This window comes from Hyperoodon ampullatus (genome assembly GCF_949752795.1).
Source record: "Hyperoodon ampullatus genome assembly, chromosome: 10".
Classification (NCBI taxonomy): domain Eukaryota; kingdom Metazoa; phylum Chordata; class Mammalia; order Artiodactyla; family Ziphiidae; genus Hyperoodon; species Hyperoodon ampullatus.
Window position 1 is genome coordinate 39,966,871 of NC_136923.1, and position 249,491 is coordinate 40,216,361.

Consider the following 249,491-nt stretch of genomic DNA (forward strand, 5'->3'; position numbering starts at 1 on the left):
CCACTATCCAAGACTAAATAAGTACTATTTGCTTACTTAATTAGAAATTTTATGTCCACTTCTTTATACTTTTGAATTTCTTGGAAAACCAGAGCTTTTAACTTTCAAAGAAATACTTCAAACACAAACAGGCAAATTTAAACTAAATGAAAATCAAAGTCCAAACAATGATTGTGGAAGATGATTTCCAAAATAGAAGACGAATAATTGATTTTTTTATTCTGTTTTCTTTTATCTGCATTTTTATGTACGATACTGCTTATTAGGCAAATCTGCATAAAGAGCATTATAAATATTGCTCCCATCTACAAAATATCACTACCAATAATAGCTTTCATTTAATGAGAGCCAAGTTCAGGTCAGACTCATTCTCATTAAATGTTTATAACCCTACAAAGTGGCTATCATCCCCTTCTTACAAATGAGGAAACTAGAGCTCAAAAAGATTAAGCAACTTGCCCAGGACCACACTGCTGCCAACCAGTAGAGTCCAGCGTAATACTTTCACCAGATCCAGGGCCTATGAGGGCTCATAACGCCCCACCACCCCCCCTAGAGAGCCTAATACTCTCTACAAAGCTACCTCCAGAATCACAACAAAAAAAGCACCGTTTTGGGCTTCCCTGGTGGCGCAGTGGTTGAGAGTCCGCCCGCCGATACAGGGGACGCGGGTTCGTGCCCCGGTCCGGGAGGATCCCACATGCCGCGGAGCGGCTGGGCCCGTGAGCCATGGCCGCTGAGCCTGCGCGTCCGGAGCCTGTGCTCCGCAATGGGAGAGGCCACAACAGTGAGAGGCCCGCGTACCGCAAAAAAAAAGCACCGTTTTCACTTTCTCTAGATTTTTCTCCAGGATTTGGGCTTACAGGTTGCCCATAGCCTTCTCACCAACCAAATATTCAAGAAACAGGGGAAAACTTCAGGCTGCCTTCCAAAAAGGAGAATGTCATTTCATACTTACTGGGTGTTCTAGGTCCAAATTTAAATAAAACCTTAATTTTAAATTTTTTCCAAGTTAAATATCCCTATTTGAAAGAGTGCTGACATTGCTTAAAGGGGCCAGTATGTTATTACTATATTAACAGAACTGATGATAACGCTTTGATTTCCTTTGGATATTAAATATTATCCTTACATCCCAAACAGAAAAGGAGTAACAGAAATTACTCCTCCCCCTTCCCCCAAAGTCACGTGTTCAGAAGACCTGCCACCCACCCTGGGCTAAAGAATTCAAACGGAAGACTTCTCAGTTTAAAGATGACAAGAACAGGGCCTCCCTGGTGGCGCAGTGGTTGAGAGTCCGCCTGCCGATGCAGGGGATACGGGTTCGTGTCCCGGTCTGGGAGGATCCCATATGCCGCGGAGCGGCTGGGCCCGTGAGCCATGGCCGCTGAGCCTGCGCATCCGGAGCCTGTGCTCCGCAACGGGAGAGGCCGCAACAGTGAGAGGCCCGCGTACCGCAAAAAAAAAAAAAAAAAAAAAAAGATGACAAGAACAAAACACAGACTTTTTTGTGGGTCTGACAACGTTTACTCCAGACGTAATATTTAGCACTGTAGGGTCAGTTACTAAGTCTACAAGTCCGGAGAAAATTACTTGATACAAAAATATGAACTCTGTCTAATACGGTAGCCACTAACCACATGTCGTTATTTAAATTTAACTTAACTTAAAAATTAAATAAAATTTAACATTTGCTTTTTCAGTTGCACGAACCGTAAGTCAAATGCTCAATGTCCACGTGTGGATAGTGGCTACTCTACTTAACAGCAAAGATACAGAATATGACCATTGTGGCAGAAAGTTCTATGGGACAGGGTCAGTACTGAGGTGAAGTCATCCCAGAACACGGTTGCCTCTGCCGCCGCTAGCACAGCAGCGTCGGGCGAGGCGTCGACGCAGCTCCTGGGCCGCCTGTCCCGTCCGAGGCGCCGGGATATCCGCGAGGACACGGAGCCCACGCGCTGCGGGACCCTTCACCAACGGGCGTTAACTAACCGCGCGGGCGGCACTGCTAAAGCTCCCAACGATGACTCGAGTGGGGAGCCCCGAAGGCAGCGCGTCTGCCGGCGCACCCGGCGGGGAGGGCCCAGATGCGCCGGCGCCAGTCGATCAGAGGCGCTGGCCTCCGACCTCACTGCGAGCTGAGCAGGCGGCGGGAGGAGGAATAACGGAGAGACGCCAGGCGCCGGTTCGCCCTGGCCTCAGCCTTCAGCCGCCCCTCGGCGGGTGGCGGAGTGCGCTGAAACAGTGTAAGAGCTGCCAAGGGCGCCGGGACCTCGCGGGCAGCGACGAAGGCGGAGCCCCGGCCGGGCTAAGGAGGCGCGCGGAGAGCCCACCCCCTCCCCCGGCCCGCCGGGGTAAACAAGGCCTAGACTCGCACCGCGCACTTACCGGGAGCCGTGGCCCCGCGGCCGCTGAGCCCGGGCGGGCCAGACCGGGTCGGGCCGGGCCAGGAGAACCGGGTCCAGGAGCGGCGGCGGCGGAGGCGGCGGGCCAACGCCGGTCAAGGCCCGCGCTGCTTCCTCCGGCGAAGCCGTCTCAGCAGCTCCGGAAGTGCTCAGAGCAGTTCCGTCACTTCCGGCCCGGGGTCGACCCGCGGTCGCCGGGGTCGCGGCAGGCGCTGGGCAGTAACGCCTCTCAGCGGACACTTCACTACAGCCCAGCGCTGCGACCCAGAGGGGGCCCAGAGCACAGCCGGTGCCGACGGCTGCGAGAGGCAGCAGAGGAGAGGATTCGACTTATTGGAGAGTGGTCACGGCATCTCTTCCGGCTTTTGCTTACCAGCGCCGCCCGCCGGGATACTTTAAACCAGGGTTCTTCTGTCGGACTCCTCACTTCTCTGTTTGGAATCGGTGTCCGGCACCGAAAAGACATCCAGACGTTCGTGGAGTGGATAAAGGACTGTTGTTTCCCGGCCGCTAACTAATCGAAGAAGAGCTAGGTCTTCGGGTCAGCGCGCAGGGCCGGGAATTTCTGCGTACGTTCTGAGGCCGTCGTCTGGTGGCCGCCGATTCACAGGACCACGCCAGGCTTCCGCTGCCCTCTCCGCGGCCTAGTTCGCTGCCTAATTCTTTGGCTTCCCATTCACCCAAGATTGAATCTTAACTGCCTGTTGCACAGTTTCTTCAAACAGTATAGGAAGTGCCATTATGACTTTCAGTACCTTCTAGGGCTTTTGTCAAGTATTATGGATAGATAGAGCCGTGAAGTCCCACTCAAGTTGCTGCTGCACAACGTGGAAAAGCCTGTGTGAAGCCAGTGACGTTAGGGAGCCTCCTCGCTGCGCAAGTCCGTAGATAACCCAAACCACTTCCACCCATACATGAGTCATGTATACACTGATATTCAAGATATTCAAGATACCGATGTGTAATGGGCTCTATTTTTTTTAGTTCTTGCTTCTTGCATGTATTTGTGTATTTCTTATACCTGATTTTCAGCTTCCTGTTTAATTCAGAGCCTGTACCCAAGTCAGGTGCATTCGAATACTAGAAAGCCCCACATTAATTTGGAGTGAAAATTAATAGTAATGAGTAACATATTGTAGGGTTGTGAATTTTATGCATTAACAATGTAAAAGCCTATCTATAATCCAATGTACTTACTTGTTATGACAAAACATATAATCCCTTTACATCATGACACTAGTGAAGGACCCAAAATATATCTTCTCTAATGAAATCTCTTTAATTGGAAGCCTTCACTTTGGGTCACTGGTAATAAATCCTCTCCAGTGAATAAAAGGGAACAATCTGTTTTTCTGTATAATTATTGCTTTGCAAAATAGAGAATGAGGTCATTCACATATCAAGTACACAGGTGTATGTACAATATATTGGAATCCAGTGTACAATCCTTATTTGTTCTCCTGTCTTGCCCCTCTTAAAGCTGAGTTTCTTAAGGGCACAGATCCAACCTTGTTTTCAATATTACTCTATTAAATAGACGTTTATTGGGCGGATGCTAATACCATTATTTTTAACTAGTGACAATTTCTCCCCAGGAAATAAAGATTTAAAAATTTGGCGAAAACATTTAAAAATACAGATAAAATTATGTGCACATATATGTGCTTTAGAATGGTGATTCTATAGGAAAAAGTTTGCAGCATCCCATATGTCCAAAAGTAAAGGTTTGTTAAATTATGGTAAAATATACAATAAAGAAAACCATTAACAATTAGGCTGTACTGAGGCATCTATTAACAAGGAAAGGTATCTGTAATATGAATAGGATATGAAATGATGTGTGTAGTATTCTGTTTTCAAAATAAATTTGCACATAAGATATATAAATATAAAATATAATGTCTCTCTTGGTTTCTGTGGCACGGGAATCTGGACAGGCTACAGTGGGAATGATTTGTTTTAGCCTCTTGATGTCTGGGGCCTCAGCTAGAAGACTAAAATTTCCTAGCCAATATCATACAATTTTTCTTTTGTATAAATCTTAGATTCAGAATGACGTGTTTTCACTTTTGAAAATTCACTGGAGAGTGTTGAATTTCTAAGAATAACTTAAGGGTAGTACTGATATCCTCAATATTGAGTCTTTGCATCCAAGGAATATAGTATTTCTTTACAGTTATTTTGTTTTTCTTTTATGTATTTGAATTGTTATAGTTTTATTCACATGGATCTTTGGTTTAGTCTTGCATACATTGTGGGTTTTGCTATTATTCTGAATAGGATTTTTTCTTCATGTTTTCTAATTGGTGATTGTTAACATATCAAAACGTTATTGCTTTCCAACATTGTTCTTGTGTCTGTCTCCTTACTTAGCTTGCTTATTAGTTTTAGTGGATTTTCAACTGATTGTCTTCAATTTTCAAAGTGAGCATTTGGATCATTTGAAAATAGGGATATTTTGGACTCTTAATTTTTAATTTTTAAATTTATTTTCTTCCTTTTCTTTTCTCCCTCTTTTTTCACCTCCCTCTTTAATCCCCTCCCTCTTTTCTCTTTTTTTTTTCTTCCTTGCTTTCCTACTTCCTTCCCTCCCTCCCTTCCTATTGGTATTTTTGCATTAGCTACCATGTCCAGTAAAACGTTAAGCAGTAATCATGATTAAAAAACATCTTTACCTTTGTTCCTGTCATGAATAGGAAAGTTTCTAATATTTCACCAATAAATAATTTTGCTAAGAAAAATATGGTAGTTACTAGTTTGCTTTAAAAAAAAAGGTAGTTACTTTTTGTCTATTACAAGGGTGTTTACTTCAAATCTTTTTTTTTTTTTTTTTTTTTTTGCGGTACGCGGGCCTCTCACTGTTGTGGCCTCTCCCGTTGTGGAACACAGGCTCCGGATGCGCAGGCTAAGCGGCCATGGCTCACGGGCCCAGCCGCACCGCGGCACGTGGAATCTTCCCGGACCGGGGCATGAACCCGTGTCCCCTGCATCGGCAGGCGGACTCTCAACCCCTGCGCCCCCAGGGAAGCCCCTTTTTTTTTTTTTTAGGTGAAGGAAAACGAAGAGAATTTACTGCCTTTAAAATAAATGCTAATTTTTTTTCAAGTAAAAGGAAAATGATAACAGTGAAATCTGGAACTTTACAAATTAAGGAAGAGAAATTGGAATGATAAATATCTGCATTAGTTTCCTAGGACGGCCATAACAAATTACTATAAACCTAGTAGCTTAAAACAACAGAACTTTATTCCCTCCTAGACTAAACTTCTGGTTGCTGTAAGCCTAAGAATTTGTCCATTTCTTCTAGGTTGTACATTTTATTGACATATAGTTACTTGTAGTAATCTCTCATGATCCTTTGTATTTCTGTAGTGTCACTTGTTACTTCTCCTTTTTCATTTCTAATTCTGTTGATCTGAGTCTTCTCCTTTTTTTTTCTTGATGAGTCTGGCTAATGGTTTATCAATTTTGTTTATCATCTCAAAGGACCAGCTTTTAGTTTTATTGATCTTTGCTATCGTTTCCTTCATTTCTTTTTCATTTATTTCTGATCTGATCTTTATGATTGCTTTCCTTCTGCTAACTTTGGGGTTTTTTTGTTGTTCTTCTTCTTTCTCTGATTGCTTTAGGTGTAAGTTTAGGTTGTTTATTTGAGATTTTTCTTGTTTCTTGAGGTAGGATTGTATTGCTATAAACTTCCCTGTCAAAACTGCTTTTGCTGCATCCCATAGGTTTTGGGCCACTGTGTTTTCATTGTCATTTGTTTCTAGGTATTTTTTGATTTCCTCTTTGATTTCTTCAGTGATCTCTTGGTTATTTAGTAGCATATTGTTTAGCGTCCATGTGTTTGTATTTTTTACAGTTTTGTTTCCTGTAATTGATATCTAGTCTCATAGGGTTATGGTTGGAAAAGATACTTGATACGATTTCAATTTTCTTAAATTTACCAAGGCTTGATTTGTGACCCAAGATATGATCTATCCTGGAGAATGTTCCATGAGCTTGAGAAGAAATACACTTGAGAAGAAAGTGTATTCTGTTGTTTTTGGATGGAATGTCCTATAAACATCAATTAAGTCCATCTTGTTTAATGTGTCATTTAAAGCTTGTGTTTCCTTATTTATTTTCATTTTAGTTGATCTGTCCATTGGTGAAAGTAGGGTGTTAAAGTCCCCTACTATTATTGTGTTACTGTCAATTTCCCCTTTTACGGCTGTTAGCAGTTGCCTTATGTTAGCAGTTGCCTTATGTATTATGGCTGTTAGCAGTTGCCTTATGCCTTATGCACCAACTCCTATGTTGGGTGCATATATATTTATGATTGTTATATCTTCTTCTTGGATTGATCCTTTCATCATTACGTAGTGTCCTTCCTTGTCTCTTGTAACATTCTTTATTTTAAAGTCTGTTTTATCTGATATGAGTATTGCTACTCCAGCTTTCTTTTGATTTCCATTTGCATGGAATATCTTTTTCCATCACCTCACTTTCAGTCTGTATGTGTCCCTAGGTCTGAAGTGGGTCTCTTGTAGACAGCATATATATGGATCTTGTTTTTGTATCCATTCAGCAAACCTGTGTCTTTGGTTGGAGCGTTTAATCCATTCACACTTAAGGTAGTTATCAATATGTATGTTCCTATAACCATCTTCTTAATTGTTTTGGGTTTGTTATTGTAGGTCTTTTCCTTCTCTTGTGTTTCCTGCCTAGAGAAGTTCCTTTAGCATTTGTTGTAAAGCTGGTTTGGTGCTGAACTCTCTTAGCATTTGCTTTTCTGTAAAGGTTTTAATTTCTCCATCAAATCTGAATGAGATCCTTGCTGGGTAGAGTAATCTTGGTTGTAGTTTCTTCCCTTTCATCACTTTAAATATGTCCTGCCACTATTGTAAGACTCAATATTGTGAAAGTGACTATACTACCCAAAGCAATCTACAGATTCAATGCAATTCCTATCAAATTACCAGTGACATTTTTTACAGAACTAGAACAAAAAATTTTTAAATCTGTATGGAGACACAAAAGACCCCGAATAGCCAAAGAAGTCTTGAGGGAAAAAAACGGAGCTGAAGGATCAGACTTCCTGACTTCAGACGATACTACAAAGCTACAGTAATCAAGACAATATGGTACTGGCACAAAAATGGAAATATAGATCAATGGAACAGCATAGAAAGCCCAGAGATAAACCCACGCAGCTATGGTCAACTAATCTATGACAAAGGAGGCAAGGATACACAATGGAGAAAAGACAGTCTCTTCAATAAGTGGTGCTGGGAAAACTGGACAGCTACATGTAAAAGAATGAAATTAGAATACTCCCTAACACCATACACAAAAATAAACTCAAAATGGATTAGAGACCTAAATGTAAGACTGGACACTATAAAACTCTTAGAGGAAAACATAGGAAGAACGCTCTTTGACATAAATCACAGCAAGATCTTTTTTGATCTACCTCCTAGAGTAATGGAAATAAACAAATGGGACCTAATGAAACTTGAAAGCTTTTGCAAAGCAAAGGAAAGTACAAACAAAATGAAAAGACAACCCTCAGAATGGAGAAAATATTTGCAAATGAATCAACAGACAAAGGATTAATCTCCAAAATATATAAACAGCTCATGCAGCTCAATATTAAAAAAACAAACAACCCAATCCAAAAATGGGCAGAAGGCCTAAATAGACATTTCTCCAAAGAAGACATACAGGGGCCCGGTGCGCAATGGCTGCAAACAGCAGCCTCCTCGGTAGTGTATGCAGCCTGTTGCCTGTATGGGTTGCCCTAAGGGACCTTGGAGACAGCCCTTCCAGTGGACATTAATGACTGGCATGCTGTCCCCATTCTAGGCTCCAGACAGGTATGCGTGGTGCCTTTGGAAAGCCCCAGGGAACAGTGGCCAGGGTCCACATTGGCCAGGTCATAATGTCCATCCACACCAAGCTGCAGAACAAAGAGCATGTGATTGAGGCCCTCCACAGGGCCAAGTTCAAGTTCCCTGGCCGCCAAAAGATCCACATCTCCAAGAAGTGGGGATTTACTAAGTTTAATGCAGATGAATTTGAAAACATGGTGGCAGAAAAGCGGCCCATTCCAGTTGGCTGTGGGGTCAAGTACATCCCTTATCGTGGCCCCCTGGACAAATGGCGGGCCCTGCACTCATGAGAGCCTTGGTGCTGCCCCCTCCCTACCCATGCCCACCAATAAACTCTACTTTCTTTTCCCTGAAAAAAAAAAAAGAAGAAGAAGACATGCAGATGGCCAAGAAGCACATGAAAAGCTGCTCAACGTCACTAATTATTAGAGAAATGCAAATCAAAACTACAATGAGGTATCACCTCACACCAGTTAGAATGGACATCATCAGAAAATCTACAAACAAGTGCTGGAGAGGGTGTGGAGAAAAGGGAACCCTCTTGCACTGTTGATGGGAATGTAAATTGATACAGCCACTATGGAGAGCAGTATGGAGGTTCCTTAAAAAACTAAAAATAGAATTACCATATGACTCAACAATCCCACTACTGGGCATCTACCCAGAGAAAACCATAATTCAAAAAGACACATGCACCCCAATGTTCATTGCAGCACTGTTTACAATAGCCAGGTCATGGAAGCAACCTAAATGCCCATTGACAGATGAATCGATAAAGATGTAGTACATATATACAATAGAATATTAGCCATAAAAAGGAACAAAAATGGGGATTCCCTGGTGGCACAGTGGTTGAGAGTTCGCCTGCCAATGCAGGGGATGCGGGTTTGTGCCCCGGTCCGGGAGGATCCTGTGTGCTGCGGAGCGGCTGGGCCCGTGAGCCATGGCCGCTGAGCTTGCACGTCTGGAGTCTGTGCTCCGCAGCGGGAGAGGCCACAACAGTGAGAGGCCCGCATACTGCAAAAAAAAAAGGAACAAAATTGGGTCATTTGTAGAGACGTGGATGGATCTAGAGACGGTCATACAGAGTGAAGTAAGTCAGAAGGAGAAAAACAAATATCGTATATTAATGCATGTATGTGGAACCTAGAAAAATGGTACAGATGAACTGGTTTGCAGGGCAGAAATAGAAACACAGATGTAGAGAACAAACATATGGACACCAAGGAGGGAAAGTGGTGGGGGGGTGGGGGTGAGGGGGTGATGAATTGGGAGATTGGGATTGACATGTATACACTAATATGTATAGCATGGATAACTAATAAGAACCTGCTGTATAAAAAAATAAATAAAATTCAAAAATTAAAAAAAAAAGGAATTGCTAATAAAAATAAATAATAAATAAATAATAAATAAATAAATATGTCCTGCCACTCCCTCTGGCTTGCACAGTTTCTGCTGAAAGATCAGCTGTTAACCTTATGGGTATTCCCTTGTATGTTATTTGTTGTTTTTCCCTTGCTGCTTTTAATATTTTTTCTTTGCATTTAATTTTTGATAGTTTGATTAATATGTGTCTTGGCGATTTTCTCCTTGATTTATCCTGTATGGGATTCTCTGTGCTCCCTGGACTTGATTGACTATTTCCTTTCCCATATTAGGGAAGTTTTCAACTATAATCTCTTCAAATATTTTCTCAATCCCTTTCTTTTTCTCTTCTTCTTCTTGGACCCCTATAATTTGAATATTGGTGGGCTTAATGTTGTCCCAGAGGTCTCTGAGACTGTTCTCAATTATTTTCATTCTTTTTTCTTTATTTTGCTCTGCAGTAGTTATTTCCACTATTTTATCTTCCAGGTCACTTACCCGTTCTTCTGCCTCAGTTATTCTGCTATTGATTCCTTCTAGAGAATTTTTAATTTCATTTATTGTGTTGTTCATCATTGTTTGTTTCCTCTTTAGTTCTTCTAGGTCTTTGTTAAACATTTCTTGTATTTTCTCCATTCTATTTCCAAGATTTTGGATCATCTTTACTATCATTACTCTGAATTCTTTTTCAGGTAGACTGCCTATTTCCTCTTCATTTGTTAGGTCTGGTGGGTTTTTACCTTGCTCCTTCATCTGCTGTGTAACTTATTGTGTTTGGGGTCTCCTTTTCACAGGCTGCTGGTTCATAGTTTCCATTGTTTTTGGTATCTGCCCCCAGTGGGTGAATTTGGTTCAGTGGCTTGTGTAGGCTTCCTGGTGGAGGAGACTGGTGCCTATGTTCTGGTGGATGAGGCTGGATCTTGTCTTTCTGGTGGCCAGGATCAAGTCTGGTGGTGAGTTTTGGGGTGTCTGTAAGCTTATTATGATTTTAGGCACCTCTCTGCTAATGTGTGGGCTTGTGTTCCTGTCTTGCTAGTTGTTTGGCATGGGGTATCCAGCACTGGAGCTTGCTGGTCGTTGAGTGGAGCTGGGTCTTAGCGTTGAGACGGAGATCTCTGGGAGAGCTCTCGCCAGTTGATATTACGTGGGGCCGGGAGGTGTCTGGTGGTCCAGTGTCCTGAACTCAGCTCTCCCACCTCTGAGGCTCAGGCCTGACACCCAGCCGGAGCACCAAGACCCTGTCAGCCACACGGCTCTAACATTATATCTAGTGGTAATGCAGACTAGAACAGCTCTTCTGGAAACATTTAGCAGTTAAACATACACCTATCACATCTGGTTCCTAGGTACTTACTCAGGCTTACTTGTGAGAGGAAAGTGACTACCTCCTGCGCAGTAAGAGGGAATTTGGCAGGAGTTTGGGGATTGTTCCATATCCTGTTTGTGTGGAGCTTACAAGAATCTGTGCATGTGTGGGGAATTCCCTGGCAGTCCAATGGTTAGGACTCCACGCTTTCACTGTGGAGGGCCCAGGTTTGATCCCTGGTTGGGGAACTCTGGAGAATCCAGCCTGGATGGGAATGGCCAGACACCAGGGGCCACACACAACTGGCTCTTCCTGGCAGAGGGCTCCAGAGGATAAGCGATGCTCACTGCAGCCCTCAGCGGATCGCAAAGGAGGACGGGGTTCAACTGGGAAAGCAGCGTTGTCACTCCCGGAGAAGACAAAGGAGCGCCCTCGGGAGTTTTCTCTTCAATTCTCTGCTGTAGGCAGCCGAGCGGACTACTTCAAATCTTAAGTTTACAGTTTTATGTTCTTTTGCTTTTGGTTTTATTTTGTTTTTGGTAAGGAATGATGTTGAATACTACTGTTGCAGGTTGGACTTTCTGGAAGCAAATATTGAGATGGAGTTTGGGGAGCAAGATATTTATTAGGGACCAACATACGTAAAGCGAAGCAGAATCATATATTTATTTTGTTTATTTATTTTTTGGGTGTGTTGGATCTTCGCTGCTGTGTGCGGGCTTTCTTTAGTTGTGATGAGTGGGGGCTACTCTTTGTTGCAGTGTGCGGGCTTCTCATTGCAGTGGCTTCTCTTGTTGCGGAGCACGGGCTCTAGGCACACAGGCTTCAGTAGTTGTGGCATATGGGCTTCAGTAGTTGTGGCTCACAGGCTCTAGAGTGCAGGCTCAGTAGTTGTGGCGCACGGGCTTAGTTGCTCCGCAGCGTGTGGGATCTTCCCAGACCAGGGCTTGAACCCGTGTCCCATGCGCTGGCAGGTGGATTCTTAACCACTGCGCCACCAGGGAAGCCTGGGAAGCAGAATTAGGCAAAGGCAGAAGTTAAACAGTGTTGCAGACCCAATGAGCTGCCACCAACCTAGCAGAGAACACTGGAGTGAATTTTTTTTTTTTTTTTTTTGCGGTACGCGGGCCTCTCACTGCTGTGGCCTCTCCCGTTGCGGAGCACAGGCTCCGGATACGCAGGCTCAGTGGCCATGGCCCACGGGCCTAGGCGCTCCGCGGCATGTGGGATCCTCCTGGACCGGGGCACGAACCCGTGTCCCCTGCATCGGCAGGCGGACTCTCAACCACTGCGCCACCAGGGAAGCCCTGGAGTGAATATTGCCTGTCAGAGTATCTGATACCAGACCAGACTGGTCAGGCATTAAATCCCTACCTTGCTCAGTCACTGGGTGTGGGCTGTCTTGGGAAGGGTGTGACCTAAGGGGAGGCCCCTCTCATTCATGTTTGATTCCCAGGGTCTAGGAACAAGGCTTCTCATATGAGGTCCAAGGATAGCTTCAGGTTCTCATGAAATTGATAGCAAACCTGGAGGTGCATATGCATGCGTACGTTTTTCTGGGGAGAGGGTGCCAGGAATTCTCCACCCCCAAAATTACTAAGAACCACAGGTTGGACAATGTCTAGCATATGGGCAACTTGGTATCCATCTCCTGCATCAGTGTGTTATGGAGTGGTGAGAGGAAGGATACTCTGTGCTGAAGGAGACAGGATATGTAAAAGCCTGGCTGTCGGCAGTGGGAGGTGAGGTCAGTTAAGTAACAGGTCTGTGTGGTAAACCAGTAGAAGCTCAGTTTGCTCAGAGAGGAAGATACAGTCTAGGGAAAAATAAGTTTGAAGAAGTAAGCTGGCATGAAATTGTGAAAAACCTTGACTGCCCCTGAACCACTTATATTTTATTCTGATGCAATGAGGAGCTGAAGAAGGTTTTTTGGCCAGGGAATGACACAGTCAGATTAAATTTCAGATGAATTTTCTTTTTTTTTCTTTTTTTTTTTTTTTTTGCAGTACGTGGGTCTCTCATTGTTGTGGCCTCTTTCGTTGCGGAGCACAGGCTCCAGACGCACAGGCTCAGTGGCCATGGTTCATGGGCCTAGCCGCTCTGCGGCATGTGGGATCTTCCCGGAGCGGGGCACGAACCCACATCCCCTACAGCAGCAAGCGGACTCTCAACCACTGAGCCACCAGGGAAGCCCGTTCCGATGAGTTTTCTAGCTGTGTGTAAGGCTTATCAGATGAAGAAGCAGGAAGACCATTTGTTTAGTGGATTATCAGTTACCCCATGAGGATTTAATAGAAGCTGGTGAGCTTCAGTGGAGTCCACATTCAGGTGTGTTGAGGTTTACCAGGAGGATTTACCAGGTTTCCCAGGAGGGTTTAACAGGAGGGCGGTTCTATAACAAACACCATCTCTTCCTGAAGCTGCAGATTGACTCTAAATTAGATCCTCTTCTGCAGCCGGAGTGCTACAAGTCACAAGTGAAATAAACATGGTCCCATTACCATCGCCAATCCAGCGATGAGCACCAGGCTCAGTTAATGCCTTTACTGCCTCTCGTTGCACCACTGTAATTTTCCCTTAACTGGTCTCCCTGCTTCCATTCTCTCCCAAGACAAATTCATCCATCCAAAATAGATTTTCTAAAACAAACCTGATCATGTCAACACTGTGCTTAAAATTCTTCCATGGTTCCCCATCCCCATCTAGAAAAAGCCTGTAACACAGAGTAAACAGGCTTTTGGGCCTTGCCCCAGCCTCCTTGCCTTCCACTCCCCTTCCACTTCCCTTCCACTCCCCTGGTGCCTTCTGCACCAGTCAGGCCCACTCACTTCCTGATCCCAATCCCGATCCTGTCACTAATATTTCCACCCCTAGCATACATGGTCCATTCTCCCTATTCTAGGCTTCCTGCTAGCCTGGGAGTGCCTACAGAGGAGGACTATTGTTAGGTTAGCTTGGCAGTGAGGTTCCTGCTGTAGATAGGGGTATGTTTATTGTTCACAGCTTTTTTAAAAAAATTAATTAATTAATTTATTTATTTATGTTTGGCTGCGTTGGGTCTTCATTGCTAGCCACGGGCTTTCTCTAGTTGCAGCGAGTGGAGGCTACTCTTCATTGTGGTGTGCGGGCTTCTCCTTGCAGTGGCTTCATGGGCTCTAGGCGCGCAGGCTTCAGCAGTTGTAGCACGTAGTTGGGCTCAGTAGTTGTGGCTTGCGGGCTCTAGAGCACAGGCTCAGTAGTTGTGGTGCACAGGTTTAGTTGCTCCACGGAATGTGGGATCTTCCTGGACCAGGGCTCGAACCCGTGTCCCCTGCATTGGCAGGCAGATTCCCAAACACTGCACCACCAGAGAAGCCCTGTTCACAGCTTTTAAATTTGATAAATTACAAACATACAGAAATGATGAAAGAGTAATATAGTGAATACCTGAATACCGTCCACCTAGAGTCAATAAGTCAAAAACATTAGCATCATCCTTAACTCCTCTCTTATGTACCTTATATTCTGTTCATTAACAATTCCTGGGCTTCCCTGGTGATGCAGTGGTTAAGAATCTGCCTGCCAATGCAGGAGACATGGGTTCGAGCCCTAATCCAGGAAGATCCCACATTACCACAGAGCAACTAAGCCCATGCGCCACATCTACTGAGCCTGTGCTCTACAGCCCGTGAGCCACAACTACTGAAGCCCATGCCCCTAGAGCCCATGCTCCACAACAAGAGAAGCAACCGCTATGAGAAGCCCATGCACCGCAACGAAGACCCAACCCATCCAAAAATAAATTAGTAAAAGTAAATTTTTAAAAACCACAAAAAACAATTCCTTTAAGTTTTTCCTTCAGAATATATCCAGAATCCAAACACATCTCACCATCTGCTGTGCTGTGCTCTGATGGAGTCCAGCATCTCTGACCATGACCTTTAGCCTCCTCAAGGCTCCCTGCTTCGTAGCCTATTCTCAACCCGCAGAAAGAGGGATTCTATTAACTCATAAGTCAGACTATGTCAATCCCCTGCTCAGAACCCCAGAATAGCTCCCATCTACTTCAGAGGAGAGACTGATGTCCTTACAGTGTCACACAAAGCCCCGCTTGATATGCCAACATTACCTCCATATCTTCCTCTCCCTAACTCTGCTCTAGCCACAAAGGCCTCCACGTGGTTTCTCAAACAGGCCAGGCACAGCCCATCTCAGGGCTTTTGCATTCTTTTCTTTTGTCTGGAAAATCTTTCCCCCTCCCCCCATATCTATGGATATATCACTTCCTCAGCTTCTCAGTTCTTCAATCCAGTCACCTTCTCAGTGAAACTGTCCTTTACTCACCTAATGAAAATTGCAAATTCCTTGCCCCCCAATACTCTCTAATCCTTTTTCCAAATTTATTTTTCTTCGTAGCAGTTATCACAACTTGATACACTATGCATTTTTCACTTATTTATCTTTGTTATGACCTGTAAGCTCCACAAGAACAGGGACCTATGTGCTGTGCTAACAGCTGTGACTCCAGCACCTGGAAGGGCGCCTGTCACATAGCAGAGCGCAATCGACTTCTGTGGAGTGAGTGGAGGAACGGGAGCTTAAGGGAGGAAACACTCAAGTCCGGGAAGTCTTCCCGGAGGAGTAAGTCCACCAGCCGCCGCCACTCCCAAACACCGCCCACGAGGCGTCCGGGCCCGCCCCGCTCCCTTAAGCCACGCCCATGGAGGCGGGCTGCAACCGGAAGCACCTCCCCTCGGCGGAAGCCGGGCCTGGCAAGTGGTCTAGGCCCTCCTCCCGACCTGCCCCGGGCTCATGCCCCGCCCACCCGAAAGTGGGTGAAGGGTCGGCGGCGCTGGCGCCGCGGCTGGGGCAGTGGAGCGGGGCCGCCAGGAACCGACAGGCACGGTGACTGACGGACGGACCATGGCAGACCAGGCGAAGCCCATTAGCCCGCTCAAGAACCTGCTGGCCGGCGGCTTTGGAGGCATGTGCCTGGTGTTCGTGGGGCACCCGCTGGACACGGTCAAGGTGCGAGGATGCTGGGGCGCGGGCTGGAGGGAGGAGGCCCGGGCAGGGCGCGGAAAGTAGGGTCTTCCGCGAGGCTCGGTCTGAGATAGAAGCGGGGCCCGTGGGAGCTTCCGTGAGAAGTCTAGGGAATCTCCCTTTCGGGGGTCGGGGAAACTTCCTGCACCCCAGAGAGCTGGACGTTGCAGAGTGAGCAGCCTCTAACCGCCCACCAAGGGCTCTTGATTTAAAAAAAAAGTTCTCTGTCCGGAAACCTCTTCTGATCTGGCTCCACTTCTTTGAGGATGGTAAAGAAAAAGCACCGCCCCAAAGCTCTGACTTCTGAAAACCCTAACATTATCAGCAAGGTTGAAAAAGGCATCTGTAAATTCCGCTTCAGGAAGAGAGCTAAAGACTGAGGCAAGGTTATTCCAGACATGTCTTTTGACACATTCCTCTGGGCCCAGAGTGCTCCACCACTATCTCCTTTGAACCTTTCTTTTTTTTTTTTTTTTTTTTTTTTTTTTGCGGTACGCAGGCCTCTCACTGCCGTGGCCTCTCCCGTTGCGGAGCACAGGCTCTGGACGCGCAGGCTCAGCGGCCATGGCTCACGGGCCCAGCCGCTCCGCGGCACACGGGACCCTCCCAGACCGGGGCACGAACCCGCATCCCCTGCATCAGCAGGCGGACTCTCAACCACTGCGCCACCAGGGAGGCCCTGAACCTTTCTTGACCATCTTCAGCCTGTCACCCCATGTTAGCCTGAGTGGCCTCCTGTGGGAAGCGATGATGTCCTCAGTGACTGAGCTCCTTTCAGGGAAAGCAAGTGATCAGCTTTCCCAGGGCAAGGCTGATCCCCACAACAACCTGGTGAGGAAGCCATGGTCAGATTGAGGCTCCAGGAAGGGGGAAACTCATCAGGGCTTGTTCCCTGCTTATCCTCACATTATGCATCAACTGTTTCCCCTGCAACACTTTCAGCAAGGCCTTGCTGGAGACCAAAGTCCATACCCTGTGACTTAGCATTCAAAGCTTCATCCTAGTTTTCTAACCTTATTTCTGCACACACTTGTAGGAAATTGACAGATCATGGCCAGGGTGAGCCTGTAGGGAGCAGGCATGAAGCCTGTGTAGGAGACTTATTGGAATGTTGGATTGGGTTTCCTCCACAGGGAAATTGCTTTGGGGACATTCTCCAGGCAAGTTTGGGCAGCAAGCTCTTTGCTGCCTTTCATCTAGGAGAGGATCTGGGGTCATTCTATCACAGGACCAGGATTAAAGCAACTGGGCTGGTTTGGGCACTGTGAAACACAAAATCACATGTTTATTCAGTAATTGGTAAATGCCATGTGTGTTAGGGCTTCCCAGACAGTGGTCGTTCTAAGCAGCACTGATGTAAGGGAGAAGAATTGTCTGGCCTCTCTTTCTACTCTTGATCTTGTTAGCTCTAGGCAGCTGGGGCCTCTCTTTAAAGAAAAACGAAACGCTGTTGCTCCCTAATACAAATGTTGCTCCTACCTCCATATCTTCTTGCCCTTCCTCCCCAATCAGATGTCATTACCAGGAAGGGCCCCGAGGACCTCTGTACTGAAATAGAAATGACTGAAAATGCTCACTGCATTTTTTTTTTTTTTTTTTTTGCGGTACGCAGGACTCTCACGTCGCGGAGCACAGGCTCCGGACGCACAGGCCCAGTGGCCATGGCTCACGGGCCCAGCCGCTCCGCGGCATGTGGGATCCTCCTGGACCAGGGCACGAACCCGCGTCCCCTGCATCGGCAGGCGGACTCTCAACCACTGTGCCACCAGGGAAGCCCTCACTGCATTTTTAATAGCCAGAAAGTCTCCTTTTAGCTTAAGCCAAAACCACAAATTGCCGACTACTGTCCTTTTGACCTCAAAGAGCCAGGTGGCCTCCAATCAAAGCTTGGCCTAGAGGCACTTTCAGAGGTCCGAGGCAACTAACTGTGGTCTGGGAAGGCAAGAGGTGCAGCACTTCAGTTTGGAAAGGCTTTATGGCACATGATGAAGGGCTGGCTGAGTTCTGACTGGAGAAGTAGGGAGACCCAGACATTCTGGGTAGGGGGAAGGCAGGAGTGAAAGTGGATATAGGCTTGACAGTGGGAGCAGGCTGTAAAATAAGACCAGCCGTGGAGGACTTTAATGTTCTTGCTGGGCCTGGGTGGCGGATGTCATGATGAGACATATGAGATTTATACAAAATCACAAAAAGGTATCAGTCAGAAGTTTTGGTCTATTTCTCTCTCTCTACTAACTTGGACAGGTTGTGCCTGACCATGGAGGATCTGAAGACCAAATAAGGGATTTTGGATGCAAAACAGCGGGAGCCTCTGGACATTTCTACTGTTGTGTCCCATAAATTCCTCAGATATGCATGTCACCTCCATTGCCTAGAGAGTGAGTTCCTTAGTGTGGGACATAAGGCCCTAACAAAATCAAGAATGAGAAATTTAAAGTAATAGAGGAACAGCATGATGAAAATGGTGTCTTGGAAAAGTTAGTATGATAGCAACCTGAGAAGAATTAGGAAGCAGAACTCAGAGCAGGAAAAATAGCGAGGAAAAAGACTGCAGAAGTATATAACTGGGTGTATCAGTTATATCTGGCGGTGTAACAACTTATCCCAAAACTTAGTGGCTTAAAACAACAGCAATAGGGACTTCCCTGGTGGTCCAGTGGTTGGGACTCTGTACTTCCACTGCGGGGGGCACGGTTCCATCCCTCGTCGGGGAGCTAGGATCCTGCATGCCGCACAGCACGGACATAAATTAATAATAACAAGTGTTATTATTAGGTGAGGATGTAGAGACCTCGGAACTCTTGTGCACTGTTGTTGAGAATGTAAAATTGTACAGTGACTGGAAAACAGTATGCCAGTTCCTCAAAAAATTAAAAATAGGATTACTATATGATCCAGCAATTCCATTTCTGGATACATACCCAAAAGAATTGAAAGCAGGGTCTTGAAGAGATATTTGTACACCCCTGTTCATAGGTTCATAGCAGCATTATTCACAATAGCTGAAACATGGGAGCAACCCAAGTGTCCACAAATGGAAGAATGAATAAGCAAAATGTGGCATATACATACAATGGGGTGTTATTCAGCCTTAAAAAGAAGTAAATTCTGACCTTGCAACCACATGGATGAATACTGAAAACATTAGGCTAAGTGAACTAATTTACTAACTAATAAACTAATTCAGTTTTATAAGGCAAAAAGAATTCTGGATGGTGGTGATGGTTGCACAACGTTATGAATGTATTTAATATCACTGAACTGTACACTTAAAAATGGTTGAGATGGTAAATTTTATGTGTATTTTATGACAGTAAAAAAAAAAGAAAAACAAACTGGGGGGATTCCCCTGGTGGTCCAGTGGTTAAGACTCCGTGCCTCCACTGCAGGGGGCGCGGGTTCGATCCCTGGTCAGGGAAGTTCCACATGCCACGCAGTGCGGCCAAAAAAATAAAGAAATAAAAAATAAAATAAAATAAAATAAAATTGTTAAGGAAAAAAATGGGCAAAGGATCTGAATAGACATTTCTCCAAAGAAGATATATAAATGGCCAATAAACACATGAAAAATATTCCACATCATTATCCATCATGAAAATGTAAATAAAAATCACAGTGAGATACCACCTAACACCCACTATGATGGCTATAATTAAAAATAAATAAATAACAGATGATGGAATGTGGAGAAACTGGAACATTCATACAATGCTCTTTGGAAAACAGTCTGGCAGTTCGTGAAAAGGTTAAACATAGAGTTAGCATATGACCCAGCAATTCTCCTGTGATGGTTAATTTTATGTGTCAGCTGGGCTGTGGGGTGTTCAGATATTGGTCAAACATTGTTCTGGGTGTATCTGTGAGGGTGTTTTTGGATGAGATTAGCATTTAAGGTAGACTAAGTAAAGTAGATTGCCCTCCCTAATGTGGGTGGCCCTCATCCAGTCAGTTGAAGGCCTCAATAGAACAAAAAGCTGAAACTCCTCCCTCCTGACTGATTGAGCTGGGACATTGGTCTTTTCCTGCCTTTGGACTCAAACTGAAGCATTGGCTCTTCTTGGGTCTTGAGCCTGCCAGCTTTTTTTTTTTTTTTTAACATCTTTATTGGAATATAATTGCTTTACAATGTTGTGTTAGTTTCTCTGCCAGCTTTTGAACTGGGATTTGAACCATCAGTTCTCCTGGTTCTCAGGTCTTCAGACTTGAACTAGAACTATCCTATTGACTTTCTTGGGTCTCCAGCTTACTGATTGCAGGTCTTAGGATTTGTCTGCCTCCATAATTGTGTGAGCCAATTCCTTATAACAAACAAACAAATAAATAAATCTACATATCCTGTTCTATTTCTCTGGAGAATCTTGACCAATACAATTATGCTTGGGTAATATAATATCCAAGAGAATTGAAAACATAATATCCACACAAAAACCTGCACACAAAAGTTTATAGCACCATTATTCATAATAGTAAAAGTGGAAAAAATGTAATTTGTCATTATCTGATGAGCAGATAAACAAAACATGGTATATTTGTACAGTGGAATATTATTTACCCATAAAAAGGAATGAAGGACTGATATATTCTACAACATAGATGAACTTTGAACACATTATGCTAATGTAAAAGAAGCCAAGTGTGAAAGACCACATATTGTATGATTTATTTATATGAAATATACAGAATAGGCAAATCCATAGAGATGGAAGCTATATTAGTAATTGCCAGGGGCTGAGAGAAGAGGGGAATGGGGAGTGACTACTAATGGGTGTGGTGTTTCTTTTTGGGGTCATGAAAATATTCTAAAACTGATTATAATGAAGGTTGCACAACTCTGCAAATACACTAAGAAGCACTTAACTGTATACTTTAAATGGGTGAATTTTATGGTATACGAATTATATCTTAATAAAGCTGTTTAAAAAAACCCAGTACTGAACCAAAGACCCTCTCCTTCAACCAAAAGCAACAAAAAGATGTTGGCCAGGACTGTACTAATCTGAAGGATTGGCTTCTGTGTGGTTCATTCACATGCTGGCAGTTAGTGCTGGCTGTTGTCAGGAGGCCTTCTTTCCTCCACACATGACCTCTTCAGACTGCTTGAGTATCCTCATAACATGGTGGCTGACTTTTCCCAAAGCAAATAACCTGAGATGAAGACAGGCAGAAGCTGACCTTTCTGTCACCTAGCCTTGGAGAAGTCACATAGCATCAAAACCACTACATTCTGTTCGATAGAAGTGCGTCACTGAGTCTGGCCCACATCCAAGGGGAGGGGAATTAGGATTAACTTTTGAAGGGGAAGAGAATCAAAGAGTTAGTGGGCATATTTGAAAACCATCACACTGGGTAAGAATAGGTGAGGACTTGGCCTAGGAGAAGACTTCAGTTGGAGAGAGGAAGAATTAGGATTCTGGAAGACTCTTGAAGGAACTCTCCAAAAGCCTTGGTGCCCATGTGAATAAGAGGAGGAGAAGTAACAGGAAGTGGTCAGATGCTAGGGTTTCAAATCCTGAGAAAGAGGGTAGCCTGATGGCTCTGGCACAAATGGGTGATTCATCAAAAGGATGAGATTCTGGAGGTGATTTGAGTAGGGAGAGCTTCTCCAGGCAGTTTGAAATGTAGCCCAAAAGGTGGGGAGAGAAGGTCTGAAGATGGCTGAGTAAAAGTCATCACTGAGCAGAAGCTGAAGCCCTGGAATCTGAGTTTTTTGAAGGGGATAGTGGAACAGATGAGTAGGGTACTTAGCCTTGGAGGACGCCTGGAGTAGAAAAGAAGACACAGGAAGGAGCACCAAGAAGGGATGTTTAAAGAGAGAGACAGTTTGAAGCATTGGATACACCAAAAGGTGGAGAAGGATGAGGACCAAGAAAAGTAGGATCAAATCCACCTCATTCCAAAATATCTTTGTTGAGCACCTTACCTAGCCACCAACAAGGCACTTCAAGTGGGTGTGGAGAGTGCCTAGAGCTGAACTGAGCTTTGCATTCACTGGCACATGATTTGAACTCACTAAACCCAGCCTCCTCATTTGTAAACTGGTAGTACCTATTCCACTGGATCATTGTGGGATCCATTAGATAAGAAATAAATAGCAAAAGTAAGTGGCTGAGGAAATCAGAGGAACTGTGACTCTCTCCAAAAGCATGCTACTAATGACTTGTGAGTACAGGGTTTGAATAAAATGGAGGAAAGAGAAGTCTGAATCCAGCAGATAAAGTGAATGCTGAAGACGTGCACAGAGGGGCAGCTTTTTCTGTTAAGAGTTTAGCAGACAGTTGGGCCATCGCTACCGACAGGCAGTTCTGATTCTGAGAAATGACTGTATTTTAACTTCTGGTTTCAGGTCCGACTGCAGACGCAGCCCCCAAGTTTGCCTGGACAGCCTCCCATGTATTCTGGGACCTTTGACTGTTTCCGGAAGACTCTTATGAGAGAGGTACAGAATCATGGTGCTGGGCATTTCTCTTATTCAGAGGAACAGTTTCACAGGGTTGATTTGTTACTTCTCTGGGGGATAGGGTGACTTTGCGTAGTTCTGTTGGAGGTCTAGCCCACAGCTGTGGCTCTCTCACTGTGCCATCCTATGCCCTCCTGTTGTCATCGCTCTGGAGTCTTTGATAGTTCCAGCTACTGTTTTATGTGAATGACTGAAGCTAATAAAATGGTTCTAAAATGGTTCTCTCTTTTGGAAGGCAGAATTTAGACCACAGGGAATTCATGAGGAATAGTTGGAGATGTGAAATAGAAGAAAATGCAAATCTGGATCAGTCAGTTTGACAGGGATCAGTGTCAGAAGTTCACATAAAATCTGGAGGAAGAGTCAGCCAGTCTGAGGAACAGTGAAAGAGGCCAGCAGAGTCTTCAAACCCCTAGACTAAACTAACTAAAGGAAACTAAATTGGTTTGAGGTTATTGAATTACATAGTAATTTTTCAGATATATCTTAAAGTGAAAACATGGGATTTTAAAAAAGGTTTAATTACTACTGATGTTTATTCCTGACTTCATTAGCACATATGTGACAAGACCTTGTTGAGAACTTTTCCTTTGTTTCCTAAAATATAACTCTAATATGAATAAATATATATATAGTGTTTATCAAATATACAGAAACTGAGGAGCAGGTGTCACCCAGATAAAGAGGGGATGCTGGTGAGTGATGGACTCGGTCTGGGAGGAAAAGTTGTTCCCAGGGTTCCTGCAGGACCCAGGCATGGGAGGAAGATTTTGAGGTGAAGTCTACCCAACCACCCATGTGTGAGACGGTGCTGCCTTTTCTTCTATAAGGCTCTCTTCCCTTCATCAGCCCAGAATGGAGTCTGATCAGTGTCCAGTGGAGGCTTTGGGCTTCAAGTCAGCTAAGAGTTCTCTGCCTTTACAGAGAGGCAGGATTACATGCCTCTTGGTCAGCAAATATTATTGAGGACCTATTCAGCACCTGGGCAGTGTGCTGGTTGCTGGAGGCCTGGTGAGAATGGCTCGTATAAACCCAACTCCCTGCAGAGTTGAATAGGCTTCCTTAGTTTATATTTGTGCTTGTCTCTGGGTTTTGCTGTGCCAGATTGAGCTCTCTGTTTCCTGGTGCTGCCAGACGGGTCTTGGTTGTGCTGCATGGAACTGGGTAGGCCAGACAGTGGAAGGAAGGCTAGTGGAGTTGTTGGGAAGCGTGGGTTTGTTTGTTTGTTTATGGCTGCATTGGGTCTTCATTGCTGCATGCGGGCTTTCTCTGGTTGTGGCGAGTGGCGGTTGCTCTTCGTTGTGGTGCGCGGGCTTCTCATTGCGGTGGCTTCCCTTGTTGCAGAGCATGGGCTCTAGGCACGCAGGCTCAGTAGCTGTGGCTCGTGGGCTCTAGAGCGCAGGCTCAGTAGTTGTGGCACACGGGCTTAGTTGCTCCACAGCATGTGGGATCTTCCGGGACCAGGGATTGGACCAGGAATCGAACCAGGGCTCGAACCTGTGTCCCCTGCATTGTTAGGCAGATTCTTAACCACTGCGCTACCAGGGAAGTCCCTGTAGCCTGCTTTTTTTTCACTTAGTAGTCTCTTCTCATGTTACAATGTGATTTTATGGCTATGTGATAGTCCATTTATGGAGTTTCCAATCTCCTATTTGGGAGTTTTTAGGTTCATTCCAGAATTTTGCTACTTAATAAATTCCTGATGTCTTTCTTTTCTATATCTGAGTATTTCCTTAGAATACATTTCTAGACAGAATTTTCTGATGAAAGTGTAAGCTACATATTTCCAGATTGCCTTCCAGAATAGGAGCTGTTTTCAGTTTCTCCAGCAGTGTATAAGAAGACAACTATTTCTGATAAATATGGAGTATTCTTCCTTTTAAAAGCTCTCCTTGCTTGGAGGGGAAGGGAGGGAAGGAGGCCACAGGTCAGAGGACACACTGCTTCCCTGTTTCAGTGATGTAAAAGTTAGCTGTGTCTGTAAACGGCTTCCACTTCTGTGATTCCTTGCAGGGCATCATGGGTCTATATCGGGGCATGGCCGCCCCCATCATTGGGGTCACCCCCATGTTTGCCGTGTGCTTCTTTGGGTTTGGTTTGGGGAAGAAACTGCAACAAAAACACCCAGAGGATGTGCTCAGGTGAGTACTTTACAAGCCTGGAGGACTCGATGCTGTTCTGCCTGGTGTTGTGACACAGGTTAAGGGAAAGAACCTTGGCTGACAGGCAGTGGCTGTCCTCCTGGGTCCCCAGGGCTAGCTCCTGGTTGCTCCACGTGAGGGAGGTACTTGAGTTTTCCTTTGCCCTGTGAACCAAAAGGGAAAAAGAAAAACTCAGATCCCTCCCCACCCCCTTATTAGGTTGTCATAATTTCTTCTGTGAGGTAGTATCGCTTAACTCTACAGCATTGGGAGGTCTGAATGCTAAAATGTGTGTAAAATGCCATGAAGGTACCTGGTGCTGCAGTAATGACAGCAGCAGCCTTGTTTCCCATCACCTGGTTGGGAGAAGGGAAGGTTCCAACTTCTGTTTTACTTCATTTTTAAAAAAAATTATTTATTTACTTACTTACTTATTTTTGGCTGCATTGGGTCTTTGCTGCTTCACGCAGGCTTTCTCTAGTTGCAGCGAGAGTGGGCCACTCTTCATTGTGGTGTGTGGGCTTCTCATTGCAGTGGCTTCTTTTGTTGAGGAGCATGGGCTCTAGGCGTGCAGGCTTCAGTAGTTGTGGCACACGGGCTCAGTAGTTGTGGCTCTTGGGCTCTAGAGTGCAGGCTCAGTAGTTGTGGCAAACGGGCCTAGCTGCTCCGCAGCATGTGGGATCCTCCCGGACCAGGGCTCGAACCCGTGTTCCCTGCATTGTCCTGCAGCGGATTCCTAACCACTGCATCACCAAGGAAGCCCTTCATTTTAATAACATAATTATTTCAGATATTGGTTTCTCTGGGGTTTTTTAATTTTTAATTAATTAATTAATTAATTAATTTGGCTGCATTGGGTCTTTGCTGTTGCTGTGCACGGGCTTTCTCTAGTTGTGGCAAGCGGGGGCTACTCTTCTTTGCAGTGCACGGGCTTCTCATTGCGGAGGCTTCTCTTGTTGCGGAGCACGGGCTCTAGGCACACGGGCTCAGTAGTTGTGGTGTGCAGGCTTCAGTAGTTGTGGCATGCAGGCTCAGTAGTTGTGGCTTACAAGCTCTAGAGCGCAGGCTCAGTAGTTGTGGAGCACGGGCTTAGTTGCTCCGTGGCATGTGGGATCTTCCCGGACCAGGCCTTGAACCCGTGTCCCGTGCATTGGCAGGCAGATTCTTAACCACTGCGGCACCAGGGAAGTCCCTGGTTTCTCTGTTAAAGTGAAATAAATTAGTATATTTCCTTTCAGTAAACTTTAAGTTAGATTTGGGTATGAAGAGGCAGATGAGGCAGAATTATGAGTTCAGAATTTACAAAGTAGTTAATGAAAGCAGGCTTCTTGGGATGCAGGGGAATTCTGAGTTGAAACATGGGATGACAAGGCACACTCAGCCTGAGCTGTGCAGGCTGACAGCTCTTGGGAGGGGCTGCAGGCAGCACAGGACCCTGGCTAGGCTTGGGATTAGGAGCTCAAGGGAGGCAGCCCAGGGTGCCATGTGGTTGTTTTCTGTCACTACTTCAGGCCACAGCAGGCTGAGTAAGGGTCTGGACATAGATAGAAATGCTCATACTGTGAAACTCTATTTTTGGAGTCCTTGTGACCCTCTGAATGTGACCAGCTTCTATAAAAAGCTGCAGATGGCCCCAAACGTGGGTGTGTGGGGCTTCCTTTTGAAACTGTGTTTGACTGTTGGTAGTCCAAATGTCCTATGGACACATGTCCTCTCTGAGCACCTGGTCTTTTAGCTCATGTACCAGCTCACAAGGGCCATGCACAAGAACCCCCGTGGGGTCACTGCTAGTACTTCAGCCTGTCGGTTATTCCCTATACTATCGCGTCAGTCCTCAGAGAAGCACCCTTCCTGCTTAAGCAAAGGTTGAGACACTCAGGTCCCTGCCCCCATAATCCTGCAGTGCTCTGAATCCTGAATGTCAACCCTGCCACCTTCCCCTCCCTGCAGTAGTGTTTGGGGACAGTATGGAAAGGAACATTACCAGGACCTTGGGTCCAGCACTCACAGATGCTTCCCTCGTGTGGGGGTGAAGGGTGGCAGAATGGGCCACCCATGTAGGGTGTCTGCAGGGTACCCTGTGCACACACAGACCCTGTTCAGAGGAAAGTCCTTAGTCCCGGGAGATGGAGGTATGTCCAGCCTAAGGTCTGGGCATACATGGAAGAACAGATGTTGGTCTCATGAGGGGAAGTTTCATTGCTGAGAGGGCTTTTCTTGGGGACAGCAGTGTGAACTGAGACTGTAAAGGAGGCCATGCATGAAAGCAAGTCTCCTGACTGTTGAACAGTCAGCTTGTGTGCTGGGCTTGCATGCCTGAGGTAGTTGTGTGAGTTCCTGGAAAAAACAGGACCATTGAGACTGGTGCTCTTCCTGGAAGGAAGGACCCGAAGTGGATGTCTCCCTTTCCCCATTTGACATCTGTTCTCCAGGTTTTGGGCTCCTTGTAGGGTGGGACAGGCCTGAAGGCTCAGCTATCAGAGGCTTGGGGTTAGGAGGGGCCTGCGGCCCAGGCAAGAAAGGGAAGTTTTTCAACAACATTTGCTAAATTGTGGGGACACTGTTGAAATGCTAATTGTAGCTCTGTGCTCCACTGCCTCCGGACCAGTCTGGTATAGCTAATCTTAGAAAGAAAAGGAGATGCCAGAGGTGGGACAGACCGTGACGCCAGGAGCCTCCATTTCCTCCAAATATTCAGTGTGGTTCATTCTGTGAGGGCCATGGTGAGGATCCATATCTCTGGCCACTGGGGGACTATTCCCTGCATGGAAGGCCACAGGACCCATCATGTCTCTGGGTACCATCCCTGGCTGGGCCCTTCCCAGCATCTTACAACACATTCCTCACAACTGGCCTGGCTGCCCCTTAGCCTGTGGAAGTGGCCACAGCCGTTCCTCCGGCCTTGACGCCGTCCTTTGTGAATCTTGGCTTAAAATGTTCTCAGGCCCTTGGTGATCCAGAGAGGTGAGATTGGAGGGGAACTGGGGTTGACTGAGGTCTACATTCTGGATTAGAGGCTTTTTTCCCCAACAACCCTGAACTTTACAGATCAAGGCTCAGAGAGGCCTCGAAACTCGTCCATAGTCACTGTGCATGGCAGGCTGGGGAGGAAACTTCTCCCATGGGTGAGGCCATCTGAGTGTGCATGTGGGCCTCGTGACCAAGATCATATTGCTCTTGGCACTGAGACCCCTGCCTTGGGAAATTTGATGTCAGAATATACCTAGACCTTGGGTTTTGTGTGAAATATGCTTTATTTGTGCTGGACTTCTGCCCAGTCCAAGTACTTATTTTTTCTTTCAAAGTCCTCTTTGCTGGGATTGCCTCTGTTCTGGGTGGTTAGTCACAGGTTCTTGCCTCTTGTTTTTGTTTTCAATATAGCTACCCCCAACTATTTGCAGCTGGGATGTTATCTGGTGTATTCACCACGGGAATTATGACCCCTGGAGAACGGATCAAGTGCTTGTTACAGGTGAGGGTGTGATCTGGGGTGGGGGGATATGATTTGGGGGGAGGTGGCTAGCTTTTTCCATTGGGTATACAATTTTGTGTGGATGTTTATGTCCTTTCACCCTTTATAAAGACTTCAGGTCAGGTGTGCAAAACAGTTTCAAGGTTTTCAGGAACATGGAGGCAATCATAGTAGAATCAAGAATCAGGACAGTGTAACAAATCAACCACATGTCACACCTGTGACGGGTCAGCTCAGACTTATCCACCCTAATTAGCAGCTACTTCAGGAACTCTGAAAGATGAGTCATGTCTCATCAGAGGTGGAAGGGAGGCTGCTCCTGCCTAACATGTTATGTCTCTGCCATTTGCCCAAAGGCTCAGTGCCCTTAAAGTGTGTGGCTTGTTCCCAGGCCAAGGGTGTGAACTGACTGCCTGCCTTACCACACAGGGCTCCTTTTTCAAAAAGTGTTACTGCTTTTTTCTTCTAATGGCTGAAGCAATTTAACACACAGTCTTTGCTAGAAAAATTTTGGTAATGCAGAGAAGCACACAGAAAACAATGTGTTTATCACCCATGATACCACTCCACTGTTATGCTTTCTGTGTGAATTCTTCTAGTCTTTTTGGTAAACTTGTATTAAAAAAAGTTATCTTTTGAAATAAAATTGGGGTCACATATTGCAATAGTTTTGTAACCAGTTTTTTTCATTTGATATGTCACAATATTTTTGTGATTTTTTTTCTCAAGCGTCATTTTCTGTATTTTATTTCAATACATGGCTGTCATTTACCCAATAATACCTTATCTGGGGACATGACAAATTATATGCCATAGTGAAGATCTTTGTAAATAAGTCTCTGCATGTGTCCCTGATTATTTTCTTAGGATAAATGTCTAGACTTGAAATTAGTATGATTAAAGGTATGTACTTTTTTTTTAAGGTATGTACTTTTTAAAAAGGTTTTTAATGTATTCTACTAAATGGCCCTCCTATAAAAGTCTGTCATTTTCTATTCCTTTCAATAGTATAAGAGCTCTTACTTCCCAGCAGATTCTGTGGCATCTAATTTACAATCTCTGCTAGTCTGATAGGTGAAAAATTTGCATTGTTTTAATTTTTCTTGGTTTTAATTGTCAGTGAGGTTAATTTTTTTGATGCGTATTAGCTGTTTGTATTTTTCCTTTGTGAAATGCCTATTTGTGTTCTTTGCTCATTTGTTTGTTTTTCTGTTGACTTATAAAAGCTTTGGACATGTTTGAATTTATTATTTTATTTATTTATTTTTGGCTGTGTTGGGTCTTCATTGGAGCGCGGGCTCTCTCTAGATGCCGTGAGCAGGGGCTACTCTGTTGCGGTGCGTGGGCTTCTCATTGTGGTGCTTCTCTTGTTGCAGAGCACGGGCTCTAGGCACGTGGGCTTCAGTAGTTGCAGCACACGGGCTCAGTAGTTGTGGCACGCGAGCTCTAGAGCACAGGCTCAGTAATTGTGGTGCATGGGCTTAGTTGCTCTGCAGCATGTGGGATCTTACCGGTTCAGGGATCGAACCCGTGTCCCCTGCATTGGCAGGCGGATTCTTAACCCCTGCATCACCAGGGAAGTCCCCAATTTATTATTTTAAAAAATTTTTATACAATTTTTAAAGGTTACACTCCATTTACAGTTATTACAAAATATTGGCTGTATTTCCCAAGTTGTACAATACATCCTTGTAGCCTGTCTTACACCCAATAGTTTGTGCCTGTCACTCCCCTACCCCTAAAACCTTTGGACATATTAAGGTTATTAATTTCTTATCATATTTGGCAAGTCTTTTTCATGCTTTGCATTTGTCATTTAATTTTGTGCATTTTTTAAATTAAATTTTTTATTTTGAGATACTTGTAGATTCACATACAGTTGTAAGAAATAATACAAAGGGAAATAAAGAAATAAATAATACAAAAGGATCCCATGTACCCTTTACTCAGTTCTTCCACAGAGGTAATATATTGTAAAATTATAGTACAATATCACAACCAGAATGTTAACATTTTTACAGTCAAGATACAGAACAATTCCATCATGCCAAGGATCCTTCATGTAGCCCTTTAATAGCCACATTCACTTCCCGTACCCCACTCCAGTCCTTAACCACCCCAGCAACCACTAATCTGAACTCTATAAGCCTGTAATTTCAAGACTTATATAAATGGAACTATACAGTATGTAAACTTTTCAGATTGGCTTTTTCAACTCAACCTAATTTTCTGGAGATTCATACAGATTGTTGCATATATGAATAGTTCATTCCTTTTTAGTAATCCATGGTGTGGATGTACTACAAATATGTTTAACTTTTCATCCATTGAAGGACATCTGGGTTGTTTTCAGTTTTTGGCTATTATAAATAAAGATGCTATAAACATTCATGTACAGAGGTTTTTCTGAGAAAATCAGTCTTCATTTCTCTGGGATAAATGCCCAGGAGTATAATTGCTGAGTCATGTGGTAGTTGCATGTTTAGTGGGGTTTTTTTGGGTTTTTTTGGCCACACCGCACCAGCATGTGGAATCTTAGTTCCCCCATCAGGGATCAAACCTGTGTACCCTGAAGTGGAAGCGTGGAGTCTTAACCACTGGATCTCCAGGGAAGTCCCATGCGTGTTAGTTTTTAAAGAAACTACCAAACAGTTTTTTCAGAGTACCTATATCATTTTACATTTCCACCAGCAATGTATGAGTGATCCAGTTTCTCTGCATCCTCACCAACATTTGGTGTTGTCACTGTTCTTAATTTTAGCCATTCTGATAGGTGTGTAGTGATATCTCATTTTAATTTGTATTTTCCTAATAGCTGAAGATGTTGAACATCTTTTCCTGTGCTCATTTGCTATATGTATATCCTGTTTGGTGAAATGTTTGTTCATGTGTTTTGCCCATTTTCTAATTGGATTATTTGTTTTTTTATTATTGAGTTTTGAGAGTCCTTTATTCTAGATACTAGTGCTTTGTCAGATATGTGGTTTGCAAATACTTTCTCCCAGTCTATAGTTTGTCTTTTCATCCTCTCAACAGAGTCTTTTGAGCAAACATTTTAAATTTTGATAAAGTCCACTTTTTTCTTTTATGGATTGGGTTTTGGGTGTTTGGGGCATCAGGTCTTAAGAACTCTTTACCTAGCCTGCAATCCCAAAGATTTTCTTACATGTTTTTTTCCAAAAGTTTTATCTATAGTTTACATTTAAGTCTGTGACTCCATTTTGAGTTAATATTTGTATTATGTATGAGAATTAGGTCAGAGTTCTTTTTATTTTTTCTTTTCCCTAGGGCTGTCCAATTGCACCATACCATTTGCTGAAGAGACTTATCTTTCTTCCACTGAATTGTATTTGCATCTTTGTTAAAAATCAGTTGGGCATATTTGTGTGGGTCTACTTCTGGGTACTCTAGTTTCTTCCATTGATTAATGCATCTATCCCTTCACGAATACTACACAATCTTGATTAGTATAGCCATATACTAAGTCTTGAAATTGACTAGACTGATGCCTCCCACTTTATTCTTTAAAAAAAAAAAACGGGGACTTCCCTGGTGGCGCAGTGGTTAAGAATCCGCCTGCCAATGCAGGGGACACGGGTTCAAGCCCTGGTCCGGGAAGATCTCACATGCCGCGGAGCAACTAAGCCCATGCACCATAACTGCTCAGCCTCTGCTCTAGAGCCTGAGAACCACAACTACTGAACTCATGTGCCACAACTACCGAAGGCTGCGCTGCTTGACAACAGGAGAAGCCACCTCAATGAGAAGCCCCGCGCACCGCAACGAAGAGTAGCCCCGCTTGCCGCAACTGGAGAAAGCCCGCGTGCAGCAACGAAGACCCAACACAGCCAAAAATTAATTAATTAATTAAAAAAATGGTTCTAGCTATTCTAATTCCTTTGTATTGGATTGGCCAAAAAGTTCGCTCGGGTTTTTCCGTAACATATTACAGAAAACTTTTTGGCCAACCCAATATTTCTATGTAAATTTTAGGATAATTTAGAAAATTGAGAAAAATCTTGCTGAGATTATGTTAAACCTATAGGTCAATTTGGGTAGAATTAACACATTATTTTGAGTCTTCCAATACATGGACATGTTATATCTCTCCATTTATTTAGAACTTTAATTTCTTTCATCAGCAGTGTGTAGTTTTCAGCATATAAGCTCTTAATGTGTTTTCTTATATACCTAAGTGCTTCTCTCTTAATTTGCCTTTGTAAAATGGCATTGTAAATGGTATTATAATTTTAATTTTGTTGTTTACATTTTCATTGCTAGTTTGTAGAAATACAATCAATTTTTGTATGTTAATGTTGTATCATGTGAACCTTCCTGAATGCCCTTATTAATTCTAGGATTTTTTTTTTTTTGGTAGATTCCTTGGGATTTCCTATGTAGATAATCACGTTATTTGCAAATAGGGACAGTTTTATTTCTTCATTTCTAATCTGTTTACCTTTTATTTCCTTATTTCACTGGCTAGAATTTCCAGTACTGTGTTGAATAAGAGTGATGAGAGTGGATATTTTTGCCTTGTTCCCAATCTCATGGGGGAAGTATTCACTATTTCACTGTTAAATATGATGTTAGATGTAGTTTTTTGTTTGTTTAGTTTTTTTGGCTGCACCACCCTGCATGCAAGATCTTAGTTCCCCGAACAAGGATGGAACACGGTGCCCCCTGCAGTGGAAGTGCAGAGTCTTAACCACTGGACTACCAGGGAGGTCCCAGATGTAGTTTTTTTGATAGATGCTTTTTATCAAGTTGAGAAAGTTACCTCCTATTCCTCTTTTTCTGAGAGTTTTCTCATGAATGGATATTGACTTTTGTCAAGTTCTTCTTCTTCATTTATTAATGTGATCATGTGATTTTTCTCCTTCAACCTCTTATACAGTGAATTACATCAATTGATGTTTGAATCCTGAACCAATTTTGAATTGCTGGAATAAACCCCCCAACTTGGTCATAGTGTATAATTCTTTTTATATACTGCTGAGTTCTATTTTCTTATATTTTGTTAAGTATTTATGCATCTATAGTCATGAGAGATATTAGTCTGTCATTTTTTTTTCTGTCTTATCTTTGTCTGGTTTTGGTATCAGAATAATGCTGTCTTCATAAAATGAATTGGGAATTGTTCCCTCTTCTATTTTCTGAGAGGGATTATGTAGAATTGGTGTTAATTTTTCTGTAAACATTTGGTAGAATTTTATAGTGAAATCATATAGGCTTGGAGATTTTGGGGGAGGAATTATTAAATTATGAATTCAATTTCTTAATAGTTACAGGGCTATTCAAATTACTTATTTCATATTGTGAAAATTGTGGTAGGTTTTTTAAAAAATATTTTATTTATTTATTTATTTGGTTGTGCCAGTTCTTAGTTGTGACAGGCGGGCTCCTTAGTTGTGGCTTGCCAGCTCCTTAGTTGTGGCATGTGAACTCTTAGTTGCGGTTGCATATAGGATCTGGTTCCCTGACCAGGGATCAAACCTGGGCCTCCTACACTGGGAGCACGGAGTCTTATCCACTGTGCCACCAGGGGAGTCCCTGTGGTAGTTTTTGTTTTTGTTTTTTTATCTAAGTTGTCAAATGTGTGCGTGTAAAGTTGTTTGTAGTATTCCCTTATTGTCCTTTATACATTGGCAGATTCTGTGGTGTTATCTTCTGTTTTATTCCTGGTATTAATAATTTGTGGGGCTTCCCTGGTGGCACAGTGGTTAAGAATCCACCTGCTCATGCAGGGGACATAGGTTTGAGCCCTGGTCCGGGAAGATCCCACATGCCGCGGAGCAACTAAGCCCATGTGCCCCAACTACTGAGCCTGCACTCTAGAGCCGCGAGCCACAACTACTGAAGCCCTCGTGCCTAGAGCCTGTGCTCCTCAACAAGAGAAGCCACTGCAGTGAGAAGCCTGCACACCACAACGAAGAGTAGCCCCCGCTCGCCACAGTTAGAGAAAGCCCACGTGCAGCAGCGAATACCCAACACAGCCAAAAATAAATAATTAATTAATAAAAAAATAATAATTTGTGACTTCTCTCTTTTTTTTCTTTGTCAGCCTCACTTGAGGTTTGTCAGTTTTATTGATCTTTTCAAAAAAGATTTTTCTTTCTTCTTTTTTTTTTTTTTTTTTTGGGCCGTGCCACGCGGCTTGTGGGATCTCAGTTCCCTGAACCCAGGCCACAGCAGTGAAAGCCCAGAATCCTAACCACTAGGCCACCAGGGAACTCACCTCATTGATTTTCTTTACTGTCTTTCTGTTTTCAATTTCGTTGGTTTTTGCTTGTTTTTTAATTATTTCCTTCCTTTTGCTTGTTTTGGTTTTTTTTTTTTTTAGGTGTTTGAGGTGCAAGCTTAGATTATTGTTTTGAGGCTTTTCCTCTTTTCTAACATATGCAGTCAGTGCTATAAAGTTTCCTCTCAGCCCTGCTTTAGCTGTGTCCCACAAACTTCAATATATTTTAATTTTCAGTCAGTCCAGTGTGTTTTCTTTCTTTCTTTCTTTTTGCTGTGTCGGGTCTTAGTTGCAGCATGCAGGATGTTTTAGTTGTGGCATAAAAACTCTTAGTTGTGGCATGTGGGATCTAGTTCCCTGACCAGGGGTTGAACCCAGGCCCCCTGTATTGAGAGCACAGAGTCTTAGCCACTGGACCACCAGGGAAGTCCTAGTTCAGTGTGTTTTCTAATTTCCTTTGAGACTTCCTTTTTTAATTACTTAGGAGAGTGTTGTTCAGTTTTCAAGAGTTGGAGATTATTGATTTCTAGTTTGAGTCCATTGTGATTGGAAAACATATTCTGTATTATTTACATTCTTTTAAATTTCCTGAGGTTTATGGCCTTGGATATGGTTTATCCCGGTACATGTTCCACGGGCATTTGAAAAGAACGTGTGTTCTGCTGTCATTTGGTGGAGTAATCTATAAATGTCAATTATATCCTGTTGGTTGATGGTGTTGTTGAGTTCTTCTCTATCCTTGATGATTTTCTGTCTAGTTGTTCTACCTATTTGTTGATGGAGGAATTTGAAATCTCCAACTGTAATTGTGAGTTTGTTTGTTTCTTCTTTCAGTTGTATCAGTTTTGCTTCACATAGTTTGCAGCTTTTTTGTTTAATGTATACACATTTAGGATTGCTATGTCTTCTTGGTGGATTGGCCCTTTTATCACTATGTAATGTCCCTCATTATTACCATTATATAATATCCCATATTTTTGCTTACTATGTTCTTCCTTCCTTCCTGATGTTCCAGGATTCCTTCTTTTAGAGTTTCTTTTCTATTTAAAGAACTTCCTTTAGCCATTCTTTTGGGGAAGGTCTGTGAATGACAAAGTCTCTCAGTTTTCCTTCATCTAAGAATGCCTGATTTCCCCTTTATTCCTGAAGAATATTTTCACTTGACATAGGGTTCTGGGATTACAGTTCTTTTCTCTTTCTTGCTTTTTTTTTTTTTTTTTTTTTTTTGCGGTACGCGGACGTCTCACTGTTGTGGCCTCTCCCGTTGCGGAGCACAGGCTCCGGACGCGCAGGCTCAGCGGCCATGGCTCACGGGCCCAGCCACTCCGCGGCATGTGGGATCTTCCCGGACCAGGCCACGAACCCGTGTCCCTTGCATCAGCAGGCGGACTCTCAACCACTGCGCCACCAGGGAAGCCCGTTTTCTTTCTTTCTTCTTTCTTTCTTCCTTCCTTCCTTTTTTTTTTTTTTTTTTTGCGGTACGTGGGCCTCTCACTGCTGTGGCCTCTCCCACTGTGGAGCACAGGCTCCGGACGCGCAGGCTCCGGACGCGCAGGCTCAGCGGCCATGGCTCACGGGCCCAGCCGCTCTGCAGCACATGGGATCTTCCTGGGCTGGGGCACGAACCCGCGTCCCCTGCATCGGCAGGCGGACTTTCAACCACTGCGCCACCAGGGAGGCCCTCTTTTCTTTCTTTAGTTGCGTTGGGTCTTCGTTGTTGCATGTGGGCTTTCTCTAGTTTCGTCAATCGGGGGCTACTCTTCGTTGCGGTGTGCGGGCTTCTCATTGCGGTGGTTTCTCTTGTTGCAGAGCTTGGGCTTTAGGCACGCGGGCTTCAGTAGTTGTGGCACGTGGGCTCAGTAGTTGTGGCTCACAGGCTCTAGAGCACAGGCTCAGTAGTTGTGGCACACGGGCTTAGTTGCTCCGCGGCACGTGGGATCTTCCTGGACCAGGGCTCAAACCTGTGTCCCCTGCATTGGCAGGCAGATTCTTAACCTACAGTTCTTTTCTTTCAGCTCCTGAAAGCTACTGTGCCCCTTCCTTCTACCCTCCCTGGTTTCTGCTGTCATTCTAATTGTTTTTTTCAATAGGCAATGTGTTATTTTTCTCTGGCTACTCTTACACTTTTTTCTTTGTCTTTAGTTTTCAACTAAGTTCACTTGTGATGTGTTGTGGCATGGATTTATTTGGGTGTATTCTGTTTAGGGTTCGCTCAGCTTCTTAAATCTATATGTTTATGTTTTGCCAAGTTTGGGAAGTTTTCAGCAGTTGTTTCTTTGAGTACTTTTTCAGTCCTACACTCTTTTCTCCTCTTCTTCTGGGACTGTAAGGACACAAATATTAGATTTTCTGTTACAGCCCCAGGGGTCCCTGAGGTTCTGTTCAATTTGTTTCAGTTTGTTTTCTTTCTGTTGTTCAGATTGGGTATTTTCCATTCATTGTTCTGTCTTCTAATCCTGATTTTTTTTTCCTCTCTCCCCTGTATTCTGCTGTTGAACGAGCCATCCACTGAGCTTTTTTATTTTCTTTTTAATAAATTTATTTATTTATTATTTATTTTTGTCTATGTCAGGTCTTCACTGCTGCACACCAGCTTTCTCTAGTTGTGGCGAGTGGGGGCTACTCTCATTGCAGTATGCAGGCTTCTCATTGTGGTGGCTTCTCTTGTTGCAGAGCATGGGATCTAGGTGCTTGGGCTTCAGTAGTTGTGGCACTCGGGCTCAGTAGTTGTGTTGCATGGGCTTAGTTGCTCTGCAGCATGTGGGATCTTCCCGGACCAGGGCTTGAACCTGTGTCCCCTGCATTGGCAGGCGATTCTTAACTACTGCACCACCAGGGAAGTCCCCACTGAGCTTTTTATTTCGGTTGTATTTTTCTTTTTTTTTTTTCTTTTTTTTTTCTGTACGCGGGCCTCTCACTGTTGTGGCCTCTCCTGTTACGGAGCACAGGCTCCGGATACGCAGGCTCAGCGGCCATGGCTCACGGGCCTAGCCACTCTGCGGCATGTGGGATCTTCCTGGACCGGGGCACGAACCCGTGTCCCCTGCATTGTCAGGTGGACTCTCAACCACTGCGCCACCAGGGAGGCCCTTGGTTGTATTTTTCAATTCTATAACTTCCACTTGGTTCTTCCTCATATCTTCTATTTCTGTGCTGATATTTTGTTTATTTGCTGTGGCTTTCTAATTTTTTTAATCTGTTTCAAGCATATTAATAATTACTCATTGAAGGATTTTTACAATGGCTGGTTTAAAATCTTTGTCAGATAATTCTAACATCTCTGTCATCTTGGTATTGGCATCTATTGCTTCTTTTTTCTTTCAGTTTGAGATCTTCCTGGGTTTGGACATGCTGTGTGATTTCCAGTTGGAACCCGGATATTTGCATACTTTATTGAGATTCTAGATCCTATTTAATCTTTCCATTTTAGTTGGCTTTCTTTTTCTTTTTTTTTTTTTTTTTTTTTGTGGTACGCGGGCCTCTCACTGTTGTGGCCTCTCCCGTTGCAGAGCACAGGCTCCAGACGCGCAGGCTCAGCAGCCACGGCTCACGGGCCCAGCCGCTCCGCGGCATGTGGGATCTTCCCAGACCGGGGCACGAACCCGTGTCCCCTGCATTGGCAGGCGGACTCTCAACCACTGCGCCACCAGGGAAGCCCTAGTTGGCTTTCTTTGACACCACTCCAGTAGGAAGGGAGGGATGCTGCCTCATTACTGCCAAGTGGAAGTGGAAGTCTAGGTGACCCACTCGACCTCTGTTGACACTTGAGGGTGGGGCACTTCTTTTTACTGCTGGGTGGATGTGGGAGTTCCAGTGTCTCTACTGACACCACAGGACAGGAGGGTGATGGTTACAGGCTCTCAGGGATGAAAGTCCTTATTCTGTACTTGGCCTTTTCTGACTCCACCCAGGTAGCATGTTGGGTACCTTGTTACAGCCCTGCGAAGGTGGAAGTCTGGGCTCCCCACAGGGTCTTTGCTGGTGTGGATGAGGGTGAGGCCACAGTTTTTTCTATGGTGTATGGCTGGAGTAGAGTGTTTTTTGTCTAAAGGTTTTCTGTCTTTCTAGGCTGTTCCTTTTCTGGTCCTTTGTCTAGAGAATGCAGGCTTTTGTTGAGGCTTCTTTTTGATCTGTGTTTGTTGGTATTCCTGGATTGCCAGTTTCTTCTGCTTTAAGTCTGAGATATATCAAAAAAGAAAATCCAGGGGACTCACTACTGTGTCATTGCTTAAGTCCCAAGGTCCCTAGCCAGTCTGCTGCTTCTCTCCAAACTTTCAGAGTCCTCTTATATTTGTTTAAAACAAATAATGTCTAGAGTTTTTTGTTGTACTTAGCAGGAGGATTGGGAAAATACTTCTTAGACGTCTGTATATTGCTTTTGAGTTAGGGAATGTTTGTTTTCAGTAGCCTTGTCCCTTAGTCTTTTCCATCATGGCTTCTTCCATCTCTTTTATGCCTGAAGCCCTTTTCTGCTCCTAGATGAGACAGTCCCCATCCATATTCTTCCCTTGCACTCCTCCACTCTGCTGGGTTACTACTTTGTGACTCTCTTCTCTTCTCAAACCCCTACCCTCTCAGGAGATGACCTGGCTTTTTAAATTATTATTATTAATTTATTTATTTATTTTTGGGTGCGTTGAGTCTTCGTTGCTGCACGTGGGCTTCCTCTAGTTGCGGCAAGTGGGGGCTACTTTTCGTTGCAGTGCGCGGGCTTCTCATTACGGTGGCTTCTCTGGTTGCAGAGCATGGGCTTTAGGCGTGCGGGCTTCAGTAGTTGTGGCATGTGGGCTCAGTAGTTGTGGCTCATGGGCTCTAGAGCGCAGGCTCAGTAGTTGTGGCGCACAGGCTTAGTTGCTCCACGGCACGTGGGATCTTCCCGGACCAGGGCTCGAACCCGTGTCCCCTGCACTGGCAGGTGGATTCTTAACCACTGCACCACCAGGGAAGTCCCCTGGCTTTCTACTTCACTGAGAAAACTGAAACCACCAGAAGAGGACTTTACCAGATGCCCTCCACTGCCTCCACTCCCCCACTGGCATCTAACTACATCTGTGGCTGCCTGGCTACTTCCACCACAAATGGCCCATGCTTCTGTTTGACCCCACATCCTATCCCCTCTTGCCCATCCAGAGACCTTGCTTCAACAATCAACAATTCTTTCTCTCTCCTTCAGCATCAGTTTTTGCTCTCCAATGGATTGTTCTCTTCAGCAATAAAAGCATAAACATGCTTGTTTTTTCACCTTAAAAATACAAACTTCTATTTTACCTTCCACATCTATTTCTGTGCTTCCTGTCTTTGCTCCCCTTTACATCAAAAACTCTTTGAAAAAGTTTTCTGTTTTTTTTCCTACTCTTTGTCTCTAGTCCCCCTTCTCTAATTGTCAAACCCACATCAGACTGGCTTTTGCCTCACAACTCCAACAAAAGTACTTTTGTCAAGGTCACCAGTGACCTTTTTTTAAAAAATATTTATTTATTTATTTTTGGCTGCATCGGGTCTTAGTTGCAGTGTGCGGGCTCTTTGTTGCGGCACACGGGCTTCTCTCTAGTTGCGGCAGGTGGGCTTAGTTGCCCCGTGGCATGTGGGATCTTAGTTCCCCAACCAGGGATTGAACCCGCGTCCCCTGCACTGGAAGGCAGATTCATAACCACTGGACCACCAGAGACGTCCCACCAGTGACTTTTACACTAAATCCAATGTTCAGTTCTTGGGCCTGGACATTGATCCATTTTGGTCCATCAACAGAATTGGACTCAGCTGGTCCCCCATCTTCCTTGAAGATCTATCTTCACTTGACTTCTCTCCTGACTTTCCTCCTACCTACTTGGCTGCTCCTTTTCTATGTCCATTGTTGGTTTATCCTCATCTTCTCAATCTTTTAATGTTCATATGCACAAGGCTCAGTCATATTACACTCATCTCATTGATGATTTCTTCTTGTCTCATGACTTTTAGCCACCATCTGTATAATAATGATTTTCCAGTTTATGTCTCCAACTCAGACTTTTCCTGAACTCTGGACTAGTTTATCCAATATTTCCGTTGGATGCTAGTAGGCACCTCAGAGTCACCATGTGCAAAACTGAACTCCTGGTCTTCCTCTATACCTGCTTTACCTACAACCTTCTGTAGCTCGGTTGGTGGCAATACCATCTGTCTAGTTGTTCAGCCCTAAAACCCAGGAGTTCTCCTAGATTGTACACTTTGTCTCACTGTACATATCCCATTTGTTGAACAGTTAAGCTGGCTTTCAACATATCACAAATCTATCCTGTCCCATCACCTCCATTGCAACTACATTGCTCCAGGTCACCTTCAGCACTGGCCTGGATGACTGTGAGGGCCTCCCCACTTGTTTCCCTGCTTACATTCTATACCACACATAACAGTGAGAAAATTCTGTTAATATGTCAATTCCATGCCCAGTCCTCTTTGGCCCCCCAGGTCACTGTGAGTCAGCTCCAGCATCCTCTGATAACATGGGCCTCTGTGCCATTCCTCAGATACACCAGGCTCACATGTGCTGGGATCATCTGGGGAAGTTTATATTTTTTAAAAAGCCATTGATGTTCAATTGACATTGTCTTAAATTTATTATTTTTAGAAAAATTGACATCTTCCTGATTGAAAACTTTTCCTAACCAGAACTATGACTCTCTTTTTATTTACCTCTTCTTTTATGTCCCTTGGAAAGGTTTTAGAGTTTTATTTGTGCAAATCCTATTGCTTGATGCACATATATTTTATTGCTTTTTTCTTCCTTAGAACATTCTTTATTCCTTAAACAAGTCACACCTCCTGTGATTTCATTGGAAAAACAGAAACTGGAAGAAGTATTTCTGTAACTTTATCAGAGGAACACACATCAGTGTATTTAAAGGAATGCTTAACTTGAGTTTAGACATGTAAATCAGTTTAGGAGACATTGTGTACTATCTAGCGTATTCAAGTTTTGCTACTTGAAAGTTGACTATGAATTGATTTTTCTACCTTAATTTAACTAATAAATTTCTAGTCATACCTATTATATTCCTGGCAAGGGGCTAGAGATATCATGATCAACAAGGCCACGTTTTTGCTCTTGGGAATCTCATAGACTGGATTTTCTTCTTCAGTACAAGCGAAGCTCTATAAAAAGAGCTAGTTTAAGACATTGCAGATTTCATGAAGGTAGGCACTCACCTTAAAGAATAGCCTTTAAAACTCTTGAGTCCACGCAGTTATTTTTCTTGTACTCATTGAAGTTATTAGGTACCTGATAAAAAATACCGAGAGGTTGCACGGTAAGGAATATTTCACCTAAATATGCAATATTAGACCAATGAACATGGACTCTCATATTTCTAGCATTATGGAGAGTTCTGGGTTAGGTGCAGGTGCCCCTTCAAGAAAACTTGATATTAATGTTTCAGTATCAGCAATAAAACAGCACTTCATGTGTTACTTATAAAGGAAGATTTATTACCTTCATATCCTCTTAATAATGTATTTCTTCCTTTTATCAGGTATAATCTCATACCACAGCCCTTTGGCCTTAAAGAGTAATTTAATTTTCTTAGTTAAGAAAGCCTTTTAAGCCTTTATTGCTATATATTTTTTATTTTAACATCTTTATTGGAGTATAATTTTTTTTTTTTTTTTTTTTTTGCGGTACGCGGGCCTCTCACTGTTGTGGCCTCTCCCGTAGCGGAGCACAGGCTCCGGACGCGCAGACTCAGCGGCCATGGCTCACGGGCCCAGCCGCTCCGTGGCATGTGGGATCTTCCCGGACCAGGGCACGAACCCGCATCCCCTGCATCGGCAGGTGGACTCTCAACCACTGCGCCACCAGGGAAGCCCTGGAGTATAGTTCTTTATTGCTATTAGAATGGGATTCTTTTCCATTATTTTTCAACTAGTTATTGTTGGTATGTACAAAAATTTATTGGACTTATATATTTATTTTGTAAGTGTTTCTCCTTGGAACTATTAAATCTGAACTCTCTTTCCAGCTTTAACTACTCTTTGGTTGATGCCCTTGTGTGTTCGGATTCCTCTTGACTCTGTACTTGCTGTGGATCCTACATGGGCCTGTCTTTCTCTCAGATCTTTTGTGGGATACCTCCTGCCTGCCCTCAAGCTCTTGGCTCTTAGGCCCTGGAGCCCAGAGACTAGGATAGGGGGCCTCTCCTTGGCCCTCTCCTGGCTCTACACAGGACCTCTATCCAGGCATTTAGAGCTCTGAATACAATTTCCAGTTCACCTTCTTTTAACCAAGCTTCATGATCTGTTAGAGCTTGGAGTGGATTTAGTAGTCAATGGATATTTGTTGAAGGAATAAGTGATTGACTGAAGTATTTGTCTCCTCCTTTCTAGACTGCCAACTAGCTTTTTTTATTTTTTATTTTTCCAACTAGCTTTATTGGGAATGCTCTTGTATTTGGGAACTTATTTTTCAACTTATTTTCCAACTCCTCTGTTGATTTGTTTTTCTAGTCAATGTGTGTATATTTTGTCATATATTCACCTAGCCTTATTTCATAGTAACTTCCACCAATATTGTACATTCTAAATAACTATCGATTTGACAATGATAGTTATATTATTTCATTGGTCTAATGCATAATGACCACTCCCACACTCACTATGTAATCTTCTGTAACCTGCTAGGTTTGTTGACTTTGATGTTGCTGTTGCTGACTTGATGACTCTTTCCTCCCTCTCAGATTCAAGCTTCTTCAGGGGAGACCAAGTACACTGGTCCCTTGGACTGTGCAAAGAAGCTATACAAGGAGGCTGGGATCCGAGGCATCTACAAGGGGACTGTGCTCACCCTCATGCGAGGTAACCTTTGAGGCCCTCCATCTGAGGTGATTTGCCACAGGGGGTCTTGCCTGGATCTCCCGATGAGCCTTGGCACCATACATGCCACAGCTCTGACAGGGCCGGCACTGTGTGTCCTGGGTTTTAGGCCATCTTACCTCTGGCCAGCAGGGGCACACATGAGGATGGAGGGACCCTCCATCCTTCTGATAGGCTGGCCCTCAAGGATAGAAATCATGAGCGTGGCAGTCGGAGGGGAGTAGCAAGCGGAAATCGTGGCTGGAGGGATGAGTGGGAAGAAAGAATGACTTAGGAGCAGTGGAGCTCTTTTTGGCTTGAGAGGCATGTCCTATTGGGGTGGCAATAGAAGAGGCAGAGACAGCTCTACCCTTGTCCTGAGATGACAGCTTGGAGGAAGGCCAGATGTTAGCTCTGGTTATAACTGCTTGGAGTGGGCATATTAGTGGGGACCACTCAGAGGGCCTTTGAAGATGAAATAATGCAGTGCATGTTAGCACTCACTCACACCATGCTCACCCCAGAGCAGCATCTGATCACTGCAAAGTGATTATTGCAAATAGGAAGTGCTGCTGAGGAGCTTCTCAGGAAACCTTCAAGGGTCCAAAGCCAAGCTTGGTTCTTCTAAGATCAGGAAATCTGTGAGAATTTTATATCATTTAATTTACCTCTTTCTTGCCACTAACAGATGTTCCAGCCAGTGGGATGTATTTCATGACATATGAATGGCTGAAAAATATCCTCACTCCAGAGGAAAAGAGGTGAGGAGAACAGAAGAACTTAGAAGCCACTTTGCCCAATCATGGGTAGGTTGCCCTTTCCTGTTAGTGGATCTGAAGGCAGAAGTGGGACTTACTTCTGTCTCCATGTCCACTTTCCTATTGTTGCTGCTGAGGCCCAGCTAATACTAATACCCTTTACCCTGTGCCTCACCCGGTGGAGGAAGTGTTTGAAACAAGTGCATGAGACCTCCTTCAACGAGTGGCAGCTGCCATGTCACAGGAGCTTTGGCCTTGGACCTCCTCCCTCCAGCCAGTTTCTCCCTTCTGTGGCTTCCCTGTCTGCACAGGAGGGATGGTCTGAACACCACTCTCACAGCCTTTGTCTGACTGGGGCTGTTTGGTATTCTGCAGTGTCAGTGATCTCAGCGTGCCTCGGATCCTGGTGGCTGGGGGCATCGCAGGGATCTTCAACTGGGCTGTGGCAATCCCTCCAGACGTACTCAAGTCCCGCTTCCAGACTGGTTAGTAGAGGAGAGTGGGGTAGATGGGGTTGGAGTGGGTCCCAGAACTGGCTGCCCCTGTGGTACAGAGTTCTTAAGGCCCTAGGGATACTGACTCTCCACAGTAGCACTCAGCATCTGTCTGGCCAACATTCTCCCTTGCAGTCATTTGTGTTCTAGGAATGCTAGACTCATTTTCTTTTTTTTTTTCTTTTTTTTTTTTTGTGGTACACGGGCCTCTCACTGCTGTGGCCTCTCCTGTTGTGGAGCACAGGCTCCGGATGCGCAGGCTCAGCGGCCATGGCTCACGGGCCCAGCCGCTCCGCGGCATGTGGGACCTTCCCGGACTGGGGCATGAACCTGTGTCCCCTGCATCGGCAGGCGGACTCTCAACCACTGCGCCACCAGGGAAGCCCCTAGATTCATTTTCTTGTCAGCGTAAACATAAAATAAGTGAGAGAAGGACTTCCCTGGCAGTCCAGTGGTTAAGACTCCCTGCTTCCACTGCAGGGGGCACAGGTTCAGTCCCTGGTCGGGGAACTAAGATCCCATGGTCCGTGCAGCGTGGCCCCCAAAAAAAAATAGTAGAGAAGAAGTCAAATCAACCTTCCTTCCCTCACATGAGCAGAAGGACTGTTTCATTCTTCATTCCCTTCTCCACTCCCTTGGCACCAGTAATCCAGACATTTGTATCTGTTTGTCCCAAGGTGAACTGTGTTGTCTGTGGACTAGTCCCAGATGACCTGCAAGGTGTCCTCTCGCTGGTGCTGTGGCCCTGCAGGAAGATTTGACTACAATATTGTCCCCATGTAGGTCACCATGGTCAGGTCAGGAAGCTTCCTGAAGGCTTAACAGTTGCTTTCTGCCCACAGCACCTCCTGGGAAATATCCTAATGGCTTCAGAGATGTGCTGAGGGAGCTGATCCGGAATGAAGGAATCACATCCTTGTATAAGGGGTTCAATGCAGTGATGATCCGAGCCTTCCCAGCCAACGCGGTGAGTGACTGGCAGGGGCTGTGCTTTCCCTTTGGGGCTCAGAGCAGGGTGCAGGTGGGCTGACTTTTGCTTGCTTCTGGGATTGAATTGGGGGCTCAGTTTTTCCAAATCCCACCCTCAGTCAGAGCCTCCTTATTTGTTCCCTTTCCTGAAGCTGTCAGGAAGATTTGCCTTTGTGATTCTCTGAGGTGAGGAGCTTTGATTTCCTGGCCTGGCCATCGGAAGTGGGCAGTTGTGGGACATGCATTTTCTTTCCCTTTTAGGAATGAGAAAGCATAGCTTGATTCCGTGACCTGGGGTGGGAGATTAGGAAGGGGTTTTGGTCCTGACAGGGCCAGTCAAGCACAGTGCTGGGGTCTCTGTGAATAGTCACAACTCCTGTTGGCTTTTCTCTTCCTTCCAACCCCTTCTCAGGCCTGTTTCCTTGGCTTTGAAGTTGCCATGAAGTTCCTTAATTGGGCCATGCCCAACTTGTGAGGCTGAAGGCTGCTCAAGGCTTCAGGATGCTGGAAGCTGTCATCGAGGAGGAACAGTGGGCAGGACTAGGCTGTCCTGAAGTGTGAGGGGAGGGGCATGGTGGGATGTGAGCTCTGTGCACGGACTCACAATGGTTGAGACCATTGTCTTAATGACATCCTCTTCCTGGTATAATTTGCTATTTTGCAACTTGAATCCACTCTTGTCAATTTAAGGGATCTCATGAGGATTTGGAGGTGGAGTAAGTAGCTTCTAGACCAGATGCTACCTGTGGCCAGAGTGCTGTCTACTAGTTGACCACTGGCCCTACTACACCCAAAATACTCCTCGAGAAAGAGGGAATCTCACCCTCACACTGGAGACACTATGCATGTTTTCAGCCATCTGACCAGGAACTGGGGCCTTCTTTGATCCCTAGCCAGGAACACTCACCAGATTTCCAGGGTATCATCTAATCCTGGCCTGCACGTGGGAATGTGGGCTTGAGGCCCACATCTGTCTGTCCAAGTGGACTGAGCAAATGTGCCTAGGGGCAGATAGCCTGTTAACAGTCAGGTTTTGTTTTTTTTTTAATGCATGCACGTAATCAAAATTAAAACTAGAGTAGCCTAATTTCCAGGAGTAGGTGGAGAGCTTTCCCTCCTACACAGTGAGGAGGAGAATTTTGAACCAACAGTCCCAGCTTGCTAGGGTAAGTGAGAAAGCCCAGGGTGTAGGAAGGCTCTTTTTGCACACTCTTTTCTCATGAGAGCGCCCTATTTTAACAGGAAATAAATATTGTTTCTAATTTTTGTATTGTGTGAAATTTTTTTCTTTTGATTCTGGGTAATTTCAGCAAGCAGCCTCTGTGGCCTTGGTGGAGGCTGTTAGGGATCCAGTATCCTTCCCTGGTTCTTCAGGCAGGGGTTCTAGCAAGAGAAAGAGGAGGAAGTTTTGGCCAGCCCAGCCTTCCCTGACTGCCCCAGCTCCAGCTGCTGGAGGGTGAGGTGGGGTGGGCTGGGATGGGGCAACTTGATTGGTAACTGTTCCCATAGCTCTCAGTGCAAGCCTGGCATGCAGGCCCCCACAGGGCCGAGCCTGCAGCCCATCCCTTCATTCCTTCACCTCTCTCCCCTCAGCCATGTGTGTCTTAGCTAACGGATGGAGAGTCAATTGTTCTAAAAGGCCAAAAGCAATCCTGAGTTTTCATATGCACTTTGGGGTCACTGTGTGATCTGATGTCTGGAATTACTAATCAGGCTGATGATGATGACCAGGTGCAGCTGGAGGAGGTGAGGGAGTCAGAATGGAGAATCACAAGCTAGTCTGTCCTTGGCTGGGGGAGGGAGAGGCTACCAGAGCTGGGCTTCTCTGGTGGTGTCCCATCTGGCAGTCACAGTTCTGGCGCTTCCCGCCTCACTGCAGCTGCACAGAGATCCTTGGACTTTGGCGTTAGAGCTATCACTCAGTGTAAATGGGTGAGAGGGGAAGGGACCCACCCCCATCTGGGAGTGGGTGTGGCCAACCCGGCTGGAAGCTGAAGATTTGGGGGTTTAAGGACGGAGGATTTATTTCTGGGAAGATATTTCTGGATGATGGTCAAGTAAAAAAATAACAGTTTTAGGGATGAAAATTGTGTGCACTCTGCCTGGGAAGATTAATTCAGTGTTATGCTTTTCCCCTCTCATGCTGCAGGATATCTTTGTTTAATCTCTCACTGATTTGGAGATGGCCACATATGTGTCTCCTGGAGCTCTTCTAGGTGCTGCCCAGTCCTTGAGACAGTCCTGAAACCTCGGCCTTTTCCCGGAAGCTCCTGTGAGTGCATTTGCATTCTAACCAAATGCCAGCCATTCCCATGGCTCAGGATCACTTTTACAGCCTCTGCTTCTGGATAATTTACCCTTTGAAACAGCTTCCATTTTAAAATGGAATATTTTGATTCCTTAATATTAGTGGTGGTAGATTCTTCTACTCCTTTGGGTATTCAATAGATGTTAAGTCAAATGAGGAAGTGCCTGGAGGCATATTTGTGAAGGGAGCAGAGCAGATGGTGAGTAACTCCCTCCTGGCTGGCACTTTGTTTATGATGCACTTTGAAATGCCACCTGTTCCTGACATATCTCTTCTCTCCCTGACGGGGGGTACGGGTAGGGGAGAGATTGGGGCCCTCCCAAGCAATTTCTCGGACTGTCACAGACAGCCTTAAGTAGAAGCCAGTGATTGTTACAACAACCAGCCAGTGATAACAGCCTCATCCAGGCACAAAGAAGAGTATAATTGGGTCAGAGGTAAAGGACAGAGGGCAGGTTGTTTTAACCTCAGCCTATTAGAAGCAATAGTAGCACCATTTCTGCTGTAAGGTCATAGCATCTCTACCCACAGTTCTTTCACCACAATTCTTTTGAGGCTAGAACCCCTTACTCGTTTTCCAGTCGCTTCATGGATTCATTCTCATCTCTTTACCCCATGTAACTCAGTGTTTAATGGGTAGGGATTTATACCCCCATTTTCAGATGTGGAAGCCAAAGCTCAGACAGGGTAAACTGATCTACCAAGATCATTGGCAAATTGATAACAGAGTGTGGACAATAGAGTGGTGTCTGGGTGTCCACAGGCCTGAAGAAAGGCTTGTGATGCTATCAGAGGCTGTCCTCAGACTGCTTGACCTAAACTCCAAGAGGCCTGTCTGTACTGTAGGGTCAAAGCCCAGGCAGCTGGCCTGTGAGTCAGGCTAGGGGTGGCACACAGAGTCCCAGCAGGCACTGGGAAGGCCCCAGGGCCAAGTGCTCGCTGAGTGCTCCTTTTTCTGCTTTCTTTGCTCTAGTCAGCATGCAGGCCTGTAGCTCTCCAGCTAGGCTCTCCCTTGCTTCCCAGGTTCTGTCCTTGCCCTGAGATGTCTAGAGGCAGACCCTAGGTCCACTGCAGAGACTGACACTTTCTCAGGACGGTGTCCCGGGGAGGGGCTGGCTCTTAGGTGCAGAAATAGGCAGCCCAGGAATTAACTGCTCCCTTGAGCATGGACGCTTGTTAAAATAACTGGACCAAAGGCAGTGGCCTCATGGGGGCGGCATTATGAAGGCTGAAATACGGCTTGGGTTAGGGCAGAGGAAATATAGCCCACTTCCCCACTCCCCCCTGTCCACTAGAGGCTAATGGACACTTCTAAGGCAAAATAGAAACTGATGGTGGTACATAATAAACATCCTGGTAGGACTGGACCAGGGAGCTGGCATGTAGAGGTGGTCAGGTGACCAACGAGTCCCAGGAGATGGGTGGGGGACTGGAGGGGCATAGAGAAGCAGCCCCTTTGGGCAGAGGTGTTCCTGCTGGGGCGGAGTCCCCCACATAGGTAGAGGGCATCAGAGGGCAGAAAGTGTGTAAACCAGGGGGCCTGGGCCAAGATCAGGCTGTCTTCCAGAGAAGTCTGGGGGAGTATGGGCATCTACCTTCTTCCTGGAAGGAGAGGAAAAAAACCTTTTAAATAATAAACCTGTCAAGAGTACATGAAACGGGGAGGGGGAGGAATAAATTGGGAGATTGGGACTGACATATACACACTACTATATATAAAATAGATAATAAGAACCTGCTGTATAGCACAGGGAACTCTACTCAATACTCTGTAATGGCCTATATGGGAAAAGAATCTTAAAAAAAAAAAAGTACATGAAACAACTGTTTCATTGGAAATAGCAGCTGGTACCCTACCCACATTCATTTTCACCAGACTTACTGCTGTTGGACTAGACATGTGCCCCACCTGTGTTACTCAGCACAGTTGTGAACACTTCTGAGAACTGGCGCCATCGTGTTCATGTCTGCCTGAGGTTGGTGGTGTGACAGTCTGTGCAAGATGATGACTACATGCTGGGTAGTGAGTAGGACTGGGGTAGGCTGAGCGCCTGTCAGGGCTCTAGGGCCTCCTTTTCTCTACCGTGGACGCTGTATTTCTCTTGCTTTCGAGGGTCTCTGCTCTTGACCTTTTCTGCCCACCATTACTTGCTGTTGGCAGCTGTTTCCCGGTTACTGGCTGCCTGTGGGTTTGGTTGCCATGGTAACCCCCAGTGGTGCAGCTGAACAGGCTTGAATGAAGGTGGTCCTAGAAGGGTAAGGGTAGAAGATGGGGGCTCAGGCCCCTCATATTCTCTCTTGTTCCAGGGCCCTATTCTTTTGCCAGCTCAACTGGGCATTCTTGAAGGCCCTTGGGACTCCCCTTGCTATTGAAGTGTTTCCCAGAAGGGGCAGAGATAGATCCCTGCTCTGGGGACCAGGTGCAAGGGGAGGGGAGTCAAGCTGGACCTGGAGGCTGGCTCTCCATATCCTTGCTCTGAGGCTGGTCTGTGGAGACAGGTAAGGAGCAGCTATGGGGTTCCTGATTTCAATGGCCCTCATTTCCTCCAGGTCTAAGGATGCCTTTGAATGCCATGTTTGCTAGATGGATGGATGGCCAAGCTATGGGGTATCTGAGAACAAGTCAGGAGGAGCAACCTTCTGGCAGAGGCTGTCAGGGGTTCCTTGGAGTGACGGGGAGAACTTGCCTGCAGCCAGCTCTGTTGTCAGTCCTGGAGTAGCCTCCTCCTACCCTATTTTGCAACTGAAGTTAGAGTCCTAGCTGTACAGGTGCCCGTCCCCCTGTCAAGCATGTAAAGCCTGACAAATGGGCAAACTAGAGAGTGGAGTTGTGAATTTGCCTTTCCAAAGGGTTAGTGGTAGGACTGCTTGAAGTGGGTCAGATCCCCAGGTGTGGCAGTGCAGTGGGAGTCCCATCCAGGTTTCCTGGGTATTGGCTGACTCCTGGAAAACTTGGAAGGGTCAGTCTACCCACGAGCAGAGAAGGGTTGAGGTACTCTGTCCCTCCAGCTCCTCATTGCTTGTACTTAGTGAAGTCTTTATATTCTGAGATCAGAAGCAGAGCTTTGAAGCAAAGGATCCTAGTTCTGAGCCTGAGGTCAGGAGAGCAGTTTCACTGGCTCTTCTTGCTGTGTGGAAAGTTACCATTCATTCATTCATTCATTCAGTAAATCTTCTCCAAGACTGTGCAGTAAGGACCCAGCAGGGAACAAGTTGGACACTACCCCTTCCCTAACAGAGTTGATGGTCCAGGACTTCTCCCAGGAGTCAAGAAACTTGTTCAGGGAGACACTGCTGTTTAGAATCACAGGCTTACCTGGCCTAGAGCTTGGGTGGCTTCTGCATCAGTGGGGATCAGGTATTCCTGCTTCTAGAAGCTCAGTTCCCAGAAGCACTGAACTCCTGGTTGTGTGCCAAGCCAATATGAGAGGTCCAAGTGGGGATTTTAATTAATACTGGGTAATTACCAGGTGGAGCTTAACCATCCCAAATGCCTTACAGGTTCCCAAGGTTACCTCTAGTCACTTTCTGGCTGGGCCCAGCAAAGAGATGGAGGACTTTGTCCTATGCCTACTGGGCCTTTGGTCAGTACCTAGGCTGTGGTATGGACATACCAGGAAGGTTTCCACCTTTTTCTATTCCCTTCCAATCTGGTGTGGGTGAAGGGGCAGCTTGGGAAATAGCATGGCCTCTCCAGTTTGCCTACGCCCTCTCCCCAGGGGCAAAGGATAACAGTGCCTTGTGGTCTGCTCAACACCATCAAGCATTGCTGGCCCAGGGCCCAGGGTGGAGTATGGGGAGAGTAGGGGTGTGCAGACCTAGTCCTGGGAATCCTGGTGGGAATGCTCAAGAGGAGAAACAGGCACAGTGGTTGTTTCTGCCCTGGGCGTTTATTCCCTTTTCTCAAGGAACATGTTTGGCCTACTGAGTTCTTCCAGGCTTATTTATCTGCCTTTGGCTCCCAAATTACTATATCACTGAAACTCCTACTACCTACAAGGGCTTCCTCCTTTGACATCTCACAGACCTCCTGCCGGACTTCTGAGGGTCCTATGGTCATGCCACTATGCCTCCCAGCGGTCAGGGTGGTTCTGACTTTACCATGCCTTTGCTCTTGCTGTCCTCTATGCCCATATGGCTCTCCTCCAGATCTTCCTGTGGTTAGATCCTGCCCAGGCCTCGGAGTCAGCTTGAATGTCCCCCCCTAAAGTGGGCCCTCTTGTTTTCCACCATAGCCGGAACCACACCGCGGTGGTGATGTGCATGCTTGCATCTGGCTCTTAGCTGTGTCCCTGGAGCCTAGTAAGGGCTGGCAGACGGTTGGATCTTAGAGTGTATTGAAATTAGAAATGAAAGGTAAGAGGCAGTAACGACGCCGCTTAGCGGGTAGACCACTCATTTCCTGCCCCTGGACCAGAGACTGCCGGGGCCGCCGGGCTGGCGGCCGGCCCACTGGCGCACGCGCAGTAAGGGCCGGCGCTCGGCGGGAGCGCGCACGCCCGCGGCCGCGTGCGTCACTACCCGGGCTCCTGACCCGCCCATCCAGCCAGCCCGCTTGTCTGTGCCTGGGGCGGCGGCGGCTGCCTAGTGACAGCGGCGGCGGCACCAGGCCAGCCGGAGCAGTGTAGGGTGGTGCGGCCCGGAAACGCACACCTGGACAACGGGCGGCGCGGCGCGAGGAAGACCCGACCTGGGTCGTGCGTGAGGGGACCTCGCGGACGTGGGGCGAGAGGCCGGCGTGAGGGAGCGTCCAGGCGGTGGCCGCCGGCGGCCGGGTCCCGCCTGCCGCCGCCGGCATGAGCCACATCCAGATCCCGCCCGGGCTCACAGAGCTGCTGCAGGGCTACACCGTGGAGGTGTTGCGGCAGCAGCCGCCCGACCTCGTCGACTTCGCGGTGGACTACTTCACCAGCCTGCGCGAGGCCCGCTCCAGAGCCTCCACCCCGCCCGCCGCCCCTCCTTCCGGCTCCCAGGGTCTAGAGCCCGGCCCTGGCCTTGTCGCCGATGCGATCGCGGACAGCGAGTCGGAGGACGAAGAGGACTTGGACGGTAGGCGGAGGGCTGGGCCGAGGTTCGCGGTGGGGGGGACGGAGGGAGCGGTGCCGAGGGTCTCTAGAGACCCAGGAGGGGCTGCTGGGGGCCACGCCCTTAACACTGGGCCGTGGGACCTTGGAGCCCTCGAGCGGAGTTTGTCCGGATTCCCCCAGCCGCCGGCGTGAGCGCGGCGTGGGCCACTTCCAAATTGAGTTCGGCGGTCCTGCGAGCTCTAGAGCGCACAGAGCGAGTTGTGAGGTTCAGCTCGAGGGAAACGTGCGCGCTTTCGGCCCGCGTGCTGGCGCGGGGCCCGAGGGGCGTGGAGCCCACGGCCGCCTCGCCTTGGCTGGAGACCCTTCACGCAGTTTCGTTCAGAAGAGAACATTCACATCCCCTGATTCGTATTTCCTAACCAGGACGGTAACTTTGGAAAGAATTCATTTTGTGAAAAGTTAATTGTGAAAAACTTTAAGCATAGACAAAAATAGGAAAGGTGAAATGAACCTTCTATATGCCAATACCCACATTACACAGTTGGAATATCTGTCACAAATGTTTCATTTGTACCTTTTTTTTTTTCTCCTTTGCTGAAGAATTTTAAAGCATATCCTAGTATTTCACCTTTGAATACTTGAGTACGCATTTCTTAATGTTGACCCTGGGTGTATATATATATATATTTTTTAATTTGGCTAAAATGATTGGATCAAATTTGGTGAGGGTAAACAATAACTTTTTTTCGCATATGGGGTGCAGGAAAGAAGACAAGTAACACTTGTACATCTGATTTAAGCAAGATTGTCAAAAAGCATTTCCATTTTCCGTGATTGCTTCAACATAGGCTTTGTCAGTTTAATAGAATTACCCTACTTTTGAACAGCCAAAATTTAACAAAACAATGAAAACATTTGAGAGGCAAAGTTAGAGTCTTAGTGTTACTGGATCATACAGAAAAAACCCCCAACAACCTAGTTCTGAGTTGAATCCACATTCAAGTTAGGCTGGCAGAGAGTTAATTATTGGTCATGGCTGTTGGACGTTGTAAGCTTCAGTGTTCTGGACAACTTCCCTAAGTTTATTCATGCTAAGAGTGGAGGTTTCTCTATCTTGTTTCCCTTGACTTAATGCACATTAAATTATGAGTTTTTCATCTTAAACCTGGAAATCAGAAATTATTTTCCAATTCTCTGTCTTTGTGGTCTAAGACAAGCTGTGGAACCTGTTTGATTTTAAATTTACTTATCTTTAAAATAGGGTTCGTGACAACAATCTCACAACAGTCTCAACAATTTCACTGTCATAACAATAAATCACAAAGCTGTAACTTGCTTTGCAACAATTTTTATTTACACAAAACATTAGTGTTTTAGCTATTAGTCCCAGATGAGTAAAACAGAGTTTACAAGTTTTATGTTATGTCTTCATTCTTTGTCATCTTTAATATCTTTTTCAAAGTTGAATTGACTTAAATCTTTGTAACCCTGTGCTTTATTTGATTGGTATTTAAATTTTTTGTTTGTTTCAATTTCTTCAGTGACTTTGCTAAGTATATTATAGAAATCAACACAAGGTGAACTTCTATTTACAGATAGTAACTTAAAAATACATGGGGGCTTCCTTGGTGGCGCAGTGGTTGCGAGTCCGCCTGCCGATGCAGGGGACGTGGGTTCGTGCCCCGGTCTGGGAAGATCCCACATGCCGCGGAGCGGCTGGGCCCGTGAGCCATGGCCGCTGAGCCTGCGCATCCGGAGCCTGTGCTCCACAACGGGAGAGGCCACAGCAGTGAGAAGCCCGCGTACCGCAAAAAAAAAAAAAAAAAAGAAAGAAAAAATACATGGCACACAGTGAGATACCACTTCACACCCATGAGGATGACTATTATGAAAAAAAGAAAGAACACTTGAGGGTTCTAATTCCTCCCCATCCTTGTCAACACTCATTATCTTTATTATTATAGCCAGCCTAGTGGGTAGGAAGTATTATAGTACCTCACTGTAGTTTTGCTTTGCAGTTCTGTAATGATGTTGAGCATCTTTCCATGTGTTTGTTGGTCATTTGTGTATCTTCTTTGAAGAAATGTCTATTCCGAGCCTTTGTCCTTTTTTTTTTTTTTTTTTTTTTTGCGGTACGCGGGCCTCTCACTGTTGTGGCCTCTCCCGTTGCGGAGCACAGGCTCTGGACGCGCGGGCTCAGCGGCCATGGCTCACGGACCTAGCCGCTCCGCGGCACGTGGGATCTTCCTGGACCGGGGCACGAACCCGTGTCCCCTGCATCGGCAGGTGGACTCTCAACCACTGCGCCACCAGGGAAGCCCTGTCCATTTTTTAATTGGTTTATTTGTGTTTTTAGTATTAAGTTGTAAGTGTTCTCTGTATATTCTAAATAAATCCTTTATCAGATATATGACTTTAAAATATCTTCTGTCATTTAGTGGGTTGTTTTACTTTTTTTAAAAATATAAATTTATTTATTTATTTATTTGGCTGTGTTGGGTCTTAGTTGTGGTACACGGGATCTTCGTTGCAGCATGCAGGATCTATCATTGCAGTGTGTGGGCTTCTCTCTAGTTGTGGTGCGCGGACTCTAGAGCACGCGGGCTCGGTACTTGCGGCGTGCGGGCTCTCTAGTTGTGGCGCGCGGGTTTTCTCTCTCCAGTTGTGGTGTGCGGGCTCCAAAGCGTGTGGGTTCTGTAGTTCGGTGGTGGCTCCAGAGTGCGTGGGCTCTGTAGTTTGCTGCACAGGGGCTCTCTAGTTGAGGCGCGTGAGCTCAGTAGTTGCCCTGTGGAATGTGGGATTTTAGTTCCCTGACCAGGGATCAAACCTGTGTCCCCTGCATTGGAAGGAGGGTTCTTTACCACTGGACCACCAGGGAAGTTCCACTTCATTCTTTTATATGTGGATATCCAGTTGTTCCAGCACCATTTATTAAAAAGACTATTCTGGGACTTACTTGGTGGTGCAGTGGTTAAGAATCTGCCTGCTAGTGCAGGGGAAACGGGTTTGATCCCTGGTCCTGGAAGATCCCACATGCCTTGGAGCAGCTAAGCCTGTGCGCCATAGCTAGTGAGCCTGCGCTCTAAGCCCGCGAGCCACAACTACGGAGCCTGTGTGCCACGACTGCTGAAGCCTGTGCACTCTAGAGCCCACGTGCCGCAACTACCAAAGTCCTTGTGCTCTAGGGCCCGCATGCTGCAACTACTGAAGCCTAGAGCACACCTAGAGCCTGTACTCTGCAACAAGAGAAGCCACCACGATGAGAAGCCCGTGCACTGCAACAAAGAGTAGCCCCTGCTCACTGCAACTAGAGAAAGCCCGCACACAGCAATGAAGACCCAACACAGCAAAAAAAACCCAAAAAAACAAAAAAATTAAAATAAAAAGACTCTTCTTTCCCCATTTAATTGTCTTGGTACTCTTGTTGAAAATCAGTTGACTGTAAATGTGAGAGTCTGTTTTGAACTCGCGGTTCTGTTCCATTGATCTATATATCTGTCTGTATGCCACTACTACACTGTTTGATTACCGTAGATTTGTGGTAGTTTTGGAATCAGGAAATGTGAATTCTCCAACTTTGTTCTTTTTCAAAGTTGTTTTGGCTATTTGCAGTTCCATATGAATTTTAGGATTAGTTTGTCAATTTCTGCAAAGAGGCCATCTGGGATTTTGACAGAAATTGCATCGAATTTGTAGGTTAATTTGGAGAGTATTGCCTTTTTACAACGTTAAGTCTTCTGATCTATGAGTATGGGATGTCTTCCCATTTATTTAGATCTTCTTTAATTTCTAAATTAAAGAACTACAAATGTTTGATTGGTTCAATATGGCGGAGTAGAAGGACATGCTCTCCCTCCCTCTTGCGAGAGCACCAGAATCACAACTAACTGCTGAACAGTCATCGACAGGAAGACACTGGAATTCACCAAAAAAGATACCCCACATCCAAAGACAAAGGAGAAGCCACAATGAGACCGTAGGAGGGGCGCAATCACAATAAAATCAAATCCATAACTGCTGGGTGGGTGACTCAGAAACGGGAGAACACTTATACCACAGAAGTCCACCCATGGAGTGAAGGTTCTGAGCCCCACGTCAGGCTTCCCAACCTGGGGGTCTGGCAAAGGGAGGAGGAATTCCTAGAGAATCAGACTTTGAAGGCTAGTGGGATTTGATTGCAGGACTTCGACAGGACTGGGGGAAACAGAGACTCCACTCTTGGAGGACACACACAAAGTAGTGTGCGCATTGAGACCCAGGGGAAGGAGCAGTGACCCCACAGGAGACTGAACCAGACCTACCTGCTAGTGTTGGAGGGTCTCCTGCAGAGGCGGGGGGTGGGGGTCTGTGTCTCACCATGAGGACAAGGACACTGCCAGCAGAAGTTCTGGGAAGTACTCCTTGGCATGAGCCCTCCCAGAGTCTGCCATTCGCCCCACCAAAGAGCCCCGGTAGGCTCTAGTGTTGGGTCGCCTCAGGCCAAACCACCAGCAAGGAGGGAACCCAGCCCCACCCATCAGCAGACAAGCGGATTAAAGTTTTACTGAGCTCTGCCCACCAGAGCAACAGCCAGCTCTACCCACCACCAGTCCCTCCCATCAGGAAACTTGCACAAGCCTCTTAGATAGCCTCATCCACTAGAGGGCAGACAGCAGAAGCAAGAAGAACAGTTCTGCAGCCTGTGGAACAAAAACCACATTCACAGAAAGATAGACAAGATGAAAAGGCAGAGGGCTATGTACCAGATGAAGGAACAAAATAAAACCCCAGAAAAACAACTAAATGAAGTGGAGATTGGCAACCTTCCAGAAAAAGAATTCAGAATAATGATAGTGAAGATGATCCAGGACCTCAGAAAAAGAATGGAGGCAAAGATCGAGAAGATGCAAGAAATGTTTAACAAAGACCTAGAAGAATTAAAGAACAAACACACAGAGAGGAACAATACAATAACTGAAATGAAAAATACACTAGAAGGAATCAACAGCAGAATAACTGAGGCAGAAGAACGGATAAGTGACCTGGAAGACAGAATGGTGGAATTCACTGCTGCAGAACAGAATAGAAAAAAGAATGAAAAGAAATGAAGACAGCCTAAGAGACCTCTGGGACAACATTAAATGCAACAACATTCACATTGTAGGGGTCCCAGAAGGAGGAGAGAGAGAAAGGACCTGAGAAAGTATTTGAAGAGATTATAGTCAAAAACTTCCCTAACATGGGAAAGGAAATAGCCGCCCAAGTCCAGGAAGCGCAGAGAGTCCCATACAGGATAAACCCAAGGAGAAACATGCCGAGACACATAGTAATCAAATTGGCAAAAATTAAAGACAAAGAAAAATTATTGAAAGCAGCAAGGGAAAAATGACAAATAACATACAAGGGAACTCCCATAAGGTTAACAGCTGATTTCTCAGCAGAAACTCTACAAGCCAGAAGGGAGTGGCATGACATATTTAAAGTGATGAAAGGGAAGAACCTACAACCAAGATTACTCTACCCAGCAAGGATCTTGTTCAGATTTGATGGAGAAATCAAAAGCTTTACAGACAAGCAAAAGCTAAGAGAATTCAGCACCATAAAACCAGCTCTACAGCAAATGCTAAAGGAACATCTCTAAGTGAGAAACACAAGAGAAGAAAAGGACCTACAAAACCAAACCCAAAACGATTAAGAAAATGGTAATAGGAACATACATACTAATAATTACCTTAAACTTGAATGGATTAAATGCTCCAACCAAAAGACACAGGCTTGCTGAATGGATACAAAAACAAGACCCATATATATGCTGTCTACAAGAGACCCACTTCAGACCTAGGGACACATACAGACTGGAAGCGAGGGGATGGAAAAAGATATTCCATGCAAATGGAAATCAAAAGGAAGCTGCAGTAGCAATACTCATATCAGATAAAATCGACTTTAAAATAAAGAACGTTACAAGAGACAAGGAAGGACACTACATAATGATCAAGGGATCAATCCAAGAAGAAGATATAACAATTATAAATATTTATGCACCCAACATAGGAGCACCTCAATACATAAGGCAACTGCTAACAGCTCTAAAAGAGGAAATCAACAGTAACACAATAATAGTGGGGGATTTTAACACCTCACTTACACCACTGGACAGATCATCAAAACAGAAAACTAATAAGGAAACACAAGCTTTAAATGACACAATAGACCAGATAGATTTAATTGATATTTATAGGACATTCCATCCAAAAACAGCAGATTACACTTTCTTCTCAAGTGCGCACAGAACATTCTCCAGGATAGATCTCACATCTTGGGTCACAAATCAAGCCTCAGTAAGTTTAAGAAAATTGAAATCATATCAAGCATCTTTTCTGACCACAACGCTATGAGATTAGAAATCCGTTGCAGGGAAGAAAGATGTAAAAAACACAAACAATTCATAACTAAATAACCAAGAGATCACTGAAGAAATCAAAGAGGAAATCAAATAATACCTAGAGACAAATGACAATGAAAACACGACGATCCAAAACCTGTGGGATGCAGCAAAAGCAGTTCTAAGAGGGAAGTTTATAGCAATACAAACCTACCTCAAGAAACAAGAAATCTCAAATAAACAATCTAACCTTACACCTAAAGGAACTAGAGAAAGAAGAACAAACAAAACCCAAAGTTAGTAGAAGGAAAGAAATCATACAAATCAGAGCAGAAATAAATGAAATAGAAACAAAGAAAACAATAGCAAAGATCAATAAAAGTAAAAGCTGGTTCTTTGAGAAGATAAACAAAATTGATAAACCATTAGCCAGACTCATCAAGAAAAAGAGGGAGAGGACTCAAAACAATAAAATTAGAAATGAAAAGGAGAAGTTAAACAGACACTGCAGAAATACAAAGCATCCTAAGAGACTACTACAAGCAACTCTATGCCAATAAAATGGACAACCTGGAAGAAATGGATAAATTTTTAGAAAGGTATAGCCTTCCAAGACTGAACCAGGAAGAAATAGAAAATATGAACAGACCAATCACAAGTAATGAAATTGAAACTGTGATTAAAAATCTTCCAATCTCCAGACAAAAGTCCAGGACCAGATGGCTTCACAGGTGAATTCTATCAAACATTTAGAGAAGAGCTAACACTCATCCTTCTCAAACTCTTCCAAAAAATTGCAGAGGAAGGAGCACTCCCAAATTCATTCTATGAGGCCACCATCACCCTGATACCAAAACCAGACAAAGATACTACAAAAAAAGAAAATTACAGACCAATATCATTGATGAATATAGATGCAAAAATCCTCAACAAAATACTAGCAAACAGAATCCAACAACACATTAAAAGGATCATACACTCTGATCAAGTAGGATTTATCCCAGGGATGCAAGGATTCTTCAATATACAGCAGTCAATCAATGTGATACACCATATTAACAAATTAAAGAATAAAAACCATATGATCATCTCAATAGATGCAGAAAAAGCTTTTGACAAAATCCAACACCCATTTATGACAAAAACTCTCCAGAAGTTGGGCATAGAGGGAACCTACCTCAACATAATAAAGGCCATATATGACAAACCCATAACAAACATTGTTCTCAATGGTGAAAAACTGAAAACATTTCCTCTAAGATCAGGAACAAGACAAGGATGTTCACTGTCACCACTGTTATTCAACATAGTTTTGGAAGTCCTAGCCATGGCAATGAGAGAAAACAAAAAAAATAAAAGGAATACAAATTGGAAAAGAAGAAGTAAAACTGTCACTGTTTGCAGATGTCATGATACTATACATAGAGAATCCTAAAGATGCCAACAGAAAACTACTAGAGGTAATCAATGAATTTGGTAAAGTAGCAGGATACAAAATTAATGCACAGAAATCTCTTGCATTCCTATACACTAATGATGAAAAGTCTGAAATAGAAATTAAGGAAACACTCCCATTTACCATTGCAACAAAAAGAATAAAATACCTAGGAATAAACCTACCTAGGGAGACAAAAGACCTGTATGCAGAAAACTGTAAGACCCTGATGAAAGAAATTAAAGATGATACAAACAGATGGAGAGATATACCATGTTCTTGGACTGGAAGAATCAATATTGTGAAAATGACTATACTGCCCAAAGCAATCTGCAGATTCAATGCAATCCCTATCCAATTACCAATGGCATTTTTTACAGAACTAGAACAAAAAATCTTAAAATTTGTATGGAGACACAAAAGACCCCGAATAGTCAAAGCAGTCTTGAGGGAAAAAAACGGAGCTGGAGGAATCAGACTCCCTGACTTCAGACTATACTACAAAGCTACAGTAATCAAGACAATATGGTACTGGCACAAAAACAGAAATATAGATCAATGGAACAGGATAGGAAGCCCAGAGATTAAACCCACACAGCTATGGTCAACTAATCTATGACAGAGGAGGCAAGGAGGGCTTCCCTGGTGGCGCAGTGGTTGAGAGTCCACCTGCCGATGCAGGGGACGCGGGTTCGTGCCCTGCTCCGGGAGGATCCCACATGCCGTGGAGCGGTTAGGCCTGTAAGCCATGGCCGCTGAGCCTGTGCATCCAGAGCCTGTGCTCCACAACGGGAGAGGCCACAGCAGTGAGAGGCCCGCGTACCGCAAAAAAAAAAAAGGAGGCAAGGATACACAATGGAGAAAAGACAGTCTCTTCAATAAGTGGTGCTGGGAAAACTGGACAGCTACATGTAAAAGAATGAAATTAGAACACTCCCTAACACCATACACAAAAATAAACTCAAAATGGATTAGAGACCTAAATGTAAGACCGGATACTATAAAACTCTAAGAGGAAAACATAGGAAGAACGCTCTTTGACATAAATCACAGCAAGATCTTTTTTGATCTACCTCCTAGAGTAATGGAAATAAAAACAAAAATAAACAGATGGGACCTAATGAAACTTAAAAGCTTTTGCAAAGCAAAGGAAACTACCGACAAGACGAAATGGGAGAAAATATTTACAAACAAATCAACAGACAAAGGATTAATCTCCAAAAACGCATGCAGCTCAATATTAAAAAAAAAAAAGAATACCCAATCCACAAATGGACAGAAGACCTAAATAGACATTTCTCCAAAGAAGACATACAGGTGGCCAAGAAGCACATGAAAAGCTGCTCCACATCACTAATTATTAGAGAAATGCAAATGAAAACTACAATGAGGTATCACCTCACACCAGTTAGAATGGGCATCATCAGAAAATCTACAAACAACAAATGCTGGGGAGGGTGTGGAGAAAAGGGAACCCTCTTGCACTGTTGGTGGGAAGGTAAATTGATACAGTCACTCTGGAGAACAGTATGGAGGTTCCTTAAAAAACTAAAAATAGTATTACCATATGACCCAACAATCCCACTACTGGGCATCTACCCAGAGAAAACCATAATTCAAAAAGACACATGCACCCCAATGTTCATTGCAGCACTGTTTACAATAGCCAGGTCATGGAAGCAACCTAAATGCCCGTCGACAGACGAATGGATAGAGAAGGTGTGGTACATATATATGATGGAATATTACTCAGCCATAAAAAGGAACGAAATTGGGTCATTTGTAGAGACATGGATGAATCTAGAGACTGTCGTACAGAGTGAAGTAAGTCAGAAAGAGAAAAACAAATATCGTATGTTAACGCGTATATGTGGAGCCTAGAAAAATAGTACAGATGAACCGGTTTGCAGGACAGAAATTGAGACACAGATGTAGAGAACAAACTTATGGACACCAAGGGGGGAAAGCGGCGGGGGTGGCAGTGGTGGTGGTGTGATGAATTGGGATATTATTGACATATATATGCTAATGTATATAAAATGGGTAACTAATAAGAACCTGCTGTATAAAAAAATAAATGAAATAAAATTCAAAAAAAAGAACTACAAATGTTTTGTGGTTCTCAGAATATAAGTTTTACACTTCTTTTATTAAATTTATTCCTAAGTTATTTATTCCTTTTGGTGTGATTGTAAATAGAATTGTTTTCTTAATTTCATTTTCAGATTGCTCATTGCAAGTATATAGAAATACAGTTAATTTTTCAAATATTGACCTCGTATCTTGCAGCCTTGCTGAACTTGTTTATTAGTTTTGTAGTTGTTTAGTGGATTCCTTGGGATATTTCCCCAGCACTTTTTTTTTTTTTTTTTTGCGGTACGTGGGCCTCTCACTGTTGTGGACTCTCCCATTGCGGAGAACAGGCTCCGGACGCACAGGCTCAACGGCCATGGCTCATGGGCCCAGCCGCTCTGCGGCATGTGGGATCCTCCCGGACCGGGGCACGAACCCGTGTCCCCTGCATCGGCAGGCGGACTCTCAACCACTGCGCCACCAGGGAATCCCTCCCCAGCATTTTTTATTTCACAGTATATATCACGTAACAGTAGGAGTTGGTCTAAATTGCATTAGTGGAACTTTTTTGGGACTTGCTTAACAATAATATTCCTGTAGTTCACATATCTGGATCTTTCCGCAGGATTTTGACACTGTTGAACCAGCCCCCTTTGAAACCGCCTCCCTCCTTGGCATCTGTGTCTTTATTCCCCTTGGTCTTCATCCACCACTTGGCCTCCTTTCTGCCCTTTAAATGTTTGTTGATGATCCCCAAAATTTAGTTTGTTAACCATTTCTCCCTCAGTGAGCAATTCTCTTCCTGAGCACTTTTTTACTGCCTTGAACCTGAACTTTCAAAATCAAAACTACAGCTCAAATCTTGGTCTACTAGACACACACCTATTTATGCTCATCTTGTTGGCTCGTCACCTCTCATTCATCTGTCAAACTCATGAAGCCTAAAACTGATGTCGTTAACCTGTCACAATGCTGCTTCTTCTAATTTCTTCAGCAAGAAACCCAGGAATCAGTCACTTTCTCCTTCTCTCTCTCTCTTTCTCTCATTTATTTTAATGTCTGTGCTCCCCCATCTTCTCCTTCCCTACTGTCCCTGCCTTGAGTTTGGTTTTTATTGATTCTTAACTGGATGCACCTGAGCATCCCGTAGGTCTCCCACTCATCTCTCCTCCGCCCCATCTATTCTCTACACCATCACCACAATCAGCTTTCTTTCCTTTTTCTTCCTTTTAAAAAATTGTGGTAAAATATACATAATGTAAAATTTGCCATTTTAACCGTTTTAAGTGTACAGTTCAGTGGCATTAAGTACATTCACAATGTTGCGCAGTCACCTTTCTCAGTTAAGTAAACTTTTTCTGAAGTAAGGCATATATGCAAAAGGGGATACAAATCATAAATATGCAGCTTGATTGTTTATAAAGTGTACACACTGTGTATCCCATCAACTAGATCAAGAAATATCAGCTGGAGGAGACCTTCACATCAAGAGCATACATTTTACATAATTGTAACCATAAATACATTTCTGCAATTAGGACAGCTAGCATTTATTAAGCCTTTATTCTGTATTAGTCTCAGTGTTCAGTGATTTATTTGCATTATTTCATTGAATCTTCCTGATCTTTTAAGGTAAGGATAATAGTTATCTCCATCTCACAGATGAGGAAATTGAGGCCTAGAGATTATCCAAGACCATATCATAAGCAGTGTTTGACTCTAGGCTGGAGCTAATGTCATTATACTGTTCATATTATTTCATGCCTGAAATGCTTCTCATTTTTTTCTTGCCTTATTTATTATTTACAGAAAAGGCTGTAAGCATTTAAAAATTTCTTCACATAGATGTCATAATGAATTTTTTATTGTGGTAGAATATATATAAAATTTACATTGTTACCATTTTAAAGTATACAGTTCAGGTGCATTAAGTACATTCATTATTTTGTGTAACCATCATCACTATTTTGTTCTTCTTTTTCAAGATTGTTTTGGGTTTTCAGGACTCCTTGCAATTCCATATGAATTTTAGGGTCAGCTTTTCCATTTCTGCCAGAAAAGGCCTGTTTTCTTAAATTTCATCTTCAGATTGTTGATTGTGAATATATATAGCTACAACTGATTTTTGTATGTTGATCTTGTACCCTGCAACTTGTAGATTCTTTAGGATTTTCTATATATAAGATCATGTAATTTGTGAATAGTTTTATTTGTTCCTTTTCAATTTGAATGCCTTTTAATTTATTTATCTTGCCTAATTGCTCTGTCTAGGACTTTCAATAGTGTGCTGAATAAAGGTGACTAAAGCAGGCATCCTTGTCTTGTTCTTGATTTAGGGGAAATTTTTTCAGTCTTCTACCATTAAGTAAGATGTTAGTTGTGGATTTTTCATAAATACTTTTACCATGTTGAGGAAACTGTCTTTAATTCCTAGTTTTTTGGGTACAAACGGGTGTTGGATTTTGTCCGATGCTTTTTCTGCATCAATTGAGATCATCATGTGGTTTTTTCCCTTTCATTCTTTTAATATGTGGTATATTACATTTTAATTTTTATATGTTGAACCAACCTTGCATTCTTGGGATAGATCCCCCTTGGTCATGGTGTAAGGTATAATCCTTTTAATATGCTGCTGGATTTAGTTTGCCAGTATTTTGTTGTCATAATGATTTTCCTGCTGTATTTTGCAAATTTAGTATATTATATTATTATAAATAATAATAATTATTCCCCATTTAGGTTGCTTCCAAATATTTGCTAGTATAAACTTTTTTTAATGCATACAGCTTCTTTTTTTAAAAAATAAGTTTATTTATTTATTTATTTATTTTTGGCTGTATTGGGTCTTCGTTGCTGTGTGCAGGCTTTCTCTAGTTGCGGCAAGCAGGAGTACTCTTCGTTCTGGCGTGTGGGCTTCTCATGTGGTGGCTTCTCTTGTTGTGGAGCACAGGCTCTAGGCGCGCGGGCTTGCTTCAGTAGTTGTGGCTCGCAGGCTCTAGAGTGCAGGCTCAGTAGTTGTGGTGCACAGGCTTAGTTGCTCTGCTGCATGTGGGATCTTCCCGGACCAGGGCTTGAACCCGTGTTCCCTGCATTGGCAGGTGGATTCTTAACCACTGAGCCACCAGGGAAACCCCAGCTTCTTTTTTAACAACTGACAATTTATTAAAATAGTTGATTTAAGTATCTGCAATGATGACTTCAACCTTGATTCTTGGCTCAGTACTGACAAAAATAATCTGTTTAATTATCTCGGAAGGACTGTGCAAGTCAATGAGTTGCTTGTGAATGCTCATTTGAAAAAGATCCCAAGTCAGTACCTTTACCACAAGGAGTTTTTCTAAGTAGTGATTCTCATAGTCTTGGTAGGCATCCAAACTGATCCTTTCACTTTGAGATTCTTTTTCTTTGCTCCTCTGATCAAGTCAGCACACGCCTTCAACAGAGATTTACGTTGTGGTTGGTTAGGGTAATTCTAGTTTGGTAAATCACCACCTCTGGTTCCATGGGTGATTTTCTGTTATATTTAAGAGCCATGGCTGCAGTGAGGCTTCCTCATAGACTTGTTCCTTGGGGAAAGCCAACAGTGGTGAGTTGGGAGCAGAAGCCGGAAGCAAGAGCCGGCAGACCTGAGTTCTGCTGCAGCTGTGACTGTATCTTCTCAAAGAGTGCATAAGGTGTTTTTTTTTTTTTTTTTCATTTTTGACTTATTTACCTAGAATAGATTTCTAGAAACAGAATTATTGTGTCAAAAGATACATTTTTTGGCATTTAATAAGTACTATGTGGTCATATTGCTTTTCAGAAGGATTGTGTCAATCAATATACACAGTTACCAGCAATATATATGAATACCAAATTTGTTGTACAGTTAAAAAAATTAAAATACAGTTGATGCACCCCAATGTTCATAGCAGCACTATTTACAATAGCCAGGACATGGAAGCAACCTAAGTGTCCACTGACAAATGAATGGACAAAGAAGATGTGAGATACACACACACACACACACACACACACACACACACACACACACAATGGACTACCACTTAGTCATAAAAAAGAATGAAATAAAACCATTTACAGCAACATGGATGGACCTAGAGATTATCATACTAAGTTAAGTAAGTCAGATAGAGAAAGACAAATATCATATTATGTCACTTATATGTGGAATCTAAAAAAATGATACAAATGAACTTACTTACAAAACAGAAATAGACTTACAGACAGAGAAAACAAACCTATGGTTACCAAAGGGGAAAGAGGGGACGGATAAATTAGGAGTTTGGGATTGAAATATACACACTGCTATATATACAAGAGATAATCAACAAGGATCTACTGTATAGCACAGGGAACTCTACTTAATATTATCTTGTAATAACCAATAATGGAAAAGAATCTGAAAAAGAATATGTATATATATATGTATAACTGAATCACTTTTCTGTACACCTGAAACTAACACAACATTGTAAATCAACTATATTTCAATAAAAATTTTAAAAAATACAATTGACATACTGTATTTTGTTAGTTTCAGATGTACTACATCGTGTTTTGACATTCTGCATACATTATGAAATGATCACCCAAATTTGTTGTACACTCGAAGCACAAGGTATTAAAATTTTTTGAAAAGAATTAACTTTTGGAAAAATTTTCTCAGTGTTTTACTTTCAATTTTATTCATTTTAAGAATGTTGAACCTTTATGTTCATCTGATGTCTGCTTATGTTCAATGTGGGACTGTATATTTGAGATACTTATTTTGATAGAGTTGATAAGAATTATTGAATCCCTACTTTTAGAAGGTGAGGAAGAGAAGAAAGTCAGGGTTCACCCTGACCTGGGGTGAACCTGGTATGATTCTTGGAGTACTAGGGGGATATACTGTTAACAAAGATACTAGGTAAAGGAAAAACTGTTGTTTCTCTACTCAAGACACTTCTGACACTAACTACCTGGAGTTAGTGCAGACTGCACAGATTAATGCTCAGTCCCAAAAGACTGCCCTCTACTTCAGACGCTAATCAAAAATCCAGGCCTCCTGTACTTCTAACTGACCAGCTATAAATTTGGGGTTCCCATGACCCCACTTTAAGTTTGATAATTTGCTCAAATGGCTCACGGAACTTAGGAAAGTGCTTTACTTACTGTTACTGGCTTATTATAAAGGATACAACTAGGTACGACGAAATGAAAGAGATGCATAGGTCAAGGTATGTAGGAAGGGGCACAGAACCTCTGTGCCCTCGCCGAGCACACCACCTTCCCACACCTCAACGTGTTCACCAACCTGGAAGCTCTCAGAACCCCTTCATTTAGGGTTTTTAATGAAGGGTGAATTACATAGGCATGATTGATTAAATCATCAAGGATGAACTCAATCCCTCAATCCCGATGGTCCCTCCCTGTAGGTCAAGGTGTAGGGCTGAAATTTCCAGCCCTCTAATCACAGGGTTGTTCTTCTCATAACCGGTCTTCATCTTTCAAGTGTCACCTCATTAGCATAAACTCAGTTTGGTTGAAAGCAGCTTATTTTGAATAACAAAAGACTCTCCTCTCACCTCTATCACTGAGGAAATTTCAGAGGTTTTAGGAGCTCTGCCAGGAATCTGGGCCAAATATATATTTCTTGTTATATCACAATATCAGACTGGGAAATTTAAAAAAAATTTTTTAATTTTTATTTTATATTGGAGTATAGTTGATTTAATTGACATATAACGTATTAGTTTACAGTATATGACATAATTTCATATATGTATATATTGTAAACTGATTAATTAACATTCATCACCTCACAGGTAAACTTTATTGTGATGAGAATTTTTTTTTTTTTTTTTGTGGTACGTGGGCCTCTCACTGTTGTGGCCTCTCCTGTTGCGGAGCACAGGCTCCGGACGCGCAGGCCCAGCGGCCATGGCTCACGGGCCTAACCTCTCCGCAGCATGTGGTATCTTCCCGGACCGGGGCACGAACCCACGTCCCCTGCATCGGCAGGCAGACTCTCAACCACTGCGCCACCAGGGAAGCCCCTGTGATGAGAACTTTTAAGATTTATTCTATTAGCAACTTTCAAATATACAATACAGTATTATTATTATTTTTAAATTTTATTTATTTTATTTTTGGCTGCGTTGGGTCTTCATTGCTGCACGCGGGCTTTCTCTACTTGTGGCAGAGTGGGGGCTACTCTGTTGTGGTGTGTGGGCTTCTCATTGCAGTGGCTTCTCTTGTTGAGGAGCACAGGCTCTAGGCGCGCGGGCTTCAGTAGTTGTGCCACGTGGGCTTAGTAGTTGTGGCTTGTGGGCTCTAGAGCGTAAGCTCAATAGTTGTGGCGCATGGGCTTAGTTGCTCTGCGGCATGTGGGATCTTCCCGGACCAGGGATTGAACCCTTGGCAGGCAGATTCTTAACCACTGCGCCACCAGGGAAGCCCCTTTGGTGTGGTTTTGATTTACATTTCTCTAATGACTAATAATGTTGAACATCTTTTCATGTGCTTGTGGTCTATTGGTATATCTTCTTTGGAGAAGTGTCTATTCAGGTCCTGAGTCTATGTTTTAACTGGGTTATTTGTCTTTTTGTTGTTGAATTGTAAGTGTTCTTTATATATTTTGGATATTAGTCTCTTACCCAATATGTGATTTGCAAATATTTTTCCCATTTTGTGAGTTGTCTTTTTACGCTCTTGTAGCACACGTTTTAAATTTTGATAAAGTTCAGTTTATCTGTTTTTTTCTTTTGTTGCTGTACTTTGAGTTTCATACCTAGTCTGCTTTTTCTGTGTTTCTACCCTAGCTCTCTTCTTTTCCTTGGACAACCACAGAAGTTTCTTATCTCAAATGCCTTGCTCTCTCTAATTCATTCTCCACCCAGTAGCCAGGGAGATTTTTTTTAAATGGAGACCAGATCATATCAATCTTCAGTTCAAATCCCCTCATTGCAAGTGGAATGGAATTCACATATCTTCCGTGGTTCACGCAGTCCTGCAAGATTTGATCCATATTTTTCTCTCTAACTTCTCTCTCTAGCCCTATCCATCCTTGCCTGCTACGCTTGTTGCCCGGCTCTCTCTAAGTAGTCTGTGATTGCTGTTGGTCCTTCCTGAATCTTTCATCTGTGGCTCTGACCAGCTGGCTCCTCTTCTTCATTTAAGCCTCAGCTTTAGAGAGGCTTTTCCAGATTGCCCTGCCTAGAGTGGGTCCCTCTGTTGTTGGGGTTCAGTAGCACCCCACGTGGTTACATTAGAGCTCAAGTAATGAGCTAGAATTATTTGTTTTTTGTTATTTTTCTCTCAATAGAACAGAAGCTCTGTGAGGATGGGGAATTTTCATTTTCTTTGTTTTGTCTTCAGCACTTAGCATACAGCCAGGCCTATAATGTATACTTAAAAAGATCTTGTTGAGTACATGAGTGAGTTTATGACTGAGGAGCTGATTTTGGAGACTGCTATCACAGAGTATATTGTGGGAGCACAGAGACGGGAGCTAAGGTAGGAACTAACTGGGCGTCAGTGGTGTTGCAAGCAGTGAAGAGGTCAAGTTGGGTAAGGCCAGTGTTGAAACGATTGGACCCAGCTGTAATTCCAGGGACAGGATTAGAGGCTTCAGTGGGGTTGTGGTAGAAGAGGTCAGGTGCCAGTGGGTCAGGGAGTTTGTGTGTGTTTGTGTGTGTGTGTGTGTGTATGTGAGAGAGAGAGACAGGGAGGGAGGGAGGGAGATGGGGGCTGCAGAAGACTCAGACAAAGAATGGGGAGTACATTTTGAAGAAGTGAAGAAAGGACCTGGTGGTAGCTTGAAGAAGCACAGGTATGAGGGAAGGTCTTTGGTTTTGTTTTATTAGGTTAGAGTCACCATTAGCATGTTCACATGCAGAGGGAAATGAGCCAGTGGAGAGGTAGCATCTGATGGAGCAAGGTCCTAGAATGGCAGGTGGAGAGGTGGCTTAGAATGGAGAGAAAAACTGGGGACATCTCATATTCAGAAACTGGAGAGGAGTGTTATTTGCTTTAGCTGTTATTTAATTTAAAGGGTAATTTAAGGTTTTACTTCTTTTATTTATTTATTTATATTTGGCTGCATTGGGTCTTCATTGCTGTGCCCAGGCTTTCTCTAGTTGCGGCGAGCTGGAGCTACTCTTCGTTGTGGTGGGCGGGCTTCTCTTTGTGGTGGCTTCTCTTGTTGTGGAGCACAGGCTCTAGATGCACGGGCTTCGGTAGTTGCGGTGCGTGGGCTCTAGAGCACAAGCTCAGTAGTTGTGGCGCACGGGCTTAGTTGCTCCACGGCATGTGGGATCTTTCTGGACCAGGGTCAAACCCATGTCCCCTGCATTGGCAGGTGGATTCTTAACCACTGCGCCACCAGGGAAGCCCTAAGGTTTTACTTATTTGTGCCCTTGATTCAAGGCCTTGTCTTTTACTTACTTGAATCTCATAGAGGTGAATATTTAAGCTAAGGGAAAACAGTATAGAGGTTTTTCAAAAATTTTAAAATAGAACTACCATATGACCCAGCAATTCCACTTCCAGGTATTTTTGCAAAGAAAAGAAAAACACTAATTCAGACAAATAAATGCACTGCTACACTCAAGGCAGCATTATTTACAAGATAAGGACGCAACCTAAGTGCCCACTGATAGGTGAATGAATAAAGAAGATGTGGTATACATTCACAGTGGTATATTACTCAGCTAAAAAAGAGAATGAAATCTTGCCATTTATGACAACATGGATGGACCTAGAGGGTATTATGCTAAGCAAAATAGACAGAGAAAGACAAATACTGTATGATTTCACTTATATGTGGAATTTAACAAATAAAACGAACAAATGTATTAAAACAGACTCATAGATACAGAGAACAAACTGGTGGTTACCATAGGGGAGTGAAGTTGGGGGATGAATGAAATAGGTGAGGGAGATTGAGAGGTACAGACTTCTAGTAATAAAGCAAGTAAGTCACAGGGATGTAATGTACAGCATAGGGAATATAGTTAATAACATTGTAATAATTTTTTATGGTGACAGATGGTAACGAGTTACCATGGTGATCATTTTGTAGTATATAAATATATTAAATTACTGTATTGTATGTCAAACTAATATAATATTGTAAGTCAATTATACTTCAAATTAAAAAAGATAAAAACATGTGGTCTGCTAGGGCTGTTCTTGCGTATTATATCACAATAAGTTTTTCTCATGTATTTTTTTCCTGTTTAGTGTAAAATTTAGTGTATGACTCTGGAATTTTAAAAAAGGTAGGCGTGTTTAGCTTGTAATTTTTCTTTTGCATTTGAGGTTCCATTTAAATGAATTTAAGATTCAAAAATAGATGGCTTGGGCTTCCCTGGTGGCGCAGTGGTTGAGAGTCCGCCTGCCGATGCAGGGGACATGGGTTCGTGCCCCGGTCTGGGAAGATCCCACATGCCGCGTAGCGCCTGGGCCCATGAGCCATGGCCGCTGGGCCTGCGCGTCCGGAGCCTGTGCTCCGCGACGGGGGAGGCCACAACAGTGAGAGGCCCGCGTACCGAAAAAAAAAAAAAAATAGATGGCTTGAGTTTTTCTTAGTCCAAGACCTGATATCTGCCAGGGAATTTGTTAACAACAGTTTTGAGATGTGATACCCACAAGATACTGTATGTGAAGACAGTGACTAGTGATGTCAAAATTTGGATGAAGATTTTTTGGATAAACCAGTGGCTGGAGAATTATTGTTCAGTTTGCAGTGTTATAATTAAACACTTTTTTTGAGGCATCCATTATTTTTAAACAAAAGTAAAATTATGATTAGAGGAGAATTTGCTTCATGCTGTAAATAGATATATTTATCACGTTTTATCATGTTCTTGATGGCTCTTTTCAGAAAGATTATTGAATCTTTTTTGTTTGGTGACTCCATGATCATTAACAGGGCAGCTGATTTGTCTTGCCATCACTAGACCAAGTGTCCAGTGCTCAACTAATGGGTTGGTTTCTCAACCAGAAAGAGAAGCCCCATCTGGTTGGTGATGCTCCAGGGTTTTTTTCTAGCAATCTGTAGATAATTCTCAGAGTATGGTTCAATTTAATGCATACCAAATTGTAAAAATGGTGTATAAGTCTAGTAGATGAGTGGTATCTGAAATGCTAATAAGTGAGAATGGGATTTAGCACCCTAAAATGAGTGGTCTTGCATATCTTTTTAAATGCTTGTCTTTATTTTTGTAAGTTGGCTAGGGAGTTTTCACAGTTTGTTTTTGTTGAATAATAAAGAATATGTCTGGCCTTTGTCCCAGATTCCTGGCACAGAACTTCTAACACTCTTAGAATTTCCCAAGTGATAGGAGTGTTTTTGTTTTTCATGAGCCTTCTTGGATCATACCTGAGTTTATGTTTATGAGATGATTCAAGATGGGGCCTGGTCACCAGAAAGACTAACTATATAATCAGAACACTGGGGCTTTGAGCCAATCTGACCTCTGGGGAAAGGTGAGGGGCTGGAGATGGAGGTTAATCTCGTGGCCCCTGATTCAGTCAATCATATCTATGGAATGAAACCCCAACAAGGCTCTGAACATCAGAGCTTGGTGGAGCTTCCTGGTTGGTGATATGCTAGGAGGGTAATGCACCCTGATTCCTTTTTTTTCTTTTGGCTGCATCGGGTCTTAGTTGCGGCACATGGGATCTTTCGTTGCGTCACGTGGGCTCTTTTTGGCGTGTGGGCTTCTCTCTAGTTGTGGCATGCTAGCTTCTCTCTAGTTGTGGCGTGCGGGTTTCTCTCTCTCTAGTTGTGGCACGCGAGCTCCAGGGCGCGTGGGCTCTGTGGTTTGTGGCCCACGGGCTCTCTTGTTGAGGCGCCTGGGCTCTGTAGTTGTGGTGCCACGGGCTTAGTTGCCCCGCAGCATGTGGGTTCTTAGTTCCCAGACCAGGGATCGAACCTGTGTCCCCTGCATCGGAAGGCGGATTCTTTACCACTGGACCACCAGGGAAGTCCCTGATGCACCCTGATTCTATGAGGAGAGGGCATGGAAACTCTGTGTTCAGGACCCTTCCAGACCTTGCCCTATGTGTATCTTCATTTGGCTAGTCCTGATTTGTATCCTTTCTAATAAAACTGTAATAATAAGTATAGTGCTTTCTAAAGTTCTGTGAGTTGTTCTAGCAAATCAAATCTGAGGAGTTGTGGGAACCTCTGAATTTGTAGCCAGTTGTTCAGAAATGTTGTTGGCCTGTGAACCACCAAAGTGCAACTGGAGTAAGGACAGTCTTGTTGGGAACCATGTCCTTGAACTATGAAATCTGATGCTACTCTGGGTCATTAGCATCAGAATTGTATTGAAGTTCACCAGTTGGTGACAGAATAGTTTTATATTCCTGTTATAATTCAACTTAAATTGGTGGCCAGATGTGAGTTGATGAGATGATGTACCCAAGAAAGGGGGCATGGCTTTTAGTCCTTTCCAGCCCGGGTAATAGGCAGTCATTCATTTAGCCCATTTACATTTAGTGTCTGTGTATGACAAGGTCTGTACTAGACAAAAAGTGGTAGGAAATTCCCCATCCCTACAACTTAGGAGCTTTTTATGTGATGTAGTAGACACATGGGATTTTTGTGTGCTGTGATAGAGAAGGAATGCTCAGCCCTTGGAATGGCGCTGTCTTCTTTAACAGGACATTGGGGCTGGGTTAGAGATGGGTCTTCTAGGCAGTGTGTACTTTAGGACCAGAGAGATGTCCAGTGTACTAGTGTGGATGGGGACAGGGGGTTGTGGGTGCCAATGGTTGTTTCAGAATAAGTGACTGTGTTTACTGGCTGGAAGTATGTGTTAGGGCAGTGCTTTTGCAGAGTGGTAAATGGACCACCTGTATAAGAATTACCCTATCCACCAAGGGGGGAAAGTGGCTGGGGGGTGGTGGTGGTGGGATGAATTGGGAGATTGGGATTGACACGTATACACTAATATGTATAAAATAGATAACTCAGGCTTCCCTGGTGGCGCAGTGGTTGAGAGTCCGCCTGCCGATGCAGGGGACACGGGTTCGTGCCCCGGTCCAGGAAGATCCCACATGCCGCGGAGCAGCTGGGCCCGTGAGCCATGGCCACTGAGCCTGCGCGTCTGGAGCCTGTGCTCCGCAATGGGAGAGGCCACAACAGTGAGAGACCTGCGTACCGCAAAAAAAAAAAAAAAAAAAAAAGATAACTAATAAGAACCTGCTGTATAAAAAAATAAATAAAATAAAATTCAAAACTTCAAAAAAAAGAAAAGAATTACCCTGTCCACTGGTTCCCCTGTCCCCTTACAGAAATGCTTGTTTTCTTTTCTACTTTTTTTCTTTTTTTTTTTTTTTGCAGTACGCGAGGCCACTGTTGTGGCCTCTCCCGTTGAGGAGCACAGGCTCCGGACGCGCAAGCTCAGCAGCCATGGCTCATGGGCCTAGCTGCTCCGCGGCATGTGGGATCTTCCCGGACCGGGGAACGAACCCGTGTCCCCTGCATCGGCAGGCGGACTCTCAACCACTGCGCCACCAGGGAAGCCCCCTTTTCTACTTTTTTTTTATGATGGAAAATGTCGATTAGTGACACTAGTAAGACGAATAGTGTAATACCGCCCCCCATCTACTTATCCCCAACTCCATTAACTCATGGCTGGTGATTCAATTTATAGTGTTTGCTAATTTCTCTTTGGGAGTATTTACCCATTTATTGAATTACTATTCCAGTTTCAAGCTACCACGCAATTTTACTGAACAAGGAGTTAGGGAAAGATTCTCAGAATCAGTTCTCCTGACCTGGGGCAAGGTGGCCCCAGCTCATGACTCTTTCCCACTCAAACCAGCTTCCTCTTTTTTTTCAATTTATTTATTTTATTTATTTATTTTTGGCCGCGTTGAGTCTTTGTTGCTGCACGCAGGCTTTCTCTAGTTGCGGTGAGCAGGGGCTACTGTTCGTTGCAGTGCACGGGCTTCTCATTGCGTTGGCTTCTCTTGTTGTGGAGCACGGGCTCTAGGTGTGCGGGCTTCAGTAGTTGTGGCACACGGGCTCAAGAGCACAGGCTCAGTAGTTGTGGCGCACGGGCTTAGTTGCTCCATGTCATGCGGGATCTTCCCGTACCAGGGATTGAACCCATGTCCCTTGCCTTGGCAGGCGGATTCTTAACCACTGCACCACCAGGGAAGTCCCACACCTTCCTCCTTTTAAAAAAAATTTTAGAAGTAGTTGTATCCATAAGTATTTAGGTTTATATCTCTAAGGACTAGTTTTAAAAATATACCCACAAAACTTTTATTACATCTAAAATAATTAACAGTAATTCCTTAGTATCAAATATTTGATTTGTGTTCAAACTTCTCCACACATCTCCAGATAGGTTCCAAGAATTACATTTGGCTGCTTTATCTCTTAAGTCTCTTTTAGTCTATAGGATCTTTCTTTTTTTTTTTTTTTTTTTTTTTGCGGTACGCAGGCCTCTCACTGTTGTGGCCTCTCCCGTTGTGGAGCACAGGCTCAGCGGCCATGGCTCACGGGCCCAGCCGCTCCGCAGCATGTGGGATCTTCCCAGACCGGGGCACAAACCCGTGTCCCCTGCATCAACAGGCAGACTCTCAACCACTGCGCCACCAGGGAAGCCCTATAGGATCTTTCTTGATCTCTCTCTTTTTTCCTTTGAAGCTTATTTGTAGAATAAAGTTTATTTTGTAGATTTTTTTCACAATGTACAGTTTGCTGATTGCATCCCCATGATGTTTGTATCAAAGTTCCCCATCCCCTGTTTTTCCTCTAATTTCATAATTGGCACTAGAGCAGTGGCTTTCGAATGAGGTTCCAGGATCAATAACATCAGCATCATCTGGGAAACTTATTAGAAATACAGATTCTTGGCTTCACTCCAGGCCTGTTGAATCAGAAACTCTGAGGAAGGGGCCCTGCAGTCTTCTAAATGATTCTGGTGCACCCTAAAATAAAGTTTGAGAACCACTGCTGTATAGGCTTGATCAGATTCAGGTTTGTCCCTCTCCCACCCCACTCCCTTACGCCCACCAGCTATTTCATGGCTGTTTGTGTGTTTTCCATTAGAAGGCACTTAAGGCTGACTGGTCTCTCATTTATGATGCTGATGTTCATGTTGATCATTGCCTAGGCTATATCCGTTAATTCACTGAGGTTGCAAATGGCATTGTTCTAATTGTATCATTCCTTCTTTTTTAAAAAAAAATATTTTATTTATTTATTTATTTATTTGGCTGTATTGGGCCTTAGTTGTGGCATGTAGGATCTTCATTGCAGCATGTGGGCTCTTTCATTGCAGCACGTGGGCTTCTCTCTAGTTGTGGCACACGGGCTCCAGAGTGTGTGGGCTCAGTAGTTGCAGTGCACAGGCTCTATTGTTGTGGGGTGCAGGCTCCGAGCGTGGGGCTCAGTAGTTGCAGCACGTGGGCTCTCTTGTTGTGGTGCACAAGCTCAGTAGTAGTGGTGTGTGGGCTTAGTTGCCCCACAGCATGTGGGATCTTAGTTCCCTGACCAGGGATCGAACCCATGTCCCCTGCATTGGAAGGCAGATTCTTAACCAGTGGACCAGGGAAGTCCCTCTATCATTCCTTCTTCATGCATAAGCTGGAAAAACTTCCCCTCATTAACTCTTAGGTTACCCTGTGGAATAGTTTGTTCAGAAAAGGCAGGAAAAACGATGAGTCCTTGCTTTTATCTACCTGTTTTCAGAATAAGTTGGTTCTCTAGCATCTGCCAAAGATGACAAATGAAGTCCTGTAACAAATCAGTGTAAATTTAAAGATTTAACTGTATTTGATGTTTTATCCATTGTCATTTTGTTCTTATTTGATGCTCATATTATCCTATCTTTGTGTCATGGGAACCTCTTCAGGTTTTCTCCTAATTCCTTTTGACATGATCCTAGCAGTCTTTTACAGTGTCCTTGATTTCTGGTAGAACATTTTCCAGTCTTGTTACATGTTTAGCTCCAGACCAGCAATTAGCAATGTCTTCAAGGAACCCTTTTTCTCTTTAGACAAAAATAGTAGAGATCACAAAATGCATGGTAGGGCTGCTCTTTACTCCAGAGGTTAGTCATATTTCCAATTTAAACTCAGGACTATAATGCTTTTACTCAACCTAATGTATATCCTTTAATGCCAGAAATCCCAGTATTCAGTAACACAATTACTCATTTTCTTTATCCCATAATGCCCACATAACAGTCTCAGAATCGTAGACTAGCAGTATTATTTCTGAAAACTATTTCTTCAGTGCTTGCTATCTTTAGAGTATACCCCGCTAGGATATCCAATTAAAGTCATTCGAAATAGTTCTTTGTGTGATTCTCCTCCCAATTAAATATACAGTTAGTTTGCTTTGTGTTTTGGACATTGCTTTTTCAAATTTAATTTTATAATTATGTAAAATATTTACATGGTTCCAAAGTCAACCAAATAAGGTATATTCAGAGAAGCCTAACTTCTACCCTTGTAGCTTCCACCTGATTCCCTCCACTGTAGCAGTGATTTTCATCCTTGGGAGCTTTTTAAAAATACTGATGCTCAGACTCCACATCCAAGCAATTAATTCATAATTTGGGAGAGGAATTGGAGGAGAGTGAGACCCAGCCATCAGTATTTTTTACAAGTTCCCAGGTGATTTTCAGGGATAGTGAAAGTTAAGTGAAGAACTACTGACATTTAACTTTTTAAATAAAATCTATATCATTCCATTTAAAAACACACACACACAGAGACACAAATGGGATGCATCTATTTAGATTCCTTTCTCTCTTTCTTAAACATAAGGAACTATACTGCTGCACTCTTTGGTGAACAGCATGACCTGGAAAGCAGCTGTAGCACACTGTGCATTTAACCAAGCTCCCAAGCTGCCCTGCAGCTGCTAAAGCTGGAGAATGCCAATGTGATAGATGTTAACGGGACTTAAAGAAAAGCAACAATTCAGTAATTTTTCTTCTAAAATATATTTTTAAAGTATAAAAGTAAGAAATTGTAAACACATATATGTATAATTCTAAAAATTAAGAATCCTGGGACATCATGAACACACATGTGACTTGGGATCTGCATCTTATTGCATGATTCAGATATACTAACTGGCATGGTCTGTGCTTTCCATTTAACTACATGCTAGTCTGTGACATGTCTTGTGTTCTCATTATAACATGAAATTTTGTTTGTAAGAAAGAGAAAATGGCTTAATTTTTCTAATCTGTTTTTTTCATTCAATTACAAAGGTGTTTTTTTTTTCATCCATTACTGATGCCGTTTTTTCCTCTCTGCTCTAATCCAAGCATTCAGTAGATATTGTGAGTGCCAACTGATGGTCTATCAGTTTAAAACAGTTCTGTGGCTACACAGTTTGGGAAATGTTGCTGTGGCTTGGGGACCTATTAAAAAGCTTTATAAAGGGGAGGGATGTTGTCATGTTTGGACCCTAGGAGGGTCCAACAGTGTGGAGGACTGGTCCAAAGCAGGGTGAGAGTGGATGCTGGGACACTGCATTGCAATCCACTGTAATAATACAAGTGAATGGTGATTAGGGCCTGAATTGAGCCAAGTGCAAGAGTTAGTGTTAGGGGCTAGCAGGAATGTTATAAAAAAGGAATATTTTCCTTGAGTTGAATCACCACTTCTAAGGTGTGTTTCTCTGTTTTTCAGGTCCAGAAAGTAGATTTAAATGCACCCATATATGCTCATTACCTTGATGACTGACTCATGTTAATTAAATTCATTGGAAACTGACTTATTCAGGAATTAGGTAGACCCAGCTTTCTATCCTTGCTCTGTCACAGCACAGACCTTCAGTATTTTCATTCTTAAGAAGGGAATTCTTGACTGCTTTTCAAGGGTGGTGAAAATTAAAGATGATATATGCTATATACCTACCACAGTGTCTGGTGTAATAATTGGTTAGGCAGTCTTTCCTCTTGATCCTAGAACTCATATTCCCCAAACCCGGGGAAGCTGCTTACATTAAAATCTTTAGGAAGTTGGATTGTCAATAAGAACTTTGATTAGAAAGCACAGAATTAGAATCAACAAAATAGCAATGGCTGGATTACTATGGTACGTTACCTTGATATACTTATGATGAACCACCCTTGCATGCCTGGGATAAATCCTACTTGGTCATGGTATATAATCTTTATAATGTTGTTGGATTTGGTTGAATTTGCAAGTGGGTTTTTTTGTTTGTTTTTGTTTTGTTTTGTAGGATTTTTTCATCTGTATTCATAAGAGATACTGATCTGTAGGTTTTTTTCTTGTGGTATCTTTGTCTGGCTTTAGTTTCAGGATAATGCTGGCTTCATAAAATGTATTATGAAATATACCCTTTCCTAATTTGGGGGGAAGAGTTTCAGGAGAAGTGGTATTATTAAATCTCCTCTAAATGTTTGGAAGAATGCACCAGAGAAGCCATCAGATCCTGGACTTTTCTTTGTTAGGAGGTTTTTATTTTATTTATTTATTTATTTTTGGCTGTGTTGGGTCTTCGTTTCTGTGTGAGGGCTTTCTCTAGTTGCAGCGAGCGGGGGCCACTCTTCATCGCGGTGCGTGGGACTCTCCCTGTCGCGGCCTCTCTTGTTGCGGAGCACAAGCTCCAGACGCGCAGGCTCAGTAGTTGTGGCCCACAGACCTAGTTGCTCCGCGGCATGTGGGATCTTCCTGGACCAGGGCTCGAACCCGTGTCCCCTGAATTGGCAGGTGGATTCTCTACCACTGCGCCACCAGGGAAGCCCAGGAGGTTTTTAAATTACTGATTCCATCTCCTTACTTGTTATAGCTCTGTTGAGATTTTCTATTTCTTCCTGAGTTAGTTCTGGTAATTTATGTGTTTCTAGGAATTTGTTAATTTCATCTGGGTTATCTGATTTGTTGGTCATCAGTCAGCCACCTTTTCTTTCTTTTCTTTTTAAATTTATTTTTATTTTAAAATATTATCATACAATAAAATTTACTTTTTTGGTCTATAGTTCTGTGAATTTTAACACATATATAGATATGTGTAACCACCACCACAATCAGGAAATAGAGCAATTCCATCACCCCCAAAACCCACTTTGTGGTATTATAGTCGCATTTTCTACTAACCCCTACCTCCTGGCAACCACTGTTGCCTGTCACTAGATCTGTTCTCTGTCACTAGTTTTGTCTTTTTAAGAATGTTATATAAATAGTCATACAATGTGTATATTTTGAGACTTTTTTCACTCAGCATAATGTCTTTGAGATTCATCCAAGTTATGTTATCAATAGTTTATTTTTTTTAAATTGCTGAGTAGTATTTCGTTGTATAGATGTACCACATTTTATTTATTCATCTGTTTCCAGTGTTTGGTGACAATGAATAGAGCTGCTAAGGACATTTCATAGTGTCTTTGGATTCCTGATTGTCCATTCACTGAAATCTTTACGCTTGTGATCATCAACTCTACAGGTTTTCTGGAGGATGAATTTGGTTTTTTTTTTGGCCGCATCCTGCAGCATGTGGGATCTTAGCTCCCCAACCAGGGTTCGAACCCATACCCCCTGCACTGCAAGTGCAGAGTCTTAACCACTGGACCACCAGGGAAGTCCCTGGAAGATGAATGTTTTTATGTACTTCTGGCACACAGTAGGTATTTAATAAAAACACATTCAGCAAATATATACTGAAAATCTGTCATGTGCTAAGCATTGGGAATACACTGGTAAGTAGAAACAGACTTAACTCCTTCCCTTGGGAAGAGTTCACAGTCCTGTAGGGGACACCAACATCAACCAAATAATCACTTAGATTGTTCTAGCATTGTACCTGTGGCTTCACTGCTTTGAAGGAAAGGCACTTTGTTTCCTCAGAGCCTGTAATAGGAATTTGAGCTCACCAGGTAGGTCAAATATGGCTTCCCTGAGAGAAGTGACTACTATCTCAATTCCAAAGTTTGAAATAGGAGTTAACTAAGCAACGTGGTGAGAAAAGCATTCTAAGAGAAGCCCTTGAAGTGAGAGGGAACTTGGTGAGAAGACCGGTGTGGCGGCCAGAATGCAGAGAGTAAGGAGAGCATGATCAGATTTTTGTCCTTATCTGAAGACCAGTGAGAAGGCCACTGAATAATTTTACGTCATGGGGTGTGAGTAATGAGGATTATGGTTAGAAAAGATCATTCTAGCAGCTAGGTAGAAAAGGGATTTGGAGAGGGCTAGAGCTGGTACAGGTAACTTATTAAGAGGCTATTACTATAATTGAGGCTTGAGATGATGTTTGCATGAGTTGAAGGGGGTGGGTATTGAAGGTGGATTCAGGGCTCATGTAGAAAGTAAGATGATGGCCAGGTCTTAGGGATGGATTGGATAGGGGGTATGTAGAGAGAGAACTATCAAAGAAGACACCTATATTTTTTGGCCTATGCATTTGAATGGACAGCAGTGCTCTTTATTAAGATAAAGAACATGAGAAAGCCTTCAGCTTTGGGAAGATGGGAAGATCATGAGCTTGATAGTGGATATATGAGTTTGAGGTCTCCTGAGTTAAGCAGGAGATGACAAATGGGTCATCTAATATCCTCATCTAGAGCTCGCTGAAGAGATCTAGGCCAGAGGTATGAGAGTGGGTCGTTACTTGAAGCTGTAGGTATGAATGAAATCTTCCAGGGTGAGAGAACAGAGTGAGAAGCAGAGGGCCTCTGACTGACAGACACTTTGAGGACCCTAGTTTTAAAGGACAGGCATAGGAGAATGAACCTACAAGGGAAGGGGGAAACCTGCAAGGGGAAAGGGAAGGTGCATGTTGTAAATGAATGAAAGCATGAAAATTAGACAATATGCAGAACACTTTTATTGTACTAATCTGAAACTCTATACCCATTAAACAACAACTTCCCTCTCCACCCCCCACCCCCACCTTCTGGTAACCACCATTCTACTTTCAGTTTCTATACATTAAATTTTTTTTACTGTCAAAAAAGAAGTTTGAGAAATATTGGTCCTAGGATATCAGCAACACATTCCCTACTTCAACTCAAACATCTGTGTGTCAGGCCACTGTACTGATTCCAAGGCCACTGTAGAGATTCCAAGATGAGGTAGACATGACCACTACTTTTGAGAAGCTCCCATTCTACCTGGGAACAAAGACCAACAAAGCGGGCTTCCCTGGTGGCGCAGTGGTTGAGAGTCCGCCTGCCGATGCAGGGGATACGGGTTCGTGCCCCGGTCTGGGAAGATCCCACATGCCGCGGAGCGGCTGGGCCCGTGAGCCATGGCCGCTGAGCCTGCGCGTCCGGAGCCTGTGCTCTGCAACGGGAGTGGCCACAACAGTGAGAGGCCCGCGTACCGCAAAAAAAAAAAAAAAAAAAAAAAAGACCAACAAAGCAAGTGCTGTTTGCCAGGCACAGAAAGACAGGAATATTTTGTAGACTGGTTTAAAGGAGAAGCAAGGGCACAGAAACCTCAGATTATAAAATCTGTAGCTTGGTGAGGCAGGAAGTGGCAGGCATTAAGATTAGGAAAGTGAAATAAAAGTTAGATTGTGAGAAGTCCTTGAAAGAAATATTTTGGACCTTATGCAGAGGCAATGGCAAGCTGTCAGAGATTTTATTTATCAGGGGAGTGATGTGGTTAGTAGTCTGTACTTGGAAGATTTCCAGATTTGCATGGAAGCTACACGGGGTGCTTGCTGGGGGTGTTCTTTTAAAGAGGCTAGAGGAGGCATAGAGAGTGGACACAGATTTCAGGAGCAGGCTCAGCAAGTCTTTGTGCCCAATTGAATGTGTGTGTGTGTGGTGGGGGGTGGGAAGGGTAACGTGGTGAAGCGGAGGGAGAAGGTAGAGACGGACTTTGGTGGTGATGGTGACAGGGAGACCTTGTACAGATTTGGCCTCAGTGATTCAAGTGCAAACCCCCAGAGGCAACCAGAAATAGAAGTCTGGAGCTCAGGAACAAGGTAGGACTATTTAAATAGATTTGAGTGTGTGTGTGTGTGTGTGTGTGTGTGTGTGTGTAGGAACAGAATGACATTGCTACAAACGTTGTGCAGAAAAGGCAGAAAAGATGGCCCAAGAAGGAAGCCTCGGCTTCCCTGGTGGCACAGTAGTTGAGAGTCCGCCTGCCAATGCAGGGGACGCAGGTTCGTGCCCCTGTCCGGGAGGATCCCACATGCCGCGCAGCGGCTGGGCCCGTGAGCCATGGCCGCTGAGCCTGCGCGTCTGAAGCCTGTGCTCCGCAGCGGGAGAGGCCACAACGGTGAGAGGCCCGTGTACTGCAAAAAAAAAAAAAAAAAAAAAAGAAGGAAGCCTGAGGCTTCCAGAAAGGAACCAGAAAGGTGTGAGGAGACATGTAAAATGTTTGGCCAAGACAGTGGAAAGGAGAATTTCAAAAGTAGGGCTATTCCACAGTGTTAGGTGTCAGGGAGATCCAATAGAATGGGGAAGGGACAGAGGGTGACAGTGAGCTACCAGCCGCCCAAAGAGTGAGGAGCATGGCCGCGCTGCATCTGGTGCCTGAGCTCTACTCAGGAGAAAGCTTTATTTATTATCCAGTGGATGCCACCACAGTGCTTTACCAAACTGCCTAGACCCTTAAGAAAATTTATTTCTGCATTTGCTGACCTCAAAAGCTTAGAAACGTGTTTATTTTGTATCTTTATTTTTTAAATAATAATTTGTACCTGTACTTTTTTTTATTTTGGCTGTTTCCGGTCTTCGTTTCTGTGCGAGGGCTTTATCTAGTTGCAGCAAGCGGGGGCCACTCTTCATCACGGTGCGCGGGCCTCTCACTGTCGCGGCCTCTCTTGTTGCGGAGCACAAGCTCCAGACGCGCAGGCTCAGTAGTTGTGGCTCACGGGCCTAGTTGCTCCATGGCATGGGGGATCTTCCCAGACCAGGGCTCGAACCCGTGTCCCCTGCATTGGCAGGCCGATTCTCAACCACTGTACCACCAGGGAAGCCCTATTTTGTATCTTTTATAAAGTTAAAGTCTTGCTATGCAAAGAGTTACCGTCTTTTTCATGTTACTTAGTTTCTACAGGTGGTCAGCACTGATACTTTTTAGACTTCTCTCCTTGCTTGAAGAAAATAAGAATGTCCCAACTTTTCCTGCTTTTTTTTGGAGTCAGCTTCCTTTAGTTTAGATCATTAAATGTGTTATAGTTTCACCCCACAAGAAGCAAGATATCAACCACAAAAGTGGCAAGAGTGGTAGAAACAGTTATAAAATAGTTAATACTTTAAAAAAGCTCATTCCGTGTAAATTTTTTTCTATTAAATGAAAAAGAAATGAAGCTGGTCATTGGTGATGAGATTCTTCAAGAAAAAAGGTTAAATAGAGCATGTCTATAAAAAGATAGACCACATCTAGTCTGACTCCATTTTTGGTCAGCGTCACTAGCCTCAGAACTTTCTTTATTCTCCATCTCAGTGGTATCCAAGCCAAAAGTTAGTTGTCCTTTACCCTTACTTTAGTTTTTCACTTATTCACCAAGAAGGTTTGGGAATCAACCCAATTAGATTTTAGTGTTTAGGGAGCATGTTTGTTGATCTTATATAGAAATTCTACATAATAGAACATTTGATTAGCCAGAACAAATTGAACCAGATAGATGAGAGTACTAAGGTGCCTTTCTGCTTTCACATAATCTTCAACTGCCCAATTTAATATAATAAAGAACCTTTTAACTAATTAAACCTTCTTTAGACTTCTTTTTCCAAAAGCTGTTTCCCTAAGCACTTGTCTTCATTAGAGATATTTGGGGATGATGGGAGAGAGGGAGATAGATTCAGAGAGGTAGATCACCATTATACTAAGAATGGTTTGTAGAATCAAATTTGACTCTGTTGGGCTTCAGGTTTATAAACTGGGTCTTAAAAATTGCCTGTATCTCAGATTTTGCTCTGTAGCTCTAAATAACATGCACAGTAACTCTAGCCATCAAGGAATGGAAAGAAATGGTAGCGAAGCACAAGCTAGTGAACCAGTTGAACAGCTAGTGATTTTTATTATGATGAGTTATGTTTTCTTGTTAGGTGGTGGTTTTTGTCACATGTGTTATAACAGATCCTTTGAAGAGCAAAGATCCAAGGCCAGCAAGTGAACAATGATCGTGAAGTCCAGACTGGCTTACTAATCATGGACTTGAGAATTGTTTTTCAACATCAGGTCACAGAGGGGCAGACTTGATTTTTTAAGATGATAATGAATAAAATCCTGTTAGCTCTTCAAAAATAAGGATTTTTAGCAGTAATAAACAAAACAGTTTACATCAGTCATTAGAAATGCAAATCAAAACCATGATGAGATATTACTTTATACCCACTTATTATTATAATAAAAAAGATATAATAACAAGTGTTGACTTGGATGTGGAAGAACTGGAACCCACATACACTGCTGGTAGGAATAGAAAACAGTCAGGCAGTTACTCAGAAAGCTAAGTGTGGAGTTACTGTATGACCTACCAATTTCGCTCCTAGGTGTATACCCAAGAGAAATGAAAACATATATCTACGTAAAATGTGTACACACGAATGTTCATAGTAGCGTTATTCTTAATAGCCAAAAAGTGGAAAAAACCCAAATGTCCACCAGGTGATGAATGGATAAACGAATGTGGTATAGCCATACAATGGAATAATATTTGACAACAAAAAGAAATGAAGTGCTGATAGGTGCTACAAAAGGCTAGTTGCATTCTACTTATATGAAATGTCCAGAATAGGCAAATCTATAGAGACAGTAAGTTATTGGTTGCCTAGGGCTAAGGGGGGTGGGGTGGGGAATGGGGAGTGAGTGCTGATGGGTATGTTTCTTTTTGGGGTGATGAAAAAAATCTAAAATTGATTGTAGTAATGGAGACACAATTCTTTGCATATACTAAAAACCATTGAATTGTACACTTTAAATGGTAAACTGTGGTATGTGAATTATATCTCTATAAATCTGTTATGTTAAGAAAAATAAAGCTATTTTATTTTTTTCTCCTCCTGTCTCTAGCTATTGCAGCCCCAGGCCCCCCTGAGAGGTTAAGCTATGGCCAAGTACAGTTATGGTTACTTCTATTTTCCTTTATATTGACTCAGTCTTTGCACTTAAAATTAATTTAAGTGAAAAAAAAATTTTTTTAAACTGTTAATGCTGACCTTAGAAAAGTACTCAGTTTTGGACCTGGTTTATCAGTAAATTTTGATTAGTTTGTAAGTACTAATATTTGATAAACTGAGTTAGTCTCAGAAATTTTTCAGTTAAGATTCCAGATGCAAATTCCTAATGGGGGCTTTTAACTTCATTTTAAAAGACATTTTAGGCATTTGAAGAAAGAAGGTGCTTTCACAAAGTTGCACGAATGTGAGTGTTACCCAGTTACCCTGCTAGCATCCCCAAGGGTGATTTTAGATGTTGTCCTTCCATAGCTACCTGTATGGCTAAGAGCATGGGCTGTAAAGCTAAGACTGCCTGCCGCCCTGTCTAGTTTCACCTTTGTTAGCAGAGTGAGTTATTTAACCTTTCTTGCCGTAAATTCTTTATCTAAGTAGTACCTCATAAAGTTTGTATGAGAATTAAGTGACTTAATAACCATAAAGTGTTTAGGGCAGATCCTGGCACATAAATGTTATATGTTGTTATTCCATCTCCACATTTCAGAGCATTCTTTGTCATCTGGATCGGCAGAATTTCCTTTCGGCTTCTGAATTTACTAAGATTAGGTTTGTCAGATATCTAGCCCAAGAAAATGAAAACACTAATTTGAAAAGATATATGCACCCCAACGTTCACAGCAGCATTCTTTACAATAGCCAAGATATGGAAGCAACCTAAGTGTCCATCAACAGAAGAATAGATAAAGAAGATGTAGTGTACACACACACACACACACACACACACACACACACACACACACATGGTGGAATATTGGCCATAAAAATGAATAAAATTTTGCTATTTGCAACAACATGGATGGACCTGGAAGGTATTATGCTTAATGAAATAAGTCAGACAGAGAAAGGCAAATACTGTATGTTTTCACTTATATGTGGAATCTAAAAAATAAAACAAATAAATAAAAATAACAAACAGAAACAGACTCACAGATATAGAGAACTAGTGAATACCAGTGGGGAGAGGGGCAAGATAGGGGAAGGGAATTAAGAGGTACAAAATACTAGGTATAAAGTAAATAAGACATGAGGATGTAATGTATAGCACAGGGAATAGAGCCAATGTTTTATAATAACTTCAAATGGAGTATAATCTATAAAAATATTGAATCATCATGTTATATGCCTGAAACTAATATATTATAAATCAACTATACTTCAATTTTAAAAATATTAAGTTTGTCTGTGAGTGGCAGAAAATCCAAAATAATAGCACTTAAAGGAAGCCTAAAGTTCAGGGCCAGTAGGACAGGGAGCTTCATGAAGTTATCAGGGGTCCAGGTCATCCTATCCTGCTACTTTGCAAGCCTATTTCTACTCTTTTCTAGAGTTGAAAGACAAAAGGTAATTAAAACACATAGAATTAGTAGTGTAACTGTGTTATTTGAAAATATAAAGTAAATCTCAGGATAAACAGCCCAAAAAGTTGATGCAGTTGCCTCTGGGGAGCAGGAATTGTGAGTAGGGAGAGATGGATTACAAGACTGCTGAGTTTTGTTGTTTTCTTAGTTATAGCCTCATAGTACTGATTGGCTTTTAAATTTGTGATATGTAAAAGTTTGATTAAAGACAAAATTCTAGAAAATTAGAGTTATTTCATTTAGTGCTTGTGCAAATTTTTTTTCACATAACAATATATTTTGAAGGTCTCCCTGGCAGTTCATATAGGTCTGTTGCACCCTAAATTTTAATGGCTGCATAGAGGTTCGTACTCTGACTATACCAGTTGTTTCCTTAACTTCTTTTTCTAGACAAATTTTATTCTCATTTTTTTTTCTATTACATACAATACTGTAGTGATTATGTGATATATATATAGTTATATAATTGAACAAGACAGATATATATTTTATACATATATATAAAACATATTCCTAGAAGTGTAATTATTACTAGGTCAAAGACAGTTCACAGTTAAAATTTTGACAGAAACTGCCAGATTTTCTTCCAAAATTTTAAGATCACTCTGATAACTGTGTTGAGAATAGATTGATGTGGAGCAAGATGGGCCTTGGGAAGACAAGTTTGGAGGCTGTTGCTATCATCCCAGCGAGAAATGATCCACTTCAGACTAGGGTAACAGTGGCTATGGAGATAGGTAGACTGATTCAAGAAATAAAGTGGGTGGGAGAACAGATAGAATTATTAATGAAGTAGATGTGAGTAATGAAAGAAAGGAAGGAGTCAGGATGATTCAGATGGACCAGTGACATCAATTAGAGTCTTCATGTGAGATGAAACCTGCTTGCCATGGCCAGATTAGATGAATTTATAGATACTTTGCAACTCTGACATTGTATGATTTTGGGATCCATGACAGCACCCTTATTTATAGATTGAATGATACACATATTGAATACTTTGTGTTTTATAATTGTAGGTATATAATTTTATTTGATTTTTTGTATTGTGCAAACATTGAGTTTATCCCTAAACTGCATAGATTTTAATCTTCTGTAAATCTCTGGAATCCTTTTGTTTACCTCCTGTGTGCAGCCACACATCTAACCAATGTGCTTCCTTCCTCCACCAGCTGTAGTCAGAGTGATCTTTATAAAATCCAGTCTGCCATGACTCCCTTCGCTCCGGTTTCTTCATATTGTAACAGAAGTGCTGTGTCCATAGCTGATCCACTCACAGGGAACATTTCCAAGTGGTTCTGTTCCATTCCACCTTGTTTGGGGGTGTCCAAGCCCCCATCCTCTCTCCAGTGGTCTTATAGGTCTTCCGGACTGTGGGAAAGTAGAAGGCCCCCAGTTGGGGAATCAGTGGAGCAAGAGATTAGGTATTCTATACTGGAGGACTTTCCTGACACTCCCTATTATTGGTGTAGGTAATCCTTTCTTTTCTCTTCTTCCAATTAATACCTCATCTCTCATTAAGTCTTGGTCATTATTCTACAGATTTTCCCTTCTGGTTTTGCAGTCACATATAAGGGATTCTTTATCAGGTACTTAAATCTTTGTTCCTGCTCTTCTCCCACAGCTGGAGGAAAAAAAATACGTAGAAATAACTAGTTTATTACTTCTGAATATTGCCCTGCCACAGCATGGCTTCCAAAATAGGCCTTGCTCACCTCACCCTCATCTCTGTGCTGTTTTCCCACATTGCTCATGCCATATCATACTTCTTTCATTTCCTGAAATCATAGGTTCCCTCAACCCCATCCCAACTGTGCTTAGACCTTACTTTGTAGATCCAGACCTTCCTTCACTTTCTCTACATACTCTTCTTATGTGCTCACAGAGCATTCTATACTTGCCTTTGTTGTAGTATATATCACATGTTATGATTATGATACGATTATTTGGGGTCACTGGTTAGCTAGCTCCCAAGATCTTTGTGCTCAGGGGCCATATCTGAATCACTTTTATTTCCCCACTGGTAGCACAGTGCCTGTCCTAGAAGGGCTCAGTAATTATTTGTTGAATAAATAAATATGTATTTGGCACCAGCCAATATTAAATGATTTTTATTTAGTTCAAGGATAGAGGAAATAATCAATATAGAAGAACAATATAGAGGAAAATTGTGATTTTAGAAGAGGCTACTTTATTTTTCTAACAAGTATGTTTTATTCAGAAGCATAAGCATGATCTATGGAAACGAATAATAGGAAAGCAGTTAGGGCTTCCCTCGTGGCGCAGTGGTTAAGAATCCACCTGCTAATGCAGGGGACATGGGTTCGAGCCCTGGTCTGGGAAGATCCCACACGCTGTGAAGCAACTAAGCCTGTGTGCCACAACTACTGAGCCTGCACTCTAGAGCCCGCGAGCCACAACTACTGAGCCCGTTTGCCACAGCTACTGAAGTCTGCGTGCCTAGAGCCTGTGCTCCACAACAAGAGAAGACACTGCAATGAGAAGTTCACGCTCTGCGACGAAGAGTAGCCCCCGCTCGCAGCAACCAGAGAAAGCCCACAAGCAGCGACGAAGACCCAGTGCAGCCAAAAATAAATGAATTAATTAATTTAAAAAAATAGGAAACCAGTTAATATAATTCATCATAATAGGTAAAGTAAAAAATCATGTTATCATTTCTATAGATAACTAAAAATACTATTTAATAAAATTCAAAAATTCCTGGCTAAATTTGGAAGATATCCTTTAACAACTGGTATGCAATTGATAACAGATTTACTAGAGTAAGAGGCTACTTTAATAATAGTTGGAAGCCAGGTTGCAAAAGCCTCAGAAAAAAAGAATGGTCCGTTCACAAAACAGCTCATTTGGGAAGCTTGGTGTTGGAAGGAAGTAGGTATGTGAATTATATAACTAGAGGCCTTAGCAGGGTCAGATAGGAGTTTTCTGTAGGTAGATAGTGGGAAGATGGATATCAAATGTTGGACAGACTAGAGAAAAGGCTCAGTGGGATGGGCCTCATTATCAGCACATGGTCACATGTACCAGCAGAAACTACCACACCAAGGCAAACACACCATTGGAGCTTTTGCTTTAAACTTTGATGACTGTGTACCTAGTTTAGCCAGCACAAGATTCTACAGGATGAAAAAGTGAAGAAAGAATAGCAGCAAATCAAAACTACAATGGGGGGCTTCCCTGGTGACGCAGTGGTTGAGAGTCCGCCTGCCGATGCAGGGGACGCGGGTTCATGCCCTGGTCCGGGAGAATCCCACATGCCATGGAGCGGCTGGGCCTGTGAGCCATGGCCACTGGGCCTGCGCGCCCGGAGCCTGTGTTCCGCAACGGGAGAGGCCACAACAGTGAGAGGCCCACGTAACGCAAAAAAAAAAAAAAAAAAATCTACAAACAACAAATGCTGGAGAGGGTGTGGAGAAAAGGTAACTCTCCTACACTTGGTGGGAGATGTAAATTGATACAGCCACTATGGAAAACAGTATGGAGGTTCCTTAAAGAACTAAAAATAGAACTACCATATGGCCCAACAATCCCACTACTGGGCATATACCCAGAGAAAACCATAATTCAAAAAAACACATGCACCCAGTGTTCATAGCAGCACTATTTACAATAGCCAGGACATGGAAGCAACCTACATGCCCATCGACAGAGGAATGGATAAAGAAGATGTGGTTCATATATACAATGGAATATTACTCAGCCATAAAAAGGAATGAAATTGGGTCATTTGTAGGATGTGGATGGACCTACAGACTGTCATACAGAGTGAAGTAAGTCAGAAAGAGAGAAGCAAATATCGTATAATAACGCATATATGTAGAATCTAGAAAAATGGTATAGATGATCTTATTTGCAAGGCAGAAACAGACACAGACATAGAGAACAAATGTATGGATACCAAGGGGGAAAGGGGTGGGGTGGGAGGAATTGGGAGACTAGGGTTGACACATATACCTTATTGATACTATGTGTAAAATAGACAACTGATGGGAACATACTGTAACATACTGTATAGCACAGGGAACTCTACCTAATGCACTCTGGTAACCTAAATGGGAGGGAAGTCCGAAAGAGAGGGGATATCTGTATGTGTATGGCTGATTCATTTTGTTGTGCAGTGGAGGCTAGCACAACATTGTAAAGCAACCATACTCCAAAAAAATTAATAATAAATAAATAAATTTAAAAAAAAATTTAAAAAGAAAGAATAGCAGCATTCTTTCCCTCTTTTGACCCATAGAGAAAGCAGAATGAATTTGTGTGTGAAATCATGGTGGATTTTTTTTGTCTTCTCTGTTTTCCTTCCCTTCCCTTCTCTGTCTTTTTTTTAAATTGTGAACCAACGAGTCCCATAGTTTATTGATTGGGTCTCAGAACCCTAAATGGGTTACTCGGTGCTTTTCTTGGACTTTTCTTGCATCATTGAGCATTCCTCCTTTGACACCCTGCTTCTCCCTCATCTGTGTTTCCAGGCACCCTGGGACATTTACACTCTCCAAAAACTTTCTTGCCTTTCGGGCTTTCGTCAAGTTATTTCATCTGCCCAGAGATGCATTTTCAACCCCGCCTATGGAGGCCCAGCACAATTGCTACCCATTGGTGACAGCTCTTCCTGGCAATCCCTTTGTTGTAATTAACCACTCTAATGGGCCTGCCCTAACTGCTGCTTTGTGGTCCACTTTTGAGATTTACTGTGCTGTGCTATGTTTTACTATGCTGAGGTCCTCCAAACACAAGGCCCTCATTAATGCCCTGCTTCTGTTATTTGCCTCTGTACACAGCTGGTGTTGTTAACATCCTACCAGCCCAGCTTTAATTTGAGTGTGCCTATTTGCCACAGCAGTTGTAGAATCTTGAGTCCTGAGCTTTGCCCTGCCCTAGCTGTGCTTGGATTATGTTCTCTGGGTTTGGTTTGGTTTGGGTTTAATATTTATTTATTTGGTTGCGCTAGGTCTTAGTTGTGGCAGGTGGGCTCCTTAGTTGTGGCTTGCCGGCTCCTTAGTTGCAGCTCGAGGACTCCTTAGTTGCGGCATGTGGGCTCATTAGTTGTGGCTTACCGGAGCCTTAGTTGTGGCTTATGAACTCTTAGTTGCGTCATGCCTGTGGGATCTAGTTCCCTGACCAGGGATTGAACCCGCGCCCCCTGCATTGGGAGGGTGGAGCCTTAACCACTGCCCAACTAGGGAAGTCCCTGTTCTCCAGGTTTTTATGCCGTATCCTACCATGTTCATAGTGAAGATTCTATTATCTTGTCCATCATGTTTCAGTTTAAAATAGGAGAGACTTTGGGAAATGTTTTCAAATTCTCCAGCATGTTCTTAATATTCACCACATAAAATATTCTACATGCTTAAAGAACCATGTTTTAATTTCGGGGTATGTCAGCATTTATGAGTTCTTTTAATCAGGAATAATGACTTTTAGTTTCCACTGAGATTGCATTTGTTAATATTTTTGAGGCACATGTTTTCAGATCAGGTAACCTAAATTTTAAGTCTTCCTATTCCCTATGTATTTGTTTATAATAGAAAAGGAGAGCATTTTAGGCATTGTTTTCTGCTGGAAGATTTTCTCATACTTATACTGGTTGAATACTTTGACCCACATAAACTCTGATGTGCTCTGTTTTGGGCTATTTAAGCAGTGGTGAAATTACAATAGATGGTCTCTGTCTGCTGTAGTCATTAATTACATTCTCTATGCCTTGGCATTGTATTTTGCTCCAACTGCAGCTGTTTCCTCTGGCCCTATGAAAGCTTATAAGATGTGTGCTAATTTAAAATGAAATAACACATAGATTTATCAGGCAGCATGTTTGTGTTTCTACATTACATTTTACACTGCAAGTCACTTTTTTTTTAAGTACCTTTGAACTCTTTCACAGAGGGAGTGCTTTAGGAATTTAAAAAATCATTTTGTCTTTTTTGCATGATATATGAAAGTATTGGTTTTAAGTTTGCATTTAAAATTTTTGATTCCTTCTTTTATGTCTTTGTTTTAAACATACTCTTCTTACTTTATGATAGTTCTATAATCTTGATATCTCACCCTTTGTTTGAAGTATCCCCTGATAGCACCCATACTAAATTGTTTCACTGTGTACTTTATAATTTTAGGTTGTATACTAATGTTTGATGGGGTTTTAATTATGGAAATTCCATGAGGCCTGGGTTGAGGGCTTATGCTGGTGTACATTTCATCCGTCTACCTGAGTGACAAGCACATGTGTTTCAGATGATCAAAGGAAACTCTCCCACATCTCTCAAGCTAGAAAGCAAGCTCCATGAAATCAGGGATCTTTGTTTTATTTACTAATGTCTCCCAAATGTCTACTGTAGTGCATGGCACGTACTAGATACTCTACCTATATTTGTTGAACTGAATCACTTCCTTTCCTGGTGGATGGATTAATTTTGACTAATCCACTTTTTATTGAGGAAGTAGTGACAGACTATTGTAGGTACTTTCAGGAATGCTGGGGTTTTCTTTTGACTATTTGCCTATTTGTTCCAGTAACATGACTTTGACCCTGTGCTGTGCAAAAAGATAATCCTAATCCTATTAAGATGAATGAGCATTTGCCTCCTTCCTGTTTGTTTCAGAGACCTCGCATTAGAGTTTGGCTTCAATTTGTTTTTCACTAATCCTCAAATTTCTGTTTTTTGGAGGGTTATAAGGCATATTTTATATATTTTAAAAATAAAATTAATCAGATTAACGTTTGAAGGTGATAAAAACCCACCTTGTTTATTTTTTTTTATAAATTTATTTTTGGCTGCATTGGGTCTTCACTGCTGCTTGTGGGCTTTCTAGTTGCGGTGAGTGGGGGCTGCCCTTCATTGCGGTGTGCGGGCTTCTCATTGTGGTGGCTTCTCTTGTTGCGGAGCACGGGCTCTAGGCGCGTGGGCTTCAGTAGTTGTGGAATGCGGGCTTAGTAGTTGTGGCTCACGGGCTGCATGGGCTTAGTTGCTCCGCAGCATGTGGGATCTTCCCTGATCAGGGCTCGAACCCGTGTCCCCTGCATTGGCAGGCAGATTCTTAACTGCTGCACCACCAGGGAAGTCCCTCCACCTTGTTTAAATGATATATAGTTCAGTGGTAAGAATTTAGATAACCATCAAACATAAGGAATGATAGGTGAAAAGTAGGAAAAATTAGCAAAAAAACTTTTTTTTGTTTGTTTTAACCTAAAAACGTGATCATTTTTTCTGATTAATATAGTGACCGTGGGTGGAGAAAACCCACCTGTATTGAGGGAGAGTATAACTTCATGGTTAATTTTTTATTTTAGTGTAATACTCATTAAATTATTTTATTTTTAAAAAAATATTTATTTTTTAATTTATTTGGTTGCATCAGGTCTTAGTTGCGGCAGGCAGGCTCCTTAGTTGCAGCTCACCAGCTCCTTAGTTGTGGCATGTGGGCTCCTTAGTTGCGGCACGCGGGCATGCGAACTCCTAGTTGCGGCATGCATGTACGATCTAGTTCCCTGACCAGGGATCAAACCTGGGCCCCCTGCATTGGGAGCGAGGAGTCTTATCCACTGCGCCACCAAGGAAGTCCGTCATTAAGTTATTTTAAAATGAAATGTAAATGCAGGTCTAGCAGGTCTTGGGATTATCCTTAAAAGAAGAAAATTTAACTATTTGATATCATAAAATTACCAGTAAATTTAGTAGACTTCTTATTCATTTGGTGTGATACAAATTAGGTGGAACTTGGATGTGAACAGAAATAAAATTGCCACCCACGTTGAAGTTATAAAGAGCTTGTTTTCAAAGACATATATTATTCTTTATATTGTCTTTATGTGATCATGTTGAACCACTGTCTCTGGCTGATTATGGAAGAATATGAATTGATCCACCACTTGGTATTGAGGTTCCTAGTTCTGTTGTCAAAGATCTTTGCAAAAAGGGAGGATAAAAATGGGGTCATGTGATATAATGATGACTAAACATTGCTTCTTTGTTTTGCAGTTCCAGTTCCTAACAGATTTGATCGACGAGTATCAGGTATGTATTCTTTTTCATAGCATACTACTGAAATGCTATTTTAAGATGGGATTATCATAAATAAAAATAAAGTGAACTTTTTAATAAAAAGGTAAGCATTATAGAACATTATAAAAATTACCTGTGGTTCCTTCATTCTGTTTCATTTTAAGTTCTGAGTATATATGTACTTATTTTTATATTATTATAATCAGTTTATCTCATGTCATTAATATTTTTCCATGTTCATAATTATGGCTTCTAAAAACAACTTTTCATATTACTACTTCTGGCATTCTATATTATGCTTGCCATTAGCTTCTTGCTTACATTGTTGAGGCACTTAAATTACTTCCTCAGTAATAGTGCTGGAAGTAGCATTCTCTGGTCAGAGACTGAACGTTGCCTTGGCTTTTTCTGTGTATTGCTTACTAGAGATAGTCTACAAAATAGGCTACAGGGAGAAAGACACCCTGCAAAGACCTCTTTTCCACCACCATCTCACTAACATAGGCAGTGCCTACTCCTTTCATTTATTTTTTTAATATATTTTTATATTGTTGACTTACAAACATACTCCTTTAATTTAGATGTAAGATATACCTCAAATTGTTTTATTTGGGATTCCTTTGATTATTAACCAAAAATGAACATTTTCCAAATATGGGAAATCTATTTTATTTTCTTCTATGGGACTAGTTTGATGATATTTTTCCCTTTTATCTGTTGTGGTTGAGATTATTTTTTGTAAGTGTGAATAAATTTCTATCATGATTTTTAATTGATTGATTGATTGATTTTTGGCTATGTTGGGTCTTCGTTGCTGTGTGCGGGCTTTCTCTAGTTGCAGAGAGCGGGGACTACTCTTCATTGTGGTGCGCAGGCTTCTCATTGCGGTGGCTTCTCTTGTTGCGGAGCACGGGCTCTAGGTGCGCAGGCATCAGTAGTTGTGGCACGAAGGCTCAGTAGTTGTGGCTTGCGGGCTCTAGAGCTCAGGCTCAGTAGTTGTGGCACGTGGGCTTAATTGCTCCACAGTGTGTGGGATCTTCCCGGACCAGGGCTCGAACCCATGTCCCCTGCGTTGGCAGGCAGATTCTTAACCACTGCGCCACCAGGGAAGCCCCATCATGATTTTTAACCTTTTGAAAATTTTAATACAAAATTTTCCAGGTTGGTGTGCTACTTATTTTAATTTTGCTGTTTTTTATTGACTCAAAAATTTTGATCTGTGACTGGTACCTTGAACACTACCTGGCACAGAGCAGGTACTCAGTAAATATTTATTGACTATGTACATCTCTTTTTTTTTTTCATGATTATTCCTAAGCTGAGAAGGTCCCCATTTTTTCATAGAGCTGATAAATATGTTTTCTGAAAGTTTTTCTTATAATAAGATGCTTGACTTTTGGATACATGTAGAGTTAATTTGATTGTACAGTTGGGATGTTTATGTGTTTCAAAATTGCTATGCGAGCTGTATGTGTCACATCATTCTTTCATATCCCCTTGTTCTGGGAAGGTTTCTTGACTTTAAATTGTCATATGACCTAACATCTGGTAAGGCTCAGAATCTCTTTCGTATCCCTCAATCATTTTCTTTGAGAAAATCTGCTCATTTATGTTTTCAGAAAGTTTTTGGTAAGGTTGTACACCAAAGTCTGTTGAAAGGAGTTTGAAGAATGTGTTGTTACTTACAGAAAGTCATTTACAGAGACAGGACTTCCCTGGTGGTCCAGTGTTTAGGACTCTGCACTTCCATTGCAGGGGGCATGGGTTCGATCCCTAGTTGGGGGAGGGGGTGTCCCAACATGCCGTGAGGTGCAGCCAAAAAAGTCTTACAGAGAGGAAATAGACTAGAAATTGAGACTAGTATGAGACCCATGAGCTACTATCTCCCATTTCTGTTCATCCCTGCACCCCTTTTTACCCAAAGATTAGTAATAGATCTTGACATTTGTGGGACAGGCCTGGGGAATAGAGAGTGCGGTGACATCTCCTCCAGAGGTCACAGACGGTCACAGATGAATTGCTGCGTAGCCTCTCCGTCAATGTGGTTCAGTCCTTGAACTCTACGGAGGACTCAGACAAGTACTTGGTATTATCCCTACCCTTAGCTTTTATAATCTTACTGAAGAGTTAAAACTTTTTAATATCATTCAAATGTTAAGTGAAAAAAAAGGATTCTTAATAGAGTCCAAAATGATTATTCAAGAGAGCAAATAGCTTGTTAGCAATAGCTAACATTTTTTGAGTGCAGGCTGTGTGCTAGGTGCACATTTTTAAGGTCTTTCTAAATGGCTGCCTTGTATTGTTGAATATAATCCTCAGACGAACACTATGAGATACATGCTATGATTATCCCATTGTATGGATAGGAAAACTTGGGGACAAAGCAGAGGTTAAGTAACTTGCAACAGTTGAGGTGATAAAGTTCCCACAGGTAGCATGGTTCCTAAGTACTACCCTTAGCATCCCTATGTACCCTTTCTTATACCCTCTGGAACTCTTGGTCAGTCTTCAGCTAAATCCGTAAACTCAGAGAACAGAGCCTATTCTCTGAGTGCAGTCTTCATCTTCCTGATCTAGCTGAAACTTGGCCTGCCCTGCAGGCTTTTCAAATGGCTCATTTCTCGTTCACCTTCCTTGTAACACTGACAGGAGGTGGGTGAATATCTCTACTGTTCCTCTTTGTTGCTTCCAGGCCATTCTCTCTCCCTCCTCCCTAAAACCCTCGACTTCAAACCTCACATTATATTCTACCAGCCACTGCCCCTCCTTGTTTTTGTCCTCTAATAACCCCCTGGTTGTTCCTAATTATTTCCACATAGATAATCCTTCCAGTCTGGTCCTTCCATTCCTTGACATCCTCTTCTCCAAGGTTCTTGTCTTCCACCCTACTTCAGCCACTCATTTCCATGGTTGTATTGTGGTAGGACCAGCATTACAACTCTTCATATTCTCAATCAGTGATCCCAGTCTCCCACCACTGCCTGCTGTCTTCTAACAGCTCCTTTGCTGTCCCACTCCAGCTCTCACAACTCATTGATCCTGTCTCCTTTTCACTTTCTCGCTTCCTCTTTACTAACCTTAAATTTCTTGATCAGTGATTATAACGACTCCCTGGCACCTTCCCTCAATTCACTTTTCCCTTTTTATTTTCTTGGCTAAACCACACTGTGGTTAAACCCAATTCTCCACTTAGTGTGTCTGCACCACAGCTGTACTTGGTTGAGGGAAAATACGCAGCCCTGTTGACTGATCTTATTTCAGCTCATGATCATTAACTTCTAGTAGGCTCTTGATGGCAGCAATCATACTGTGTTTCTATACTTCTTTCACGCCCCATTCTCCTAGGTAAGTCTTCCGTTTCTTCTCTCTCTCCAAACCTCCAACACCTCCTCCCCATCCTCATTCCTGTCAGATAATCTTCCTCTCAATTTAACTAAGGAAACAGAAGTAACAGAAGAGAATTTCCATAGGCTCCCACCCCATCTATCCTTCTTAATCTGCCTGTGAGTCCAGTTGTCCACCTGTACACTAGATCTCAACCCTTCATCCTTCCAGCAGTTACCTGTTCTTTATCCTGCATAATCTTTATTCTTCAACTGGATTATTTTTCTCAGCAAAGAAACATATCATTGGCTCTCCATTCTTAAAAATAAAACTTAAAAAAATCACTCTTCCCTCTCTAGCTACCACCCTTTCTCTCTCCATATCTTTATAGCAAAACCCCTTGAAAGAATTGTCCATATTTCTAGTTTCTCTTCTATTCTCTCTTGAGCCCATTCTAGTCAGACTTTTGCTCCCATATCTCACCAAAGCTACTTTGTGTATTGCTCACTCACATTCTTCAGAAGGAAGGAACAAAGGAAGGGTTGAGGAATCAGGAAGATAAATTACTGGAGGCAGAAAAAAAATCAAGAAACACTTCTTGGAGGGAGGCAGAAATTGCACTGGAAGTTGAAAAACATGGTTACTATTTGGCCAGTACCAAGAAGGATGCATTCTAGGTAGAAGAATGTCTTAAGAACTTGAAGGGGGATAAACTGGACCTGGCTGCTCTGGCTGTAGGAGAGGAGATAAAATAAAATTGGAAAGATAGTTGGGGAATGGGCTCCTGATGTGATCCAAGGATTTCAGCTAAAACTAGTTGTGTGAGGACATGTGCTGTGTCAAACACTGCAGAAGAGACTTCAACAACTCAGGGTGTCTGACTGAATAATAATCTGGAAAGTAAAGCAGCATAGGAGAGCTAACAGTTGTTGAGTGTCTCCTGTGAGCCCAGCCCTATGTTTAAATGTCACCTCCTATTATTAACCCTTTAACATGGTTCTAGTATTATTATCCCCTCTTAGCGTTGAAGAGACCAAGGACTGGGGACATAGAGAAATAGTGAGTGAGCAATAGATGGACCTAAGCTCAGACTCCAGTGAGTGTAGCTTCAAAGATGAGCTTTTCCCCTCCTTGATGCTGCCTCTCCCTTGCAAATCACTGGAATTGAAAAGCTGTACCTTCCAAATCCTTCTAGCAGAACAGTCCCTCTACATCGAGTGATAAATGCATCAAATGAAGAGAGTCCATAAATTCCTTAAAGGCAGTTTTCTTTAAATAGTTCTAAATTAGTGTTAACTGTCTTTCAGTTTGAAATGTTAGTTTGATTCTGTTAATTTAAAAACTTCATCCAGGGACTTCACTGGTGGTCCAGTGGTTAAGAATCCTCCTTCCAATGCAGGGGACGCGGGTTCGATCCCTGGTTGGGGAGCTAAGATCCCACATGCCATGGGGCAACTAAGCCCACGCACTGTAGAGCCCACGTGCCAAAACTACTGAGCCCGGCGCGCTGTGCAACCCGCGCCACAACTAGAGAGAAGCTCGCGTGGCACAATGAAAGATCCCACGTGCTGCAACTAAGATCCAATGCAGCCAAATAAATAAATAAATATTTTTTTAAAAACCTTCATCCAAAAAAGAAAAACCCTTTTGTTTCATAAATTTCTGTTGTTTAAGCCACCCAGTCTGTAGTATTTTGTTATGGCAGCCCTAGCTGACTAATATACCCAGGCTATATCAACTCTTCATGGACACTGGCAGGACAGCACAGGGCCTCATGCCTGTGACCAGGATCTGGGCTCATTTCTTTGTAGAAATGAGGGGATTTTCTCTCACAAACACATTTTAGTGATTCACGTTTCTGGATGGAAGAAGCACCAGTTAAAATTTAGAAGAGGAAATTCTGCTGGATAATCTATTGTTACTTTGTACTGTTTCCTATTACTAACTAGTGACATCTGCTGGAGAACTGTGGCAAAATTAATTCCCTCAAATGAGGGGCTGTGCTGCTCTTTTAGTCTTCATCTTCAATAGGTCTTGACCATCTCATGACATTCAGTGTAGGTCTTTTTTTTTTTTAATTTGTTTATTGATTGATTGAATGATTTTTGGCTGCGTTGGGTCTTTGCTGTGCGCGGGCTTTCTCTAGTTGCGGCGAGTGGGGGCTACTTTTTGTTGCCATGCGCAGGCTTATTGTGGTGACTTCTCTTGGTTGCAGAACACAGGCTCTAGGCGCGTGGGCTTCAGTAGTTGTGGCACACAGGCTCAGTAGTTGTGGCGCACGGGCTTAGTTGCTCCGTGGCATGTGAGATCTTCCTGGACCAGGGCTCAAACCCATGGCCGCTGCATTGTCAGGTGGACTCGTAACCACTGCGCCACCACGGAAGCCCCACATTCAGTGTAGGTCTTGAGGCTGCATAGGGGATGACACAGACTCTGGGACTCCCCGCACTGAGACAGGTTTCCTGATGTGTAGAACCATAAGGGGCAACAATCACATAGAAACTTAAAAATGGATTTTTTATATAGAAAATGAGAAAAGTAATTCAGAATCGGTACCAGAAAGAAGTAGAGGGGTTGAAGGTAAACAAAGGAAGAGGGAAAAGGGAGCCGAGTGTGATGCTTAAAAGAAAAGGGAAAAAATGAAAACCAGTTTAAAAAATAAAGATATAATGTTTTTTCACAAATAGAAACAATAATTTTAATGAAAATAACTACTTTTGTTTAAATTATAGTGCTGTACCTTAAGACTTAAAAACTATAACATTTGTTGCCTCAGTTACATTGTCTAAAAATATAAAAATGAGCTAAGTTGCTAAAATACTTTCCTCCAAACTCAGAGGAAAAGCAAGCCTGGAAATAGGCTAGCTCAAGACTAAGTGTCATTATCAGTAAGATCCTGTCAGTCTCATCATTAAAGGCTTATTATTTTCAACTTCTTAAATGAATATTTTCATACATATGCAAAAGTAGAGACAGTTAGTATAATAATACTCATATATCCATCTGTCTCCAAAATGAGGTTTTTTAAAATGCGTATTTCTAAGAAGACATTTTGAAATCCTGGACCAAGTAGTAGCAGAGTAGACTGAATAAAGGTCAAATATGAGAATATTGAGGTAGAATCTGATGTATTCATTGGGTAAGAGGTGAAACAAGGAAGCCATGGTGAGTTCCAAATTTCTGGTTTAGAAACCTGGGCTGATAATGACAACATTAATCAAGAGTGCAAAGAACCAAGAGGTTTGCAGTTTAAAATAGTGTCTGGTTAGCTGCCCTCAACAGCAGCTTCCTCAGCCCCCTACCCAAATACCCATGAAGATGTGAAAAGTGGCAGCAATAACATCTAGGAACTCAGGAAGGTGTCTGCCTTAATCTTTAGGACAGATCTGAGATAAACTTGTTTCCTTGTGGAAACAGGAATGGCTTGGAGAAAGACAGAAAGAAAGTCATTATCTACATCCCATTATCACTTCCCTGGCTCAGCTACAAAAGCCTGTGCCACCAGGGGCTGGGCAGCACTCTGCAGAACATTACCTGATGCTGTTTTAGGGACTAGAATGGTGCCTATCCTCTTACGCCCTTCTCCCTGATTTTTCTCCATCTATTTAAGGATACTGGGTCCCTGTTAGACAGGCAGAGTGTTGATGGCATTACAGTACAGAAGGCGTGGTCCACACAAGTAGGCTGGGCAGGGAAGGGAGTCCTGTGTACAGGTCATGCTGGGAGTCACCATTTCTCAGGTATTCCATTAGATCAGAATCAATGAGGAAGGGGAAGCTGGGATGCAAGCTAGACCAGGGCTGCAATGAGTAAATGTCTCTAAGAAATCAGGAGTTAAATTGAGAGTGGTATGTATCATCTTATCCCCTCATTATAGGTATGTAGAGATTTTTAGCCATCATACAAAAGAATTGAGCATAGGGTCAAGAAACTTATATTTCTTGCCTGCTAACAAATAAGAAATAAACCCTAACAAACAATACAAGGCTTATGAATGAATTTGGCAGATTCAGCATATAAGAGGAATGAAGATTAGAAAGGTCCACTACAAAATGCTCATAGAATGCAAAAAATCATTGCCTTTATTTTGTTGCATTCTGGGCAACACCAGTGATCACATCTAGATCATTCCTGGCAAAACAGTTTTGTTAGTGAGTACACTAACTTTTTTATTCACTAGATAATTCATTGTGTCTACCATTGTAACACCTAAGGGTAAGATTTTAAAATCACGACTTGTACTGACATCTCCAATTCTAACCCTTCTTCTGTTCCATAATTTTATTCCCCTTTTCTCCAGTGAAAAACATCTGGCTGTATATTTGTTTACTCACAACTGTAGTACACAGAGGAGTTTTGGAATTACTGTACCACTGCAAATAGCAGTTCTTTTTTGTCGTTGGAATATATCCCACTGAGGGTGGATGGTTACAGTACTATGTTCAGAAGCTACTTAAAATAATTCTCCTTTCCTTCTCTGTGGTTATGTTATCAACCTAATATGTGGTTAGGTTCATTTGTTTCTCTTTGTATTCAGTTTTAGGGTCCCTCCATCCTTATCAATTTAATTTTTTAAATATATAAAACATTTTAACATGGCTTAACGGTCAAAACTATATAAAAGAATTTTCTTAGAGAAGTTTCATTCCCTTCCCTATCCCTTCTTTTTTGTTTCTGCCTACCTTCTAGAAAACAATTTTATTACTGTCTAGTTTATCTTTCTCTTGTTTCCTTTTGAAAAAATAAATATATTAAATTTTTTGTATATATATTCATATTTATATATTTATTCCCTTCCCCCCACCCTTGTTTTTTGGCTGCATTGGGTCTTAGTTGTGGCACACAGGATCTTCCCTGCAGCATGCTGGATCTTTCGTTGCGGCACGTGGGCTTCTCTCTAGTTGTGGTGCTTGGGCTCTGGAGTGCACGGGCTTAGTGGTTGCAGCATGCAGGCTTAGTTGCCCCGCTGCATGTGAGATCTTGGTTCCCCAACCAGGGATTGAACCCGTGTCCCCTGCATTAGAAGGTGGATTCTTAACCACTGGACCACCAGGAAAGTCCCCCTCCCCCAATCCTTATCTCTCCTTTATCATGGAAGTCCTTCTTTATGGAAGGGACAGCATACTATGTAGTATATTCTTCACCTTGCTTTTTCTGCCTTTTTTTCCCCTAGAACTCACTATTTATTAGCCTATGGGGATCTTCCTCGTTCTTTCTTATAGCTTTCTGAGTCACATGGGTACTTACATCATTTATGATATTCTGCTATTATAAACAGTTGTTCAGTTAATATTTTTTAAGTCTTTGCTTTACGACAAAGACACGTCCTGTGGCCCGCTGGTGCAAACTCAGGTTACCTGCAAAGAAAATCAAGTTGGTTTTAGATTTATATAATACTGTACCTAGAACAGAACCTGACACATAGTATTTACTTTGTTTAAAATTCTTACTTTTAAGTTATTCATGTACATAATGATGTTGAGATATTTTATTTTAATTGATTCTTTTCATAATTACTCCAATTCCGTATCCATATGTTTATATTGCATATACTGTACTTTTTGGTTTTCCATCCCTGCTTCATAGCTCAGCAGAGACAGCACTTCCTTGCTTGTCCTTGCTACTACCATAGAATTTAGTAGATAATATTTTTTATCATCTCTCTCCTGTTTGGACTCCCAGTCCCTAGAGAGCTGGCTTTTCATCACTAACAGAATGCCTGGCATTACTAGGTACTTAATATATTTGTTAATTGAAGGAAGGGATTACAAAAATCATTATAGCTTTAGAAAACAGTGAATAAAAGAAAATTGTGTCCACTTCCTATTTTCCAGTAAAACACACATCTGTTTTATTTATTTTTCTCTTTATTTTTTTCTCTCCAAATTTAGTCTGTGCTGAGACCTATAACCCTGATGAGGAAGAGGAGGATACTGATCCAAGGGTAAGAACTGCAGCAAAGGTATTAGGTAGAATAATTTTAGTCCCCACTCACTCCCCTCCTCCTCTACATACCACATCTAATCATGCTGACATTTAAAATAAATACAAATTAAAATCTCAGCAAGATGCCATCTTTTATCTAACAGATTGACAATTATTAAGAAGAATGAAAGCAAGATTGGTTGAGGATATGGTAAGGAGGGATGCCTAGCTGTAGCTGTCAGAGCTTTATACTTAGTCAAGCCAACTGACTCAACAGTTACGTGAAGGAGAATTCATCCCTAACAAGCAGTTGGGTCCTTTCTAAGGAGATTATTGCAGTATTGTAAAATTGAAAAATGGAAGCAACATAAATGAACCAAAATAGGGGATGCCAAGGGCTAAATTATGGTACATTCAAGTCAAGAGAATCTGCAGCAATTGGAAATGATGATACAAGACTGGCTTTAATGACATGGAATGATGTATATTTGAGGTACATTTTATAGAGCATTTTATAAAATAAAAAATAATTTTAAAATATCTATCCGTCTGTCTACCTATTTACTTATTTACTTGTTTGTGCAAAGATTTATACCTGGAAGGATATATCCCAGATATTAACAGTAGTTGTTGTAGGACTATGGTTGATTTTGGGGTGCTTTTTTAAAAACTCAGGTTTTTAAATTGTTGTACAGTTAACAAATTACTTTTATAAAAGCAAATTTGAACCATCTTTTTTTAAAGATTGATGTTATAAAAGAAATTTTAATGATCTTTCAAGTGTGCCTTAAAATGAGTAGACTATGAAAGATCTCTGAAGTATTCTAATAATAAAATGCTACCATTGTGTGAATATAATAGACATGTAGGTTTTTGAATTTTTTATTTTAGATATTGTAAAATTTTGATGACTTTAAAAAGTTAAAACTTTTTTTACTAACTTTTTAATATCACAAATTTAAATTACTTAACACTTTTGACATCTGTTATTTCTGGTCAATTTAAGCAATGTATTTTTTTTAGGGTGAAGACAATACTTAGGAAGGAGCTTGATGGGTCTCTCAATTATAACAGTGATACTAGGCAATAATTATTTTTTTTAGTTCAATAAACATTTATTAAATATCTGTAGTATTAGTAATAGGAGTAATAGTTGTTGTTTTGGTTTTTGTGGGGTTTTTTTGCGGTATGCGGGCCTCTCACTGTTGTGGCCTCTCCCATTGCGGAGCGCAGGCTCTGGATGCGCAGGTTCAGCGGCCATGGCCCACGGGCCCAGCCGCTCTGCAGCATGTGGGATCTTCCCGGACCAGGGCACGAACCCGTGTCCCCTGCATCGGCAGGCAGACTCTCAACCACTGCGCCACCAGGGAAGCCCAGGAGTAATAGTTTTTGAGCACCTACTAAATGCCAGGTTCTGTTTTAAACACTGCCTGTATTAGCTCATTTAATCCATATGACAATTCTAATTTTGTAAATATCACTAATACTACTAGTAATACTAAGCTATTGAGGTTTGAACTCTAGCTTGTATAGCGGTTGTTTACTTGCCATCTCCACTTACATTTCAATAGACAACTCATACTGAGCTCCTGACTATTTCCATTTAGACATTCTTTTTCACCCACAGTCTTCCCCAGCTCACTTCTTGGCAGCTCCAAACTTTCTGTTGCTCAGGTCCAAAATTTTAGGGTCACCCTCAGCTCCTCTCATTTTTTCATACCCACATTCAATTTTTCAGCAAATCTGATAGGCTCAGTCTTCAAAACATATTTAAAATTCCAGTACTTCTCAACACCTTCATGGAGACCACCGTGGTCCTAATCACCACCATTTAGCACTAGGATAATCACAGTAGCTTTCTGGCTTTCTCTGTTGCCTCCCTCAAGGCTGTTCTTCACTCAGGAGCCAGCATGAGCCTTTAAAAACATTAGATCTCTTTCCTTCCTGTCAGAACCCTCAGATTGCCCCCATGTCACTAGAGAAAAGTTCCAGATCTGTGATCTACAATGCCCTCCACCTAACCCCCAAACCTGGTCTCTTCCTGATCTTTTCCCCTCGCTCTGCATCAGTCACACCTGTCTCCTGGTTTTTCTCAAACATGCTATTAACCAACCATAAGACCTTGTTTTCACTTGCTGTTCCTTCTGCTTGAGGTGCTCTTCTTAGAGATGTCCACATTACTCACTCCCTCAGGTTGTCCTCAGTTCCTTGGGATCTTTACAAATGTCACCTTCTCAGGCCTCATCTGGACGCACACACGCACATGCACACTCATACACGCACCCTTCCCTACCTTATTTTCTCCTTAGCCTTGTCACTCTAACATACTTTATGTATTTATTGAATGTGAAAGCAGGTGTTTTTGTCTTGTGTTCACTGCTATGTCCCCAGAGCTGAGACGGTGCCTGGCACCTAGTCGATGCTTAATATTTGTTGAATGAATGATATGTGACCTTCTGCTTTTCGGATGGGGACTCTGAGGCTCCCAGTGGATAGCTGACTTGCTGCCAGCCACACAGCCAGTGGGCGGTCCAGGGTGGGTACTCTTCACCCCTATCATATTTCCTGTCCACGATCAGGGTACTGCTTGGTATTTGTATAGAGTTAAAATTATAGTAAACATGCTCTTAATTTTTCCCATTTTTAGGAGAAAGAAATATACCAATTTGTAAGTTAAGTAATATTTTAAAATAGAATAAAAAATTTTCCCTGGTTTTATTTGGATTGGCAGGTGATTCATCCTAAAACTGATCAACAGAGGTGCAGACTTCAGGAAGCTTGCAAAGATATTCTTCTTTTCAAAAATCTTGATCAGGTAACATTGATTTTTAAAATATTTTTGGCTTTTAGCTTTTGTCCTATTCATCATTTAAACAGTTTTTAGCATGTTAGCCACAGTCATATGAGGCATTAAAACCTTAGCTTCTTCTTACTTACAAACGTTTGCATTGTGTTGAGCACTGTAATCCATAATGAGCCTTTCAGATGACTTTTAGTATTTCTCTGAACTGCTTTGGTACTTCCTCCAAGGCAATACCATTTGAGGACCATGCAGTTGGGTCATATTAAAAGGAAATGCTCAGGTTTGCATGACCCTGGCTTAGTTTGGAGGGGCTTTATTTATGCTGCAGAGTAATTTCTCCAAAGATGCCAGTGTGGCGTCCTCTCTACCGGTAGCGGTTAACCCACTGGAAGTGTGTGACTGCTCCTCACTCCTTTGGTGTAAGGCACCTTTTATGATTATTTCTCAGTGAAGACCTCAGGCATGGGGCACACACAGAGTGGTGTGTGTCTTTAGGGCCCCAGCACAGGATCTGTGCCTGTGACTGTCTTCCCTCTCTTGGTGGAGATGGAAAACAGGGCTACCTCCTGAGGACAGAGATGCTTCAAATTTCCTGTTCCTTCTGTACTTTGATGGCCACATGCTGAAGCCAAATGAATGGCTGAGGTGCTGGGCCTGCTGGGGAATCCCAGAATGTGCAGAGACAGGAAGGATGGGAAATAGAATTCTCCTACTACCCAGCTCCTGCAAATATGTCTTCTGAAGATACCCCACAGCCTTCTGGGAATCTGGCTGGTCAAACATGAATTCATGTTGTATCAATCAAGGGAATCAACTATCCCTGGTGTCTGTAAACCATACTGTTTGGTAGCTGTGTGGTTATAGGAATAGCGAGAACTTTAATCAGAATTTTATTAGTCTGAGACTGAATAAAACAAGGACCATGAGTTCAAGGAAAGGCTGGTTGTAAGAAATAATATTCTGTGTCAGCTCTTTTCCCTGGAAAACCCATCTGTATCAATGGAAAGGGGACTTGCTTCTTTATCTACTGTGAATAAAACCCCTTGTAAATTTTATACTATCAGATGTTCTAAAGAAGTTGCTGTGTCAGTCTAGTATTCAGATTTTTCTTAGTGCTGGAGAACATCATTTTACCATTTCAGTCTTGAAAAATGATAACTGAATTTTCAGATTTAATTATATTTTTCTAACATTTTATCATGAAAATATTCAGATACAACAAAGTGGAAAGGATTTTACAGAACATGTATTTATCCACTGCCTTGATTCTAACATTAACATTTTACTATGCTTGTCACATGATATACCGTCTACCCTCAACCAAGGGGTTGGCAAACTTTTGCTTAAAGAACCAGATATTAAATATTTCTGTCACAACTACTCAACTTCATTATTGTAGCAGGAAAGCAACCATAGACAATGCATAAATGAAAGGGTATGGCTGTGTTCCAATAAAACATTATTTACAAAAACAGTCAACTGTTTGCTGGCCCCTGCATTAACCCATCTTATTTTTTAGGATAATTTCAGAGTAAATTGGAGATTTCAGTATATTTCCCTTAAATACTTTGGCATGCATATCATGAACTATAGTTCAATATTTCTTTATAGCTTTTTAATGTAAAGTTTGCATATAATGAAATGCATGCATGAGTTTTAAGTGTATTTAGGTTTGACAAATGCATACACTTAGGTAATCCAAACCCCTATCAAGATGTAGAATATTGCCACCACCCCAAAAAGTTTCCTTATGCCCCTTCATGATCAATTCTTGCTCGCCTCCCCCCAGAGGCAACTTCTATTTTGATTTGTTCTACCATAAATTAATTTTGCCTTCTAGAATTTCATATAAGTGGAATCATACAGTATATACTCTTGTGAGAGATTCTTTTCACTCAGCACAATATTTTTGAGATTCTTTCTTATTGTTCAACATTCCATTTTCTTTTTTCACTTTTTATTTTGAACTAGTTTTAGACTCATAAAGAAGTTGTAAAAATAGTAGAGTTCCCATATACCCCTCATCCAGCTTCCGCCAATATTAGCATCTTACATAACCATAGTACAATTATCAAAACCAGGAAAATGACATTGTTACAATACCATTAGTTAAACTAAAAACCTTGTTCAAATTTCATCAGTTTTCTCACTAATTTTTTTTCCTAGTTAATAATCCAGTCCAGAAACCCACATTGCACTTAGCTGTTATTTCTCCTTAGTCTCCTCCGATTTGCGATAGTTTTCAGTCCTTTCTAGTATTTCATGATCTTGACACTTTGAAGAGTACTGGTTAATTACGTTATAGAATATACCTCAGTTTGAATTTGTCTGATGTTTCCTCATGATTGAAATGCAGTTATACATCTTTGGCCAGACTACACAGAAATTCTATTGTGTCCTTCTCAGAGCATCATATCAAGGGATCCATGATGTCAGTGTGTCATTGTTTTGGTGATGTTCGTTCATTCCCTTTTATTGCTGAGAAGTGTTCCACTATGTGAAAATACCAGTTTGTTTATCCATTTTTCTGACAATGGATACCTGGTCTATTTCTTGCTTTTAGCTCTTATGAATAATGCTCTGGACATTTTATACAAGTCTTTTTGTGAACTTTTTTTTTCATTTCTCTTCAGTAAAATACCTGAGGGCAAAATTGCTGAGTCATAGGGTAGGTATGTTTGATATTGTAAAAATCTACCAGCTGTTTTTCAGAGTGGTTATACCATTTTGCATTCCTTCCAACAATACATGACATTTCCAATTGTTCTGTATCCTTAACCAACATTTGATATTATCTGTCTTTTCAAATTTTAGCCATTCCAGTGAGTATATTTGTTTCCATTTTTTAAAAATTTACTTCCCAAACCTTTGTTTTTAAATTTTCAAATTTACAGAAAAGTCAAAGAATAGTACCATGAACATTCTTATATTCTTGACCTAGATTGACCAGTTGTTAACATTTTGCCACATTTACACTGTTTCTTGTGTGTATACGTAGGCACATGTATAAGTATGTATGAACTGCTTTTAAGATTTTCCCTGTAAAGTTTTCTATGGCTTTTTTGTTTTGTTTTCCAATCCTGAGTCACATGTTGCTTTTGGTTGTCATGGTATGATTTTAGTCCCCTGTAACCCAGATTGCTTCCCCCATGCCTTATTCTATATCTCATGACACTGATGTTTCTGAAGAGTCCAGTCCAGAAAATGAAGAGTTACTCAAAACATGAGGCTGCCAATGGACAGCCCACAGGCCAGATACAGCCAAGTATAGATGTGTGTGTTTGGTCTGTATTGTATGTGAAAACTTTAATTTGTTACTTGTATTTAAACATGAGATTTCTGGCAACACTGAGCTCACATTCCACATTAACGTGAATGACACATGAGTAGCAAGCCTTCCTTTTTAGTATTCATCAGCTTTTACAGTATTCAGCACACCTGGAATTATGGAACTAAAGAGGTGCTTTTTGGTGATATGTTATTTTAGATAGCACAGTCACACTGACAGAACACTAAATCACATGGAATTATGCAGCAATAAAATTATTTCCTTGTCAGATCTTCAATCCACATTCCTCCAAAGACAAAATCTTTCTCTGAGTTGAAACTGGTATTTAGTGCTCCATAACAGTCACTGATTTCCCTGACAGAGGGATGCTGGCCCTAGACTGAGACCACTGTTTTGTTAGAATTTAATAGCATTGTTTTGTTTTCATTATACTTACTGGTACAGTTACCTTCTGGTTATGGCAGGTAATATTGGTAAGTAAGTAATTGTATGTGTTGTATATAAATGATTGTAGCAGTATTACATGTCTGGTAATAGATCTCGTTTATTGAGTACCTGTTATGTGACATGTACTTGCCTTAGATTTTTCTCCTTTAGTCATAAAAGTTGATGAGCTAGAAACTATTTATTAAACCCTTTTTTGCATATGAAGAAACTGAGTCTCAGAGAGGTAAAGTGATGTGCTTGGCTAGTCAGAGTAGTAGTTGTGCTGTTCCATGAGATAACCTGTGAGGCCATCTCAGCCTTTTAGCCTTGATGATCCTGTTAATATCAACACCTGGAGGAAGGTGGCATCACATGGCTTTATACCTGACATAGTAGAGCCATCAAGGCAGGTGACAGTCTTGTGGGTGCGGCTGGGAGAATAGGCACCATGATTTAGATACCTGTTTTTGCGTAAATTATAGAATGTTTTTTCAAAACAACGCTGCCTCAGAAAATTTGGCAACTTTGCTGTATATGTGGAGATGCAAAGCTGAATGGCCACAGGAAAGCATTTGTTTCAGACAGCCCTTAGGTTTCTGCTTGAGTGTGGGGAATAGTCTGATGTGGGGACTTCTACCATCTACCATGTAGTCACCAACTAAGATAAGCATAGTTTCCCCCCCCCCACAAATGTAGAAGCCATCTTTTCTCGTTGTGTGTTCCCTGCAGGAACAGCTTTCTCAAGTCCTCGATGCCATGTTTGAAAGGACAGTCAAAGTTGATGAGCATGTCATTGACCAAGGAGATGATGGGGACAACTTTTATGTCATTGAACGGTAGGAGATGGAGTTTTGCAATTGCACGGCTATACTTAATAAGATTCATGATTCAGGGCAAGTGCTTTACCCTATGCTTTGTTCAGCCCAGACAGGACTTAGGGCCACATAAACAAGCTTCTCAAAGCTTGCCCCTCTCTGTCCACAGCCTGCCTTTATCTACTGCTGCTCTGAGTCCTCAGTACAACCCATACTTGGGTTGCCACTATCTACAATTAGGTGAAATGTGCAAGCTATGCTTTATAAACATGTTATTTGCAAGTGTTCAAGTGAATTGATTTTCTAAAGAATAACCGTAACACTTTATTGTCATCTGGATCATTCAGTCCTAGCCTAATTTTACACATGAGTGTACTACCTCAACCTCCATACCTCTGGCCCCTTCTGGCTCTGTTCCAGGCATAAATCATGTTGGGAGACATGAAATATGTGGGTTTGACCTGTTCGCCCTGGTGTGTCCTAACTTCTTGAGCTATTAGTATCACCTGGAGGACTCCTTCTGACCCCTCCTCAGTCCTGAAAGGAACACCCTCACCAGAATTTAAGATCAATAAGATGTTGCTTCACCCAATATCTTCCATTAATTATTTTTCATTTTTTCTTTTGAAGTAATTTCAGAGTTATAGAAATGTTACACAAATAGTACAAAAAATTCTTATAAACCTGGGTTCCCCAGATTTATGTTGTACCACATTAGCTTTATTGTTTGAAAGTAAGTTGCAGGTATAAGCCCTTTTACCTCTGAATACTTCAGTGTATATTTCCTAAAAATAGAATATTCTCTTACATAAGCAGAGATCAATTGTAAAAATCAGATATTAACATTTTATACAGTACTCTCATCTACTCTGCAGACCTTATTCATTTTTTTCCAATTGCTTTCCTGATTTTTAAGATTTTTAAGGGTCTTTTCATTTTGATCAAGTAGCTGTACTAGATTCAGCTGGTCCCGTCTCGTCGAGCCTTTTGCTCGTTCAGGAAAATGTTCAAGAATGTACTACTTGGACTTCCCTGGTGGCGCAGTGGTTAAGAATCCGCCCGCAAATGCAGGGGACACAGGTTCGAGCCCTGGTCCAGGAAGATCCCACATGCCGCGGAGCACCTAAGCCCGACTTAGCACCACAACTACTGAGCCTGCGCCCTAGAGCCCGCGAGCCACAACTACTGAGCCCACGCGCCACAACTGCTGAAGTCCGTGCGCCTAGAGCCTGCGCTCCGCAACAAGAGAAGCCACCGCAATGAGAAGCCTGCGCACCGCAACAAAGAGGAGCTCCCGCTCGCCGCAACTAGAGAAAGCCCGCACGCAGCAAAGAAGACCCAATGCAGCCAAAAATAAATAAGTAATTAATTAATTTAAAAAAAAATAAACGTTAAAAAAAAAACGTACTCCTTGGGTAACCTTTTGGCCCTTGATACTGTGACAGATGATTACAATTAGGGTTAGGAAAGAAATGTTTTATTTAAAGAGTAAAGATGATACAAATAATGTCTTCTTTAAGACTGTTTTATCTATTATGCTCATGCTTCCTTCATAGAATTCTGTAAGTAGTGACAGAATAATTTTTTTAAGTTATATCACCACTTCTAACAGCCACCTTTCCCCCTTGCTCTGCCATGTGCTCCCTCACCAAGACAGGAATCCCAGTAGGTACCTGCAGTCTGGAAAATAAGCATTTACCTTCACATATCCATAGCTTATGGTTGAAATGCCTGTCTACAAAGGGAATGATTTGTTATTACACATGTAAATGAGAGGGATTATCTTTTGCATGCACTGAAAGTGGTTGTTAATAAATTATTAAAAAGATATTGTTCCTGACCTCAAAAAACTCATTTTCTAGTTGGAGAGACTAGAAGTAGGCAATTATTACATAATTAAATAGATAATTATTACATAATTTGATGGTAACAACAGTGAGAAAAATATGTCCCATTATTTGGAAGAGGACCGAAGTGAGAGGTTAGGAAAGACTCTGTTTTGTGGCTTCCTGAAATTATTTGTGGTGTTCCCAAAATTAAGTTGCTAGTGTCTCCTGGAAGAGAGACTAAAAACACGTAAGTGAATTTACCCTGAGTTCCATGTATTCCACTCGTGTCCTTGTTACTTTTGCCTTGTCCACCAGGTCAAATACAGGTCAGCTTACCTATTCAGTGGTGAGCTCCCTTGAGAGCAGGGTTGGTACTGTGTACCTGATATTTGAGTGATTGGCTTTATTCTTTGCTTCTTGTGTAACATATGATACCTAATGATTTTTATCAGACAAGTGGAGGCTCTTTGTAGGAAACTTAGGGAAAAAAAAAAAAACAGGAAAGAAAGTAATTTAGCCCTAATTTCATCCCCAGAGTATATTCTTCCTTTCTTTTTTTTTTTTTTTTTTTCCTATGCTTTACTGTTAGGTCAGATCCATTACCCCAAATTTGGTTCAGATATTGAGACTGATCATACCACACACACAGCTAAGAGGATATGAAAAGATTTATCACTCACATAATGAGGCTTTTAAGGGAGAACAGGCCAGATTCCCAAGAGGCCCAAAAATGACTTAAGACAGCAGGGAGGGGTGACTGGCTTGGTGTTTCACGGTGGTTAAAGGGTGGGGCTGAGGTCAGAGTACTCTTATATATGGGCAGGCTCTAGTTTTGTTTGAATATCCCATCAGTGCCAAATAAGGGAGCACCCAGGTTTTCTTCTCAGCTTTTTCAGATGTGAGACAGAAGAGGAAGAAGGATTGGGAGTGGTAGGGCTTGAAAGCTGTTAACAAACATGTAAAATGTAGTCAACTCTTTATTACATATATATGTATACTTTTTATGTTGGGTCATATACATTGACTTGATTTTTAAAATCTATTTGAAGTAGTTTGCCATGGGATACAATATTATTCTATGTCATGATTTATATTGACTGCATAATATGAATATAGACATATATTTGACCTATCCCCTATTGTTAGCAGATTAAATTGTGGTTTTTGTTCTTATAAATATTACCTGGTGAGCATCCCTGCAGTTAAGTATTTTCCAATATCTTTGCTTATCTCCTTCAGAATGCCTAGAAATGGAATTGCTATGTCAAAAGGTCTCTTTAAGGAATTTGTTATGTTGTTAATTATCTTTCAGAAACTTTAAAACATTTACATTTGCTTCAGTGGTGTACTGAGAGTGCCTGTTTCTCCAAATGTTTGTCCATTCTGAATATTTTTCTTTAGCAGTCATTAACAATCAATAGATAGAGAATTATATCATTTTTTTCTTTATTTTAATCAGTTCTACATCCTAGTTTTCAACAGACTACAAAAGAAAACCCATACAATCATTTCAATACCTGCAGGAAAAGCATTTGACAAAATTCAACACCTTTCCATGATAAAAACTCTCAGCAAACTAGGAATAGAAGGGACTTTTCTCCAACCTGATTAAAGGCATTTATATATATAAAAAAAAACCTATAGCTAACCTCATACTTAATGGTGAAAGATTGAATGTTTTCCCTTTAAGATGGAGAACCAGACAAGCATGTCTCCTCTCACCACTTCAATGCAATATTATACTGTAGGTCCTAACCAATGCAATAAAGCAAAGAAAAAAGAAGGAAAAGAAAAAGATGGAGTGAGGAAAGAAGGACTGACAGGAGGGAAGAAGGGCATACAGATTGGAAAGGAAGAAATAAAGCTGCTTTGTCTTTGTTTGCAGATGACATGATCCTCTAGAAAATGCCAAGTTCACTCATTAAAACTAATAAATGAGTTTAGCAAGGTCACAGAATACAAAGTCAAAATGCAAAAATTTATTATATTTCTATATACTAGCAAAAATCTGTTGGAATTCCCCAATAACAACAACCTTCTATTCATGTACACCTGCCCGTTGTAAGTAAAATTGTTTCTTGTTATATTTCCAGGGGAACCTATGATATTTTAGTAACAAAAGATAATCAAACCCGCTCTGTTGGTCAGTATGACAACCATGGCAGTTTTGGAGAACTAGCTCTGATGTACAACACCCCGAGAGCTGCTACCATTGTCGCCACTTCAGAAGGCTCCCTTTGGGGACTGGTGAGTTAAGAGAAATGGTTCTCCTTGCATAGCATGGTATTAATTCCCCTTACTTCTGAGTCTCTGTCATTGGGCTGCTGGTTCACACTATATTTTATAGCCAGTTATCTGAAAGACATTGTGGAAGGTTTTGTACCAGTGTGTTTTTCCACTTCTCTGAAGTGATTTATCAACAAACCACTTATTCCAAATTACAGAGAAAAGACTGGGTCTTGTGACCTTGCAGTTGTGTCAGCTCTTACTACATTTTCCATTTATGTTTTTATCAGACAAGTAGAGAGAGGGCGGTTAACTCTGTACAAGAGACAGCCTAGAAAAATAAGTGTCATTGAAAGCTCTGCCAACCATGTTTTCCATCTCTATCCTAGGACTAACTTTTCTCTGTGTTTGGCCATCTATTTATTCGTTGGTCCATGCCAATATTCAATAGATTTAGATGACTAGAAAGGCTGATAGCCATATTCTGGGAAACAGAACTTTCCTAGAATGTCTTAGGCACAGTACTGCTATGATCCTATCCTCTATTATACATGACCCACCTTGCTTCCTTCATTATCAAGCCTTCAAAATATATAATTCTCTTCCTTCTTAAACAAAACAATCATCCTGGGCTTCCCTGGTGGCGCAGTGGTTGAGAGTCCACCTGCCAATGCAGGGGACACAGGTTCGTGCCCCAGTCCAGGAAGATCCTACATGCCACAGAGCGGCTGGGCCTGTGAGCCATGGCCGCTGAGCCTGTGTGTCCGGAGCCTGTGCTCCGCAACGGGAGAGGCCACGGCGGTGGGAGGTCCGAGTACCGCAAAAAACAAAACAAACAAACAAAAATCATCCTCTTGTACAGATTCCAAATTTCACTTTTAAAATGTTCACATCTATGATAATTTGTTTCCATTTACCCTACAAACAGAATTAGATATATACCTTGGAATTATCAACATATTTCTTCAAATAAAATCACATTTTAAAGACATACTAGAGCACTTTATTGTGCTATACTAATGTAGAATTAAGAATGCCCCTGAGGCAGGACAGGAATAAAGACGAAGACATAGAGAATGGACTTGAGGACACCGGGAGGGGGAGGGTAAGCTGGGACGAAGTGAGAGAATGGCATGGACTTATATATACTACCAAATGTAAAATAGATAGCTAGTGGGAAGCAGCTGCATAGCACAGGGAGATCAGCTCGGTGCTTTGTGACTACCTAGAGGGGTGGGATAGGGAGGGTGAGAGGGAGATGCAAGAGGGAGGAGATATGGGGATATATGTATATGTACAGCTGATTTACTTTGTTATAAAGCAGAAACTAACACACCATTTTAAAGCAATTATACTCCAATAAAGATGTTAAAAAAAAAAAAAAAAGAATGCCCATGAGAGAGACTTCCCTGGCGGTCCAGTGGTTAAGACTCCTCGCTTCCAGAACAGGGGACTTAGGTTCAGTCCCTGGTCGGGGAACTAGGATCCCACATGTGGTGCGGCCCACAAAAAAAAAAAAAAAAAAAAAAAGATTGCCCCTGAGAGATGAGAGATACGTTGGTTTAAGAATACATCACACACTTGGGAAGCCAGTGCTTAAAATACTCAAGGTAGAGCTTCCCTGGTGGCTCAGTGGTTGAGAGTCCGCCTGCCGATGCAGGGGACGTGAGTTCGTGCCCTGGTCCGGGAAGATCCCACATGCCGCGGAGCAGCTGGGCCTGTGAGCCATGGCCGTTGAGCCTGCATGTCCGGAGCCTGTGCTCCGCAACGGGAGAGGCCACAACAGTGAGAGGCCCGCGTACCGCAAAAAAAAAAAAAAAAAAAGATGTCAATACCAAGGTGACACAGATATTGGAATTAGCTGACAATGATTTTAAAGCAGCCATCATAAAAATCCTTCAACAAGCAATTATGAACACACTAGAAACAAAGGGAAAAAAATAGAAGGTCTCAGTGGAGAAATAGAAGACAGAAAGAAGATCCAAATGGAAACTTTAGAACTGGAAAATACAATAACCCAAATAAAAACTCACTGGATGGGCTCAATAGCAGAATGAATATAAGGGAGGAAAGAATCAGTGAACTTGAAGATAGAACAATAGAAATTACCCAGTCTGAACAACAGAAAGAAAATAGACTGAAATGAACAGAGCCTGTGGACGAATAACAAAAGATACAGTATTTGTGTCATCAGAGTCCCAGGAGAAGAGGAGAATATAGAGCTAAAAAATTATTCAAGGAAATAATAGTTGGAAAATTCCCAAATTTGGTGAAAGATAATAAACCTACAGATTCAAGAAGCTGAGTGAACTTCAAATTAGATAAACCCAAAGAAATCTATGCCAAAACATATCAGAATCAAACTTTAGAAAACTAAAGACAGGAATAAATTTGAAAGCAACTAGAGAGAAACAATGCTTTACCTACAGAGGAAAAACAATTTGAATGACACCAGATTCCCTATCCATGAAGGCCAGAAGGAAGTAGCGCAGCATTTTTCAATTGCTGAAAGAAAAGAACTGTCAACTCAGAATTCTATACCTAGTGAGAATATCCTTCAGGAATGAAGGTATTCTCAGATAAAACAAAACTGAGACTTTGTCACCTGCAGAAGTGATAAAAGAAAGAAATTTGGAACATCAAGAATGGAGAAAGAATAACAGTAAACATATGGATAAACATAAAAGTCTATCCTCCTCTTGAGTTTTCTAAAATAGGTTAGATGCTTGAAGCAAAATTATAACATTGTCTTACGTGGTTCTTAATGTATATAGAGGAAATATTTAAGACAATTACATTCTAAAGGGGAAGGAAAGGGGCCTAAATGGAAGTTAAACTTCTACACTTCACTCAAACTACTAAAATGTTGACACCAGTAGACCATGATAAGTTACATATATAAATATAATACATAAAGCAACCACTAAAGTAATCTGTACAAAGAGATACACTCAAAAGCTCTATAAGTCCATTCAGATAACCTGCAGGAAGGCAAGAAAAGTGAAACAAGAACAGGAAACAGGGAAGAACAGAAAACATTGAATAAAATGGTAGACGTAAGCCCTAGTATATGAATAATTACTATAAATATAGATGATCTAAATATACCAACTGAACTTATTTACAAAGCAGAAGTAAAGTCATGAATGTAGAAAACAAACTTATGGTTACCAGGGGATAAGCAGCGGGGAGGGATAAATAGGGAGATTGAGACTGACATATACACATTATGGGAAAAGAATCTCAAAAAAAGAGTGTTTATATGTATAACTGATTCACTTTGCTGTACACCTGAAACTAATACAGCATTGTAAATCAACTATACTCCAATAAAAAAAATTTTTTAAAGCTATTATGCCAAGTTAATTCAATCTAACTAATTAGAGGGCAGGAAGTTCTTTCAATTATTGTATGTGCTGTCTGAGAAACACACTCGAATATAGCTACAGATTTCATTAATTGCAGTTCATTATTTTCCAGATTAGTTACTAAACTTGCATCAGAAGGTCAAAGACAGCAATTTTGTCAGCTGCCACTTCTCTCAGTGCTGTATCTTTTGCATTTCTGGAACTCAGACAGAAATTGATTACAAACAAAAACAAATCTCCATAAAAATGAGAAACATAAGTCTTTATGAATATGTTCAAGCCAAATGATTTTGTAATGTATAAGAATCTTTGTTTTTAAAGACTTCCTTATAATCTTTATTTTTGGACTTCCCTGGTGGCACAGTGGTTAAGAATCTGCCTGCCAATACAGGGGACCCAGGTTCGATCCCTGGTCCGGGAAGATCCCACATGCCACAGAGCAACTAAGCCCGTGCGCCACAACTACTGAGCCTGTGCTCTAGAGCCTGCGAGCTGCAACTACTGAAGCCCGCGTGCCCTAGAGCCTGTGTACTGCAACTGCTGAGCCCATGTGCCGCAACTACTGAAGCCTGTGTGCTGTGGGGCCCGTGTGCTGCAACTACTGAAGCCCGCGTGCCTAGAGCCCATGCTCCACAACAAGAGAAGCCACTGCAATGAGAAGCCCATGCACTGCAATGAAGAGTAGTCCCCACTCACTGCAACTAGAGAAGGCCCACGCACAGCAACTAAGACCCAATGCAGCCAAAAATAAATAATAATTTTTAAAAAAAGAAAGTAAAAGTATAGTAATATATATACTATGCAAACATTAACCAGAAGAAAGCAGTAGAACTTATATTAATATCAGATAAGTAGACTTCACAGCAAAGAAAATTACCAGAGACAAAGAGGAACATTACATAATAATGAAAGAGTTAATCTACCAAGAAGACACAGAAACCCTAAATATGTATATACCAAACAACAGAGCTTCAAAATATGTAAAACAAAAACTGATAGAACTGAAAGAAGAAATAGACAAATCCACAGTTATATTTGCAGACTTCAACACCCCTTTCTCAGCAATTGATAGGACAACTAGACAAAAAATCAGGAAGGATACAGAACTTAACATCACCATCGACCAAAAGGATCAAATTGAAATTTATAGGACACTTCACACAACAACAGAGAATACACATTCTTTTCAAGCCCACAAATGTTCACTGAGATAGACTACATGTATCCTGGGATATAAAATAAAACTTAACAAATTTAAAAGAATTGAAAGCAGACGATGTGTTCTCTAATCACAATGGAATGAAACCAGAAATCAATAACAGAAAGATAATAGGAAAATCTCCAAACACTTGGAAATAAACCCATTCCTAAATCTAAAAGTCAAAGAGAAAGTCTCAATAGAAATTTATTAAAAATGAACTGTAAAACTGCTTGCCTTGGACTTCCCTGGTGGTGCAGTGGTTAAGAATCTGCCTGCCAATGCAGGGGACACGGGTTCAAGCCCTAGTCTGGGAAGATCCCACATGCCGTGGGGCAGCTAAGCCCATGAGTCACAACCACTGAGCCTGTGCTCTAGAGCCTGCAAGCCACAACTACTGAGCCCACGTGCCACAACTACTGAGCCCATGTGCCACAACTACTGAAGCCTGTGCATCTAGAGCCTGTGCTCCACAAGAGAAGCCACTGCAATGAGAAGCCCGTGCACCGTAACGAAGAGTAGCCCCTGCTCACCACAACTAGAGAAAGCCTGCACACAGCAACAAAGACCCAATGCAGCAAAAAATAAAAATAATTAATTAATTTTAAAAAAACAACTGCTTGCCTTGTTGTTTGGATATGAGAATTAAGTAGAAGCACATCCAAGAAGCAGTTTCCTCGGTGCCTGGCACAAAGTAGGGTACTACAGAGTGGTGGCACCTGCTTCCCTTGGTTGTGGTGCTGCTCACCACCCTTCCATTCCTGAAACTCCCTCTCCTGAGATCCCTGCCCTGCCTTCCTAGTTCCTAGCCGTATCCTTTGCAGTCTTTTCTTCCACTCCCTGCTATCTTAAGTGAGATTCATCTCCCTGCTGCCTTACGTGACCTATTTAGATGCCCTTTTCTCCTGCGTTATTCACCTGCTTTATAGCCCAAACCCTTCCAAAGCTTCAGTACCACCTTCAGGAAAGTGACTCCCAGAGGGTCCTCTATAGCCTGACTTCTTACTTGTGCCTTCCAAGGCCTTGGAAATGCCTTCTGAGGCTAAAGCAGGGAGGACCTGGTGTTGCCACTGAGTTTCTCAAATTGGATTCTATATTCCTTCTCTTACTGGGGGCAGCTGCCACCATGACCACTACACTTAGTCTTTGCTCCCACTCTGTCTTGCTTGCATGAAAGTGAGTAGAAACTTTCTTTTTTAAAAATATTTATTTATTTATTTGGCTGTACCAGGTCTTAGTTGCAGCACGTGGGATCTACGTTGTGGCATGTGGGATCTAGTTCCTTGACCAGGGATTGAACCCAGGCCCCCTGCGGAACACGGAGTCTTTTTTTTTTTTTTTAATTATAAATTTATTTTTGGCTACATTGGGTCTTCATTGCTGCACCCGGGCTTTCTCTAGTTGTGGCGAGCAGGTGCCACTCTGTTGTGGTGCGTGGGCTTCTCTTTGCAGTGGCTTCTCTTGTTGTGGAGCACAGGCTCTAGACACATGGGCTTCAGTAGTTGTGGCATGCGGGCTCAGTAGTTGTGGCTCGTGGTCTCCAGAACACAGGCTCAGTAGTTGTGGCGCACGGGCTTAGTTGCTCTGCAGCATGTGGGATCTTCCCAGACCAGGGCTCGAACCTGTGTCGCCTGCATTGGCAGGCGGATTCTTTTTTTTTTTTTTTTCGGTACATGGGCCTCTCACTGCCGTGGCCTCTCCCATTGTGGAGCACAGGCTCCGGACGCGCAGCCTCAGCGTCCATGGCTCACGGGCCCAGCCGCTCCGCAGCATGTGGGGTCTTCCCAGACCGGGTCATGAACCTGTATCCCCTGCATCGGCAGGTGGACTCTCAACCACTGCGCCACCAGGGAAACCCGGCAGGCGGATTCTTAACCACTGTGCCACCAGGGAAGTCCCAGTAGAAACTTTCTGCAGTCAAAGGAAAGGGTAGTATTCTTCTTCTCTTTTGAACTTCAGGGCTACTTGCTTGACTCTGAACACTTGCTGCCTGAGGAAGCTACCATTTCACAGTAGGAGTTTCCTCTTCATGGCTCCATTGGAAGCTCCCTGAAAGCTGGGTTGGTGTCTGGTGCTTTTTTATATCCTCCGCAGTCATAGGAACTGGACTTGCACAGCCTGAGAGCTCTGGGAAGTGCAAAAGCATGTGTAGAAAGGGTTGGAACACAAATAGAGATATCAGTTGTTTTCTCTTTAGCTAGAAATACAGTTTATTGCTGCAATTGTAGTAATCTTTGTAACATTATCGATGGATTTAGAAATACTGTTTTTTTGACAATGTCTGCTCAAACATAAGGAAAGGAATTTTATAATTCCCATTGTCTCAGTCTTGATTGTTCTCTTTCCACAGCACTCTTGGCCTAGATTGGTGCAGGAAACATGTAGAAACTGAAGTCTAAAGATAATGGAGTAATATTCCAAAGTATAACAATAACATTTTAAATGATACATCTCTAACCTTGGACTTCAAAAAAGTAGTGGCAAGTGATGCAGCTTATTAGAGCAATCAGAGATTGAATGGCTCTTTTCAAGCAGACAGATGGCAAAGGAAATGGGGGCAGAATCTGGCTTAGTACCAGAGAGCAGACATTATTTGTACTTCAGTTTAGGAAGGGAGGGTAGGAGTCTGCCACTTATTATACTAGGAGTATAGGTGCAGTAGGTGACTTCGCCTGTCAGGCAGATGAAGCATGGCATGGGATAGGACCAGGGAGTTCTGTGGCTGATGGAATATGAGCCAGTGAAATGTATTTAGACATCTCAACTCAGTTGTCTTCTATGTGTTTTCTCCACCCAACTCCCACCCCATCATCAAGAATACTGAAATAGCAAACCTACAGCTAAACATGCCCTTAGCCCCTTGCTGTTTTTCATTCTTTCAGCCTTTAGGATGTCATTACTGTACTTTAAAAAAAAAAATCTTTCTATTTGTGAGAGCCCGAGATAGAAGAAAGTTACAATTAACTTAGGTACAAAAAACTGCCTACTCATGTAGGAGCCTAAGCAATTAACATTCTCCTGGCTGCATGTCCCTCCCCACACACGCATACACATATCTGAGAAGTACCTGATCATAGCTCTGGTTAACTGTCTCGAGTATGAATCCGTGACTTGCTGGGGTCAAGATATCTTTCACATGCCTGCCTTCCATTTTGAGTTTCCTACTTTATCTCTCCATTAATTTAAAACCTACCTCTCCTTCAGGTCCCAGACAAATTTATATTTTTGCAACAAAATTATCCTTGATCACTCCAGGCTATCGTGATCTCTCTCCTCAGAATTCTTGTGGTACTTACTTTGTCTCTGTAGTTCATCTAGCACATTTCATATGCTGTCTTGAACTGTAGTTTTTTTATTCCTATAAATTTTGTATCGTCTCCCCATTGAGATTATAAAGTCCTTGAGGGCAAGAACCATCTGATTGTTTTATCTCCCTTTTTTGAAGGTGCATCTTTTCACATTAAACAGTGACTGTGAGCTCACAAATGTTTGATTGGGACGTTTTAAATTTTGTATTCTATTTATGCCCGACCCATAGGTGGCACCCATTGAGTACTTGATAACAGGTGACAACATGTGAGACATCTGTCTGGCTCAGGCTACAGGTCATTTTCTCATAGCAATGACTCAGATTGAAATATCATTAAACACTCAGTTGACCTAGTACCTTCCAGAGACCTCTAATGTTTACTGTGGCATAGTTAATTAAACCATAGATGCTCCCTTATACAGGCATTTACCAGAATTTTCATATCCTTTCTTATAGGACCGTGTGACATTTAGAAGAATCATAGTGAAAAATAATGCCAAAAAGAGGAAGATGTTTGAATCATTTATTGAATCTGTGCTGCTTCTTAAATCACTAGAGGTAAAACCTATTTTAATAAGAGTCTGTTTATGGGGATTTAAGCAAAGCTGTTAAAACAATTCTCGTTAGGTTTCTTAAATCATACTATTCTAGCCCATTTCAATGATGTATAGATACTATTTGTGACTTTCAATTGAGATGTTTCCTTATAATTTGTATGTTCATTGTTTCAGGTGTCAGAACGAATGAAGATTGTGGATGTAATAGGAGAAAAGGTCTATAAGGATGGAGAGCGCATAATCATTCAGGTGAGTGGGGGCCTTGTGCAGCTCCTTTCCCGGAAGCCACCTCCTGAAGGACTAGTGCATCATTTGTCCTGTCACTATGGGGAGCTCATGTTGCACGATACGCAGGCACACTTCCTGCAGAGTGTTCTGAAGCCCACTGATGTTCAGCTCACTGACTTATGCACATCTCTTGCCTCCATTCACCTTTCCTTGGCTCCTGGTGTTTGTTCTTTTGGATGTCATTTTCTTTTAACCCTGAGTAAGCTTCCTGCATCACTGTTAAAACCTGGAGAAGGTCTAAAGGTTGTGTACCTTCTCTCTATGTTTGGCACAAAGTCCCTTTTAGCTAATCTAACACAAACCAGGCTTCAGTGACTGACAGATTTGTAAGGTATCTTTCGTGTTTCCTTTGTACCTTTTTGTCATGTTATTTTGGGTACTGTAAGGATCCTCACACAGTGGACTGGAACATTATGATGAGTACTCTGTAATAATCTTCCTAGTCTACTATGTTTCCATTTTTAATTATATATAAAGAGTATTATAGACCTTTCTGAGTCTAAAACTTCTCTGCCAGTGGTTCTGGCAAGAGCACTGGGAAGTGGAATTCCCTGGCAGTCCAGTGGTTAGGACTCCACGCTTCCACTGCATGGGGCATGGGTTCGATCCCTGGTCGGGGAACTAAGATTCCACAAGCTGTACGGCACAGCCAAAAAAATTTTTTTTAATTAAAAAAAAAAAAAGCCACTGGGAAGATGTCTGGTTGGTCTGGGTTGGGGAATGTGTCCATACCTGAACCCAGAGCTGGGCTAGAAGGAAGACTCAGATTGGTCAAGCCTAAATCCCCAAACCACCCCTGGGCCCTGGAGGTGGAGTTGGCCCAACCAGTACCACAGAGATTAATCAGGCTTATCATAAAATGAGAGGGAGATGCTCCAGAGGAAAAGGACTAACAAAAAAATGATGCCTACTCTAAGTGGCATCTCTAAATGCCTTTGTTTTCTAGATAGCCCCACTGTTAATAATTCTTTTAATTAGAAATTGGTTTGATTCGGTAAATATTTACTAAGATAGACAAGTAGGACCAGATATAAGTGCTATAATGAGAAGGAAAAGAATGGCACTGAGGACTTCCCTGGTGGCGCAGTGGTTAAGAATCCACCTGCCAATTCAGGGGACACCGGTTCGACAAGCCCTGGTCCAGGATGGAGCAGCTAAGCCCATGTACCACAACTACTGAACCTGTGCTCTAGAGCCCACAAGCCACAACTACTGAGCCCACAAGCCACGACTACTGAAGCCTGTGTGCCTAGAGCCCATGCACTGCAACAAAGAGTAGCCCCAGCTTACTGCAACTAGAGAAAGCCCGTGTGCAGCAACGAAGACCCAATGCAGCCATAAATAAATAAATAAATAAAATTTTTTTTTTTAAAAAGAGTGGCAGTGAGAATATAGAACAGGATGTATTCTATACAGTTTCATGAAGGAAATGCCCTTTGAGCTAAGCTTAAAGAACAAGTGCAGTTCCAGCAGTTGAGGTCAGGGAAGGATCTTTCAGGGCAAGAGAACAATGTGAGCAAAAGCCTGTGGGTGTAAGCTGTGTTCCAGGGCAGGTGTCCTAGTACGGTAAGAATGTAGAGCTGAGTTGCAGGAATGGGACATATTGACTGGCCACATTTGCTTCTGAAGCTGTGGTGCTTTAATTTACTCCCAAAGGACCTCTACTTAATCCTGAAAAGCCCCAGACCTTCAGGAGGTATGTCAAGAGGTATGAAAAACCACAGTGTTTTCTGGGATGTCTGTGTTCTTGAAGATAGGAGTGCTAGGTGGTGGTGCAGAATGGACACAAATTAAGATGATAACCACCTTATTATAGACCCCTTTCGGCAGTGTCTCTAGACCAAGGCTCCTCTAAGTGAGGTCCCAGGACTAGCAGCATTAGCATCACATAGGAGTGTTAGAAATTCAAGTGCCTGGGCCGCACCCCAGACCTACTGCAGAAACTATGCTTTATGTTGTTTTGTTTGTTTGGTCAACTTTGTTACCCTGTATTTTATATACAGTACAATTACCAAGTTTAAGTATACAATTTGAGAGTTTTATAACCATCCCTATAATCATAGTGTACAGCATTTCTGTCATCCCAAAAAGCTCCCTTGTTTGTGTTTTAAGTAAATCCCCTCACCTGCTCCCTTGCTCCTGGAAACCACTGACCTGCTTTCTATTGCTCTAAAAATTCCTTTTCTAGAATTTCATGTAAATGAAACCATATAATGTGTAGTTTTTTGTGTTTGACTTCTTTCTCTTACCATAATGTTTTTGAGATTTATCCATGTTGTTGTATGTATCAGAGGATCATTCCTTTTTATTGCTGAGTTCCACTCACCAGTTGAGAGACATTTGGGGTCTTTCCAGTTTTTGGCAATTATGAATAAAGCTGCAATAAGCATTTGCATACAAGTCTTTGTATAGACATATGTTTTTATGGAATTGCTGAGTCATATGGTAAACATAGGTTTAACAAATTGCCAAAATGTTTTTTAAAATGTCTGTACCATTCTGCATTCCCCCAGCAATGTTCAAGAGTTCCAGTTGCTCTGTATCCTCATCAGCACTTAGTATCGAGTCTTTAATGTTAGTCATCCTAGTATGAAGTGGTATCTCATTTTGGTTTTATTTTGCATTTACCTAATGTCTAATGATGGTGAGCATTTTTTCCTGTGATTGCTTGCCATCCATATGTTTTCTTCGGTGAAGTACATCTTTTGCCCTATTTAAAATTAGGTCATTTGGCTTCTTAATATATTGAGTTGTAAGAATTCTTTATGTACTCTGAGAACAAATCCTTTATCAGGCAAATGATTTGCAAATATTTCTCCCAAAATGTGGCTGTGGCCATGGCTTGTCTCTTCATTTTATTAATAATACCTTTTAAAAAGGAAAAGTTTTTAATTTTGACGAGTCCAGTTTGTCATTTTTTTCTCTTGTAATTCACTCTTTTTGTGCCCTATTAAAAAAAAATGTTTGCACAGTTAGTAAGATTTTCTCCTATTTTACTTCTAGGCAAGCACTGTTCAATAGAAATATTATGTGAGCCACATACAATTTAAAATATTTTAGTAGCCAAATTTAAAAAAAATGAAACAGGTGAACTTAATTTTAATAATATATTTTTAGCCTAATATATCTAAAATATTACATTTCAACATCTAAGTGATATAAAAATTTAATAATGAGATATTTTACATTTGGGGGATATTCAGTCTTTAAAATTCAATGTGTATTTTACACTTACAGCACCTATAAATCTATACAGGCCATAGTTCAGGTGCCCAGTAGGCCCATGTGACTAGTGGCTACTGTATTGAGCTGTGCAGTTCTAGTTTCATAGTTTTAGATCTTACATTTAGATCTATGATCCATTTTGAATTAATTACATGGTATAAGGTTAGGGTTTTTCATATGGATGTCCAATTGTTTCAGCACCATTTGTTGAAGAGATTTTCCTATCCCATTGCCTGACACTTGCATTGAAAACCAATTGGCCATATATGTTTGGGTCTATTTCTGGTCTCTTTTTGTTCCATTGATCTACGTCTGTCTCTCTGTTAATAATACTGCACTGTCTTGATTACAGTAGCCTTACATAGTAAATCTTAAAATCAGGTAGTTTAAGCCCTCCAAATTTTTTTGTTCTTTTTCTTTTTTTTTTTTTTTTGAATAAATTTATTTTAGTTATTTAGTTTTGGCTGCATTGGGTCTTCGTTGCTGTGCACGAGCTTCTCTAGTTGCGGTGAGCGGGGGAGGTACTCTTCGTTGTGGTGCGTGGACTGATGCTCTGTGCAGTTACCAGCTGGGGCATATTCATGGAGACAGATGTGAATACTCCATGTTAGGAAGTGAGAGATGTTTGTCAGTCATAGTTGGACTAACATCCCTGGCAATCAGGATCCTCTCGTTTTGTTCTGAATTTATTAGCCATTGACTGGTTTGTAGGTTTGGAAAATAAATACCAATTCAAGCTCAGGCAATGTGAAAATGATCTATTTCTGTGTCCCTCTTTAATACGTATATATATATGGCTCTGACCTGACCTCCTCTCCCTTTTTAGGGTGAAAAGGCTGATAGTTTTTACATTATAGAGTCCGGTGAAGTGAGCATCTTGATTAAAAGCAAGGTGAGTTTATGTGTGATGCTGTGAGTTATGTCAGGGGAGATCCAGATGCCAGGTATATGCACAGAAAGTAACTGTTTGCTTTAATAATGTGAAGTGTGTTTAGTGTATCAAAACCATCATTATGTGAGATATGTGACTGACAATGACCAATGTTTAAGCCCATTCATTGATAAAGATTTAGTATATTTTTTCTTGTTCCTATTGCCTTTACCTCTGTTACATAATTAATGATATAAGCACCCTAACAGAGAATGGGGCAATTATATAATAAAAAATACATGTGAGTGTTGAATATGAAAAAGCTTCCTTTTTAGAGCACTAGGAAGGGAGGTCTCTAGGACAGATATTATTATGGCTATTTGATGGATAGGGAGACCTAGAAAACACAGTGACCTATAGATGGGAAGAGTGATTCTTACCATAAATCCATCATCATCAGATTTCCTGTTTCAATTTTTTTAAGAATAAAGAATTTGTTAAAATACTGCGTTACATATAATACTAAATCAACCTAGTGTAAAACCTTTTATGGAGTATTTTTTGTAAAAGTTAAGTATGGAGGAAGAAAGAAAAATATGATTACTGCCTATAAGATGGCTTGTTCCTAATTAAAAATATATTTTTTTACTTATAGTTTTTAGACTACTGATACATGTTTGTACATTTCTCATATTCATTGACATCTACTGATCACAGCATAGTGTTGGGTTTGTAGGTCTAGCAGCACTGTGGCACTGGGTTGGGAAAGGGGGAGTTTGTCAGAAATTCAGTCTTGGGCTCTGCCCCAGACCTACTGAATCAGAATCTTCATTGTATCAAAACCCACAGGGGGCTGGTGTTCACAGTACAGTGTGATAAGTGCTACTCTAGAGAAGGGACTAGGTAGACATGAACACGTCTGCAGTCCCAGAGAAGAAGACAGAAATTGGAAAGAGATCATTGGCTTGGAAGGGGCAGATCAACTTCAGAGCAGACAGGTCAGGGCAGAAGTGTGAAAGGAGGAAAAGTCAAACCATGTGAGCCAGTGTGGTACTTTTGTTTATTTTTCTAAATTAACCTTCAGGGACTTCCCTGGTGGTGCAGTGGTTAAGAATCCGCTTGCCAGTACAGGGGACATGGGTTCAATCCCTGGTCCGGGAAGATCCCGCACGCCACCGAGCAGCTAAGCCCGTGTGCCACAACTACTGAGCCTGCGTTCTAGAGCCTGCAAACCACAACTACTGGGCCCACACTCTGCAACTCCTGAAGCCCATGCGCCTAGAGACCATGGTCGGCAACAAGACAAGCCACCGCAATGAGAAGCCCACACACCACAGCAAAGAGTAGCCCCCGCTCGCTGCAACTAGAGAAAGCCCGCACACAGCAACGAAGACCCAACGCAGCCAAATAATAATAATAATAATAATAAATTAACCTTTAAAAAGTTATTTATCTGCCTGTAACATAAAGTCGTTCTTAAAGATTTAGACTAATTCTTATTAATGTTATTAGTATTTTTTTACTTAAATTATTGCTTAGCTTAGCAGATAGATTTGTTTAAAAAAATAAGAAACTCTAGATAGTAAATAAAATATAGTACCTTATTTTCAGTAATTTGAAAAGCACAAAGTATAACCTGCTTGATTTCTTAAACCACCAAATTTCAAGGTTGAACATTACTTTTAAAAGTATTTAGTTACTTAACTCTTCTAAACAAATATGGTAGGGGGACCACTAACTTAAGATGCAGGTAGTACCTAAAAATAAAATTTGTCACCGTAAAGTATTGTCCGAGAAAAGCATGGCCTCAAGTCAAAAAGAAGTAGCCCTGAATTGTGACTGTTTGCCTATGAGAAGCATTGACGTTATTTAGGAAGAATTAGCAAAAGACCTTGTCTTCTACCCTGTGTCTCAGAAGTCAGCATCTACCAAATGGATCGCATTCATATATGTATAATATATAAATATAAAATATATAAAAATATACATTGTTATATGTTATATAGTATATTAACATAATATTATATACTATATTAATATATCATATTAATATATACTATTATATAGTATATATTATATATAATATAATAATATTATACATATATATATACACCTTACCTCTTGGTAAAAGCCAACTCATTTGGTTAAACCAGGCCACTGAGATTAGCCCATGCAGTTTACATGGTACAGTTAGAGTCTCTGCAACATGAATATGTAAGTAATTGTGTTAAATAAGTGTACTGAAAAGGGAATGTAAGTGTGTGCAACTGGACGTGCCTAGTTGTGATTCTGGAATCAGCCCTGGTCATGTTCTCTACCTGCCCTAGACTAAAGCAAACAAGGATGGTGGGAACCAAGAGGTCGAGATTGCCCGCTGCCGTAAGGGGCAGTACTTTGGAGAGCTTGCACTGGTCACCAACAAACCCAGAGCTGCTTCGGCTTATGCAGTGGGAGATGTGAAATGCTTAGGTAAGAAAAATTCTATATGCATTAGTGTTGTGTTTTTTTTTTTTTCTAACATGCAGTATTTTTTTCCCATCAGCAAGCCTTGACTTACTCTGTCAGCTCTCACTCACATCTAGGCTTGAACAGTTTGTGTGACCAACCAGAAATGGGTTTGTGTGTTCCTTTAGCAAACATTTTTGAGCACTGACAATAGCCTATGAACAGCCATATAGACGCCCTGGCTGTGTGGATGGAGACAGGTGTCCAGGGCTGTGTGGGAACAGAGGGAGTGAGTGCTGCTGCGCTCTGCAAAGTCTCTAACTTAGATGACATAGTCCTGCTGTGTTCACATAGAAACATCCTTTCTTTTTCCAAGTGTCCAGTATCCAATAGTCCAGTTCCTACAACATGAATGGATATGTTTAAGAAAAGGTTTGCATGAGGGAAATGACTGAATTATTGGTGTAGAGAACTTATTCTCTCCCTCACTTCTTTTTAACAATGCAGTTATGGATGTACAAGCATTTGAGAGGCTTCTGGGGCCCTGCATGGACATCATGAAGAGGAACATCTCGCACTACGAGGAACAGCTAGTGAAGATGTTCGGCTCCAGCATGGATCTGATAGATCCTGGGCAGTAGGTGTGCCACACCCCAGAGCCTTCTCCATGTGACACCAAAACCTTCCGGTCAGCCACAGAACACAAGCAGAAAATGTGACAGAACTGTTCCTGCTGTTGCCGCCACCACTGCCATTGCTATGGCTGTGGGCGTTTAGAAAACTTGGAAGTCAGCACTAAAGGATGGGTAGAGGTTCAACCCACACCTCCACTTTGCTTCTGAAAGCCCATTATTAGACCACTTGTAATGATTACTCCAACCCAGTTTTCACATCTTTGGTTCAAAATGGCATGTCTCTCCAACAATTTAAGTGCCTGATACAAAGTCCAAAGTGTAAACATCTTCCTTTCCTCTTTTGCTGTTACTGTTGCTTTTGGAAGTTACCACAGGTTGGCACAAACCTGTTGTATAACTGTAGACACCCTCCCCAAACCTTTTTTAGCCTTCTGTTTCCTCATTTGTCCTTTGAGAAAGTCCACAACTGTAGCCTTTGGTTTTACCATCAAAAATCGTGGCAGATGTGATGGAGGTCTGTGGTCCTGTGGCATTGTACTGTCTGCTGACAGTGGCACACATGACAGCTGTCCCCAAACTCTCAGTGATGCTTAGGGAAAGACCCTGCCCAGGGCCCAGCAGGTCAGCACCCCAAAGCACACTGATCAGACATTGGAACCCACATTAGAGCAGAAAATTTGAGTTTAGCACATTTTACAGGTAGCAGAGAGCCAGGGAAGGTTTTCTGGGTTGGGGGCGGGGGTGTTTTATTTTGTTTTAGTAGATTTTGTTTTGTTTAATCTCTGTGCAGTTTGCATGAGTGAATTGCTGTCCATTTATAAGGAGCTGGGGTCTGGGAGTGCCATCACTGTATCTGACCTAAATACTTTCCTGGGCAACTCCTGCCCATCTCTTATTACCAGTTCCTCTTACTGATGGCAATGTGCTGGCAAAGAGAGACCTTTCCCTCTACTCCAGAGTTGTTATGTAGCTTTGCTGTTGAACCATCAATTTTTAAACTCTTTAAAGAAGAAGCAGCTATTTTTTTGAAAAAAACAACAACAACTATCTATTTAGAGAATTTCCCTGGACATATTCATATGTATCAGTTTGTCAGCTGACTCAGGCATTCATCTTAAAGATCAGCTCTTTTTGTTAGTTTTTAAAAATCAGCATCATTTACAATTTCCTAGAATTACTGCAAAGACCTTTCTAATTAAGATGTTGGGATATTTAGGGTTCCAGTTGTTAATCCCAGAGGAAAGTAATTTAGCTTGTATTTTAAAACTTTTTAAACCTTTTGATTATATCAGGTGGAATTCTAATGAATTATCATAATTAACTAGATATATTTCAGAATGAAATTTTTTTTCTTCAGAATAACCTAGAATCAGATGCTATAAGAGATCCTAAGAGCAGTTTGAAATTTACCTAAAGATAAATTTGGATGTCATAGCCAAGTTTATATTAAATCAAGAGGCCCTTTCCAATATGAATTTTTTTACCTTGTATATCTCAATAAACCCCTAAGCGATTACATGCTGGGGCTTGAGTCATTCCTGTTGTAGACGGTGATGGAGACCATATGGTCACCTTCCATTGTCCTCCTAATAAGCCAGGCTGTCTGCTTTTGCCACGAACAGTATGGTCAAGAGATTTTCAGAGTGGTGACCCATCGCAACCTTGGTCAGTTCTCCCTTTTTCTTGTGCTCCATGAAGTGAAAGCAGAAGGACTCTTTCATACTGCCCTAGGTAACCTGCCTTGCAGGTCTCAGAATTGTGAAACATTGTAACTAATACTCCAAAACAGGCAGCTAGCACTGGGAAAGCCTGTGTGGTTTTTCCCACGGTTTTCTGAGGTTCTTATTTTCTATGGTGTTGCTTTAGTATCAAATATAAATTAAGAAAGCAGATATTGCACTTCAGCAAACAAGAACCATACCTGTTTCTTACACAGGTAACAGGTACATTCAACTTCAGGAGTGACACAGAGGTGTAGCCCCCAGACTGTGTAAGGACTCTGTTTAAACACTGAGCAGGGGAACTTCCCTGGTGGTGCAGTGGATAAGACTCCACGCTCCCAGTGCAGGGGGCCCAGGTTCGATCCCTGGTCAGGGAACTAGATCCCACATGCATGCCACAACTAAGTGTTCGCATGCCACAACTAAGGAGCCTACATGCTGCAACTAAGGAGCTGGCAAGCCGCAACTAAGGAGCCTGCCTGCCTCAACTAAGACCCAGCGCAACCAAATAAAATAAATATTTTAAAAATAAAAATAAATAAATAAACAAACACTGAGTGGATGCTGCCTTACACCCCGCATGCCAGCATTAGTTAGGGCCAGCTGTGAACTCCGACCCAGTCACTCCCGCAGGCTGCTAGGGATGGGACTTCTCATCTTGCCCTCTTTCACATCCCAGTTCAATCTTCCCCTTCATAGAAGCCTCTTTGACACCCCCAACTTACTGATGCTTTCAGTTTTACAAAGTAGAATTCATCAGGTTTAAGTCTTCCTGCTCTAACTGCAGATTGACATGGATCATCAGTCCAGACCCTCACTGCATATAGGGCCCCTTGAGGGTCTGACTTGAGGAAGGGAGACTTTACAGGGACCAGTGTGAGTGAAAAGGACACAGCCATTACCAAGGTGCCAGGAGTCTGACAGTGTTCCAATTCTCTTTACAGCATGAGGAGTTGAAGGTGGCAGACCAAGTTCAGCTCAGGACTCTGGTGTCCACATTGTGCTGGGCAAGCCCTGCACTGAGAGTTGAGCCTCACAGGGAGGAGCATGTGTTGGGAAGAGGTCTTTTTTTTTTTTTTTTTTTTTTTTCCGGTACGCGGGCCTCTTACTGTTGTGGCCTTTCCCGTTGCGGAGCACAGGCTCCGGACGCGCAGGCTTAGTGGCCATGGCTCACGGGCCCAGCCGCTCCGTGGCATGTGGGATCCTCCCAGACCGGGGCATGAACCCACATCCCCCTGCATCGGCAGGCGGACTCTCAGCCACTGCGCCACCAGGGAAGCCCGGGAAGAGGTCTTTTTGATAATTGTTTTATACTGTTCTCTTCTGTGATGGTTTAGAGCTTCATGCTGTCTTTTCTGGCTTTGCTATTGATTTTGCATGGTGGAGAATGTACCTGAGAGCCTTGAGGTTCAACCTGCAGTATTATTCTTCCTGCTGGCCCCAGTTTAATACACCCACTTTCTTCTTTTGGTTGTATTCTCTGAAGGAAGGGTTCATCTGCTCTGTCCTCTTAGTCCATAGTCCTTATATGTAAATATGTTATGTATAATTGCAGTAGATTCTCAGAAATCAGGGTGGAGCTTTTCTTTGAACAGTTTAATGAGCGAATTCAGCAGCAAAGTGTCAAGAAATGATTCTCCAGCCAGGAGAGGTCATGTTCATCCTCTTATTGCCCAGATTCTCTAGTCACAACGGTACAGTAGTCAGTGAGAGGTGCCACTGGCACCCAACAGCCCCTGGGCACACAGCATTTCCATGTCCTGTCACAGTGTACAAACAATTCTCTCATTTAGGAAAATTGAATGAGCATTTTTGCACAGAGAAAAAGGAAAAAGACCCACGAATGTCATCTTTTATATTTTGTTTTCAGTTGGCTAATGTTGAATTTTTTGTTCTTGACATGCACTTGTAAACCAATCTTGCCAAGATACAAGTTGTTTTGGTTTTTCACTACAATTACCTCTTGTTCCTCCTGTCCTGACTGCTGACGTTCCTCAATGACTCTAATGTCTATTTTATGGGAAACAGCCTTCCCATGGGTTTCCTTTTACACACTGCAGGGCTATCTTTATACTTCTAAAAAAAAGGAGAAAACTGTCACTAAACTCATGGGGGATTTGCAGAAAACCATTTAGCCCACCTTGAGCAAAAGGTAGATTCCTCATTGTTTTCTTAAGCTCATTGTAATAAAAGAAATCTAATTCAGCATTATTGTGCTACCTCAAAGGTAAAAATGTTTTAAGGTCTTTTTGGTTCTGAGTTCTACACATAGTGTTTGAAATGTCTTTCAGTTGGAATTATTTTTAAATCATTGGGGAGAATCTTATTTTAACCTGTTTTACACTTGTATTTTAATCTCAGAAGAATAAGTGATTAGAAGGTGATCAATTCTTGCTCTGTAGTGTTGAACATATGATTAAATCATTGTTTGCCATAAACAAGGTTGGGTTTTTTAAAAGGAAACTCTAGGGCTCAGCTTTGCTCTTGGTTAATAAAGGCTGACAAATCATATCTGAATTTTTGGTGCAGCCTTGTGTTGTGTGTTTGTCCTCATTTCAGGGTTCTATCTGTCACAGCATTCATCTAGCATGTACGTTATTGAGATTGGAGTATGAGCTCTTAAAAATTAGAGAGGAGGCCTGGACATATATATTAGGGTTCTCCAGAGAAACAGAACCAATAGCGTGTATGTGTGAGGTGTGTGTGTGTATATATAAAGAGATTTATGGGAATTCCCTGGCAGTCCAGTGGTTAGGACTTGGTGCTTTCACTGCCATGTCCCCGGGTTCAATCCCTGGTCAGGGAACTAAGATCCCACAAGCTGCACAGCACAGCCCAAAAAAAAAAAAAGAGAGATTTACTACAAGGAATTGGCTCACACAGTTATGTAAGTCCCAAGATATGAAGGGCGAGTTGGCAAGCTGTAGACCTAGGAAAGCTGATGGTTTAATTCTAGTCTGAGTCTGAAGACCTGAGAACCAGGAGAGCCAATAGCATATTTCCCACCCAAAGGCTGTCAGGCTTAAGACCCAGGAAGAGATGATGTCCCAGTTTGAAGGCAGTCAGGCAGGATAATTCTCTCTTACTTGGGAGAGTCAGGCTTTTTGTTCTGTTCAGACCTTCAACTGATTGGATGAGGCCTGCCCACATTAGGGAGGACAATCTGCTTTACTCAGTCCACTGATTTAAATGTTACTTTCATCCAAAACCACCTTTTCAGAAACTCTCAGAACAATGTTTGACCAAATATCTGGGCACCCCATGGCCCATAAGTTGACACATAAAATTAACCATGACGACATGGTATTTGAATTGTTTGGGGATGGTGTACAAGGGCATCCAATATATCCCTTGCTGGGGAAGATATACTCACCAATGAAGCCCAGCAGAAAACATCTTTCTGACAATATTAATTATTTCCTTCTCTGTAACATAGCCATAACCAGAACTAGCAATGACTCTGCGATAGCCCGCTGTATTTATAGTTTGTTTCCTAATGACCAAAGGAAGCTCATTCTATAACAAAATCATGTTCCACTTTGATCTTGCCTTCACCTGGCAGTACAAAAGGGCCAAGTAATAAGTGAATATAAAAAATATCCATGTGGGGTCCAAGAAACTAGTAGTTGAACGCTCAAAGCCAAATTGACCTTGTTTCAAGGCTTTAAAAATTAAATATGGTTTGGCCTTTGGGGTTTTGGTGGTGGTATTGCTATGAACAATTAGGAAGTGCCAGGACTATGACAAGATCATATGGTCCACAATCTCAGCCCTGAAGAGTGAATATCTTAGGAGGACTTTGCTTTCTATGTATGTTCTAACAGGAAGCTAGAAATCTGTGCCATCAAAATTACCTGAGTATTGGGACTTCACTGGCTGTCCAGTGGTTAAGACTCTGCGCTTCCACTGCAGGGGGCATGGGTTCCATCCCTGGTTGGAGAACTAAGATCCTGCATGCCGCATGGTGCGGCCAAAAGTTAAAAAAAAAAAAAATTTACCTGAATATATCCTTAACAATCTTAGTGCATCAATTTTATAGCAACAGAATTAAAACAGTATTACTTATAATGTGATTAAGGAAAGTGGGGTTGTTTCACAAGACATTCATGTTAAATATGAATTTTGCTTCCTTTACCCATCCTCTCTACAGACAAATGCCTTATCACAGATGATGGCCAGTGATACATACTGTTTACCTGATTGGGGGAATGCAGAGTGTCAACCAGGAACATATTAAATAATCAGTTGTGAATTCAGATGAGATGAGTATTATCTAAGCTCTGAATTAGAATGTCAGAAATTAGGTCTGACTCAGCTCATTTGTTCATTGAACAAAATCTTGATTACCTGCTGTGGCCATTCCTGACACTGTTTAAATCCCAGGAATTATCAAGAGTAATGACGCTGGGGTCCGAAGGGCATTCCTGGACCTTTCCTCCAGTGCTTTGGAGCTTATCCTCATGTTTCTGGACTCACATGGACAGTAGCCCCAGTCTCCTATTTCAAGGATGATCATGCTTCCAGTGCCTGTTGTTGCCCTTGGTCATGCTGCTCTTCTCTATATGGCTCCCATTGCCTCTTCTTAAAGTGAGTAGTTTGGACACACAAGCATGCAGTGTTCCTCACTGCTTTAGCTTGCATCACATAATTATGGTTACAGAAGCATCTAGGAAGCTGTCAAAAGAGAAAGACTAGATTTAAGATTTTCAGGAAAGCTCCCTCCAGGTAAGGACATCTCAGAAATTGTCATCTTCATGCTAGTCATCCTAAATATCAAGATTAAGTTTGGCTGGATATGCCTTTCTGGCCTAGGTTGCCTTCTGTGATGAGGTGCTAAGAATCAAATTTTATGGGAAGTGTGTCTTTTGTGTGACATTTCCACCCCTTCCTCTTTGACTCCTTCCCAAATAGAATCCTTGATCCTGTGGGCACTTCTCTCTATTCTGTGTCTTTAAGTACACAGAGTCAAGCAATGCCCAGCCCATTTGAAGACTACAGGGCAGGAGTCTGACCAGACCGGAATATGAAACCACAGGGGGACTGGGAGCTACCCCAGACACTAGGAAAGCGAGCAGGACCTGACTTCACTAATCAGTCCATCCTGACAGGGAGAAGAATGGGTATTTGCCGGTCAGCTCTTGGGGAAGAGCTGTCGAAACAGATAGTACCAGCCAAACCTCCATGGCCCTTCCTCCCTCTGCAGAATTGCACTGAGGCAAGGGTCAAAAGCCACTGTATATGCTGCTGAAAGCTAGGATCCAGCAATCTCCTCTCTGGCTAGGCCCTCCAATCCCCAGAAAGAGGAGGCAGAGGTGTGCAGCTGTTTTTTTTTTTTTTTCCCTAGCAAACAAGTAAAAAGGAAGAGCTAAGTCCAGACCCACCAGATGAGCAGACCAGCACTTTCCAGCATAATATTCAAGCATAGTTAAACTGGACATTTTTATTCTGAAAATGAAAGGCCTGGGCGTGAAGGGACACCTGCAGTACACATTCCCATACCTGCCATGAGCCCATCCCAGGCAGCTGAAGAAGCAAGGGACCTGAAGCTAAGTCTTAGGCCTGTAGGACAGGCAGGGAAGAGGCCTTTGAGGCAGATGTGCATTAGTCCCAGGCAAGTGAGAATCCTGCATGAGCCACCTTTGACCACTGGCATCCTGTCTCAGAGCTGTGCAGCCAGCCCCATGCCTGGGGTGAGAAATAGGGCCATGCGTGGGCTCAGATGCCCCCAGGAATCGGCCTGGACCTCCAAATGAGGGGCTCTTCCCTCTGGCAGCTCTGGAAGCCATAGCACTTTCCCAACCAGGATGGAGCTGGGACACAGAGGGTATATGACCTGCAGACCTCCAACTCAGGCACTGCTTCTACCTCAGAACTCAAGATGGTTCCACCAGGCTGGCAGCTCCTGCCTGAGGCGAGTCAGACGAGGATGAGTTGGAGTTCTCATCTAGGGCCTTTGCTTGCTCCACTGTGAAGAAAGAGGTAGGCTTATGGGAAGGTATCCACCCCCACTGCCCTTGGCTTTGCCCACAGGCATTGGCCCAGGAGGATTCCAGCCTTGCCTCTCACATGCCTGGGCTGGGCCAAGGCCCAACTACAGTAGGTGGCTGGGGCCCAGTGGCTGGTGTGGTCTCTCTCATTGTGCTCACTTTAAGCTGGGCATCTCGGGCTCACAGAAAAAGCAGCCCCTACTCTCTGACAGAGCTGGCCTGATGACTGAAAACCAGGGTGGGTTATCCTAGTACCTGATAAATGGGTGAAACTATTTTATAACATAAGAGGGCGAGCCTCACATCTGGGACCTGGTCGAAGGGCCAGGTTTACAACATGCAGGTGAAGGTACATTAAAAGTGCAGGTGTAGGGCCCACTGAGACCAGGCTGGCCTCCAACACAATGGGAATTTTTCCGAGTGCCTCTCTAGAGTCTTCACTCCCCGCATGTGCTGGTAACAAGGGTGTATGTGTCGAGGATGCTGGGAATCACCTCCACTCTGGCCCTGTGGAATCATTTTCTTGGTAATTTTGCTGCCTTTTGTTCTGGAAAAAAAAAATCTTAGGAATGATTTGCAGCCAGCCCCTCCCCACATGGACCAGTCCCAGGCCTGGCTGGGGGTTGGGGGAACATCTGGGATTTGAGTCCCTCCCCTGCCCAGGTGAGAACATCATGTTCCCTACTCAGAGATGCATATCCAACCCTTGAGTGCTGGGGGCCCTGGGAGGACTCCAGGCTGGAGAGGGTGGGGTTGAGTGAGAATGACCCGCTCTGTTTGAGAAACAGGAAGGGAAAGGAATCCCAAGAGATGTCTGATCCCAGAACAACTGTATGCACTTCCATCCCCACCGCTCTCCAGGCCCAGGCCCTAGCAGATAGGAGCGCTACCTCAATTCCAGCCCCGGGCCAGGGCTGCATGGAAAGGACAAGGTGCCACAGGGGAGCCACAGCTGTTCACACACATAAATCAGGCTCCCCAACTGCAGTCTCCTCAACCTCCTGGTCCAACTCTCATCCCCTCCACCTTTGGACAACCTCTTTCACCCTGGCCCATTCCTGCCTGGGGCCTGGTTACATCCCTGAGATGAGGTCTCTGATCAGCACCTCCCTGCCATCCTTCACCTCCAGGCCCCTTGCACTGCTTGCTGCCCAGCCCTGTCCTCTAACCTCTTGCATCCCTGCTCACCCTCCCCCAGCAATGGCCTCACCTTGATTTTAGGGAAAAAACAGAAGCGATGGGTCAGAAGCTCAGGGCTCCTCCTCTGTCCCCCATGTCCTCCTCTAGCTCCTGCCCCACTGTTCTCCCTTCACAGCAAAAGCCTTGAGACTTGCCTGCAGTTGCATCCTCACCTCCCATTTGTTACAGCACAACCCTGCCCTCCCGAGTGGCTAACATGGGCAGACAGAGCTGATGCACAGATGAGGGCAGAGCCGGCTCTCTGGAGTCTCAGCCGAATTCACCATGGCGAACTTCTCCCTCCTACTTCAAGAACCACCTTCTCGGAATTCCGTGGCAGTCCAGTGGTTACGACTCCGCGCTTCCATAGCAGGGGGCACGGGTTCGATCCCTGGTCGGGGAACTAAGATCCCGCAAGCCAAGCAGCACTGCCCAAAACAAACAAACGAAAAAACACACCACCTTCTCAGGAGCATCCAGTTCTCCTGGTTTTCTTCCAACCTCCATTGCCAGGTTTTACCGAGGCTAGAGTTAAATATTGAAGGAACCCAGGGCTCAACTCTGGGTTTTCCTCTCTCCCTCCCTGGGAGGTTTTGTCAGGGACAGCCTGGCTTGGGGTGTTATCTCCATGCTGCTCACTCCAGATTTATACCTCCATCTGGGACACTCCACTGAGCCGAGTGGAGTCCCATGCCAGGATCCCTCTCCTGTCTCTTCACTCTACCCACTGGGAACTTTCTGCAACGTTTGCTTTTCTTTCCTTTAATTTTTAAATTAAAAAAAAAATTTAAGTGTGGAATATACCAAGGGTGCATAAAACAAGAACATTCCGCTCACTGGTTTCTCATAGGCCAAACACTCACAAAGTACAACCCAGATGAAGAACACTGTCAGGTCCCTGCAGCCCCTCTTGGGGCACACCAGTCATTCCTCCCTGCTCTATCCTGAGTTTTAGGTAAGGTGGTCATAACTTTCTTGATTGTTTTTATCACCTAAACATACCTCTCTAAAGAATCACTTTCCAGGACTTCCCTGGAGGTCTAGTGGTTAGGACTCAGTACTTTCACTGCTGTGGCCCTTGGTTCAATCCCTGGTCGGGGAACTAAGATCCGCAAGCCACTCAGCATGACCAAAAAAAAAAAAAAAAATCACTTTCCTCGTATGGTGAAATATATACCTATAATTAAATGCATAAGGGAGAACCCATCCTAACTTCTAGTTTTTAACGCAGTCTTTTATCTTTTTCTCTTGTGCTTACCTCTGCCTCTCCCTTCTATCACCATCACTCTCTGGAACCCTTGGTTGCAAGAATATGTTGCCTATATTTCTCCTTGTTTATATAATCATATATATATATATATATATATGCACACTATACATATATACACACATTTACACAGAGTGGTTTGTCTTTGGTTTACATATTTAGATCATTTTGTATACACTTTTCTGCATCTTACCTTTCTCATCCTAATTTTGTGGCAGGCCCTCCAATTCAAGTGGTATTATTTATTCCAATTCCTTCTTTTTGTTGGTAACTTAAAATGGGTCCACACACTTTCCAATACTTCTCTTACAAAACGTGGAGTCTAATTTCCCTCTCCTTGGATATAGCCTGGTCTTAATGACTTTGATTCTAATGAGAATAGAATCAGGCAGAAATGACTCTGTGACTTCTGAGTCTAGGTTAGAAAGATGATACAGCTTCCACCTGTTTTGCTCTCTCTTGGGACAATCACCCTTGGAAACTAATAACCACCATGTTGTGAGGAAGCCCAGGGCACATGGAGAGGCCACGTGTGGGTGTTCCTGGGCAGTCCAGTGCTTAGGACTCGGCGCTTTCACTGCTGAGGGCGGCGCGGCCAGAAAAAAAAAAAAAAGAAAAAAGAAAAGTCTTAGCTGACAGCCAAAATCAAACACCAGAATTCAAGTGAGGAGCCTTCCAATGATTCCAGCCCTAGCTTTTCAGCAGCCCAGACTGATGCAGCAGAGAAGAGCAGTCTCCACTGAATTCTTCACAAAGGGCAGATTTGTGAGCAAAATAAATGTTGCTATTTTAAGCCACTAAATTTGGGTAATGTGTTACACAGTATAGTAACCAGAACAATATGGAGGTACTAAAATGTCACCAACTGTGCTTTTGCGAATGGGCCATCACTTTGCAAATATTTTCCACTACACCTATTTCTATAAGTGAGAATCCCAAGATTGGGATTATAGGGCCCAAATGCATATGCTTTTTTTTTTTTTTTTTTTTTTTTTTTTGCGGTACGTGGGCCTGTCACTGTTGTGGCCTCTCCCGTTGCGGAGCACAGGCTCCGGACGACGCACAGGCTCAGCGGCCATGGCTCACGGGCCTGGCTGCTCCGCGGCATGTGGGATCTTCCCGCACCAGGGCACGAACCTGTGTCCCCTGCATCGGCAGGTGGACTCTCAACCACTGCGCCACCAGGGAAGCCCTGCTTTTTTTTTTTTTTGATGTGGAAAGTCTTTATTGAATTTGTTACAATATTGCTTCTGTTTTATATTTTGTTTTTTTGGCCCTGAGGCATGTGGGATATCAGCTCCCCAGCCAGGGATGGAACCCACACCCTCTGCATTGGAAGGCAAAGTCTTAACCACTGGACCACCAGGGAAGTCCCACATATGTATTTTTATTTTAGTGGAGTTTGTCACATTGCTTTCCAAAAAGGCTATAACTAATCTTACCTTTGTCAACAGTGTTTGGACAAATCCTTTTCTTCACATCCCTGAAAGCCAGAGTTGGTGTAGCTCATTTTAACTTTTGCTAGTCTACTAAATATAAAGTGACTTATTCTCATTGCTACTCTTTAAAAAAAAAGAAGACTTTCATGCCACAACTAAGGAGTAGGCGAGCCGCAACTAAGGAGCCCCCCTGCTGCAACTAAGACCTGGCGGGACCTAATTAATTAATTATTTTTTAAAGATAGACTTTTTTTTAGAGCAGTTATAGTTTCATAGCAAAATTGAGTTCCCATATAGCTCCTTCCCCCACAACTTCCCTCACAGCTTCCCTCACCATCAACATCCTGCACTAGTGTGGTATGTTTGTTCCAATCAATGAACCAATGTTAACACATCATCAACCAAAGTCCATAGTTTACACAGAGTTTACTCTTTGTGTTGTACATTCCATGGGTTTTGACAAATTCTAATAACATGTATCTACCATTATAATATTATACAGTATAGTTTCACTGCCCTAAAAAATCTCCTGTGCTCCACTTATTTATCTCTCCCTCTCCCTCAAATGCCTGGCAACCACTGTTCTTTTTACTGTCTCCATAGTTTTGCCATTGTTACATTTTTCACTTTGATTTGCCTTCCTTGCTTTTTGATGAGTTTGAACATCTTTTCAGGTTGTGAGATTTTGTTGGTTGCCTCCCAATAGCTTTTTCTCCATCTTTGCTAACAAATCTGGATTTTTTCCAGGGTGGCAAGTGTCCAGTCTCAAGTGATTCCCTGACTCCATTCCCTGAACTCTCAGCCTCCTTGCACCTACGGGTGGCCACAAATGACCCAGTTTTAGTCATTGAGAAATAAATATGTCTGCTAGGGATTTCCCTGGTGGCGCAGTGGTTAAGAATCTGCCTGCCAATGCAGGGGACACTGGTTCGAGCCCCGGTCCGCGAAGATCCCACATGCCGCAGAGCAACTAAGCCCGTGCGCCACAACTACTGAAGCCCATGCTCTGCAACAGGAGAAGCCACTGCAATGAGAAGCCCACGCACCGCAACAAAGAGTAGCCCCCACTTGCAGCAACTAGAGAAAGCCCACAGGCAGCAACAAAGACCCAACACAGCCAAAAATAAATAAATAAATAAATAAATAAATTTAAAAAATAAAAAATAACAAATATGTCCACTGGGAGTTCTGGGGAGGTGTTTGCTTACCTGATAAAGGGGAAAGATGTGCCTGGTGCCAACAGCAGGATTTCCTCCTGCTTTGAATACTAATGTGATGTCTGGAGAGACAGTAACTACCTAGCAAAGCTGGGCCCACAAGCATGAAGACAAAAGGCAGCATGCTAAGGATGATGGTGGAAGGGTCAAAAACACCCTGGGTTATATGCCGCAGAAATGAATGGTTTATGTCCACGAAAAGACACGTGAAGAAACATCTATGGAAACTATATTCATGCTAGCCAAAATCTGGAATCAATCTAGATGGCTATCAACAGTAGAACAGGTGGATAATTTGTGGTATAATCATGTAATGGAATACTATATAGACACGAAAGAGATAAGACTATAGCAATACACAGTAATATGGATGAAACTCATAGACACAACAATGAATAAAAAAGCCAGACACCAGGGCTTCCCTGGTGGCGCAGTGGTTGAGAGTCCGCCTGCCGATGCAGGGGACACGGGTTCGTGCCCCGGTCCGGGGAAATCCCACATGCCGCGGAGCGACTGGGCCCGTGAGCCATGGCCGCTGAGCCTGCGCGTCCGGAGCCTGTGCTCCGCAACGGGAGAGGCCACAGCAGTGAGAGGCCCGCATACCGCAAAAAAAAAAAAAAAAAAAAAAAGCCAGACACCAAAAAAGTACATATTGTATAATTCAATATATATGAAATTTTAAATGTGCAAAATTTATCCATGGTAATGGAAGTCAGAATAGTGGTTACCTCTGCAGGAAAAGTAGTAGCTAGGAGGGCAGAAGGTTACCTTCAGAGTGGGGTGGTTAACCTTGGGTGAGGTGGCTGCCTTCTGCCAAGGACCATTTTCAGAGGGAGACAGCTGAAGGCTGAGATCTGGACCACACACCACATCATGAATTTAGTATGTCTTTCCACTTGTTCATATCTTATCCTTTAGTAGTATTCTATAGGTTTCATGTTCTTTAATAAGATTTTTTTAAGACTTTTTTAAAATTTATTTTTGGCTGCATGGGATCTTAGTAGCAGCACGTGGGATCTTTGTTGAGGCATGCAGCATCTTTCCTTGCAGTGCACAGGCTTCTCTCTAGTTGTGGCGGGCAGTTTTCTCTTCTGTAGTTGTGGCGTGTGGGCTCCAGGGTGGGTGGGCTCTGTAGTTTGTGGCACGCGGGCTCTCTAGTTGAGGTTCAGGAGCTCAGTAGTTGTGGCGCAAGCCCCGGGGCATGTGGGATCTTAGTTCCCTGACCAGGGATTGAACCCGGGTCCCCTACATTGGAAGGCAGATTCTTTACCACTGGACCACCAGGGAAGTCCCCTTTAATAAGATTTTATAGGTTTCCCACCTATACAGTTCCTATACTTTCTTAATAATTTATTCCTAAATATTTTATAGTTATTGTAAATTGAATGTTTTTCTTGTTTTTATTTATTTCTAGAGGCTTATTTTTAGTAAATGCTATTATTTTAAATATATTTTTCTTGTATTTATCACCTTAAATTTTCTTTTATTAATTGTAGTAGTTTTCAAGAAAGTCCTTTGGATTTTCCAGATTTACAATCATGGCATTAACTAAAGAGATAGTGTGTAATCTTTTTCTTTCCAATATTTATAACATTTCATTTTCTTGCCTTATTACATTTGCTAGAACTCTAAGCCAATGTGTAATAATAATAGCGTTAATGCCAATGTTGTCTAGTTCCTCATTAAGAAGAAAAAAGTTTTAGTACCTGGTGTACGTTGACTTATGATTATTTTATATATATATATATATATATATATATTTTTTTTTTTTTTTTTTTTTTGGTGGTACACGGGCCTCTCACTGCTGTGGCCTCTCCCGTTGTGGAGCACAGGCTCCGGACGCACAGGCTCAGCGGCCATGGCTCACGGGCCCAGCCGCTCCACGGCATGTGGGATCTTCCCGGATCGGGGCACGAACCCGTGTCCCCTGCATTGGCAGGCGGACTCTCAACCACTGCGCCACCAGGGAAGCCCTGATTATTTTATATTTCATATCTTTTTCATAAATTGTGCCTTTGTTAGGTAGTGGTCCTCTTTATTTTGCTCAATGCCTGTCACCTTAAACCCTACCTTCTTTAATGTCACTGGCTACTCCTGCTCTCTTCTAGTTTGTGCTGGCCTGACCTCATTCTTTGCCAACTCCTTTATTTTCAGCCTTTTCTTTTCTGGTGGTTTCAAGTGTCTTTCTTATAAATAGTATGTGGCAGGGTTTTGTTTTTCTAACTCAGTCTCTAGGTCTTTAAAGGGGGTTCAGGGTGTCCCTATTTAGTATGATAAATATGTTTGACTTTGCTCATTCCATAATTACTTTCTTATTTTTTTTACTTTGTGGTTTCATCTTTTTATTCAGTTGAGCTATTCAAAACTACCATTTTTATAGGTCAAAACAGTTGAATACTAGCAATTTCATACAGCTAACTTATAACTTTCCTTTTCTCTCTCTCTCTCTTTTTTTTTTTTGGCCACACCTCGAAGCTTTCAGGATCTTAGTTCCCTGACCAGGGATTGAACCTGGGGCCCCGGTAGTGAGAGCTCCATGTCCTAACCAGTGGACCATCAGGGAATTCCCTCTCTCTTTTAAGAAGATGCCATTCATTTAATTTTTCTTTGGTAATTTGGAAATTCTAGTACTTTTCCATTCCATTAGTGGCTACCTTCCCTCTCCAGGTATGAGGACTGTCCCTTGGCTGTGCATAGGTAGCAGATAATGTGCCTGTGTTAAGGGGGAGAGTTCGAGAATAGCTGGCTCTTCTTCCTTGGTAGATAACTTGTCTTATCCATCTGGGAGCTTGTACAATGTCTTCCTTCTCCTTGAAGTTTAAGAATTTTACTATAGTCTTTCCCTCATACTGCCTGGGAATGTGATCAATACCTCCCATATGCAAACACAGCATTTTCTTCATGTCGGGAACTCCTATTGTTTGCACGTCAGGATTCCTGGATTTGTCCCCCAAATCTCTGGTCTGTTCCCTCGTGCCTTTGTGCTCTGTGCATCTTTTCATTGATCTCTGAGCTATTTCTTCCATTAGACCCAATCACAATCTTCATAATCTTCCACCATGCCAAAATTGTGCTTTCCTTGGGGTCTTTGCACTTGCTATGCTTTCTGCCAGGAATGATTTCTCTTAGATCTTTCCCTGATCAGTCATGCCTTTGGTTGATCTTAGCTCTGATGTCCACTTCTCAGATTCACCTTTGCTGCTGCCTTAGACATAAACACCATACTCTGTACATCAGCTTGGTTCCTTTCCTCCACTGTATTCACTCTGCCCATAATTAGTTATTTGCTGTATTCATCCTTCACACGCTCCCCCATCCACTCCCCGCTGGATGGTAAGGACTCTGTAAATCATGTGAATTCTTGCTGTGTCCATTCTTGCCATATACCCAGTATCTAGCCCCAGTAAGCCCTGGCTAAGCACTTATGGAAGGAATGGAAGAGTGAATTAAGACTGGGACTGCCCCCAGGGAGACCTTGCCCTGTCCAGTTTCCTCCCCACCCATGGGAGCACTGGAACGGGAGATTGGGTGGGCAGAGGAAGGGGCAGTGCCTGTTTGTGAAGGCCTGAATGACTGGTGCCTGTTGGCTTTTATTCTGTAGCTACAGCATCCACTGCAGGTCCTGAAGCCACAGACAGGGAACAGGAGCAGGAGCTGGGCTGGTGTAATTCCACTGGGTGTGGGGGGCTTTCTTGGCCTGACCCAGGGCTAGCCTTGGTCTGGGGCACTCTCATCCTGCCACAACATCCCACTGCCCCATTTTATTTTTTATCACTTAATACCACATGGCATTCTTTTTATTTAGTCAGTCAACAGGTATTTCTGGAGCTTACTTGGTGTTTGAGGTGGTCAGGATACATCCATGAGCAAAACAGATTTCCACTTGAGACATGAGAGTGCACAGAGTGTGACACGTGTGAAACTTTAGGAGATGAGCAGTGTTTCTAGAGGTGAACAAAGGAGATGCAGGCAGAGAGGTAATGGGGAATAATGGAGCCCTTGCCAGCTCTGGCTTTTCTTTGGGGGAGTTGCTACTGCAGGGTTCCAAGCTGGGTATGAGAGGTTCTGACTCATGTATTCATAGGCTGATGTGTGGAGAACCGACTGAAGGTGGCAAGGGCAGCAGCAAAAGACTGGGATGTGGGTGTGACATTGTCCTGGGGAGAGATGGTGGTGGTTTGGACTAGGTGGAAGCCATAGACCTGGCAAGAAGTGGTCTCATTCTGGGTAGATGATGCAACGGAAGCAATGGTACTTCCTGATGCATTGAATGTAAGTGGGAAAGAAAGTAGTCAAGACAAAGTCTGAGGTGTTTGGCCTGAAGAGTAGGAAGGACTGAGCTGCCATCACTTGAGCTGGGGGAGTTGGGGTGGAGTAGGTTTGGGGGATGAGCTGGAGCTAGGGTGGCACAAGTTGAGTTTGAGGTGCCAAGAGGAAGTCAGAGTGCAGGTGCCTAGTCCATAGCTGGACATTGAGTCTGGCACTCAGAAAAGGTCTGACTGGACATACACCTTTGGGAATGATAGACATGTAAGTGGAATTTGAAGCCATGACCCTGGGTAAGATCATGAGAGTGATAGTGTAGACAGAGAAAAGGTGAAGAGGAGGAACCAGTGAGGTCAGAGGAAACCAGGAGGGCATGGGGCCCTGGAAGCCACACAGGGATTGTGCTTCCAAGAGAGGAGAGATCAGCTGGTCACAGGAAATCTTTCCTGCCTATCCTCATAAGGGCAGGCTTTTTTTTTTTTTTTTCCTACTGTTTTTGTTCACTGCTGTATTTCCAGCACAGAGCGTAGGTGTTCCATAAATAGTTGTTGAATGAATGAGTATATGCATGAATCCACATCTCTGCAAACTGCCAGCACACAGGGATTTTTTAAAAGAGCAGAGAACAGGTAGGAAGCTCTACCCACTCTCACTAGCATCCCCATCCTCCCTTGCTTTTGCCAGCCACAATGATATTAACTCAGGTGGGAGACCTTCTGGCTAACACAGGGCCCAGGAAAAACGGACTTCAGACAAGCTCTGTAGTGTGGAGCTTGTTGGAACCTGGGTTGGACACTGGGGTCATCCACCAGTCCACAAAGGACTATACAGCCACTCCTCTGTTCACCCCTCTATATCTAGTCATTTGTCCATCCATCTACATCCAGTCATCTGTCCACCTGTGCATACAACCGCCCTTTATCCACCGTCTACAGCCACTCTTTTGTCCATCTTTCCGTCCAGCCACATCCGGTCCTCTGTCCATCCATCTGCTAGGGTGACCAACTTCCCAGATTGCTGCAGACTGTCTCAAAGTTAATATTAAAAGTCCTGCACCCCAGGAAATCGCTGGGACCCAGGAAAAATGGTACAGTTGGCTGACCCATCTGTACCCCTGGCATCCCGTATTGCACCCCTGGGCTCGAAGCCCACCTGTCCACCCAACCTTGGCCACTCTCTCCCATGGAGGCAGACAAGACTCCACCCCTCTCGCTAACCCCGCCCCATGCACCGCCCCTTCCGGAAGCCACTACAACGAATCCGGGCGCCCTAGCAACAGCGCTTTTTGGGCCGCCCAGTCCGCGAGCTGGGCTCCCGGTGTGAGCCAATAGTAAGGGGCTCCGGGAGTGAGGCGCGGGGGGCGGGGCTCGCCGCAGCGGCCGCCATCTTGGCGGGAGAGAAACAATAGGACGGAAGCTCCGCTGGACCGGCTGAGGTAGCAGGTAACGCCCGCTCTGCTTGGCCTACCGCTCTGCCCCCCCCAGGGGCTTTGGAGGAGGGTTTCTCCGGGTCGTCGGGGAGCGAGGTCTCTGGTCATTAGGGGTGTTCCCGGGTTTTTTGGGAGGGGCTCTCCCGCGATGATGGGAGTAGGAGAGATCTCTCAGGGTCCTGGTGGGGCCAGATTTCCCCGGGTCATTTGAGAGAGGCATTATTTCTTCAGGTTATTGGGGAGAGACGATTTCCCCTGGTTTTGACGGGCAGAATCTTCCCTGGTCATTGGAGGGGGCGGGGGTCTCCCGGATATTTTGGTGGTGCGGGATCTCCCCCTGTCATTGAAGTCTCCAGTCATTGGGGAGGGCAAGATCTCCTGGGTCATTGAGGGGGTCTCCCCAGTACATTGGCGTCCACGATCTTCCGGGTTATTGACGGGGGTCTCCTTGAGTCTTTGGCTGGAGAAGTCAACCCAACGCCTCAGGTACGGTTACCTGCGGCCGGCAGATGTGGAGCCATTTTGAGTGTTGAATGTCAGTTGGGCTTGTCAGCTGGTGTCTGGTGGGGGAGTCTGCACACCAAACCTTCTTATCCCAAAAAGTCCTAAAATGGATCCGGGGACGTCTTCTTAATAGTGATAAGCTTCACCATGGATGGAGCTTTCATTTCGTTCACGTTGGATTACAGACTGTTTTTTGTCTTTTGCGTCCTAATGATTTGTTTCATTTTTGGCTTTTATTCAGTTTCATATATTAAAGCCGAATTGCAGAAAAATGAGTCCAAATGTTGTGAAAAGAAAATGTAAAAACCAGTAAAATCTAGTGCTCTTAAATGCCAGGGAAATAAAACTAATCACTGATTGGAATGAAACATTTTGGTAACGAAATGTACATAGAACAAGAATAAGATAAAATCATCTGAAAAAATAGTTTTAAGTACTGAAACTTCTAAAAAGTGGTAACAGAAATGTTGCAGATCACAAGTTTTATGATACTTTGTATAAAGCGCCATGATTACAGTAGTTTTGATGAATTCTAGTATTTAATTATTTGCTGTATTTGCATTTTTAGCAGGGTAACATTTTAAGTGAACTAAAATGCTTATTTACGTAGATTGCTGCTGTGGAGTTTGTGTAATTGCATCCTGTAATCTGGTGTTAAGTATTTAACGAGAAGTTTCAAGGCAGTATTGTTATTGTTTTAACTTTAACCACTACCAGAATTAGAAACTGAGCAAAATGAATACTTTATCATATTGACGTAATAGGCCAGTGGATCACTTAGTAACTTTTTCTGGAGGCAAAAGTCAGTTGAATGGTTAACTGTTACTCCAGTTGGTTGACCTGCTTTGTGACTTTAGAATAGAATTCTCAGGAATTGTTAGAAATCAGGTGGATGAGAGCTAGGACTGGAGTTGATACAATTGTAAAAACCAGTTTAGCAAATGTAATAGACTTCTTTTTGTTTCAAGGCTTCGCAGGTGACAGACAAGTACATGGTATACCAGCCCCATATCTGTCTGAGCAGTGGAATGTGTGAGGAAGGCACAACTACTGACTGATGAACCTTAACCAGTCTTCTTTGCAGAGGGGTGCAAGGGGTGCCAGAGCCTTCCGTAAGCACCGGAGGGAGATATCACCCGTATCTAGGCAACAGGGATGAGCCTCCCTGAGGCCAGCTTGCTGAGGTGAAAAATTTCCATTGTTTGGTTCATAAAGAGGATGCACTGGGGAAGAATTTTTCCTTTAAGTGACGTTGTTTTACCTAATGGGGTGATCACCTTAGACAAATCGAACACATTTTTGTGTAGTAGATGATTGCTTTCATGTGATTACATCTTAAAGCATGTTTTTGTTTTTTAAATTATATTTTTGCCTATTTGCATACCAAGTAATAAAAGTAACAAGTAATACTAGTGTTTTGTAATATATTCTGGTAGCAAGGAAGGGGCCTTTTCCCCCAAAATTGAATTTAGCGTTTACCTCAGAATTTGAAGGAAAAGAGTTTCCTAAAATGATGGATACTTGGTTTGGGTTTGTCAACCATCCATCCATCACCAGCTTCTGCAGTTACCAACTCCTAGCCAATCTTGTTTCATTTACACTCTGCCTTCCTCCCCTCCCCTTTAAAAAAAAAAAAAAAAAGGAATTTTTTTAGGAAACCTATCCCCAAAGTGTATATTATCCAAAAGTATTTCATTGTGTATCTCTAGGACAAAGAGCTATCCATGGTTTTTACACCATTATTATGCCTAAAATACAATGATAATTCCTTAATTTTTTTTTTCAAATATTCAGTCATGGTCAAATATCCCTGGTTGTCTCATTATTTTTTTATAGTTGTTTGTTCAAACTGGGATCCAGATAAAGTCTGCATATGGCATTTGATTGAAGTGTCTCTTTTGTCTCTTAAATTCATATATGCTTACTCTGTTTTGTAATTTATCTGTTCGAACAACTGTCATTTATGCTGTAGGGGTTCCCATATGCTGGCTTTTGCTGATCACGCCCTGTGCTTGAGACCTTTTGACTCTGGTGGCTGGGTTTGAAGGAGTCACACCTGTATATCTTTTCAGTGAAGAAGTTGTGTTGGAACTGCCAAGGCTCATTCAAAAGTGAGCCCCAAACCGTGAACTCTGAGGGCTGTCAGGGACCTATATAGGGCCACACAGTGCAAGACCCTCCTCCTCCCTCTGTGTCATGTGGTCCAGATTTTCCATGTGGAACAGAGAGGAGATTCTTACCCTTGGCCTCCAGGAGGATGAAGATGTTTTGCTCCTTGTCTCCTTACAGACCTCCTTCTCTCACACTGACGTTGCACCCTCTGCTCACAGGCTGTTCACAATTATGGGGGCCTCGACCCAGTGCTCTTCTTTCTTTGCACATTACTCTTGGGGTGCCTTCTGCCTTCCCTTTGTAAGTAATTCCCAAATCTGTTTTCAAGTTAAGTTCACTCAAGCTTCACTCCTACTGCTTCCAGCTGTCTGCTGTACATTTCTTCTTGATTGCTTTATCATACCTTATATTTAAGTGTCTGCAGCTCAACTCACTATCTTCTCAGCTGTTTCTGACTTCATGAACAAAACATCCTTGTTCTGACTTGTGAAGACTCAGTATCTGACTCATCCCTCTAATTTGACTCCCTGAATCAGGGATTCTGAAGATAGGGTCCATAGTTGCCCACTCCACAAATTGTTTGCAGAGTTCAGTGAGGGTGTGAATTTTCAGGAGAGTCCCACAGTTGTTTCAGATTCTCTAGGGGGTCTGTTGCTCCCTCAAGGGTTAAGGACAGTGTGCTACACTTCGCCATCTACCAAGTCCTGCTTCTTTACCTTCTCCCCCTCCTTCCTTGGTTCTTCTGTGTAGGCTGGGCAGGGCAGCTGGCTCTGTGGGTGCAGTGGAGAAGACAGGAGACCCTGTGCCCTGCCATGTATGCCACTGAGTAGGGGAGGTTACATTAAAGAGGTCTGAGACAGGTGTCTGGAGATAGCAGTCCTGTTGTCTTGGTGGCCCTAGAACCTGAGGGCTGTCAGGACGTTTTTCCACCACCCCCTGCCCAGCAGTTGAAGTCAGAGCCTTTCTGAAGCCAGGTTTTTCCTTGTCTCTCTACCTGGTTAATTTTCCTAACATAAAATGTAACCACCATACTCCAGAATCCAGTGGCTCACATACTTCATAGGTTGGGTCAGAGTGAAACAATGGGTGCGATCTTTTAAAATCTATGCTCCCAGCAATTCTACTTCTAGGACTTTTTCATACAGAAATACTTAACAGGTGTGCAAAGACAGATACAAGGATGCTCACTGCATTATTATGGTAAGAAAAAAGTTGGAAATAGTGTCAGTATGGAAGTCGATAAATACATTATGATTTTGTGTGACTATTATACAGCCTTTAAAAGACTCATATATAGACAGATGTAGCAAGATGTCTAAGTCATATAGTTTAGTTGGGGGGGAAATGGCAAAACAGGACAACTATTGAATGATTCTACTTATATGGGAAACTGGAGTACTCAAATTTGTAGAGACAGCAAGTTGAATGGTGGTTACCAGGGGCTGGGGAGTAGGGAGAGTGGGGATTTATTATTTAATGTGTATAGTTGCAGTTTGAGATGATGAAAAAGTTCTGGAGATAGTGGTGATTATTGCACAACAGTGTGAATGTACTTCATGCCACAGAACTGTACACCCCAAAATAGTTAAAATGGTAACTTTTATATTGTGAATATTTTATCACTATTTTTTTAAAGTTAGGTGAGAAAACTAAAGCTGATTTTACTTGGGAAAAAAAAAAGGCAAAACAACACATATAGCCTGATCCTATTTGTGGAAAGAATAGAAAAATGCACTGAAGAAAATCTACAGGATAAAGAGACCCCAAACTAATAATGGTGGTCATTTTATCACACTTGTAACCAGTTTAAAAATGTCTTTTTTAAAGAGCTAAGCAGGATGTCCCTTGGTACTCCATTCCTCTACCTGTTGCGGAAGCCCCGTTTCTTCATCCGCCTCACAAAAGTGCAGGCTTAACATGCCCTCATCCACTTATACTGTCAAGTCCACCCTCTGGCCTCCATCTTCCATTGGACTTTTTGTAGGAACTGGAATGGTGGACGGAGGACAGCTGACGTTTGAGGAGTGCATTGCATGTAAGCCAGGCAGTAGGCTAGATTTTTAAATCTTGTTCCCACCTTATGGCATCTACATAAAACTACCACGACTAGTTTACAGATGAAGGCAGACACCAAGAATAGGTAAAATACCATTTATACCCAAGTATAAGGCAGGCCTCAACTTGTCAGGGAGATTTTATTTTATTTTATTTTATTTTATTTTTTAATTTATTATTTATTTTACTTATTTTTGGCTGTGTCGGGTCTTAGTTGCGGCACGTGGGATCTTTCCTTGCGGCACGGGCTTCTCTCTAGTTGTGGCACGCAAGCTCCAGGGTGCATGGGCTCTGTAGTTGTGGCGCACGGGTTCCAGAGCGCGTGGGCTCTGTAGTTTGCAGCACGCAGGCTCTAGCTGAGGCGTGCGAGCTCAATAGTTGTGGTGCGTGAACTTAGTAGTTGTGGTGCGTGGGCTTAGTTGCCCCACAGCATGTGGGATCTTAGTTTCCTGACCAGGGATCAAACCCGGGTCCTCTGCATTGCAAGGCGGATTCTTTACCACTGGACCACCAGGTAAGTCCCCTGTCAGAGAGATTTTAAAATAATTTTGTGGTACAACTCAAGTGTATAAACTTACAGAGAGGGCTTCCCTGGTGGCACAGTGGTTGAGAGTCTGCCTGCCAATGCAGGGGACACGGGTTCGTGCCCCGGTCCGGGAGGATCCCACATGCCACGGAGCGGCTGGACCCATGAGCCATGGCCACTGAGCCTGTGCGTCCGAAGCCTGTGCTCCGCAACGGGAGAGGCCACAACAGTGAGAGGCCCGTGTACCGCAAAAAAAACAACTTACAGAGAGGTACTTGAAAGTTGGATTTCTTGTAATATTTGTTGTTTTAATTTTCACATACATATTTAGTTATTATCTAGAATAATGTATTCCTTTAGAAGTTATGCTTTTTACCCACATATTTCATGAATTAGTTCTGCTCCAACTTGCTTGTTTGCATCTTTGCCATTCCCGTAGCCACTTTTGGAGGTGCTTTCCTCTTAAATACTCCTTCTCCCCTCTCGGTGTTGGAGATGTGACTTTGTCGCTGAAACCTTTACGCCAAGCTGGTTGTGACCTCTGCAGTGCGACCCTTTTACTGTGTTGATTTTTTTAAATGATAGCTTTATTGAGATATAGTTCACATACCATATAATTCCTCCCAAAAGAAATCCTGTATCCCTCATCCCCATTGTAGCCCCCCTCCCCACTGGCCCGTCGGTCTTTCTGAAAGTCCTCTCACCCTGACATGTTTGAAAGGACACTACTGCACTGTGTTACACTTCAGGACTGGAGAGAGAAAGCAAGTCGGTGCTGCCCAGCTGGTCCTATTGTCAGTTGTGGTGGTATGTTCTAAAGGTAGTTGCTTTGTGACCAGGGAGGCTGTAGCACTTTATCATTTTGCCATTTTCCACATGGGAGATTGGAGGTTTAGGACTTTGACTTACTCAGCTTACAAGAATTTGTTGGCCCTGACCATGCCTCACATACTGCTCAGGTGCACCTTGGGTTCATTTTTTTTTTGTTTGCAGATATTTTCTCCAATCTCTTTGGAGAAATTTTCATTAATAGTGTTCTCTTCCAATTGAAGTTATGCTAATTCACTCTTATAAGTAAGGATTAAGCTATGGAAAACAAGCAATAACGTCTCTCCCCAGCATTATTGGTATATGATGGCCAAAAGTTAATATTCTAGTGAAAAGAGAGTTTTTGGTCTGTTTTTTTTTTTTTCTGGCCGCGGCGTGTGGAAGTTCCACACCCAGGGATCGAACCCATGCCCCCTGCATTGGAAGCACACAATCTTAACACTGGACCACCAGGGAAATCCCAAGAGTTTTTGTTCTTTATGCCAACAAGATGCCCCTTGGTTAAGACTGAAATGGTTGGGAGGATAATAACTTCTAAATGTGGTATCCAGGTCAGAACAGGTAGCAAAATAAGCACCTGGTAACAACAGAAAAGTCATGCCTCGATTTGATTTTGTGCTAGTGAAATGTAGCTGTTGTAGAAGTGATGTGGTCAACACCTACAGCACCCACCCACAAAAAATAAAAATGATAGCAGCTACGGCTGCCTTGCCTAACACCCTCACTGTGCTACGTCTTTTACCTGTGTTCTTTTCATTCCTGGCCACTCTGCAAGGTGGTCAGAAGTCTCATCCCACCCTGGACTGAAGGATTTCAGGCTTTGGGTTTTCTTGAAACCTTTCTGACTTGGAGACAGGGCTCCAGTACCTGCTTTCACAAGCCCCTTTGGGCAACTGGAGTCAGCCTGGGCCTCTTCTGCTTGCTCTCTGTCGTGGCAAATTCACAAAGCTTTCTTTGCACTGCTGGATTTTTTTTAACTCATCTTGTGAATGTATTTAACTGAAACTCATAATTGATCAAATGGGAGATCATTTAGTATTACCTGTATTCTCTGTGTATCCATCTGTTTACCTTACTTGAGACATATACTTATAGAAATTGAGTGTCCAATCCCAAGCCTACGGAAGAGTAGAACTTTTCTTTTAATGGAATAAGATGTGTTAGAGACTAGGAAGCAGAACACTTGGCTCTAGTGTTGTTATTTCTGCACTTAGTTTTCAAGAATGTGCCCGCTCGGTACCTGAGCTGGATCCCAAAGGCAAACCCCCGAGCCACATCAGTCTGTCTTAACCCCACCACAGCCCCTTGCCTTGAGCCTTGTTCATCTTTAAGATGGGCTGCTCCAGGGCCACAGGGCTTTCCTATCCACGGCTGCACACTCAGAAATGAGGTGGCCCCATGGGCTGGGTGTGCTTGTCATACTCTCTCGGGGAATGCAGAAATCTTGCATCGCCCTGCAATGTTTGTTTTATAGGAGTAAAAGACTATTTTTGTTTTACAAGTATAAAACTAACATTGGATATGCATTTTTTACTATAACCTTCCCACCTTCTCATCTGTCCCAGTCTCTGATTGAGATCCCAGGTCATGTCTATACAAATTCAGTGTTTTTGCTGAGGCTGCAGCAACATTTGTCTTGGGATTAACCTAAGTCCAAGCCTGCCGGCTTTCACTTTGATACCCATTTGCTTAATGTGCTTTAAACTTGGTATATGTGGACTGTGCCTTACTCCTCCTTCCCCTCTCATGAGCGAGAGTTCACAGCTCAGCTTCTTTTACAGGGTGCCCGTGGAGGTGTGTGGACCCCATATCTGTTGGCTCTAGTGCTAAACGTAATCATACTGTTTCCTTGAGAGATTGCCCGAGTAAGCAACAAAGGAAGAAGAGAGATAGATGAAGTATACTTGGCCAAATAATGTATGTTTTTATGAGCTTGAGCAACCTGACAGGAAAAACATACACCAATAACTGTTAAAGCGCTTACTTGCACATTGCTGAGATTACTGTCTACCTAAGTCAGGTTTTTTTTTTAATTTATTTAATTTATTTTAATTTTTGGCTGTATTGGGTCTTTGTTGCTGCACGTAGGCTTTCTCTAGTTGCGGTGAGCGGGGGCTACTCTTCCTTGTGCGCAGGCTTCTCATTGCGGTGGCTTCTCTTGCTGCGGAGCATGGGCTCTAGGCACATGGGCTTCAGTAGCTGTGGCTCACGGGCTCAGTAGTTGTGGCTCATGGGCTCTAGAGCGCAGGCTCAGTAGTTGCGGCGCACGGGCTTAGTTGCTCCACGGCATGTGGGATCTTCCCAGACCAGGGCTCGAACCCATGTCCCTGCATTGGCAGGCGGATTCTTAACCACTGCACCACCAGGGAAGCCCAGTTAGTTGGTTCTTGTTGAACATTTTCAGTTTTTCTTCTGTTATGAATAGAGGTTTTACATATAAGGCAGTGGAAGATGTCCTTTCACGAACAGTGTCTGTTCTCCAAGGTGAGTTCCTCTAGAGAGACAGCTGAGGTGCTTGCCAACCCCCTGCTGAACGTGTGGGTTTTTCTTGCTCTGTGTCCTTATCGGAGCATGAGAACACACATATCTCTCCCTTAGGTTCTTTGAGTTGCCCCTGCCCTTTGTAGAACCTGTGCTGGGTTTTATGGGTGGCTTGGGATGCTGCACCTACATCAGGAGACCAGAGGAGGACGGTAAGCCCAGGATGCAGGCTCCTGGTGCATTTGGAACACTGGACCTTGCAGAGGTGCCAGCTGCCACCTGACAGACTCTGGGCCCTGAAAAAATGATGGATGTGGCCAACACATCTGGGGCAGATGAGGGCTGGGAAAGGAAGGAACAGGCTACCCCTCTCCCAGGAATGATTTATCTCGCTCTCAAAGAGTGTTTTTACTTTGAAAATACCTTAGGCTCTTTTTATAGAGCCAAAGAAAGGGAATAGTGGTAAAATATCAAAAGTGGAAGTGCCCCGTTGGCCTTCCCTCCCAATCCTCACGTCTGTTGACTGACTGAAGTCATTGCCCTTCTCGCAAGCTGGGTGATTCCAAAGGAGTCAGTGTGTAATTTGCTTCAGAACTATGGGTGCAGTTGAACTTGATTTCCCTAAAGAAGTTTTTAATATTTTGCTGTGCCTTATTTTGGAAAGAAGTCCCAGGACTCATAGAGGATGATTGACGAATGGTCATGTGTTAAGATATAGTGCTGTGGGGCTTCCCTGGTGGCGCAGTGGTTGAGAGTCCGCCTGCCGATGCAGGGGACGCGGGTTCGTGCCCCGGCCCGGGAAGATCCCACATGCCGCGGAGCGGCTAGGCCCGTGAGCCATGGCCACTGAGCCTGCGCGTCCGGAGCCTGTGCTCCTCAATGGGGGAGGCCACAGCGGTGAGAGGCCCGCGTATCGCAAAAAAAAAAAAAAAGATATAGTGGGCTTCCCTGGTGGCGCAGTGGTTGAGTCCGCTTGGCGATGCAGGGGACACGGGTTCGTGCCCCGGCCCGGGAAGATCCCACATGCCGCGGAGCGGCTAGGCCCGTGAGCCATGGCCACTGAGCCTGCGCGTCCGGAGCCTGTGCTCTGCAACGGGAGAGGCCACAGCAGTGAGAGGCCCACGTACTGCAAAAAAAAAAAAAAAAAAAAGATAATAGTGCTGTGACCTATGCGGTGTCAGGAATTTTCTCACTCCCATATCTCGTTCTTTTCCTGGCTGGTCATGGAGGAGCACTGACTGTACTTAGAGTAGTTGGGTGATCAAAGCTGCCATGTTGATGCTGTTAGCCTGGGATGCTTAGCAGACCCTTGAGGGGAGTATTTACCTGAGTGAGGTGTTGTGAGGACCCAGAGGAAGTTGTGCCTTCTGGGCACAGGATCTGGTGTAGCGCAGGGCACACGCATCCCTCCACCAGCAGGTACAGCCTTCATTGTGCTGGCCTGGGCGGGTCAGGGCTGCCTGGGTTCTGTGGCTGGCCATGAGGACTGAATCATTTTTGGCACCACTGGTTTCAGAGGATGAGTTCATGTGTCATCTGGTTTGGGAACTGGCTGAGAAATGAGCAGGGGTAAACATTGACCACAGGCAGGGAGCATATAATCTTACCTGAAGCTAATGGACTGTTAACTGGCACATGAGAGAACCATGACTAAGGTAGGAAAGTCCCCCATAGATCGAGACCTCAGAACAATTTTGGCCATAGCCTTCAGGGGTCACTTCTGCATGTTCCTGTTGTGTATGTTTCCCACATGGTGGTGGGAGTTGTAGTCTGCATCAGGAGGAGGAGACTGGAGATGGAAAATTGCCCTTGAAGAGGGGAAACAGGCTTTTTAAGGAGGACTGATAATTCTTGGTGTGTGTATGGAATACATTTAGGTATTTATAAGTAAATTTGATACTCTGATAAAGGGGACATGTGACACCTTAGAATCAATAATTTAGATTTTCTTGAAGGAGTAGTGCTCTACTTTTAGCTAGAAAAACTTTTTTTTTTTTAGAAAAACTTTTTAAATTGCTAAAACTCTGTAATTCAAGCATTGTAACTGAGGAACATATTTCTAGGTAGGCTGAAAGCTCCTTCTCCCTGTCCCCCTCCATATTGGGACCCTCTAGTCTTTCATTCCAGAAATCTGGTCTGATGAGGCAAAGAGATGTGGCAGTGTGATCATGCTGCTGGTTCAACAGAGAAGCCTCTGAGAGGCTGCTGTTTCCCTTATGGAAAAGCTTGTCCGGATTTTTGGAACAGAATCTGCTGTTTCATTTGTCCCTCAGAATTGGTGGAAGGATCTGCATTGTTGTGGCTTTTCTTGAAATACTTCCACTTACAACTTACAACTTGTAGTTTCTCCTTTATTAAAACTAGAATAAAGGGACTCCCCTGTGGTCCTGTGGCTAAGACTCCATGCTCCCAATGCAGGGGGCCCAGGTTCCATCCCTGGTCGGGGAGCTAGATCCCACACACCTCAACTAAGAGTTTGCATGCTGCAACTAAAAAAGATACCACGTGCCGCAAGGAAGAACCTGTGCACAGCCATGAAGAAGATCTTATCCTGCGTGCTGCAACTAAGATCTGGCGCAGCCAAATAAATTTTAAAAAAAAACAAGAATAAAATGCTGATGAGGGGGGAAATGAACGCCTGGTGTTGGACCCCAGGCATTTGTGTCAAGTTAATAGAAGGCTTCTGTGTCTTGTCTCTCTGGCCCTGCTGCATTCTTTGGTGGAGCCAGCACCTGCTATGACATGGGGGTGACCCTTCCAGCCTTCTTAGCAATGACTCTTTCATCTCAAAGTACCTGTTATTTTCCATGATGAGGCCTAGGTGATCTGGTGCCTCAGTGCACCCATCTGTAGTGGGAGTGATCTTAGTATCTACTCCAGAAGGCTGTGGTTGGAGGGAGGGAGTTACAGAACAGACTAACAGCTTGGTAAATGGTAGCTCTTTTCTCTGACATGGTTGTATCCCATTGTCACTGAAGATTGAGTTGGTCACTTCCTCCTCTGACCTTTCAGCACCTTGTACACATTTTAGGGACAGGATGTGTTGGGGTTATTATCCTCCCTTGTTTACATGGGGTCGGTCTCCTAGGGTCTCCATCATGGAGTGGAACGCTGAGCATGCACTGTGGGTTGCATCAGGGTTTTTTGGCGGATGAGTTTAAAACCTTCAAGAGCTGAGCAGCCATCTGGGTTTCTTATTTCAGTCGTAGTGAATTATTTTTCCCCCTAATATTTTCACTCCCAATTATAAAGGTAACAAACACATGCTCTGAGTTCGAGAAAATTTCAAGAAGTTTGGAACATTCAGAAAACTGAAGAGATGGGAATAACAATCTTACCACTTAGTACTGGGCAGATCCAGCTTTTGTGGTGGCTAAAGTTTATATAGTGTAACAAATATATATAATTGATTTATATAAATATATAATTATAAGTACCATCTTTAAACAAACGAATTTACAATTATGAAAACAATAAGGTAAGAAAGTGAACTTATCTACAAAACAGAAATAGAGTTACAGATGTAGAAAACAAACTTACGGTTACCAGGGGTAAGGGGAGGGGAGTGATAAACTGGGAGATTGGGATTGACATATATATACTTCTATATATAAAATAGATAACTAATAAAGACCTACTGTATAACACAGGGAGCTCTACTCAATACTCTGTAATGGTCTATATGGGAAAAGAATCTAAAAAAAGAGTGGATATATGTATATGTATAACTGATTCACTTTGCTGTACACCTGAAAGTAACATAACATTGTAAATCAACTATACTCCAATAAAAATTTTTTTAAAAACCCAATAATGTAAGAAAGTAAATGTTTGGATTGAAAAAAGAAAACACAAAAAGTTACACATTTCAAAAATCAATAGTACAATATTTTTTCCCTACATTTCTGAGCAGCATATTGACTGCCTCATTCTATGACAGCAGTGTCATAATTTTTCTATAAAAAGGTCACATAGGGACTTCCCTGGCGGTCCAGTGGTTAGGACTCTGCACTTCTATTGCAAGGGGCACAGGTTCAATCCTTGGTCAGGGAACTAATAACCCGCATGCCGCACATCGCAGCCAAAATATTTAAAAATAAAATAAATGATAAAATAAAAAGGTCACATAGTCACTACTTTAGGGTGGTTAATTGTCATCTGCTTTCCATAAATTTATTTCATTTGTTAGCTGTCATTTAAATTTATTGTAGGATAACACCTGTTACAATTTTTTAAATTTATTTTTTAAAAAATATTTATGTATTTATTTATTTATTTGTCTGTATCAGGTCTTAGTTGCGGCATGCGGGATCTTAGTTACCCAACCAGGGATTGAACCCCTATACCCTGCATTGGAAGGCAGATTCTTTCTTTTTTTTTTTTTTAATTAATTAATTTGGCTGCGTTGGGTCTTCATTGCTGCGTGGGCTTTCTCGTTTTGGCGAGCAGGGGCTACTCTTCATTGTGGTGCGTGGGCTTCTCCTTCTCTTGTTGTGGAGCACAGGCTCTAGGCACACGGGCTCAGTAGTTGTGGCTCCCGGGCTCTAGAGCGCAGGCTCAGTAGTTGTGGCGCACGGGTTTCGTTGCTGTGCGACATGTGGTATCTTCCCGGACCAGGGCTCAAACCGATGTCCCCTGCACTAGCAGGCGGATTCTTAACCACTGCGCCACCAGGGAAGTCCCATCTGCTTTCTATTATTGACAACTTAGAACAGTTTCTTTCAGCCTCACAATTCATCATATGTCATGTAAATTTTTAGGGTTGTCATCAAATTTGGGAAACGTGTGTCAAATTTTTTTCATATATCAGCTGTGAGACTTCAAGACATTCAACATTTTTTTATACAGTGACTCCAGGGCCTTGGGAGGGGGTGGGCAGCCATGACCCCTGTGAATAGCTGGTATTTTTGTTTTTACGGTTTTTCGGTGCATAGTAAAATGAACATAACATAAAATTTACCATTTTAACCACTTCTAAGTGTACAATTTAGTGGCAAAGCTGGAACTTTTTGCCAGTCTTTTCCTCTGTAAGTCTTATGACGTAGTTCAGCTAATATCATAGATTATACAATTTTGTATCTTCCTTTTTTTTTTTTTTGGCTGCCCCACATGGCTTGCGGGATCTTAGTTCCCTGACCAGGGATCCAGCCTGGGCCCCAGCAGTAAAAGCATGGAGTCCTAACCACTGGACCACTAGGGAATTCCCTGTATCTTGCTTCTTTTAATTGAAGAGCATATCAGATTGTTTTAAAAATATAAAAGTGATAAACAGTGTTTTATAGTATCCTAATAGTCCATCATACACTTTTGTATTGCTGGATGTGGAGGTGAGTGCATTCATGTTGGGGTATAAGAGATGTCCTGCCAGGACCTGATTTTTATGGAGCAGTGGTGGGAGTTTTCCTGGGGTTGGTGGTAGTTTGATGCCATATACCCATGACCCAAATGGGTCAGTCTGGTCAGCCACCTTCCTTGGTGCCTCCCACAAGGCAAACATTAACAGCTTTCTTCTTCCTTCCTGGCTTTATTTTGCTAAATCTCCTTTTGGTTTATTCATTTTGTCACCAGGGATTGTGCCTTATCTGCTGCCCAGCTTTTCTAGAAGTTCAGGTCATGGAGGGGATAATTTTTCTCCTGCACTGTCTTGCAGAGACACCCTGTTTGAAGCTGGATGGCAGACCCACCAGCATTGCTGAAAAGGCCTTCAGCAAATACTCAGCACCAACCCCATGGCCTTTCTTTGCTTTGCCTGCAAAAGATGGGGATAATTATCTTTCAGTGATAACTTAGCAACCTGAAAGCCTTAGGTCTTTGGGATGTCAACTCAATACTAACACAGAACTTCTGAATGCTAACTAGTATATTTGTTTTAAACTATGATAGGATTTTAATCTTCTCGTATCTACATTTTAAAAGTTTATTCTTCAGTGGCCATTCTTCTGCCTGATTTTCTACAAGGGAGAATTTTCCAAGAGGTTGGTTGTCATTAGATTAAGAGTTTAGGCTTTGTTTACATGAAATGTTTCCACACCAGTAGGACCCAGATGAGTATTCAGGTGCAGGGTCCTTCATTTATACTCCCCAGTTAGTGCAGACTTAATAAGGTGGGAGATTATAAATGCAAAATTAATATCCAGCCGATGCTCAGAATGCATTTTGTAAAGTGTGTGGTGTGCTGCTTTTTAACAGTTGTACTCCCTGTGCGGTTGGTGTGGGTTTGGATAATTGCAGTGGGTGCCTTTTGAGTTCTCTGTTGATCTGTGTGCAACAGGTATTCATGACGCAGTAGTGATTTGAGGCACATCCTGTGGAGTACTTACTCAGTGCTGGTGCTCTTCTGGGCTCTGGAGATTCAGCAGTAAACAGAGCAGTCAAAAATGTCTGACCTTATGGACTTTATTTTCTGGTGGGGCAGGGTGGAGGAGATAGAAAATAAACAGGACAAATAAAACATATAGTATGTTAGGTGGTGATAAGTGCTGAGGAGAAAATAAAGCACGGTTGTGTAAGGAATGTGGATGGGGAGATATGGCACTTTTAGATGGGGTGGCTAAGGAAGACTTCATTAAAGAGGTGATATTTGCATACAGAGCTGAAGGAGGTACGAGAGTGAGCAAGGGAGATATCTGGGGAAAAGTGCACCAAGCAGAGGGAATGGCAAGGACAGAGACCCTGAGGTAGGTATGTATCAAGCATGTTTGAGAAATAACAAGAAAGCCAGTATAATTGGAGCGGATTTGCTGTTGATTTTTCTTTTGTCATGGGTGTTTTACTGAAAGGCTTATTGGACCATTATGCTTCTGTTCTGCTCGTTTGTGTGAAAGTATGCTTTTGCTTTGGCTTTACAAGAATTAAAAAAGATAACTGGAACTTCCCTGGTGGAGCAGTGGTTAAGAATCTGCCTGCCAATGCAGGGGACATGGGTTCGAGCCCTGGTCTGGGCGGATCCCACATGCCGCGGAGCAAATAAACCCTCAAGCCACAACTGTTGAGCCCGCATGCCACAACTACTGAAGCCTGCGTGCCTAGAGCCCGTGCTCTGCAACAATAGAAGCCACCGCAATGAGAAGCCCGCACACCACAATGCAGAGTAGCCCCTGCTCGCCGTAACTAGAGAAAGCCCGCCTGCGGGAATGAAGACCCAACACAGCCAAAAATAAATAAATAAAATAAATTTATTTAAAAAAAAACTATTTAACAGCTAATATGATCTTTTAATTACAGTCTTTTCTGATTTAAATTAAAATAATTTGTACTTATGAAACTTTTGTAAATTAAAAAAGAAAAAATTCAAGGTGTTTATTGAAATATAATTTATATACAATAAGATGCATTGATTTTATTTATTTATTTTAATTTATTTATTTGTTTTTTATTTTTGGCTGTGTTGCGTCATCATTGCTGTGCGCGGGCTTTCTCTAGTTGTGAGCGGGGGTTACTCTTCTTTGCGGTGCACGGGCTTATTGTCGTGGCTTCTCTTGTTGCGGAGCATGGGCTCCAGGTGTGCGGGTTTCAGTAGTTGTGGCACGTGGGCCAGTAGTTGTGGCTTGCGGCCTCAGTAGTTGTGGCTTGCGGGCTCTAGAGCATAGGCTCACTAGTTGTGGCACATGGGCTTAGTTGCTCTGCGACATGTGGGATCTTCCCAGGCCAGGGCTCTAACCCGTGTCCCTTGCATTGGCAGGTGGCTTCCTAACCACTGTGCTACCAGGGAAGCCCCAAGATTCATTGATTTTAAGTCTATAATTTGATGAGTTTTGACAAATTTATGCAGCCATGTAATCACTGTTCCAGTCACAGCATAGAACATTTTCATTACCCCTAAAAGTTCTCTTGGACCTCTTTGCGGTCAGTCCTATTCCCCTACCTCTGCCCCCTGGCAACTGCTTATCTACTTTCTGCTATTACAGTTTTGCTATAAATGGAATCACACAGTACATAGTCTTTTGTGATTGGCTTTTTTCAGTTAACATAATGCTTTTGTGATTAATCTTTGTTGTTGCTATATCAATACATTCCTTTTATTGCTGAATAATATTCCATTATATGGATACACCACAGTTTGTTTATTCATTCACCCATTTGATGGACATTTGGGTTGTTCCCACCTTTTGGCTATGGTGAATAGTGCTGCTGTGAACATTCGTGTACAAGTCTTTATGTGGACATTTGTTTTCATTTCTTTTAGGTAAATACCTGTGAGTAGGATTACTGGGTCATATAATAAGTATATGTCTAACTTAATAAGAAACTGCCAAACTGTTTTCCAAGGTGGCTGTACTTCTTTTATTCCTACCAGCAACGTTTGAGAATTCCAGTGACTGACCCTGGTGGTATACTCATGGGTTGTGTATGGATGTGTGCAGATGTGGGCAGTGGCTCTGGGCTCATGGAGAGGAGGTGCAGATGGTGAAGGTTATTCTTCTACCATTGGGCTAGTGTGCTTCACACCATCTCCTGTGACTGCCCAACCCTGAGGCTTTTCTTGAGGCAGAGTAAGTGGCCCCAGCAGATCCCATTTGTCGCCTCATTAACCACATTCTAGATGTGTGAGCTAAGGGCCCAGGGGTTTTCATGAGTCATAGTTGTTTTATTTGCAATATTTTATAAGTTAAGGCTATTAAGGCATTGTTTCCAGCAGATCCTTAAACTAATTTGATAGATTTAGGGGGATGGGCTGTGGGGGAAATCTATGTCTTGTCCTAGGGTGAATCATGTTCTGTATTTCTTACCTATCGATAGTTTCATGGACAAATGTGAGGCAATGTGGAAAGCTAAAATAGATGCTTAATCTGAAGCCAGTGTTTTATGGTTATTCCCTATCTCACTAGATTCAGGGTCCACACATCACATGGACTTCTCAGTAACCATTAATATTCTAGGATTCCTGGGAAACTGGGCCTTAGACCTCAGATGTTTAAAAACCTTTAAGAGATCCAACTGCTCAAACCACATGTGGAACAGAAAAAGAGTAGCAGTGAAACAGAGCAGGTGCTTTGGGCATTTTTCTTTCTCTGACCAGGCTGAAGCCACTAGAGAAGAAGCTGATCTGGGGTGTAATCCTTGGGATGTTGATCCTTCATTTTACCACAGGGTTAGGGTCTGTAAGGGACCCTAGAACAAAAGCTGCATTTCTTTGTCTGAAGCCCCAAATGTAAGAAGTATGTTGTATAGAGAAGCCATAGTTATCTTCATATTGAGAGATTGAGCATAATTGAAATCAAAGAATCACAAAACAGGACTTAACCTTATTATGTGCAATGCAATGATTTTTACTGTTTTTTCCTATTTGATTAAAACAAACTGCTGGTTACCACTCACTAGTTTGATTATACCACCCACAGAGTAGAGATCTACCCCAGGCCTCTCCTCCCCATTTTACAGACCAGAAAACTGGAACCGAAAGGGAGCAGGGACTTGGAATCTTCCTCCAAGCAATTGAATGGCAGAACTGGGACTAGAATCTGGCTCCACCTCACTACAGGATCAATTTTCTCCCTAATTCTACCATTTAGGAGTTTACTCTGTCATCAGGCTTGGCACAGGAGAGAAAGGGCCTTATTTTCCTTGCTTCTCTACCTAAGATGATGATTCTTCTCCGGGGAGCAATGTCCTTTGGACTGCCAGAGTTGGGTGCTGGCGGGAGGGTTGGCAAGGTTCCGTGTCAAGGTTCCAGCAGCTAATGAACACACGGGAGACCTGGGAGAAGGAGGTATAGACCCTCACTGGGCTTTTCAGCCTCCAGCCACACCCACAAACCATACTCCAGAGAGCTGCCATGAAGGACCAGTTTTTGTTTTGGATTTTTCGCTGGAGGTGGGGAATGGGTAAGAGAGATGCCTGGGGAGAGATTTTTTTTCTACTTAATTGAATACATTTAAGGAATCTTGAACAGAGTTGGAAAGGGATTGCATTGGTGTTGGCATTGCTGTAGTAACAAAAGGAGTTTTACACGTTTATGAAAGGTTTGAATTGTGTTTCTAAAGCCTGGCCCCTGGGGAGCATCTTGTGCTTTCACAGTTTAATAATTATGGTACCTGGTTCTTGCTTGGGTACTGGCAGACCGATCATGAGTCAGTAGCTTTCCCTTGGTGTTGCTCTTACTCAAGAGGTCATTTTCACTACTGAAAAACTGGTGTGAACTGGTCTCTATAAACCTAAAGGGCTTGCGTGGCCAAGCATCTCAGAGCTCCACCTTCCGGAGAGAGTCTGGAGAGGCTGGAAGGTACTCATCTTTCAAGCTGATTGCCTGTGTTGTGTCTTGGGACTCCTCACAGCACATGCCCTCCTGAGGGCTTCTGTAATGAGAAGGTAGTGCCAGGTGAGAAATCAGAAGCTTTGGTATTCTGCTCTTTGCATATAGGAAAGCTTATTGATTCCTAATCCTTGAGTCCAATGGGTGCCCACTGTCGGTTCTCTCTGAAAGGAAAAGATTAACACCAGCTAAACTCTTTATTTATTTATTTTTAAAATTACTTAATTTATTTTTTGGCTGCATTGGGTCTTTGTTGCTACGCGTGGGCTTTCTCTAGTTGCTGCGAGCGGGGGCTACTCTTCATTGTAGTGCGTGGGCTTCTCATTGTGGTGGCTTCTCTTGTGGTGGAGCACAGGCTCTAGAGCGCATAGGCTTCAGTAGTTGCGGTGCGTGGGCTCAGTAGATGTGGCTCGCAGGCTCTAGAGTGCAGGCTCAGTAGTTGTGGAGCACGGGCTTAGTTGCTCCGCAGCACGTGGGATCTTCCCGGACCAGGGCTCGAACCCCTGTCCCCTGCATTGGCAGGTAGATTCTGTACCACTGCGCCACCAGTGAAGTCCCTAAACTCTTTAAAAGAGGCTGCTTTATAAACCGAAAATATAAATACATGGTGAAAGCACTGTCACAGGACAAGCTAAATGTCCCATATACTTTTTTTTTTTTTTTTTTTTTTTTTGCCGTATGCGGGCCTCTCACTGTTGTGGCCTCTCCCGTTGCGGAGCACAGGCTCTGGACGCACAGGCTCAGCGGCCATGGCTCATGGGCCCAGCCGCTCCGCGGCATATGGGATCCTCCTGGACCGGGGCACGAACCTGCGTCCCCTGAATCAGCAGGCAGACTCTCAACCACTGCGCCACCAGGGAAGCCCCCATATACTTTTAAGTGCTATACCAAGGCAGATGTGCCAGAGACCTTGGGCCCCAGAGGCAGCCGTGTGGGGGCATCCAACAGATTGAGGTTCATTTGGAAACTGTGGCTTCTTGTCCCTAGCCCTGGATGAGTTTCCTCAGCTCCTAGAATCAGCTTCATTGTTTCCAACAGGGAGAGAGGTGTCTACCTCATAGAAAGTATCCCGAGGACCATATGAAGTAAGTTCCTATAGTGAGCCTAGCATAGACTGGGGTGCTTTACCCACCTTAGAGGACAGTGGGCAAATCTCCAGCCAACCCATTCTCACCACCACCATCTCAGTTGGAGTCATGGGAGTTGGAGGAGTTCCCAGTAAGAAACCTGTACAGATACTGAAATGTAGCCCAAGCCCCGTTAGTAGTGCTAGTAGCAACTGTGTAGTCTGTAAATTACAGACAGAAAACAGAATGAGGTTGACATACCCTGAAACGGTCCACGGGCGCATAGAGGTGTGCTTTGCTAAGATCCAATGTGCTTGGGGATCTGAAGTCAGGTCTAAGTTCCTGGATCTCAGTGAATGAGACCCCTGAGTGCCCCAAGAATGCAGTTTTGGTTTAAAGGTGTGCCCCAGCTTTTGGAGATCGGGATAGAACGGATAAAAATAGTTGGTGACCTAGAGCACTGTGTATCTTTTTAAAAGGAGTTAGCCAGCCTCGATCAGTTGTTTTTCGATACAGACGTTAATCATTAAAGCTAGGCCCAAGCTCCACTGCTAATAAGGTTAATGGGGCTTGTCTTTGGCCTTGAGCAGGGCAGTGTGCGCACCCTGGGGGAGTAAATCTTACTAGATGGTGCGTAAGTAGGTTTTCCCTTTAAACGCATTTTTTTTTTTTTTTTTTTTTTTGCTGTATGCGGGCCTCTTACTGTTGTTGCTTCTCCCGTTGCGGAGCACAGGCTCCGGACGTGCAGGCTCAGCGGCCATGGCTCACGGGCCCAGCCGCTCCGTGGCATGTGGGGTCTTCCCGGACCGGGGCACGAACCCGTGTCCCCTGCATCGGCAGGCAGACTCTCAACCACTGCGCCACCAGGGAAGCCCTAAATGCATTTTATAAAAACATAATTAACGGGGCTTCCCTGGTGGCGCAGTGGTTGAGAGTCCGCCTGCCGATGCAGGGGACACGGGTTCGGGACACGGGTTCGTGCCCCGTTCCGGGAAGATCCCACATGCCGCGGAGCTGCTAGGCCCGTGAGCCATGGCCGGGGAGCCTGCGCGTCCAGAGCCTGTGCTCCGCAACGGGAGGGGCCCGCGTACCACAAAAACAAAAACAAAAAAACATAATTAACGACCAAGAGTGAACCCTAATGTAAACTATGGTGCTGTATCAGTATAGATTCATCATCATATGTAACAAGTGTACCACTCTGATGGGGGGATATTGATAATGGAGAAGGCTATCCATGCATATGCGGGGCAGATGGGAAATTTCTGTATTTTCTCAATTTTGCCGTGAACCTAAATCTGCTCTAAAAAAATAAAGTCTATTAAAATATATTTATATAACTAACGGAGGAACTTGGATGTCAATTACTGTAAATTTAACAATTTTATTAGAAAATGGTAAGATTTAATCAGAATATTAGGTTTGAAATTGTGATTTTTACCTAAGATCACAGTTTCGTCGCCGTGGCTTCGCGGTAGTGGCTTTCTAACTCCTGGTGGGGTGATTGGGGGCTGTTTAGGGGTCCCGCAACCAGTCCCTGCCAGTCGGCTTTGGCCCGCGGGGGGAGAGCTCTGGCTGCTTGTTTCTGTGGGAGGAGGCGGGGCCGAAGTGGGCAGCGTGGGCGGGACCCCGCGGGAGCTCAGGCTGTTTTGTCTTTCTGCTGGAAGAGGAGGGCTAGCGCCTCTAAGGCGGTTCCTGGCCTTTTCCAACTCCGTTGTCACTCTTTGCTTCCGGCAGAGCGTCCTGGCCCACACAACCGAGGAGCTGAGGCCAGACAGACGGACGCACGGACAGACGACAGAGGACGCGCTGGCCGCTGCACCCCGCTGCCTCCCCCTTCTCCCTGCTGCCTGCACCTGGAGGATGAGCCCAGCCTTCAGGGCTATGGACGTGGAGCCCCGCGCCAAGGGCATCCTGCTGGAGCCCTTTGTCCACCAGGTCGGGGGGCACTCGTGCGTGCTCCGCTTCAACGAGACGACCCTGTGCAAGCCTCTGGTCCCAAGGGAGCACCAGTTCTACGAGACCCTCCCTGCGGAGATGCGCAAATTCACTCCCCAGTACAAAGGTGAGCACCCAGCTGCTGTAGGGGTCGCCAGCGCCTGGCAAGGACATGCAAGGCGTCGCGGCCAAGGAAAGCCCAGGCAGCCATCCCCGGAGCCCTCACCCCTCCCACTCACTCTGTGTTTTCCCTCCTCCTTCTCCTCTTGGCCCTCCGCCCAGCACCTCACACCCTCAGTTTTCAAGTCCCGGTAAGATTGCTCAATTCTGTTTTGTTTTGTGGGTTTGTTTTGAGTTTATTTTTGGTGGAAGTGTAGTTGTGTTTTATGTTCAGGTGTCTTTTTATCTCGGTAACCCATAGTCCCCCATGAGGAGACATCCGGGGAAGACTTTGGGAGGATTTTACCCAGAATACTTGCCGCCTGCTTTTTGTCCTCCAGGAAACCAGAAGCCGTGTTGATTAGGTAGGCTGGGAGCAGAGTTGAGTCAGATGGAATGCAGGAGTGGGAGGCTTGTGCTGATTAGCTGAAGCCCTTTGCTATTACGGAATGTCCCCGAAATGGCTGTATTATGGCAACCCTTTGATTCACATGTGGTGACTCTTTCTTCCTTTTTATAATGCATTTTGGTGGGGGTGGGGGGGAATCAGCAGCCGACAGCATGGTGTGGTCTTTCCTGGGGAGGGCGGAGATCCTTTGTAAATCAGGAAGAATCCATTAAGGAAATTAATTTTAAAGTTGCATTGCCTGGTTATCCAAAAGACTCTTGAACAACTTGGGTTCTTCTGGAACTGTTGAAACATGCTCTTTGAAGACAGAATGTACTGGGCGTCTCTCTTTGTACTCTGAATATGCATGTGTGTTGCGGTCGGGGTGGGGGAGTTGGGGGCCCTCACTTGGTCCTTCTCTGTTGTTTTTTCCAGGACAAAGCCAAAGGCCCCTTGTTAGCTGGCTGCCCCTGCCCCCATTTTTTCCCTGGTTCTTTTCCCATGGCCACAGGAAAATGTGGTCCCCTGAATTCCCCACCCCGGCTCCTCTGCGCCCAGAGCCAGGTACCACCTCAGAAGTGTCGTCTCTCTGAGCACGCATTCCCCTGCAGCAAGGACTGAGCAAATTGAGTGATCCCAGGCCACAGAGGCCTGGGAGGAAAGGTGTTCAGCCAGTCGGCTGTAAGGCACTCGCTGTAAGGCACTCGTCGGCACCTGCTGAAACACTCCCACCTGACAGCCCCCTCCTCAAAGACTGTCTAATTACACATGACAGGTTCTAGAGACTCGGGGAGAGCTGCTTTCAAGGCCACTGCGCGTCTGTGCTCCCAGCCCAGCCCTATTTGCCTTGTGTTCATTTTGTTCTTTTGTGACATGAGACTGCAAAGACCAATAAAGCAATATATTCAAGAAGGGCAAAAGGCTTGGGGTGCCCAGTGGGGGGGCGCTGCAAGAAGCCTTTGCTAGGGTGTCTTTTGTGCTGTGTGGTTTGTTTCGTTTGCTCCTTTATTTTGTTTTGCTTGCCCAGTCTTCCCTTACCGTTGGATGCTTCTTACCCCTCAGGCAGATCTCTGTTCAGGCTCTGCTTTAAAGCAAGCCTCAAGGCTGTTGGAGTTTCTGTTTAGGGCCTTAAGAATTCCCACAAGATATAAAGAGCAAATGTTTTTACGTCTCTCTTAGGATTAGAAGAATTACACAAAAATTAATAAACATTTTCAATGATGGAAAAATGTGTCTTGTAATTCTTTGGCTCTTGCCTTGTTGAGTGCATCAGAGAGGAAGACTCTCGGCCATGTTTGCTCCTTAATTGCTTGTCTTGTATGGTGTCATCTTTTCTAGATGTTTTGATATTTGTTAGGTTTGCAGATGAGTTTGGGGCCTCTGGCAACATAGAGACTAAGGAACAGGGTAAGAAAACAATAAATGTTACAATCATGTTATTTGTAACACATCTTCCTGTGGAATTAAAAGTCCTCTCTGTTCCTCACCCTTCTTCCAGGTGTGGTATCTGTGCGCTTTGAAGAAGATGAAGACAGGAACTTGTGTTTAATAGCATATCCATTAAAAGGGGACCACGGAACTATGGACAGTGTAGATAACTCAGACTGTGAACCAAAAAGTAAGCTGCTAAGGTGGACGAACAAAAAACATCACGTCCTAGAAACGGAAAAGATCCCTAAGGACTGGGTGCGTCAGCACCGGAAGGAGGAGAAGATGAAGAGGTGGGTATAGACTGAGAGGAGACTGAACTTCGTGGGAGAGGAGGGATCTCAGTTACAGCCCAGTCCCCTAGGGCTAAGGACTCACACTATGGACTTATTAGTAGGTACCTCGTCACTCAGTGGTCAGTTCCCACATGGTGTGACCAGCTTTAATTGACTCTGAGTTATATCATGCCATTTCGGGTAAAACAACTGTAGTGGCAGCTGTAAAAAAAAGTTTCAGTCACTCACTCCTGCATCTGCCCTGTGCCAGGCCCTATGTGGCATCCTGGGGATGTAGCAGTGACCCAGACAGAAGCCATCCCATCACCTCAGGTTGTTCACTGATAGTGGGAGACAGAATGGTCAGTTGGGCATCCCCAAATCTTGGGGATCCCCATAGGCAGAACGCTCCAAGTGCCACACCTTGGCAGAGCTTGTGAAAAGATAAATTATATATATGTTAAAAACGTAGCTAAGTAGGTTGACTTATTCTCATGGAATTTCAGTCTCCAGCATTCTGAGTCAGGGAACCTGGATGTACCAGAAGCCAGGGGGTGTACTGCCTAGAAGAAGAGGGCAGTGAAGGCTGCCTTACAGGGTGCGGGCTGGAAGCAGAGGTTGTTCTGTCATCGAAGGTTTTCCTTACTGTAGAAAAACAACTGTAGAAACACAGCGAGCTGACACCCCCCCACACCTTTTTTTTTTAAATCAGCTGTCTTGGGACTTCTCTGGAGGTTCAATGGTTAAGACTCTGCACTCCCAATGCACAGGGCACGGGTTTGATCCCTGTTTGGGGAACTAAGATTCTGCATGCTGCGCAGCCTAAAACATAAAAAAAAAAGAAAATAAATAAATAAAGATTAAAATTTCTAAATCAATCAATCAATCAACTGTCGAGGTATAACATACTACGGTAAATGAAGTGTTTAATGTGTACACTAAAACAACCACCACATCAAGGTATGAAACTTCCTATCACTCCAGAAAGTTCCTTCATGCCTTTTTGCCCCTGAGTTTTGATAAGACATTATGATTTATTGGCTCCTTGTCTCTTTATAGCCATAAGTTAGAAGAAGAATTTGAGTGGCTGAAGAAATCTGAAGTATTGTACTACAGTGTAGAGAAAAAGGGGAATGTCAGTTCCCAGCTTAAACACTACAACCCTTGGAGCATGAAGTGTCACCAGCAACAGTTACAGAGAATGAAGGAGAATGCAAAACATCGGAACCAGTACAGTATCCTTTGTTCATAGGGCATCTCTGCCTTGGGGGGAAGGGAGGGCAAGTGAGAGGAGACCCTATGAGCTTGGAGAGAGAGATTGGATTTTTTTTTAGTCATGGTTGTCCTAGGACACTCTACGTGGTAACTGTGGGCAGATATTACTTCCCTTGGGGCCGAAGGCTGGTCTGGGAGTGCAGGTGCTGGGGAGGGAGTCTGATGGGTTCCTGGGGGTCAGGGGCACCTCATGGAGGGACCAACCTGCACCCGAGGGGCTTTAGCCTGGAGTGCAAGGACCTGGTTCGTGTTTTCAGACTTCTACAGAAGTCCCCAAATAGTGCTTAACTGCCAGAGTCTGCGGTGCAGTAGGACTGACCTTTCAGTCTGGTTCACCAGGTTAGCACATGAAGAAAACACAGGGTCCTTTCTTCTTTTTGGAGTCAGGGAACTTGGATGTACCAGATATAATAATGCATTGAACCTCGAAGTACCAGTCGCCGAGGTTCAGCAGTTGGTTAACCCAGTCATGTCAGTCTGCTGTCATGACTGTCTCTATACACCCAGCAGCCCCCAGCTGAACACACTCTGAAGCAAGTGTCAGATATTTCATTTCATCTGTATACACCTCAGCATGTATCTCTGAAAGATAAAGGTATTTTAAAACATTAATACCATTATTACTCCTTGAAAAGTGGACACTAATTCCTTACTATCAAGTATCTAATTTGTGACCCCATTTTCCTAATTGTCTCATAAATATTTTTGTTGATGATTTGCTTGAATGGGGATCCAAATGAGGTTCACACATAGCATTTGGTTGAAATGTTTAAGTCTTTTAAAGTACCCTTTCTGGTTTTTTCTTCTTGGAAATTTCTTGTCAAAGAAACTGGGTCTTCTAGAGTTTCCCACCATCTGTATTTTACTGATTACATCCTGTGGTGTCTTTTACACGTTACTCTTTCCCCTCTGTTTCCATTGAGTTGATAATTTTATCTACAAGCTTGATCAGATTCAGGTTCAGTTTTGGGGGGGTGGGGGCAAGAATCCCTCAGATGGTATTGTAGCTGTCCATCGGGAAGCACAGTGTTTTGTTGCCTTTCTCTTTTGTATTGCCGTTGCCTTAGAGCCATTTTTTCATTAGGTGATTTTCTAATTTTGTCATTCCTTTTTCATTCATTAGCTGGAATCCTTCTGTAAAGAGAAACTCTTCCTCATCAACTATATGCTTATCCTGAGGTATAGTTCATATAGGAAAGGCAGGTTAAGAGTTTATTTTCCTTTGTTTACTAGATTTAGAATAATGAGATGGTTTCTTAACACCCTCCAAAGGTGACCAGTGAGGTTTTCAGCATTGTTATGAAGCCATGAATTTAAACATATTTGACGTGTTTTAGTCCATTGCAGTTATCTTTACTGATGCTCAAATTGTCCCATGCTTGGCGAGTGGGAGCCTTTCAAAATAGGCTCCTGAGTCATTTTGACACAATCACAGTAGTCTCTGATGGCTGTCTTTCTTTTCTGTGTGAAGAACTGGTACAGGCTCGTGTATATTTCATACTCCAGATGTGAATTCAGTCATTCTTCTACGCCAGGGGTTGCAAACTTTTTCAGTGAACGGCCAGTGAATATTTTAGGCTTTGCAGACCATACACTGACTGCATCACAACTCTGCCATTTGTACCCTGAAAGCAGCCATAGATGATAATGTAAATGAATGAATGTGGCTGTATTCCAATAAAACTCTATTTATGGTCACTGAGATTTGAATTTCATTCAATTTTCATGTGTCATAAAGTATTACATACAGTTTTTTTTAAATTCTTATTTTTACTATGATTTTTTTTAACATCTTTATTGGAGTATAATTGCTTTACAATGGTGTTAGTTTCTGCTTTATAACAAAGTGAATCAGCTATACATCTATCCCCGTATCTCCTCTCTCTTGCGCCTCCCTCCCACTCTCCCTGTCCCACCCCATACAGTTTTTGACCTCTTAGAAATATAAGAATAGGGCTTCCCTGGTGGTGCAGTGGTTAAGAATCCGCCTGCCAATGGAGGGGACACGAGTTCGAGCCCTGGTCCAGGAAGGTCCCACATGCCACGGAGCAACTAAGTCCATACGCTACAACTACTGAGCCTGCGCTCTAGAGCCCACAAGCCGCAACTGCTGAGCCTGCGTGCCGTAACTACCAAAGCCCACGCACCTAGAGCCTGTGCTCCACAACAAGAGAAGCCACTGCAGTGAGAAGCTGGTGTACCACAACGAAAAGTAGCCCCCACTAGCCACAACTAGAGAAAGCCTGCACACAGCAACAAAGACCCAACACAGCCATAAATAAATAAATAAGTAAATGAATGAATGAATGAATGAATAAAAATATATATAAGGGCTTCCCTGGTGGCGCAGTGGTTGAGAGTCCGCCTGCCGATGCAGGGGACATGGGTTCGTGCCCCAGTCCGGGAAGATCCCACATGCTGTGGAGCGACTAGGAGCGGCTAGGCCCATGAGCCATGGCTGCTGAGCCTGTGCGTCCGGAGCCTGTGCTGTGCAACGGGAGAGGCCACAACAGTGAGAGGCCCGCGTACCGCACCAAAAAAAAATACATATATATATATATATATATATATATATGTATATGAACCAATGGAGCTCCCTGATGGCACAGTGGTTAAGAATCTGCCTGCCAATGCAGGGGGCACGGGTTCGAGCCCTGGTCCGGGAAGATGCCACATAGCACGGAGCAACTAAGCCCGTGCACCACAACTACTGAGCCTGTGGTCTAGAGCCTATGAGGCACAACTACTGAGCCCTCGTGCCACAACGACTAAAGCCCGTGCGCCTAGAGCCTGTGCTCCGCAACAAGAGAAGCCACTGCAATGAGAAGCCCACGTGCCGCAACAAAGAGTAGCCCCCGCTCACCCCGCTCACGAGAAAGCCTGCGAGCAGCAACGAAGACCCAACACAGCCAAAAAAAAAAATGTAAGAACCATTCATTCCTAGCTTACAGGTTATACAGCAGTGAGTGAGCAGGGGGTCATGGTTCACTGGTCCCTGCTCTAGGAGCACTGGTCTGGGCACTAGGGGAGCTCATACATCCGGTCATTGTTTCTAGATCTTTTCAGTGCCCACGTCTGGGAAATACATATTTATTTTAAAGAGAAAACTTTTCATAAGTTCATACTGATATTTCTAGTTCATATTTAAGACTAGGATTTACTGAATTTACTTGATGTTCTGTTTGTAATTTAGGACAGTATGTTTCTAGTTTTGTTTTGTTTTGCTATTTGTATCACTTTTTTAAAAAAAATTATTTATTTATTTATGGATGCTTTGGGTCTTAGTTGCAGCACACTGGATCTTCACTGCAGCATGCGGGATCTTTTAGTTGCAGCATGTGGGATCTTTTTAGTTGTGGCGTGCGAACTCTTAGTTGCGGCATGTGGGATCTAGTTCCCTGACCGGGGATCGAACCTGGGCCCCCTGCATTGGGAGTGCAGAGTCTTAGCCACTGGACCACTGGGGAAGTCCCTAGGACAGTATGTTTTTGGACCGTGGTCCCACATCTTGCTGAGTTCAGGGAATGATGTGTGTGTCTCCCAGGCTGTTCTCAGGCCAGTTCCCTGACAAGAATCGAAGGTGCCTTTCAGCCTTCTAGCCTGAACTGCCTGCATGGAAGATATAGCAGGACCTCTGGGGCACTGTGTGCAGGCCTTGTACCCTGGGAATGCCAAGGCCTCATGGAGCAGCACCTTTTCATTAGAGGGGCATTGTCCTTAACCACTCAGAATTTATCTTACTGGAGAACCTGACTTCCCGTTATGAGGTGCCTTGTGTCCTGGACCTCAAGATGGGTACGCGCCAGCATGGTGACGATGCTTCAGAGGAGAAGGCAGCCAACCAGATCCGCAAATGCCAGCAGAGCACGTCTGCAGTCATTGGTGTGCGCGTGTGTGGCATGCAGGTGAGAGGAGTGCAGGTGCATGGCGTGGGCTGGCTGGGGCATCCAGGAGCTGCCATTCTCCCACCGTGGCATAGTCCCGTTTTCTCAAAAGATTCCAGATTTGAATGAACCTGTCACTTTCTGGTTAGAAAAGGAAGCATGCATGCATGGGTAATCGTCTCTGGGGCTGGCCTGGTTGACTGAGTCCAGAGGCTGTGGACAGGAAGGGGAGAAAGGCAAGAAAGTTCGGCCCTCTCCACCAACACATACACTGAGCAGGGGGCTGGTGATGGAACCCAGGTCAGAGGGCTGTATCCTGAGTGGGTGTTGATTGGCAAGGACGGTGTCCCTTGTGACTGGTGTACTTAACAAGTTAAAGGATCTGATCCAGAGCTGTCATATCGCTGCCACTCCCCAGGGTCTAGGCCCTGAGATGGCTGTCAGCACCTCACCTGCTGGTCTCCCTCCCACAGGTATACCAGGCAGGCAGTGGGCAGCTCATGTTCATGAACAAGTACCACGGACGGAAGCTGTCCGTGCAGGGCTTCAAGGAGGCACTTTTCCAGTTTTTCCACAACGGGCGGTACCTGCGCCGTGAGCTCCTGGGCCCTGTGCTTAGGAAGCTGACTGAACTCAAGTCCGTGTTGGAGCGACAAGAATCCTACCGCTTCTACTCAAGCTCCCTGCTGGTCATTTATGATGGCAAGGAGCGGCCTGAAGTGGCCCTGGACTCAGATGCTGAGGACTTGGAGGACCTGTCAGAGGAGTCAGCCGACGAGTCGGCTGGTGCCTATGCCTACAAGCCCATCGGCACCAGCTCAGTGGACGTGCGCATGATCGATTTCGCACACACCACTTGCAGGCTGTATGGTGAGGACAGTGTGGTACATGAGGGCCAGGATGCTGGCTATATCTTTGGGCTCCAGAGCCTGATAGACATTGTCACAGAGATAAGTGAGGAAAGTGGGGAGTGAGCTTGCTGGCTGCAGCAGTACCTGAGAGACTCTCTGTGTCCCAGGCACAGCTGTGCTGCGTCGGGGAGGAGGCCAGTATGGCCAGGCGGTAGCCCCTGCAGCCTGGAGCTGATGCGCAGAGGCCTCTGTGAGTCCCAGCCTGAGCCAGCCCCAACCGCTCTTGGAGTCTTTATTTATTTTAACTCTCTCTTCAACATTCCACATTTGATGATGCAGATACCTCTTTCTTCCCTGAGTGTAAATGTTCTAATACAAATCTTTTTGTTAATTGTACACAGTGCTGCTGTCGTTCTTGCCCAGGGATAGGCAGGCAGCCCCCCTCCCAAACCTCAGAAACATCACATATGCCATGACCTCCACCCTGGCCCAGCAATGTATTTCTTCCAGTGACCCCATCCCATGGACCCTAAAGTCACCATAGCGTCTTGGCTTAGTCCTCAGTCCCTTAACCGAGCACCCACACACATAACCGTAAATGGGTCCCTCTGGGATCTGTGCTGGTCTGTCCCAGCACCCCTTATGCAGAGAACTGCACTTGACTCTTGATACAGGTCTTTCCCTACCCTCATGTAGCTTAAGCCAAAGTTGGACAGCAGGTGTGCCAAACCTTGGGTCTAGCTCCTGTGCCACTGGCAGCAGCTAATTGGCTGGACATTGTGATGTCAGACATCCTGGAGTCAATACTGGGGCCTCAGGTGGCTACCAGACCAGGCTTTGGTCTGTTGGCAGCCATTGGCTCTGTGGTCAAGGTCTTAGGAAGTCCAGAAGGTGGGTGGCTTGATGGGAGGGGTTGTTCTGGGCAGTGTGGTCCTCTTGGCCAGAGTACCTGTCACCACTCCTACCCAGCCCTGGACCCCACTGCAACCACGCCAGTGTCATCCTTCATGTGGCTCCAGCCACGGCAGCCCCTAAGAGAGCTACTTCTGCTCTGTGCTAGGAGGGTTTCAGGGAGAGGTGTGGCAGGAGGTCTTGAACTGCAGACCCAGACACCAGGGAGAAGGACACAGAACCAGTGCCAAGAAGGTAGGGTCTGGATGTCCAGTTTTAGCAGCCCCACCCCTTGCCTTGCCTGAACCTCCTAGCACCTCCTCTCCAAGGTCCACTATGCCTGTATCCACTACATCCAAAAACAGGCCAACTGCATACGCTGGCCTGGTTGTGCCTACAGCCCCTGCTCCCTGGGCCCAGGCTTCCAGAGGGGAATGTGGCTGGACCAGCCCCTGGACAGGAATGGGAGGTCCCCAGGACCCTTAGGATATCTCCCCTGGTTTTCCCCCTTCCCTCCTAGGACTTCAAAGACCTCACCAGGTCAGGGCCGGGCCAAACAAGCTCTTAAGGCCACATGATGCCCCACTCCCCATCCTCCACCAGCCCTTCTGTCTGCTCTCAGAAGGAAGCATGAGAAATAAGATAACCTGGAGTTGTAAGTCCCCAAAGACAACAGAACAGAGTGATGTGATAGCGATTGATAGGGGCGGGAGCCTGCGGACCTTACACTGTGAGGAAGGGAAGTGTGTCCCAGGCAGAGGAAACTATGCAAAGACCCATGTTACAGAGGACGAGAGAAGCTAGTGGCCGAAGAGAGGAGGTGGGGTGGGGAGCAAGGATGGGAGGACTTTGGACAGAGAAATGGCCCCCCGTGGTTTTTGTTTTTACCGTTCCCCGCTCACTCTTGCTCCCCGTTGCCCACCACTGGGGCAGTAAGAGGGGTCAGGAGGCCTAGAGACACCGAGCAGACCCGGGCCCCGCGGGCGCCTCCAAGTGTCTCAAGATCCAACAACGGGACTACCCTCACGGGTTCGCTGTCCGTATGTTAGTAGGTCAGGTCCCACTCCCCTGGGGTGGCAAGGACGCATGGGACTGTCAGCACAGGACAGAGGCTCTGTCTTTGGGCTGCGGGCGGAGCGCTCCTTCGGGAAGTAGGGTGGGCCGCAGCACCAGGGCTTGGGCGGGTAAAGGGAGTGGAGGGCCGGGCGGGAAAGCTGGGTCTGGGGCTCTAGGGAGGGTGCTGGGGCCGGGAGTCGGGAGCTTGGAGACGCCGAAGTCCACGGAAGGGGCGGAAAGGGCAGCGGATTCTCGGGGGCTGCGCCGGGCCGCGCAACCTGTGGACACTAGGGGGCGCCGCGCTTCTGCGCAGGAGCCGACACATCCCGGGGCGGGGCTGCGGCGCGCGCGCGCGCACGCGCCGTGTGTCACGGGGCAGGGCGAGCGCGGTGAGGCGCTCCCGGCCTGGCGTCCTGGTTCCGCAGACCCTGCCGTCTCTCCTGCTCCGGCCCGGCTCACCCTCATGTACCGCGCGCTGTACGCGTTCCGCTCGGCGGAGCCCAACGCGCTGGCGTTCGCCGCGGGCGAGACCTTCCTGGTTCTGGAGCGCAGCAGCGCGCACTGGTGGCTGGCGGCGCGGGCGCGCAGTGGCGAGACGGGCTACGTGCCACCCGCCTACCTGCGCCGCCTGCAGGTGAGTGTGCCCCTCCCCGGCCCGGCCTCATCCGCCCCTAGACTGAGCTCCAACATAGGCTCGCAGGACAGACCCCGGCACCCCAGGCCCGCCGGGACCTCCAGCAGATAAGGAGTTTGAGAACCTGACCGTGAGGTCCCAGGAGGACTGGGACCCTAAGAGCCCGCGCCCCCACCCAAGACCAGGGCCTTGACAGCCAACTCTGAGGATTCAGATCTACCAAAAGCCCAACTCTGGGACTGAGCCTCCTCGGGATCCCAGAGCCATTTGGCCCCAACATCTGAACCCCCATCCGAATAGAATTCAAGAGTCAGTCCTGAGATTCCAGCACACCAAATTCTGAGCAGTTCCCCAGATCATTGAGACCCCAGAATTAATTGGCCCCTTCCCTGGATCACCAGGATCCCACACTTTTGCCTCCTTTTCCTCAGCTTCCACCACTGAGACCCGGGCAACCCTGGACACTGCCTGTTCCCCCACCATCTTCCATGCCTTTACACCCCCTCCCCCATTTGGACCTGAGAGCCATGGACACCCCCCTCCCCTAAATGACCCCCCAAGCCCTGAGACCTCAGTATCTTTAACTCTCCTGTACTCAGTCACCCCCTAAGCCTTTCCTAAGACACCTTCGTCAGTTCACTTTGAACCAGGGATCCCAGGCCCTGCCGACACTCCCTGGCACTACTCTCCCTAACCTCTTTCACAAGCCTCAGGCCCTGACTTTTCAGACTTCCTTTCTCTGAAGATGAGGGAGCTCCATCCCTCCTTGGCCCCCAGCCTGGGGTGGGGGCTGCTCCCATTGCAAGGAAGTGAGACCTCCCCGTGGCGTCCCCTGGTCTGGCTTTGGCCCCATTTCCTTCCAGTGGAGTCTGCGGCCCCAGTTCCTGTTTCCCCAAGAATAGTCCTGGTATGGGGGCTGGGATGTGTTGTCTCCAGCTGGTCTATTCTGATCACAGGGGGAAGGAGGGCCTGGAGCCTCCAGGTCTGCCCTGTGCCAGACACCCCCGCCCCATCCTAGTCCATAGCCTTTAGGAAACATCCTGTCCCAGCCCAGTTCAGGACAGAAATAACAGGATAAATTTGGAGATGTCATCTGGTCTTACCAGAGGGGATGGTCCCTGGTCCCTAAACCCTTGGCCTCAAGGCATCTAGGAGTGTCTGGGTAAGAGTGAGAGCCCTGGACACCAGGGCTGCTGCGTCCAGGGTGAGCACGTCAGACCCAGCCTCTCTGGAGCTGGGAGCTTGTTGGAGGCCTCTGAGGAAAGTCCTGCCTCTTCCCCGAGGGCCCAAGAGGCCCCTCCCCTGCCTGGGCCACTGGGGCTGGGTGTTTGGGGAGGGCAGAGAGGCTACCATCTTGTCTATCTGTTGGTTTCTTGCTGCATATCTCCCTCTGCCTTCGTCTCCGTGGCTCTCTCTGTGTCTCGGTGTCATTCTGACTCTCCGCTTGTGTGTTTCTTCCTCCGACTCTCTTCCCTTCTCTGTCTCCAAATCTCAATTTCTTTCTGCGTTGTCTCCCTCTGCTTCTCTCTCTCTCCCTCTCCCTCTCCCTCCCTCCCTCCCTCTCTCCATCTTTCTTGCTTTCTGTGTATCATCTGTCTTTCTCTCTCTGTCCCCCTTTCTGTCTGCTGTCTCCTGCACTCTGACACGCCCTGTGCTACCTGGAGGGCTTTGTTGACCTCTGAGTCCATCTGTGTGTCCCCATCAGAGAAGCTTCTCAAACCCACTCTGGTGTGATGTCACCTTAGTTCTGAGGCTCCTATGCCTGATGGACCATGTGTGCCCGGGGCAGCGAAGGGTGGGAGTGGCTGGTCCCACAGCTGCCACCCCCTACTCTGTACCCCATGCCAGCCAGGCTGGGTAGATTGGACCTCTGAGTTGCTGCGGATGGCAATACAGAATCTGGGGCAGGGGCCAGGTCCTGCGCTCATGTCTGTCTTTTGCCTGCTGCTTCCCGGTGCAGGTCTGGAGGATTCCTGGAACAGCTTGAGGGGATGGGGGCTGGCAGCAGGGGTGGAGAGAGGAGATCCCTTTGGCCTGTCCTCAGCTACCAGGGCCTGCAGAAGGCTCTCTGAGGACAGGGCCATTCTGGAGTGTGACCTTGGTTTTGTGAAGGATCAGCAAGATCCAGAGTGATTTGTTAAGACTTCAGACACTAGAGTCTCCCTGCTTGGCATCTCAGCCTGGGATCTGAGCCAAGCCTGGGGATAGACTAAGTGTGTACTCCTGGCCTCAAACTGAGGGTCCGTGGGCTGTGTTATTGCTCTAGACCCCAGGTTTTCGGCGACATCTTAGCTGAGAGCCTCACTTGAGGTAAAATCCTGAGCGGGGCCCCAATATATAAAGCAGCAGCATGGGCCCTCCCCGTGGCCCAGCTCCCTGAGTGACGCAGTTTGAGAAGCCCATTTCATATTCTAGTTCAGCTTGCTGTGTTCACATCTGGCATTACAGGCTTTAGCTGTAGTGGTCCTTTGTCTGCCCCTGGCTCCATCCTGGGCTGGCTCTGGCTCACTTGGCCCCCAGGCCTAACTGCCCACCCCTGCCCCCACAGGGCCTGGAGCAGGATGTCCTCCAAGCCGTTGACAGGGCCATTGAGGCTGTGCACAATGCAGCCATGCGGGATGGTGGCAAGTACAGCCTGGAGCAGCGCGGGATCCTCCAGTGAGTGGGGCGGGAGAACCGCCCAGTAAGCACCATGGGGTGGGGTCCTTCAGTGAGTACTGGGGACGCCAGAGAGCAGTGTTGGTAGTGCAGAGTGGGGTGGAGCATGAGGGTGGTGGGAGGTTGGGGAGCCTGGGCTAGGGTGGGCCGCATCCCACGAGGAGCATGTGAGGACTTCGGGAGTCGTAAGGTAACTCCCCCAATAACCTCCCTGTCCCTCCCTCAGGAAGCTGATCCACCACCGGAAAGAGACCCTGTCCCGCAGAGGCCCCTCAGCCCCCAACCCTGCAGCTATGACCCCGTCCACCAGTGACCACCACCTGGATGCTGCTGCTGCCAGGCAGCCCAATGGGGTGTGTAGAGCTGGGTTCGAGCGGCAGCACAGCCTGCCCAGTTCTGAGTATCTTGGGGCAGATGGAGGCCTCTACCAGGTACATGGTGAGAACATCCTGGGGAAGGGAGGTGGGTGGAGCTTAAGGCTTTGTCCAGAGGCGCCAGGGGTCCACTGGGGTCAGCGATGCCACCCGGAACCATAGTCCTGCCCATGCCAAGCTCAGGGCGCTAGCCAGGTCGTACCCTCAGATCCCACTTCTGTCCTCCCAGATCCCACCACAGCCTCGCCGGGCAGCACCTGCCACGCCACCCCCACCCGTGAAGCGCCGAGACCGCGAGGCCCTAGTGGCCTCGGGGAGTGGTGAGAAGGCGGGGTTGGGGGACTGGGTGGGGCACCTTGTGCTCGGAATGGTTACTCTGCCTATGTCAGGGAACTGGGGGCTCCAGGCTTGCAGGGAAGACAGGGCACATGTCGGGGCAATTGGGGGTTCTGGGCTTGGTGGGAGGGTCTGACATAGGAACTAGGCCCTGTACTAGGGGGCGGGGGCTCTGGGCTTGGAGGGGTTGGGGCCCCCAGGGGGCTGCCCTAGCACAGCATCCCCTCTCTGCCCACAGGCGGCCGCAACACCACGCCCTCTGGGGGCAGTTCTGTGTCCAGCGGCTCCTCTGTCAGCAGCACCTCCCTTGACACACTCTATACCGGCTCCAGCTCATCGGAGCCAGGCCCCAGCTGCTCACCCACGCCCCCACCTGTGCCCCGCCGAGGCACGCATACCACTGTGTCCCAAGCTCAGCCCCCTCCCTCCAAGGTGCTAAACTCGGAGCCCCCTACAGAGGAGGTAGCAGTTGATACAGCCCCAGCCCCTGATGAGCTGGAAGCCCTGGGTGCGCTGAGCCTGGGAACCACAGAAGAGAAGGCGCTGGCTGAGACTGCTGTGCCCAGGACCATCGGGGCAGAGCTGATGGAGCTCGTGCGGAGGAACACCGGCCTGAGCCACGAGCTGTGCCGAGTGGCCATTGGCGTCGTGGTGGGTCACATCCAGGCCTCCGTGCCGGCCAGCTCACCTATCATGGAGCAGGTCCTCCTCTCACTGGTAGAGGGCAAGGTGAGGGTGGGCAACAGGGCCAGGGGCCTCCCCATTCTGGGGCCACCCTACAGCCCCTGCCCCTTCCCCACCCTCACACTGTGTCCAGCCTTTATCTGACAGGTCTTTGTTGAGCTCTAGCTCTTGGCTTCCTTGTGCTGGGTGCTGGGGACATTTGGGCTGATCCCTGAAGGAGAAAGGGAGGAAGAGTATTCCAGGCAGAGGCTCAGGCTGGACGAGGGCCATGAAGCAGGACCGAGCTTGGCTCACAGGAAGAAGTGGAACAAGGCCAGCATGGTTGGAACACAGGGAGTGAGGGAGGGAGCAAGTGGTGTGGTTGGAGGTGAGACCTGGGGCAGGTGACTGATGAGACAGCCGTGGGTGGCCAGGAGTTCTCTCAGGCTGCAGGGAAGGAATGGACATAAGGCATGAGAGAGGGCAGTGCCATGCTGGCCTTGGCAGTGGAGAGCAGTGGGTGCTTCGAGAGCTATGATGGAGGCCTGAGTGCTGAATGAGATGTGAATGAGGTGTGTGTGCATCATGGGCGGGTGGGATCCTTTGCCAAGGTTGGGGCACTGGTCAGGGAGCAGGATTGGGGGGCATGAGCCCAGTCTACACGGTGGGGGCCAGATGGGCCAGAGGTCTGTCCTTAGGGCTCCATGGCTCCTGCAGCTCTGGTTTGGGGTGTGGGGAGCAGTGAGTCAGTGGGCTTGCCTGTGCTAGGACACTGGATCAAGAGGAACACGGGAGGTGGGTAGATGACAGGCCTGTCCCACTTTGTGTAGAATCAGGGGGTGGAGTCTCAGTCACATTCAGGCGGTGAGAAGTTGGTGGCCTTCCTCATGGAGGATGTTTATCCAGGTCTGGGGCAGGAGGCAAGTTGTTGGAAAACACCCCACAGATGTGTCTCATGCAGAATCCTGTCCCAGACAGTTGTTAAGACTTGGGGGCAGTGGAATTACTTGGGGAGGGGGTATAGAACTGGGTCAGTGCCCTTGGCGGCCTCGATGTTGGGGGATGGGCTGTGGGAGCAGATCTTTTGTGGGAGCTTGATGGGAGCAGCGGGGAGGAAGGAAGAGAACCGGGGGCTGGTCCCCTCACCCTTCCTGGGACGACGCTGGCTCCAGGCAGCTCTGGTAGGTGAGGCTGGGGCCCCCTGCCTGACACTGGCCTGGAGCTCATGCCATGACCTCAGGGTCTAGGTTGAACTCCAGGCCTTGTGGGCCTCCTGGAGATGGTGAGGGGCAAGTGTGCTGAGCCAGACCTCTTCCTCCAGGACCTGAGCACTGCTCTGCCCTCAGGGCAGGTCTGCCACGACCAGCAGCGGCTGGAGGTGATCTTTGCCGACCTGGCCCGGCGGAAGGATGACGCCCAGCAGCGCAGCTGGGCCCTGTATGAGGATGAGGGTGTCATCCGCTGCTACCTGGAGGAGCTGCTGCACATTCTGGTGCGGGCTGGGGGCCCCCAGGTGTCCCCCACCCCTGCCCCATCTCTCCCCAGTGCTCGGGAGTCTCCCCTACTCGTCCTCAGCTCACTCACATGTGGCCACCTCACACTGAGTGACTCCATCACACTTTGTCCTCCCCACAGACGGATGCAGACCCTGAAGTTTGCAAGAAAATGTGCAAGAGGAATGAGTTCGAGTCTGTCCTGGCCTTGGTGGCCTATTACCAAATGGTGTGTGGGAAACAGAGGGGAAGGGGCACAGAGGAACCTGGGTAGAGGTGGGGGTTCTGGGCACTGAGCACACAGGATCCCCTGCCAGGAGCACCGGGTGTCACTGCGGCTGCTGCTCCTTAAGTGCTTCGGCGCCATGTGCAGCCTGGACGCAGCCATCATCTCCACACTGGTGTCATCTGTGCTGCCTGTGGAGCTGGCGCGGGACATGCAGACGGACACACAGGGTGAGTGAGGGGCAGCTTCCTGCCAGCTGGGGAGGTTCCCGCCATCTGGGGGGGCTCTGACCGCCTGCTTTGTTCCCCCGCAGACCATCAGAAACTCTGTTACTCCGCCCTCATTCTGGCCATGGTCTTCTCCATGGGGGAGGCAGTGCCCTATGCACACTATGGTAAGAAGGCAGGTCACTGACCAGCGGACCACAGGGAGCCCACAGCCCACTGGAGGTGGGGCCCATGGCCCAAGGCGCTGGGCACCCACTGACCGTAGTCTGACTGAATGTCTCCAGGGCTCACAGAAACCCAGGGAGGCTGGGCGGTGGGGGTGTGTGTGACGGGGGGCCTGCAGACTTCCACGTGCTCCTCTCCCAGAGCACCTGGGCACACCCTTCGCCCAGTTCCTGCTGAGCATCGTTGAGGACGGGCTGCCCTTGGACACCACCGAGCAACTGCCAGATCTCTGCATGAATCTACTTCTGGCTCTCAATTTGCACCTGCCAGGTGGGGGCAGGGCCTGACGGGGGTGGCTGACTCACCATAGAGGGGAGGAGGGGGGCTCTCCAGGCTTAGCACCTGTGCTGTTGTCTACCCCCGTGTCCTTCCTCAGCCCCTGACCAGAACTTCATCATGGCCGCCCTGAGCAAACACGCCAATGTCAAGATCTTCTCCGAGAAGCTACTGTTGCTCCTGAACAGAGGGGGTGAGGGCCCAGGAATCTGTGTGGGGCCCCTTCGATGTCCTGTGACTCCATGACCCCTGTAACTCGCTGGGGTGACTCTGGGCCCCCTCGAGGACTGCCCTGACCCCCTCTTCCTCCTGCCTTCTAGATGACCCCGTGCGCATCTTTAAGCATGAACCTCAGCCGCCACACTCCATCCTCAAGTTCCTGCAGGACGTGTTCGCCAGCCCCGCCACAGCTGCCATCTTCTACCACACAGATATGATGGCGCTCATCGACATCACCGTGCGGCACATCGCGGACCTGTCGCCTGGAGATAAGGTGCCTGGGGATGGCAGCTGTGTAGAAACTAACAAAAGGGGGGGACCTGACGCTGAATGGAGACTAGGGCGAGGGGCACTGCTGGAGCCGGGTAAGTGTGGGAGGCCGGTCAACCATGACAGGTGTGCCAAGACCCAAGGGAACCCACCATGAGGTGATCGGGGGTGGGCTGTCTGAAGAAAGCAGGAGTAGAGGGAGTGGTGGGAGGTGAGGAGGAGAAAGTAGAGTTTACACAAAGCCTTGGAGGCTGCGGCGGGAGGTTGTCACCTCTTCTCGGGGGCAGGGGAAGTGATCCGATTACCATCCTGAATGAAACGGAGACTGTGAAAGCACAGCAGAAGCGGGAGGCCGGTGAGGAGGCCGCTGCAGCCGTCCACGTGGCACGGATAGGGTGGGAGAGGAGGTCAGGCCGGGGTGTGTTGGTGGGTTGGCAGGGCTTGCTGCTGGATTGGTCTGGAGCAACAAGGTGGATGAAGTGCCGATTGCTCGGGTGGGGAAGAACTTTTGAATAGAGTTGTGTTTTGATGTGTCAAGACTGAAGGATACCTGTTGGACATCCAGGTACAGAGGACCTGGGGTGTGAGTTGGGACTGGAAAGAGACACTTTGGAGTTGGCTGTGCATAGATGTGCTGGGAAGCCTGTGACAGTGCGGTCACCTAGGGTGTGGGATGGATGGGACAGAGGGAAGCGCAGGCCTCAGCCCAGGGCACAGTCGGGGCACGTAGGGAGACACCCAGGAGGAAAACCAAGAGAGCAGGAGCCCAAAGCCACGTGTATGGAGGAGGAGGGGGATGAGCCGTCTCCACAGTTAGGAGCCCGAGTGAGATGAGGCCTGAGACTCATGAGCCACGGGATTCGCCACATGGAGATGAGGCGTGATTCACAAGCAGCGTCCATGGAGTGGAGGGAAGAGAGTCCGAGTGGGAAGTTGAAGAGAGGATTTGAAGTTGGAGGGGAGTGGAAAGGGGGAAGGTGGGAGCAGTGAATGGAGACAACTTTCGTGTGTTTTTAAGTGAAGGGGAGCAGAAAAAGGTGGGGGATCACTGGAGGGAGACATGGGGTCAGGGAAAGTCTTTTAAAGGTGGGGAAAAAAAAAAAAAAAGGTGGGAGATGCTGGTGCATGTCTGAGTCAGAGGGAATGATCCAGCAAGCCAATCGTGGAGAAACGGCTGATGTGTCGGGAGAGTCAGCCACCGTGGGTGTCAGGTAGGTCAGGCAGCGGGGGAGGGTCCAGGCCTCCGTGGAAGGATGGCCTCTGGCAGGAACCAGGACAGTTCATTCACTGGGGACAGGTGAGGTGTAGGTGCTGGGGGAAGACCAGGCGTTTCTGAAAGTTTGCTTGTTTTCTTCATGAAGCACAAAGCCAACTGATAAGGCAGTTTAGGTTTGGAAAATGGAGAGAAGGTGGGCAGTGGTCCTTTCAGGAGCAGTGAACGTGGCAGAGGAAAGTGGCAGGGGTGCCAGGCAGTGAGGTTTGTGGTGGGGAATGCTGTTCAAGCCTGTGCAAGGCTCTGTAATTGTCTGCTGCTTAGCTTCTAGGATTTGATTGGCAGGTGCTTTTTGGTCTGACCAGGGTTGGGAGTTAGCAGGGTGATGCTGCCTAAAGAAGGTTTGAGTATTGACTCCTCTAATCAGAGGTAAAGAGAGAAATGAGGGCTGGTGAGGGGGGCAAATGGAGGAAAAAGTGCTGGTGCCAGGTCAATGGATCAGGGTCTCAGTGAGGATAAGGAGCAGCTGGGGTGTCAGATTGGAGTGGTTCTTGGAGCCATTAAGGCCGGAGGTGCTGGGAGGGTGGGTTGGCGGGGGGTGTTGGAGATGGATTCAGGGCACACGTAGAAGGTAAGACGGCCGGGTCTTACTGGGACGGATTGGATTCAGGGTGTGGGGAAAAAGGAACCGGAGGGGACACGTGCAGTTTTGGCTTGAGCACTTGAATGGACAACAGTGCTCTTTATTAAAATAAAGAACACGAGAAAGCCTGCAGCTTTGGGAAGATGGGGAAGATCACGAGTTTGATGGTTGTTATGTGAGTCTGAGTTCTCTCTGAGATAAGCAGGAGGTGACAAGTGGGCAGTTGGATTTTCTCATCTGCAGCTCACCGGAGAGTCTCTGCAAGAGGTTTGAGTGGGGGTCACTATTTGAAGCTGTGGGTGTGAATGATATCTTCCAGGGTGAGAGGATAGAGTGAGAAGCAGAGGGCCACCAACAGACAGACAGCAGCCCCACAGGGGTCCAGCATTACAGGAGGGATGGGGGCTCGCTGCTTCCCCTCGCCACCTCTCTGAGGCAGGACTTCCCTGGGCCGGCCGCGTTCTGGGACTGTGTGTGTCTCAGATGATTTATTTATTCACTTATTCAACGACTGTCAAAGACCAGTTCTGTGCCATGTCCACTCTGGGTGCTGGGAATGCAACCCTGATCTTCAGTGGTGTGAGGCGGTCTACAGCCCTGGGGTCCGTGTGGCTGCCAGGAGGCAGTAGTGGCCTGTCCCTGTCTGGTGGCAGTCTCAGTGCCTCCCTGGGGTCCCTGAGCTTGCCTGGTCTCCCCACAGCTTCGCATGGAGTACCTCTCCCTGATGCACGCTGTGGTCCGCTCCACACCCTACCTACAGCACCGCCACCGGCTCCCCGACCTGCAGGCCACACTGCGACGCATCCTAACCGAGGAGGAAGCCTCGCCCCAGTGCCAGATGGACCGCATGATTGTCCAAGAGATGTGCAAGGAATTCCCGGTGCTGGGCGAGGCCCCCAGCTAGCACCTTCTTTTCCTCCCTTCCCTGCAGCCTTGGGTAGGGTGCAGGGGACTCGGAGGCTTGGCCCTAAGAATGTTTTGCACTGACAGTGTGAGGGGAGGTGTTGGTGGAAGGGACCTAAGCAGGGGCCCCCACCTGAAATAGAGCTAACGAGAGGGGCCAAGCGCAGGATTAGGGACCACGCGCTGGGAGCTATGCTGGGGCAGGGGGAGTGTGAACTGAAGCCCCTCCATCTCCCGCTGGGCTGCCTATTCAGCATGCCTCCCCACGCCACACACATGCACACTCAGAGTCCTGCTGCTGCTCCAGGCTGGGCCAGAGCCCTCATCCCTTGCGCCCACCTGGTCTGTGTCCTGGGCTTCAGCAAGCTGTGTCCCTGGGGTGAGAGGAGGCACCTTCCGCCAGCTCCGTTCTTTGCCTTAGCTTCGCAGTGAGTGCTGCTCATGTGCTCTGTCCCCCCAGCTGCCACCCCGTGGGGGTCTCTGCCCCTCATTCCAACCCCAGAGGTCTTGGCCAAGCTGCTTCTTTGAAAGCAGAGTCTTAGAGACAGGCCATCCACCCTGGAGCCTCACAGAATGAGGTGATGGCACTGATAAAGCCAATGACAGAATATATTTTCTCTGTAAAAACGTAGACCGAAAAGCCATGTGTATTTTCCTATGTGCTGCAGCTCAGCTTGGAAATAAATCACAGGCATCTGGAAACAGGCTTCCTGTATGATCCTGAGTGGTGGTGGGAGAGGATGGTCAGGGGCGCTGGGGCCTCAGGACCTGTCCTCTCCAGCCTGAGGAGGTGATGGTCCCTGACAGGCCTCTCCATTGAGGTCCCTTGAGCCCTGTTCCAGCCTCTCTTCCCTGGGTTCCCACTTCTCCTGGGCCACGGCCACAGCCACTGAGAGCCCCATGGTCCATTTGCAGGTGACTGCCCCTCCAGGCTTCACTTAATCTTTCTTTGCCTTGAATGCTGTGTCTGTCTCCCCTGTTGAAACCCTATATCCTTTACACCTGTTCTCAAATGAAGCATCTCCTATCCAAGCCCTGGCCTCCCTGAACTCCTAGGCCTGCCCAGCTGTTTCCCTTCCTTATTTGCCTTCCCCTGGATCCAGCGAGGTTCCCTCATTTTGCAGCCTTAGCGGAGATTTGGTAATTACAGTAGGACAAAAAGAATATCTCAACGAGTGTGGGGTTAGTTGTGCACTGTTTGAGGGGAATCAGAGGCCAACGCTGGACAAAAAACTTTTTCCTCGTGGGCTCCGCAGTTAACGAAGCCTGTCACCATAACTTGGGGAAGAGAGTCAGAACCTGTAGGCAGACACCAGGCAGCAGTGGTTTCCATCAGTTCCCTTCAGTTTGTTACCCAAGACGAGTTTCATCAGATTCCACACATCGAGAATCACTGATACTGTAACTTCTCGCCACGACTTTTCCTTTCTTAATGGGGTGCTGAAGGCAGAGGGCTGTTACTCTCCCAGCAGAACGCAATACAGCAAGAAGCCCAGCAAAGCCAGTCTAGGGGTGGGGTCCCAGGGAAACAGGTCCATGGGAGCAAAGCAGAGGAGGCCAGCAGGGAGATGTCCTTCCTGACCTGTTGACTCTTCCAGAAGTTTAAGTGCACAGGCTCACCTGGACCTGAGGAGGAGCTGACACAGTTGTCTGCAGGAAAGCTGTGTGTGGTACAACCTGGTCACTTCATCCTGGAGGCCTCTGCCTCCCTTCCACAGACGGAATCAACAATGCTGACTTCCAGGTACAGCTCCTTTCTCATTGGAGTGCTGAAGGCAGAGAACCATGGTTCTCCTCCTGAGAGCGAGTAACTCAGTGATAGGCACAGGTCCTCGGGAAGCTGAGGCAGGAACATTCGATAGCCTCTGTGCCTTGTTCTGTTTGCTGTTAGGCTGCACACACTGACCTCGTGGGAAAAGCAGGGCAGTGCTGTGCCATCATTCCTAGTGCTGGCCCCCGTGAGAAACAAAGTGCAGCCCCGTGGCTGGAAGATCAGAGCCCCTGCCCACTTCTGCGTAATTGTCCAAGGGGCCCTTGCATGTGTTTGTAAGGAGACACTCAGAGGGGCCAGGACTCCAGGACCGTCAATAAACACCTTGATGGTGTCTCACCGCACAGAATTAAAACTACCAAGGACAATGACTAGCCAGAGAATTCCTCAGGGAAGGAACTGTCTGAGAGAATACCTCTGACTGTTTGGAAGGATGGTAGACGTGGATGTGGTTAGGCAGGGGAAAGGGCAAAGAGAGGGAGAACTAAGGCACTCAAAGAAAGGGGAGTGATAGGGTGGGGTGCCGGAGTCCAGCTCCAGCGAGTCCAGGGATACCCGAGGGATGGATAGCGTCGGCGAAGGAAATAATTCTATTACTTCAGCATTGCATGTTTCTTTCTCTCATGTCTTTATTCTTGATTCTCTTCTTCATTCTTTTTTTTTTGTTACAATCACAGGTTTATATATTGTAGTTGATTACATTACCAGGTACGTGGCCAAACAATCTTAGCACAATCAAACCTCAAAATATTCTATAAAGATTTTTTAAAACAAATATCCCCTAGTTTCTAGATGTCCTATTAAAATATTTCCCCAAGTTCCCATTAATCACAGGTTGTTTCTTAGTAACCAAGTCAAGCAATTATATGATTATATCAACTGTAAAAGTTGGAGCTACTTGTTCCTATTTTTCTTCTTGCATGAGCAACCTTTTACAATGGTTCCATGAAAATATTTACAATGTACCTGCATGCTCTTTCTCGTTGTTTGCTTCAGCTGAGACAGTGTTTTCTCCCTATCCTGGCAACGAATTCTGCTCTAGTCATTTGTTTTTCTATAATTAATCTTCCTTTATAATAGAACCATAAATTTCCTATGTCGTCATCAGGAACTCCGGCCCATGGCCATAACTCCATACTAGAGGGTGTTTTTCATAAAAACATCCCCTTAGTTCCAGGGTCTTAATTCTTTACCTATTTCCCCGGGGCTTTAGTGGGTACTTCGCATTCTGTGGTAGTTTCAGGAGGGGGAGTCCTAGAGGAATTTTTCTTTCACGTGGAGCAACATCCCCCCAAAATTGCGCCTGTATGTAAATTTATTATCATAAAACGTAACAACGGAGCTGTAGTCCACCTTCCTGGCACGGCGCTGCTTTGCAGTTTCGCCTTCCGTTGCTCATGACTTTGTCATGGTGCAATGGCTCCAGGATGGCTTCCGACATCTCCCCCTTTTTTATTTTTTAAAAGTGCGGTATGCCTTCCGTTGCTCATGACTTTGTCATGGTGCAATGGCTCCAGGATGGCTTCCGACAGTGGGGCTGAGGAAAACTCAAATTTTTTTTTTTTTTTTTTTTTTTTTTTTGCGGTATGCGGGCCTCTCACTGTTGTGGCCTCTCCCGTTGCGGAGCACAGGCTCCGGATGCGCAGGCTCAGCGGCCATGGCTCACGGGCCCAGCTGCTCCGCGGCATATGGGATCCTCCCGGACCGGGGCACGAACCCGTATCCCCTGCATCGGCAGGTGGACTCTCAACCACTGCGCCACCAGGGAGGCCGGAAAACTCAAATTTTGAGGGGCAGTGAGGGCTGGGTGTTTGGGCCAACCTCTGGGCTAGAAGTGGGTCCCTGAAGGTGTGGCACCACTTCTGTGGGACATGACTGAGTACAACATGCTACACGTGCATAAGGCAACTCCAGGGTAAGGGGTTGGGTGAAGACCACCTGCCTGCTCAGTCCCCAAAAGATACAGACTGAGGCTCCAAGTATGTGAGGATAACCTTTTCTTTTTTTCTCTTATTTAATGGAAGAATAACATACTATGAAAACTACAGTATGCAAAGAGTACAGCTTAATGAATTATGACAGAAGATGCTAATGTAGTCACCACCCAGTGTCACTAGTTCCCAAAGCCCACTGTGTACCCCTCTCAATCACCAACTCCTTCCTTCTCCCCAGACCTCTTCCCTAGAGGTAATTACTGATAAATTTTGCCTGTTTTTGAACTTTATATAAATAGAATCATAGACACTGGCTTCTTCACTCACCAAGTTTTTGAGGTTTGTCTATGTCATAGTATGTGGTTGCAGTTTGTTCATTCCCAGTGTCGTGTGGGTTACACCCTCATTTATTCACAGTTAACGACTGTGGATAAATTTCAGTTTCCAATTTTTGTCTATTACGAATCGTGCTGTCAGGAGCACTGTTGTGCATATCTTCTTGTTGCTCATATGCCTTGCACCGGGAGGTATATCCTCAAGAGTGGAATTGCAGGGTCACAGGCAGAAACTGCCAAATAGCTTCCCAAAGTAGTTGTACCAGTGTACTCTCCTCCACTGGTGCCTGAGTTCCAACTGCTCTATATCTTTCCCCAAACCTGGTATTGTCAGTCATTTTCATTTTAGTCATTCTGGTGCAGTGTAGTAGTATTTACTTTTACACTTGCGATTCCCTGACGACTAAAGAGGTTGAGCACCTTTTCATTAGTTTACTGGCTATTTGGATCTTCTCTTGTGAAGCACCTGTTCACATCTCTTGCATATTCATAGACTGGGTTGTCTATCTTCTGTTGGTTTGTAGTATGTATTCAGGATATGAGTCCTTGGGTTGTATGTCTTACCGTATCTTCTCCCATTCTTAAACATCTTTTGATGAAAGGAAGTTCTTAATTGTAATGTAATCCAATTTTTCAGTATTTTCTTTTATGGTTAGTACATTTTGTATCCTATTTTAAAATATATATATTTGTGGGCTTCCCTGGTGGCGTGGTGGTTGAGAGTCTGCCTGCCGATGCAGGGGACACGGGTTCGTGCCCCGGTCCAGGAAGATCCCACATGCTGTGGAGCAGCTAGGCCCGTGAGCCATGGCCGCTGAGCCTGCGCGTCCAGAGCTTGTGCTCCGTAACGGGAGAGGCCACAACAGCGAGAGGCCCGCAAACCACCCCCCCAAAAAAAAAAAAAAAAATATATATATATATATTTGCTTAAAGTCATGAAGAACTTCTGTGTCCTCTTCTAAAAGCTGTATTGTCTTTCCTTTCATATTCACATGTCAAATCTGGAATTGATTATGAAGGTAGTATGAAGTAGGGGTCTCATGTAATTTTTTTCTGCATGGATGTCCAATTGACCCAGCACCATTTATTGGAAAGCCCATCCTTTGTGTTGGCTCTTAAGAGCCACCCTTGTCAAAATTCAAGTCTCCACACATCTTTAGGCCCCTCTCTGGATTTTGTTCCATTCATCTGTCTATTCCTGCACCAGTACCATACAGTCTTGGTTTCTGTAGCTGTAGCTTTCTTGATCTCCTATAGACGAAGCTGTTCTCCTACTTGGGTTTTCTTTGGACTGTCTTGGGTATTCCTGGCCCTCATACGTTTTAGAATCCAGTTTGTCAGTTTACACACACACACACACACTACACAGTATCTGCTGAGATTTCTATCGGAGTTGCATTGAATCCATTCTTTGGGAAGAATTAGCATGTGTGCAATACAGGCATACCTCATTTTGTTGCACTTCACAGATAAACTGCATCTGTTACAAATTGAAAGGTGTTGAAGGTTTGTGGCAAACCCTGTGTCAAGCAAGTCTAATTGTTGCCAATTTTCCAACAGCATTTGCTCACTTCATGTCTCTGTGTCACATTTTGGTAATTCTCATAATACTTCAGACTTTATCATTATTATATTTGTTATGATGATCTGTGATCAGTGATCTTTAATGTTGTTTTTCTTTTTTGGCCACGCCATGCAGCATGCGGGATCTTAGTTCCCCCACCAGGGATCGAACCCATACCCCCTGCTGTGGAAGTGCTGAGTCCTAACCACTGGACCACCAGGGAATTCCCTGGTGTTACTTTTCAAAAAGATTACAACTCGCTGAAGGCTCAGGTGATGGTTAGCATTTTTTAGCAATAAGGTATTTTTTTAAAAATTTTGTGCTCCCCCCACCTTTTTAGGTTTTGATTTTCTCTTTTTAAAAAAAATATTTATTTATTTGGTTGCACTGGGTCTTAGTTGCGGCAGGTGGGCTCCTTAGTTGTGGCTCATGGGCTCCTTAATTGCGGCAGGCAGCCTTCTTAGTTGTGGCATGCGAACTCTTAGTTGTCGCACGCATGTGGGACCTCGTTCCCTGGCCAGGGATCGACCCTGGCCCCCCTGCACTGGGAGCACGGAGTCTTAACCACTGCGCCACCAGGGAAGTCCCAGCAATAAGGTATTTTTAATTAAGGTATGTACATTTTTTTTAGGCATAATGCTGTTATTGCACACTTAATAGACTCTGGTCTAAACATAGCTTTTATATGCCCTGGGAAACCAGAAAATTTGTGTAACTCACTTTATTGTGATATTTGCTTTATTGTGGTGGTCTGAAACTGAACCCACAGTATCTCCGAGGTATGCCTGTATTCAGTCTTTCAGTCTTTGAACATAGTTTTCTACTCCATTTATGTCTTTATTTCTCTCAATAATGTTTTTTTCTTCCAGTGTTTCTTGAGATATAATTGACATATAGCACTATATAGGTTTAAGGTATACAGCCTAATGATTTGACTTACATACTTCATGAAATGATTATCACAGTGTTTAGTGCCAGTAATGTTTTATTGTGTGTGTGTGTATGTGTGTGTGAAGAGTCATTGCACATATTTCATTATATTTATTCCAGCATTTTATGTTACATGATGCTACTGTAAATCACATGATGAAAAAAAATTTTCTCACTTGTTGATATATAGAAATTACAACTGATTTTTATATATTGATCTTGCATCCAATGACTGCTAAACTCTAACAACTTATCTATAAGTTCTTTTGGATTTTTTACATACACATTCCTGTTGCCTGTGAATAAGTTTTCTTTTTTCCTTTCCAATCCTTGTACCTTTTTACTGTTTTTCTTGCCTTACTGTGCTGGCAAAGCCCTTCAATATAATATTAAGGCTTGATGTCAAGAATGTGAAATGTTTTCCTCTAGCAATGCTCTGCTGCTCCAGAGGTGAGGAATTCACAAGTAGTCTATTTTTTTTTCACAATTCACAACATTTTATTCAAGTTAATACATTTCATTCAGTAATCAGCCATATTATCCTTGGCACCATTAATAACCCCTTAATCACAAGAGAAACAGAGGGAAAGACTGAGATTTATGTGTAGAAGTTGATCTCCACCAAAACTAATTCATAGTCCATCATCTTTCATGGTTGTGCTTTTACTTGAGGCCTCTTTTTTGGGGCGAGGGCGCTGTTTCTCATAAGTGTTTGCTTAAAACAAATAACATGACCTACATGGAAGGAAAATAAGGTCTAGTCCCTAGTGAACAAGCAGGGGGTCCTCCAGGAAAGGAGCCCTAAAGGCTCCTTGAGGTGACAGTAACCCTCCTGCCCCAACCAGTCAGTAGTGAGTTATAACCAGGTGAATGAGAGAGGTAGTAACTAGCTGGAGAACCCATGGTCTAGACTGTCTAGAACAGGAATGGCTGAGTGAGTCAGAACTGAAGGGAGACATCTACAGTGTCTGGAAAAAGTGACCAAGAATAGGAAAGTGTGAAAAAGATACAGGTTTCCCACCAGGGGACCCACAGAAGGATGGTGGTACCAGTCAAGGGCAGTCCTGTGCTTTTCTCTGACACAAGGTTACACTGAATGGGTTCTGCAGTTTTCAGATAAAAGTTGGAATGATGCTGAACAAGTGCAAAGTGAAATCAGAGTTTCCCTCCTTTGTTCGGCAAACACTGATAGAACACCTGTGTGTGAGGCAATGGGACAGGTGCTAGAGGAAAAAAATGAAGCTGTCTTAAGATGTGGTCCTGACATGAAGGTGGCCATCAGACCCTGCACATACAGAGCACTATGTCAGAGGGTCCGAGTGGAGGGAAGCATCACTTCTGGCTGGCAGCAGCAGAGAAAGCATTCCCCAGTCGTTCCTTCTTGGTTCCCAGGATGTCCTCTGTGCCTCTGTGTCACTGCTTGGCCCGCCCCATTCCAGGCACTTGTCTTCCTTATCTTTCTCCATAATGTGAAATGGAAGCCTGGGAGGAGAAGAACCCGCCTCACAGGTGTCTAACAGATGTGGGTGGAGTTGATGTGTTACGGAAGTGTCACTCTATTTTGGTCCAGGTGGGTGGAAAAAAATTTGGGGAAAGGAGAGCTGAAAAGATGGTGGTTGTAAGGGTAAGGTGTTATAATCAGAAGGCGGGAGCAACGACATCCCAACAAGCAAACTTAGTGTGTGGCTTAAACCAGGTGATAGAACGCCAACACAGCCAAGGACCGCAAGAAGGTAGCTGGAAGCCCTCTGCCGAGGGCTAACCCTCGGCAGGATTCTAAAACGTATGAGGGCCAGAGAGTAACCTCTGCAGGTTAGTCTGCAGAACTGGAAAGCTAAAATCTTTTCCTACTATCTACTCAAGTTTAACCAGAGCAGATGAAGAAATAATGAATAACTAGAGGGTCGTAACTTTCTAGAAAGATCAAGTAAACACAGCACCCCCCAAAAAAGGTGAGGCTGAATGTCAAAGTGTAGAGGAAGCTTTTGAACATCTTTTTTTTTTTTCTCCTAGGAACTTTATATGCTGTATTTTCTCTCTTTTTAAAATCGAAGTATAGTTGGTTTACAATACTATATTAGTTTCAGATGTACAAAATAGTGATTCAGTTTTTTTTTGGGGGGGGGGCATATTTCTTTTATTCAAGCACTTGAAGATAATTGAGTTAAAAGTTTTACTTCAAACACAACTCAGCTTATGCAAGCTTAATTTCTTTGATATTATATCAATAAATTAGGTATGTCCAAAGATTACAATGCCATGTTCTCTACTGGCTGTGTGAGTGGTCACTTTAGGTGTTAGCCTGAGGTACCCAGTGCTTTTGTGTACAAATCTTCCTTTCAGAAGAATAAGGAACAGTGGAATAATATGGTGATTCAGTTTTTTTGGATATCTTTTTTTAAGTTTGTTTTTGGCGTCTTGGTCTGTAAGCAATCAAGTAATAGATGCCATCCCAAAAAGGAATTTGCAGGAACCAGAGTAGTTGAGTCCAACTATGCGTGATGCCTTTAGACTTGAACAATACAATGGCATACAAGGACTCTCCCACGTGAATCAGCCAGGCAAGCCAATACCAACTGTGCACGAGGGTGTGATGATGCTCCAGCAAGTATTGAGTGAAGGGGCCCAGTGGCCCTAGGCTCTGACAAGGAATAGTCTCAAGCTAGAAGATCATCCAGTTTTCAAGCAGAAACCTTAGGAGCCCACCAATCTTGCGCTTACGCCAATAACCTAGGCAAGCGCCAGGAGCGCAAGAGCAAGACCCCCCCGCCCCAAGTAATCTATTTTAAGGAGTTAGATTTTAGCCCAGTGAGTTTGTCTAAGAAGAGCAGGGCAGGAGAGTTGTTATAAGACTAGCTAATGGTTAAGGTAAGGAGCTGAGAGGAGGTGAGGAATGACAGATTGGAGGTCTTAGTGAGATGAAAGAACTGTTGGATAATTGAGCTGGATGGGTTGGCCAGGTCTTCTGGTCTGCTCTCCCAGCAAGGTACCCCTGACTTGACTGGGAGGAAGGAGGGGACAAACACAAGGTAGGGAGGAAAAGGCACGAGGAGAGGGGTTGAGATGTCCTAGAGGGAAGTGGAAAGAGGACTTGGAAAAAGGAACGACACTTGGTTTGTCTTTACAGGGAGCATTAGAAGCTGTCACTTGGGCTGGGGCACAGAGGTGAGTGCAGATGGAGAGGGAGAGGCTTCCATGGAACAGCAGCCACAAAGAGAGGACTACGGTGGAGGCAGAACAGCAGAGAGTGACACGGAGAGTCATCTGCAGTCAACAGTGGGGTCAAAGAGAGCCCTAGGTCTTGCTCTCCACAAGGAGCATCAGTTGAGGGCAGTGCTAACCCTAGTGGAGGGAGCTGGGCATGACTTCCTTTGGCCATGGTCCCTTTAAGCCTCAGCATATTTGTCCACACAGCCTCCATGACCTAGGGTGGCTCCTCCATCTCTTGGTTATTCAGAGCTCTGCACGGGCATCTTCTGCAGATAGCTTTTCCAGATCGCTACATTGGCTCAGGTGCCTCTTCTGGGACCCCAGCATCCCTCTCCGTAGCGTTCCACCTGTCTCCCTCCTTCGTTAAAGTTTTCTGCCCTCCATTCGCTAGATTGTGGACCCGGAGGGTGGGTGTGCGATCAGAACCATGTCTTTGGCTTCGCTCCTCCAGGCCCTACGCCGACCGAGCTCCCATCCAACCGAGTTCCGCCTTCGGCGCCTCTGCAGATGCTTCATCCTCACGCCCATAGGAACCCAGACCGTACATCCGGATCTGACCTTAGGTGGTCCTCAGATTCAGAGAAACCACAGGGCACCACTGGAGCCCACCCACCCGCTCTCCGTAGTCACTTGAGGCGCTTGAAGGAGGAACCCACGGGAACCCCGCCTCCTGGAAGCGAAGAAGTTGGGGGGGGGTAGGAATGCGCCATTTGATTGGTTGGTGGTGATGTCATAGGTACCGTTTGGGGCGGGCCAGGAGCCTCAGCCGGGGGATCTCCGCTGGTTCCAAGCAGGAACCGCACCCCTTGGAGCGTTCCGTGTCCCAGCCCTAAACCCCTCCTCGGTCCAGGGACGCCTGCGTCCTCTGCTCGTGGCGCTGCAGCTCACTGTCGCTGCTGCCTTTGCAGGCTGGCCCGTAGAGCACTTCCTGGATTGTCTCTCCGGGTTATTCTGGAACCGGAGGAGCCTCCTTCCCCAGACAATGAGTCTGCCATGGGGGCGGAGCCACCCATTGTGCCAATAGAAACAGTGGCTTTCTGATTGGACCGCTCCTCGTTCACCACTCCCCCGCCCCCGCCCGTCCTCTGTAACGTCTGTTCCGCGGCGTCTGCCCATTGGCTAGCCTGGGTCTACTTGCGCCGAGTAGCATAACGCGGGCAAAACTGAGATTCCGTTAGTCCCTACAAGGGGTTAAGGGACGCAATCTTAGCGGTCGAGGGGCGGGGACCCTAGGAGGCCGGGCCGCAGCCGTGCATCAATGCCGGGTTCCACGTGGCATTCCAGAGCACTCCAGAGACCCGCGGCCTGGAGGCGGGAGTGTAGCTTCCAGTGGAGGAGCCCCTAACCCGGAAGACTGCTGGCGGCCAGCAAGGCAGGGAAGTTTGCTCCGTTGGGGCGCTCCAAACAAACAGATGGTCGCGACATGTTTCATGAGTTAAAACTCGCTGATCGGGACCTCCCTGGTGGTCCAGCGGTTAGTACTCCGCGCTTCCACTGCAGGGGGCACGAGTTCGATCCCTGGTCGGGGAACTAAGATCCCGCATGCCAGCGCAGCCAAAAAAACAAAAACAAAAAACAAACAAAGCGAAGTTTTGATCGAACAGTTAAGGCTGTTGTTTGGCCTGCTGGCACCCCAGGCCCCGTCCAGCCATCGTCCCCTCCGACCCCAGGATTCCACATGGTATCCCCGCCCAAGAGTCATGAGAACGCTTTCTCTGCACATCGTGGGCACCAAATTTTCAGACCAAAATCCGGGACAGGGTTCGAAACTAGTGCTCAGGAAGGGAGACAAGAGATCCGCAAGCAGAAAGCTGGAAGACGGAGCTGAGACAGCGCCCTAGGGGGAGGGATGCTGGTGAGGGCGGTGGCCATGAGGAGGGTGGAACTAGGGGCAGTGAAGCCCCAAGCCCGGTTCAGGACCGCGGGCAGCACTTATGCTCTGACCTCAATAAAGATGGCGGCAGTAACTTCGACATCCAGAGCTGCCATGCGCGACAGCCTGTACCATCGGATTTGGGGCTTCGGGGCGGAGGTGGAACGAACCATCGCAGCGGCCGGGAGCCATGTTGGAGCGGCGGGAGGCGGCAGTAGCGTCGGGGTTGCTGTGGTGGGGGCGGCAAAAGCCAGGGCCGCTCCCCAAAGGGACTCTGGCCGCGGAGTAAATGGTGCCCAGAGGGTGGCGGCGGCGCGGAGCGACAGGCCTAGAGGCGGGGACCAGGGCGGCGGCAGGGCCCCGGGTGGGGGCCCGAGCAGCGAGGCGGGCCCAAGGCCTGGATCAAGGCGGAGGACAGTGGAGGCCGTGTGGGGAAGTAAGGGGTGATGGCGAGGCGGCAGCCGTGGTGGGGTCTCAGGGGGCCGACCACCCGGCTACTCCTGCTCCTTCTCCTCCTCTCTTTGTTCCCTCCTAGCCGGGAGGAGCTGGGGGGCGGCGGGGGCCAAGGTTGGGACCCGGGGGTAGCTGCTGCTACGGGCCCAGGGGCGCGGATCGGCGGCGGAGCCTTAGCTCTTTGTCCCGAGTCGCCCGGGGTCCGAGAGGATGGAAAGCCTGGCCTGGGAGTCAGGGAACCTGTCTTCGTGGGGCTCCGAGGGGGAAGGCAAAGCGATCAAAGCGGTCGAGGGCCCCCTGAGCAGCCGGGGTTGGGAGCGGAATATGGAGTCAAGACATTTGGCAGCCGCGGGCAGGAGACAGGACAAGGACCAGGGTCTCTGTTATGCTGGCGTCCAGAGGTCTCCTCTTGCGGGCGGACAGGGCCGTTGCAAAGAGATAGTCTGTCGCCAGAACGTCTTTCCCCAGGGGTCCCGGGCCCAGAGAACAGCTCTCCCTTCCCTTCGGACCTTCGTATTCGGCCCCGTGGTTCCCACCCGGTGTTCTCCCAGAGGAATACTGGGACAGGCGCCCCCCAAAAAGTGGGAACCATGCGCTGCTGCGGGGAACTGTGGGCGCCGGGGCGCAGGGGTCAGAGCGAGAGAATCGCGACATCCCAAGCGAGGAGGACAGGGCCCCGGCCGGACCGCCCTCCCGGGGCCGTGGGATCCGGGCCCGGGCTGGATTCAGCACCTCGCAAGGAGAGGACAGCTTCCGCATCTGTTTCAGCACTGCGAGAGTCCCGGACAGCTCCCGAGCCAACGCCCGAGCGCATGCGCTCCCGCGTCCTCTTCCGCCCCCGCTTCCTCCCGCAGCGCCCGGGGCCGCGCCCTACTGGGGGCCTGACCGAGCATGGAGCCTGGAGAATACCCCCAACGAGCCGGGTTCGCCCCCGTCGCGCCGCGAACCGCCACCCACAGTTTCCGCAGTACAACTACCAGGCACTGGTGCCCGAGAATGAGGCGGCGGGGACCGCGGTGCTACGCGTAGTGGCGCAGGATCCGGACATCGGCGAGGCCGGACGCCTAGTCTACTCGCTGGCTGCGCTCATGAACAGCCGCTCGCTAGAACTGTTCAGCATCGACCCGCAGAGCGGCCTTATTCGCACAGAGGCTGCTCTGGACCGCGAGAGCATGGATCGCCACTACCTGCGCGTGACGGCGCAGGATCATGGCTCGCCGCGCCTCTCGGCCACCACCATGGTGGCCGTGACAGTGGCCGACCGCAACGACCACGCGCCGGTATTTGAGCAGGCACAATACCGGGAGACGCTTCGCGAGAACGTGGAGGAGGGCTACCCCATCCTGCAGTTGCGTGCCACAGACGGTGACGCGCCCCCCAACGCCAACCTGCGTTACCGCTTTGTGGGGCCGCCAGCTGAGCGCGCCGCCGCCTCTGCCGCCTTTGAAATTGATCCGCGCTCAGGGCTCATCAGCACCAGCGGTCGCGTGGACCGCGAGCACATGGAAAGTTACGAGCTGGTGGTGGAGGCCAGCGACCAGGGACAAGAGCCCGGGCCGCGCTCTGCCACTGTGCGTGTGCACATAACCGTGCTGGACGAGAACGACAATGCGCCCCAGTTTAGCGAGAAACGCTACGTGGCGCAGGTGCGCGAGGATGTGCGCCCCCATACGGTGGTGCTACGCGTCTCGGCTACCGACAGGGACAAGGACGCCAACGGACTGGTGCACTACAACATCATCAGTGGCAACAGCCGCGGCCACTTTGCCATCGACAGCCTCACGGGCGAGATCCAGGTGGTGGCACCTCTGGACTTTGAGGCAGAGCGAGAGTATGCCTTGCGCATCCGGGCTCAGGATGCAGGCCGCCCACCACTGTCCAACAACACAGGCCTGGCCAGCATCCAGGTGGTCGACATCAATGACCATACTCCTATCTTCGTCAGCACGCCCTTCCAGGTCTCCGTCCTGGAAAACGCGCCCCTGGGCCACTCAGTCATCCACATTCAGGCAGTGGATGCAGACCATGGAGAGAATGCCAGATTGGAGTATTCCCTAACTGGTGTGGCATCTGATACACCCTTTGTGATAAACAGTGCCACTGGCTGGATCTCTGTGAGTGGTCCCCTGGACCGTGAGTCTGTGGAGCATTACTTCTTTGGTGTGGAGGCCCGAGACCATGGCTCACCCCCACTCTCAGCTTCAGCCAGCGTCACAGTGACTGTGCTGGATGTTAATGACAATCGCCCTGAGTTCACTATGAAGGAGTACCACCTACGACTGAATGAGGATGCGACCGTGGGCACCAGTGTGGTGAGTGTGACTGCTGTAGATCGTGATGCCAACAGTGCCATCAGCTACCAGATCACAGGAGGCAACACTCGGAATCGCTTTGCCATCAGCTCCCAGGGGGGTGTAGGTCTGGTGACACTGGCTCTGCCACTGGACTACAAGCAGGAACGCTATTTCAAGTTGGTGCTAACTGCATCTGACCGTGCCCTTCATGATCACTGCTACGTGCACATCAACATTACAGATGCCAACACTCACCGGCCTGTCTTTCAAAGTGCCCACTACTCAGTGAGTGTGAATGAGGATCGGCCAGTGGGTAGCACCGTGGTGGTCATCAGTGCCTCTGACGATGATGTGGGTGAGAATGCTCGTATTACTTATCTCCTGGAGGACAACCTGCCCCAGTTCCGCATTGATGCAGATTCAGGGGCCATTACACTGCAGGCCTCACTGGACTATGAGGACCAGATGACCTACACACTGGCTATTACAGCTCGGGACAATGGCATCCCACAGAAGGCAGACACTACTTATGTGGAGGTGATGGTCAATGATGTGAATGATAACCCTCCACAGTTTGTGGCCTCCCACTACACAGGGCTGGTTTCTGAGGATGCCCCACCTTTCACCAGTGTCCTGCAGATCTCAGCCACTGACCGGGATGCTCATGCCAATGGCCGGGTCCAGTACACTTTCCAGAATGGGGAAGATGGGGATGGAGATTTTACCATTGAGCCCACCTCTGGCATTGTCCGCACAGTGAGGCGGCTAGATCGGGAGGCGGTGCCAGTGTATGAACTGACTGCTTACGCAGTGGACCGAGGTGTGCCCCCGCTTCGGACTCCAGTCAGCATCCAGGTGACGGTGCAGGATGTTAATGACAATGCACCGGTCTTCCCAGCTGAGGAGTTTGAGGTGCGAGTGAAGGAGAACAGCATTGTGGGCTCGGTGGTAGCCCAGATCACTGCATTGGACCCTGATGAAGGCCCCAATGCTCATATAATGTACCAGATTGTGGAGGGGAACATCCCTGAGCTGTTCCAAATGGATATCTTCTCTGGAGAGTTGACAGCACTCATTGACCTGGACTATGAAGCTCGCCAGGAATATGTGATTGTTGTGCAGGCCACATCAGCCCCTCTGGTCAGTCGGGCCACTGTGCACATCCGCCTGGTTGACCAGAATGACAACAGCCCTGTGCTCAACAACTTCCAGATCCTCTTCAACAACTATGTATCCAACCGCTCAGACACTTTCCCCTCAGGCATCATTGGGCGCATCCCTGCTTATGATCCTGATGTCTCTGACCACCTCTTCTACTCCTTTGAGCGGGGCAATGAGCTGCAGCTGCTGGTGGTCAACCAGACCAGCGGGGAGCTTCGACTCAGTCGCAAGCTAGACAACAACCGCCCACTGGTGGCCTCCATGTTGGTGACTGTCACAGGTGAGGGGCGGGGGTTAATCAAGTGAGCCAGTGACCTCAGCCTGTCAGGTCCTCAGGGGCCCCACAAGGCACTTCAAACCAACGAGGGATTTTCAAGCCTTCCAAGAATCCCTTAAGCTCTGGTTTCCTGCACCCCACAGGATCTGCTTCACAGGTTAGGGTCATATAGTCTCTGTTTAGGGTCTTGGGCAGTCTCCACAGAACCCCAAAGATTCTAGGGCATTAGCAGACCCCATAAAGACTGTAAAGAACTGTCTGCTGACTGTAAAGAAATGTCTGCTTGTTAATCTAGGGATAGCTCCCCTCCCTCTGAAAGGCTAGAGGTCCTGGGGTAATGCTCTGGAGGTCCCAGGAAAAGCCAGCATAGGCCAGTCAGCCCACACCACATCCCTGTTCACATGAAGGGTTACTTTGGGTCTGGTATGACCCTCAGCCCATCTGTGGAGGAGAGGGAGGCCAGTAGTTTAGTGGTTGGGAACAGCAGTTTACTCTGGCAGCCTCAGGCAGAGAGCAGACCTGGCTGCTATTGAAGGGGCTGACTAAGGCCCTGCCCTTTGGGGAAATGTCCAGAGGTCCACCCGCCTCTTTTCTGCAGTCATGTCCCCAGGCCTTCACAAGCTGTTCCCTCATAGGAGAGCACAGGCAGGAGAAGCTCTTGCAGTCCTGAATACTGGAGGCTGAAGGGATTGGGAGAGACTTTACCAGTGCTTATTTCCCAATTCTGGAGCATGGACTCCTGGCACTGCCAATGAAGGCACTTTCATCCCTTAATTCACTGGACAACCATCGCTGTTGGCCACCCAGTGTGTACTAGGGTCTGGAGACAAGGCATATAAGCACCTCATGCTCATTTCTGGGGGTGGGCACTGAAATTGCAGGACCCAGGTCTGGGGTGATGGGTAGCTTGCTGATTCAAGGATGCTGAGGAGGAGGCCAGAGTCCAAGGCCCTCCTGGAGAGAGGGAGTTTGCTGACCCAGGGTTCTGGGGGATGAGGTTGAGTGGTCACAGGGTTAGGGACCCTTCTAGTGCCCTGGGAAAGCAGGTGACTGACCAGAGATAGGGGATGGGTGATCCCTGACCTAGAGGGATATTTTTTGGAGGGCATGTTTTGCTGGTTCTGCAATGCTGGGGATGAGAGGAAGGAAAGTCGGTGGTCAGTGGCCTTGGTTCCTCTTTCTGTCCTGATTGGCCTGCTGACCATGATAACATGGGGAAGGGTGGGTTACTGATCACTTAGGGACCTTCTTGTGTGCTTTTGGAGGAATGACTTGCTGACCCATGGGCACTGTTGGGACGGAGAGGGGGTTGGTTGATCCCTGGCTCAGGCCCTTGCCTGTGTTGGAGGGAGGCAAGATGAAGCAGCAACTTGTTGACACCTTGATGCTGAGAGAGTTGGTGATCACAAGCTTCAGACCTCCTTGTGTCCTGGCATGGTCAGCCTGCTAACACAGAGGTGCTGGGGGACTGAGCAGTCACTGGTCCCAGCCCTCTTATGTCCCAGGGAGGAGCAGCCGCTGACCCCAGACTGACCACTTCCCCCACTTCCGCCTGCAGATGGGCTACATAGTGTAACGGCACAGTGTGTGCTGCGCGTGATCATCATCACGGAGGAGTTGCTGGCCAACAGCCTGACCGTTCGCCTTGAGAACATGTGGCAGGAACGCTTCCTTTCGCCACTGCTAGGCCACTTCCTGGAAGGCGTGGCCGCAGTACTTGCCACACCCGCCGAGGACGTCTTCATCTTCAACATCCAGAACGACACAGACGTGGGGGGCACCGTGCTCAACGTGAGCTTCTCAGCGCTGGCACCACGCGGGGCCGGGGCTGGATCTGCAGGTCCCTGGTTCAGCTCCGAGGAGCTGCAGGAGCAGCTGTACGTGCGCCGAGCCGCACTTGCCGCCCGCTCTCTCCTGGACGTGTTGCCCTTCGACGACAACGTATGCCTGCGCGAGCCCTGTGAGAACTACATGAAATGTGTGTCTGTGCTGCGCTTTGACTCCTCTGCGCCCTTCCTGGCCTCCGCCTCCACGCTCTTCAGACCCATCCAGCCCATCGCAGGCCTGCGCTGCCGCTGCCCACCAGGCTTCACGGGAGACTTCTGCGAGACGGAACTCGATCTCTGCTACTCCAACCCTTGCCGCAATGGCGGCGCCTGCGCGCGGCGCGAGGGCGGCTACACCTGCGTCTGCCGCCCGCGCTTCACAGGTGAGCAGGGCGCGGGGCTGGGTGAACCTGCAGTGCAAGTGAGGATTGGGCACCACTCTTGAGCCAACCGGGGTCGATTTGGGCGCCGTTAGTCCAGAAGCGGTAGAACCTGGCCCAGAGGGAGCCTAAGACCGCGAAGAAATAGAGGCTTTGGTGGGGCCGAGGTAGCGAAGGAGGCGTGGCCCTGGGCAGAGGCGGGGCCCTGAGGTCCGCGGTAGTGGACAGGGCGGGACCATGGGAGGGGCGTGGTCGCAGCCAGGCGGGGAGGGAGGGCGGGGTCAGGTATAACTAGGGGCTGCCCACTTGAGGGAGCTGGACTTTTCAGAGGTCTTGGCGCTCGCCTGGAGCGCGTGGTCTTCGGAGGGGCGGGGCCCGCTGGCGCTTTGGCGGACGCGGTCTTGACCGCCTCTGACCGCGGCTTGACCCCTAGGCGAAGACTGCGAGCTAGACACGGAGGCCGGACGCTGCGTGCCCGGCGTCTGCCGCAACGGGGGCACCTGCGCCAATGGGCCCGACGGCGGCTTTCGTTGCCAGTGCCCGGCGGGCGGTGCCTTCGAGGGTCCGCGCTGCGAAGTGGCGGCTCGCTCCTTCCCGCCCAGTTCTTTCGTCATGTTCCGCGGCCTGCGGCAGCGCTTCCACCTCACGCTGTCCCTCTCGTAGGTGCCCGCCCGCATCTGCGCGCCTGCACGCGGTCCCCACTACCTTCAAGACCCAGATTCCTGACGGCCCCACCCTGGCGTCCCATAGGACACCGCCCCCTCCCCTCCCTCTCTCACCACTTCCTCTCTCACCCTAGCCTGGGTGAGCTCCCTCAAACCTTCTTGTCACAGGGATGGTGGGTGTGAGGAGGGGTCCGGCTTGTGACGCGCCCCCCCACCCCCACCCAGGTTCGCCACGGTGCAGCCCAGTGGGCTGCTCTTCTACAACGGGCGCCTGAACGAGAAGCATGATTTCCTGGCCCTGGAGCTCGTGGCTGGGCAAGTGAGACTCACATATTCCACCGGTGGGTGCCCCCACGGACTAGTGTGGGCGCGAGTGCGTGCATGTATGGGTGAGATGGCTGAGGGGTGCAAGCCCCACGGGCACACCTGAACACACAGCTCCACGCCCAACAGACAACAGTGAGGACCACTTTCCCTATGGGAAAGCCCATCTCTCCACGAAGTGTGTGCTTCTCCTACCTGTCCAAAGGCACTCTGGTCCAGCCAGCGTGGCCACCAGTGGGGGGAGTTATCTGATGCATCCAGGGTCACCCTGGGAGTAGCTGTGCCTTCACGACTGGGTGGGAGGAGGAGGGGGACTTAGCAGCTCCAGACAAGCCTCCATACACATCCACCCCACAGGTGAGTCCAATACAGTGGTCAGCCCCACAGTTCCAGGGGGCCTGAATGACGGGCAGTGGCACACAGTGCATCTGAGATACTACAACAAGGTGGGCACCACCCTTGGCATGGGAGTATGGGGGGAGCTGGGATGCCAGGTTCTGCCCCTCAGGGATCACCCTGGGGGTCCTGTTGAGTGGTGTGCCTGGGTCTCTAGCCCCGGACAGATGCCCTGGGGGGTGCTCAGGGCCCCTCCAAGGACAAGGTGGCTGTGCTGAGCGTGGATGACTGCGACATGGCTGTGGCTCTGCAGTTTGGTGCTGAGATTGGCAACTACTCCTGCGCGGCTGCTGGCACACAAACAAGCTCCAAGAAGTGAGGCCCCCAGCCCCTGATCCTCAAGCCCTCTGCCTTCCAAAGCCCACTCCAAGCCTTCCAATACTGCCTACCAAAATCCCCATCCTTCCCCAAACCACCGTATTTCCCTCTCCCCACTAGGATGCTGAAACCCCACCTCACCTTAACCTCTCTCTCTGTGTTCTGCCCAGACTGCCCACTCCCACACAGTCCCCAGGCACCCACTCCCCCAAAGGTTCCACTCCCCTGGTCTCTCTAATGCCCCACAGCCCACCTGACCCCCATCCCCTCCCCCAGCCACCCAAATGCCTCCCTTTTTCATCCTCATCCTCAACCCCAGCCTCTTCCAACTTTCCCCAGACCATCTGTCCATCATAAACTCTCCTTTGCACCCCCACAACTGAAGTAAGTCTCCAGTTCCTTCCTCAGCCTGATTTTACCCTCCCCGCTCAATCACCATACCCTCTGAGTCCTACCCCCTCCATTTCCTATGCCCCCCACCAGGAGCAAACCTACCCTGGCCCCAGTCCCACCAATGACCTGGACCTCTGACCCCCAGGTCCCTGGACCTGACAGGCCCTCTGCTCCTGGGGGGTGTCCCCAACCTTCCCGAGAACTTCCCCGTGAACCACAAGGATTTTGTTGGCTGCATGCGGGACCTGCACATTGATGGCCGCCGAGTGGACATGGCATCCTTTGTCGCAAACAACGGCACCATGGCAGGTAGGCCATGTCCTCATCATAGGGAAAGGGTGGAAAGCTATGTGGATTAACTCAAAATCTGATCTCCTCCTTGTCTCCTTTCCTGGCAAGCAGAATGCTGCAGCCTAGCCTTTAGGACCTGAGTCCTACCAATTCTACCCCCCGAGAGAACATGGGGCTAAGATCATGGCCACTTTCAGCCCCCCTGGACCTCTGTGTTTTGCCCCCCACCACCACCTTGTGTTCTTACCTCCTCTATGTACCTTCCTCTCCCAGGCTGCCAGGCCAAGCTGCACTTTTGTGACTCAGGCCCCTGCAAGAACAGCGGCTTCTGCTCAGAGCGCTGGGGTGGCTTCAGCTGTGACTGCCCTCTGGGCTTCGGAGGCAAAGACTGTCGGCTCAGTGAGTGGGCAGCCTGGGGCAGGAGGAGCCTGCAGGGTAAATTCTGTTCTTGAGGTGAGGCCTGTGACCCTCCTCCTTTTATCCCACCAGCTATGGCCCATCCCCACCATTTCCGTGGCAACGGCACACTGAGCTGGGACTTTGGAAATGACATGGCTGTGTCTGTGCCGTGGTACCTGGGGCTGGCATTTCGGACACGGGCGAAGCAGGGGGTCCTGATGCAAGTCCAGGCTGGGCCACATAGCACACTCCTCTGTCAGGTGTGTCTGTCCTCCTGACCCCTCCCTAGACCCTCAGCTCTCAATCTCTAATGCACCAGCAACATTCCTGTGGTTTCAGGCCTGGTCACACAGCATACTTCTCTGCCAGGTGTACTGACTATACTTGACCTTGCTCTGGACCTGGGCCCTTGACCCTCTTCCCCACTATCATATCCTCTGCAGGTGCAGCACATCAGCATAGCTCCCTTGTGCCACCTGCACTAATCCATGACCCCTCGTCCTGACCTCTGCCCCCTAACTTCACTCTCTGCTGCATAGTGTCCCTGGGCACAGTGCTCTATGTGCCAAATATAGCCTTGTCCCTGATGTACTGACCTCTGATATTCTTGACCTCTGAGCCCTCTGATCTCACCTCCTGATACTCCTAGCCCCAGTCAAACTTGGGGCTCTGACCCCAGGGCTGTGCCTCTCTACCCGCAGCTGGATCGGGGGTTGCTGTCTGTGACAGTGACCAGGGGCTCGGGCCGTGCTGCCCACCTCCTCCTGGACCAGGTGACTGTCAGTGATGGCCGATGGCATGATCTGCGGCTGGAGTTGCAGGAGGAGCCAGGTGGCCGGCGGGGCCACCATGTCCTCATGGTCTCATTGGACTTTAGCCTCTTCCAGGTCTGACCTCTAACCCTGGGGTGGTCCATTCTCAGCCTTCCGACTAGACCCACCTCATTTGACCCCACCTCTAGTCCTCTCACTTCCCTCCGTTGCACATAGTCTGATATTCTCCCCCGAGCCCCCCTCCTCATGTCCTCGCTCTGAGCCCACTCTGCTACACCCTCCTCATGTCAGGGAGGCTACGCAGATTTCTGGCCTACTCTTGGGGTACCTCTGCAGCTAGCACTTTGCCAAACTTCTGGAAACCTCTTCTGGTCTCCTGATCTTCCCAGATCAAAGTCATGGAATTTTTGGGTCTGTTCTGGGTCCAGGAGAGAAGGGCCAGTCTGAGCCCAGCTCTGGACTGAAAACTTCCTGTCACCCGTCCGCCATGCTCCAGCAGGTCCTGCATACTCGGGAGCATCTCATTTCCAGACCAGTCCTCTGGGCCAGAGGGACAGAGCATGGTAGTGCAGGATAAGGCCTAGGAGAAGGCCTAGGAGAAGGCCAAGACTGACACTGGGGTGGGGCAGGGGTCCATCAGGTCCCCCGCGACACCCCCAGTGCTGACTGTCCCCTTCCTCCAGGACACCTTGGCGGTGGGGGGTGAGCTGCAGGGCCTGAAGGTAAAGCGACTCCATGTGGGAGGCCTGCCCCCCAGCAGTGAAGAGGAGGCTCCTAAGGGTCTGGTTGGCTGTATCCAGGTGAGGGTCAGCATGCGAACATGATATGGGGCAGTAGGGTGAGTGGTCAGAGATCAGAGGTGCCTTGGGACCTGAAATGCTGCATTCACACGGGGGTTGGCATAGGGGTAGTGGTGACCCAGAGCCATCAGAGACAGGTCAAGCCTCTCTGTGCTGTTGGAGGTGAGAGTCTAGCTTAAATTATCAAGGGTCATTAGAGGCCTGTTTCAGGGACAGCATGATTAGGGGTCCCATGGGGCCACTGAATTGGGGTCATTGGGTCAGGGTCTAGGGTTTGTAGGGAAATTGCATGTCAGGGGTCATCAGACCAGGAGGCTGGCTCTGCTGGACTTGGGGCTAAGGTGCTTTGGCATGGGTCTCACTCCTTGCTGGCTGTGTCCATAGGGAGTATGGCTTGGTTCCACGCCTTCGGGCTCCCCAGCCCTGCTTCCCCCGAGCCACCTAGTGAACGTGGAACCTGGCTGTGTCGTGACCAACGCCTGTGCATCTGGGCCCTGCCCACCCCATGCTGACTGCCGAGACCTCTGGCAGACCTTTTCCTGTACCTGCTGGCCAGGTGGGGCCTGGGTTGGGGCAGGGTGATCTGGGGCTCGTGGTGAAGTTTGGGGGACCTGGAGAGCCTGGAGGAGGCAGGGACTGAGAAGGACAGGTGCCTGCTTCCTCCCATGCTCTGTGGCCAGTGTCCTGAGCTCCCTGACCCAACCTGCAGGTTACTATGGCCCGGGCTGTGTGGACGCCTGCCTCTTGAACCCCTGTCAGAATCAGGGGTCATGCCGGCACCTCCCTGGGGCCCCCCATGGCTATACCTGCGACTGTGTAGGTGGCTATTTTGGGCACCACTGTGAGCACAGGTAAGGGGCTGGGGGCTGAGATGATGGAAAGAGCTGGTGGGAGTTAGGGAGGGTCACTGAGATGTGGTGGAGGCGTCTCACGTGGCTGTCCACCCCAGGATGGACCAACAGTGCCCACGGGGCTGGTGGGGGAGCCCAACGTGTGGCCCCTGCAACTGCGACGTTCATAAGGGCTTTGACCCCAACTGCAACAAGACAAATGGGCAGTGTCACTGCAAGGTGCGCCTGTCCCCATCCCCTGACCTTTTAACTCTTCTGTAGACATGTTTTGTGATTCTTATCCAGCTTGCTGACCTCTGCCACCTGATTCAGCCCCTGACCTCTTACCCCTATGCCGTGACCTAACTGCCATCTCTTGTCCTTGACATCTAACCCCTCTCTTACGTTTCATTTGAGGCCAGTCTTCCTTCTGGCCTGTGAGCACTGTTCTCCTGACCCTTTGCCCTTGATTCCACTCATTCCCCAAGCCCTGACCTGAGAGCCCTACCTTAAGCCCTGACCTCTGACCTCAGGCCCCTGACCCATTCTCAAACAGGAATTCCATTACCGACCGCGGGGCAGCGACTCATGCCTCCCATGTGACTGCTACCCTGTGGGCTCCACCTCACGTTCATGCGCCCCCCACAGTGGGCAGTGCCCCTGTCGCCCAGGAGCCCTTGGCCGCCAGTGCAACAGCTGTGACAGTCCTTTTGCAGAGGTGACAGCCAGCGGCTGCCAGGGTGAGCAGGCTTCACCCAGCTCCATATATAGAGGGCTGGCTCTGGCACGCTGTCACCAAGTCCCATGGCATGCTTGGCTTCTTGGGTAGGGGCTCCGGGAGGCTTCTCTGAGGGAGACCACTTACACCCAGGCACTCCCACATTTGCCCCAAGTATTTTGAGGACCTGTCACAGAATCTAATGGGCCAGCTCCCATGAGGCCAGCAGCAGAGTGGTAGGCAGTGGGCCTGGGGTAGGTGGGGGGCAGTGGATGTAGCTTTCCCTTGCTCCAGCCCCTGGCTGCCTGGCTCAGTGCCTCCTTCCTCCCTAGTGCTCTATGACGCCTGCCCCAAGTCCCTGAGATCTGGTGTGTGGTGGCCTCAGACCAAGTTTGGTGTCTTGGCCTCAGTGCCCTGTCCTCGGGGGGCTCTGGGTGAGTACCTGGGGGACAGGCAAATAGCTGAGGGTCGGGGTAGGCCTGACCTCCGACTTGCTGGAGCCACCTCTTTTCCTGAGTTGGTTGGCCTTGTTCCTACAAAGAGGTGGGAGTTGGGTAGGGGTCGATGTGGGCCCCTCCCTACCTCTTAGGGGCTCTGGGTCCCTCCCCACATCCTCATTGAGCCTCCATCTGTTTCTCTTGGCTTCTGGGCAGGATTGCGGGGTGCAGGTAAGGGGTACGTGTTTGCTCAGGTGCGCTGCCCCCTCCCACTGCCAGAGCTTTTGCAGATCCCTCTTGCTGCCTGAAGTCCCTGCAGACCCCTCCTCACTGCCTGAGGTCTCTAAAAGCTACTCCCAACTTCTTGAAGCCCCTGGAGGCCTTCCTACTGTCTGAGGACCCTGGGGGCCGTTCTCTGATGCCTAAAGTCCTCAGAGACCACTCCCCACTGCCTGAGGACACCCCCTCCCCACACACACACTTCCTAAGGTCCTTGTAGACCCCTTCTCAGTTCCTGAGGTTCCTGCAGGCCTCTCCCTACTACCTGAGGGCCTGAAAGACCCCTGCCCTCTGTTTGAGGACCCCACAGACTCCTCTCTGTTGCCTGAGGTCCTCACAGAACCCTTCCCGCTGCTTGAGGTCTCTGCAGTGGCTGGACAGAGACTGTCTGCGTGTGCATGCTCTTGTGCGTGTCTTTCTGTGCCTGTGCACGCGTCTGTGTCTGTCTTTTGGGGAGGGGGTTCTGTGTTTAAGTCAGGGGGCCTCTTGCTGGTGGCTACAAGCTCTCTTAAGGCCCAGGTCAATTCTCATTCAACTCTAATTCCAATCTCACAGATAAGGGAGAGATGGCAACAAAGTCACCACTGGGGCAGTTAAAATTTGTGTGAGAACTTTCACCCCCACCTCATTTTGGTCACAAAATTCTCCTGGGGGCGCACTGTGTATCTGTGTGTTTGTCCTGGGCCACACATCTACTCGTGTGCAGGTGTGAGCATTGGTTTGTGTGTTCTTGCCCTGGGCTTCATGTCTGTGAAGCTGTCCTGGCCTGTGTGTGTGTGTCTGGGTGCACATACACACACACAGTCCTGCCCTTGTGTGCTTCTTTATGTCATGGTGGTTCGAAATGGTCCATAGACCCCTCAGGAATTGACTGACAAGCTCCTGGGGCCCATCTGGGCTAGGGGCTGGGGCTTTTCTATCCAGGGGTCCAGCCATGGATGCCTACTACCTGGTCTCTGCTTCAGAGCTCCCCCTGGGGTAGGGGAGGGTGCTGTGGTCACCTCCTCAATGAAGGTGTCCAGGCCCTAGGCCTGACAAGGGATCAAATGCCTTCAGGAGCTGCCGTGCGGCTATGCGACGAGGACCAGGGTTGGCTGGAGCCTGACCTCTTCAACTGTACCTCCCCTGCCTTTCGAGAACTCAATCTGCTGGTGAGACTGCCCAGACCTTGCCCTGCACTCAAGACCATCCCTGGCTCTGGTCCTGGCCTCAGTCTCCCCAGGCCTGTGCTGGGCCCCAGACATCATGCCCCAGCCCTTGACCTTCTTGTGAGGCTTTTGAGAAAGGCCTAAGGGACCACAGAGCGACCATCCCCATCTTTGTCCTGGCAGCTGGATGGCCTAGAGCTGAACAAGACAGTCCTGGATACTGTGGAGGCTAAGAAGCTAGCTCAGAGGCTACGGGAGGTGACTGGCCACACTGACCACTACTTCAGCCAAGATGTCCGAGTCACTGCCCGCCTGCTGGCCCACCTGTTGGCCTTTGAGAGTCACCAGCAGGGCTTCGGGCTGACAGCCACACAAGACGCCCACTTCAATGAGGTGGGGCTACACCTTGGGCTCCCGATCCCCTGGCCCTGACCCCCACCTCTCTGCTCAGGCCCCTCCCGACCCCGGGGAAGTGAAGGCCCTGGATTCTCTCTCTCTCCCCTTGTTCCCTCCAGAGCCATACCCTACTGGGACCTCTCTGAGCACCTGGCCAGACCCCTCAGGCATGCCCTGTCCCCTCACACATCCTCACCTGGCTGGGCCCACTTTCACCTCCCTCCTCCCAGAATCTGCTGTGGGCCGGCTCTGCACTGCTTGCTCCAGAGACTGGGGACTTGTGGGCAGCGCTGGGGCAGCGGGCCCCCGGGTGTTCCCCAGGCAGCGCCGGGCTGGTGCAGCACCTGGAGGAGTACGCGGCCACGCTCGCGAGGAATATGGAACTCACGTACCTGAATCCCGTGGGGCTGGTGACACCCAACATCAGTATGTGGAGGGTAGGGTGGGGTGGGGCCGGGGGCCGTGAAAGGGCAAGGACCTGGAGGTCTGAGGGGCTGGGGGCTATTGATGTCAACATTAGTGGCAGGAGGCTGTGCTGCCACCCTCAGCGCTTTGCAGGGACAGACTCTGCACTGGTAGCAAGGAGGCTGTGGGTTGTGGAACTTAGGTACAGGATGGGAGGAGGAGGGAGTGGGACCCTCAGCACAGGGAGGAGATCCTTGTTGGGTCTCACCCCTCTTCCTCCCGGGCAGTGCTCAGCATTGACCGCATGGAGCACCCCAGTCCCAGCCGGGGGACCCGTCGCTACCCTCGTTACCACAGCAACCTTTTCCGGGGCCAGGATGCCTGGGATCCTCACACGCACGTGCTGCTGCCTTCCCAGGCCCCACGGCCATCCCCACCTGAAGGTAAGAGCCCTGGGGTGACCCATGGGCCAGATCCTGTTTCCTTGCCCCCCAAGCCGTATGCCATGTCGCCCTCCTGTCAATTCTCCCCTTGCCAGACCCTCCCCCTCACCATAAGTGATCTCGCCCAGGCCTTGATAGTCAGGATCCAGCACTGGGGGGACCCATGTGTCCTTCATGGGCTCCTGCTCTCTGCACCCACCCTGGTTCTGGACCTGCAAAGGGAAGAGATTCCCATGCTTGATGCTGGGTTGGGTTCAGAGCTGCGTTTGTGGGTGCTTGGGATCAGAGGTCACTGACAGTGACTCCTCCCCCTCCTCTGGCAGCTCTGTCCACAGGTGGCAGCAGCATGGAGAACTCCACCACCTCGAGTGTGGCCCCCCCGCCGGCCCCCCCAGAGCCCGAGCCTGAGCCTGGGATCTCCATCATCATCCTCCTGGTTTACCGCACCTTAGGGGGGCTGCTCCCTGCCCAGTTCCAGGCCGAGCGCCGGGGTGCCAGGTATGAGTAGAGTTACTCCCAGGCTCCTCACCCTTGGGCTTCCCGCAAGCTTCTCCCCAGCCTAGCACCCCCTTTTTTGGTGGACAAATGAGCAGGTTCACAATCATACAGAGAGGCTCCTGCCCATGACTCTGGGGTCAGGCACATAAAGGATACAGGAGCCAGACAGACAGGCAAACTGGCCGATGGAGATAGGCAAAGACTGGCTGACTGAAGGAGGTCAGCCAGGGGTGGAAGGGAAGGCACTGAGAGGCAAAGTCTGTAGCTGCTTGGGCTTCAGACTCCAGTGTGGGCAGTGGGTCCGAAGCCTCTCAGCTGCATTTCTGCAGAACCAGGCCATGGACCCCTGGTCTTGAAGCAGCCCAACAGAGGCTAAAAGGGTTCTCAGAAACAGCATCCACTCTAGGGCATCTCAGACTCTGGGTGGGCCATGGCAAGTGACATGAAGACAGTGAGGTGGGCAGCCAGAGCCTGAGGAGGTCAGCAGTGCCCAAGCCCAGGTGGGCTGTCTCCTCAGGCTTCCCCAGAACCCTGTTATGAACTCCCCGGTGGTCAGTGTGGCTGTGTTCCATGGACGCAACTTCCTAAGGGGTGTCCTAGAGTCCCCGATCAGCCTGGAGTTCCGCCTGCTACAGACAGCGAATCGCAGCAAGGCCATCTGCGTGCAGTGGGACCCGCCTGGCCCGTGAGGACCTCCACTCTGGAAACCCTTGGTCCCCCTGGTAGCCCCTGGGAGGCCCAGCCTGCCCCTGGGGCCCCCACCAATGCCCCTGTGCACCCAGACCCATGAGGAATGCTGCTCCCCAACTCCAGGCACCCTCGGCCCCTCCCACTGCCTCTCACAAACCCCTGCCTGGCGATGGGGCACTCCCCAGAGGAGATGGTAGGTCTGACTGCCCTGTGGCCACAGGGCGGACCAGCACGGCATATGGACAGCACGGGATTGTGAGCTGGTGCACAGGAACGGGTCCCACGCACGGTGTCGCTGCAGCCGGACGGGCACCTTCGGGGTCCTCATGGATGCCTCTCCCCGTGAGGTGGGGCTGTGTTCAGAGTCCCGAGGAAGTGGGAGGGTCAAAGGGCAGGAGTGCCCAATACCCCAGTGACCATCCCTGTCCCCACAGCGGCTGGAGGGTGACCTGGAGCTGCTGGCTGTGTTCACCCACGTGGTCATAGCAGTGTCTGTGGCCGCGCTGCTGCTGACCGCAGCCGTCTTGCTGAGCCTGCGCAGCCTCAAATCCAACATGCGTGGGATCCATGCCAATGTGGCTGCTGCCCTGGGAGTGGCAGAGCTCCTCTTCCTGCTGGGGATCCACAGGACCCAAAACCAGGTGCAGGGTCAGGGCCAGGGGACCTGTGTCCTGATGACCTCACCTGGCCCAAGAAGGCCTGGGGCCAGAGTTCAGGGTCAGAGATCAGGGGTGCTCAGGTTGGGGCCAGGGTTTGGGGCAGGATGCTGGGGTAAGGTGCAGTGGTTTAGGGGTCAGATGTGGGGCGTGGCAGGAGAGGTCCTGACGCCCCCCAACCCTGCCTTCAGCTGCTGTGCACCGCGGTTGCCATCCTCCTGCACTACTTCTTCCTCAGCACCTTCGCGTGGCTCCTCGTGCAGGGGCTGCACCTCTACCGCATGCAGGTCGAGCCACGCAATGTGGACCGCGGCGCCATGCGCTTCTACCACGCCCTGGGCTGGGGCGTCCCTGCTGTGCTGCTGGGTGAGGGCCCTGCTCACTGGCCTCAACCAGGCCTGTGACCCTTGACCTCCATCCATCACATGGCCTGACCCCTGCCCCTGCCCCCAATCCTGATCGTGACACCAACCTCAATCTCCCTTGCCATTTGCTCAGGGAGGAGCCTGCTCTGCCCCCACCCCAGCTTCTCCCCATACGTGAGAGTCAGCAGCTCTAGAATACATCCCCTCTGTCCTATCTCTTCTCCCCCACAGGCCTGGCTGTTGGCCTGGATCCCGAGGGCTACGGGAACCCTGACTTCTGCTGGATCTCGATCCACAAGCCCCTCATCTGGAGTTTTGCAGGCCCTGTCGTCCTCGTCATCATGGTGAGTGCCCTCCACTCAGTGCCACCTTGCACTCCCCTTGGTGGGGGGGTCGCAGGAGGCGGCCCTGCAGCAGGTGTGGTGGTATCAGCTGAAGGGTGCCAGGTGGCAGTCTGCAGGCTTCCTGGGCTTAGCCTCCATTTCTGTTCCTGCCCAACTGGCATGGAGGTGGGAGGTGTGGGGTCAGAGACTCGGCTTCCTCTCCCTACCTCTGTCTCTCTCTCCGCCTCCATCTTTCAGTCCCTCTCTTGTTCCCTATCTCTGACTTTTTCTATGATTCTAAGCTCCCCTGTTTCTCTCTCTCTCTCTTTTTTAAATATATTTGTTTATTTGGTTGCACTGGGTTTAGTTGCAGCAGGCAGGCTCCTTAGTTGCAGCTCACTGGCTCCTTTAGTTGTGGCTCTCCGGCTCCTTAGTTGCGGCTTGCTAACTCTTAGTTGTGGCATGCATGTGGGATCTAGTTCCCTGATCAGGGATCGAACCCAGGCCCCCTGCATTGGGAGCACAGAGTCTTAACCACTGCACCACCAGGGAAGTCCCCCTCTTCTGTTTCTCTTTGTTTTTGATCTATGTATTTTGCGTGTGTGTGTGTGTCTGCATATGTTTCTCACTGGTTCTGCCTCTCTCTCTGAGTCTTAGTGTCTCTCTGTCCCTGTCTCTCTCACTACCTCTGTCTCTCTCTACCCTGCCCCTGTTCCACATGTCTGGCCATGGGTCCAGATGAATGGGACCATGTTTCTCCTCGCTGCCCGAACATCCTGCTCCACTGGACAGAGGGAGGCCAAGAAGACCTCTGCGTTGTGAGTTGGCTGGCTGGAGGAAGTGGGGGATTCCCAGAATGGCAGCCCTCTCCTGGGTGGGGTTTGGGGGTTCCCAGAGCATCCCTGGTGCAGGCTGGGCTCCAGATTCTGGGTAGGGGGATGAAGTCACATCTGCCCTGGCCTGTAGTCCCTCTCTGGCACCCTTGCCTTACTCTGGCCCCACAGGTCTGTCTGTGCCCTGCTGTCTCTCCAGTATCTCCCAAGGCCTGGGTGGCTCACTTTGCCCTTTGCCCTGTGCATTTCCACCTACCTTCCATGCTTTCTCTTATGCCCCACCCCCCGCTTTCAGTCTGCTTTCCCCATGTCCCCTCATGGTTCCCTGAGTACTCTCCTGGTTCTTTCTGTGACTTCCAGACTTCCCTAGTGCCCTCCTGAGACCTCCATGTTTCTGTGTGAGTTTCTTTCCCTCCACATCCCCTGTGTGTCCTCTTTGTGACCCTGCGTGTCCTCCCATGTCTCCCTTGTGAGCTCTGCGTGACCCTCACATGTCCTGTGTCCTTTCACATTCCCGCGGCAGGACCCTTCGCAGCTCATTTCTGCTCCTTCTACTGGTCAGTGCCTCCTGGCTCTTTGGCCTCCTGGCGGTCAACCACAGCATCCTGGCCTTCCACTACCTCCACGCCGGACTCTGTGGGCTCCAGGTAACTCTGGCGCCCCTCCCTCACCCTGGACCAGATGGGGCTTCAGTAGGGTGGGGCCCAGGGCCTTGACCCCAGGCCTAGAGCTGACTCCCACCTGATGACTGACACCAGACTACTGCTGATCCTGGATTGACCTTCACCAGTGCTGAGGCTCCTGGCCGCTTGCTGGTCCACATTGACCTTCACTGACCCCAGTCACTCATGCCACTCTGACCTCTCACTGCCTCTGCTGACTTTCCCTGATTCCCTTACTGGGTCCCCCCTTGGGCTTCTCACTGCCTCACTCTAATCTGCAATGACCAATCCCACTTGCTGACCCACAGTGACTTACACCAGCCCTAGCTGACCCCCCTGTGGCCCTACTCTGACTTCTGCCTCATTTCTGACCTCTCATTGACCTTTACTATCCCCTCAATGATCCTTGCTGACCCGCAGGGCCTGGCGGTGCTGCTGCTCTTCTGTGTCCTGAATGCAGATGCTCGGGCTGCCTGGACACCAGCCTGTCTGGGCAGGAAGGCAGCGCCCGAGGAGGCCAGGCCAGCACCTGGGACGGTGAGGGGCTCTCAGGGCCAGGGAGTCAGGGTGGGGGCCCCGGGAGGCCCGGGTTTGAGGCTTCTCCAGGCTGGCTCACACTCCTGTCCTCACCACCTCCCCAGGGCCCCGGGGCCTACAACAACACAGCCCTCTTCGAGGAGAGCGGCCTTATCCGCATCACTCTGGGTGCCTCCACCATCTCCTCAGTGAGCAGTGCCCGCTCTGGCCGGACCCAGGACCAAGACAGCCAGCGGGGCCGCAGCTACCTCAGGTGAGGGGAGGGGCCTTCTCGTGAGGGGGGCACACAGCTCAGACCAGCCCCGCTTTACCAGGTCCTCGGGGTGGCTCCACCCATCTCGGCCATCTGGGCCTCTGCTGCTGCCTCTGCCCCAGATACCTCCTGCCACACACCCAGGGGTGCCTTCAGAGCCATACCACATGCACCTGACTGTTTACTCATGGACACACCTGCGTCCAAAGCACCCCATCACATCCCTCTTTGATGGGGGGGCTCCTGCATTTCCAGGGACAATGTCCTGGTTCGACATGGCTCGGCTGCTGACCACACTGACCACGGCCTCCAGGCTCACGCTGGCCCCACTGACCTGGATGTGGCCATATTCCATCGAGATGCTGGTGGAGGTGGGAGCCTGGCCCAGGGAGGAGGGAGGTAGAGGGTCTCTCCCCCATTCCTCATTCTGCCCCAGATTGGGAGCAGCAGCTGACTATGCTGGGGTGAGCTCCCCCGAGGTCACGGCCCCAGGAAGCATCTACCCACCCAGGCCTGGTTCTCCTGGCAAGTCCCAGCCCTTCTGTCCCTACCCCCACTCCAAGCTCTCTCCCCAAGGCCCCAGCCCCCTTGCCATAGCCTTCCTTGAGACCCCCAAGTCCCTCACCTCCCCTGGCCACCACTGTGTCTTCCTCCTGATCTCCCAACTCCAGGTGCAGACTCTGACTCTGACAGTGACCTGTCCTTGGAGGAGGAGAGAAGCCTGTCCATCCCATCCTCAGAAAGTGAGGACAATGGCCGGACGCGGGGGCGTTTCCAGCGTCCACTCCGCCGGGCAGCCCAGAGTGAGAGGCTCCTTACACACCCCAAAGGTGATGGGGCCCTCTGACCCCATGGGCGACCAAGAGATACCCCATATTCCATTTGGTGTGACTCAGAAAGCCTGCTATCCCCTGAAGATTCCTGGAACCGACTTATTGGGAACCTGGGGTCATCACTGGTCTCCCACATACCTCTCCCCATCCAGCCTCCCAGCAGAGTTCTGCTGGCTAGAGACCCAGGAGTGGCCCAGGCAACAGAAGAACAAAGTCAGGGATGTTATAGGGTGACATGTCATCTCTCCAGCCCCTCCTCTTCCCCACCTCCAGGCTCTATCCACCTCCAGTCAAGAGTAGGGGGAGCTTACCAGTATCCCCCTCACTGGATGATTCCATTGATCTCTGAGACACACTCTCCTATTCCTACCTCTGCTCCATGAGAAAGACCCAGATTTCAGGAGTCATTAGGATTAGGGGGCCACTGAGTCTGGATCACAGGGGTTGTGAGTCACTGGGGTGACTCCTATTATCTGCCCTGGCTCCACAGATGTGGATGGCAATGATCTCTTGTCCTACTGGCCAGCCCTGGGGGGATGTGAGGCTGCTCCCTGTGCTCTGCAGACCTGGGGCTCTGAAAGGCGCCTGGGACTGGACACCAGCAAGGACGCAGCCAACAACAACCAGCCGGACCTGGCCCTGACCAGTGGAGATGAAACCTCCTTGGGTCGGGCCCAGCGCCAGAGAAAAGGTATGGATCCCTGACTTTGGCCTGTGCCTCAAGGACCCTGGGGACTGCCCATGCCCTGAGCCAGGGGATTTCATCCTCTTAATCCAAATAGCCTCACAGGGATCCTGAGAGCTTCTCTTGCTCTGATATGGGTGTTTCTGTTCCTCTAAGCTGCTTCACAGTCCCAGGGGACGGCCTCATCCTGACCTGAGAATTGCCTGCCCCGCATACCCTGGCCTGCACCACGGAGACCCCAGAGGCCACTCCTACCTCAACCCGGGGGATTCCTCCCCCTCCCCTAACCCTAGTCTGCTTTGCAGGGGCCATAGGGGCTGCTCTGCCCCAGATCTCAGAACTTTTGCTCTAACCTGGAAGGTGTCTGCCACCTTATCCTGCTTTACAGGGGCCCCAAGGGGTTGGCCCTGTCCCAACTCAAGGGGTTTCTCCCTTCACCCCTGCATCACAGGGACCCCAGGGACTGCTCTTGCCCCAACCCTGGGGATTCCTGCCTCTTTGACCCTGGCCTGCATTACCAGGACCTGTGGGCTGCACCTCCTCTGACCTTGGGGGGAGGTTTGCCCTGACCCCTTCACCACGGGGACTGCCTCTGTCCTGACCCCGGGGATTACTGCCTCACTCTTACCCCTATCCTGCAGCCTCTCTGGGATTCCCAGGAACGGCCTCTATACCCCCTCCCCAAAGGGTTTCTGCCCCCAACCCTGTGTCACAGGGATTCCAGAGGCTGCTGCATCCCTAGACCCAGGGAGTTCCTGGCCCCCATACACACACTGTCCCCCGTTTGTTCCTCCCACAGGCATCCTGAAGAACCGATTGCAGTACCCGCTGGTGCCACAGACCCGGGGCGCCCCTGAATTGTCCTGGTGCCGTGCAGCCACCTTGGGCCACCGTGCCGTGCCAGCTGCCTCCTATGGTCGCATCTATGCCGGAGCGGGCACTGGCAGCCTTTCGCAGCCAGCCAGCCGCTACTCCTCCCGAGAACAGCTGGACTTGCTCCTCAGGCGGCAGCTGAGCCGTGAACGACTGGAGGAGGCCCCTGCCCCTGTTTTGCATCCCCTGAGTCGGCCAGGTTCCCAGGAACGCCTGGATGCCGTGCCAGGCCGTCTGGAGCCCAGGGATCGGGGCAGCACCCTACCACGGAGGCAGCCACCCAGGGACTACCCTGGTGCCGTGGCTGGCCGCTTTGGGTCACGGGATGCGCTGGACCTAGGGGCGCCCTGCGAGTGGTTGAGCACGTTGCCCCCGCCCCATGGTGCCCGGGACCTTGACCCACAGCCCCCACCTCTGCCCCTGTCTCCCCAGCGGCAACTCTCAAGGGACCCCCTCTTGCCATCCCGGCCCCTGGACTCTCTGTCCAGGAGCTCGAACTCAGGGGAGCGGCTGGACCACGTGCCTAGCCGGCACCCCTCGCGAGAAGGCCTTGGGCCACCCCCGCAGCTGCTCAGAGTTAGGGGAGACCCAGCCAGTGGCCCTAGCCACGGCCCCTCCACAGAACAGCTGGACATTCTCTCCTCCATCCTCGCCTCCTTCAACTCCTCAGCTCTCTCCTCCGCCATGCAGTCCTCAAGCACACCCTCGGGCCCTCACACCACTGCCACACCTTCCGCCACAGCCTCTGCGCTTGGGCCCTCCACGCCATGCTCTGCCACATCCCACAGCATCTCGGAGCTGTCACCCGACTCAGAGTAAGCAGGGTCCGGCCACCTGCTCAGACCCCCATGAGTTTAGGGCAACCTCCCACGCACCCTGCCCTGTATTCTGCCACAGAATGGGGTGGGGTTTGGCAGAGAGCATGGGCTACCCCAGGCGCTGCGCAGCCAGGGCGCCACAGCCTGAGGGCAGAAATCTGGCAGCGAATGGGGTGATTAGCAAGAACCTGCTGGCTGTATGACTGGGGCCTGCACCTCCTAGACTAAGGAGGAGAGTGAGGTGCCTTCCAAAGGGCTTGAGCTAGTGGAGGGGGGAAGGCAGGAGCCAAGGCCTAGAAGCGGGAGGTAGCCTGGTATGTGGAAGGGGCAGGGAGGCGAGGAGGCTTTGCTTGGGAGGCTTTGCTTAGGGTGTAGTATGGGATAAGGAGGGACCAGAAGTAGTGCCAGGATGTAGGTGCCTTACATGCCAGGCTGAAGAACTTACTTTGAGAGGAAATCATTCATTCACCTACACCTTCAGTCAATGTTAAGTTCCTCCTGCCTATGGGCACTGTGGGGTAGGACACACAGGAATTGAGTTGGGACCCGGTGCATCTCAGAGTAGGGGATGGCAGGCATACCTGGGAAGCAGCTGGGTACAGGAGTCAGAGACGGAGTGGGGAGGAACCAGGAATTACCAGGTCTTGGAAGCCAAAAGCAGAGTTGAGTTTTAAGAAGGAGGAACAGCTAGGTCAGCCTCTGTGGAGGTCTGTAGGGTGAGAGGCTTTCTGTAGGTGGAGGGAAGGAGACCCTGGGTTTGGGGCAGGAGACCAACAAAAAACCTGAGCAGAGATGGGGGAGAAGACAGGAAGGAGAGAGGGGCAGGAGATTTGGGGGCCTGGTGCCCAGGTTTCTGGAAGGATGCTGAGGTGGGGATGAGAGGGAGCTGTGAGCACCACCTGGGTCCTCCTGCAGCCCAGCCTTAGGGTCTGACTGTTGGGGGAGGGCTGGGGTAACTGAGCAGGGGTTCAGGCTCTGGACTCACACTTGACCTCTCTGAGCTTCAGTTTCCTCATCTGCAAAGTATGTCTGTGGTAGCAAACTCTTTGAGGTGTGGAGATTTTTGAGACAAAATCTGTTAGGTGCTTAACAGAGTCTGTACATAGTAGGTGCTCACTAAGTGCTTAGAGAAAAGATATAGGTGGCCAGCCAAGGGGCCTTGCTGGTGAGTCTGGGGGTCCAGAATGGGTGAAGTGCTCTGAGAACCCCAGAGTGGGCATAAGCACGCTAGGGACTGAGAGGCGAAGGTGATGGGGGAGGTTGCCCAGGTCCGGTTTGGTGGGGGAGTCCAGAGGCACCTGACTCTCAGCAACCACCTTCGATCTCCACATTTATCTCTGCAGAGTTCCCAGAAGTGAGGGTCACTCCTGAGGGGCAGACGTGCAGGTGAGGACCAGCCGAGGGCGGTGGAGGATTTGGGCTAACAGAAGAGACTCCAGGGGTTGGGGGCTGACCCCATGGCAGCCTCCTATACCCCCGCCCCCCAGCTCTCTCTGCTGCTGCAGTGCTGACTGTCCATGCCCGTCTGTGAGCATGTGAGCAAGTGTGTAACAGGTGCACGGAATGAAGGAGCTGAAGGGAGGACTTTTATACGCTTTGTACCTTTGTAACCAGAGAAATATGCTTATGTTATTTTTCAGCTTTTCTGTCTCCCGGGGTTCTGAGGCTGGGCTGGGAGGGGGAGGGGGACAGAGGGAAAGAGATGCAGAGTTTCACCCCATTTGGGTCCCTGGCAATTTAATTGTTCTTTCATCTTATTCAGACAGGAGGGGTAAATGCTCCCCCCGCCCCATTCCCCGGTTGATCTGAATATTGTCAGGGCCCAAAGTGCAGAATTAGTCTTTGCTTTTTCTTGGATGTCCCACAGGCCAAACTTTTGGGACTGGGGGTTGGTCTTGGAAACAGGGGTCCTCTGACCTCCTCACAGGGGCTCGCTCACGCCGCCCCTCCCCGTGGATGTGTGTGTTTATTATGTGGAGTCCCTGCCACTTACTGCCTTATGACCCAGGACTGATGCTGTGGAGCGCTGGTGGAGCAGCAGATGTCATGTTTACAGATCAAGGCTTCCCTTTCTCCCATGGGGAGGGGCTCAGGCCTCTATTCAGACATTCCTGCAGAGGGTGGATGGAGGGGTCACAGCCCCTGCCCCTGCTGTGAACAAAAGTTGTCTGTGGTGCCATTTAATTCCCGACACTGCCCCTGCTAGAATTTATTCTGAAGGGTGGGGTAGGAGGGGGAGCAAGGGGAGCAAAAACAAGGGAATTAAAGACTCAGAATGTAGGTGCCACTGCCTCCCATGTTTACAGGAGCCTCCCTGGCCCTAGGCACCCGGGCTGCAGGAAGTGACTCTTCCATCCCTCCTTTATTCCCTTGTAAAGGGAAAAATGACTGTTAGGACCCTGTTCACAAACTCTCACTTTTATTACTTTGTCTGATGTCCAGAACTGGGGACTTTTAAATTTTGTTACTTTGTTTAAAGGTCAAGACTTAAAACATTCTTCAACTTTGTTTACAATTTAAAACTTTGAACTTTTACACTTTGTTTACAGTTGAGAATGTTTTTTTCCCTTCGTTTACAAGTGAAAGGTAGAGAAAGTGGGAGAGGGGCTTGGAGGACCCACCTGTGAGGACCCTGAGCCTGGCCATCTTGAGGGGTTTCTAACCCCTAGCCCTAGCCCCAGGCCAAAGGTCAGCCCTGAGTCTCCTGCTGAACAGCAGGCCCAGAAGGCCTCGAGAGTAGGCATCCTCTTCCCACTGGGAACAGTGGCCATGCAGGGTTGTGGAGGGTCCCTGCAGACACCCACCTCCTTCATGCATACTCTTGGGAGGCAGTTTCCAAGGAGATTAAAAGTTCTACTTTACTGACTGGTGCCAAATCCCGCCAGCCAGGACCCCAGCTCTCCTTACCCAGAGTGACCCCAGCCCTTGAAGGGTTGAGGGGCCTGCTGTGGGGAGAGGGGGCTGTCCTTGCTATGTCCTAGGTTCTGTAGATGCCCCTCTCTGGGGGTACCCCCCCCAGCCCAGTGGCTCCTTTTCCTGTCTGTGTAAATTGTTCCGTGAAGCCGCGCTCTGTTTTGGGAATAAACTTCTATAGAAAATGGTTATTGCCTCATTCTGTTTGGGGGTGGGGGGTAGGAGAGTGGCTATGAATGATTCAGGCTGGGCTGACCTTTGGGAGAAATCTGAGCACTGCCCCTCCCCCCTCCCCAAGAATATTTGGCTATTTTTAGTTCATTTCATTGGAGATTTGGACCAGGTTTCTATCTCTTTCATCCTGAATTCTGTCCCTTCGCCTTGAGGTTGGGCCTGAAGTGTGAGCACAGGTGCTGAGAGTAAGGCCTGGTCAAGGCAGCAACATGATGGCTTCCTCAGTCCGCAAGGCCTGCAGCCCTGACCTGGCATTTGCCCTGGCCTTCAAACCGACCCTAGGAACTGCCCTCAGCCCGTTGACAGCACTGGCTCCCCGCCAGCCTCTCAGACTTGGAGCTGCCAGGACATCGCGTTCCTCAAGAACTCGGGCAGAACGGGCCTGTTGCCGGGCCAGTGTTATGTGCGGGGGAGGGGAACCTCGCAGCCTTTAAGGTCTGCGTGCCCAGCGTTGAAGGGAGGCCTTTGAGCCCCTTCGGTCTCAGAGACATCCCAGGTCTCAGGGGGAAAGCCTGAGTGAGGGTGGCGCCCTCAACTGGAGGCTTGAGAGGCGCCATGGACCTGGATACCCCACGGAGAGATAAGGCTCTGGTCACCAGCCGCAACCCTAGACATCCTGCTCCGCGTCCCGCGGGGACCCTCCGCAAAAAGCCGGGACCTGGTGGTATCGGCCCCACCCTACTCAGGGACCTGGGAACTTGGCTACGGCCAGGCCAGCTCGGGTCCTTAGTCCCACTTCTGCGATAACAACCGGCTCAGGCAGGGGAACTAGGCGGGCCACGAGGGGGAGCACAAGCCAAGCCGCAGGGGGAGGAAGGAGTTAAATCTCCCTCCTCAGGGTTCGCAGCGCCGGGAGACCGCCCCTTAGGCTCCGCCCCGGAACGCTGACTGGCCCAAGCCTTCCCCGTCCTGCCCGGGGATTGGCCCCTGGGAGCGCGCCTCAGGCCTCGCCCCCGTCCCAGCCCCGCCTTTCGGGCCGCAGAGGCCTCTCGCTCGAGCTGTGGGGAGTACCGCCTCTCGGTTTGCCCACCCGCCATGGGGCTGTCGGAAGCGCCGGGGTGAGTGCAGGGCGCGGCCCTGGTTCCCAGTGTTCGAGTCCGCGAGGCGCGGGCCACCCCTTGGCCCCCGAGCAGGCGCCCGGCTTGCGTTAGCTCGGAAAGGGTACCGCCGAGTCCCGAGCAGGCATTTCCCGCCTGCCGCGCCTCGGTTTACCGCTTGGTCGATTTTCTGCAGGCGGCTGCCCAACCGTAGTGAGGGATGAGGCGGGAGCCGGCGCGACCCCAGCCCCTGCGGGCTGTGCGGAAAGCCGCTCGAGCGCCGTCCGAGGGCTAGCCGGGGGCCGCCTCCCGGCGGCTGTGTGCTGAGGAGCCCCGGCCCAGGAGGTGCGCCGGTGCGGCGCGTTGGGGCCCGGGACGTGGCTGCTGGAGTGTCCATAGCCGGGGCCTGGGTCCACCCAGGGATGCAACTGGTCCGGGAATGTGCGCTCCGGCCCTTCTGGCCTCTGGGCCCTCCTAGAGGGAGGGGTCAAAGATCTAAGCCCCTCCCTCCAAGCACGGGTTCGACCGAGGGGAGGGGGAGGGGTGGCGGGAGTGGCAGCCCTTAAAGACCTCGAGTGACTCACAGAGGAGGGGCCTGCTAGTGAAAGCTTTCCCCCAGGTAAGTGCTCCCTCTCCAAGAGCTCCTATTCCCAAGTGACAACTATTTTGGGGACAGCTTCCCCCCAGGTAAGAACTGCCCCCCCTTCCCCCCCAGATTTCCTATTCCCAAGTGAGATCGTTTCCCTTAATCAGGTGGTAGCCACTGGGCAGATCAGAGATTCTCCCCAGGACAGAACTTACCTAGCTGGTGAAAACTTTCCTGTCAGGTGAGAGCTTCTCCTTAGGCGAGATCCTCCCGGAGATCTATTCCCAGGTGAGATTGTCCCCCCTTGAAATGGGGGCTTCTCTTTCCAGGGGGAAAACTCTCCCTCCCAGTGAGAGCCATTCCCTGACTTTCCCAGATTAGGCCTGAGCTTGTCCAGGTCTACAACCTGGACCCTGTGGCTGGAGGCCCGGGGGCAATCTTAGCCCCAACACTTTCCTTCTCATAGAGCCTTCTCATATGAAGAGAGACTTGCCTGGTTTGCTGGATTCCTTCCTTGCGTGTGCTCTCCGACAGCATGCGCTGGGCTCGTGGGGCAGCTGGATAAGGACTCGGACTGGACTGGGATTAGCTGGAGAAGAGTTGGGGCTGGGGGGAGGGGTCTGGGAGGGACAGTCAGCCTGGAACCTAGATTGGTGAACACTCAGGGCTGGACTGAAGTGTGGCTTGTGTTCATCCTGCTGCCTCTTTGTGGGAGACTTTGGCCCAGCAAGAGTCTTCCACCAGCCAAAGTTCAGGTCCTGCCCCTGCCTGGGCCTGGGCATAGGGCCTGCAGGAGCCAGCTGGGTGGCTGGACCTACCTAGATCTTGGGACCTAGAAAAGTCAGGTGGGTGACTCTGTGGTCCCAGGTGGAGGTCTAGGGGAGGTTGGGCCAGGAGTGCCCACACTGTGTCTCTGGCCTCACCACCCAGACAGAGGGACACACAGGCACTGCTGTCCACAACGCAGGCAATGGAGCTGAGGAGGCGAGATTACCATGTGGAGCGGCCACTGCTGAACCAAGAACAGCTGGAGGAGCTGGGGAGCCGGAGCTCAGCAACTGGGACCCTCCAGTGGCGAAGCTGGTTTCGGTAAGGCTGAGGTGGGGGGGACTAGGGGCACTGGCAGGACTCAGGTAGCCCCTGTCTGTGATACCTACCCTTGTGTCCCCAGGTGCTCCCATGCTCGGGCCCGAGCCCTTCTGCTCCGGTACTTCCCAGTTTTGGCCTGGCTACCCCAGTATCCTGTGCGTGACTGGCTTCTGGGTGACTTGTTGTCTGGCCTGAGTGTGGCCATTATGCAGCTACCACAAGGTGAGCCACCCTTGACCTGGAGACTGTACCCAAAACCCTTGGATGATGACCCCGACCCTGCAAGGCCCTGGCCTGTAATCTGTGAACCACTGCCTGCCCCTGCCTCCCCCCACCCCTCTGCTAAAAGCCAGAAGCATGACCGCTGCCCCTGGAACTATGGCCCATGACCCAGGGCTGGGATTTCCTCATCCTTTCAAGACCCTGGCCTCCAAGTCTACATTGCTACCATTCCACCTCCAGGCCTGGCCTATGCCCTCCTGGCTGGACTGCCCCCTGTGTTTGGCCTCTACAGCTCCTTCTATCCTGTCTTTATCTATTTCCTGTTCGGCACTTCCCGGCACATCTCCGTGGGTGAGTGGAGCCAGGAGGATGCCCACATTCCCCACGGAGGACAGGGTGAGGGAGGGCTGAGCAGGGCAAGGAAACGCAGGGAACAGGGAGGGAGGCATTGATGCCAGGCCAGTGGGAGACTGGCCCAAGAGTCATTCCAGGCAGGACAGGGCCTCTGACCGTGGAGACAGATTCAGGTTACCTAGAGGCCCTGGCCCAGGAGGATACGGGTGGGTGAAGCAACTCAAGGGGCCCAGACTTGGCACAGACCTGAGAGCCTGAGGCAGGCCATGCCCCCTTCCCCATTCCACTTTTCACAGGGGGAGTGGTCCTGAGCCAGTGGACACAGGTGGGACAAGGTAGATGATGCAGGGCCAACACTTCTAGCCACACTCAAGAGCCTTTGAACTTAGAGTTCATACCTGACTGCCAGCGCTGCCTCTATTTGCACAACACGTCTGAGGATATTGGTCTAGAGCTGGGTGTCTCCTGGCCTCTCCCTTAAGACCAGGACTCCAGGGCAGGGCAGTGCCCCCTCCCCTTCAGACCACCCTGATCTGCCCCTGCAGGCACCTTTGCTGTCATGTCCGTGATGGTGGGCAGTGTGACAGAATCACTGGCTCCGGATGAAGCCTACCTGCAGGCCTCAAACTCCACTGTTGATGTGGCGGCCAGAGATGCTGATCGGGTGCAGGTGGCCTCCACACTCAGTGTCCTTGTTGGCCTCTTCCAGGTGCGGAGCAGTCAGGAGTACAGGCCCCTGACTGCCAGACCCACCCCTCACCCCATTTGCCAGGTCCCCTGAGTGTCTGGCCACCACCATCTTCCTCCTCCTCATCAGTCATCCCCCTCTGCTCCCACCTGCCCTGGGCTCTGCCCCGGCCACCCCTAGGACCCTCTCCTCCCCTGACTGCCCTGTGCACCCCACAGGTGGGGCTGGGCCTGGTCCATTTTGGCTTCGTGGTCACCTATCTGTCAGAGCCTCTGGTCCGAGCCTATACCACAGCCGCGTCTGTGCAGGTCTTCGTCTCGCAGCTCAAGTATGTGTTTGGCCTCCATCTGAGCAGCCGCTCTGGGCCACTGTCCCTCATCTATGTGAGTGAGGGTGGAAGGAGGGAAGGGTGGGTGGGCCCAGGACCTTGAGTGCTGGCTGTGACCCCCCACCTCCCCTCAGACAGTACTGGAGGTCTGCTGGAAGCTGCCCCAGACTGTGGTCGGCACCATGGTCACTGCAGTTGTGGCAGGGGTGGTTCTCGTGCTGGTGAAGCTGTTGAGTGACAAGCTGCGGCGACAACTGCCCATGCCGCTCCCCGGGGAGCTGCTCATGGTTTGAATTCTGGTGGGGGGGGCAGGGGGAAGGGCAAGTGAGGAGTCCCTGCCGTGTGGGCGTCCCCCAGATAGTTAAAGACTAGTTGGCGTGGGCACTGAGGACTGGGGGGACCACAGCCGACAGCCCCTGACAGCATCTCTCTTTCCCCAAAATGGTGGTGTCCATCTCTTACCCTATCGCTGACTTCTGCCCACCCCTCTGAAGGTTTTGCTTCAGGCCTCTCTCTTTACGCCCAAAGTGATTTCTCCATCCCCCTTAACAGTGGTGCCAGCACCTACCTCCCCTGACTCTGTCCTCTCCCCGCAGCTCATCGGGGCCACAGGCATCTCCTACGGTGTGGGACTGCAGCACAGATTTGGGGTGGATGTCGTGGGCAAAATCCCTGCAGGGTGAGCTCTGGCCCCTGTCAGGTCAGGGAGGGTTGGGTGGCCAGGGCCACAACGTTCCTTTGACCTCACAGATGCCCCTCACAGGCTGGTGCCCCCAGTGGCCCCCAGCCCCCAGCTGTTCGCAAGGCTTGTGGGAAGTGCCTTTGCCATCGCTGTGGTTGGGTTCGCCATTGCCATCTCGCTGGGGAAGATCTTCGCCCTGAGGCATGGCTACCGGGTGGACAGCAACCAGGTCTGGGGAATGGGATGTGGGACGCGGAGAGGGCAGGTGTACAGAGACCCCAGGGCCTGGGGGGTTGGAGTATCAGGTGGGAGACAGGGAAACAGCAAACAGATGTGCTGGGGCCACATGGGGGACTGAGGGTGGGAGAGCAGGACACATGGGACAGTGGCCAAGTCTTTGGGGGCTACTGAGTGCGGATGGAGGTTGGGGATGCATAGGCCTGGACACAGTGACCACGCACTGCTAGTGATGTGTCCTCACACTTGCACTACCCCTATCAGGAGCTGCTGGCACTTGGCCTCAGTAACCTCATCGGGGGCATCTTTCAGTGCTTCCCTGTGAGCTGCTCTATGTCTCGGAGCCTGATACAGGAGAGCACCGGGGGCAACACACAGGTGGGCTGCAGGTGTGGGCTTGGGTGTGCGTCTACACGCACACTGCTTTGCCTGGGTGGTCCTACCCCCTGCTTTCCCCCCCCACCCCACCCCTTTCCCCCTGCTCTCGCCTTCTTCTCCCCTACACTCCAGCCCACTCATCTGCCCGCTCACTCCCACTGTACAGGTGGCTGGAGCCATCTCCTCCCTCTTCATCCTCATTATCATCGTCAAACTTGGAGAACTCTTCCAAGACCTGCCCAAGGTGAGCCGCCATCCCGCACCCAGCCAGGCCTGAGGGCCTTGGCCAGGCCAGGGACTCAGATCAGTCAGTCAGGGCCTGGGGGAGGGGGAGGGATACAGGGTCATGCCCTGTTTTTCAAGCTTGAGATCTCTGGGTTGAGATTTGGAGTCGACAGTCAGGGGTAAGAACCTTTGAGAGTCAGACCCAAGTTGTTAGGTTCGGGGGCAGGAGGTGGTTAGTGTCATTCGGGGTCATACCCAGGTGCTTGAGGACAGTCTGGCTCATGCCGGGTCGTCAGGGTTGTCAGCATCCCGCACCTCTCAGTAGCTCCTGGTGACCCTCCCCCTCCCCCAGGCAGTCCTGGCTGCTGCCATCATCGTGAACCTGAAGGGCATGTTGATGCAGTTCACCGACATATGCTCCCTCTGGAAGGCAAATCGAGTGGATCTGGTGAGAGGCCTGGGAGCCCAGGGGTGGGGTCAGGGCCTTCAGCCCCAGTGAACCTTCTAGACCCTGTTGACTACTACCCTTCTGTTTTTAGCTCATCTGGCTGGTGACCTTTGTGGCCACCATCCTGCTGAACCTGGACCTTGGCCTGGCAGTTGCGGTAGTCTTCTCCCTGCTGCTCGTGGTGGTCCGCACACAGCTGTGAGTCACCCCTTTGGTTCCCCCCTCATTCCAGCTGGTGAGGGAGTGAGGTCCACGCTGGTTTCCCCCAGCTTTCCCACATCTTGGGGGGTGACCCAAGGCTCCTTAGAACCCCCTCATTGCCCCCTCTCCTAATGCCCCCCTCTTCTCACACTCTCTCTTTCACAGGCCCCACTACTCTGTCCTGGGGCAGGTGCCAGACACAGATATTTACAGAGACGTGGCAGAGTACTCAGAAGTGAGTGGCAGGGGCTAAGCCAGAGGATGGCGTGGATGGGGTAGGACAGAGGCAGACGGGGCCATCCCTTATCAGGTCCTTGCGTACTTGGCAAGGACACGGGGGTGGGGCGCTAAGGGTGCTTTGGCCCTTGGAATTTCAAGGGAGGAATTTGGGTCTCTGACCCCCATACTCAGAGTATGGGCCTTAGGGCCTGGGGGAGGAGTCTGTCTTAGAGGCAGCAGTACAAGCCCCATCCTGCAGAGTAGCCCTGGGTCAGGAATGTAGAGGGGCAGGATCTGGGGCACGAGGACTAGGGGAGGCTGTTTGCTGACCTGATCAGTGGGGTTACTGAATCCCCGTCCTTTACCTCCTGAGAGGTCTCACGTCAAGCCCTGGGAACAAAAGTGGGGGCTCTGGAATAAAACAAGCTCATTTTCCCTGATGGAGCCTTGAAGGCTGAGCATAGTGTGATGAGGCAGAGTGAGGGAAGGACATGAGGGGAGAAGCTCAGCTGGATGGAAAGGAAGGTGGGGGGTGGCACAGGGACATCGTTCAGGCCCAAAGGCCGAGCAGAGACCTGGAGTGTCCTGAGCAGGGTGGGAGCCGGGGAAGGCTTGGCTGGGCTGGCAGTTGAGGAGGGTCTCTCTGTCCACATACAGAAAACAGACCCCAGTGCTGGGGTTGGAAACCCAAGCAGAAGCTAAGAGCCATTGAAACCTGGCCTGGGTATTGGCAGAAGGACAGGGGAGATGGGGTGGGAGAGGTTCAGGATGCCCTGGAGGAAGAAGCAGCAGCTCTGACAGGCCCAGATGAGGGGTCCGGATGACCCCACCAGCTCCTGGGAGGGCATGGGCTGCAGGCCGGGCCTCTGTTAGCTGGGAAGCAGAGGGTTGATGATGTCAGGTACCGGGGTACACAGGGGAGGAAAGAAAGAGAGCAAGATGCAGCTAGGAGAGACGAGGGCTCAGCCACCCCCAACCTGACCCATCCCCAGGCCAGGGAGGTCCCGGGCGTGAAGGTCTTCCGCTCCTCGGCCACCATGTACTTTGCCAACGCTGAGCTCTACAGTGACACGCTGAAGCAGAGGGTGAGGCCTGGGGCCCACAGGGGGAGGGGCAGAGGGTCTCTCACCTCCCCAGTGTCCACATCCCCTGCCCTGCCCTTTGCTCTAGTGCGGTGTGAACGTGGACCACCTCATCTCCCAGAAGAAGAAACTGCTCAGGAAGCAGGAGCTAAAGCTGAAGCGACTTCAGAAAGAGAATAAGCTCCCGAAACAGGCAGGGGCCCTTCGGACCCCACCCAGCCTTTCTCCCAGCCTCCTGGCTTCTCACCCTCATTCTTCATCCCTCCTCCTGTCTCCCTGATGCCCCCAGTGACCCTGCAGGTCAGGGTTCTGTGGGCAGTTTTGTTTTTCTCCTGCCTCCTAAGCCAATGGTGGCGTGAACCATCACAGTCCTCTTCCCAAAGTAGGTCAAAACCCCACAGCCTTCTGATCCCACTGACCTGATCAGTGGGGTTACTGAATCTCCGTCCTTTACCTCCTGAGAAGCCTCACGTCAAGCCCTGAGAACAAAAGTCCCAGGACCCTGCCCTGGGTCCCAAGCTTCAGCTGCTAGTCCACCTGCCTGCCCAAAGCCAGGGGCGACACCAGGCCTGCCTGGCCTGGTTGTCATATGACAGCTGGGACACCTCTTTCCTGGTCCCCCTCTTTCCTGGCCTAGGCTGCCACCTCCAAGGGCACTTCCATTTCCATCAATGTCAACACCAGTGTCACAGACATCGAGAGCAACGATGTGGAGGGCTCCAAGGCCACGGTGAGGCTGGAGGTGGGAGAGGGGCTAACCATGAGCTGAAGGGATGAGAGTGCCCATGTGTGGAGTGGAGTGATGGATCAGATGCTCTACAGGGAGATCTCTAGTGATATGCCATAGAATTCTGCTTGTGGCTCTCTGGTCTGTAATCTGAGGCCTAGCCAAAGACCTTGAATTTGTGAATTCTACAAGACCCTGCAGTCTGTGTTCATGGGCAGAGGGAAGGGACTGGGCATGTGGGGAAAATCTGGGATCAAAGGGGACATGAATCTCAATTAGAGTCTCAGGCAGGACTTCCCTGGCAGGCCAGTGGTTAAGACTCTACGCTCCCAGTGCAGGGGCCATGGGTTCCATCCCTGGTCAGGGAAGTTTCACATGCTGTGCAGCACCCCCCTCCCCCCAAAAAAGACTCAGGCAGGGTGCCAGGATATCTGTGTGTGCGCATGTGTCCATGTGTCTCTTTTGGTTTGTCCCCATCCTCAGTCACTCTGGCTGACTGAGGATGGGGTGTGGTCTCTGATGCCCTTCCTTCTTAAGTGTCCCTATTAAGTATGGGCCCAGGAGGTAACAGAGCAGTAGATGCATGTCTGTGTGTGCTCCCGGAGTCTGGGCACCCTCCCCTGTGTGTCCCCATGTTTCCCTCCTGTCTTTACCTACAGGCTCCCTGTCTCCATATCCTCATGTGTCCACTGCATGCCCCATATATGTGACCGTTTACACGTCTGATCCTGTGTGTCTCTGCACGTCTGTGTATATTCCCTGCCTTCACCCACCGTGGGCGGCCCTTGCAGTGTGTCTGGTTTCCCAGCAGGTGAGCGCAGGGACTGAGCTAGAGGATACAGCAGCCAGGGGTCAAGAAGATGCCAAGGCCCCAGACATGTCCTCACTGAAGACCCTGGGCCTGCCTCAGCCAGATTTCCACAGCCTCATCCTGGACCTGAGTTCCCTTTCCTTCGTGGACACTGTGTCTCTCAAGAGCCTGAAGAATGTAAGGGGCTGGGGGCACCCCTAAGAAGGGCCTTGGGGGAGGTCAAGGCCCTTCAACCCTGACCCCATAACTAACTCCAAGAGCCCTCTGAGCCTAACCCCCAACCCTCTGAGCTCCCCCTCTGAACTCCCTTCCCCCCCAAGCCTGCCCAAGTCCCCCTTCGGAGCCCCTGAGCCTCCCTCTGAGTCTGGCCCCCTTTTCTGCTGCAGATTTTCCATGACTTCCGGGAGATCGAGGTGGAGGTGTACATGGCCGCCTGCCACTGTGCGTGGGGTGGACACGGCAAGAGCGGTCCGGGGAGGGGGTGGGGATTCTGGCCAAGGAATCTGCCAGGCAGCACAAGGAAAAAGTCTTTCTCTGAAACTGGAGGTCAGAGGGGTCCTGGGAGGGAGGGGTCAAGGGTCAAGAGTTGGGGTTTAGCTATAAGCCTCAGGGGTGGTGGTCAGGGTGACATTCTGCCAGTGCCTGGGTGTTCCTGAGGGTTCTGCGGGTCAGGGGAGACCAACTCCTTGCCTACAGCTCCCGTGGTCACGCAGCTTGAGGCGGGGCACTTCTTCGATGCATCTATCACCAAGCAGCATCTCTTTGCCTCTGTCCACGATGCTGTCACCTTTGCACTCCAACACCCGAGGTCCAGCCCCGTCAACCCTGTTTTGGTGAGCTGACCTCTGTTGCTGAGCTCTTTTTGTTTATCTACTGTTTGTCCCATCCTGACCCCATTTCCAGGAAGTCCACCCTTCCTGGATGGCTCTGATTAGCTCTGCCCCCAGTGGATCCACTGCCTTCCCCTCCTGCCTTTAGAGGAAGCCGCTCCCGGGGGAGGGGGTAGTACGTGTCCTTCGGAAACTGACAGGAGCCTCTCCTCCTCTCCCTGCCCAGGTTACCAAACTCTGACCGTGCTGCCACCCTGCCTGAGACTGCCCACCTCTGGAGGTTGCGACCAGTTACCCGTGAGGACCCCCTACCCCTGGGCTGCCTCCAGATGTCACCCAGGAGTCCCCTCCGTACGCACGCACATAACTCAGGGATGGAGGTCCTGGGACTCCAAGTTCAGTGCTCTAGGCCTGGGATAAGGCACTGGCCAAGTTGGAGGAGCATGCATGTTTTTAGCCTCAGGAATAAAGATTTGTTTGCCCAATGCCAGGCTCTGCTGTGGCTTGGTGGGGGCTTGGCAGGAGCCCTGGCTCCTGACCCTTCTTATGCCCCAAAGTGGGAATTGGGGTTGGAAGTGGGGGGAAAGTTTGGGGAGGGCAGGGTCAGGCAGGGGGAGTGTGGAGCAGGAGGGAGAGCTGCGGGGCTAGGCCCAGGGGGGGCACGTCCCAGGTCCAAGTTCCTCCCCAGCCACATGCAGCCCTCGACACCTGTGTCCTCGGCTGTAAAATGGTTGGAATCAGAGCTGCTTCTCAGGAATGACCTGTTCTCAGGGACCCCTGATGAGGTGCAGGGCAGGCCTGGCGCTACTGGGCAGCCCCTGGAGGGTGTGGTGTGAACACCTGAGCAACCATCTAAGGAAGCACAGGGTATTCACAGGTGTTGCCGGTCTGCACTGAGAAGTAAGAATATGGGAATTCCCTGGCAGTCTAGTGGTTAGGACTCAACGCTTTCACTGTCAAGGGTGAGGGTTCGATCGATCCCTGGTTGGGGAACTAAGATCCCACAAGCAGCACAGTGCAGCCAAAAGAAAAAAAAAAGAAAGGAAAGGAAAGAATGTGCATGATTGATTTACTTGGGAAAAATGCTTATTTGTATAATTAGATCACCTGGGCTTTGCAGGTCACCGTCAGCCAAGAACCACGTGTTGATTTCTACCATAAAACACCAACATCTGGGCATGTGGCCCAGTGGGCAGCAATGGGCCTTCAGGCCAGCTGATACTGAGTGACTGGGGGCCAGGGTGGGGGGGTCGAACCTTTCTGGGCCTCAGTATCCTCATCAGGAGAGTAGAAATGGTAATAGTACCCACTTCATGGGTTCCTCAATGAGTATTAAATAAGTAAATGCCACAAACAGCTTGCCACAGTGCTGGGCTCACGTCACCTGCCAAAACAAGTGAGGCTGCCATTCGCAGGTCCCGACCAGGTCCTGGGCTCTGTGCTGGACCAGTGGACAGAGGCTGCCCTGCCCTGCAAGTCACAGAGGCACCCCTTGCCTGGCTGTTTCTATCCTGGCCTGTGTCAGTTCCCTGCTCTGTGTTCACAAATCATCTGTCCTTTCCCCACCCCCAAAACCTTGCCCAGGAAATCAGGGCCCTTTGTCACACTGCCTCCAGGCACCAGGAACAGCACTGGGCACAAGCAAGTGCTTGGTAAATACTGGTTAAGTGAACCTATGTACTGGAGTGGAAGGTAAATCTCAAACATGAACTTGCAGATACAGGCAGACCTTGTTCTATTGCATTTCGCCGTACTGTGTTTTTTACAAATTGAAAGTTTATGGCAACCCTGAGTCAATCAAGTCTTTTGGTGCCATTTTTCCAACATCATTTGCTCACTGCATGTCGCTGTCACATTGTGGTAATTCTCAAAGTATTTCAAACTTTTTCATTATTATTTGTTAGGATCTGTGATCAGTGATCTTTGATGTTACTACTGTGACTTGCTGAAGGCTCAGATGATGGTTAGCAATTTTTAGCAATAAAGTGTTTTTTTAAATTAAGGTATGTACTTTTTTTTAGACATAATGCTACTGCACCCTTAATAGACTACAGTGTAGTGTAAACATTTATATGCACCGGGAAACTGAAAAATTTGTGCAACTCGCTTTATTGTGATGGTCTAGAACCGAAGCACAGTATCTCCAAGGTATACCTGTACTTGGAAATGCTTTGAAGAAAATGAAACAGGGTCAGGAATTCCCTGGCAGTCCAGTGGTTATGACTGCGCTTCCATTGCAGGGCGCACGGGTTCAATCCCTGGTCGGGGAACTAAGATCCCACATGCCACAATGCGGCCAAATAAATAAATAAAACAGGGTCACGTGAAAGAGAAGGGACTGTGTTACCCGGGATGGTCATGGGAGGGAGACTCAGGGAGCAGGTGACACTTGAGCTGAAATCCAGCTGTGAGAGTTCTCTTTCTAGGACAGTGCTCCTAGTGTAGGGAACTGCAGGTGTGTTCAAGGAACACCAGGGAGGCCTACAAGAGGCAGGGGGGGAGACCAGAGCATAGAGCACCTCACAGGCCAGGGTGAGCCTTCAGGCTTTATTCAGAGAGTGCGCGCCCACATTTTTGAGTGCTCACTGTGCTGCGACGTGGACCGTGGAGCTGAGTCTGGGCATAGGGGGGCAGGGAGCAGCTCTGTGTGCTTAGCTTGGTTGGCCTGTGGTTGATACTGCCACTGGTGGAGAGCATGTTAGATGTAGGTTAGATGATGAGGAGGGAGAGGGGGAAGGAGGCATTCTTTCATTCCTGGGCCCCAAGCCTGCCCTCCTCCCTGCCCTGGAATCCCACCCCGCCCCATATTTTCTGGCCAGGCCACCCCTCCTGAAAGCCATGGGCCCAGCTGGAACCTACTGCCTCACCTGCCCCTGGGGGAGGGGTGTTTGCCCGTTGCCAGGCGCCCAGGTTCCGGCCCCTAGTACTTGCAGCAGCCATGCTGCACGCACAGTCCTTCCTGCCATGGCTGCTCCTGCTAGCAATGCCTGTCCGCACCCACACCTGGTCACGGCCCCTGTGGTACCAGGTGGGGCTGGACTTACAGCCCTGGGGGTGCCAGCCAAACAGCCTGGAGGGTTGCAAGGACAGCCTGGGCTCTCCTGGCCATTGGATGGGCCTGGGGGTGAACATCTACCCAGTGGCTGGGGTCACCGTTGCCACTACCATGATGCTGATGCTCAGCTACGTGGTGATGCAATGGCGGCGCGCTCACAGGCCACTAAGAGTGAGGTGAGCATGGCACTGCTCTGTCCCCACAGCTCGTAATTCTCTACCCATCCTCCCACTCATGTCTTGTGGGCCTCCTGCTGCCCCTCCCCCTGCCCCTCCCCCATCACTCACACCCCAGGGTCCCTACATCTGTCCACACCCAACAGTCCCTGGCCATTTCCCATGGGTAGTACCCTGCCCCATCCTCCCTCTTTAATATCCCTATTCCTCATCTAGCCTCCATGGGCCCCATGACCATACTAGGCCACAACAGACCCTCCACGATCCTCCATCACCCTAAGTCCCCCTTCCCACCACACCTCTGTCCTGTTCCTCTGTTCTCACTCCTGCCTCTTGGTCCTATCCTCAGCATCTGCAGGTGATGGCTAACCCCTGTGCACCCTGGAAACAACGGGCCCTGATCTCAGACCGTACTCTACTCCTTGGGGTCCTGCATATGCTGGATGCCCTCCTGGTCCATATTGAGGGCTATCTGCAGCGTCTAGCCACCCAGCAGTGAACCCAAATAAAGGGGACTCCTGCCCAGAGCGGGTGACCCAACATACTCCTCTCTTTGCCTGGTGGCCTGTTGGGGTGGGGATGGCCTGAGGCTCTGGGTCAGGCTCAGGCCTGTGTGTCTTATTCTCTCCAGGCCTGTCTGGACCCTGTGCCCCTTTTCTACTTTTAGAGCCAGCACACCCATCGAGGCCTCGGTGCCCATTGATGGCTGGGCAGGTGGGGCCCGGGCTGGCTCACACTGCTCCATTGCCCACACCAACTGACCCCCTCCTCTCTAGGGATCCCACTCATAAATACAATTGCTCCTCTGGGGCTCCTCAGGGGCCCCCAGTGTGGTGGGAGAAGACTTGGCCAAAAGGGCAGATGTGGGTGGTCCAGAGAGGGCAGCCCAGAGGTGACCACCTGGCTGAGTCAGGAGCTAGAGCTCCTGGTTGAGCCTGCGGGGCCTGAGCTGGGGCTGGGGGTAGAGGGAGGGCCCTGGCTGCCTTCATCTTTGTGACATCTCAAACATGCTTTGGCACCTAAGTGGCCCTCGCTCTAAAGCCCCTGGAAGTGGGATGAGGGCTGAACCTCCCCAAAGGGGCCCTCACCTGCTTCCTCCCTTCCTTCTACCATAGGCATCAGGATCTGCTGATGAACAGAACAGTCTCCTCCCTCACCCACTCACAAATAGGGGAGGGTAGAGGTGGTGATGAAGCAGACTCAAAAACTCAATTCCTCTGCAGAGAGTTGTGCTGAGCCAGTTGGAGTAGGGCAGGTGTGGGCTGACTGCTGGGACCTGAAGGGTGAGTTGGGTGATGAGAGGAGGGGGAGAGTGCTCCAGTCAGAAGGATAAGCACATACAAGGGCCAGGTGGGGAAAGAGGCCTTGACCTGTTCCATGAACTATAAGATGGTCAGGATTTCAGGGGAAAGAAGGAATTCTGGAGCACAGGAGAGGGCAGGCTGGGAAGGGACAGGAGTTAGTGTCTCCTAGGGAGGCTGTGGTAGGCAGGATAATGGCCCTCAAGATGTCCTTGGAGTCTGTGAATATTTTACAGTACATGGCAAAAAGGATTTTGCAGATGGAATTAAGTTAAAGACATTAAAATGGGAAGATTATTCTGGATTATTTTGGTAGGCCCAGTGTAATTTCATGAGCCCTTAAAAGTGGAAGAGGAGGGCAGGAGAGTTGGTCGGATTCAAAGTGTAAGAGGTACTAATAATCCTCTGCTGCTGTCTTTGAAGGTGGTGGAAGAGATCTTCCACCACCCAAAGATCCAAGGAATTCAGATGGCCTCTAGAAGCTGGGAATGACCCTTGGGTGATAGCCAGCAAGAAAACAGAAACCTCAGTCCTTCAACCACTATGATCTAACTTCTGCCAATAACCTGAATGACCAAGGACACATTCTCCCCTAGAGCCTCCAGAAAGGAACACAGCCCTGCTAATGTCTTGATTTTAGCCCAATGACATCCGTGTTGGATTTTGGGCCTACAGAACTGTGAGATAATAAATTTGTTTTGTTCTAAGCCATTAAGTCTGTGGTGATTTGTTATGGCAGCAATAGAAAACTACTAAATATTGGTATCAAGAGTGAGAGGTACTGCTGTAACAAATCCTAAAAATGTGGAAATTGCTTTGGAATTGGGCAGTGAACAAAGGCTGGAAGAATGTCAGGGAGCATAATAGAAAAAGCCAAAACTACTTTCAAACAACTGTTAGCAGAAATTTGGACATTAAGAATGCTGCCATTGAGGGCTCAGAAGAAAATTAGGAACATGTTATTGGAAACCAGGAGTAAAAGGAATCTTTGTTAAATAGTTGTGGGAAGCTTAGTGGAATCATAACCCGTGTTTGGATGGAAAGCAGAACTTGTAAATGGTGAACTTTAATGTTTAGCAGAAAAAATTTCCAAGTGAAGTGCTGAAGGTGCCACCTGATTTCTTCTTGCTGAAAAACATTGCTGAAAGAAATTTTAAAAGACCTAAATAAATAGAAAGACATTCCATATTCTTTGATTGGAGGACTTAATATTGTTAAAATGGCAATACTACCCAAAGTGGTCTACAGATTCAGTGTAATCCCAGTGAAAATCCCAACGGTGTTTTATAAGAGAAATAGAAAAACCCATCCTAAAATTTATATGGAATCTCAAGGGACCCTGAATAGCCAAAACGATCTTGGAAAAAGAACAAAGTTGGAGGACTCAAACTTTCTGATTTCCAAAATGTACTACAAAGGCAGTGTAATCAAAACAGTGTGGTGCTGGCATAAGAATAGACATATAGACCAATGAAATAGAATAGAAAGCCCAGAAATAAACCTTCACATATATATTCAGTTGATTTTCAATAAGAGTGCAAAGACCATTTAATGGGGAAAAGATAGTCTTTTCAAAAAATGGTGCTGAGAAAACAATATCCACATGCAAAAGAATGAAGTTGGACGCTTACCTTACATCATATACAAAATTAAGTTAAAAGTATCAAAGATTTAAATTTAAAAGTTAAAACTATAAAACTTTTAGAAGAAAACATAGATGGAAATCTTCATAATTTTGGAGAAGGCAATGATTTCTTAAGTATGACATTAAAAGAACAGGTAACAAAAGAAAAAATAGATAAATTGGACTTCATCAAAATAAAAAATTTGTGCATCAAAGAACACTATTAAGAGAGTAAAAAGACAGCTCGCAAAATGGGAGAAAATATTTGCAAATCATATATCTAAGGAGGGACTAATATCCAGAATACCTAAAGAATTCCTACAACTCAACAACAAAAAAACAAACATTCAAAAATGGGCAAAGGACTTGAATAGACATTGTCTAAAGAAGATATACAAATGGCCAATAACCACATGAAAAGATGCTTAACATCACTAGTCATATGGAAATACAAATCAAAACCACGAGATATAATGTCAACCCCATTAGGATGGCTGTTGGAGAATAACAAATATTGGTGAGAATGTAGAGAAATTAGAACACTTTTGCATTGCTGGCAGGAATGTAAAATGGTACAGCCACTACAGAAAACTGCTTGGTGGTTCCTCAAAAAGCTAAAAATATAATTACCGTATGATCCGGCAATTCCCCTCCTAGGTAAATACCAAAATAATTGAAAGCAGCATCTCAAACAGATGCTTGTATGCCAGTGAGTGTTCATTGTAGCATTATTCACAATAGCCAAAAGGTAGAAACAGCCCATGTCCACCAACAGATAAATAGATAAACATCATGCTAAGTGAAATAAACCAATGATAAAAGGACAATGTTGAAAGATAAACTGAGGCATGTTTAAAAATTTTAAGTTGGGCTTCCCTGGTGGTGCAGTGGTTGAGAGTCCGCCTGCCAATGCAGGGGACACGGGTTCGTGCCCCGGTCCGGGAAGATCCCACATGCCACGGAGCGGCTGGGCCTGTGAGCCATGGCCGCTGAGCCTGCGCGTCCGGAGCCTGTGCTCCGCAACGGGAGAGGCCACAGCAGTGAGAGGCCCGTGTACCGCAAAAAAAAGAAAAAAAAAATTTTTTAAGTTTATTTGAGCAAAAATTGATTCAAATCAGGCACATCCAATCTAGCAGGTAGAAAAGAGCTCCAAGGTGCTGAACAAAAATGAAAGATTTTGGGCTTCCCTGGTGGCGCAGTGGTTGAGAGTCTGCCTGCCGATGCAGGGAACACGGGTTCGTGCCCCGGTCCGGGAGGATCCCACATGCCGTGGAGCGGCTAGGCCTGTAAGCCATGGCCGCTGAGCCTGCGCGTCCAGACCCTGTGCTCCGCAATGGGAGAGGCCACAGCAGTGAGAGGCCCGCGTACCGCAAAAAAAAAAAAGATTTTGATAGGCAAAAGGGAGTGGGAACAAGGATACTATAGTAGGCAAAAAAAAGCAGGTTGGTTATTGCAAAGTTACTTTCCTTTAGGGGATGTCACAGTATAACAGGCAGATGACCTGATCAAATAGTGTTGATCAGGAGATTCCTGATTGACTGGTTTAAGATTCCATTTCTGGGAAAGCCCAA

General features: G+C 46.7%; 7 protein-coding genes across 14 annotated transcripts; all 7 read left to right on the forward strand.

The window, feature by feature from the left end:
* Positions 1-15,857: 15,857 nt before the first annotated feature.
* Positions 15,858-45,850, forward strand: SLC25A20 (solute carrier family 25 member 20; the record flags this gene model as incomplete). Its single annotated transcript, XM_079713303.1, has 9 exons — positions 15,858-15,962; positions 22,321-22,413; positions 24,448-24,575; positions 27,957-28,047; positions 42,997-43,114; positions 43,800-43,872; positions 44,245-44,354; positions 45,206-45,330; positions 45,745-45,850. The coding sequence occupies 9 exons, from the start codon at positions 15,858-15,860 to the stop codon at positions 45,805-45,807; spliced, it is 906 nt and encodes a 301-aa protein (XP_079569429.1). The 3' UTR covers positions 45,808-45,850.
* Positions 45,851-52,436: 6,586 nt separating this feature from the next.
* On the forward strand, positions 52,437-132,692 carry PRKAR2A (protein kinase cAMP-dependent type II regulatory subunit alpha; the record flags this gene model as incomplete). Of its 3 annotated transcripts, XM_079714039.1 has the most annotated exons (11): positions 52,437-52,689; positions 96,032-96,067; positions 105,271-105,323; positions 108,036-108,119; positions 112,552-112,658; positions 116,560-116,713; positions 125,025-125,126; positions 125,300-125,374; positions 129,465-129,530; positions 131,837-131,978; positions 132,462-132,692. In XM_079714039.1, 11 exons carry the CDS (start codon positions 52,437-52,439, stop codon positions 132,593-132,595), a joined length of 1,206 nt encoding a protein of 401 aa, XP_079570165.1. In that variant the 3' UTR covers positions 132,596-132,692. The 3 variants fall into 3 exon arrangements, with proteins under 3 accessions (XP_079570165.1, XP_079570167.1, XP_079570166.1); XM_079714041.1 differs by lacking the exon at positions 129,465-129,530; XM_079714040.1 differs by lacking the exon at positions 108,036-108,119.
* Positions 132,693-172,767: 40,075 nt separating this feature from the next.
* On the forward strand, positions 172,768-181,513 carry IP6K2 (inositol hexakisphosphate kinase 2; the record flags this gene model as incomplete). Of its 3 annotated transcripts, XM_079713521.1 has the most annotated exons (6): positions 172,783-172,984; positions 174,743-174,811; positions 174,903-175,125; positions 176,167-176,342; positions 180,112-180,287; positions 180,740-181,513. In XM_079713521.1, the coding sequence occupies 6 exons, from the start codon at positions 172,783-172,785 to the stop codon at positions 181,238-181,240; spliced, it is 1,347 nt and encodes a 448-aa protein (XP_079569647.1). In that variant the 3' UTR covers positions 181,241-181,513. The 3 variants fall into 3 exon arrangements, with proteins under 3 accessions (XP_079569646.1, XP_079569647.1, XP_079569648.1); XM_079713520.1 differs by lacking the exon at positions 174,743-174,811 and having other exon boundaries at positions 172,768-172,984; XM_079713522.1 differs by lacking the exon at positions 174,743-174,811 and having other exon boundaries at positions 174,972-175,125.
* Positions 181,514-183,527: 2,014 nt separating this feature from the next.
* On the forward strand, positions 183,528-193,425 carry NCKIPSD (NCK interacting protein with SH3 domain; the record flags this gene model as incomplete). 2 transcript variants are annotated; one of them, XM_079712857.1, is made up of 13 exons in its annotated part: positions 183,528-183,698; positions 186,247-186,356; positions 186,583-186,787; positions 186,939-187,050; positions 187,305-187,795; positions 189,051-189,221; positions 189,365-189,451; positions 189,540-189,678; positions 189,762-189,842; positions 190,042-190,170; positions 190,277-190,369; positions 190,497-190,669; positions 193,222-193,425. In XM_079712857.1, the coding sequence occupies 13 exons, from the start codon at positions 183,528-183,530 to the stop codon at positions 193,423-193,425; spliced, it is 2,166 nt and encodes a 721-aa protein (XP_079568983.1). The 2 variants fall into 2 exon arrangements, with proteins under 2 accessions (XP_079568983.1, XP_079568984.1); XM_079712858.1 differs by having other exon boundaries at positions 186,960-187,050.
* A 12,062-nt stretch (positions 193,426-205,487) lies between these two features.
* On the forward strand, positions 205,488-229,844 carry CELSR3 (cadherin EGF LAG seven-pass G-type receptor 3; the record flags this gene model as incomplete). Of its 3 annotated transcripts, none has more annotated exons than XM_079712087.1 (35): positions 205,488-209,229; positions 210,785-211,435; positions 211,866-212,091; positions 212,323-212,438; positions 212,779-212,867; positions 212,975-213,132; positions 213,674-213,837; positions 214,093-214,218; positions 214,309-214,478; positions 214,920-215,105; positions 215,675-215,791; positions 216,176-216,347; positions 216,501-216,642; positions 216,741-216,861; positions 217,178-217,361; positions 217,672-217,773; positions 219,085-219,206; positions 219,387-219,596; positions 219,830-220,025; positions 220,292-220,447; positions 220,771-220,945; positions 221,463-221,630; positions 221,856-221,982; positions 222,070-222,276; positions 222,483-222,657; positions 222,888-223,000; positions 223,718-223,797; positions 224,336-224,459; positions 224,895-225,011; positions 225,116-225,264; positions 225,520-225,629; positions 225,936-226,094; positions 226,588-226,788; positions 227,582-228,470; positions 229,817-229,844. In XM_079712087.1, 35 exons carry the CDS (start codon positions 205,488-205,490, stop codon positions 229,842-229,844), a joined length of 9,972 nt encoding a protein of 3,323 aa, XP_079568213.1. The 3 variants fall into 3 exon arrangements, with proteins under 3 accessions (XP_079568213.1, XP_079568214.1, XP_079568215.1); XM_079712088.1 differs by having other exon boundaries at positions 219,112-219,206; XM_079712089.1 differs by having other exon boundaries at positions 211,872-212,091; positions 219,112-219,206.
* A 4,339-nt stretch (positions 229,845-234,183) lies between these two features.
* On the forward strand, positions 234,184-242,249 carry SLC26A6 (solute carrier family 26 member 6). The gene is made up of 20 exons (XM_079713348.1): positions 234,184-234,332; positions 234,415-234,554; positions 234,795-234,905; positions 235,454-235,617; positions 235,815-235,979; positions 236,059-236,211; positions 236,521-236,603; positions 236,688-236,835; positions 237,108-237,221; positions 237,388-237,465; positions 237,799-237,894; positions 237,986-238,092; positions 238,261-238,330; positions 239,307-239,399; positions 239,485-239,589; positions 240,034-240,126; positions 240,935-241,111; positions 241,321-241,375; positions 241,631-241,767; positions 241,991-242,249. Exons 1-20 carry the CDS (start codon positions 234,214-234,216, stop codon positions 242,003-242,005), a joined length of 2,223 nt encoding a protein of 740 aa, XP_079569474.1. The 5' UTR covers positions 234,184-234,213; the 3' UTR covers positions 242,006-242,249.
* A 2,453-nt stretch (positions 242,250-244,702) lies between these two features.
* On the forward strand, positions 244,703-245,494 carry TMEM89 (transmembrane protein 89; the record flags this gene model as incomplete). Its single annotated transcript, XM_079713682.1, is given in 3 exon segments — positions 244,703-244,969; positions 244,972-244,995; positions 245,345-245,494. Coding segments are annotated over 3 exon segments (441 nt in total).
* Positions 245,495-249,491: the final 3,997 nt, after the last annotated feature.

Excerpts from the sequence above, each read along its gene's own strand:
- SLC26A6 (XM_079713348.1), top strand. The coding sequence starts at position 234,214 with ATGGAGCTGAGGAGGCGAGATTACCATGTGGAGCGGCCACTGCTGAAC. Across the intron at positions 237,895-237,985 it reads AGGCAAATCGAGTGGATCTG|CTCATCTGGCTGGTGACCTT; the intron begins GTGAGAGGCCTG and ends TTCTGTTTTTAG. Across the intron at positions 240,127-240,934 it reads TGGAGGGCTCCAAGGCCACG|GTGAGCGCAGGGACTGAGCT; the intron begins GTGAGGCTGGAG and ends GTTTCCCAGCAG.